The sequence below is a fragment of the Tauraco erythrolophus genome, chromosome 2, assembly GCF_009769465.1.
Source record: "Tauraco erythrolophus isolate bTauEry1 chromosome 2, bTauEry1.pri, whole genome shotgun sequence".
Classification (NCBI taxonomy): domain Eukaryota; kingdom Metazoa; phylum Chordata; class Aves; order Musophagiformes; family Musophagidae; genus Tauraco; species Tauraco erythrolophus.
Genome location: NC_141466.1, coordinates 88,256,015 through 88,539,121, shown reverse-complemented (window position 1 = coordinate 88,539,121; position 283,107 = coordinate 88,256,015). Strand labels below are relative to the sequence as shown.

The following is a 283,107-nucleotide window of genomic DNA, read 5'->3' as shown; positions in this document are numbered from 1 at the left end:
CTTCCCCAGACTTTCTGAATGTCACTTACTCCCCTTGCCTTCGGACACAGCTCATGGAGCAGAGACAGAGAGACCGCCTAGCTGTTTGCACCCTACATGAGCAAGCAACCCAAAGTAGCCAGCCATAGGCAACGGGTAACCCTGCCATGCAGCTTCACCAGATATGTCAAATCCTCACCAAAACTTGTCACACAGCTGCTCGGTGTGTGCACTTGAGATATGTGACAACTTGTAGTTCCTTATCTAGCAACAGTAACATACTTAGGAACAGAGAGACCAGAAGAAGACTCTACATAATGCCAATTTGTACATATATTCTAATTCTGTTATTAATTACAGATGGCCAAGAAACGTAGTACCTGGTTAAAAAAGAAAATTGTTAGGGGAGTGGGAGGCTCTAAGAAGGGCTGAACATCAAATGACAAGAAAATCACTTCTACATTCAAGGAAAGTTTATGTAATTTCATACTTTACTGCCTTCATGTAATTTAGGAAAACTCTGAACAGTTCAAAAATCCCTTGTAGCAAAGCTTCATGTGTTACTTGCTTTCTTAACACTTCTAGAAAACATGCTGTATTAAAAAGTAAATATTAACACCTAATTCCTATGTAAAAAGAAGAGTTTATGTGCAAACATAGCACAAGCATTTTATTTGCTGCTATTACTGGTTGCTGCCTAAAAAGCTTTTACAGTTTAGAATGTTTATATAAATTTTATAAGAGTGTTTAAGCAATCTCCCTGTCAAAGCAGAAAACAAACTACTTCTCCCAGAACAATTACACACTAGTGAGATGCCTTTAAGAGGGATTAAGATCCTTAAGAACCACGCAAGTTTTAAAGATATTTGAATGTGAAAATAAATATTTACATAAAAGAGGGTGGTTTGTGCTTCATGTGAAATTCTTAATAAACCTCTAACCAAACACAAAGAAACAGATCCAAAAACGGAGAAACAAATCTAAAATTCTAGTTTGCTGAGGTATTTTGGTAGTCCTTTCCACACAAACATAATCATCACCTTCTCGCACACGAATCAGCAGCGTGCATTCAGAAGCGGTAGATGATTCCTGAACAGCCGTTAAAGAGCTTGAGCCAATAAAAGAGTCCATGGTACTAGCATTTAAAACTAGGCAAGCCCTCAGATATTTCTAAAGGAGGCACGAGGAAGCTACACAAGCGCTATGCCTGCAGCTCTCAGCTTCAGAGAACTGTCTTGCTGCAAATCCTCCTTTCATCTCAGATTGCTTCTCTAGTCTCTCTACGGCAGCGAGCACACGGAGAGAGGAAGACGTGACGCACTGCAAAGCGCCCGCAACAGAGCTGAGGAAGATCCTTGTGGCTTCCATGCCAAGAGAAAGTCAGCTGGAAGATTAGCTAATGAACTGCGGTTATTTTCCCCATGTAATGCATATAGAGTGATATTGAAATCTTGTTACAAAGGTTTCTTGGTCAAAAAGAAAGTAACCACCTTGGCCAGGTATTCCGGGAATGGGAGACAAACTGACAAAGATAAAGAGTAGATTTCATTTGAATTTAACCATTGTTTCTAACTTTCCCTTTCTGGAGACAGGTTTGGAAGGGAAGGGATGGGTTTTTTTTTATTCTGTACGGCTTTCTTTGATTGGTTTTGGTTGTTTTTAAGATAATTGACTAAACATTATCTCTGGTTTCATACAATGTACTTAGGATAATATTTTCCCATTTTTAACAAGTTGACGTTCCCAAGATAAATCGCAAAATTTCTTTATTCATCAATAAATAATATTTTTTTTAAATAATACGCAAAAACAAGACTAGCAGTTTATTCTGAAAATAAGACAGTTTTGTCTTATCTACTGCTGAATAACACAGCCAGAAGCTCTCAAAAGTGTAATTACCACAAAATCTTCTCAATAGTGTACATAAAAGAAACCGTAAAACCACAACACTCTTCCTTGTAGGGCAAGTAGAGTGTTCTCCTTCTGTTCTTTTTAGTAATTGCATTGTTAAGCTTGTTTTGCTTATCTGTAATCCTAGAGTTCCCTAAAACAAATTTACAAAACTCTATGGAAGTGAATTAATCAGGGGTAACATTTCCTGAAGGCATTAAGAGAAACAGATACTTAAGTCTGGTCTGTTATTCCTTGTTTTCACAATCTGCATCTATTAAAAAAATACTTGCCTTTCGAAAACCTATACATAATTTTCTGTCTTGCAAAACAGCTACAATTTTGAATAGAAATAGAAACATTCGATATATATTAAAAAAATGCCCTTTTAGTAGAAACCATTATTGAGTAAAAACTATCTTCACATGTATTTTCAATGAGCTCTGATACTACTATAGTTATAAAATTGACCTCCAGTTAAAAGAAAAAAAAAAATATCCCATCTGGTTGTCAAGAACTGGAGATGACTCATGTTTGCCTCACCACTGCTGCTATCGTTTGGCATATTTTCCCATATGTGTGCCAAATTTAGTGAATTTCTCTGATCTCTAGCTACAGAAAATTACTCTGATTGTATTTAGATGTTTGAGTTTGCCAAATTTTTACCTGCTTCAGTTTTTTAACTTGTAAAACACAGCTATTTAGTAAAAATTTATATAATGGCTGTTTAATTCACAGCTACAAACAACGCAAGAACGTAATTCTCACCATTGCTGTGGTCCATCGGCTGACTGTCCTGCAAATAAACCTGTTAGATGTTGCTTTTTTCTTTTTTTAAAGAGAACATGTCCAGGAGCTCTGTTAACTATTGCAGTCCTTGACGGGGTGAATAGCCATCACATAGCACAGAAGACAGACAAGCTGCTAGTAGTTCCACCTCCCTTCTCCATGTTTCTACTCATATGGGGACACTAAATCTGTCATATAGCGGTCACAAGCCCTGGTCCTGCGGTCACAAGCCCTGGTCCTGCGGTCACAAGCCCTGGTCCTCATGGGGGACTTCAACCACCCTGACATCTGTTGGAGAGACAATACGGCAGGGCACAGGCAGTCCAGGAGGTTCCTGGAATGCGTGGATGACAACTTCCTCCTGCAGGTGATAGAGGAGCCGACAAGGAGGGGTGCCATGCTTGACCTTGTGCTCACCAACAGGGAGGGACTGGTGGGCGATGTGAAACTTAAGGATAGCCTTGGCTGCAGTGACCACGACACAGTGGAGTTCAAGATCCATGGGGCAGCAAGGAAATCATTCAGCAAGCTCTGTACCCTAGACTTCAAGAAGGCGGACTTCGGCCTCTTGAAGCACCTGATGGGCAAAGTGCCGTGGGAGGCGGCCCTGGAGGGACAAGGGGCCCAGGAAAGTTGGTCCACATTCAAGGAGCACCTTCTCCAAGCTCAGCAGAGGTGCATCCCGACGAAGAACAAGTCGGGCAAAAAGACCAGGAGGCCGGCGTGGATGAGCAAGGAGCTCCTGGACCAACTGAAAATGAAGAGGTTAGCCTACAGAGGGTGGAAGCGGAGACAGATAGCCTGGGAGGAATACAGAGAAGCTGTAAGAGTGACCAGGGATCAAGTGAGGAAGGCTAAAGCCCTAAAGGAATTGAATTTGGCAAGGGATATAAAAAGCAACAAGAAATGCTTCTATAGGTATGTAGGGGACAAAAGGAAGTCCAAGGAGAACATAGGCCCCCTCCGGAAGGATACTGGTGCTCTGGTTACCCGGGACATAGAGAAGGCTGAGGTACTCAATGAATTTTTTGCCTCAGTCTTCACTGGTAAAGCCTCTTGTCTTACCACCCAAGCTGTGGAAAGAACTAGCAGGGACTGTGAGGATGAACCACCGCCCACTGTACTTGAAGACCAGGTTCGAGAACATCTGAGGAACTTGAAGGTGCACAAGTCCATGGGACCTGATGAGATCCATCCGCGGGTCCTGAAGGAACTGGCGGATGAAGTTGCCAAGCCACTGGCTATTGTATTCGAGAAGTCGTGGCGGTCTGGCGAGGTCCCCGATGACTGGAAGAGAGGGAACATAACCCCCATTTTTAAAAAGGGGAACAAGGAGGACCCGGGCAACTACAGACCGGTCAGCCTCACCTCTGTGCCTGGCAAGGTCATGGAGCAGATTCTCCTGGGAACCATGCTAAGGCACATGGAGAGCAAGGAGGTGGTGGGTGACAGCCAACATGGCTTCACCAAAGGCAGATCGTGCCTGACCAACTTGGTGGCCTTTTACGATGGGGTGACAACATCGGTGGACAAGGGTCGACCAATGGATGTCATCTACTTGGACTTGTGCAAAGCTTTTGACACTGTCCCGCACGACATTCTTCTCTCTAAACTAGAGAGTCATGGGTTTGATGGATGGACCACTCGGTGGATAAGGAATTGGCTCAATGGCCGCACTCAGAGAGTAGTGGTCAACGGCTCAATGTCCAAGTGGAGACCGGTCACGAGTGGCGTCCCTCAGGGGTCCGTGTTGGGCCCGGCCCTCTTCAACATCTTTGTCGGTGACGTGGACAGTGGCATGGAGTGCACCCTCAGCAAGTTCGCCGATGACACCAAGCTGTGTGGTGCCGTCGACACGCTGGAAGGGAGGGATGCCATCCAGAGGGACCTCGACAGGCTGGAGAGGTGGGCCCGTACCAACCTCATGAAGTTTAACCAGGCCAAATGCAAGGTCCTACATCTGGGTCGTGGCAATCCCAGGCATAAATACAGACTGGGTGGTGAATGGATCGACAGCAGCCCTGAGGAGAAGGACTTGGGAGTACTGGTGGACGAGAAGCTCAATATGAGCCGGCAATGTGCTCTTGCGGCCCAGAAGGCCAACCGCGTCCTGGGCTGCATCAAGAGGAGCGTGGCCAGCAGGTCGAGGGAGGTGATTCTCCCCCTCTACTCTGCCCTCGTGAGACCTCACTTGGAGTACTGCGTCCAGTTCTGGAGTCCCCAACATAAGAAGGACATGGACCAGTTGGAGAGGGTCCAGAGGAGGGCCACGAAGATGATAAGAGGGCTGGAGCACCTTTCCTATGAGGACAGGCTGAAAGAGTTGGGGCTGTTCAGCCTGGAGAAGAGGAGGCTCCGGGGTGACCTTATAGCGGTCTTCCAGTACCTCAAGGGGGCCTACAGGAAAGATGGGGAGAGGCTGTTCAGGAGGGCCAGTTATGATAGGACAAGGGGTAACGGTTTTAAAATAGAGGGAGGTAGGTTCAGGTTGGATATTAGGAAAAAATTTTTTACCATGAGAGTGGTAGAACACTGGAACAGGTTGCCCAGAGAGGTGGTGGATGCTCCATCCCTGGAGACGTTCAAGGCCAGGTTGGACAAGGCCCTGAGCAACCTGATCTAGTTGGAGATATCCCTGTTTGTTGCAGGGGGGTTGGACTAGATGACCTTTGAAGGTCCCTTCCAGCCCTAACCATTCTATGATATTGCCATCTAAGGTCAGGTTTAAATTCAAGATGTGAATCCCGCTCTGTTCACATTGTGATCCAGGACAGCGGAACCTCTTCCTTGCTGAGAATCAGGCATCTGTCTCCAATACCCTTAGTGGATTATACACTATCACATATCTCAGCATTATCAGATAATAATGGAGAGAGTACCACGTTTCCCTTATTCACAGTTAAATCTGTGAAGAAACCGCTTCAGTTTGAGTTTGATTTCATGCCAGGTTAACTGTGAACACAAGTTCTTTCAATGCCTCACTTCTGCAGCCTTCATGGATTGAGCACATGAATACTCATGCACGCAACAGAGAACTCTGCCAGCAGTTATTCAGACATAGGTCTTTCTCCAGCACAGTGAGGACGCTTCAGTTCAGACCAGCACTGCTGACAGTTAAATGCACCTGACTGATTTCAAAGAAACAACCACGCTGAATTCAAGGAGCTGCAGTAGGCATCTCTGCTCAGAGCTATAGGAAGGTGAACTAAAGCCAATCACCTTGTTCCTTATCTGTGTTTAAAAAAAAAAAAAAATAATTAATTAAGCTACATACTAGCTGATACTAATGGCAACATGGCCTATATGTTATGATCATATATATCAAACAGCTACTTCCATTTGTATTTAAATATCTAACTAAAACAACTACAAACTTTTATAGCATAAAATGACTGAAGTGTAAAAATCAGGGTAAAGTCCTTTCTTATTGGCACTGAGGATCTGCTGAGATCTCAGATTCCTTGCATTACTAAAGTAGGGTAAGCCTATTTTCTTTTATTCAAAGTCATTAAAAATGGAAATATAGAGAAAAGCTGCATCAGTGGTGAGCTATGACATGAAAGAAAGCACTTTATCATACTAATGAATTTAATACTTTAATATGACAGCTGAAATCTGAAGCAGTACATAAACAATTAGTAAAATTACTGGAATAAGGGAATTAATGGGGTGAAAAAGAAAGACATACAGACTTTCAAGAAAATAAAAATAGTATTGATCCACAACCATGCAGCTCTCAAAGTTCAGCCCCTGAGAAATTTGCTTCCATCAGTAATAAAGACTGTGGCAAACTATAATTAAATTACTTAAATCATTGCACAGTAACAAGATCCTTAGTGTTCTGTCAAGTCTCTCCATGAGTTTGAAGCAAATTGTCTATATTTTAAGCTTTCATTTCAAGCAGGTTGAGGGAAGTGATTCTGCCCCTCTACTCTGCTCTTGTGAGACCCCACCTGGAATACTGTGTTCAGCTCTGGAGTCCCCAACACAAGAAGGACATGGAGCTGCTGGAGCGGGTCCAGAGGAGGGCCACAAAGATGATCCGAGGGCTGAAGCACCTCTGCTATGAAGACAGGCTGAGAGAGTTGGGGCTGTTGAGCCTGGAGAAGAGAAGGCTCCAGGGTGATCTTATTACAGCTTTCCAGTACCTAAAGGGGGCCTACAGGAAAGCTGGAGAGGGACTTTTTACAAGGGTATATAGTCATAAGACAAGAGGCAGTGGCTTTAAGCTGAAAGAGGGGAGATTTAGATTAGATATAAGGAAGAAACTCTACACTCTGAGGGTGGTGAGGCACTGGAACAGGTTGCCCAGAGAAGTTGTGGATGCCTCATCCCTGGAAGTGTTCAAGGCCAGGTTGGATGAGGCTTTGGGCAACCTGGTATAGTGGAAGGTGTCCCTGCCCATGGCAGGGTGTTTGGAACTAGATGGTCTTTGAGGTCTCTTCCAGCCCTAACCATTCTATGATTCTATGAAAAAAACGTTTAAAGAAAAAAACACAAAACTTCCCTTGCTGACTCACTAGCATGGGAAACAGAGGTGAAGATTAACTATTTACTGATTAAAGAGGATCTAAAGGAGAAAAACATTCTTCAAATTAGAGGACTAAAAACATTCTTCAAACTAGAGGACTATGAGGCTAAGAGTAAAACACAAAAAAACCACAGATGTTTAGTATAATCCAGTGGCACAAAATAATCACAATAGCTGGAAGCTTCACAATATGTGGCCGTGCGACCACTATCCCACAGCTACAACAATCTGTCACAAACACAGATTAGCAAACTAAGGACATCTTATATCCCAGGCCCCTAATTGAAGGATGCTACAGACCCACCTACAATCAAGGATCCTCCAAGATAACACTATCAAGAGGCTTTTACAAACCATAGAAGGAAGAAAACACTGAAATACTAAAAATAGCTGATTTGAGGGCAGCAGAACAAGAAAATAAAGGAAGGAGAGAATATTTTTGTGTTTTCTGTCTAGTCTTGTCCAGTAATAAAAATGGGGATACATAGAATTACGCAAGTTACGGAAGACTTTCAAGCATGTTTAGTAACATCTCCTAAGGCTCAGCATAATAAAAGATTACAGAGAAATAATTCATACATTCTTTGCAGAAAGCCACAGAGCAGGAAATTATCTGAATAGACTTTTGATAAATGTAGCACTTGAGAGTTGCTGAAACTCAAGAAAAGGCTTATTGATTTGTTTGGGAGAAAAACCTCCAGTTAATAAGATAAAACTTTGATTTTGAAAGGGTGGTTTTTTTTTTTCCTTTTCTTTTTTTTAATCATTGTCCTCTTGCAGCAATAAGGAGATTAGAGTAAGGCCTCCAGACTTTTAAGCATGGTTATATTTTAATGGAAAATTGTGTTTTCTTTTATAGCAAATGTGCAATTATAGACATACTCTTATTAGTGGCAAAAAAAAAAATTACACTGAACAAATGTAAGCATGATAGACCATTTCCTTTTCCATCCCTCCATTCGCACAAGAAATCAGATCTCCTCTTGCTTGAAATGAAAGTGCTTAAGCCATTCCAGCTATTATGCAAATTTAACATTAAACTGTTAATACTTAACTGCCAAACAACAGACAACCCTTAGAAATCAAAACAGTATTCATAAGCCAAAAAAATGGCAAAGAGAAATGAGAACATTTAAACACAGAGGCCAAGTATGGCTTAAAACTGCAAGTATCTCTGACAAACGAAGCATATTATAAACACAATTTTTGAAACAGTTCAGCTGAGGCAGATTTGGAGAGGAAATAATTCTGGTTCTTCAGAAGATAGAAAAACAGTGGTTACTCAACTACAGGTCCAAGGGGAAAAGCTCTGACACCCAGCAGGCCAACTAACAAGAAAGTCATAACCTGTCACCTGGATGGAAGTGGGGGACTGGACTTCAACATTAAAATGTGGGAACCTCTCTTCTCTTGATTGAATTAGCAGATCTACTAATTTAAAAGTTGCTAGGAAACTAAAACCTCTTTTACATGGTCCTTGCTCCTTACAAGACAGTGGACTGTCTATGGAATTATGCAGACTATGCTTGGATAACTGAATGTGGTTAAAATCTATTAAAAATAATTGTTTAGGCAAATGTCTGTGTTAAGCAACAAACTGAGCAATAATAACAACACAAAAAGAATTTACCTCTTCCAATACATCTGTAAAAATCTGCAGGAGTTAATATGCCAACCAACTAGCCCAGCCAGTAGCCCAGCCATCTGATGTGTCTTCAGCAATTCAACAGACCATTCCAGAGAGTAATCTGCTTGTAATATACAGAGTTCTTTTGGAGGAGTGTGAAATAAAGAAAAGAAGCTACCTCCAGAGGCCTGGATTCTAAAAAGCATTTAGCTCTTCAGTGTTTACATTACTTCTAATAAATGGGAAGCTAGCCAAAAAGTTTTGCTGAGTCTGAACTGTGTCTAGCCACAGATGGAAAGAGAACAGGTCCGATGGGAGAAAACGAATAGACAAATCAATACATAAACTTTAGCTCCACTAAAATATGCACTCAATCCTATACCCTCAGAAGATCATGCTACCTCTCTGCATCTGTTTTCCTGCTCACATTACAGAGGTTCTGCCTCTCTTCTGTGAGGCAATTTGGGATCAAAGAATAAATACGAAACATTTATTATGACAGTGGTGTTCTACGAACAGAGTTAATCTGGGCCTTAAGTGGTTTCTGTATGTGATTTCAGACACAGCACAGTGAAAACAAATCTCTTGCTTAAGCTGGCAAAATCATCTTAATAAAATGCTCTGATTCATAATGTAATTTCCAAGGCACTATTACTGGAAATAAAATTTTCACTCTTCAAGATAGCTCAGTCCTCTACATTAAGTATAATTTCCAAGTAATAAACACATTGAATTAAAATTTAAAGCTCTATCCTAAATACTGTGGAGCACAGATATATTGAAATACAGTTAGAGCTCACCCATAAAACAGGACAGTGCTTAATTCAGTTATTTGTAATAGTGACTATGACAGAAAAAAATCTAACCATTTTAAATATTCTGAACTGTGTAAGATTTATTTTCTAGGTACATGAATGAAAAGAAAGCAGCTTATTTTCTTCTCCAGTCTCCTTGAGAAACCATAACTAACTCATAACCATTATGAGTTAAAGTGAAACTTATATAGAAGATATATTTAAATCCCTCATCTCTTACCTAATCTGAAAAGGACAAATATTTTAATACTTATATTCCTACACATTCACATTTCTGGTTTTTAGATTTAACTTTAATGTATGCTCAGAATTAACAGTACTTTCTGAGGGGTACTTCCTTCACCTTCTGGCTTATTTTTCTACTTAAGAACAATCATGACTTAGCTTAATAGAAATATACAACCATTTCATTATACAACTCAGAAAAAAAAATATTCCCTTGCCATTTCCACTAATAATACAAAGCATTAACTAAAATGCCGGAATTAGTGATATGGAAAAGAAACAATCACTATCTCAACATCAGAAGATATCAGCATATGGCAGCCATAAATAGAAGCAATTATGTGGGTTTTTTAAAAATGCAAATACATTGAATCAGAACAAGTGATGTTGGCATAGGTTAAAAGATTTGAATTCATCAAAGTTTCAAGAATTATTAAAAAAGAATAAGTTTTAAATATTCAAAAGTTCAGATTTATGACAAACTGTTAATATTAGGCCAAATCTATCCTTCAGCACAATCACAGAGCTACCTCATCTTATTTTGTATGAATAGTTAATGTACAAGAACGATGTGAGAAATATTCTCAAAGCACAGGCATCTTTTACACCATGATCACTTTCATTTGTCATTGCTCCAGTTTATTTTCTCATGAAACAACAAAAAAAATTGTGTTCGTATAGGTTCATTGAAAGAAACATCGATCACATTTTGAACTAATAAGCAATACCTGTGCTGTCTCTTGTGTATTTTACTTCAGCACCCTTCATAAAGAAGTCCATACACGAGATGTGGCAGAATGCTGCAGCAGTAGCAGTGCTCATGCTGGACTGAGAGCCAATATTGCAGCATTTTCTTGTACTGAAGAGGCTCCTGCAGCTATGGAATAATACACAAAAGCCAGTGGTGGCAATGGGCGATTCAGTGAGAGCGTTTGCGAAGTCCAAGGGGACTGGCCAATAACTCATCCACCAAATCCAAAGACTGCAGAACTTGCCAAAACATTAGATGAGTTACAATTGGGCATGAAGGAGAGGTTGTCGTGGTTCAGGCTAGCCAGCAACTAAATGCCACGCAGCCACTTGCTCATCCTCCCCCACCCCCAGGGGATGGGGAAGAGAACCAAAGGGAAAAAGGGAAAGAGACTCATGGGTTGAGATAAGACAATTTAATACTACTAATAATAATACATGAATATATACATGTATGTACAATGATAATAATATATACAAACAAGTGATGCACAGTGTAATTGCTCACCACCCCTTGATCAAGGTCTGTCTCGTCCTGGACTAACGATCCCAAAACAGATAAGTCCCGACACCACAATCCTGGACAAGCAAGAGGCGCAATAGTGAGAGAGAGAGAGAGAGAGCGAGTGCACTCTGAGAGTCCGAGAGTGAGAGCTCCAGAAGAGCAAAGGCCCTTCTTTCCAGTTAACCCTCATTTTATACTGGGCATGACGCTGCATGATATGGAATACTGCATTGGCCAATTTGGCTCTCAATCCTCAGTCTAACTTCAAATCATAAGGGGAGTCGTGGACCCTCTGTCCCAGCTGTGCCCCCCCCAGCCTGTTGTGCTCCTGCACACTGGCAAGAACATGGCAACCTGAAAAGTCCTTGAGACCTCAGTGCCAACTATAAACATCAGTGAGCTGTCAGCGTTCTTCTCAGAGCAAGTCTCAGACTAATACCAAAACACGGAGCTCTTCTAGCTGCTAAAAAGAAGAGCTAACTCTGTCCCAGCTAAAACCAGGACAGAGGTGCTCATGGTCACCATTCCTGTTGGTACTCTAAGGAAGAAGAGGAGTGTAGGAGTGATGTTCTGAAGGCTACATTCACTTTCTTAGGTAGGAAACTGAAACACTTCCAAAACCATGTGTGAGGCACAAAAAAATGGGCTAAGTCTCAATTCAACCATGAGACAATGGTGACGAGAGAAGTTATCTTAGGAACTGGGGAAATAAGGAATAAACAAGAAAGGCAAGTCAGACCACCTGCAATGCCAGCTGACTAGTGCATGCAATAGCGACCAACAAAGCACAGGCAGAACCTATAAATGCTTCTACAACAATATTAGAAGCCTAAAAATATGTTAGATAGGAGAACTGGAATGCTAGACATTAAATGACAACCCCCAACACAGCAGGTGTCAAAGAAACATGGTGAAAAAGAATATAAGCAGTGGGATATGAGATTGACAATGTACCAGCCTTTCAGGGATGACAGAACAGCATTTGCAGGTGGAGGAGTGAGATTGTACATAACAGATAATAAAAATGCAAATAGTTAAAAATATCTTGGGGGTGGGGGGTGGAAACCAAAACTTGTCAGTTCCATATGCGAGAAACAAAAAGCAGTACTGTGACAGTAATACAAAGTCCCTTACAAGAACAAGGATTTTGATAAGGAGATGTTATTTGAGACACAACAAACTCAAGACACACAGAAGCAGCAAATTTCAACTACCTATATGCAGTCTGTACTAACGTTGCATCAGGACAAGATGCAGAAATACAATTTTTTGAAGCAGTGACTGGCTCCTAAAAAACTAGTCTTAGAACTCCTGAGACAGGATGGTCTTGGGGTGGAGCAGAGGACTGGGATCAAGTTTTAAGTGGAAGAACTGATCTTTAAGAGGAATCACAACACAAGCAGAATTAATACTGAAAAAAAAAAATGGTGGCGAATGCCAATAAATCCAGCATAATTATAGTCAATTTCAAAACAGGATATGACATAGAAACAGTACAAGTTGTCAAAATAAATGAACAAAACCCAAAAGGAGTGGTCCAAAAAGCAAGAAAGATTGCAAACAGCCCACATTCTGCTTAAAAACCACTATACTAGACCATCAGATAAAACTGCCTAGCACAGTAGGAAGAAAACCAAAAAAAAAAAAAAAACAGATAGAGACCTTCTTAGCTCAACAGAAACATAAAGGAGATAATCTCACTTAAAAGGTCACCTGTTAAAAAAATCTGGAAGCTTGTCCAAACAGGGAGAGGAAAACACATAAACCATGACAGACGAAATGTACTGGAGAGAAGAGGAAGAGGGGGAAGAATTTGAAGAAATTCTTGCAAAGTCTACAACAGATAGAAGGAAATTCTCCCACCCTCACTTGTTTTGGGGTTTTGTTTATTTTGTGGGTTTTTTTTTCATTGTTTTTTGGTGGAGGGGTTTGTTTTTAAATACAAAGTCTATATTTAACTTCTGGAATTTCTCAGAGAGTGTTGTATAGGTAGATAGTATCAGCAAGAACAAGAGATTATCAGAAAAACTGGTGGTCAATTCTCCATGGACAGACACTAAAGAGAACATGCATTGATGTCCCCTCTAACAGCTTCAATGCAACAACTATGGATGCTGGAGAAATGAGGGGAACAGACTTCAGAATGAGTCCAGGCTCACGTACCATCCTGAAATAGCACCTTCTACAGCCGCTGTCAGAGTATAGAGCTAGTGGATCAGCATTCTGACCTAGTAGTGCATTTCTTACCTTATTATATGCTTATGAACACATTAAAATAAAAAAAAGAAAATCCAAAGAAATTATAAAACCAGAAGAGTGAAAGCTAAGAGTACATAGTTACTATTTTCAAAGTATAATGTTAGCCAGAGTATAATCTTAACCAGAAGCCAGTCCCTGGTATAAAGGGCTTCTCTTTATTACATAGCTTTTGGAAATGGCTCAATGTTCCTTTCTCAAATGCAGTGGGTTTTGGGGAGCTAGACGACTGAACAAAGAGAAAAGTCAGCTGCACGTACTTTTCTACTCTAAGGAGGTAGATAAACTGTGGGAGATCATTTCAGCTCAAATTTAAATTAAAGTACAGAATAATATGAACAAGGAAAGGGTATCATGAAAAATAAAAGCAATACAATTTAGATTTTCAAGAACATTATATACAACTAGAAATTAACATATGCATTAATTTTTCTGTGAGTAAGCAATTGTCATTGTTAAAGGTTTGCTATGCAATTGTGTTTGGGGAAAGAAAGTCCCTGAGGCAACTTCTAAATAAAGACTGACTGACACTTAGAAACATATGTGAGGGCTAAGTCATCATTAGTAATAAAACTAGTGATATTTGTTTGCTTGTATTATACATGATTTTGAAATTGACAATTTCTATTAGAAAGGCAGTGCTGTTCCTGGACATAAGGATTTATTCCAGAGAGTAACTCACTCTTTCAGCAACAAGCATTAGAATTGTTCTCATAAAGTTAAGGCTATCCTTATGTAACGAATGCAAAATCAGTTGGCCCAGATAAATGAAAACAGACTCCTGTAAATGCTGCATTACTTCAAAATTAGCTTTGATCATACTCATCTTGAAAGGTGACAGACACTCATGACGAAAAAACTAATCTCCCACTGTAGTATTTGCTCCTTCTTTGGACAACCACAGCAATTAACGAGGGGATCACAAAGAATTTTGTGTGTGCACGTACATCTCCCTTTGCTGTGTGCTTGTCTACATCTCATCTGCCTCTAGAGTCCCTTTTGCCTTATGCTTGGGACATGAACACATAGCAAGAGCTGCATTTTTGTTATGCATCGTGCAGTGTGCAACATAATGGGGATCTGAAGTACAACAAATGTCTCTAAGGGCTACCACTCTATAAACACACTTGTCCTGGTTTTAGCTGAGACAGTTAGCTCTTCTTTTTAGCAGCTAGAAGAGCTCCATGTTTTGGTTTTACTCAGAGGCTCGCTCTGAGAAGAATGTTGATAGCACGCTGATGTTTGTAGTTGGCACTGAGGTCTCAAGGACTTTTCAGCCTGCCAGGTTCTTGCCAGTGTGCAGGAGCACAACAGGATAGGGGGGATCATGGCCGGGACAAGGGGTCCACGACTCTCCTTATGATTTGTACTTGGACTTAAGATTGAGGCCAAACTGGCCAATTAGCATTCCATATCATGCAGCATCATGCCCAGTATAAAAGTGAGGGTCAGCCGGAAAGAAGGGCTTTTGCCCTTCCGGGACTCTCACTTTCCGACTCTCTGAGTGTTTTCTCTCTCTCTCTCTCTCTCTGTCTCGGGGCCTCCCGTTCATCCGGGATCGCGGTATCGAGTTTTATCCGTTTCGGGATTGCAGCTTTGGAACAAGATGGGCCTCGGTCAAGGGATGGTGAGCAATTACACCGTACATCACTCGTTTGTATATATTTATCCTTGTACATATCTGTACATATACATATATTGGTAGCGGTAGTAGTAAATTGTTCTTATCTCAACCCACGGGTCTCTTTTCTTTTTCTTCTTTGATTCTCTCCCTCATCCCTGGGGGCGGGGGAGTGAGCGACTGTGTAGGGTTTGGTTGCCGGAGCGGCCTATCCCGCGACAACACTGTATACAAAATACATATGCACATACACTAAGAGCTTTTACAACAGTGATAGTAATTGAAATGTCTCAATGTTCCTGGGGAGGAGGGGAGAGGGAAAAAAAAAAAGTTTTTATTTTTAGGACTAAATTATGAAGGCCCTTATTCATCCAAAAATAAGAAACAGAGAGATTCAGTCTAGCTTTCCTATTTTGCCACCCTACACTTTTCTTCTGTCTGTGAGCAGATCAGTGGAAACTCAGAATAGTAATTCCACTCACTCTACTCCTCAAAATGAAGCATGCAGTATAATCTCACAGTATAAACTTGTCCTTCAGCCAGAAGGGAGCAAAAACAACTTGTCACTTGGCTGCACAAGGCCCCTTTCCCAGGACAAGCTAAAAGCTGCCTTTCAATCCTGACCAAGCAATAAACAGCTTCTTCAACCAACAAGAAGCACAGCTGCCATCCATACAGAAGCCACAGCAATCCTTAATCAGCTTGATGCTGTTTTCATTCACTACTGAGATAAAGCAATAGGAAAAAATGGAATTTGTTCTATTTTACAAATGCTGTATCACAGGAAGAGGGAGTGAATGCCCATCAACTCTTCAAACACTACAATTAGCTGAAACAGGAAATGCACATACAAAGAAGCGATGGCTTTCTGGGCTAAGGCAACGGACTAAATATTTTCTCCTTTCTGATGACAGCAAATACTCTGTCTCGGTTCCTTATCCCTAACATGGGGATAAGAATATGGTACTTCCACGCATCGTAGCACTGCTGTCTGTGTAAATTCATAAAACATTTTTAAAAGATGACACTACTGTAAACAAGGTCAACAAGTCTATCCATAATTTACCAAAATCTCAAAAGCCGCAAATCTCAACTCTAATATCAGTCAACTTGGACAACTAAGCGATAGAAGACAGCACAATGAGGTATACAAAGGATATAGCAAAATTAAAGTCATTCTTTTCCTTCATTCTGACTATGTTTAGCTGTGAGACTTTGTGATACAAAGCTAATAAAGGCTCTCAATCATTCCGTACAGGGAATCACATTAAAGTAATGACACTCGATTGCAGATCTATTACTACGCCTGTTTAGAAGCACATCAATCTATCAGGTTTTGGTCACCAATCAATGCTGGCACTATTTACAAATTCCAGGAGCTAAGACTATCCATAGCGCCCTGCCTGGCTCAGACCCAGTGAGCCATCTCTTAACAGATTCCATTGCTTTTATTGGTGCTCTTTTATGCTTTTGTCAGAGGCTTTTCAGCCATTCTGGCAGCTTTCAGTGACAATTTACTGCAGAGTAGAGTTGCCCTAGATTTGTAAAAGTCCCTAAGTGGATTGCCTACCTGACAGCAGAAGCACCAGGACCTGCTCTTGGGTTTTATAGAAGGAGTCCTAAACCCCGACTCCTTGTGAATTTGCAGAGAAGCATTAGTCATCAGCACTCAGAAGACATTCATCCACTTTTCATCAGACCAAAAGTCATTGCCTCAAAGAGACAGCTGGGTAGCAAAATCTTGCGTGACATTAAGTTCCTAAATGATTAATCACCCAAGTGCCTCACAACTACTGCTGAAATACCGACTCTAAAACACAGTTGTGAAGTAAAACTATTAGCAGTAGAAGCGTTCAGCACAGGGAATCAAAAGACCTGCAGGAAGCATTGAAAGTCTGTGACAAAGCCAATAATCTAATAACAAATTTTCAGAAATCATATCTAGTGTCTAAACTATACTTTCCACCATGCAACATTGAAAAAAAAACCCACATAAAGAAAATTTACGTCCTAGAATAGAAATGCTTACGATATAGGAAGAGATGCTACAAGGGATTTCCTAGATCAATGATTAAATCCTCTGCTATTGCAGTTATCACATCATATTATTTCCTAAAATTACCTCCATCTTAAATGCATCTGCTTTACCTTATGCAGATCTGAACTGGGAGGTTAATCATTACAACGCTTAGGAAATTTATTTGGATTTCCACCTTACATTTTATTTTTATCCAATGTATATGTTCATGTAACAAAAAGTCCCTGAGCTTCTATAATTCTATTTTTTCCCTCCCTAATGTATTATTCCTCTCAGAGCAACTAAATTTCCTTTTGGCCTTAAACTTTCCTACACTAAGAAGCCATGTTCTCATTTACCTCATAAAGTAAGTCCTCTATCATAGTTTCCTCTGCGTCTGCTTCATTTTGGTTTCAGTTTCCCTTAATAGATTGAGTTTTGCTATCAATTTGCACAACAGCAGTAATATTCCTCTCCTAGAAGATTAGTACTCTGAATGGAACACATACAACACACGATTTACAACTGCACAATAAATCAGTTTTAATTGCAAATGATCTTTGAGATTTCTATCTTTTAGTTTCCTGCAGAAATGAAATCCGTGTCTGAATATTCAACATTATTCTACAATTTTAAAGTTGTATTAATAACTTCAATGTCACAATTACCACTTTTCTGCTTTAGGATACTTGGCGGAATCTGTAATCAGGTTTGCAAACCTGAGGTAAGAAATTGACTTCGGCGGCAAGATTCGTGACAAAACAATACACCCACTGTTTTGAGGTAGAAGTACTTAGCACAGATTTTTTTCCTTCTCTTCTTAAATCTCGGAATTTGTTTACTAAATAACTACAAGTGCTGCTTTTCCTCTGCTACAAACTGCAATCACAAAAAGTTCTTTCAGCACTACATGCATACAAATAACATGAGAAATACTATTTTTTTTTAAGAATCCAGAAGCTTAGCTTGCAGGATGCTTCATTTCTTCAATTCCTCTGGAAAAAAATCACCTCCTTAACACATAGTTTCTAGCATCAGTTACAATGCTGAGTGGCATATTTTTCAATAAATGGTCTCCTGACATCATCTCAATTTATACTAAAGGTTATCTCATATAACATGATACTGATGTATGAGCTTTTGGAGGAAACCAGACTTGACTATGTTATAGGAATATTTTTTTTACCTTATCTATGGAAAAAATCCTCAATGTCTTCTGTCTTTCATACCTTTCATGGTATGAAAGGCTCCATGAACCCTTGTTGTTCATGTTTTTGGCTTCCTACCTTGGTCTAGTATTACATGTTTTCCAAAGCTACTAAGAAACAACCATACAGCATTATATACAAATAAACCTTGAGAGCATAATGCATAAACCCTGCACACTCACTCTAAAGGGAGCAGTCACTGCAGAACAGCATTTCCTTAATGTTCCCCACAGTCATTTTTTTTAAACAGTGGGGAGAACAGATAATATCAGCAAGCATGAAGTATGTTATAGCTCAATAGAAAATAAAACCAATTCACTGAAAAAAAAAAGGGCAGAGTAAAAGCTAGATTCAAAATATCCCATTTCTTTCTAAATATTAAGATTCTTCACAGGAATCCTTAATTAATTAATATGCATAAAAGGTTTCAAAGATGTCACCAGAATGCTACTGTAAAAAATTATTATTAGTCTTATGGAAAAGCAGTGTCTATATAAAATGCCATCAAATAGCACATTCTCTGTCTTCTGTAGCTACAGACATGCATAAAGCATACAAATGAGAAGTAAAATTCTATTAGACATTATAAACTTGTTTGTCAGTTCATAAATTTCATTTCAGCGCCGAACTGTGAGAGAGTGCAAAGCTTTCCTTTCACTAGGCATAAAAAGGCAAACTAATACTGTCCAGGCTTTACTTAGCAAATCAAAATGTATTCTTATATTTGGTAATGATATGTGTTGACTGCAAGGAACTTACAGCATCTTCCAAGAAGATTTAAAGTAAATATTTAACCTCATAGATATTAACAGTACATAGTAGCATACAATAGCACATAAAAATACGTTGTAATAAGTTTCAGCAGGTTGGGGCTGGGAAGGGGCAGAGTCGTTTTCTTTTTAAAACAAAGGAATATTGTTACGTCCTCAGCCACAGTTACTAAGAGTTCCTGTCTTTTTGTAAAAAGACATAGAACAACAGGGATAACAAGGATTCCAAAAGATACACAGAAAACTATCATTAATAAAATAACTTTAAACAGCTGATATTTTAAAAAGTAGCTGTGTATGTTGTGGCATGAAGTTACAAGCAAATAATAATGTATGAAGTAATTCTATTTCTGTGGTGAGGTATCACAGCTGTTTTCATGTGGTGAAAATCAGTCAGAAATGAAAGCTAGTATTTTTAAAAAAATATTTTCAAACTCCTAACTCCAGCAGAGATATGGATCTCTCACTCCATGTGGGGAGGTAGAAAGGCACAACCACCTCAGGCATCAAGGCTTTCCAAGATACCAGGTACAAAATGACACCCACAGAAGGCACATACATTCAGTACTTTTGAAGGTAAGCATAAAGTAAAATCGAGCACACAAAATAGAGCACAAAATTTGAAAGTACAATTCTGAAGTACTCTCTCTTTGCCTTGCAGCAAAATGGGCGATTAGACATCTGAGCTGAAAAGCATTAACGTATCTTGTTCTCTAGGAAACCTTTGGAGTTCCCTCCACAGACAAGAGAAAACTCAACTACCTTAGATGCATAGGAGCTAGGTATACAGATTTTTGAGAATGTAATCCCAAACACCCCATAGCTATAGCTTTGACCTTCAGGGCATCTTAAATAGGCCTCACACTGGGTCACTGATTGACTGAATCAGTTGACATAGCACTTACCCCACTAGATTGGGGGATTGGACTAGATGATCCTTTGAGGTCCCTTCCAATCCCTGATTCTGTGATTAAACATATGCCACTAGATGTAAAGGAAAATCACCTCTACATGTGACAGCTACATTTGGCTATCCCAAGGAAGGCTTTGACGGAACAGCCATGCAACATGTGGACAGACAACAGCAGACCCTCTTCAGTCCAAGGACAGCACTGCTGCCTCCCTCTGCTCGCTTCTGCAGTTGCATCCTGCCTCTGGGCACGATGCACCCAGCATCCTCTCAGAGAGTATTTTTAGCTCTGCAAGGCACAATTCAGGACTATAAAATATATCAAATATTTACCTAAATTATCAACATAATGTTGACACAAGAACCTCATAAGGCTTATATTTTCTGATCAAACCAGTTTCTTCAGAAGTGGGTTCATTAAGGCTAAAATATTTAATCTAAAAATCTCGATTCAGTGAACAAATCCAAGGAAGGATTCTGATGAAATCTTGCCCTTATTTCTTCTCAATGCTGAGGACAACCTAAAAATAACTACTATAGTTGAATTCAATTAGTAATCTTGATAGTAACCTTAGCCGAGATATCAATGTTTTCAAGCAGGCAAAAAAAAAAAACACCAAAAAACCACAAAAAAAACCCCAAACAAACCATAACAGACAACAAGATACAACAGACAAAAAAAACCACCAACTACCATGAAAATTATTTCTCATTCTTACATGTGGTTCCTCAGTGGAAGAGATGTGGCACGTGAAATAGACAAAAAAAATCTCATGTACACTGTAGGATGCTCAGACAGACTTCTGTCAATGAGGATAACTTCCTGAAGCCTTTCATAAAACCTAAATTCACTTTAAATGCAAAACAGCTGGATGATCATGGAAAAATCTATCTGTACCAATAAACGCATGCCAGAGTAGCTTGCAGGGTACAGTGAAAAAAAAAAGAAAATATTAATCAAGAAATATTAACTACTAGCTATTACATTTTCCTTCCATAGAACCCAACATTCATGTGTTGCAGTTTATTCCAGGAAAAAAAACATCTGTCCAAAATTATTTTTAACAACAAAATAGACAGATGTCACTATTCAGCTCAGTTGAAGTAAATGCTGCATAAAAGCAGTGTCAAGACCTTAAAAAACAAAGCTAATAGACAGAAGTAGTGAACAAACATCAAGTCAAATTCAAAATCATTCAGATACTAAAAGAGATAAAGCCATGATGGATGGAAATACACCACGTCTCCATCTATATCAAGTAAATTTCAACATCTTAATCAAAAAGATTTGTCTTTTTCTGTTCAATCCAAACAATAGAGTGGAGAATTGCACTAATAATTTATATGCAAAGTGTTCTCCATTAAAAACAATCTAAAATTAATGTTCTAATATTAAATAACTAACTAGCACTTGCATAATAACTAGCACTTGCGTAAGTTTTCTAACTTGCCATGTACTTTAAAATGAAAAACTAATTCTTAAACATGGCTTTACAGTTAATGGCAATACCATTATGTGAAGCTACAAAATGGAGAAACTGAGAAAGCAGTCAACTGTCCAAGTTCTGAGAAATGGCCAGGTTTTTGTAGAAAATTAGAAATACTCAGTAATCAATCCATGATCTTTTGCCAAGCGTTGTAACCCTACATTATTAATCTCTTACTCCTTACTTACTCTCTAACAGCCTTAATCAGATGTTCCTAGGGACCACAAAGGGACTACTGGAGAATCTTAGCTAGTACCCTTGAGAATCACTCCACCTCTCTGCAATGACTCCTTCCAAAGAAGTAAAAAGCTTATTAAAGAACAGAGATATTGCATATAAATTTCTCATGTACATAATTGCTAGAATTGCTAGAAGTCCTGTACGCAACTGAAAAGGCCAGTGGTCCCACAACATAAACTGCTGAAATGTAAGCAATGCAATTAAAATACCTAAATACCTTTCATGAAAGGCCATGACTGAAGAGCTGCTAAAAGCATATTATTAATTTGTGATACGAATATGCAGTGCTGTGCATTTTAAACTCACCTTATGCTATCAAGTACACACTTTGGTTCTTTGAGCTTATCATACTAGCACAGGAAGGAGGAGAATCAGGATTCTTTCCTCTTCAAGACCAAGGCAGATAGAAAATCTATTCTTTTAATATTGCTGGTCTTGCTCTTCAAAACAAGATGACACAGTAAAACGTATATTACTTTCAAAATACATGTCTACATTCAGTAGAAAAACAAAAGTGAGGTATCTGATGCAAAAATAAAGGGACCAGCAGTTTTACTGAATTCCAAGAATTCCACTTCCAAATATTTAATCATTGATGAAGAGCTAAAAATAAATTAAAAATCTCGAAATTGGAGTCCTCATATACACCTACAAATAGGTTGATCTGCAGTAATATTTTATTATTGTATTTTTGCAAACTACCAGGGATAGGGATGTTGCAAAACTGATATAAATTTATCTGAAATATATCCTGTATTGACTTGATAGGGTTACATGTGAGGTAATTTAATTTTCAAATGTTAAAGAAATGGCCTCTCTCTAGTTAAAATATCAACCACACAACTGTTCTAAGATTTCATGGCTGACGCTGCTATTTTTAATATGAAAACTAGCTATCATGCAATGCAATAGCATAGATCATATTAACAAATAATGAAATAATCAGATTGTAATCCAGTTAATCACATGCAGGAAGTGAATGCTGCAACATTCAATTACCTGAATGCTTCTATACCTGCAAGAATAAATCTACACAACATGCTAGGATCAGAGGGTAACCAACGCCCCTGGCAGTGCAGGGCCATAGCCATACTCTGACTTTTGCCCCTTAATTTTAAAGGCAAAATAAACAGTTTTCTGGAAGGTAAGACAATATCAGAGTATCTTTCACATGATTTTTCAAGCATAATTGAGAAATAAGAGGTCATATCAAAAGCAGACCTATCTATTAGAACAGGCATAAAAAGACATGATTTCACACTAAATTGGTGCCACTAAAAAAAGCAGGGGCATCAATTCCTCCAGCAGCCCTGTTCCTGCCCTTGGGCTCTCCCTTCTCTTCATCCCATCCCTTGGCACCTCCTCCTCCTGATCCCCAGCCATCTCTCCTCACACCCACCCTCCAAACACGGCAGCCACAGGGCAGCAGAGCATCGGGTAGAAATAACCCAGGCAACAAAAGCAAAACAACAACCAGTTTTAAGGGACAGCAGTTACTTTGATCTGCTTCACAACACAAGTGCTTGAATCCTTGTAGCAGCACCCAGGAGGGCAGAAGGCAGCGGCTACGGCAGAAGGGAGAGCAGGACACTGTCACCTTCAGAGCCTGTCCTGGCTTTCTAGCTACGCTCTATTCAGGTACGGAGAGCTGGACATAAAGAGAGCATCTTTTCTGCCCTAAGTCAGACAATAAAGTCTATTAATGCTCTCTAACATAAGTGAAGCGTGTATTCAAGGGACACTATTGCAGGCAGGTGAAAATTTTTCTTTTTTCTTTTTTTTTTTTTAATGCTAGTCCATTGCACCTGAAGATACCCACACACGTATTTCCAGATCTCCCTATTCAGGCAGTTTCTAGCATTTGCTACCATAGAGATACAAAATCCCACAAAAACCACAGGGCACGGAATCTTCCCTCCCCTCACCAGTCTAAAGGTAACTTTGTATTTTTCTGTCTTAAGTTTTGTTTTGTTTCCAGCAAGGTAGAAGTCAGATTCATGGCACATGGTTTCTCTTCAAGGTAGAGAATCTTTAGAAATTAAACCTAAATACAGAGGCTTCCACAGAACACACTCTTATTTGCTTCTCCATGCAATGTTAGCTTGAAAAAAAAAAAAAAAAAGAATCCTGATGAAAGCTCGAGAAGAAAAAGGAACAGCATGCTAAAAAGCTATCACTAACTTCTTTCCTAATGAAACTTCCTGCTTCATTAGACTTTTGCTAGCTTTTTGGCACACCTCTGAGCTATCCCTGAAAGCATGTTGTAATCTTATAAAATTGTCTAATGTGTAACACGCTTGCTTTGTTACCCATGCCCCTTCACGACAATTACTGAAAAAAAAAAAGCATTAAACAGCACATCCTTTGGCTTGACTTGCAACAAGATAGTATTCAGGCAAGTATTCAACAAAACACTCCATCAGATCACCTAAAACTGGCTATTTGAGTGAGACAAGGCTCAGCACCATCACTACTCACACAACCGCAAGGCTTTCCACTCTAAAATAGGCTGCAGTTTTTTGACCTGAATTAATTTTTTTTTGGCACCTGGAAATAACTGCTATGTTACAATCAGGCATTGAGCCCAGCTTCAAGCAAAATCTCTGTTCTACACAAAAAGTAAAAGTCTAACAAAATTCAACAATATTTAGGCTATTGGTGCTGTAAGATCATTATCATGCTAACAATGTTCAACAAGAACTTCTCTATTTTTATCTGTCCATTGTTTCTTTTCCTATTTTTAAACCTAGACTCTTAGTTTTGTTTCTTCATGTATATATATGACTCCTGAGACATTATAGTCCTGGCTCATGACAAGAACAGCTAGAAAAAAAAAGCTTAATACAAGAAGGGGTAGCACAAGAGCACATGCATGTCTTGCAGTAAAACTTTCTATAAATGGCCCCCTCTAAAAAGAAGATTGAAGGTTTTAAATAAAAAGCAATGAACGTTGAGATAAAAAACTGTAAAAGATATCTTCCTTACCCAAATTTAATCAAAGCACATGGAATTCATCTTGCAGACAACCATGATGTAGATACTGACATCTGAGTTAGTTACATGCAGCTCATCTTCCGATCAGAACAGGGAAAATTGCACCCTATATGGTTCTGTTTAACTGATATATTTTCAATGCCTACATCAAGATGAGATCAATTCCATGCAGTGCGATTGGCAATTTTTTAGAGAAATGACAGCAACATCTAATACATAGACTATAAAATTTCATTTTAGCATGTAAACTATCCCTAAAGAACAGTGTGCACTTGCTTAAAACAATTCATTTTGTATTTGTAGCGTATATTACAAATAGAAATCTGTAAAACTCTTTGGGACCTAGAGGACTTTGACACATGCAAAGGGAAAATGTTAATGAAAATAGCTAAAAATTAGTCAGTGGACTAATAAGAATTTTGATTCCTCTAAAATGAATAAAATCCGAAAATAAAATCTAATTCCTTTGCAGCCTGCATCCTCCAAAGTTACCACACAATGGCCCAAAACAGGGAAAAATGGTAGTACATTCAGTTAAGGTCAAGATTAAGGTCTCTATTCATGTGTCTGCTCAATTAATAAAGGTTCTTCAGGCACACGATTTTCCTAACATTTCATGTGTTCAAGACTGAAGAATTTCATCAACTGTAATTAAAGCTGAATTCATGTACTATCTGGTCTAAACATTAGAGTAACAGTAACAAATACATTTTATTAAGGCTCACTCTTCTCTCTGAAATAAATACAAACTTGTGCAGACGACTGACCATCACCATCCCTTACTTTTGTCCTCCTTTCTCCGGAGCAAACAAGCATGAGAGCCTATCTGTACAAGAGACAACAAAAGCAATTGTTCTTTACTAGCTCAGAGGCAATTGGGAACTTTAGTCAAAATGCTTTGGCAGTCAGCCTGAACAGAAGTGGCTATGCATTTAACGTTATTTGCCTTAACATTTACGTGTATGTCTCTCCCTAAAAAATACAGATTGGAATTCACATTTGGTCTTCCAAACGGCACACAGTAAAACCCTGTCTTAAGATTCCACGGGTATTTAATATAAATTTAACAATTATAGGATTGGCAGTTTTAAGGGATTTACAGTTTCCTTCATCTCCCTTTCCTATGATTACTGAAATAGATTATTATTTTCAAGAACAGAAGGTTGAAAGTATTACCCACACCCCACCCTCCCAGCTTTTTCTAAATCTCAACTAAAGTCTGGCATTGGCACTGAAGAGTAGGATTTTCATTAAGCACCTAAATGACTTGATTTTTTGTTCCTAAATCCACCAATCATTTGGGAAAAATCCCTTGTGTCCTACTGCCTTCTCCCTCAAAAGATTATGTATTTTCTATTTAGGTAGCTGCACAAAAGTCATACACATACATGCCAAATGCAGACTACATCCTCAGTTATTACTGGAGAGCCTCATAGCTTTTCAGTTCTGGAATGAAAATGGAGTATTCAAAAACCTGTTTCAGCAAGAACTTTGTAAAATTAATGTATGAAATAAATCGATTATTTCTCATCATTTGACAAAGAATGTGACTTTCAAGAGGGTCACGATCTGCACATTTGTGTAATTCCACAAATCACAGTCTCCAAGTGAAAGCTATTACAATTAAGAACAAGCCTAGAAACTGATACGCTGACTAATGAAAAAAGAGGATTTCTTTCACATACTGATTTCATTCTCATAATGAAATCCTTTCTGATGTCCTTTAGGATATATCTAATGGGTATTCCAAGTATATCTAAGTATTCTTAGTATATCTAAACCATATTTATTTAATAATTATGTTTTATTCTAAAAGTCTTACATATCAACTAAGTTTAAAACATGAATAAGCAATTTATCCCTGGAAAATGCTTTTGGATATTTCACCTGTGGCTCTTGGTAAACCTCCAAAGATAAGAGAAAACCTCTTTTGTTTCAATCAGACACCATTTTCCCTGACAAAAGACATAGGGGTACCAGCCAGAATTCAGGACATGGGATGGAAATTTTTCTCCTAAACATTGTCAATGTTTATGTTAGCAGCTACTCATAATAGCTTTTCAAATACAGAGTAATACGTCTTTCTGCAAAGATTATTTTGTCTCAGAGCCATTTGAGAAATAGGCAATAAAGAAAAGATACTAAGAACACAGAGCATTATGCCAAGGTAACCTAGCATAAAATGTCGGTTCCAAGCCAAGCTTGGAAATCACAAACAAAACTGAGAAATGGAAGTTCAAGAAAGAAAGTTTAACAATATGATTTTGGGTTTTTTTTAAGAAAGAAGGAGAAGAAAATTAAGGTTTAAAGTTCATTCTTGACTGTACTTCCTGCAAATTCAAGATACTACCATTAACTAAAAGAGATTTTTCCTGACATTACAACTGCCATTTATCATCTTACTGTGCTGGATTTACCCTGCCTTCTCAAATGGGTTTAAAAAAAAAAAAAACAAACACCTTCTTTTCTCTAGTCATTTCTGAGTCACATTCCAATAAGAGGAAGGTAAATTTTCCTCGAAGCAGTTGGGAATGCATAACTGCTCACTGTGAAATGCCATGCTTCCTCCACAGTCAGCAATTACCCCTCTAAACAGCCACATCTGCTAAAAAGCCAAAAACATCTTTAGCAGGACATGCTATCTAGCTAGAGGACCCTTCTTAGGAGGAAATTCACACACATAATGTGTCCAACAGTGTGTTTCTTCATCTGGCATCCTTCTTACAGCACTGGAATCAAAGGCTCACTCAGGCCTCAGTTACTCAGTTCCTATCTGAAGTTTTACTTAATCAAGACATTGAACCCAAACCGATTTTTAACTTCTGAAGGTCTCAACACTGGAAATTTTATGTCTAGGTATAAGTTAACCTTAAGCATGTCAAAAGTAAAACTGAAATGTGACAAGGAATGGTAACCTTTTAAAAAAATTCTCATTTTATCCTCTTTTAGCAGCTAACTTAGATTCACCAGATATCACTAATTCTGGATCAGAAACATGCAGGAAATCAAAAGGCAAGTTCAGATTTAGAAGAAGGACTCCAAATTGCTCTTTTACTAACCTGAACATTGCAGACACCCACTTTGATTTACCATCATGTTACTCCAGTTTGGAAGTATGTTCATCTGGAACTAGTCTGAGGCAAGGGAAAATGAGGTTCATTTTACAGATGCCTATTCAAAGTTTCAGAAGGTGAGAATGCAATAGCTCAAAATGCCATCCCAAGAGGGTAAAAGAAATTGGAAAACAGTATTAATAGACAATGTCTTTTCTGAATAAGATCAAAACATTTGAGATACGGAATTAGAAACAATGGACAATTAACTTCATAAAGAGATTCACAATAGGTTTGACTGTAATGGTTTCACTATAAAATTTTACTCCCCTCAGATAATTCACCCTCTTGCATTTAAAAACATGACAGAACTTGAGCAGAGATGAAATAAAACTTCAGACGGTTTCCTTGAGGTTAACAGTTTCTCAAATTAATTGTAAAACCTTTTTTCATCCAAGAATCAGATCACTTCCATTTCAAAAATACTTAGTAAAATAAGTACTTTCAAGCTTATATAACTGATGTCCGTCTAGCTACACCATCTTATAGACAGCAATGCAGCAGAAAAGGAAACAAGAGATATTGGTTATCAGCGATTTTATGGTGTAAAGCCGATTGGCACTTTTCCTGTGAGCAATCCCAACCTATGCAGAACCTGCACAAGTAAGATGAACGTGCTACTCCTCATGAACACAGATAAAGAACTGAGACTTCTGCTAGCAAGTCTACACACACCACCAGCTGCATTTATGTACTACAGAGAGCATGCTCCAGAAACGTCTAAGACAGACCAGTGAGCAGAGTGGACCTCACTGGGACAGAGTTAATTCGCTTCATAGTAGCCCATTAGGTGCGGTGTTCTCGATTTACGACTAAAACAGTGCGGATAACACACCAGTGCTTTAGCAACTGCTGAACAGTGCTTGCACAGTGTCAAGGTGTCTCTATTTCTCACTCTGGCGTCCCAGCAAGCAGGCTAGAGGTGGCCAAGAGGCTGGGAGGGGACACAGCCAGGACAGCTGAACTGAACTGACCAAAGGAATGCTCCATGACATGTAACATCACGATTAGCAATAAAAACTGAGCGACAGTCAAAGTGGCCATTGCTTGGTGACGAGGCTGGGCATCAGTCTGCTTCTGGGAGGTGGTGTGATTGACCTTGCATTACTTGGGGCATTTGGTGGGTGCATGTCCTGCCTCTTTCCTTCACTTTAATTAAACTGCCTTTTTTTCAGCATACAAGTTTTTCTCGTTTTTGCTTTTCCAATTCTCTCTCCCATCCCATGCAGAGCAGGGAGCAAGCACGCGACTAGGTTGATGCTGGCCAGCAACTAAGTCACCACAGTGAGATTTTGGATCCATGAAACTGTCTAATTTCTCTGTACTTTCCAAACACCTCCACTTCTATTGCATCTGCAGCAGGGATGGCTATTTTTAAATTTACAATACAGTAACATTCTATGCATCTTCATCTTATATTAAGCAACATATCAAGAGTAGTGTCTCACCAGCCTTCACCATATGTTTCATTATTTTGCATAATTCATCCACGTCCCTTTCTAGAACACAATCATGTTAAGGGATGTTCACACAAAGCATTTTAACTTCAATATTGTAGTTATCAAGAGAAAGGTCCTTAAAACCTTGCCAAATTGCCTTTTATATATTGGGCACTTTGTCTGCATTTGAAGTTGTGTCATTACAACCGTTGTTTCGTATCCTTACTTGAACTTTCATTAACACGGTACTGAAGTGGTAATAATTGCAAATCAATCTTACTACAATAATTGTTTTCCTGTATAGTTTCTCCCTATTTTCCTAATATTTCTTGTCTGTTCTATTATTGGTTTCTAAATATTAGATAATCTTCTTTACTAAACTAACCAGGAAAATCTGAAGAATCTTTCCTGACAAAACCTTCCCAATTAGGAGTCCTTACACATAAAAGTACATGCTCTGAACCATAAGCAGTCTCTCACTGTGTCTTTCTTAACTTTCATCTGCCATCACATTACTAAGTCCCTCAGGCGGGTTTAACATTTCTGGAGATCCACACAAGCTCTGTTTTGATTAATTTAAATTAAACTGAAATCTGAAATATGTGACCATTTGTAAATGATACACAGCATCTTTCTCAGTTTGTCTTCCCATAGAGTTTATGTATTTACCTCATAAAAAGGTAAAAATCAATTGGGAGCAGAAAAAAAACAGGAAAAACATGCTATATAACATGCAAGACCACACAATCCACAGGGAATTCAGATCTCAGCTCTTCCCCTTCTGCACTGATGCCATCCTTCAAAGCCTGATTCACTCAAGTCATAGAATCATAGAATGGTTAGAATGGACCTCAAAGATCATCTAGGTCCAAGCCCCCTGCCATGGGCAGGGACACCCTCCACTTTATCAGGTTGCTCAAAGCCTCATCCAACCTGGCCTTGAACACTTCCAGGGATGGGGCATCCACAACTTCTCTGGGCAACCTGTTCCAGTGCCTCACCACCCTCACAGGGAAGAATTCTTTCCATCTCTAGTGTATTATCTTTGTAATATCACAAAAACTGTACGAGAACAGAACTCACTTGTTTCTTATGCAAGGAATGTGCTGTAAGCATATAGCTGGTCCTTTTGACACTTAGAATCGTCATTATGAGATGACAGAGTGAAGTTTGCAACAAAATTTCATCTCCTAGATATTAAAGTTATGGAGAGATTTTTAAAGAATATAAAGTCTATTAAAATAGTAATCTTTATTCATTAATCTATGGTACATTTTTGATCATATTGCAGAATTTTATCAGTATTTAATGGAACTTTGCACCTCTATCAGTTTAATAGCAACAAATGTTTGTGTAACATTTTTGCTAAGGAATAGTCACCGGATAAATTTCAATTAATTCTAACAACATAAACCAACCTAGAAGTAGATTCAGTTAAGTATGTTGGTTTGCTAAGTTGATATACTAACCTAAGCATAACCAAGGTAGAAGGCTGGTAGACACAATTATCTCAAACAAAATTTCTAAATATTCTACACATGAAAACCAACACTTTTTAAATTTATATAAATTCTGTTCATATTTTTCATATCTCCATATAAAGAAAATCACAAGCAAAAACTTTCAGACTTACAACAAAACAGCAATCAGACAATGTTCAAGGGCAACCCTGAAAAATCCAAATATTCAGCAAGGAGTTTACAGCTACTGTTTCAAGTTTTATTTCTTGAAACTGAAATACAGCTCTGAAAGTCTACGATTGCTATAGCTTTTATGACAGGTACATGTCACTTGATCTAATTCTGCTAGCAAAAGACAAATGTAAAAAAAAAAAAAAAAAAAAAATCACAACTCTCTTTTTTGCTAAGTTTCACTTCCCTCCTTATTCCAACCAAAGCACTAGGAGTAACATTTCCAAAAATTGTATTTTCTTAACACCTGTTCAGAAATTCAGTCTTTTAAATTCATATCTTCTGCTGAAGCAACCAAATATCCTGCTAACAAAGGGATAAATCTTCACAGGTTCTTATGAAGCTCCAAGCTTCTTTATGCTGCCAAGAATCACGTAAAAGGAACACTGATGCCTCCATACGCTGTGGCAAACCCCATGGACAGGCTGAAACATAGTATTTGTTAAAGGCACCCGCTAAGCTACCCTCACCCAGTTCCTGCTGACAAGCTATATGTTACAATGTGTATATATATATAAATATTTTGCAGTAAGTTGCAAGCAGGCGGTTTTGGGCTTTGAACACGTCTGCATCTTTTGAAAGATAAAGAAGAGAGAAACAGAGATACTTCTTTGGAGAAGGGTAGAAGTGCTGAGGCGAAGTTTGTAGCAGTGTCAATTAGTGCTTTGTATTACCAATCCTTGTTCTGAAACTGCGACTGGTTTTCATAAATCAAACTGTGGAAAGAAAATATATCTCTGTCTGCACACCATCACATTTTATTCAAAAAAAGGTCAAAATCTCTTAATGCTTAACATACCGACTATATATCTGTACTCTAACAAACTACATATCCTACACAGCTATAGCCAGAAGCTAAGCCAAAGCTTTCCTGGTGGCAATTCTAGGCAATTACTCAGCAGAGAAGCAAAGGAACAGACAAATCAATTAACTTAGATTCAACGCTACCCGTATTCTAGTGGCTAGTTATTTAAAGTTAGATTTGCATTGTGCTTCTTTGTTATACAAGCTTTTCGGTAGAAAATGACGAAAAGCAATGGGAATTCATAGTGCATCCAAAACAGCACAAGAAAAGCAAAGCAGGATAAAGGCTTCACTTATTTCTGTTTCATAAGCAAATAATTTTGTAGCAACACTACAACTTTAATGCCCTCAGCCCTGACACTCATGCCAGTAACGTGGCTGATGCCAGTGCAGTAAGGCAAGAGTTAAGGATCGTATGGTACAAGTTGAAATTGTATGAGATCAGTTAAACATTTCCAAGATTACAGGCTATCTTTTCTTTTATATAAATGATTACTGTTAAAACTATTTGTCAAGCCTCGTAATAGAAATTGGGGTATAAAAACATTGCTGAAAACCATCACATAAGAATCTACTCAATTGGATTCCTTCCTTGTACATCTCTCCAGAACAACGCAGGAGTGTAACAATGCTAATTATTTCATGACAACAAATATTTCAAAAAGGTGGGAAGCACTGTGAAAATGTAACACGTTTGGTTGGCAGCCTTGCTACTGAACTCAGATTGAAGTTCCAAGGAGTTGGGGGAGGTAAGAGACTTTCCAAAATATTAACATTTATTTTCTTACACAGTCAACATGCATGAAAAATTGTTTATTTAGTCACGGACCAAAAAACTCTTTCACACGTTGTGCATCTCTCTAACTTAATCTGGGACTTATAACACAGTTCATTTCTGCTGCCTTTATTCTTTGAAATGCGGCAGTGGAAGGAAGGTTGGTTTATCAGAGCAAGGCTCCCTGAAGACTTAACAATGCAGACTGCATCATCCGCAGCCTATTATCACTGCAGCCGTTTGACACAAATACATTCAGATGCTGAACACTCACTGCAGGCTTTGGATACAGTCATATGCCCTCTACGAGGCAAAATGTGGAAGAAAACAAGACAAAACACGGGCTTTCCTTTCCTTTAGGAAAGGTAGACAGCTTCCGGTGGTAAAAACATTCATATACTCACTGCAAAAGGTTTTAAATGAATATTGATGAACAGAAGAATTATATAGGTGCACCTTTATCGCAATTAGATGTAGCTAAGGAAAACATTCAAGCATTACCCTCACTGGCTGTGCTGCTCATCTGCAGATTTGAACAAGAAAATAATTTCTAGAAATTGAAAGCAATAACGCAATTAGTAACTTGGTATATGTAAAGAACTTAAGATAACTGTTTTTTCACTGTATTTGCATTCAGATTACTGTTGTGTGGCATTGTTTTTCCTCTAAACAACTAAAAATTCTTTCAGCAAACATTAATAAATGCTACAGATACCTGATCCTGTCAAATACTACTTGCCAAAAACCTTTTTGCTTTTAAGTCAGGTGAAAGATTTCCCATGAACTGCAACAAATTTTAGAACAGGAATTTGAAGTCAGCAGTCTATTTAAAGGAAAAAGAAAAGGAAAAGAAAGGGCAGAAAAATAAGAGAATTATATAATACTAATACAATTTATATCACAGTATCAGATTCACATACTGGAAGAAGTCACCATCAGATAATGCTAATATCCAGGGCATTCCAAATGTATCTTTAATTTAGGAACATTTTTTTCACCTGAACAAAGACCTTCAGTAAAGCAGCAATACCTATAGGGCTGAGCGACACATTTTTTTCCTTCTGACAGCCAAGCAGAACAAGATTCCTTGTTAGAGGGGTTGGTCATCAAACTTAGGTACCATTCCACAGTTACACACAAACCAGTAAGGAGATTATATACCAGGATGCCGGACAAGAACAAGCTTGACAATTGCATGGTTACTCCTATTATTAGGCCTGCATAATTTACATGGCTCAATAAAAGGCTATTTTAAATATTAGCTTCTAATGACTTGCATCATACAGTAAGTGGAAGTGTATAACCTTAATCAGGAATGCTGCAAGAAGGAAAAGGAGTCCTGCAGCAACTTCCAATAAAGGTTCCCACAAAGGCACTTACATATAAGAAGTTTGAGGAGCACCACAGAAGTCACTAGTGCATAAAGTTAAGCACACTTAAATCTCTGTAGGATCAAGATGGTACTAGGCAAGGATGTAGGAATGAAGTAGCTGGGGGGTCATTAAATACAAAATTAAAGGACTGGAGAGTAGAATAACAGCTTATTTTGTATGATAAACTCACTCCTTTTATCCTGGTTAACCTCACATAACTATATGTAACTTACACAGATGCCAAAAGGGTTGTGGCTTTCACGTGAAATAGTACAACTCCAAGCACATTATTAAGGTAATGTAATCACTTTAATGTAATTATTCACAGTAAGAAAATTATATTAAAATGTCATTTATGTCTGGTAATTTAGGGATAAATTATACTGCAATAAGCACGTCATTATCAGCATAACTGTACACTCAGAAAGGCACACATACAACACAGGAAAATTAAGGAGCATATATTTAGTGGCTATTTAACTTCCAAGGAAAAGATGGTTTCTTTCTCAAGGTGACTACACTTAAAAACGTAGAACGTAATAAAATATTGGAAGAGACAAAGGACACACAAGACTGTATTAAAGTTTTGACTTAGTTCGTTATACATATAAAGAGTGAATTGAAACTCATATTGCATTATTTTGGTTTAAAAATATCATTTGTCTTATGACATAAAGCTACAAGATGAAGTTTAATGACTAGGTATATTAAAAATACATACTGATGTTGAAGTATTATTCTAAGCAAATACTACTAAAAATCACTACCACAAATTAAGAGCTAAGGCTAAAAATGGCCTGCTCCACCCAGACTTAACATCCGCTACTGACAGATGAGCAGAAAACAATTGCCAAGCGAAGCAAAACTCCCTAGATTTTCAGTGTGAAACCTACATGGATTTATGTGCTTTCATAGTTTTATGTCAACATCTTTACTAATTCAGTTATGAAGTTTCATAACAGTAGTACAGTCATTTTTAAAAGTACCTCTAAAATAAGTCAAAGATTGTCCTCAAATACTACAGACTTCATGGAACGACACTGTAATTCATCAAAATTCAAAAAAAAATTGTATAGTCATGCTGTGGCCATAGAGCTGGATTCAGAAAAACCATACTGTAAAAGTTATCATCATAATAAGTAAGCGGTGTTCAAATCAGATGAGATCCACATAATATGACAGAAGAGTCAGGGAGTTCCAGACGTCTGCCAGATCAATACCCTAGTCTCCACTGACAGCTGCTCTTGAGTGTGCACTGCCATTGATAATATGCTTTAACATCAAAAAGGCAGTTGTACAGCTAACTTCATGACTGCTCTATGCTGAGCTAAGCATTTTAAAATGTTGATGCTTATAATTGTAATAGGTCTAAATAAATAAGAACTAGTAAAAGTAAAATTCTCACCCCTTTGGAAAATAAAGCTTACTTAAGTCCATGTGCTCTCTGAAATCCAGGTAAAGGTCACACGCAAACTTCCTTCCCAATTAGTGCATTCATACAAACTTTTAGAACCCATAAAGTATGAAACAAGATGTACAGCTCTTTGAACTTCTGTTTCCTGCTGACTGCTTTGATTATTTCTCTCTTTTTTAATGTGATGAGAGCTGAAAAGTTTTTGTCAACTGCTGACTACCAAAATGAAAAAAAATGCAATATTTTGAAAGGTACTACCAAAATTACACACTAAAAATCCTATACCTATTTTTCCAATTAAAGTAAGAGCAAAAATAATGCTGAGGGAAACTGTCTTAAAGGTTTTCAAGGGCATTTAAGTTTTATTTCTGGGTTATTACATAGGTTGTGTAAGAAGGCACATAAAAATATTTCTACTATTCACTGCATTCATAACATAACCTCGTTAATTTATGTAAAGGTCAACTTTTTTAGGATGGTCAACAGCGTCTGAGCTTTCAAATAAAAATTGGACAGTCTTCAAGACAATGAACTTGTCATTTTAACAGTTCATTGTCTTGAAGACATAACACCAGAAGAGCTTAGCCCCTGCATCAGCATAAAGTAACAAAAGGATAATAATAAAAAAAAAATAAAAAAAACCCACAAAACTTCAAACCTCTGCAAAATGATTAAACCATATAGTAGAAGCATTTTAGGCGATATTTTTTGAAATATACCTGAAGGAGCATTTCCTTGTTGGCAGTTGAACATCCTGAAAAAACTGACCAACATACATGCACGTTACACAACTGCACTGTGATGTAGCTATGACTGGCTAAGGTAAGGTGCACACATAGAATGAAAGAAAACAGGCAAACAAAAGCACCCTTCCATGCACAAAATCTCATCTTCACCTCACCCCGCCATTTACTTTAGTAAGGCTAATACAAGACTTCATGTCCCCGTTCTACCTTGATAAAGTTACATGCCATATAAAATATTTGCACATTGCATACATTTTTTTTACATTATACAATATTTTTCTATCTACAGCTACAGTTACTCTTTATTTATATTGTTTACTACAGTGTAGCCAGGTCTTTTATATTTTATAGTGAAAACAGGAACATCTTCTGCATACTTTGCTAAAGCACCATTTACTTCGTCAACAACTTTGCAAAAATCATCCATTTCCAATTACACTTTCACAGAAAACTAAATTACACTTAAGAAGAAGTAACTGAAAAATCTTCTTCTGCTAGATAAATTAAGCTGCATAACTGTAAGAAAAGTTATGTTAAAAAATAAATGTCTCGACATCATCAACAAGTTTTTCCAATGATGAAAAAAGAAAAGCCTCAGTACATTGCATCCTGTGATCAAGGTCTCAGATGGTTCCTATAAAATCAAAAAGCCTCTCACATACCTACTTTTCAGAGGTTACCTGAAAAACTGTCAAAGATTATATTGTTCAATAATTACGGATTCTGGCCCAAAATTTCACTGCACTGGGCACAGCAAAGAGGCAACTCAATCCCAGAAGACTCAAATCTGCATATCAGATGGAGCAAACATACAGATGGAGGTGAGGTGGGCCGGAAAGATGCACAGATCAAAGCAATGCATAGAAGAAAAACACTTTCACTGCATATCCATCCCCTCCCAAAGTTGAAGGATAAACACACATAACTCTTTTTCAAACTATCGAGACATGCAACCACCAGGTCAGGTTTTTTCCACTAAAATCCAATTTTATTTTTGGTTTGGGGAAAATGAAGTCCTAAAATAAAAGAACAGTAATAATCACCATCATCAAATACTTTGGGTTGGAAGGGACCTTTTAAAGGTCATCAAGCCCAACCCTCCTGCAATGTTAGATGAGGTTGCTTAGAACCTCATCCAACCTGGCCTTGAATGTTTGCAAGGATGGGGCATCTACAACCTCTCTGGGCAACGTGTTCCAGTGTTTCATCACCCTCATTGTAAAAAATTGCTTCCTTCTTACCTTTATAAATAATCACACCACATGAAAACTTTGATTTTATCATAGCATCACAGAACAGTTTGAGCTGGAAGAGAACTTAAAGATCATCAAGTATCAACCTCCCTGCCATAGACAGGGACACCTTCCACTACACCAGGTTGCTCAAAGCCGCATCCAATCTGGCCTCGAACGCTTCCAGGGATGAAGCATCCACAACTTCTCTAGGCAACCTGTTCCAGTGCCTCACCATCCTCAGAGGGAAGAATTTCTGCCTTAAATCTAATAAAAATCTACCCTTTTTCAGCTCTAAATCCATTACCCCTTGTCCTATCACTACATGCCCTTGTAAAAAATCCCTCTCCAGCTTTCTTGTAGGCCCCTTTAGGTACTGGAAGATTGTTTGAAAGTGTCCCTGGAGGCTTCTCTTCTCCAGGCTGAACAGCCCCAACTCTCTCAGCCTGTCTTCATAGCAGAGGTGCTCCAGCCCTCGGATCATCTTCGTGGCCCTCCTCTGGACTCACTCTATCAGCCCCATGTCCTTTTTGTGTTGAGGGCCCCTGAACTGAATGCAGTATTCCAGGTGGGGTCTCACGAGACCAGAGTAGAGGGGAAGAATCACCTCCCTCTAACTGCTGGTCATGCTTCTTTTCATGCAGCCCAGGATACAGTTTTACTTGCAAAACTCTCTTTCCCTTGGGAAAGCTGAAGACATTTCCCACCCTCTCTGCCTAGAGACACCCAGGAGGCTTGGTTCCCAATTGCACGACAGCTGAACTGCCCCATTCCTTTACCAGACCTAACGGACTCCCAGGATTTCTGAGTCCCCTGCTCCTCACTTTGCAGGCTAAGCTGCCAGGCTGGCAGCCTTCCTGATTCCTGGCATTCTCTGCTTTTTTCTGTCTACTGGGCTGTTGGATTTGCCAGACCACCAACCAAGCATGGTGCCATGTGGGCTTGTTCTGCTGACTGCCTGGCTTTATAGCAAGGCATGCTGACTCTCTGGGATTCTGTCCTCGGTTCCTCTGAATCCAACTAGAACTCAAATTTCAACTCACAACAAAAGCTACAAAATTTCAGCAATACTTCTTTTCCTCACAAAGTAAAATTCCAGTTCCTACATGGCTCTGCCCCTCTTGCTGAGATGTAAATACAATGTTCAAACACTTTCCTTTCTTACATGCTTCATAAACACTGGAGAAGCGTTTATATAAATACAGAAATAGTGCTCCAGTTCCCAGGTTCCAGGCATCTGCCACCAATAGTCACTGCTATCTGCCAGTCTGCAGCGTGCCTGTGAGCCTCACATGAGCGTTGGCAAGATGCATAAGGTCTCTGCATCTTGCCAGCGTGACCTTATCCTAGGTGAAGAGCTATCTTGTGTTACGTCAGTAGCCACTGTGGTCAGAAATAGTCTTGCTTCCTGATATCCCTGCTCCTTTTCCTCCACAGTATCTTGATTCTCTCTGTTTTTCTTGAAAAAAACAAACGGTTTTTCTGTTTTGCTTTCATAGTTCAAAGTTGTCTACTTCTATTTCATTTAATGTCTCTTTCATTCTTTCATTTAACTTTTTAAATTGCATTCTGGAAAGAGCTCATCCGTTGAAGCTTAGATATTAAATACAAGCCTACAGAAATTTGTTAGAGCCTGCCCACACATCTAAGATGATTGTCCCACATGGAGGGAAGAATACTAAACGAAGCATCATCTTCAAAAGGAGACTTTCAATATCCATTATTCATGGAAGCAAAAAGAATGTCTCCCTCCTTGCCTAAGAAACAGTGATGAGAGTCACAGTCAGTACATAGAGTGCAGAGTAACTGAGTTCAATCACCAGGGAATAGGGGAAAAAATAAAAAATAAAAAATTAAAGCCTCCTGCCTATTTTGTTGGTTGATTGGTGGGTGGGAACATACATCTTTTTTTGCTTTGCAGCAGCTGCTCTTTTGATCCTCTCTCCAATACTTTGACCTAATACTCATCTCCATGCTACAGCCCTTTTACTTCTGTTTTCCCCTACTCCCCTATAGTTAATCTGGAGAAGATCATAAAAGCAACATAAATACAAGGTTGCGTATCTTAATCTTTTTCTGGGCAATATCAGGGAAAGGAGATTACAGACAAAGTTTTCTTTGTACCACAACAGAAAATAAGTCTGCTCTGAAGCAGGTTCTAGGGTATTTCCTTAGAAAAGGCTGAGCACATCAGATCTCTGAAGCTAAGAGTAAATAAAGCCTGTCCACAAACATCTGAGTACTGCTGGCATGACAGAAATGGGGGAGTTGTTGTAACAGGCAAGATTAAGTATTCTGCAGATGCCACTCTTCCTGAATCAACACAGACATAATGCCCCAGGATAAACTTTCTGAGCTCTTATCAGCAGTGTCATTTTCTAATGAAACATCTAAAAAAAACCAAACCAAAACAAAAAACTTTACATATGTAACGGCAGCAGCAAACAAAACTCCATCACCTTCTAAGGACTACCAAATCACCTCCTTGTTAATAAGCTGAGAAGAGCTGCATTCACCTACCAATTGCTTCCAGCACACTGAGAGTCAATTATTGTTCTGTTACTTCCTGAAGTCTGTCCTAAAGATTCACTCTAACGTAACTCCTGAAGAGCAATATGGTAGAGGAATACTCTGCACTTCTGGTAGGAAGAGTAATAACCTCTGCATTGTAAAGATGAATAATCATGGTATTATATACTTCATTTACATTCTTATATAAGCTTAAGCAACCAGTTGTTAATTAAAGTGACGTGAAAGTGTCACAGAAATTAAAAAAAATATTTAAAAATACTCGTATCTTGCAACTTGACAGTTTATCTTTTTAAATAAGGTAATAACCTTAGATAATCTCCTCCTTATAAAAAGCTCACACACAAAATGCTGACAATACACTCTATGTAGATCCACAGATGAAGCATCACATTGCTCAGCTGATCTGTACAAGAATACAGAACATAATCTAATATTTACTCTTGATTTAACCTCACACATTCAAAAGAAATTTGTACAGACTATGACTCTGTTCCTCTTTCTCCTTTCCTTTTCACTTTTTTATATTTAAAAGCATTTAAATCTTTCTGGCATTTTATCAATAATAAATGACCAGGACACATCCTAATTTATATATTGGTGTCTGAGACTACCATAGTACTTTCATTAATGTAGAAAATTCTTTGCCAACTATCGTCATTTCTTTATTATTATTATTTAAAAAAAAAAAATCATTACTTATTAGTGAGAGACAGAACAATTAATACACAGGAATCTTCAAAAACTAATTCAGTAAATTCTATTAAAGGTGTACAGAATCTTACACCTAAAGGTCAAGGGTGGATTGAAAAAAATCAACATTCTTTTTCAGTAGGTCCATTTCAGAAGTTTTCCATATATGTAGACACACGTACATACACATCCTTATATTCTGTGGGATTTCTCCAGAGACTTTACAGCATTCATAAAGAGTCATGACACACAATGTGCTATTTCCAGACAAGAAATAGAGTTGCTATGAATTCTGCAATATATTTTGGTTTTGCAAACTCTCCACACTGGAGTGAAAGGGGAAGAACTCAACTGGCAAACCCAAAGAAAAGGAAAGGCTTAAATGGTTCTTGTTTGCTCCGTGGCCGTAATTATCTTACACAAAAGTTGTTTTTTCCCTAGAGATCCTAAGGCAAATCAGGCAAGGCATTCAAGAACAGGGTTTCGTTTGGACTGCATATACCAGTCCATCTGGGTTGATTTTTTTTTTCCCCCCTGGTATAATTACTTGTTGAAAGTAAACAATATATTACAACTGGCCAAGCCAGCCATATCTGGCAATTTTTACAGAGGTTTGGGAGCCCATGGCAGCTGGGGATGGGCTTCCCAGGCTGCCCAGAGGCAACTTGTGTGATTCTGGGCCTGAACACAACCATATGAAGTTTTTACTGTGCACAGTACAACCATTTCAAATAACTATGAATGCATGAGCACTGTGTCCACAGCACAGAGATACAACTTAAAAAGAACAAAATACAAATGAAATAGAGATTTCCCAAAGAACACAAGATCACAGAGATAACTTCCTGTCTCTACTACAGAGCTTATAGCAATGGATTTTTCATTATAAGGTTTACACAATAAGCATATCAACCTACTACCCCTACTAAATGACAGACCCCAACTAATACATGAGGTAGAACCCAGTAAGTAAAAAAGTTTAGAAGAAAATGATTTAGAGAAGAAGGCATTGCAGAAAAATAGTTTAAAAGTCAGAAATTCACACATACTTCTCACTTTTTCAGCAAAGATGGAACAAATCCCTCCATCAGCACAGAACAACTTCTCTGTTATCTGCAATACCATCCTCTCAAAATCCTTCTCTATAGAGTCAACTTCAAGTGCACTAGGAAGCAAATGCATCTTACTGCTCACCTTGCTCTTTGGGATGTGACTCACTGCTACTGCTTTCTCCTTTTCCTGTGTCTGTCTTTATACCTCTCACAGGACTGTCCTACCAGCCCTGGGTTCTCAGCTTTTCTCTTCCCTTTCTTCTCACCTCCCACCCTTCACCTTCCCTGTTGCCCCTCCTGGCCACATAAAGCTGCATTTTTGCCTGCTGATGCCACCCACCTCATCTGCCTTTGCCCAGAATGACTATGGATGCCTCCACACCTCCCTATCATCATTTTTAGCGCTACATCCTTGCCCCTCCTCCTAGGCTGCTACCACTTCTTGCATCTTCCCATACCTCTTTACTGTCACCACTGTTGGTGGCAATGTCAGAGCAGAGTCACAACTCGTATGTCTGGAAGAGCCTGCACTAGCTTGAGTATTTCAGCTTGCTAAAGTTCACTTCAAATGTTGGCACACCAATGAGGCATACCTCACCAATGAGGTATATTTCATCAATATGAAAAAATATTGATCACAGTAATTTAAGGAACCATCAACTCATTATTTCCTCAATGGCTTAGAGCAGAACTACAACAAATTGGGATCTTGTATGAAAACCCGCTCTGGAATGATACACAAAGTATTCCAGATAACCCTTTTGTTTCTCTCCAGTTTTTATTGTCGTAGGCTAAACAAGCCACGCTCTTCCAAATCTCTCATAAAACAGTCTCTACTTTGCTATAATCAGCCCACAGACTTTACTTTTACCTGTGCCAATTTAAATTCACATTTCTTGAAAAACAGGGGCAAGAACTACAGGCAAAATTATAGAATAATTCTCATCAGTGACTTAATATAGTGGTATTAGTAATTTTATGTCTACTGGTAATACCTTGCCTGACATATCCTACACTTTCATTTCCCTTCTTCATAGCTATATCCTAATACTAATTCAAACTGAGCCGCACTAAATAATAGGTGATGTTTGATGCCAGGTGTTGGTTTTGCAAAAAGTCAGTCATTCGATTTGAAACATTTCTTCTGTATCTACACTGCATATGCAAGTGTGTGAATGTAGTTCAAGATTTAATCTTGTTATTTTTATCACTACTGAAAAAGAGATGCAGTTTTCTCTGTAGATGCAGCACAGTGTTTTTCCTCACTTCAAATAAGTACTTTGTTTTCTCTAACTATGGAACTTTCGACTATGTGACACTATTTACACTCTGATCTGGAGCAAAAGGAAAATAATTGAAGTTATCATCTTGAATACACTGATAAATGGAATATTACTGGAAGTGCAGTTAAGAAATTGCCAGATCAACTAGCAAGAAGTAACTTCAAGACCAAAAGTTTCAAACAAATTAACTATTTGGAGAAAAAAGAAAAAAGGGAAAAAAAAAAAAACAGCAATTAAATGAAAGCTAACATCTATCATGTTAAGTCAATTTTTATTGCATTAGAGCAACCACACTGATTAACAGCTTTAGAATGAAACATAACCAAAAACTAATAACAACTATGGGCTTAAATCAATTGTGCAACCTTACATATTGAGGAAAAACAATTCTCCTGACCCCGCAAGGGATCAACTCAACCCTCCCAATCCTACTGAATAAATGACTTTTTATTTATTGTTTTATCATTACCTCAACTGGAATGCTCAGTGACACAAATGGGAGCCTGGGGAACAGCCCACTCTTGAGAATTCCCTTGTATGATCTGTGTGGTGATTTCAAACTCAATTCCTTAAAATTGGTATTAATGACACTGGGAACTTCACTGAAGTGTTACTGCACTTCAGTTCCAAGAGCATTCCTTTTTTTCTCACGTTATCATACAAACTAGAAGATAACAAACAGTTTTCACTGTTATCTCTAGAATTTTAGACTCCTTCGAGTCTATAAAAAGAAACTCTATATTTGTTAGCCTTGTATTGCCATTCCTACTTTTCATTATTTTTACTGTTCTTCTCTAGCCAGTTTCAAGCTTTGATTTATGCTTCTGAAGGCAACAAAGAGTCCACCATCATGTGAGGACTACTATTAAACAAATAGGCTTTACATTATTTTTATTCTACTATACCCCAGTCAAGCATCTTCACTAGTCTACCTGCTTTTCCCTAACAGGATAAATATCCCTCTCTCATTTTTTCAAAGCCTGCAATATGAGAAAATAGTATTAAGCTATTTTGGATAGCATCACAATCACCCAAAAATTATATTTCTTATGCAATTTTCCACTCATTTCAGTCACGCATTTAGTTTCACACTTCTAGTCTACAAACTAAAGCAACTCAGCATGATCAGTCTCTGTTCTCTTTCTTTCTATTGCCTCCTTTTTTCACCTGCATCTCATCCAAAGAATTTTCCTTTTCTCCAATCCCTGCAACATTTTCCTGCTCTTCTCAGCCTTGAGCCTGCTCCTCATCTCTCTCTCACTAATCATCTTTACCATCTTATTTTTTCCTCTTTTCCCTTTTATTTTACTATCCGCTTATGATATCATGCTTTCCAATGGTGTCGAAAATTCAGAGACCATAAAGACAGAGGAAGAAATCCGGCCATCTAAGTCTGCATGATGTGCTCTTCTAGCTCTTTTATTCCCAGTTTGCAGTGAGAGTCAGATAGAAGTAGAATGAAAAGCAAGTTCCTCAGCTATGATCCTAAATGGATTGGAGCATTAAATTTTCTAATGATTTTTAAAGTAAATTTATCTGCCTAGGTGGTTTGGGGTTTTTTTTGTTGATTTTAAAGGACAGGAAAGACAAAAGTATTTTAGAAACAAAGGGATCAGCTCTCCCCCCTCCTCTTTTTACTATGTTATGCCTCCATACATAACCCAGTGATCTTCCATCCATGCAGATCCTCAGAACTGATTTCTTCTCCACTCTGTTAACATTGCAGCTACTAAGTAGAGGCCACGGTGTAGTCACATGCATCTCTGTCATAGTGTTCTCATTTTCCTAGGATATTCAGTAAGTTCCCTTATGCTAAGCAAATAACTATTTAGTTCTCAAACACAATAAATTTTACTAAGACTAAACTTACGTTATACTGTTCTCTAGATCTTTGCACTATACTATTATACACATCCAGTAGAGAAGTGGGAATGGGACTAGGGGAAACGGTACCTGCAGGAGGGCAAGCTTTCAAAGAAGAGAAAAACATCCAATCAAGTGCTTGACTGCTTCCTTTCTTTCTGCCAAAGTTTTTGCTGCCTTCTTCAAGAATTTAGGACATATCTCACTATGTATTATAAAAGCAGCTGCATAAGCCCTGTCACATGCATGACCTGTTTACTATTGCATTCACAGTAGTTGTTTATATGTATGTTGTGCGGCTTTCATTCAAGCTGCATTTTATTACTGAATGCAAATGTTGCCAAGGAGATGCTTACTTCTCCCTTTATATTTTAAAGGAATTAATACAACGCTCTCTCTTATTTAAGTAGTAATTTCACAATCCTCAAATGACCTGACAGCTTTACAGCTTCACCTGACACACTTTTTCAAGCGCTGTGTGATGTTGCACTGAGCCAAACTTTTCCTAATGTCCCACAGTAAAGTGAAGTAACTTCTGTCTGGAAGATATAGCAATCCCAATGGTAACTTAGGGTAAGATCTTGGAAACAGTTGCATCATTCTGGTCTGGGGGAGGGGAGAGACTCCTTGTGAATCAAGTGCTCAATGACCAAGGGTTAAGCTTCTTATTAAATTTTTTTTTATATAAACATCCTTCTAACTAATGGTGATCAAACTATAAGATCATTATTTGCCAGGGCTAATTCTATATGCCGTGCAAGTATCCTTCTGTTGAAGTTTTGTAACACATTTATAAAAGGCATGCTACATAGAATGTTATATAGTTTTCCAACACTATAAAAGACATGAATACCAAATCCCTCACTGCTAATTCTTTAAAGAAAGTAGAAACATAATGTATTCTGATCAGATTATTTTACACAGATTTTTTTCATACAAAATGAGATTCTTCTTTGAAGGATCTTGGACACAATCCACTGAGCCTAGAGAGGTAGGCTCTGTAGAAATGAGACTTACCACAGCTTCCTATACTTGTTAGCTAAAGCATATGCTATAGCTTGAGCACTTTTAAACAACCTTGCAATGTAGCATTTCAAGAGATTTATCTCTTTTCTCTGATGTCTTTTGATTGCCACTGTTTAATATCTTTTCAGAAACTGGAATATACTAATGCAAAATTTTTTAAAAGAAAAAGGAAGATGCAAGTGTCTTTTCCATTTAGCTGTACTGATTTTTAGAATGTCAAGAATGTGGCTAAAGCTGAGCAAAGACCCTCCATGCTAATAACTTCACAAAGTGTCTGGTATACATTCATCCGTGCATTGGCATCACTGATTTCAGTGGAGCTCCTAAATATTCCAAGTGAAAGAGAAGCAGGTGTCTCTGATGAGGATAGAGTGACTGGGAGTACTCTTAAGCGAGACAATCCCAAACCAGTCTGTCTTACTCTCTCAAGGAGCCTTGCCTCTCCCAGCAGGAATGCAGCAAGATGGAAGACACTTACAGCACTTGCCAATGTAGCGGCAAGGACAGATAGCAATTAACTTAGTCCTATGTGGCAATTTTCTTAAAGGGGCACAAGGAAGTTATGTGATCTTCTACATCAACAGTCTTTTTGTCTGAAATGCAAAAAACAGGTAGGTTGGAAAGAAAAAGAATCAGACCGGTCCAGTGAACACGATGCTGATGAAACTGAGCTTGATTCTCTTTTCAGGTTTAGATTCTTCAGGTCATGGAATGGTTCTCCCTGCTTAAGAGAACAGTGCCTGTTGTACAATAGCATCAAGAAGTAAAACTCATGCCAGAAGGCAAGTTTTAAGCACAGGAGTGGAGAAACAGAGGGAAGCAAGATGATGATTCCTCCACCATGTTATGATACTTAAAACAACTAAGCCTAAGAAATTTAATACATAAATATATGCCTTATTTATGTGGCAGATAGATGTGAACCTACCATACGCTGTGCAGAATATAAAACTGTTTAACTGAATAAACACTTTGACTACTAAGTATAAACAACTCTGTCAAGATTTCTCATCCCAGAAATACCATATACCTAACTCCAAGAGATAATTTTGCCTTTTTCAAAAACAACACTTTGCTTCTTGGACATTCTTAGGCTTCAGGGACTCAGTGTATACTGAGTGTCAGAGTAAAACGTTGCTTGTGAGGCTTTCAAATTACAATGTTCTTGCCTATATATCTTAAGTCAACATGGAAGGAATAGAACAGTTAGTTTCGTATTTAAGTAACAGGGCAGAGAAGATTCTGTTATGAGACTTTCATTTTCATTAGAAATTTTTGATTGTAGTCAGCTGAATGCAAACTCAATCTGTCTAAGAATAATAAAGAAGCACTAGACCCTCTGACAGATGAAATTGCCTTAATTAAGACTATATACAACCTAGCTAACAGATGCAATTATTAATATACGCAATTGTGTACTTCTACCAGCAAGGTTTTAACACAATACAAAGCTTATACATAAAAGTGACAAGGAAAAAAAAAAACAACACACACCAACAAAAAACAAACGCACACACAAAACAAAATCTAACTTTCAGGAAGCTTTGAATAGTAGAATAATCCATATGGACAGAAACTGCATAGAATAAACCTCTGGTACAATTGCTGAATTCACAGAGATAGATAAAAGAAAAAATAATTTAAGCCTCCATATACCCAGAGAGGGAGGAGAGAGCATGGTTACTGTCATGGCAGCTTTCCCCTTCCGAGACACCTATTGGGCTGAGCAGCTTTATAACAAAAAGCTTCACAAAACATCCCAATGGCTGAGTGTGTTGTGGAACTGCACCAAAGGCCACATACCTCCCTGTTACCACTAGCCATAGTTGTTCTTCCATTGGTTTCACATAGGCTGCTTTCCATATCTACTGCCTGTCTGGCCAGAAAACACGACAGTGCCACAGGGCCATGCTGACACAAATGTTGGCTAAATCTTACCATTAAGTTCAATTTATATTTATCTAATTAACGCGGAATACAGATCTATCACGAGGACTATAAGGCAGTGGAATGGCTGCTGCACTGCAGCTAGGAGTTTGTTACTTGCTAGGGGACTTGCATTTACAGAAGCCAACGTATGCAATATATATTCCCTAGCCTAATTACGTAGCTCAGTGTTTCAGACCATGTGACTTTCTGATCATATAGACCTGTTCTCATGTTACCAGATGCATGAGGTCTTAACTGCTGCCAGGAAAAACCTGTTATAAGAGAAATGCTTACATCTGACTGGAAAAGGCAGTGGAAGTACAATGCACAAGAGTCTGAACTATTCAACCACTACTCATCTGTTTCTAAGACAGATGTTTTCTTCCACTTTACTACCTTGTGCCTCCCACCACCAAACAGCTACCAATATATCAATCTACCATCACCATGATTGCAATGGATGTAATTCAAAATAAAATATGCAGTGCCTTTATATCACTAAAGAATTAAGTTCTGACATATCACACACGCTAAATACATGTATTGACTCAGTATATTTGTTGTGAGGACCTAACATTTTCTTTGCATAAACCATAAACATGGAACAAATCAGTGAAATTTTTGAAATCAAAGTATTACTGAATAGTTTAAAATTGATTGATAAAAATAAAAGAACTATTCTTAATCTATCTCTTCCAAATTTCTTACACAGAGAACTATGATCAAGGTCTGAATTACTGCCTAGGTTTGGAAAACGAACCACTCCCATTTTACAATGTTTTTATCACTAAGAGGTATTACATGGCTTAGAATAAATTCAGGAATACTAGAATACTGCTTTTCAACTTATCGTAACCACGATGATGGTCTTTAAAAACAAACATAACAAATCCCACCAACACATTTGGGAGGATCCTTAACACTAAATAATCATAACCTTTCCTGGTGTTTCTCATGGCTCGTCATTAGTTATTCTGAATCCTAACACCCTGCTATCTCGACTGAAGTTCAGTTTGCCACTCAGATGGTGTTCCTTTAGGAAACAGAGATAAACTGAGCATGCCTGCTATTTGTGAGCCTGGAAAGTCTCTAGAACCACTTTCTATTTTTAAACACATTCTTTAGATGGAAAGTACTGGCATGCTGTAATTTTTTTCCCTAATGAAAGGCAGTATCCAACACATTCTGACTGTCATGAAAACACATTAACTGTTCCTTTGCGACAATGCGATTGTGGAATATAGTGCATATATTGCTAGGTTATATATAGCTTTTGGTGAGAAGCTAAGGAGAATGACCGAACAAATCCAGTGTATACTTAGGAGAAAAACTAATGAGAACTTGAACATCAAACTCCTGAAGAGACTTAAAACAACCAGCAATTGTTCTTGTCTACAGATACTTCACAGGTATTCAGATAACAATGAGTGATTCATATTGTTTTAGCTTCCATAGCATCAGTACTCGATTGTAGATCGTGCCCATTTGAAGAAGCATAATTACATTGTAGAGTAAACCTAACGAACTCATGGAAAAGCACACCACTTAAAAAAAGAAATGGAAGACCTTGTACCCTGCTGGAAAGACACAGCTCTGACAAAGTACAGTAACACAGGCCAGTTGGCCAAACAGAAATAGAAACAGTGGGGACTGCTACTGCTGCAATCCAGTATCAGTTGGAGCCACTACATGCCCAGATTCAGAACACAGTTAACAGAGGGCACTCGGTACTTGGCCACAGTGCCTGATACTATGCCTAACAGATCTTGGTCGATTCCCTCTGCCAGCTAACATCTTCTCTGAGTTCCTCAGCTTTGATCCAACTCACTGTCATCTGCACGCCAGTTTCATCCAACACGCAGCAATTTTACTGACTGATCTGGCTACACCACAGCAGTGTCATGAGCACTGCGTTGGGTCTGCTCCCTAAATCTCTCGTCAGCATAAGACACACACGCACTAGAAGTGGACAATACAAATATGTAAGAATTGACAGATTTCCATTACTCTCCCTCACGTTTACGATATCGAGAGCAGGAAGGCAGCAGTGAGTTACGGAATTTGGGTTACACTTGGATTTGCTACACGGTGCTACATACAGTCAGAGCTATATTTAACGGAAAAAAACTGAAGATGCAGTCTTTGCCTCTATCAAAAGCTATCTTCTAATTTTGGAGCCCCTTGAAATAGTTTATTATAACAAAAGAAGAAATATAAAAATTAAACATTTCAAAATGCGATACTGACATTTTCCAGTTTGGGGAAAAAGGTACCTCCCGGTCCCTGCCACTACTCCCCACTTCCAACCCCAGCAAATATTAATCAAAAAACACCGATCTCAGACTACAGCCCTGATTGACTTAAATAATTTTTTTAATCACCACTAAGCTTACACAAGTAAAACCCTGCATTCTGCTTCAAGCTTGCCTGCCCATAATTTAACCTGCTCAGTGTCATTGCCAGAAGTGATAAGATGATTTTACTGCACAAAAGCAGTGTTGCATGAAGACATTTAGTGTTGTCTTGTCCCTGACTGCTATTATCTTTATTGAAACCTGATATAAAGAAGGGAATGAATTCTGCAAATAATCCATAAATAATTTCATGATGGGATTTGAAAAAGCAGCAATATTACTGAAAGGAGAAAACGGCCAGATAGTGACTTTACGCTATTATTTCAGACCCAAGGCTGGATGAAGTAATGCCTCACTGAAAATATAACTGCATCCACAGTAGTTTTCTAGGCTTTTATGTGACTTAGGAGCTAATAGGAATTAACTGTTTTATCTCTATAGTATCATTTGAACAGATGCAAACTGCAGAAACAAAAGTTTGCAGATCCAGTTAGTTAATAGCTTTATTGTATTAAGAAGATGTAGAGCTCTCATTAGCCTGCAACTGTTTTCTGTTCTGAAAGAAACGAGCAGTATAATTTGGATGTAATCACACTGGAATCACTTCAACATTGCCCATTTTTTTTATCCCTATTGTACATCAGTCATTACGGGTGTAAATCCATTAACATTTGCCTTTTGCAAATCAGCAAGCAGCTTTCTCTCAGAATGGAGCTGCCTTTTAGTCGCTGCAAAGATGTTCTTTTCCTGTTACTATGAGATTTTTTTAAGGGGAATGCACTACTTTCTTGATACCTCAATTCAAGAAAGCACTGAAACACATCCTGGCTTCAAGCATGTACCTACTGGGCCTTGAGTAAGATTCTAAGTGTTCTTCTGAATCGAGAACCAAGGTTCTTAAAGAAAGTATCAGTTTAAAAAAAAGAAAAAAACACCAACAGATTTGAATGACGAAAAAAGCACAATATCTTCAGAGAGCCGCTCACCTACACAAGTTCTTTTGAAAATCAGGCACCAAATTATGAAGCTAGGAATTTTATCTCCTTATCCCATTTTGGAAAATTTTAGTTGACAGTTTTAAATTATAAGGTGCATCAATATCAATACTGAATGGACAAGAGTGCTTTGGATTCCAAAAATACTCTTGCACAATAAATTAATTCAAATATTTATATTTTTTCAGATATCATAATTACACATTAATTTGAAGACCATTTCAATAATTGTTTGATATTGTTCTCACTGTACTAGATAGCGACATATCATTTATTATAAAAATCAAGCTCACCTCTTGGGACCATGTATCTAAATAAATAAATTTGTGACATTTTATAATACTTTTCATATTTTTATTCCAATTTGATCAGCTGCAAGAACAATTTTTTTTAAATGGCAAAGAAAAAGCCAAAATCATAATTAACCTTTATATTTGAAACACCACCTAAATTGTATTATATCAATGGAAGGCCACCTAGTTTTCTTGAATTTTTAAGACAGCTGAGAAAGAGGAGATAAATCAGTTACCACGTAAAACCACAGGTAATTTCCATCTCAGACACATACATGATCTGAAATATTTTATAAATGTATTAAAATGCCCAGAAGTAATGGCTATTTGCTATGGTCTCATTCTTGCTCAGGGTATTTGTATTAGATGACCCTTTCTCTTCCAGCCCATCCTGCCACATTTGTAAAGGATGAAGGAATTCTTATTTAAGCTTAACTCCCAGGGTACTTATAAAAAAAAGTTTTTGAAGTTCAAATGTATCTTCTTGTCATAGTACTTTGAAAACTCAAAATACATATGCTTGATTGAGAATTAAGAAGCTTTCCAACAGTTTATTTTTTGTTGGACAGATCCACATGGAAAAGTACATACTGTTTAGTATCAATTTTTCCAGGAGAGTGGGACCATACAGAGCTGAAAAGGCAAACTAAATCATGTTTCTATCTCAATCATTATTATATAACCTAATAACTCTGACATTAATACTTTGCACAAGTTTATGCACAAATATAAGTTTTAAAAAAACTATTTGCAACTTGAAATAAAAAAAAAGGAGAATTATGGCAACTTGTACATAGCTAAATTCCTACGAACTTACAGATAACCCTGTAAAGTTCCTGTAAGTCTATATTTGTTACAAAATTTATGTTTTATTCAGTCTCCCTTACTCTCAGGTAAAGATTGGCTACAGAATTTCCCAGTTTCTATAATCACTTCTCACAATACAGAAATCTTTGCATGTCTACCACATACAAATATTATACATGCATGTGGTCTCTACATGCACTTATACAAAGTGTACATTCTAAAATCACCAAAGAAAGAATATCAGCAATATCTCACATTAGCTATGACCATTATAAATGCAATTCATAATGTCATCAAAATATTATGCCGATTTTACCAAGGGATATGCTACTGCAATTAATCTTCACACTAAAAATTCAGCATGACTTGACTACATTTTCTAATATCATTAGGGTCATATGACTCCATTTTTAGAAGTTTACAAGCACTATTGTTTGACAGTCCTACCATCCTTTCCTCAGATCAATGGACAGGATGGGAGCTACATAGTCAGCACACATCTAGAACAGCAGCATTTACATGCATTTAAAAAAAAAAAAGATGCTTTGAGCAACTTGGTCTAGTGGAAGGTGTCCCTGTCCATGGCAGGGGGGTTGAAACTACATAATCTTTAAGGTCCCTTCCAACCCAAACCATTCTACGATTCTATGAGTTTGGTAGTTTTGGCAAAATGGACTTTATTCAACCTTCCTCCTTATATTATTTTTTTTTTATTCCTCCCTCTCCATGACTTTTTATTTTTCCTGTCTGTGCTTATATCTCTGTCATCCACGTTTTCTTTGTTTATTTTTCTTTCTGAAAGTTGCTTTAGCTCTTCCCTCCTCCTTTCACACAGTAGTTCTCTCTTCATTCCCTTGGCCCTCTTCTATTTCTTAACTGTTATTGCTCTCTACTCTATTTCTCATTCCCTTTCCTGCCCCAGCACCCATCTGCTTTCTTGGTCACTATTTTCCACATCCTTTCCATTTCTTCCAACCCTGCACCCATCAGCCCTTTACAAAACCCTTGGTGCAGTTAACAGAACTGTGGATTCTTCTTCCACACTTTTTCCCCCCCATCTCCATGGGCTGTTACATACAACACGAAAACATCCACGATTTTCAAGTAGCCTTTACGTTCTTAAGTGTTTTCTTTTGTTTCCCAAATCTAGGCCATACATACTTGTATCTTCTCTGCAGATAACAGTGGTAGTTAAAATCTCACCAATAGATTAACCGCATCCCTTGTAAGAAGCATGTGGAGGCTAACATCGTCAAATCCACTGTAACATTAAGCTATTCCAAACAGCAAAGGCACAGACATAATCATGTAATACTCTAGACCTTACACCCTTATGTTCCAATAGCAGTTTAGAAGCAAGTTTTATTGCATGTAAAGTTTTAGTCATATTGTTATATAGGGTGCCACTCTTCCCAAGTGAAGGTGGATTTAAAAATCTTGTTTTACTTGCAGAACTTTGTCTTGGGTTACTTTGCTGGTGGAGTATCAGCATTCTGAAAGCACCCAATGTTCAAATAGTGCTGTTTAATTGTTCATTATGTTCCCTGCTGTCTCTGCTTCCCCTTCTTTCTATCAGACAGGGATGTCGGGCAGATTCAATCACTGCAAATCCCAGAACAGACAACTAACTCTTAACTGCCAACAGGGATTTGACTAGACTTGTACTGCAGAGATCTGCAGTCTGTTTCATCAAATATTCAGCAAAGCAAAGCTTCCAAAGCAAAATAAAGGTCTTACCTGCAGCTCTCAGTTTTTTTTTCTCATGACTATCTGGTTTTATGGGCTTTCATCAAAGCTCTGCCAGAGCTTTTTTGTTTGGTTGGTTGGTTTTTTTGTTAGATTTTCTTGTAGGGCACTTAGGAAAGAAATTCACCTGTGGGCACATTATCTCATTTCTTGTAATGCTACCAGTTTAACACAATGACCAATAATCTGCATTTTAGACACCTAATATTAAGTTAAACCTGAAACTTGGAAAATAAGTAATTTAATCTTCATCCTCAGTCCTTGCAAATTGACAGAAAACCAGTGCAATTCTTCTAATGCATACCAACTTCTGTAACACAGTTTTGTCAAAGCACTACTGGAAGTTACACACCAAGTGAAGCTTCAATAAAGAAAAAACTCTCAGAGGAAAAAGAGTTAGACACATAAGATATACCTCCTTATCTCTTAATAAACAATGCATTAGATTTCTATTCATTAACACAACTAAAACGTAACATCCACTTGATTCTCTTATAGAATCATAGAATGGTTAGGGTTGGAAGGGACCTCAAAGATCATCTAGTTCCAAGCCCCACACCACGGGCAGGGAAAACCTCCACTACACCAGGTTGCCCGAAGCCTCATCCAACCTGACCTTGAACACTTCCAGGGATGCGGCAGCCACAACTTCTCTGAGCAACCTGTTCCAGTGCCTCACCACCCTCACAGAGAAGAATTTCTTCCTTATATCTAATCTAAATCTCCCCTCTTTCAGTTTAAAGCCATTTCCCCTTGTCCTATCACTACATGCCCTTGTAAAAAGTCCCTCTCCAGCTTTCTTGTAGGCCCTCTTTAAGTACTGGAAGGCTGCAATAAGATCACCCCAGAGTCTTCTCCAGGCTGAACAACCCCAACTCTCTCAGCCTGTCTTCATAGCAGAGGTGCTCCAGCCCTCCAATCATCTTTGTGGCCCTCCTCTGGACATGTTCCAGCAGCTTCATGCCCTTCTCATGTTGGGGACTCCAGAGCTGAATGCAGTATTCCAGGTGGGCTCTCACGAGAGCAGAGGAGAGAGACAGAATCACCTCCCTCGACCTGCTGGCCATGCTTCTTTTGATGCAGCTCAGAACACGGTTGGCTTTCTGGGCTGCAAGTGCACATTGCTGGATCATGTTTAGCTTCTCATCAACCAGCAGCCCCAAGTCCTTTTCCTCAGGGCTGCTCTCAATCCATTCTCTGCCCAGCCTGTACTTGTGCTTGGGATTGCCCCGACCCACGTGCAGGACCTTGCACTTGGCCTTGTTGAACTTCATGAGGTTCTCACAGACCCACCTCTCAAGCCTGCCAAGGTCCCTCTGGATGGCATGCCTTCCCTCCAGCGTGTCCACAACATCACACAGCTTGGTGTCATCTGCAAACTTGCTGAAGGTGCACTCGATTCCACTGTCCATGTCACCAACAAAGATGTTAAATAGCACTGGTCCCAGTACTGACCCCTGAGGAACACCATTCGTCACTGGCCTCCACTTGGACATTGAACCGTTCACCACAACTCTTTTGAGTGTGACCATCCAGCCAATTTCTTATCCACTGAGTGGTCCATCTATCAAACCCATGTCTCTCCAGTTTAGAGAGAAGGATGTCGTGTGGGACAGTCAAATGCTTTCATTTAATATATCCTTATTTATCAGAATTTAAATATAATTTAAGCAAGAGACTATATATGGCATAAGAAAGTGCTAGAACAGCCTTTCTTAATACCTCCAGAAGTGGAATTGATTCTTCCAGGTGATAAAGAAGTAACATTAATTGGTCCTCAGTCATTGTGAGACAACACTCTGATGAAATTCTAATGTGACCAATGCATACATTGTATATTTATTCATCCTGGGCATAGAATCATAGAATGGTTAGGGCTGGAAGGGACCTTCAAAGGTCATCTAGTCCAACCCCCCTGCAAGGAACAGGGATATCTCCAACTAGATCAGGTTGCTCAGGGCCTCGTCCAACCTGGCCTTGAACGTCTCCAGGGATGGAGCATCCACCACCTCTCTGGGCAACCTGTTCCAGTGTTCTACCACTCTCATGGTAAAAAATTTTTTCCTAATATCCAATCTGAATTCACCTCCCTCTATTTTAGAACCATTACCCCTTGTCCTATCACAACTGGCCCTCCTGAACAGCCTCTCCCCATCTTTCTTGTAGTCCCCCTTGAGGTACTGGAAGACCGCTATAAGGTCACCCCGGAGCCTCCTCTTCTCCAGGCTGAACAGCCCCAACTCTTTCAGCCTGTCCTCATAGGAAAGGTGCTCCAGCCCTCTTATCATCTTCGTGGCCCTCCTCTGGACAATTAAATTACTTATTTTCCAAGTTTCAGGTTTCCAAGATTAAATTACTTATTTTCCAAGTTTCAGGTTTAACTTACTATTGTCCTCTGGACAAATTTGTCCTCTGGACAAATTGGCATGATCACCAATCTAAAGATAGTCTTATATTAGTTTGAGTATACTGTCTGTAATGCTGTTTTGCAGGTAACTTTCAGAATGTTATTGACACTATTGGAAATGCACTCTTACAATGGGGAAAACTTTTTCACAAGACTCCCTAAGAAGAGATGATGTATAGTCTTCATGTCCATTACTGAAGTCTATAGAAGCTATATAAATGCATTGTGTCACTTTATTAATTACATTTTTCCTCATGAAAAAGTATTTCACAAGAACACTACTTTGCACAACGTAATCTAAGTTACTAAATAAAAAGGATTACTAAATTAGAAGACATGATTTACTTTCCATGCTCAAAGACACACTAAAAGTTTTTACAGCTGAATTAAGTAACTGGTATGGCATTCCATTTGTCCCTCACATCTTCATAATTCCCTTGTCGTTACTAAACAAACATTAAAAAACAACTTTTTTTTTGCTAATAGTATTCTCCAATAAACTTTTACTTGTTATAAACACCAATTCAAAATACTAAATGTCCCAGATATAACTTACTGATGAGCCTGTGACGTTAAACTTCTTTGGGAACATACCAGAGAGAAAGTAATTAATTATAAGCCTCTTCTGTTACATCAGACAAATATAGCATGGAAAAAACGGCAACATTGTATGAAATTAAAATCATTGTCCCACCAGTTAGCAAGGTAGGGGATGACAGTATGTTTTTATTCAATTCACTTTGGAGACATGGCAGGTATTAGAATGATCAATATTAATTATAGGCTTCTGTTCCCAGTTTTTCAATCTGTTCATGTTCTTGCTACTTACATTCAAGTGGTATGCAATTTTAGACTAACAGACTTCAAAAATAATGTGATGCAATCAGTGAGATAAAATTTTAACAAACAAATGACTAGATGCAAGATTGACTTTCACATCATGTCCTGGCTTTGGCTAGGACAGAGTTAGTTCTTCTTTTTAGCATCTAGAAGAGCTCTGTGGTTTGGCTTTAGGCTGGGATTCGCTATAAGAAGAATGCTGACAGCGTACTGATGTTTATAGTTGGCACTGAGACCTCAAGGACTTTTCAGATTCCCGTGTTTTGTCAGTGTGCAGGAGCACAACAGGCTTGGGGGGAGCATAGCTGTGACAAAAGGTCCACAACTACCCTTATGATTTGAACTTAGACTTAGGATTGAGGGCCAAATTGGTGAATGAAGTATTCCATATGATACAAGGTCATGCCCAGTATATATATGAGGGTTGATCGGAAAGAAGGGCTTTCGCTCTCCTGGCGTCTCTCTCTCTCAGACTCTTAGAGCGCTCTCTTGCGCGCTCTCTTTTCAGACCTCAGGCTCATGTGGGGTTGTGGTGTCGGGACTTACCTGTTTTGGGATTGTTTACTGGGATGGGACAGGTATTGGTCACCAGGTGGTGAGCAATTACAGTGTGCATCACTTGTTTGTATATATTATCATTATACATATATTAATTCATATATTATTATTATTATATTGTTCTCATCTCAACCTATGGGTCTCCTTCCCTTTTCACCTTTAATTCTCTTCCCCATCCCCTGGGGCTGAGGGAGGGTGAGCTAGCAGCTGTGTGGCGTTTAGTTGTTGGCTGGGCTAAACCACAACATGTCATTATGCAAATACATACTTTATCCCACTCCCATAATAACAATATCATCTAAGAAATTATGATATTTTGACATTTTGCAGATATTAAATCTGTACCTATTCTCATCTATACCTTCCAAATTATTTTAAATACAAAGGAGTTTTTGCTACTTTCCACCCTGTACTTATTCTCACATGAAGTCGTCTTTTTGGATAACAATTTTATTCAATCTTGCTGCGCAGATTTGGAAAAGACGTGGAAGGAGCTGGGATGAAAACTTATGTCCTCTCGGTGCAGTAGAATGGAGGCAAGTGATATACTGCCAGACCACCAGAATATAAGGGCTGCTTCAATTTCCCTCACAGCACCCACTACAATATACATCTGTGCTTCTGCTGTCAATACACTTTTATTATCTGCTTTACTACATATTTCCTCCATAGTACTGAAAGCAGAAGCATTCCTCTTCCTTTCTGTCCCTTTTTAAAAGAGCGGAAATCAATACAAGCAATTTAAGAGGTTACTCAGGTTTTGTAAAGACTATTATCCTCCAGAATCTTCACCAGTAATGAATTACATTAGTTTGCCACAGGACGTAGAAAATTAACTATGGAAAGGAAAGGTATCATATGCTAATCCTTTCCATTGAATAGCTTTATCAGTGAACAGACTCCTGACAAACCCATGTATTAGAGATACCATCGATACATGGCAAGATTTGCCTCAATCCAGTCATGCAATCAAAACACAAACTCAGCTGTATTTCCTAATTTATGGTATGAATACTTTGAGAGGTCACCAGAGGGCTGGAAAAAAAACTTGCTCATGCTTCTACATCAAAACAAAATAATGGTAAGTAAAATAATTTCAGAGGGCCACACATATCAGTAACATCAGCTTTCTCACTCTGAAACAATTTTCAAAGTTTGTTACATTTTGTCAAAATATTTATTCCTAAGGAAAAAGGTAATCCTTTCTACTGTGAAAATCTCAGAATTATTTTTACAAGCAGTAAACACTCAACATGCAGTTTATTGCTTAAAGTTTGTGACCATTTTTGGATGCAATGCTAAGGAATGTGTGCAAGTGTGTTTGTTTCTGATTAAATCTCTTCAAAAATCATTAAGTCCAAATCAACTAACAAGTATTTAGTTGAAACCAGTATTCAGCCAACACAAAAATTCAGCAACGAGAAGACTGTCTTATTGTCCCAGTAGCCTATTCATCTGCTCGATCATTCAAAAACTGGAAATGTAACATTGTCTAGGAAAAACATAGTAGAATAACAATTTCCCACATATTCTGAAAAATTTCTGATATGGATTGTGTCTGAATTGATATTAATACTAACTATCCTACATTCAGGATAGAAATAAAGTTCTAGTTTAATGAGATAAATCACACAATTACCTACTTTTTTACAACTGTGGCTGCACAGAGATCAGGTGAAGCAGAAACTATCTGAAAATTCTGCCCAGAAAAATAACACCAGCTTGTTCAAGTGCCCATTCTCACAAGACATCCTGCAGATCTTTTCCGCTGCTAGCAGTGGCAGCAGCTTTTCTCCTTTAGTCCTCTTGCAGCCTGGGTAGCCAGCTGGACTCAAACCCAGGACAGAAATGGGCAGTAAATAAAGGGACTTGCCACTCTTAACAGGAGGATGAGTTAGTGTCTAGCAGTTGACAGTACTAAAGAACAGATGGAAAGTATAGAATCCAGCTCTCTCCATAAAATATTACCACAGATCACAGGAAGGGAATTTTACAATTCCTCCAGGGTTGACCAGAAACTAAGAGATTTTTATTTTTTTTTTACCCTGTAAAAACATCATCTGAACAAGTAAAATAACAATTCAAAAGCTACTTAATTTGGAGGGGTTTTCCCCCGTTATTTCTTGAACAAAGAAACCTACCTCAGCTGTCAATCTCACAAGCTGTTTCACTACTCAACTTCTGCTTACTCTGTGGTAAACTGTAACTTTTCCTTAGTTTTGCTTTATTATCTCATCCTTACCTTTTATATCTTTAATTCATTTTATTCTGTCTAATATGTGAATTACATGCTCTAAAGACCAATAACTAGGCTTTCTCTTTTTTTTTTTTTTCTTTTCTTTTAAATGAATCACTTAGTACTAAGGAGGCCCACATCCTCCACTGAGGTTCCCAGCAGTTACCATATTAGAGACAGTAATTCTCTCTACATTCCAGATGGCAAGTGTCCCAATGACAGCCAGAGTCCTCTTAACCAGCACACTAGGGTGAATATAACAATACTCTTGGGAAGCATTTCCTGTAAAATGCTGAGAAGTTGGCAGACAGGACAGAAGATTTTAAGACTAACTTTTTGCCATGAGTCAATTTGGAAGAATTACAGCTGCTATGAAAGCAAGCTCTCTGGAGGCAGACAATTCCTGAAGACCTCTTCCAAGAGACAGCCGAAGTAGCCAGGAGTCTTTGGAAAAAAAATCATTGAACCTACACCTCCTCCTACATGGCCCTGGCTTTTTATTCCCCCCCATCTTGCTACTGTTACAAGGTAAATAGAACAACAGTTTTTAAATTTGAGAGTTATTTTACACATCTAGGAGGAAGACCTAAGGTAATTGTATAGAAAGAATGCCTCTAAGACTTACTGCTTAACCTATCAATCTGTCATTCAGCATACATGTTGCTCCAATATAAAAAGATACTTGCCTGCACTGGAATGCTGGGAATAGAAAACAGAGAAACTATTCTTAAAAAAACCTATTTCTTAGGCAGTCACCTAGAAGAGAAAAAAAGTACATCATGGATCCAAGAGGTAAAGCCTTCAAATCCATCTCACTTACTCAGTTTCCCCTTACACAAATCTGGGCCATATGTTCCTGAAGACAAAGACAGTAAGCACTGTTAGAAGACAATGCAGAGAGGCCCTACTCAAAGGCTTGAAGAGTTCACCTAATGTTTTTATTTTTCCACATCTAAAATCTCACTTGGCCCATGTTATAGATTTGCATTCATCTCTGGAGGTCTGTTGCTCCATGAACCAGCAAATGTATTACACTCTTCTAAATCCTTCATGTAGTTTTTAATCCAAAGTTATGTTAGAAATAAAATTGGTCATTTTATATATGTTAGTAATGCCAGATACTAACAAAAAGTTTTGAAATGTTCATTTTATTCATCCATTATACCATTTCTTAGAAAACATTAGGACAAAGTCTGTTTCTGAAAATGGCAGAGGGTTTGCATATTTATTTGCAGCAAACATATAACTTGCTTTAGTTAGTACAAAACCCACCACAATTTAAAAACGCAAAAAATTCTATCATCTCTGACATAGCACAGGCATAACCTATTGGAACTTTTTGCTTCCTGTGAGGGCTATAAACCTAACTGCTAGGTGCATATCTGATAATATTAGAAAATATTGGACAAGTTACTCTATCATTTTCTAGTACAGGGAATGTGAAATACAAGGCACACTCTCCTGATCAGACAAAAGAAAGTGTAGTTACTTGCATAAAAATAGATACAAATCTTGAATCTCTGCTGTCTTGCACCCTGTATTATGTAATTTACACTCATGCAAAATAAGCAGAAACTCTATACTACACTTCAGACACTTTCCTTATGTACTAGGTGAAAAGGTGAAAGGAAGTGGAAGAAATAAAAATCACATTTACATTGCCAAATGTATGGGGAGATGTAATTCCAGTAAGTTTTGTTATTTCTCAAAGTTAAATAGAGCTACTATACACTTTTTATTTTACCCACTGTAAAGCAGATGATGTGGAACCTACCTTCAGTTGAACACACAACTTAAAAAAGCATGTAGAAAAAGACCGCAGATAGTACAGCAGGAAGGAAAGCACCAGACCAATGCATTAGCACTGAATTAACTGAAGGAAAAGAGAAAGGGCAAATAGCTTCTGATCTTATTCAGGGAACACAGACTTCTCAGAGGGCCAAGCTGTGCATAATAGCTGTAATTGCTCCAATGGGCCACTCTATATGTGTACAATTACCATAGCATTAGATAATTCCCTCCGGATTTTCCCCGATTAGTATCATTGCATCCTTTGTCTCTTAAACATGGATTACAAAGTAGCTGTTAATAACTTTATGAGCAAATATCTTTTTCCCCCTTACAGAATGAAGCCTTGTAATGGTGCACAGAATTAAAGATGTTCAATAGTTTGTTTCACCTCTGACTTTCAGTACATGCCCTGATGTCTTGTCATCTTTACTGCACACCACTTCATTCCATCCACCAGTAGGTTTCATACCCTGCCAGCTGCTCTCTCTACAGGACAAAGCACTCAAAGCTTCACAAGCATTGAAGAATCCCATGCAGAAGCCCTCTGAGGTAAAAGGTCATCGTCTTAATTTACAAACAGGGAAAAGTACTCAAGATCAACTAAAGGTTAAAAGGACCAACTAATTTGGAGTGCCCAACACACATTGCCTGCGAGCAGTGCTTTTGGAATACTTAAAAAACAATCTACGTGTTCAAAACACATCCAATACTGGATGCTCTCGCATCTGTGAGCACTCGGCACTTCTCCTAATCAGGTCGAGGTATTTCACATCGGATAGTCAAGAAAACAAGAACATCTATGAAAAATTGGTCTAAAGTTGCTCAGTGTTACATAAAAGTGGTGGAAGAGCGGCAGCTACAGACAGCAAGCCCTGAGGGTGCACAGTTTTGAAATTCCCACTGTCCACGCCAGCTCTCTACTGAGAGCAAACAGTTACACACTTAAACATCCTAGTGACAGCTACATAAGACACAATCTGGTACAATCTGATTTTTAAAAGCAAAGACTAAAACCTAAAATTCAAAGTTGAAAATATTTAGTCCAAATTTTGGGGTTTTAGAAAAAGGCTAGCAATAAATTTAATCTACCAAGCAGGCTATGAGTTGGTCTCATGACAAAGCAAACTATTGGATTTTGCTTATGTAAGTAATTTTCTTTTATTTTTTTGAGCATCTCTAAATTAGCTTCTGCTACTAGGGATGTGAAGTTTAATTTATAAATCTACTACTACACATTTTCACTTTGGCTATATGGAGAAGAAAAAAATAAATCATTTTCTTACAGGGTTGTGTTTTGGTTTTGGTTTTTTTGGGGGGAGGGGGTGTTGAGGTTTCTGCATTTTGTTTGTTTGTTGTTTTTACACATGCTTACTTGATTTTTAAAATAATCTGAATTATGGAACTATCTATTCTAACGCTGACAGAAGGACTTAAAAGACAAATTAAAAGAGCTCCCAGGCAAACTTCATAGACATGCATACAGAAAGCTGACTTTATCAGTGTCGTTGTGCAAGCATTCTCTGACGGTTTTAAAACAGAACAAAATCACTATGTATCAGTTCAATGCAGGACAGGAACACTGAATATTACTTGTTTACACTGAAGAGTTTGGACAGCTGAGGGCTAATAGAAATTTGTAACTTTGGAAGTTGTGGGTTTAAAGGCAGAGAGGACTCAAATCAATATTGCTGCTCTTGAATCCTATGGTGTCTCAGCAAATACAGCATGCTCAAATACTAGAGAGGCCAAGTCTAGACAACGTAGCCTACATGCTAGTACTCCTCCCACAGCACTCACAATTGAGAACACAATAAACTTTCCAAATAGAGTTAGGATCCTGAAATTAAATACCTGAAAATCTCCCTTTTCAATTAATCAGTCAGACTTGAAGTCAAACTGAAGACAGATAATTAAGAAAAGTACTCAACTGAGGGCCTTTAATCATGGTTGGTCAGGAATTAATAAAAATGTCTTCATTTTATTCTTCTTCATTCTTACAGTCAGGTATTAGTAAGATAAATATCACAATAAACATCTAACATCTATTTAAAGAGATACTGGTTTAATTATAAAGATAAGAACAAATCTCACAGTGCCACTTAAGTTACCAGTGGCACTCATGCTAATTTATACAGAGTACGAGAATATTTTAGCAGTTTGGGGACATAATGACATTGATAGCTTGATATTCTTAAGCAGTTTTCTGAGAAATTTGGTAGATGTAAGAATGAGTCAAACTTTGGAATCAAATCTGAACAATATCAACCCTTGCTGTGGAATATCTGCCTTTTCCGTTCTTGTCATTAGAGGACTCAACAGTGGAAAATCCAGTCTCAGAACAGGGTATATCTCAACATCATACCCAACAATTACACCTGGAGCCAAAGCAAAGGCAGTCCAAGGTGCACATATGTACGCTTGGAAAGTAATCTCAGTGTTCTTGGTTTAATATTTATTGACAGAGGGATTAAAAACACCATCCTCATTTATGTCAGCACCTGACCTGGTGAACCATTGTATGGCTAACTGCAATGAAAACAAAGACCTGAATTTTGAAGAAAAATAGGTCTAGATTTTTATCCAACCTGGGCAGGAAGAAGCCACATCAAGCATAGCCTTCTCTGAAACCCCCTGCAAACAGTACTAGACAGCACTGGCTTGTCACTTCAGCAAACAAAGGCTCTTTCCAACGAAGAGACAAGTCTTTGTTTCCTCAGACAGAAGAAGCACTTACCATAGTACATTTAAGTTTAACCTAGAAGCCACAGTACAACAGTTGTTGACAACATAGGCAGCAAAGAGATGTAAACCACTTCAAGTATGGTGAAGATTTAGCATCTTGAGAAACAGCAAAGGGGTGCTGTGATAATGCTAACATGTTTTTAAATTTGAAGTAGTTCATGAACACATTGTTTGTTTGAAAACAAAGCTAACATACTAAGAATTTCTCTACTTCAGTGTCTCTCTTTTGTAGGGTTTTACAAAGCATAAATCATTGCATTATTGGTACTGTCTGTGACTATAGAATACTGTTGGCACTATGCTCTCAAGCCCCACTATGTGTCCTGATAGCACAGAAAAATGAAAGAAATTGAAATATTAAGGATAAACCAAGCACAGTATGCCTACAAAGATAACCACAGCAAAGGGTACAATTTCAAAAAAGAGGTGCCTTTACATTACTGTAATTTCCACCCACTTCTTGAGCCCTACCTAGCTTAATTGACCAATGAATCCAAGGACTGTATTGATGTGCATATTTTAAGTCACAACAACTTCATATGTGCATATGTAGGCACGTTATTTTAAGATGGTCCATAAAGAAAGATTGCATATACACTCCACTCCAATACATGCTATATATTTTTCTTCCTGGCTGACATGCAAGAATTATTCATACATTTTAGGTATTTTCATATTGAGATGAACTATCTGAGATCATTATTACATAAGCAACAGCAGAAGACATATCTCCAATGGAAATGAATTTATTAAATCATTCATGCAAGAAAAGTCTTAAGATTTAATAACAGTCCAAATATACAACGCAAGACAAACTCTGATAAGCTCGCTCACTTTCTTTTTGTGTCGCTAAACATTGAAAATGTCCTTTCTGCTTTCCTCCACTAATGTGCACTGCTGTGGGACATTCTGCATGTCAGATAACAACCAGACTGCATTCAGGCTTGTTTGCGATATTACAAATCAAGATCAATACCACAGGCTTTTACGGTAGATGACCTATTGTTGTACTGATTTGTATGACAAATACTTTTTGACTCGTTTGTCTCAGTACACTGCAAAATCATACGAACTAAATAAAATTTGTTTAGTCATGCAACTAAAAAAAAAATAAATCTACAGTTTATTTTTTTTTATATGCTGCAGAACCCAAGCTGCTGTGTTTAAACATTCAGTCACCTGCAAAAATACTCACAGATGCTACACAGGAAAGATCATATTACTTTATTAAGCTAAAAAGCACATTGTGGATTTCTTCTGAAATGTCTAAACAGTAACTTACTCATTCCAGGTAAACAGAAAATGTAAACAAGCTGAGAGATGTGAATCACAAAAAAAGAAACACAACATTATTCCTACTGACTACAAGTTGAAATGGATTTAGTACTTAATCACTTGTCAGTAATTAAACATTTAAATTTAGAACAAAATAAAAGAATATATCAGTGATCCTTATTTGAGGAAAAAAATGAAAAAAATGCAATAAAAACCAGGAATAAATCATTACTGAATCATCTGAGGAAAGTGAAAAGTTAGTTGACACAATAAAAGAAGAAATTACAGAGAAAAAAAAAAGAAAACATGCCTCAAACCCAAAACATGATTTATAACTAAATCAAAAATAGAGATGGTTGTAAAGGAAAAACTGTCTCTACAATAAAATCCTGAGGTAGAAAACATTTACTGAAAGCAGCTAAGATACACATACAATAAAGGATATGGGAAATGACTGCGTCTTTCTGCATGTAGTCACTGAATGAAGCCCCTGCACAGGAAAAATCACCTGTACACAGACACAAAATTAAACCTGAGAAAGGTACAAACTAGACCGTTGTTGTATCACACAGAAGGACTGCAAGCATGTATACTGTTGGAGGCTATGAATGCATTCTAAATTTATCTTTTGGTAATTAGACATCACTAGAGGGGAAAAAAGTCACAGGCAAAGAAAGCATGGGTTTTAACTCTGAGGGTAAATAGCCACAGGAATACCTTGTCAAAGGAAATTACTAATTCATAACAAAATAGTAGCTACTCAGGGGTTTTGGCTTTGCTTTCAAAGAGACATGACTTAGCTTAACTGTATGTTAGTGGACCCAGTGTAGTTACCAAATATTTGACCTTAGACACACACGACTGTCTCACAGGAGAGTGGAATCACTGGGCAAAACTGACTTGTGGCAACGTGGGAAGTGAGAGCAAAGAGCAGCAGCAGGCTCCTTGAGCCTCAGCAACCACAGCTAAACCTGTGATGTGTCTCAGTTCAAAAACCAGCGCTATGGCACTTTCAGAGAGAGTGAAAAATAAGATGGGAAATGCTCATGTGAAGAAACAATATGTGCAGTTTAGGGAGTGCAGAAATGGCAAACTGCATCTACCGTCACCACTTCTAGACAGCTCTTACATATTCAGGATTTGACTTTAAGAAATAGTAGGTACAGCTGTCAGTAAAAATCAGTGAGAGCCTTCACTATCAGGCAGTTCTGAGAATATCTTTATCTCGGAACAGATACCACAGCAAAAGCCTTCTCAGTGCAAAACTGTTTCCATCAAAGGTACATAAGGCGAGTCTGCCGGGCTTCTGGTTGAGCAATCTGGAGATAATTCACTCAGTTCAGAGTAGTATGTCAGAATCTGCCTGAGCTATTACATCGTGCTAGTATAAAGTAAAACTGAACTGTACTGAAGAGTAGTACAAGCCTCATCATCGAGTCAGAAAAACAGATCATTAAAAATTGTAATTTTGTAGAGAACAGCAACTGACCTCCATTCATTCATGTAACAACCTTCCCATCAGTCCAATGCAGGCAATACAATCAATACTTATTGGAATCTTTGAGGAAGGAATAAAAAAAAGCTAGTGAACCATCAGGAAGGCTGCTTCTCTGTTTCTTAAACAAGAGGCACTGCAAGGGAACACAGGGAGGTGTTTGCACAGATAAACTGGTGGGCAAGGATACCAGCGGAAAAGAGCAAAAAATCAACTGTATAGGGAAACGGATAGTGACTGAGGTTATTACAACCCACATTTTTACAAACAGGCTATGGGGATTGTTTCACATGAGAAATTGTATTTTTTCTTTATTATCAAAAGCTACTTCCTCAAAATCACCCCTGCTCGATAATCACTTTGTCCCTGATCAAATGACACAGCTCATTATTTTCCACAGAAGCCGCAATTTAGTGTTGAATTCATGCCTATCCTCTTGAAAACTTGCCAAACCTTTAAATACTGCAGGCACCATTTGGGAATGAAGTATTTATTTCTTATCAACAGTTATTGTTTAAATGAAGCACTAATGTAAATGCATCGTTCTTCCTATTAGCCTAAGGATGCGAGAAGTCTATCTAGCAGGGCGGAGGGGAGTACTTATGATCCCTCAGGGATACATGCATCCCATTTAAAACAAATACACAGCCCAGTGGCTCCAAGCGGAGATACATGTGTGTAAATGTTATTATTTGACCTAATTGTAGTGTGAACTTCCACATACAATATTAACAAATGTAATAATATTTCTCCCTTTTGTTGTCAGGGCAGGAATAAGTATTTAATTTTTTTTTTTTTAATGATTACTTTTTTAAACCCAAAAGCTCAAAATGACAATATCATCCTCAAGGCCAAAGTTGAAGACTTTTCTGCTCACATACTTGAATCTTATTGATGAAAAATAACATACGCTTTTCTTTGCCTCTAAATTTCAATGAAATATTATGTTCTTCTCAAATGGATTGGAGGTGTTGTGAAAAAATTTAATCTTAAATCTTATGTAAGAAATAGGTAAGTTTTTAAACTTTGGGAGTAGGTCCTTTCTTAATGTCACAACTAAAAGGAAACCTAAAAGCTTAAAAATTTTCCTCCTGAAGTTAACAGTATTTTTAGCCAACCTTGCATTTTTCATATGTCTCCCTCAGGATCTCCAAGCATTAAGTGTCATCACTGAAAGGTGGGAATTAATGATTGTCCATTTAGGAATAACAAAACCTCAGAGATGCTCACCACTTGGTTACCACACAGTGCATCCCCGTACTTAGAGACACTGTCATTTGCAGTGCACAGCTACCAACAAAAGCAACTGTTGTTTTCTCTCTTCCCTAAATCTTTACAGGGGGTGTTACAAACCATGTCTGCTGCCTGGTTGGAAAGTGAGCCATAGCAGGTGCAACGCTGGTTTCTTTGCTGCCTGAGGAAATTCCCTTCATCTCATTGTCTTTCTAAGCCCAGACTGGGAGCTTCAAGAAAAACCTGCATTTGAATATTTGACTGGGAGGTAGTTAGCTTATTATCATCATTAGTTTCAAGCATATGAAGGAGCAACAACTATTAATCTTTAGTTGTAATGGAATTCTTATTTCTTACTATTGTTAAATTCAAGACAGTAGCCCACTTTTAATATTAATCAATATAAATATCAGGTAAAAAAAAAATCCACTTTACAGTTGAACTTATTCTTTACAATAAAAATCAAAATAAAAATATTCATACTGCTGTTTGGGGTTTCTTTGTTGTCATTTTTTTTTAAGATTGCAAATAATGGAATTAAAAAAATATATATATATTTTCCACCTCTAAGATTTAGTTTGAACACTGGCTCTTACTAGTTAATACTTTCCAGGACTCGGGCAAAGACAAGATGTCTGTAAATGTTAAGCACCGTTACTGCAAAACAAATCTAGACAGGATGCATAAGAGATTTTACTGCCTTACCAATAGAACATTTAGACTGTAAGTTTGTCCTCCACCCTGACTAAAGGGTGAGCGTTTAGCTGTGACATGCCTCAGATTGCCTGTCCCCTCCCAGCACCGCACAATCCACCGCCTCTTCCCTGTTGCTCTGCTCACCTACATGTGCATGAAGGCCAGGGTTTGAATCACTTTCCATCCTGGTATACCAGGGGATGGATCTCTTCTCCTGCACTGGAAAATAGGCAGCCAGTGCAACTATGGCAGATCACACCTCGTACGTCCATCAGGCTAGTGTCGCCCATGGCTGTCTGATCACAGTTGCCGTCGACTTCTTAGGCTGCCCCGCCAGAAAGAGCTGCACACCACAACTCCAGCAGGTTTCTTCAGCAACAACTCAATCACATCTCACTCTCAAATATACGACAGCAGCAACTTTATGAAGGTGCAAAGGAGAAGGTCAGAAACTGGAGCCCCAATAAAACACATCAGTGCTTAGCCCGTATCATTTTCCTTAAGGCATGCTGGCCCTCACCCCCCACCCAATAAGGCCCTCTAGCTGAGAATCAGTGCACCCCATTACCGCAGATTTTGGGTTTCACTGCCCAGGCAGAGGCAGTTGGCTGGGCAGGGCCACCTCGATCCTCTCTGTGCACCCCCCAGCAATACTTCTGTGGGCTTCCCTACGCTCAGCCCAGCCACACGAACCCCGGTCGGAATGCAGAGAAGAAACTATTTAGCAGCGTATCCATGAGGAAAAAGATCTCAACATAGTGATGAAAACACAATAAGCAAGTAGTCATGATTTCCCTTTAGGTGAAAATCATAAGAGCGTTTGACGACATTTCTAATTCCCCAAACGCCTTCCCCAATAGCCACAACAAGAGACAAAGAGGCTGCTGCTGCTTTGAAGGGTCAGGAAGCCTCCATAACGCAGGCTGCGTGTTTGGACCCATGATTATACAAGTCACAAAATCCGCAACTGCAAATCCTTCCACAAAAGTGCAAATTAAGAAACACGAAAAGGGAAAAGTGGAAGGGGAATGTGAAATTGTAGAAAAAATATACAAAGAACCCCAGTTACTTCTCAATAACCCTTTTTTTTTAAAAAAAAAAAGTTGCCTCTGTTGTAAAGGTGGGTAACAGATTTAAAAAAAAAAACACTAACTTTTTTAAAATACTGAACCTTTTGTATATGCCTATAAAATAAAAATTATTACAATAATTGCAAATACATGCAGTAATATTTCCAGTTACGATTCACTGCCCTTTCCAGTACCAGAACTAGGGATCAATTAAAAGTTGCACACAGTAGCTTCTAAACAAAGTGACACTTCCCCGTGCAACACCCACTTCAGCTGCAGAACTCAATTTGCTACCAAATTCAGTGTCGTCAGGCCTGAGTCTAATTCTCCCAAGTCACAAATTGCTACAGGTTGACAGCACACAGCAGAGAGAAAGTATATTCTTGTCCTCTTCCCTTGCTGTTATTGACCACTACTGCAGATACAATACTGAGCTAAATGGACCCCTTGGTCTTCAGTTATTTTTATGTTCTTATGTAATCTATAGTAAATAAATAAATACAACATATAAAAGCACTGCAATTAAGGTTAAAAGCAGTCTGGCTTACTTCACTGGGAGCACTGATGCAGAATACAGCAGAAGATATAGATATTTTTAAAACACATTAGGTTAGTAAGAGCTGAAGTCTTCGAATAGCCTTTCTTTTGAGACAGCAAGCACTGTTTTAGCCTGGAATTTGTATTTCCTAAGGAAGGTAAACCTGACATTAAATCATAAATTTAAAGTGTAGTCCCTCATAATTCCTTTTAGCTACTGCTTTTATGGCATTATTTGCATATTGTAAGACCACAGGGGTAGGGGAGAAGCAAATATTCACCAATGTAATACAGGGCCTGACAAAAAAAAAAAAGAAAAAAAAAAGAAAAAAATTAAATATTCTATAAACCAGTAAGAGCAACCAGATATGGTTTCCATTACTATTTTTACAGTGTCTTTCCATCACCTGAAGTGAACTAAATACTTGGGCAATCTTATGTAAAGCATTTTAACTGTGAGTCATCTGTAAGTATGCTCTTGCATACTAAATAAGCTGAAAACAGTTGGTACTTCATGCTGAGTGACATCCCTGTTTTGCTTAAATCTTCAGTTTCCATCTTCACATGGTATTTCTGCTCGTTTTAGAAACAGTGTATTACAGGTTGCATATCTTTGCTTCTGTTTGCCTTTTTTGTTCACCAGTACAGATCTGCATTCAAATTTCAAGTGAGTCATTAAATCCAGGGAAAAAGCTGGTCTTGGTTCTCACTGGGACTGAACCACAACCAGAAAATCATCCTTCATTCTTCTTCCAACCTAGTAATACCTGACAAGACATCTATGTACTAATTCAACTAGGAAAAGAAATACAGAAGGTATAGCTAGAATAGCATTCTTTCATTGTACTGAAACAGAAACAGAAAATCTTGACCTATGCAAAGCTAAGTAAAGGTAGCTTCCACAAAGAAAAAAAATTCCATTGTGTTAAACCATTGCATGTTCTTCTTGCTCAAGTTTCCAACTACAAATGCACTGCTTTACCAGAACACAAAACAAAAAACCTGAAGGTCTTATTAATTCATTGCTCTTTCATTATTTCCACCTGTACAAGCAAATCGTTATATGTATCAACACAAACAAAAAAAACAACCACCAAGCCAAAATGAATTCTCCCACACCATCCAGTACGAGAAGACTCAGCACTTTCAAATCTCCAGGATGTAAGTTTTCTATTTATTACTTGACTATACTCAGAAAAATTGCTGTGTCCCCCCCACCATTTTCTGCTTTAAGAACGGCTTCTCAAAAAGAACTTCTTGTCAGTCTTTTTATTCTGCAATGACATGAACACAGGAACCATAACCTATACTACTTTAAATTAAATGGTGCTCGATCTGTACTGGTAATATCTCAAATCAAACAGGCAACCACCATTTAGAACTTCCAAATCAATAACCGCAATGTTTTTGTCCAACTATGCCATTATTAGCAGTATTACACATTTTGTACAGAGACTTTTTCACATATTTCTGATAATGACCATTGAATAAGTTGCAAATAAAATCACCTTTTTTTGTCCTGTCTTCTGTCCATTAGGCCTTGAATCTATGCACTGACTTCCAGTATCCTCCCATGTAACGTCCGTATTATAGGTCCTGATCTGCAATGGCATAGCTCTCCAAGTCTCTATATCCTAAGTCGTTATGAGTTCAGAGGAGCCCAGAAAGGACCTCAAGACATCCTCTGTGTACCTGGGCACACTACTTCATTTCCCTTGCCCTTCATCTCATCTCAGTGTTTCTCCATCTTGCCCATGCAGAGTCTATGCTCTTTCAGGCAGGAACTGTGACTCACTGCACTTTTGTACAGAAACACAGTGGCACCCTCGCCTCAGCTGAGCCCCCTGGGCTATGTAATACAATCAATAATAATAATTAAATTTGTCCCTGGTTTCCTCTTGTACCCAACCACTGTGATCTTTCCTCTGACAACTGAATGCACATTGTAGCTTCTCAGGTTTTGTTTCACGAGCAAAGATATCCATTCTTCCCCTCTCTTCAGGCCTACCTAGAACATCTTACTCAGTTCTTCAAGAAAGACATAGTAATTGGTCCTCTTTCCTCCAATTCTATCCCAAAATTCATTTCAAAGATGCTAAACATTCAAAGAAGTTTAACATCTTTGCTGGCAATGTGGACAGCCAGATCGAGTGTGCCCTCAGCAAGTTTGCAGAGGACACCAAGCTGCTTTGTGTGGCCGACACGCTGGAGGGAATGGATGTCATCCAGAGGGACCTCGACAGGATGGAGAGGTGGGCCTGTGAGAACATCATGAAGTTCAACAAGGCCAAGTGCAAGGTCCTGCACAGGGGTCGGGGCAATCCCAAGCACAAGTACAGGCTGGGCAGAGAATGGATTGAGAGCAGCCCTGAGGAAAAAGACTTGGGGCTGCTGGTTGATGAGAAGCTCAACATGATCCAGCAATGTGCGCTTGCAGCCCAAAAAGGCAACCGTATCCTGGGCTGCATCCAAAAAAGCATGGCCATTAAGGTTAAGGGAGGTGATTCTGCCCCTCTACTCTGCTCTCGTGAGACCCCACCTGGAGTACTGCATTCAGCTCTCAGGCTCCCAATGTAAGAAGGACATGGAACTGTTGGAATGAGCCCAGAATAGGGACGTGAATACGATCAGAAGGCTGGAGCACCTTTCCTATGAAAATAGGCTGAGAGAGTTGAGGTTGTTCAGCCTGGAGAAGAGAAGGCTCTGGGGACACCTTCTAGCAGCCTTCCAGTACCTAAAGGGAACCTACAAGAAAGCTGGAGAAGGACTTTTTACAAGAGCATGTAGTGATAGGACAAGGGTTAATGGCTTTAAACTGGAAGTGGCAGATTTTGATTAGATCTAAGGAAGAAATTCTTCACTCTGAGGGTGGTGAGGCACAGAAACTGGTTGCCCAGAGAAGCTGTGGATGCCCCATCCCTGGAAGCGTTCAAGGTCAGGCTGGATGAGGCTTTGAGCAACCCGATATAATGAAGGTGTCCCTGTCCACGGCAAGGGGGTTGGAACTAAATGATCTTCAAGGTCTCTCCCAACTGAAACCGTTCTATGATTCCTTCAGATATACTTTCACTAATAATCTAAGGTACCTCACGCTATTTCAAATCCATAGATTAAGGAAGTCAGAGGTAAATACAACAAGTGTTTCAAAAAAAAAAAAGTTACATGGAAAATTGTATTTTCGATATGTACATATTATCTCTTATCAAACTAAAGCGTGACAAGTACCACCAGTCTATACAGGACAGATCCTTCACTACAGATTGGGATCTCTGACAATGGTTTATATTATTTCAGTAGGTTTCCATTGACATTAAACATAGGAAAATGCTCAGAAAAAACACTCATGTACTTTCATCCATACTCATATACACACACCCACACAGGCAGCCAGGAGTCCAACAAAGCCAGAGCTCTTTTGGCAAGACAGACCTCAAATCAAAATTAGTGTCTTCTGCCAGCATCATTCAGCAACAGTTCCTTTTTGTCAGTCATGTAAATACTGCAGCACCTATTGCTAGATGGAAAATACAAGTCTTAACCATATAACCATCCCTAACATGACTTTTTAAGAGCTCCCATTATAGATGCCTCTCACAGAGCTGAGATGTGAAGGCGGAGAAATCACAGGCAAATTGGTCCATTTTAAGCGAGTACAGACAACATACTGAACAAAACTAAGTAAAATTTGGGTTAAACCACAGGCAGGTTATCTACACTAGCATGTCGCATCAATAACACTTGGCTGCTTTTACCAAGGCAGCACCCCATAAGAAACACTAGAACATCAAGATGTTGCTGTCTTAGTATCATGTCTAGCACTGAAACAGGTGCCAAACACAGCCAGACTTGTTACAACACGTCTGACAGTTTAGGGACCCCATCTTTAATCAGGAAACACTGATGAAAGAATTGAGTGGCACATTTGCTTTGGTTTAGAGAACAAACTGTAAAACTTTCCTGACTGCAAGTTAAAAGTCACATCATGACAGCTCATGAGTTGGACTTACACCATTCACAAAGCAAAGAAAAACAGCTTTGCAAATGCAAAGCGATGCAATATTTCTGTGCAACTATCTAAAGACTCCAAATATTATTTGCAAAAAGCTCTTCAACTTCAATTTCTCTTGAATCAAAGCCAACTTTAACATTTCAAGTTTTACTTTTTCTTATTTACAGAGATTTGCAGAAATTCTTCTTGTTTCTAGTGGCCATCAAATTAATCACGCTTTTTAGTCACTCTGAGAGTACTAAAAGATTTTACATACAACACAACCTAAAGGATCTTTCATATAACATTTTTCCCCTCACATTGAACTCTCCTTTGTAGTGAGTTATAAAGAATAAGTAATGTTCTTAAAAAAGTATTTTCTTTAAATTTACAAGAGTATAATACAGCTTTACATTCTTTATGAAGAATGAGCACAACCAGAGTAGAAGTGTAAAAAAAAGGAAACATTTATGAAAAAATATCCTTTAACATTAGAATTCCCAAAGAGGTTTGAAGGCAGCTTCCTAATGAGAAACAAATTCTTCTATTTCTTTCTCATGCTGTTTCTGAGAAATAAAAAAAGCACATGTCAAAAAGTCTTGTAATTCACTGTCCAATGTCCAGGGTTGGAATAACGGAGACTTTAACTGACTGGAATTAATTGCCCTGAGATGCTGTGGACTCTGCAACTGTGGAGATGTTCTAAATCTAGATGGACTAGATGACCTCAAGAGGTCCCTTCCAATCTCAACGATTCTGCGAGAAATCAAAAAAAGTGCCAAGTGTTGCATTAATAATAATTTTAACTATTCAGACTGCATTAATCACCAAGAAAATCACCCCACTTTAGTTAAAACACCTGCTCAGTGCCCAGGAGCAGCAAAAACCAGCAGGAAAATGACGGTTACAATTAATCTGGACTTCACATTTTTGATCAATCAGTCTCCAGGCAATTTACTGCGAGAGGAATGCAACTTCATCTTCAAATTATAGATGGAAATCTGAGTATGAATACACACACTGATTCACGTTTTAACAAATTCAGTTTTAGCAGCAGAAGTACAAGATACAGTGATTATGTGTCTTCAGTTTAGCTGAGGTTTTTTTATACCTGAGGAGGGATCTGAGGGTTGTCTTATTTTCCAATAACATTGTACTTAAGCTTTTTCTTCAGAGGATGAACTTCCAGAAATCAGAAGCCACATCTCCTTTGCCAATGTGCTGTCAACAAGATCACACTCTCTCTCTAGTAATAAAGCCATGTTTTATGATAGGACCTCATTATCTTCACTCATAATCACCAATACTTATGGAGGTGCTTTCTATAGAGATTCTTAATCAAAGATCAGGACAGAGGGGCAAGAGTTAATCAAAGACTGACCTGATTAAATATTTCAAACATCCCAAATTCCTTAAGCAACAAGTAGCCTGCATCCATAATACTTGTTCCACGGGTGACCTTTACAACCTCTTTGTAGCTAAATGAAGAGGCACTTCATTTTTCACAGTTGCTGGACTCTACTACAAGCCATCCCATTAATAGCTTGTCCTCCACCTGATCCGAAGAAAAAGCTAAACCAGAGAGAAAAATGCATACCAGAATAGCTGTTGTTTAAAAATCAGTCCATATTCAGGTGAAATAGGAGCAGTCATAAATCATTACATTTCTCATGTTTTACAATTCTCTTCCAGGAAAAAAAAAAAAAAAAGAAGAAAAAAAAGAAAAAGCATTTCATTCTTGATCTTGCAAGCTCCGAGACTAAAAAAATGCATGATTCATCTCCATTGTTTAGCCTCATTTGCCAACAAAACCATGCCAGCTGAGCTGTGCAGCTAATGCACTGAAATGCACAAGAACAATGCAACAGAATTTCTAATGCCCAAAGTCTGAAGAACAAGAAAAAAGAAAAGAAAAAAAAAGAGTTCATTAAAACCTTATAAAAGCAGTTTCTATCTCCCTTATAATAAATATTACAATGTTAAAATGTTTCAAAATAATTCTTTTTCTGTAGCCAAAGTAAAAAAGTGTGATAAGCTATATTTTTCAAAATCATAAAACTACAATGATTTTAAGATTTTTACAATGCTTTTATCTCTTTAGGGCATAAAATCTTTAATATGAAAATATATTCCATTTTAAAAGAATACTAAATCCAAATCAAGAAATATATTAACCTTTACTTCAGGAAGAGTTGGACCAAGAGAAAAAAAACAATGTATACCAGTAGGTCAATTTTAAAAGAAGGCACAAAGTTGTTCATGCATTCTTTCATTTTTCTCAACACCATCTTCTTCAAGACAAAAGACTACCATTTAGGGCTCACTCCTCCAGGTCTTCATAAAGAGAGAGAGATGTGTGTTTAAAGAATTCAAAGTTTGAAAGTTTGTTTCAATTCCAGATATAGGTTAGTTTAGACACACACAAAAAAAAAACAACAACCCACGTAAATCTCTACAAGGTCAAAGGCAACTATGAATCAGCAACGAGAAAAACAGAGGAGAACAGTAAAAAATTTATATTTTCAAGCAAGTATCAATATCTGATTTTCTTCCTTCACTCTGATCCAAATTAACTCTTGTGTTTAAAGGGAAAAGAAAAGCAAATGCTATATACAACATTTTAAGTAACTAAATCATGACATCATGTCATCATTTGTAATAATTCCTTTCCAATAATAGAAAAGTCTCTGGACAAGACAACTGGAAAACAATGATTACTGCAGAATAAAACATATGCAAGGCTGCACAGAAGGTTTGGTTCCATGTATGGAAAATTCAGTAAGTATGAAGAGAAACTTACAGATTATTTCAGCAGGAAATAAGCTGGAAAAGGACTGCTACCAGATACTGCCGTGCAAATCACATGTAACCAAAAACTGGTTGAAGATTAAGCCTTTCAGTTTTACTGCAAGCCAGGTGTTGAAGTGCTAGACTATGCATACTAGGAAAATGCAAGTACAGTGTAAACACCTGAATATTCCTATGCCCATGTATTTTCTCATTATATATTCTGTGGCATTCCAAGTGCAAGGTAAATTATCCTGATAAACTCTGAACACTAGTAGACCTACTTTACTATTTACCTGCTTCCTACAATTAACCCGAAAGCATGCATATTTTTTGCTATTTCACCATTGCCATAGTGAACACATGAAAGAGCAATATTGCACAAGAGCCCATGAAGCACTGATATTCCTAAAATAGGTTTTAGTTAGGCTTGCAGACACCAAATAAAAATCACAGGAGAGCTTAAGATATTTCAGAAACTTGGTGACAAGGTAGTTTCTTACTGTGAAGTATAATTGAAATTTTCTTTAATAACTAAACAAAAGCAATTGTACTCACCTAAAAGTAAAAGGTTCAAGACAAGACCAAATCTTGCAATACAGACCAGGAAAAAAAAAATATTTTGTTTTTAAAAGACAAAGAAAAATATGACGGTAAAAGAAATAAATTGGAAAAATAAGTGTTTTGTATGATCAAGCACCTAAAAAGTATTACTCGCACACAGCATATATGATTTCCTGAGTAAATTAGACAGTATACATAATCTCAAATCCAAATTAGAGCTGACTTTGGGTTCCATGGCTGGCATAATACAATTTATGTTGGACACAGAAAAAGCACACTTAACACAAACTAGAAATGCTACTCTGCAAGAATGACATTCAGTTTATTAACAAAGATTTCAGGGAGATTCATAGAAAAAGGAAAATCTAGCTTTCTTCTCAGAAAAGAGGAATATATGGCAGATTGTTACCTTTGCTGAATTGGACAAGATGAGACATCTGTGTGGCAAAGTCGGAACCAAAGTTTACCAAGAATTAAATGTAAATATTTTGAAGGACAGTTAACAATGCGTACACAGTTTTAAACTAATTCTGTAAAAGCCAGGTCACACACTTTTGGTCCATAAGCAAGATAAATATTAATTGTGCTTAAAATAGCAGACAAAGAGCACAGAAAATGATATGTATTTGACACGTTTAGGCCGTTATATACAACAGGACATAATGCTATTAGTGTATGATTCAGCTCTGGTTAAAATCTAGAGGAGGTTTGACACTAACATCAGTGAGAACAGAACTAGACCTAGAAAAAGCATACATAGTCATACAGACACCCTTGCAGTCATGGACCAGCAAATCAATTCACAAAATGTTTAACAGATGCAGAGTAGATTATTCTGCTAGATATTATACTGAAATCAATTAATTTACATTTGGATTGCAATATAATTTAAGCAATAGGTAAGTGAGCCAGGTTGTTACTTGAAGCAGCATTTGTAACACAGGATTTGGTTTTGGGCTTCTGGCCAAAAAAAATACATTTGTACTGTAAGTATTTTCTTCTAGCCTTTTGCTAATAAAATAACTCTTAACAACCTGTTATACCAACCTGCCTGTTTTATGTATTTTTTTCATTTAAACAATTTATTCCTCAGGCAGGGAAAATGAGATCCAGCTAAAAATTTTGAAAGTAATATAAAGATTTTCTTCAGCTGATTACTCTGTTTAAAGGTATACAACAAGGCTACAAACCCATTTCACTCACAGAACTCCTCGTTTCTCTGCCCCTCCAATAAAACAAATTACTAGGGTACAACTGCTAATAGCAAATCACAACTTTTGAATAAGAACTTACTACAACAAAGTGCGCTTCCCAAGCTCTAGATGTGGTTCCAATTGTCAAACTGTAATTCTGTAACAGACATAAATCATCGTAAAAAACCCTCATTCATCAATAGGAGGTTACATGGGTACATAAAGAACTAATTTTGTTAACATTCACACTCCCACACAGTTCGCCACCCAATGAAACTCATTCCTTCACTGAACGTGTGTTCTGACCCCTGTTAGTTTATTCTGTTAGTAAATCAAAAAGTGCAGCAAGGCCTTCCTATGTGAACAGAAATGCAAATGCCATGCATGGAAACAAGTCTCCCCCATCAAGTTCTGAACGTTGAGCATTTCTCACAGACTCTATTAACTGGATTACTTCACAGGATTACAGCTTCAGAAAACCGACACAGTTACTCCCACCTAGAGGTCTTCTCAGAGCCAGAGGAATGTACCTCTGTGCAGAGGGCCAGAGAAAACCATTCCTTAAGCCAGGCACAAGACTTCTGCAGAGAGGTGATTTACCAAGCCTGAGAGACAACCCCGAAACAAATGGGTTTGGAAGGGAAGAATATTGTCACTGGTGCTCTTAGAACCTTGCAGCTGTCAAGTTAAAAATAAACTGTAGAACAGAAAGCAGAATAAAAAATGGGGATAAAACAGAAAGTGTATAATTCTGCTCCACTAACAGATTTATAGCATAAGGAAAGAAGAAATTCAGATACTTCAGCTGCAATTACAGCTGACATACAAATTACAAGCTAGAATTGAACCAGAAATCTCAAAGTAAAAGAGCAATACATTACTTCTGACATAATCACAATAAATGATGCCTGTTACACTATCAATAAAATATATCAACGTTGCAGCTTTACATACCTTTTAAACCACATTAATTTGATTTTCAATAGATTAAAATAGGTATGAAAATTCTTAAATCAGAAAAAAAAACACCCGCATTCTCAGATGGCTGTAGACTTACTGAAGTTCTCATGATATCCTCTATCCTACTTAGCAAACTTGACGTGACATTTTTAATATACTTATTTTCTTGTTCTGAGAGAGAAAAAAGAAAGATTTTGAACTTGACCTTTGTCAAGTCAAGAGAGCATTAAAAAGAAAAAAAAAAAATAAAGAAATTCCAAATTTAATTTTCCTTCGGGAAAATATCCTTCTACCAATTTGAATGAATGGTTAAACTCCTAACTAAAGACCACAGCAAGTTCTGCCACAGGTTTAGGTTTAAGCTGTGCCAAATTTTAAATCAGGAAGAGCAATCAAACCTAATCCCAAAAGACAGGGATCTCAGTGGCTGTGACAATAAAAAGGAAGAGTGAGAGAGATTAAACAAAAACTTTTGGACTCAGAGGTTGAAGGTCCAAAGAAAAGCAACTTCAAGTGAACGAGCAGATGGCGTACAAATATAGTACTCTTCTTATATGAGATACTGCTAACAGATTTCAGAATTGGACTTAAGAGGCATAACATTGTAAGTAATATTCTGAAACTATCCAAAATGCAACAGCATTTCAGGAATCTTCTCATATTAAAACAAAATTTACAGGATGTTTCTACAAGACCCTGGGTCAGCTCAAAATGGAGATCAGGCCTTCACTGATGAGTTGTTTTACAATCCTTCCTTTTTGTAAGCTTTAAGGTGGTTCTTCTATCAAAATATACCAATATCGAAAGCAGTAACATGTAAAATGCAAATTCACTACACTAGACATATTAAAAGCGATTAAAGAGCAAATAATAGCTGACATACCTGACCAAATGGTCAGACTATCATGCTGAGACCTACTCAAAAACATCTTAATACATTAATCATTAACTCACAAGCTTACCCTACAGAAATTCAGTCAACAGTGATGGAACACTTAACGGCATTTGAGAAATCTTCTGGATTTACCTATGTAGCTCCTGAAATTACAAAATACTAAACTAGTGCTTTTTTGCTCACAAGCTTTTCTAAAGGACTTGCTATATAATTCTAAGACTACAAGAAATTAGGCAGACTTCTTATGTATGCATCAATAAATACAACTCTTATTCATGTTATCCTTACTAGCATCATGTTTAGATCCGTGATGGCACTGCTGCATAGATTCTTTGCCTCAACAATGACACTTCATAGAATCGTAGAATGGTTAGAGTTGGAAGGGACCTCAAAGATCATCTAGTTCCAACCCCCCTGCCATGGGCAGGGAAACCACTTCAGCAATGTTATCTTAATATTTCTGGCCCTGAAAATTCATACAGTGTTATTTGCACAGACTTTGATCTCTATCAGTTCCTTCATTAGAAGAATCTGATCCCTTCTGCCATAGTTGCTACGATAGTTCTCATGAATGGTTTCATGTCTACATGAATGCAACACTGCAGTTCCTTCAGCTGTCTGCTGGTACATGTCAAATCATGAAACAAATCTTTGCTTTCCTTAAGCATCAACGGGGGCAGGAAAAAACCTAAACCCCAAATTTATTTAATACAAGCTTTTAAAAGAAGATTAATCAAAAACTTTTTAGCAATGAAGGACTATTAAATTGTGCATAACACCAGAAGAAAGGTTCTCTCTATTCCCATTTCATTCCTACTGAGTATTTCCCTGCACCACATATTGTGATTTTTTTTTCCTTTTCTGTTACCTGGAACAGGGGATATGCATTCCATCATCCTGGTACTCACAACAAGACTGCATAAATGCACATAACTGTCTATGCATTAGCATTGCAAAATCTTTTCCATAAACGTGCAGAAAATAGTCAAAAATATGAAGTCACATGATCGATGCTTATTTTCAGGCTAACCCTCAGTGTTAGAACCACACAGTGTTCTCATGACTGTTGTAGGACTAAAGGTTTCTCATTTATCTGTATAGGTATTCAAGTGGCTGCTATCACCATTGGAACCAAATGCTTTATCAAAGACTGCTTCAGGATGAAGTTCATGTGTCCATATAGAGAGGTTTAATCATCCAACTTGTGCTTAGCTAGTTCTGATGGAATTATTCCACTTTGCAACTATAAAATAAACACACTATATGTGATTTTCAAATGTTTATCAGCATGACTGCATTCCTGATGTACAATGACGATCAGTTATCAGTGAATGAATCCATCTATCCAGTAGTTTATTGAGTCTTAAGCAGATCTATCCAATTACCTAGGCTTATTTTGAATACTCTTCAAATTCCGTTCATTCCTCCACCTAAACTCCTATATAAGGAATTCTACTTGGCCATCACAGGAATGGAAGATGCTCGTACACCAAGGGAAATTATCTGGCATACTCAGTAAAGGCAGATACTTTCCTTTCCCTTTTATGAAACCAAAGAATGCATCACACACAAAGCCCAGGCAGTCGTTTTTTCCAGCTTTGCCTGGTTTGTAAGGTAGAAACATAGCTGCAAGAGACAGTCATTTCTGGCTTGGTTCCACTAATACAACTCTATTTTCTGGCAATCCTTAGGAAAACTCACAGACAGCTGATGCAAATTTCATGTTGCTTTCTTCCATCATTCCTTTGAAAGAGGGATTTAAGCAGGGACATTCTCCAAATTCAGTGCACTCAGTTTTCACAGCAGGATTCCAGAGAAGTTTTCAAAGAGGTAGAGAGATAAGAAGTAGTAACATTCAGCATTTGGTTCTGCCAGCTAATATCCATCAGATATTATTTCCCACAGTCAAGTGAAAACCAATCAGGTAACAGAAGTATGTTGTTATACAGCAGAAATTATTCTGCGGTCCTCTGGGAAGATGCCTCACAAAACATAATGATCTTGTTACTCCTTCTCTGTGGTCCTATAGTGTTCAGAATATGAACAAAACCAATACCAAACAAAAGAAAAAAAGCTGTCCTGCACTAAAACATCTTGCATGTTAAAAAATAACTAGTTCACACATCTTAAACAATGATACCTTGTCAACTTTTCCCAGGGTCTCTCTGGGAACTCTACTGCATTACTAGGTAACCAAGTATATTTCCAATTTTCCTCAAGAACATGGTAATTCCTGACTATGACAAACATTAAAGTATGCCACAACACTGAAAGTGTGAAACCCACCTTTTTAGTTAAGATTTACTGTAGCTGCTGGTGAAAGTGCTCCTATAAACACATTAATACTATAGTAAAACTGACTCATAGCATTACATTGCAACAGAAACTGCAACTGTCGAGTAATACAGCTCATGACACCTTACCTGTCATGTCTTTCACTTTCCAAACAGTAGGCACATAGACATTAGTTTGTTTTTATCAAGCAATTCTGAGAAATTAAGCAAAGCTTCTACTAAATTACAGTACATACCTCAAACATATACCTGTTCATATCTATAGGTGAGTAACATATCATTGGGCTTTAGAAGTAGCTGCATATTTGAAGAGTTTAAATGCTTCACCTGACAAGTTACATCACCGTTTTTATGTAAAAAAATAACAAAGAAAACCAAGAGTTCTTTCGTAAGTGAATACACAATTAGTTAATGAACCTCAAAATGAATCTCAAAGCAGCACAGCGTAAAACTACGCTGCATTAAAGCACATGGGAGTTCCTGCTAGTCCTTGTTAGGAAACTGAGGTGACCTATTCTGTGATGACGTTGCAGGCAGTGGCTGCCCCTAAGTTGCTCTATTTATTACAACGAGAACAACAAAATACCACTGCTGTGCCCCTGATGGGCACAGAATATTGCAGTAAGCTCTGCATTGCTGTGATTGCCTTTAAAAGGCTTAAACTGTTATCTAAACTAGCTCCTCCATGCCTTTTCTCATTTACTGAGGTGCATCAGGCAACAGGCAGCCTCTTCAACAAGCCTTCCATTCCCAGATTGGTATAGATAACACAGCCAGACACAGCTTAAGTGCCATACACTTGCAAAACATAGTCTAGGTCTTGAGCAGAATACAGACTAAAGACAGAAAATTATACCAGGCTATTCTTACTTTGCTACTGGGAGAAATTCCAGGGTACAACTGTGTCAATAATTAAAGTGCTATGTTCTCACTTCCACCTGACAACAGTTAAGGTTTTAAATGGGTGTTTTCAAGCTGTCTGAAGGACAAAATAACAGGATTCCCATTTCAGCTTTCATTAAAAGAAAATGCATTACTTTTAAGTTCTTATCATTTTATTTCCCATATTTTATAAAAGTGTCTATTAACGCTTTTTAATCTAAATAAGAATAAGCACTGACAAGATACTAGGGCTAAAAGTCAGCCCCAACTTTTACTTTTCCAGTCATTTTACTAGTTAGTTTTTGTTGGGTTTTTTTGTTGTCTTGTTGGGTTTTTTTTCTTGGTTTTTTTTTTTTTTTTTTTTATTTCTTGCTCTTCAGGAAAACCCTCTTCCTCCTACTTCAGAATAACATTGGTATTACTTCAAGAATTCATGTTATGAATGCAAGTATGTACTAAAAAAGGAAAAGTTAGAACAAACAAAATAGCTATCTGTATAATTCATATGCATATTTGGACAAAATATAAGAACATTTGGGTGCTCAGATTATGTACTTCATTAGCTACTGCCTCTATTCCCCTATGCTCAATGCTCTAGCAGAAAATTCAAATTAAGTAGCCCATTTAAGGCAGAACTCAGCTTCTGGTGGTTTTATATGTCAGTAAGAAGTTCCCACTTAAGAGATACAGAACTTTTCTCACACAAGAGGAGAACACTTTTGTTCAGAGACAAAGTTTGAATAGTATTAACAGGAAAACATTATCCATTCAACCTTAGAAATTACCTGTCTTGAGAATTTGTTCTTTTGAGGAACTGTCCACTCGCAATCAATAGGAAAATTGCTGTTGATGATGGATAAAAGAGTAAGCCCCTCACCAATACAAAATACAAACAGAAAATTGCTGTAATTTTATTTGTACTTTAGTACCGTGAAGGGGAGAGCCACCTCCAGAAATTCATAAATCTTAATTTCCCAGAAGTGATGCACTAAGGGATTTATCACATAAGCCATAAATAAAATCTCCTAACAACGTCATAGCTAGGAGTAATTCCAACCAGAAGACTGAATCATCCTGTAGAGTTTTGTAATAGTTTTCGGAAACAAACCTGCATTTACACAAGAACAACTATTATATGCACATTTCCAGCCATTCTGCCTGCAAACAAAGTCTGGATATGAAATCCTGGTTACACTGAAATCAATAGTTCTGCCTTCATAGGGATGAGAGTTTCACTCTTGAGTCCTTGAACGGCACTTCACAGCAGTGACCATGAAACCCATTAAAACTGACAAATAAACAAGTATTTTTTAGAAGTGGTGCTATAAAAAAAAAATAAAATATTTCGTTCAATAATGTATTTATTTCAGCTTTTCTTATCAACACTTAATATAACTTTCACACATTCATTTTACAGTTCAACAAAGGTTACTTATGTATTAGTACCATGACACCAAACAAAACAAATTTATGTCACTGAAGTTTTATTAGGAAGTATAGGAAGTTTCTGATTTTTCTTTTGTCTTCCACAGAAAGCCAAGTCTACTTTTTCAGTCAATTCAGGACATTAAAACAAAAGCCTAGGTGTAATTCAGACAACAAAACGAAAACTAACTCAGTTTTAACATGAAGCACTCATGAATATAAAAATCAGAAGAAAAAGATCTATTTTCAGTTTAATTAATGCACTTCCTGGATGCAGCCCACTGTCAACATTTCCCCACACAGTCGGTTTCCAACATTTTACGTTGATTCAGAGAAATACCTCAATACATCCCTATCCCTGTGCAAGAAAGGCTGGTGTACTTTCCTGAACTAGAATCATCCTCTGCACTTTCCACACAGTTGTATAAGAGGAAAAACACCTTTACAATATGCCTGTAATAATACAGCATTCAAATAGAGAGTCCAAGGCAGACATAGCTCTTGAGACCATGCTAAATCTTGGGTCAGAAATTAACTGGAATTCTCTCTTAACGGTCTGTCCACAGCTTAAATTCCTGCAATAGATTTTCCTCAGGCCTTTGCAACACTAAAGAGCACCATGCATCAAAACACCTTCAGACACAGAAAGGAAGAGCAGCTCTCTGTCTCTCAGAACTTTAGACAACCAACTCACAGGGCCAGCAAGAAGCTTCCCCCGGGGACCAACTATTCTTCAGCCTCCTTTTCACACATCCGACAAAGACAACTTCCAGAAGCAGAACACTGGACAAGATAATACACAGACTAGACAACTGATTTTATCCAGTAATATCATTTTAATGGTGGTATAAAATGTTTGTCAAACAATTTTGAAATAAAAAAAAAATTATATATAAAACGTTCACATGTAATTCCCAAATAAGAAACGGACTGCGTGTCCTAGCAAAAACCCGTTCGCTACAAACAGCCTGTCCAGCTCAATTCCAAAATAGACTTTGAGATCATATTCTGTATCTGTACTGCAGTGCAGTGCCTTAGAGAGGAAGGTACAGATGTTGCAATCTCAGCCACGCCATCCCTCACACAAGCTCTCAAACAGTGGTCTCTTGTGCCAATCCCTGGTGAATCTTCAGAAGTCATATACTGACAGGTACAAAAAACACATTTTAAAATAAACAAAGGCTAGTCAACGTGTTTTTCAGTGTCCTTTCCTTCTAAAATTGCTCCTAATATCCAAGATTGCTTTTGAACATTTACTTCAGTGCATTCTGGCAGCCATGTTTTTATGTTTGATGATTGCAGCTACCAGAATCTAGCATATTTTGATAAACCCTTTTAAAGATAAGCAGCATATGAAAAGCATCGATGTATTCTAAAAAAAAAGAAATTTCTATTCTATTTCACTGAGAGAGTCACAACAATTCTTACGATTAGCTGCTTATTTTACAATAATCTTCATATCTTATTTGTCCAGGTTCCTTCTGCATCCTCTAATTCCACAGAATCCGCATTCGGGATGGCATATAAGCATATGATTTTTAGTCAGATTTAAGCAACATCCATTGTTTAAGTGCCGTCATAATGAGGAATATCCGGAACAGAAGCGACTCTGGAATCATAGAATTCTTGTCCTTGAAATGTGACCACATTACATTCTTCATTTCAGAATGAAGAAAAATTCTCTGCCATAAACTCCATTATTTTATTATCAGAAGTATTAAATCCCAGCACTGAGTGAATAAAATCTTTTGCATGTCAAACATGAATCCTAAGTAATGTTTAACTTAATTTAAAAGTACTTTTCCAGTGTTGGAAAGTACCCTTGCACTTTTCTCTGACAGTTACACTCAGAAAAACTAAGTTCAGGAAGAAAATAAGGCAGCACAGAATGTGTTCACACAAGCAAAAGATCCTATTCTATTGCAAGCTGCTAATTAAACAAATGAAAAAAGTATCAGAGGAGAGCACACAGTGGAACATCAGCATTCCAATCTTTGAAAAAAAAGGGAGATGAAAAGGAGACAACGACTCCAACAGACCTGGGGAAAACATGCTGCTCACTCTGATTATGCTTTTGATTTCTGACAGGCATGGTAGTCTTCACTGTCTCAGACGACAGTGAGAAAGACCATAACCCTGCCAGCCTTACTTTAGTGTGTCCTGGTGGTGTCTCCTACCCTAAACACCTAAAAGAAGACCTAACTCTAATTTAAGAAACTCCACAACTCCAGAAAACCACACTTACTGGCATCGAGAACGGCCCATGATCAGACAGCTGAATTCCACATGTCTTATCACTCCTAGGTACATATTGCTCCCAAAATTCTGGACACCTTTAACCAATACAAGGGATACTCAAGGGCAGTATTTTGTTGAAATACTGCAATTGTTTTAATCCTACCATCAGTTTACCAGCCCACACCACAGAAACGCCTTCTCTTAACAGGGGCTGTGCACCACAAAGAACAGTCTTTGCATGTGGGTATTATGGAAAGAGCCTATGCATTCAGGCAAAAACATTTCTGTTCTCTCCTCCTAGAACTCTGAATTATTTTCACTCTGGTCAAATCATACATGAAAAAAAACCCAAACAAACAAAAAAACCCAAACAAAAACCATCAACCAGAAAATCAGGTCATTTCCCTATTAATTACAAATGTTTTAGATTCTTGACCGTAAACACTAAACAATGAAAGTTTATTTTGTACACACCTTTCTCCTTTCTAATATTTAAAAAAAAAAAAACAAACAATCCTCTACAGGGAAGGAATCCTCTCCAGACACGCAACTAATAAAGGCAAGAGCAGGATATTTGCTCTTCTTCATTCTTCTTGCCCAGCACGTGTGCATTCAGTGCAAGAAGTCACGAGAACGTACATCCAAGCCTAAAAAAGGCTACATATCATACAAGGTCATCTCCACCCAGAGTATTCAGGAAAGCAATGAGGGACACGCCTGTCTGTGGTGAAGCATGTAATTCACAGGACTATAGAAGATTTCCTTGAGGAGAACTGAACAGCACGGAGCTGAATTCCAGCCCGTCCCAAGTTTTCTCAGACAATGTAAGGACTGATGCTTCCAGAAATCCAGGGCATATTAACAGGTTACGTTCACTTCTCCAAAGTGACGTATCAAATTCAAATTGTTCCCAAAGAAACAGAAATCCACCCTAGAAGGAAATTTGGTGGAGGAAATGCAGGACACCAACTTCTCAAAATATAAGAATAAAATAAAAACAGTAAATGAAGAAGACAAATAATGAGGCAAATAGGAATGTGTGAAGAGGAAAGGAAAAAGAAATTACCAATCAACATGTAGATGGCAAATACAAATTCAGTTTAGTAGCTTAATGCAAATAAAGGTGGGTTTTTTTTATTGAATAGCATCTCATATTTCTCTTTAAACATTAAAAATAATATGTTGTGTTTACATTCCAGGGTAAATTCTGAAGATCCTACAGTAATTTTGAAACATCAGAAAGAGAACCTGCTATTTTAGAAAGTTTATCAGGTCCTATTGAAAGAAGAAAACATGAAGAGTACTGTTTACATGTAGTAGGCCTACAGATGTCATCATTACGGTATTCAAAGCACAGAAAGCTTTTTCACTTACGTAAGGCGTTCTTTGAAAAGTTCTATTTTATCTGCCAAACCATTTATGAATCAGTCTGTCCCTAATTACTTTTTTAAAAATAAATAACTAAAAAGAGAAACCGCAGCAATTACGAGGTAATATCCAATTTCCAGTGCTTTCTATCAACACCATTCAGAAAGTTACGCACATCTAATAGCTTTAGAGAATACTAATCCAAACTTTCCAAGAATAGATAGAAGGAAGACTACATCGAGAATATGTCTTAAAGCAACGGATTTTTCCAAGTAACATTCATAACTTTGACAAAGTTGAAGGAAAAGAGGAGTGAAAATCACTACTTACATACAATTAAAGATTAGAGATTCAAAATGTCACATGAAAATGATATTTCTCGGGCCTTTTTATTTCAAAAAGCCTGCCCTGTGCCTCAGTTTACCACATTCAAGGTCATTTTACCAACAGTACAACATTCTAAATAATTTTGAAGTATTGTCTAAGGCTGGGTTTGCCAAATCCGTATTAAGCCTGACGCACGTTATCAGGAGTGCTGTTTTACATAATGTGGTGCTGCTGTCAGGTGCTGTAGTTTAACATCACTCTCTATGTGCAGAGCAGTATTAGCATGCTCGCTGCTTCTCTTTCCCTATTAAGCATTCAGATAACAGCCCTTCCATGAGCTAAGCTTAACATTCAAACCTGCAGTAAGACTGTCATTGTACAAGTCTTCCAAAAATGTTTACCAGAGAGAAGTACTAATAATAAAACTCTCATAAACTGAGATGACGAATTTTCTTCCGAAGAAGTATTTTTCTCTTTTGTCTTTACGTGCTAGACAATACAACAGAAGTCACATAATGCTGAGACGCAAAAAAGTTGACAGTCTTCATGCTAGTGTTGCGTAACATCTGTATTCCTTGTAAAACCACATTTTCTAAGAATTCCCAAACAAACAAAAAAACAAAAAAACAATGGTAAGACGTGTATCTATTGTTTTACAGTTTCTCATTGAAGTAAACATAAGATGATCAAGATCCAGGATTCACAATGCTGCAAACAGCACACGAATATGCCTCACATACATTACGGAGCTTGCTTTCCCCACCTTTTTTAATGTATTTTATTACAAGACATTGCTCATGAACATTTTCTGACTAATACTGTACTAAATAAAAAGGAAGCTAAGGTTTACCCTACAGTCTCAGTGGTTTTAGCTCTACTTATCAAACGCCTCATCATTTTCTCCCCAAACTGTGAGAAGGTTTGTGTACACCACCATTCAAATATGCCCATCTGCAAAACTTGCTAGGATTGTGCATATAAACAGCACTTGGGAGATGGCCCAGAAGGTAAATAAAAGCATCGCTTGAAGAAAAACAATCCAGATAAGCATAAAATGCAGCAGTCTTGATGCATTAATTAAACTGAGGGAAGAAATGCTCTAGCGCCTTAACATGCTTCGGACTGAAGAAACAGAAGTAAAGAAAGGATGCTCACACAAAAAAAAAAAAAAAAAAAAACACAAAAAAAACCCACAACCAACAATGTATTAGTCTGTGCTCAGCGAGGAGAACGCCTGCAAGTTAGTGGGAACCTTGGTGGGGAGGAGGGGGTGGGGTGGGAGAAGCGATTTTTTTTTTTTTTTTTTTTTTTCCCAATTCTATTTCTGCAAAAGGAGTGCGATTGCAGCTTTTAAGCCGGGGAGGGCTGCTGGGTTAGTATCCGCAGTACGCGAACACGGCGGCGGGTGGGAAGGCAGCGCCGGGAGCTACTCGCGAGGAGGCGGCGGGGGCGCCCTGCCCGCGCCGCTCGCCCCCCGCACCTCGCCCTGCCCGGGACCTCCCCGCCCCGCCGCGCCGCTCCCGCGGCAGGCACCGCCGCCTCCCCCGCCACCGTCCCGCTTATCCCCGCATCGCCAGCGGAGCCAGCCGTTCGTTATCGCCCCTCCGGCCGCGGGCACGGGGGGCACACGCTGCCAGGCGGAAAGGAAAGGGGCTGGGGCTCCGGAGCCCTCCCCGACAGGACTCCCCCGGGGCGGCGGGAGCAGAGCGCACCCGCCACCCGCTACCGCCTCCCCGCTCCCACCCCCGCGCGGGCAGGAGCCCCTCTCTCCTCCGGCACACGGAGTTTCGCTGCCCCCTCGCCCGACAGCTGCCCTCAGGGCAAGGTCCGGGCGTCGCCCCCCGCAAGCCCTTCGCCCGCACGGCCCCGACCCCCTGCCCCACGCCAGCGCGGAGGTGGGGGAGGCAAGCCCGGCGCTTACAGTTCGCAGGAACTGGATCTCGTCCTCGCCCTCGCCCCCCTCGGCCATGGCTCCCCCTCTCTCTCCTGCGGGGCGCTGCTCCCGGTGCCCGCGCGGGCTGCGGCGGTCGCTCCCCCCGGAAAGGCGGCAGGAGGCTCACAGCCGCGCCGCACCGGGCTGGGGCAAGTACGAGGGCGGCGGAGCCGGCAGCCCCAGCCCGGCCCTCGCTGCGAGCGGGGTGCGGGTGCCCGTGCGCCTGCAGCAGGTTGACAGCTCTGCCCGGCCGCCGCGCTGCCAGTGCCTGCCGCGGGGGGAGGGGGATGCGATTAACCGGGGGAGGAGGGGGAGGCGGAGCTCCCCGGCCCCCCCGCCGCTGCAGGTGATCCGCAGCAGCGCGCTCCCTCCGCACGCCAAACCCGCCGCCCAGCGCCCCTTACTGGCTGCTCCGCGGAGAGCCGCCGGACGGCCCGCCCGCCCGCCGGCACGGCGGGGGCTCGCCGCGGGGGCCCGCCTCGGGCGGCGGCTGCCCGACCCACCGGCCGGGGCGGGGGGGCCGTGTCACACGCGGCTGGCACGGCGCGGGGCCCCGGTCTGCCTCAGCTCCTCCGGGACGCAGCGGGTAGGCCGGCGCCTGCGAGCGGCGTGTCCGTCTGGGCGAGCCCGTCCCTCCGGAGTTACGCGCGATGTGCCGCATTGAGAGACACCTCGGGAGAGGGAGAGTTGGAACGGCTTTGCGGGAGTGTTTTGCCAGCCGACAGAACTCGAAGGGAGAGGAGGTGGAAGGTACAACCAGGTGTTGGCCTCTGGCCATCGCGTGAGTGAGCTTCATCCAGGGCGAAGGAAAGGGTTTTAAATACAATTTCCTCGAAGGATAGCCGCCATATGTATTTACTGTGGGGTGAAACAGAGGGTTGCCATGGAATAGCTCGTCTTTCGTGAGCATCCCTGCGGACCGCGCCTTGCGAAAGACACATTAGTTCTGGCAGTGAGCAAGCCCGGCCTCCAGCAGAACCAAGTCTGGCAACCCGCAAGAGCTGCAGGACTTCTGACATCGACAGCACTCTGGAATAAATACATAGTGGAGAGGCTCTGCTAAGGTGATGCAATAGTCGTGAGGTGAGGACAGAAGAATACCTTAAAAAACAGTAAAATGAACATTGGATCATTGACAGAGTAAAATGTGTGAGGGATGTGTGACAGCAGAAGGCTTTTGAAGGACCAAACCCAGTAAACATAATGAAATCATAATCATTTTGGTAAACAGAGTGTGTGGCTAGCATAACAGAAGACATGGTGTTTCTAGAGAAGCCATACCCATAATCTGTTACTTTCCACTCTTCAAGGACATCGTGAAAAAGTAATATGAAACACTTCTGAGATTTTATCATTCCTTCCAGCAGCAGAAAACCTGCTCTTCTGACAGATTGGAAATTGCAAGAGCCAAGACCCGTAAGGTCTCTAGAGCCAGTAATGTATGAGTATTTAATACAGAGGTTCTACAGATGAACTCCAGAGTTATGACAGCTTAAGCATTTCCTTTATAATTTCCTGTTTTCAGTTACTGCTGACTTCAAGAGATTTTTACCTCTCAAACTTAGTCCTGAGTGAAAATAATTTGTTTCCAAGTATGATAAAATAGTGACATTTTTTCATATTGTTGCAATATTTAAACCTCTTAAATATCCCTTCCTCCAAATTATTTAGGCTGAGAGGTATTTCTCGAAGCAGACCCGTATTATGAGGAAAAGTTCTGAGTTTGGATAGCTTTAAAAAATTAGGTTTCATGAAGGTGCACTGAACAAACATAACTGCACTTTATGCCACTTAACAGAACAAATCATTTCCAACAAAACAATTTGCGAATGTATTTCAAATGGATGTGAAGCTCAGTTCGCATGTGTTTACAGGACCAAGTTCTGGTTAGATCATAGAACATCCAGGATGCTTTCCATCATGCGTTGAACGTGAGTAGTAGATTAGATGCCTGCTTTATTTGCTGCATGTAAGGCAAGGACGTTATAAAGAAAAGAAAGAAAAAAAACCCTATAAATAGTCCACTATAACATCAGTGGCTGAAACATTTTGTACGGTTTTCGGTACAACATTATGACATAATGAAAGTCGTTCGAAGAACTGTGGAACTGATGATACCTGGTTTCTTACACATTTGCAGCTCAAAAATAGACTCCTTGGTGTTTATCAAGATGCAAACTCCAGCTGAAGTTTCTCCATGTTAGGACAGTAATATTTCTCTAACATGCAGATTTGCTAATGTCTAATATGAGTGAAACGCACCCTGCAGTTTTTCAGTCAGCAGATAATAGTCTTTGGTATCTTCTTTACCCATGTATTAATTTTCGTGAAATAGCTGGAAACATGTATGATACTATCAGCCCTCTGTTAAATTGTTGGAATTTCCCAGTTAGTTCAAAAGATACTATACAGCAACAGAGACACACGCCACACCTGGCTACATAATTTAATTTGTTTAGGAAGCCAAGTTAAAAGTAGTAAAGGTAAAAGATTATTCTGGAAATTTTCTGAACAGGGTGATAAAGATCAAATGTAATAGAAGTACAGCTTCTTATTAATTATTCATCAAGGTCAAATATTCATATGTGCATACACCATGCACATATTATATGCAGACATGCAAAATGCATATTAAATATACTTATAAAATATACATTGAATATAAAGTCAGCACATGCACAAAAACACCTGAACAAGCTAAGAAAATTCCTGATGGACATGGCTTTGACTTCCTCTACGTTCGCTACCTGCCTGCACCAGTCACCTACAATGTATGTGCCTCTCTCCTTTCCACTCAAAACACACCTGTGTGGAAGATCAGGAATGTTTTCAAAATGTTCAGGATATTGGTGTGATATTGTGCTTTGAAAGGAACGCACTTCGGCTAATGCGAGGTTTTAATCAGTAGTTATGCTTAATTGCATTGAATAATTAAAAACAACTGATTGTTTTTAAGTGGAAATAACATAATAGTTTCTATCATAACAGGAAGTAATGTAAAGTTGGTAGAATTGTTTCTTAGATGAACTAGTGGGAAAACTAAAAGAGTAAACATCGTCCATGGCTGGTATTTGCAGGTGGAATTCAATGGAATTGCATTCCTTTGTGTAGGTGTGGAAGAATAGGGCACTTTGCTACAGGACTGCCAGTCCCAAAGTTCAAGATGCCAGTCAGCTCCGTAGCAGTTAATGCCCACTCGCTCGTTTTCAATCTACATTGCATCTGATTATGACCACTATTTTCCTCAACTCTGAAGATTTTTATCACCGTCAACTGTGCTTTCCACAGAAAAGTGAAGGAAAAAACCAGTTTCTACTTCTGCCAGAATAATCCCATACTGATTTCATAGAATCATAGAATCATAGAATGATTTGAGAAGTTAAAGTTTTTAACACAGCCTCTGAAGATTACAACGTTTTAGTAAGAAAAATGTTGTTCCCTTGCAGCTCTAATTTATGCTTTGTTAGCTAACTAGTTGTCTTATGACATGCATGTAGTATGTCTGCTCGTTTTTCATCTGACCTAGAAGCAGTCTCTCAAATTTTCAGTCCCGAAGCTCTCCCACATTATGTGTCCTGCTGCTTATTGTGTACTGTTCCTTTTGTTGCCTTGTTCTTGCTGTATTCTTCTTAAAATCCCATTTGAAATCCACCCATCTCCGTGCACGTTTGTAGTTGTCACTATGACAGATACTTTACTTAGTGGGCTTGCCTTTGGACAGCAATGGCTTCTTGCTCCTGCAACCCTAGTTTATCAAGGTAGCAACACTGTGAGGATCCATAATATGCCTTTGCCAATTTTCACCAAAAACAGGTTTCTTGGCGTGATGCAGAGGCAGTACAGCAGCACCAGTGTGACAGTGCTTCTGAGGTATCCCAGCAGGATTCTGAAATGAACATAAAATGACTCTATTATAAGAATTTTAGCACTTTAATTTCATAAATTTTAATGACCTAAATTAGGAAACTTATTATGATGTTAGAAGATGCATAGATATGTTTATATGCACACACTCAGAGTAATAATTTATGTAAAACAAACAACGTTTGCTGTCTATAATAATAACAAGTATTGTGAACACTCAGTATTCAGTAACATGAAGGGAACTCCCAGGTGTTTGTTTTCATCTAGCAGAATATACCTCCACACTATTTTTTTCTTCTTAGAAGTACAGAATAAGATAATGCCAATAGGAATTAAATGGAGCAGATACTGTCCTTTTTTCCTCACACTGTTCTTTCTTACAGCATGTCAGACTTTTCATGTCAGCCAGATATAAATCTTGAAAACATGTTATTCCAAATGGTGTAAAACTAGAGATTGCATCTCCTATCACATATCATAAATCAATATCACTGTGGTCAATGAAGTGGAAGCAGTGTAAAATCTATGCCAGTTTAGGTCTCAACTGTGACTTGGAAACTGATAAAATTAGCAGACCCAATTCCCAATTCTTTGAATTTAAAATGAGATTTTGTAGCAGATTAGCAGAGTTTAAAGAAGCATAATTATACCTAAGACCACATAGTTATATGATTATCATGATCACCCCAGAGTTCAATAATATACTGGATTTTCTTTAGTTAGTGCTTATCCTGAACACATGAAACACAGTATAAATGTTAATTGCACTTCTGTCATTAAGTGTATGTTCTGTACTGTCTATATAGTATGTGTGCAAGAACTTACATAGGAATACAGTGTTACAACAGAACTCAAACTTTTCCTCTTTTATAAGAGCTTTGGTTTTAAGCAAAAGCAAAGGCAAGCCCATTACTCCTTCCTTAATTACAGGAAAAGTCTTTCAAAAAAATTACATTTTGCATTGGGACATGTACAGTTATTTTTTAAGACCTTTTCTGTTACTTTCCTTTCTGCTGTCAGCTGCAGCTAGTGAGCTCATGCCCAAGTATACTCTGGAACACGGCTGTGGCAAAGTCTGGAAATCTACACTTGTCACCCTAGACCAAGAAACCGTCACTATCTGAAGCATCCTTCCTGGCAAAGCGCAAAGCTTTTCATTTCTCTTTTCATTATCGTCTGTGGGATTATTAATACTAATGAGGAGCTATGGATCTTGTAGTTTAGATTTGGGTGTTTTCACATTCCTGACTCCTTGGAGTTTTTATTGCTCTTATAATCTTTTTCTAATGTACTTCCTGAAAATTCACCGGAAGCTGTTGGGAGGCACAAACCCAAAAGAAAGAGTTTTTGGAAGGCATTTCTTTTTTTCTTTTTTTTTCCCCTTCCCTTTGGTCTGTTTAGGGGCATTCATGTATGTTTCTAAACATTGTTGGTACATGTTAAAAGAACACTTTTCTTGTGTTTAAAAGAAAGTACCATCCTCAAAACAGAATTTCCTGGTTTTCTAGGTCTTGTGACAGGTTATGTCATGATGTAACTATATACTAGTACTATATGGTTATGATGTCTATATCAGGATATATCCAACTCTCGCTTTTATTGACAAAAGGAGATGTGTTAGTCCTTTCTTCAGCTTGCGTCCTTGTGATTGAAATTCCACCTGTGTTTAGCCAATGATAAGGAAGCAATAGGAAGGTAGTTCTAGTTCCATTAACAATTTTTGTTAATCGTGTATCAGTCTCAAAAATCAATGCAGTCGCAAATAGTTGGAGACAATCAGGTTTTCAAGGTATTTCAAAATCTTTTCAAGTAAACGTCTAGATATTCAGCATTCCTGATTTATTCTGAGTGAGTCAATCTCTGAGGACCTAAATAACTCCCCAGAAAAAAGAAGGGGAAATCCTTCCTTCTTGTTATTAATATCCAGCAATCTGCTGTATAGTTTTCCAGTGAAGACCCACATAACAAAAAACCAGTAAAACTTCATCCCCTGTCCTTACGATGACAGTCTTTGCTATGAAGTCCAGTTGTGTGATATTTAACAACTCTAGTCATGTTTCTAAAGAAACAGGCAGTCTTCTGGGAGAAATTTTAGTAGTCATGGTGCTACTCTGTGGCTTGAGCAATGCAAATAATTGTTAAGAGACTTGTCTATAAAAAATCTTGTTTGAGAAAGCAGTTTTTTCACACTTTCATTTTCAAAAAATGAAATTTCTGATACAGCAGACTTGCATTTTGTTCTGAGGAGATAAAGAACAGGTTTTCTCATGGCTGCTGAGACAACCAATTGTACATAGGGGGAAGAAGGATGAGGGTAAACAGCACAAACACCGGGAACAGCATGAAATTTGTGCTAGGAGAAAATGAACTCTCTGCATTACAGGTATTAATCAGATACTAGCTACCAAAGGTAAAAGTTCTCGGCAGGTTCTGGAGGAGTAACCAATAATTCTTGTGTCTTCAAAGAAAATGAAAAGAATATTACTTCCATAGGGAAATATTTACATTACTTAAAGGATTATATATTAGTGATAAAAGAAATTGGTAATCAATGCAAAACTCAGTTGGATTAACCATTCTCCAGTTGAAATATCCTTTATGCCATCATTTGAAATGTATTTTTCTCATAGATACTATATGAGGTGATAATGTAGTAGCCTGAAGAAGTTGCCAGAATAAAAGGAAAGAAAAACAAGGAAGTGGAGGAAGGGAAGGAGGAAACTTTTAAGGTCTTTCAATTGTAAATATTAAACCTGCGAACCACAGTATCATTAGATTAATATCCTATTTTTTACCTTTCATCTGCCATTTCTAGTACACTTGAAAAAGTATATCATAACATAAAGTCCAAAACTTGAATATTCACACAAGACACAAAACACCACTAGGAACTGAAACTTTGAACTTGGATCCATAGCTAGTTATAATGCAAACATTTCATTTGAATTGTGACTATGACAACACAAGTAACAGGATTACAACTGTTAGTAAGCAAATTGTTCACTATGAACAAATGATTAATTTAGCTTTTTTGAGTCATAAATTGTGTGCAAAGTGATTTACTAATATATTTCTTATTCATAATTGTTAAAAAAAAAATTCAGGCCATAGTTTTGAGAATAATACATTTGTTTTTTTCCTTAGAATGCATCTTACTAGCTTTCATGATGTCTGTGGTGTCGAGTAAGTGACAAAATACTTGTTTTGCTCCCTCACTGAATGACGAAGTTAGAAGGATGAGCATTAAATACTGTACATAAGCACAAGTAACCTTGTGCACATGCCAGTGCAGCTAACTGGGGAAAAACATAGACGTTCCTTACATCCTCATAGGAGAAATCTGTAACGGGGCTACTTTTTCCCACCATTGTTTCACAGATCAGGAAAAACACGGGCCCCTAGATTTCAGAATTAATTATTAATTGCTTAAATATAGGATAATTACACAGGGTAAAGGATTTGTTTTTCTTTGTAATTGCGATGAGTTGATTCCAGACTTCCTCTAAGTCATTCTAATGTCCTCTACATGAGCTACTCTGCCTGGAAAGGCATGCATGAGCTATAATTTCCTTTTGACATTAAAAGCCACAAATCTAAACAGCACTGCAGTAATGCAGAGGAAAAAATGTTTGGCTCTTAACTCAAGATTAGTCTCTGTAGCCATTAAGAAGTGAAAGCTCCATGGAGGTAATAGAACCAAAACCACTGAGATTACATTCCAGTCACAACAAGCACTTAAGTGTTGTAGATACAGTATCTGGATAATGATACATAGTAAATAACCAACATTCAGTTGTCCATTTCACTAATATAATTTTAATAAAATATTCGTTTACATAGCTGTAAAACAAAAACAGATTCACTTATTGAAAAACAATAGTTATTATAAAAAAGTAGCAGAATTCTTTCATTAGAGTCTTGTATCACATACTAAGAGTAAAGCAAGACATTAATAGTACTTAAGATGTTCTTGCTTAAGCACAAGATTTATATTTACTATGGTTCAGTTACTTAGATAATTAAAAAAAAACCCAAACCTGTTTTCCGAAGCTCTATGAGGAAACTATATTACATAAATATTTTGTTTAGGCACTTAGTATCTCATCCTATAGCACTAATAAAACACCTCACCTCTAGAAACTGGAAAGTGCATCTTTTTGTGACTGCTTACTGAGCGAAATAAGGAGAAATGCTGAAATGCATCTGAATCATAATCTAATCATCATAATACTCTGAATTCTGAAAAGGAAGGATTTGGGGATTTCAGTGGTTATTTTAAAGAAACAGAGTTTGCTATGCTAAACTGGAACTAAAATCTGTGAAGTCCAGTTTTTGGTCACCTTCTGTGGCATGCAAAGAACTGATGCAAAAAAAGAACTATCTAGTTCTCCTCTCCTTTCCTGTTATAAATATTTGATCTTGGTTGAATATCTGTTTCAAGATCTTTTTTATAGTTGATTTGTAGTAACAATGGGTATTCCTATTATGCACAAAATTCTATTTTAATCTTGCTTAAAACCCAGGGACTCTTGTTAGGTCCAACAATACACTAATCATTCATTGTTTCAAAAATATTTTCCATCTCTTAATTGGATTGTTTTGTACCATCGGTAACATCTTAGATGTGTCTATTCCGTATTTTGTGGAAGCGTTCACATTATTTTCAGTACTAGTTCCCTCCAGACCTTATTCTTCCTATTCACTTCTCCCTCTCAATTCATGAATTCAGCTCTAATTCATGTCGCTCAGATTGATTCCATAGGCAAAGTTCCTTTACATTTCCCAGAATATGAGATTTTAAAACAGTTCTAACATTTTGATCCATTCTTTTCACATGCAGGGACATTTCACCGAGTGACCAGTACAGACAAGCTGAACTGTTTTCCTTTTGCATCATCCAAGATTCCTAAGGTGCTCCTGCTTTCCAGGCTCATCTGACAGCAGAGAATAATTTAATAGTCACTGAAACAGTAAGTGAATATCAGCTAAAATATCAGGTATTTCCCATCTTAATTTTTGCTTTTCTTTATTTGATCTTTAAAATCAATCATAATATTGCAGTATCTTTCATTCCTTTTAGCGCGCAGCTCTTTTCCTAATGAATAAACATTGTGTCGCCTGGTAACTATGTTGATATGACACTGCATTGTGGGCCTTATGATACAGCAAAATAATCACATAAAAACCATACCATATGAAGTAACTGTTGAAAGAGTGGTGTCAGTGAGTCGCTCTGAGGAATGGTTTTACTTCATTAAAAGAAGAGAATTGCACCTACTCCCCTTAAGACCATCTTCTCTTTGAGGTTACCAAGGTCATTTCAGTAGCTTTGGAGATTTTATTACTCTAATTCAGTAGGGCTCACCTCCTAGTAATCACAGCGTGAAAAGGCCAGCTCAGGGCAGGATGTTTCTGAGTAGAGCAATTGTTCTCAAACCATGCAAAGACTTGAAGCACCATCCAGCTTCAACGTTTCTAACAGGCCAACATATTCCTAAGCAGGGAAAGGAAACTGCACTGCAGTGTCACCCACTTAGAAATCAGAGGTTTACATATATATGTAAATTTCCACATTTCATTTCAAGGCAAGCATGGTTTCAGTTCAAACACTCAGCTTTACATTAAAGCAGAACCCCTAGGCTTTTCTGCATATTGTAAATGGGGATTTTAATTGTCCAATTAACATTTGCTTTTTTAACAATACATCATGATTTCTGGCATTAACAGCAGCACTGCAGCTCAGATTTCTCTGACAAGTCTGGTTAATCTGCTTATTGAACTTTATTTGAAAGGCTTGATTCCATGCTTGCCTCTTAGCATGTGTAGTCATTGACACCAACAAAAGTGAGTTTAAAGCTCCCCCACAACAGAATGATAACATTTACATCCACGTTACTGAGATCTATATCACTACAAAGCAGCAGAGAATAAGGATTTTATGTTTTGGAACAATATTAGCAGATTATGAGCTGACTGCTACAGGAAACTATTTAAACGAGCTCATAAACAATTAACAATGGGACATTCAGGTTTTGCGCTGATTTAGCAGAAGGCAACAATTTGTTTGTGATTCATTGCTTATCCTGCTAACAAGAATACATAAATTGCTAATCCATTTCAGTCTCTGCCTAGTGAGCCTAAAGCATAACGTTTACACTCGTCACCTGTTTTACCACACAGAAGAGGTATAATGAGGCTATACATATAGATACATACGCGAGCATTAAGTGAGGATGGAACTGTCAGTGCAAATATGGCAGCACCAACTGCAATATTCGCTCCGAATGAGATTTTAAGAATGACAGAACTGAGACTGCTTTTCTCCTGTTGCAGAAATGTATTTTTATTACTGGTCAAGACAACAAGCTCCCATTTAGGCCACGTAGCGGATCTTTTCTACTGACACCCAAGTTTATTTTTAGTTAAAGCCAAGCAAGACCTTAAGGGAGTGAACTGTTTAACAATTTTTGCCCACACTAGGTAATACTAGCTCTGGGAAAACTATTCCCTGAAGTGATATTGCTATTGCTTATCCTTCCCCCTGCCCCAGCCTGTGTGAGCAACGGTTGGCTGTTGGGATCTCCAGCTGTATTTTGATGTCATTTGGCTACAGAGGAAACAACTGTGACTTCACCATGCAGTAGCCCCTGCACTTGGGATCTGCTCTCAGAATTCATAAACCATGATTGTTCTTTCACAGGCCAGATAGAACATTCAAATGACACATCAGTCCTAGCTAAGGAAAAGAAGCACAAAGAAGGGCTTTTAATGAGTCTTAACATAAAGCTTTGTCATTCAAGTAGTCACATTGGTAGCTCTGCACTTCCTCTCCCCTCAAGTGAGATCCCCCATTGTCCTTTTAATGTTACTTTTGCAAGATCTCAGTTCTCCTTCAACTGCAGGTTCCCACAGTCCTCATTATCCTTCACTACTGGTGAAAGAAAGAAACAACCTAGGAACTAAATATATACTGAATTTCAAGGAGGTAGCTATTTGTAGTGATATTTCCATGCATTTGTTTTCGCTTGCAATGCTTGCATAACCACCCTCTCTGAGCTCTGCCCATTTTAAGTTCAAGTGCAGCTGAAAAGTACTATTAAGTCCACTTGAAGTGGCACAGAAAACTAGCTCTGTCCACAGAGCTGAGCCTATTTGTTTCATCATATATGGCATGATGCACAGCTTTAATTGTTGCCAAACTAAAAGAAGAATCCCTCAAATTTATGCGGCTTGCTTGTACCCATGCTCCAAACAGTGGACACCAAAGTCTTTGATCATGCTTTTTGTGTGCTCCATTTAAAAAACGTCTATTAGAGGAGCTTCCTGCAGATGGAGGACATCTTAGTCCCTGATTAGGGCTGGGAGAAAGTTGTTATAAGCACATTTGACTTCTATCTGAGAGTATGACACATTTGCCGGTATTCAAGAAAATTGTTCTTGCTAGTGAGAGGGACTATATTAGCGGCTGCTCTTCAGAGCAAGTTTTACGAAGAATCCAGGATAGAACACCAATCAGGCAGAAGTCCAAGTGGTTGGGTCATTGCTCAAATGCTCAAGAGAGTTTTTTCTGTCAAACGACCAGGGAAGTGAATTAATTTTGGTAAAGCAAGTGAGTCAAAAGCATTTGAGTATGACAGTGTGTAACACCTGGATTAAAAGTTTCAAAATGTCCATTTGGTTTCACAGTGAAAATTAAAATGCTTTGACTCTTTTCTTAAATAACTAGGAAAAAATAAAACACACTAAGTAGAACAGTAAACAACAATTTTTGTTTTCTGTTGCCTTTACCTACAGTCTTTAAAGTTTTCATATGGGAAAATCCCTTCTACCTTGTGTTAAAGAGGGCAACAAGTGTCCCTTTGGGATGAAAAGCTATAGTTAGTTGAAATCAGTATTGTTTCTTTAAAGCAAACCAAGCCCATACAGCAAAAGGGAGAAAAGAACAGAAATAAGAAAGAAAAAGAGCTTCTATTCTGGTGTGTCTCTTACTTTGAACTCACTTGCACCTGGAAAAAGCCAGACCCAGCATATGGCCTTATCAACCACTCCAAAACTTGGCAAACTTCTAGCAGCGTCTGATGATTACAATGCTGCTTTTAGCTGCCCTTTTAGTCATGTGTTCATAGCAGCGAAACAAGACATGCCACAGCCTTAATCAGCTAAGTCACACCTCCTAGGAAAACACACACACACAAAGGTCAGAAAAAGACCTCTAAAAGAAGGGTAGGAAAGAAAACGGACACATGAGATAGGAGGTGATGGCAAAACTCAAGTGTTGTACGTTATATATATTCCATTAGGTGTCATGGATTTAGCTTAACTCAGAGGAACAATAATACCCTTCAGTCTGTCCTCAGTGGAGCTTGGACAGGACATCTGACAGGATCAGATGATAACTGTCCATTAGCCTCATCTGTGCCTTCATTTCAACTTTTATAGACCCAAAGAATCAATGACCAGGGGAAAGACTGCGGATTTACTCACCACATTTAATTATTTTAGAAAGATCAAACAGTCAGTCACATATTTTTATGTGGTTTTACACAATGGAGTGTTTTACATATTCTGCTTCTCATTATTAAAAAGAAAAAAAAAAAAAAAGCCAGCCTTATTCAGACATGGCAAAAGCAAGCAGATCATTGGAATTGTACCACAGGAAAGATTTTGGCATAAGCAGAGATAACCATGTCATTTCCTTAAATTTTGCAACAGTCAGTAACTGCATTTTTCAGAGCACAAAAAACCTACTTTTGTCAGTTTTCTTATATTATCAGATTTGCCCTGTAGCGTACAAAAGCCACTAGTTTAAAGTCCAATTGGATTTACCCTTAATTTGTTCTTGATCCCACAGAATCTTGACATAGTAAAGATTAGATCCAGAGATAATAAAGATTTTCAGTCACCCCAGTATTATTACCAGTTGCCGCTTCCTTACTATTTTGCTGAGATTTATTTGTATTCATCAACTCCCTTCAGGATATTACTTCGTGAAACTGTGTGTCTTGCAAATTTTTAAATCTGGTTATCAAGCTGAAATGCTTTTGCTTTATTAATTTCTTGCTATTAGTTTTTAGTATGCGAAAAAAAATCCTTTTAAGCATGCATAATTCAGGATATTATTACTAAAGATTTTGCAGAATATGTATTAGAATTTTGTTTTCATATAAAGGGCCTGCTCTTACAACTCTTCTGGGTGGCTTTGTTAGGATAAGGCTGCAATAGCGGGACTTTTGTAACGTGATAAATCAAAAGATTTGCGGACAAGTTTCTGAGGATTGATTCATGCGCACAGACCACGGCCCAGCAGCTCGGTGGCCTCACTGAGCACATGTCTAGAACAGACAAGTAATTTTCCTTTAAAAAACTGTATAAATACATAAGCCCCATCTTTTTGACCAGAGTATGAATCACACAAACTACATGCTCCTGAAAAAGCCCCCTCTCACTACATTTAGTGGAATCCATCCAAAGCAGATTTCTCAGGGAGACTGTGCTCCCATCTGTGGTGATGTTAGCAGTAAAAAAATAACCTCTTTATATGCTTGCTGCCCATTTTCTAAAATGAAACAAAACTCAGTACATGGCCAGGAAAAGAAACGCAAGGCAAGTAGCAAAAAGGCAATGCAGCAGCTACATGCAGGTACAGAGCAACAGGTTCCATCCGTGGGGTGAAGCAATGTGCTCTGGTGGGAAATGAAACTCCGGGGCCACTCTGAGTCCCCTGGGAACCACAGTGGCCAGCAGCACTGCGTCTGCCAGGTCTGCGCCTCCTGCAACGCACAGCGTGGCAGCAAGAAGTTCCTGCAGCAGTGCTTTCACAGGGAAGGGTACAGTGACAGGGAAAGTGATGCTGGCCCTGGATACCCAGTATGCCTGGGATTTGTTTTTGCTTACCATCCCAAACATACAGTGCTCAGCCTGCAGAATTACCTTACAGGTAATTTACAAGTTTGTGTTTCATGGGTTTGCACCACGGTTTTCATCGTAAGTTATGATTTGCTGTTCAACTTACAGTTTCTAGAGTATATCCGTGGGCTGGAATATAAACAGGAAATCCTCTTGGTGTCAGCCATCGTGTTCTCTCATTCCTTGATTTGCCAGAGAGGAAAAAATGTAAAAAGAAAATCACTGTAAGAAACCACATGTAAGGAAACATTGTAAGAAATCACCTCATGTTTGTGCCTTGTATTTAAGTTCTTACGCATCAGTCCCAACTGAAAACAACATATCAGCATTTTCATGTGGTCGTATTTAATAGCAGTAGGCCCAGGAGTACGTGCCTTGGCTTTGTGTGGTTTAGAATCTAATGCACCAAGGCCTGGTGCACCTAGGAAAACGCTGTTCTCTGGAAGAGTTAATTCAGATACTTCAGTGCTGCCTTGCAAGTTCTGAGTAACCTCTCCAATTTTACACAGTATTTCCCCTTAACACTGTAGTATCCAAGTATCTCTGAGATAAACAATAAGCTCCTGACTAATATTTGTCATATTCAGTTCATTTGAGAGAGTTAACATTCCTCCTCTCTCTGTAGGATGAATAGCTCATGCAATTGCTCTGAATGGGTGTGACATTTTTAAAAAACAAGCGTTGATTTAAGGGAGTGAGCGTGCCATGCACTTGGAGTGAGAAATTGTTCCTTTTATATCAGCCGCTGCCTCCTGCAAAATTCATTTCAGAGGATCAGATGTGAGCCTAGAACATAGACGCATTTGCAAATAAGACTAATCTCTTAAGGTGATATCCTAGGGAAAACCACTGCAAAGAACAAGACATTCGTATAAGTTCGGTAAGTAGTAGCTCTATTTGATCAAAGATCAAATTTGAAAAAACAGTTTTATAGGTGATGAAATTATGTAAAGCTTAACAGTCAAGACAGGAGAAGTTCCTTGCCCCAACAAACTCTCATGTTTTTAGGGTTTGCATCATAAGAAGCAACAGTAGAGCTTTATGCTTAAGTAGTTCTTGAAGCAAAAGGTATTTGACAATGGGGAAACATGATGCAGTGTCTTGTTTGACGATTGAATCCTACACCACATACCAAAACAGTGAGGAACAGCAGGGCTAGAGAGACACTAAAACAGTAGGAGAAATAAAAGTGCATAAAAGAAGGTTAGATAATATCAAAGGATAAGGAAATCACAGAAGCTGAGATCTGAACACACATTTTGCTTGCAGACTGAGTATCATTGTACAGATGGTTACTACTTTTTTGTCTCAAAATAAAGACCATTACACTGTACATGCTGGCTTCTGCTCAACAAATACGTTGTTTCTTTCCTACTCCCATAAATTTCCCATTTTTCTTTAATATGAATTTTACGACGTTTGAGCTTACATAGCCCAGTCACAGATCCAAAAACTACAGCTGAAATGCAGGTCTGAGCTGTTCTTTGGCCATCCCCCAGAGAGAGGCTAGGTAAAGAGCTACAAAATTTCCTTTAGGTGACCAGAAGGCTTGCATATTTGTGTGCCTGTCTCCTGACTGATAATATTCTCCAGACACTCATGCATGTAATGAGGGGTGGCAGTAAACAGAAAACTCAAGAGCCGAAATCTAAAAGTCTGCTATGCTAACTGTTGGATGGCTTCCTTCTTGGTCTGGGTGTGTTGGCTTTTCTTTCCCTTTCATTGTTACATAAAACAACCTTACAGGTTCCATTTAGTTGTCAGCTATAGTGGATATTTTTAGTCCAAAAATTTCCACGCTATCTTGAAACGGTGTTAAGCTAAGGACAGCCAGTGATATGAGCAAGTGTAACTTGACCCTATTTTTCTAACAATATAGATACTGAAACTATTAATCTCTCATGCTGTATCTATGTTTTTAAACTAAAACTTTCAAAAGGAAAGAAATTCAGTAAACACCTTTGAGTATAGAAATACTGTCCCTGGGCAATTATCAGAGAACAGAATTCACTCTAGAGAAGATCACAGATGACAGGTTTCTTAAACATTTTTGAGAAATCCAGACTTGAAAATGGATACACTAAATTATGTCCTTGTTCATGACTGCTTCTGTGTCTGTCTCAAGTAGCATTCTTCTTTTTCCTCATGTTCACATGCTATTTGCTAACTTTTCTTAAAAGAAAATACATTATTTCACATCAACCTTATAACAACAGAAAGACTCATTTAAAAGAATCACAATAAATACACTAAAGCTATTCAGGCTTCTGGCAATCTTTATGGAGATGCTGGAACCCAGGTAGGTACATCCTGTGTAACAGTGATGCCTACATAAACACTTGAATTTATGATAAAATTTAAGCCATGTGAAAAAATAACCTTAATTCTGTGCTGCCCCTCTCAGCTCTGGCTGTGCCTGCCACCCCATCAGCACAAGGCTCGGAGGGATCTCTGCAGCCACCCAGGGCAGAGCAGCACCCTGAGAACAAGCTGTAGGAGATAAAAGGATCGTTACTTTGTAAGAGCTCCCCAAAATCAGACAATTGACAACATATTTTTGTCTTTTTGTTTCTAGCCTGAGAAAGGATGAATACTGACAAAGAGAAAGTTTTCATCTATAGGAGATGTACTCTTTTTCTTTCACTTTAATGGAAAAAAATTTAATCCAGTTAAAAGAAACATTTGGATGCAAAGCAGCCCTAGTTCCTTCAGTAATACTATTCAGTATTTAAATAACCAGTTTATCAAGAACACAAAGGCCTAATTTCAGAACTGGATGTCAGGTGAATATGCAATTAACAGGCTAAAGGGAATTAAAGTCTGAACCTATTGAATGACTGTTGCGATTAAGATGTTTGACCATCCTGTTTCTTTCCTCCTTGGACTTAATAGTCCATTAATATATCAGTGATTCTATATAGGTAACAGGACTATCAAAGTGTGCCTTTCCACTTTCAAAATGTACCTTTTAGGGTTGTCACTCTGAAATTTCATGTAGCTATCTAAATTTTTTGCTTACATATCTTTACTATTTTAATACCAATTACCGTTTCAGATTGCCTGCTTTTTTTCTCCCACTCAATGTAAATACTTATTCATTATCCCAGTTTAACTGGCCAAAGTGAGAGCTCTGTGTTTGATTTACTGTTAGCCAGTTAGAATATGTAGTACTATAGAAACAGACTTGAACACTAAAGATGCCTAGCCTTCAAAATTTACTAAAGACAACACAATTACAGCAATGCACTCACCAAGACAGAACTTTAAAATTTGCTCGGAATTTATACCACATCTTTACCTTTCCAACTACTGATGAATAACTACATACTGGAAAACCCCTGCAAATCTAAATTCTTAAAGAAAAATCTGATTACTTTAGTTCTCAAAAGTTTACTTAAGCATATTAAGTTTCCCCTCCTAGTAAACTTATTTAAGTGAAGTCTCCTTACAACTGCTTTTTCTCCTCTTATATCTTTGTAAATATTATTCAGAGGTCTCAGAGTGACTCTGAACAGATTCTGATGACTGAGAAAGCTAGCAAGAAATACACCTCTTGTTTTTCCCTGGTCCTGCCTTACTATCAGAGCACAACTCAGAGAGAATAAATTGCAGAACTGAATTGCAAGATTCAGGGAAGGGAAAGCATGTAAGAGGAATCACATTATCTATAGCTCTCTGTATTTCTGAAACAAAAATTGAGCACCAACTAAAGACAGAGATTTTAATCCTACAGCCTACAAGGCTTTCTAAGAAAGAGGTTGTAATTTAAATAGGAGGTAAAGCTATTACACAGAATTAACTGATAAGGTTTTACAGCCTGTAGAAGAGATTAGAGTAGGTGATGATTTTAATAGTCTCTTCCGAGGTTAAAACCCCTGAAAGCCTTGCTCTGCTTTTTTTCCAAAGTTGATCATCAAGACTGCAGTGCCTTTTGACATTTTTGGACAATCCCAAGCTAATATAGATACTGCACAGATTTTCAAAACTCAGAACATTGGCTAAAACTTTAGAAAAAAATAAAACGTTGAAAAACTGGCCCCACGCAAAGTTTAAGAAAAGAGATGTGTGTATTACCAAGATTTTTCATGCACACCAAGACTTTTCGTACTGCACTTGCTATTTTGCTAACTCCTAATGTGTCCATCATGCTGGGAATCCTCATGTAAACTCGTTTTGCAGCAGCTTAGTTTTTATCTAGTCTTCGCAGCTTGGGAGGCTGGGAGTGCTTCTCTATTCACTTCTCTGCTACAAAACCACAGAATTTCTTCCAGCACATAGAAACTATTAAAATGATGTATTATCCATTCCCTCTGCTCCCAGATACAACCATCTCCGTTACTTGTACAACTAAATATTTGTTGTCATCTCACATTCGTAAGTGTTCTACTGCGGCCAAAAGTGGCAAAGCAGCAACACATAAATCAAAAGTTTTAGTTTTCCGTGCCACAGTCCACTAGAAGATTCAAAACAGACTGAAGACGCTGTAAAGGAACACAGACCTTGCAGCTGTGAGTATAAGAGAGCAAACATAGGCATTTACCAGGCCAGTTAATGTTGTATAGACCTTTTATAACAATTATTTGCTTAGAGCCTTTAGTGTGTCATTTTTATTAAGCTGGATGGAAGAGCAGTTCAGCTGCTGCCCTGAATCTCTCTCCGAGGAAGGATTTTTCTTTCCATAGCCCATACAGGGAACCTGGCACAGCTACGTTCCTAAATTAGGTGCCCGACCTTACACAACGTGACTACTCTCGTGCGTAGAATAGCACGCGCTTACACCCACGAGCAAGGCAGCCTTTTTGCCATTGGAAGCAAATAGCAGAGGGTGCTCTCCCAGGCAGGCCTGCTCCATGCAGTGGCAGTGTTTGGCATTCAGTTGGAACCGGTGTGAACAACATGGATCTGCCAGAAAGTGCTCTATGGCCTTACATGGCCAGCTAGGAGGCCAAAAAAAACGCGCTGTCTCTCCTGCTGATACACTGTCTGGGTGCTGCAGTGGGGTCGGGGAGCATCAAAGGAAGGTGCCTGCACTTACCTGGCTATGCCAATGCACACAAGTCCAGAAGAACAGACTGTTTCTGGGGTAACATTGCTGTGCTCTAAAACCACTCTTCTCCCAGAATTGCTGCCCAGGCTCAGCTCTGCCAGCAGCACATGATGACATGCCAGGGGAAGCTTTAGGCTGGGGGAAGGAAGAGCTCAGACCCAACGGCAGTATGAAGGTGGCAAAAATACAGGAAAGGGGATAGTAGGAATCAGAGCTGCGGACTGATGTACAAGGCGTGTAGGAGGCTCCAGGGATCTGTTGTGTGGGGCCGTATTTTAGGCAGTAGACCTGGGAGCAATTGTAGAGCTTCACTGTGGTCTCTGTCTGCATTCCAACTTCAGCCCTACAGTCCTCCTCTGGTGCATTTCTGTGAGGAGGAAACCACGGAAAGGGAGATAGCCCATGCTCCAGCCAGCCCCATGAGGCTAGGAGGAGAGCAGGATGGTGGGGTGCAGGGCATGGTGATCAGTCTGGATACAGCCCCTTCCCCTGAGCCTGCCTTCAGTTTCACCCCCTCAGTATCCACTACGTGGCCCTCTGTGTGAGGAGGAGGAGGCTTTACTCTCTGAGTCCTGAGAGGAGCAAGGACACAAACCCACTGAGAACCATCCTACGAGCCCTCAACAGCATCAGGAAGGGCAGCAAATGCTGGCTTGAGGAAGGAGGCCCCTTGCAGCAGCATGTTTCCTCTGCTGTCCAGATGCAAACTCAAACTAGAGCTGGCCCACCCTCTCCTTTTAAGCTCTGTCCCCTCCCTCTAAGAATTTCCTTCTTTCCTACACAGCAAGTAACACTGATGGACCCTTTCTGACATATGCTCATAGGACCTTAATAGAGTAACATTTGGGCATGAACAAATTCAAATGTTAATGACCTGAACTTGCATGAGGTTTAGTTATTTCAACTTTCTTGTGTTTTTTTTTTCTTTGTTATTGTTTGGTTTTTGTTTGTTGCTTGTTTTTTCTTTTACCCACTTGTGCTTCTCTCCCTTTCCGGCTGAGTGAGACGGTGGGGAGAAGCTGTGTGATGACTGGCTTTGTACTATGCTCCAAAGTACACTATTTACAGCTCATTCTCATTGTTTCTAGCAAGTTATTCTTCAGCTTAAACGGCTGAGATTTGTCTCCATGGTAGGGAGTTTTTGGTTCACTTATGGTGAGTAAGCAGAGATATATTTTGGAGTAGTGGTCCTGAAGCCTGGCCAAAGAAAAGTACTATTAAGGTAAAATAAGCAAAAAGTTCTTGCCTAAAATTAGGCAGTGTTGACAGAGCCACTGCAATGTACCATCCCAGTTACAAGTTTCAAATTTTGACCATGTTATCTGACTTCTCTATAGCACAACAGAGATTTCACTACGTGATTCTTGAGCAGTAAATGCAGATGAAAAGATTGAGAGGGAGGAGGGCCACAAAGATGATCTGAGGACTGGAGCACCTCTCCTATGAAGACAGGCTGAGAGAGCTGGGGTTGTTCAGCCTGGAGAAGAGAAGGCTCCGGGGAGACCTTCTAGCAGCCTTCCAGTACTTAAAGGGGGCCTACAAGAAAGCTGGAGAGGGACTTTTTACAAGCATGTAGTGATAGGACATGGGGCAATGGCTTTGAACTGAAAGAGGATAGGTTTTGATTAGATCTAAGGCAGAAATTTTTCACAATGAGGGTGGTGAAACACTGACACAGGTTGCCCAGAGAAGTTTTGGGCGCCCCATCCCTGGAGGTGTTCAAGGCCAGGTTGGATGAGGCTTTGAGCAACCTGGTGTAGTGGAAGGTGTCCCTGCCTGTGGCAGGGGGGTTAGAACTAGATGGTCTTTAAGGTCCCTTCAAACCATTCTAGGATTTGTTCATCTGGTAGTTACCCTAACTATAAGAAAACAAAGGTATGTCTTTCATTTCCCATTTGATCTACAGGCTCCTGCAGGCCTAGTTCTGCAAGATGGGCAGGAGGAGGTAGGTTCCTCCTTGACATAGCCTGGTAGACAAACCCCTGAGTCCAGCCACAGTTGCACTGGTCATGGCATAGCTTCTCAGTAATGTGCAGAGCAATTTTATTATGCTGTTGTGTAAAGCAGAGCCCTTCCGCAGCTGAGCAGGGTGGCAGGTGTTTGATTGCCCAGAAAAACACGATGCAGCAATTTAAGACAAGGGCTATGGAGTACCATGCTGAACATGGGAAGGATGTAGCTGTCCTCATTGGAATATGGTTTCTGTTAACATTTCTGCTCTTGTGAAAATTGCTATGCTCATGCACTCTCCCATGACCACATTTGGGCAGGACTTCATTTTAGATCTTATCAAGAAGTCTTTCTTTCCACAAGAAAAGATTTTGCAAAACCGTCAAGACTTTTTTTTTTCTGCATTTACTCCTTCAAATAGTTCAGCCATGCTGAAGCCTTTAATTCTCATTGCTTAGAATAAGCAGAATGCGACAAAGCTTTGAGAGACTAAAATATTTGTTTACACCGTACTTCTTGCTGTTATACTTTCCATCTCCCACAGGTATTTTTACTATGCTTTTTAATTCACTCCAATGCCATAACTTGAAACACAGTCTTTAGATGTCAGTGGTCCAATGCTGAAGAAACAAACTCAAGCAAGAAGAATCACGTTACGCCAATTACCTTTTAGTCAAAGCGGACATCTGAACTGTGGACTTTTCAGCCAGATCTGATCACCACACCTTTCGAGCAAGCATTTCTGAATAGTTTAAACATCACCAGCAAAATAGGAATATGAACAGGGGAAGTTAAGTGCCTTATCAGTAGCATTACACCTTTCAGCTTAAAAAATGACCACTTCTTTTGCCCTATCATCTCCCACATTCATAACCTTAACTACTGGGGAGTCAGGACTGCCATTTAGCAAACCCCTTAAGCTGCACTTTAACATGTATTTAAGATGACACTCACCGCTCCCAGAAAAACTTACACCTTGCCCGTCTCTCTCTCTGCATGTCTCTTGGACATCCTTAATTCACAATAAGCAGCTGGATAGTAAAAACAAGCCGGGGTTACTTTTCAGCTGCTTTGGCTTCCTAGGCAGGTGTCGTGGTTTTAGGCTGATCCAGCAACTAAAACTCACACAGTCTCTCCTTCTCCAATAAAGTAGAGAGGAGAGAAAAAAAAAACAAAAGGACTGAGGGTTGAGGCAAGAACAGAGGGAGCACCCACCAACCATGGTCCTGGGCAAAACAGGCAGCGCTTTTCTCAAAGCAAAACAGTTTATTAATGATTACTTAGAAGGACAAAGGGAAATAAAAACCGATTACTTGAGAGGACAGAAAGAAACAAAACCAGATCTTAAAACCGACACCTTCCCCCCCCCCCCCACCTTCCTTTTCCTCCCGGCTCTACCTCCTCCCCCCAGCAGCACAGGGGGCAGGGACTGGGGGAGTGCAGGTCAGTTCATTCCGTGCTGTTACTGCTGCCTCTCTCCTAAAGGAGAAGGAGTCCCCACACCCTTTTCCCCTGCTCCAATGGATCCCCTACCCACGAGGAAAAATCCACAAATTTCTCCAACGTGAGTCCAGCCCACTGGAAACAATCCTTCCCCACAGATTGCTCCGGTGTGGGCTTTACCACAGTCTCGGGTACTTAGGGAGCTGTAGCCACTCGCTCCGGCGTGGGTCGTCACGAAGACTCCAGATGCCTTTCTGCCTTGCCGTGCCCCCAACACGACCATCCTCGGGCTCAGGCATCTTCTCCCCACGGGCTGCGAGTGGGTCGCTGCTCCACCGAGGCCGTCCTGGTTGCAGGGGGGCAGCCTGCTATCTCACCATCAGCCGCAGGGGAAACTCGGCTCCGGCACACCTCCTCCCGCTCCATCCTCACTGACCTGCTGTCGATGCAGCTGTTTCTCCCAGATCTCAGTCCTCTCCAGGTGAACTCAGCCCAGTGGGCACCCCGGGAGTGGGGTGCCCCCGAGTTCCCCAGCTGGCTCCGCCGCCGCCATTCTCCGTGGGCGGCGCCGGCCCGATGCAGGCAGCCGCCCGGCCGGGAGCCAGGGAGCGGGGGCAGTGCCCTCCTTCCTTCTCTGGTCGATCCTGGGCGAAGCACCTTTTCCGGTTCCCTTGTCCTGACTTAAATAGGGCAATTCGCAGAGGCGCCCTATTGGCTCAACCCCGAGGGGGATGGCAGTCTGATCCGGTGGCCAGAACTAAGCCTAACCCGGATCCAAAACCGGGGAGGTCGCAGGGAGCAAAATCCCTCTCCTGCCACCAGAACCACCCCCCCCTCCACATCAAACCATGACAGCAGGGTGGGGAGAAGGTTAGTTTTGCAGCCACATTAGCTCACTGAGGCACCTCCCCGCAGCCACAAGTGCTGCTGCCAGCAGGGATGAGTGCTGAGGCTGGGGACAGGGCCAGACAACGACCGCACCAGCATCCAGGCATGAACAACACCAATAGGTCACTGTCAGGCTTCCACTTTGCACAACACGCTGTGCATTAGTGCAGTCTAAATAGGCATTTGGCAAGCCTCGCGTCACCTCGTACAAGAGCGTCTCCCTCCTTAATGTCATCATTAATTCTGTACTAAACCCATCTCATTTCAAGTAGGAAACAATGAAGAAAGGCAAAAGTCGGTGGCAACGGTGCACAGTGGCCTCAGGACTTGTGTTTCCAGTGGATAGATCGTACCGACAACCTTCCAGTGCTTTCAACAGGTGGTAAAACTTAGAAAATCATAAAAATGGGATTAGAAATGGTTAAAAAAGAATATAATCATGAACATGATCTCATCCAACCCAGTACCATGTTAGGTATTAAAAGTAAATCAAGTCATCTTGAAACTCCTAGGAGTTTGTCTTCATTACTGAACAGTAAAACTGCAGGGCAATCTTTCACATAATTCCATTATAAGCCATGGTGTTGCAGCAGATACATATATACCTAATTTCAAGAAACACAGGAAAACATAAGCAATTTTAAACTATGCAAAAAAAACTGCTGAACTATAAGGATAATGACACCCATGGAAATTAAAATATGCAATCTCAAAAAGAGAATGTTTGGGAACAAAGCAACTCAAATTGCATTTTTCTGAAATATCTACTAAAATCATCTAAAGGTAAAGAGGTGCAGATAACACCATTCGGAGAGTATCTGTGGAAATACGTTGAAGAGATGCCTCTTTTCGCAGTTTGTCTATTGATATCTCAAAACCTTTATTTCTAGTCAGCTAGAAAAAGATTGAAACTGTTTATCCAACTTCCATGTGTGCTATGTGTATTTATTTGTCTGCTTACCCTCTGATGCTGATGCTAAGCAGTTTCTCAAATTCGTACCTGATAACCTAATGCATCCTATAAATTTGCAGTACTTATTGCACCATCAAGGATGATGAAGGAAACAAAACAGAGTTGCTGTTAGTGGAAACTAAGTCTTTTTGGTTGATGGGTGATAAGAATTCCTCAGTAAGGACCTTGATAATTAAAGTGTTGACAAAGTTAGGTTGTTCTTCCCATATGAATGACATCTCTTGTTAATTATCCATTCCTTATGCGGCACTTAGTATTACTGCATTTGATTATGTAAAGGACCCAGGTTCACACTCCAGTAGAAAAATAAATCATCCTAATTAACATTTCTGTTGCAGGAGAGGCTGGTATTCTCTATTTCACAAGCAGCAAAGAATACAATCTCCCACAAGGCATGGGAAGACTTACAAACTGTGTAGCTATACTCTAAAGGCATGGTGTATAAAAGCTGTAACCTCTCAAGCTGAACATAGAATTCTCACTCTTTCTAAAGAATATTCATGCTGATCCACACAAGCATTGGTGATTACCTACACTGTGCTCCTTTAGCTCTCCTTTATGGAGCATAAGGCTGTGCCTATAGAACGGTGCCTCATTTTTTGCATCAAGAAGTTACTTTTTAAAATTATCATGCTTTTAGAAACTTAACATGCTTGGCTAAGCTTTGTGTCTAGTGATCTAACATCAACTGTTTGTGCATTCTAGAATTAAAAAAAAAAGTATGTAGCAGATTTCAGATCTGGGAATCAGTAGGAATTTCTCTAAGTAATAAAACACAATCTACAGTACAGTATATCTGGCTTCTGCAGATTAACTGGGTACCTGTACTAAGCAATGTTTCATTTTACTGTGAAAAGACAGTGAGGTTCCTCTCTACCAACAGAATATATTTTAAAGCCAGGCCAACTGCACTCTAAGATGGATCAGGCTTATATTAAAAGTTGGAGTTCAGCCAATGTTCGAGCTTTGATTAAAGGATCAAAAGATTACAGAGACAACATTATGTATTAGTGTTTCATTAATGAGTCATATTCGTTGGTTTTAAAAGGTCCTTTTTGGGGCTCAAATTGGAACACAAATTGCAGGTTGGCAAGACATGTCTCAAGTGCTCTGCCACATGGTTATCCAGCTGCTGATTCCTCAGTCCTTTAAGTAGTAGTGTCTCTCTGCACTGTGCTACCACTCCACAGTTGCTACTGCAGGCAAAAATTTCATGATTCTTGCAGCTACTCCGTGGCAGCAGCTGGTCAGGAATTCCAAGAATCAAGAATAAAATCCACACAAGTTATTAGAAGAAAGCAATCTGCTTTTTGTGCTGACAACTTTGCACAGTAGCCTCACTGTAAATCAGAAGACAAGTCATACGTGAACTGGATTTCGCTCATCCCTAGCCATCAGACAGGGTAAGTCTACATCAAACTCCGAACACAAACGTGGCTCTCCTCCCCATGCCTGGGCGTGCAGCCATGCTGAAGCTGAGTGGACCAGAAACTCCATGCATCCTGCAGCCAACCTTCAGCCTGTTTCCTGTTGCAGCAGCATTGCCTGGCAAACACCAATTGAGTCACGGCAGCGCTTTAAACACCGTTACCGTGACTGGCAATGGGTCTGAGCCTTCGTGTCCCACTGCCCTTCTGCGACATCTGCGTTGTTCTGCAGCGCAGTCGGGAGAAGTCATGGTGCAAACTGTTGCCGTTCACAACAGGCCTCCCTCCAACCCCAGTGGAGTAGCAGGATTAAACACCAGCCAGGCAGGCTGGCAGCAAAGTCTTGTGGCTTTTTTTTTTTTTTTAAATTGGTTGGAAACAGAAGTGCTGAGGTACTAACAGGCTGTCTCCTGTTCTTAAGCTCTGCCATCGGAGTGGTTCCAAAGAATGTTTATCAATACGGTGACAGGTTCTTTATATATATATATATATATATATATGTATATAAATACTGGCTCATTATTACAAGTAGCAGACTAGGAATAATTTCTTTAAAAATATTCCCATGCAAAGACAACTGTTACAGTTTCATGTGTATTACATAGCTGCAGGTGAAGAGTGTAACAATTCATGGGAATAGTAGCTGGACTGAACTAGCTAGCAGACTAGCCTGGAAATTAGCGTTTAATGTTGCGGTTGTTTGCTGGGTTTTTTTTGTGTTTTTTTTTTTTTGTGTTTATGTTTGGTTTTTTGTTTGATTTAAATCCAAGACTCCCAACCATTTAAATATGTAAAAGTAGAGGCCCTAATGACTGCAGTCTTCAAAACAAAACCAAACCAAACCCGAATAAACAAACAAAAAACCCCCAGGACTTTCCATCACATTGTGCCAGAACTGGACCCAGGAAGTGACCATTGTAGCTATAAGAATTCAGTCTCTGAAAGATGGAAATCTATCTGCCAGTCATGAATCCAGTGGCAGATTACTGTTCTTAATCTGAAACATTTCCTTACTTATGTGGCTGTTTCCAGGGACCGACAAAGCAGACTGGAGGATGTCAGCTGTACTGGGCAGAACTAGCAGATGACCAAAATGAGCATACTTGAATGAAGCACCTAAAAGTTCAATACCAGTTTTGGACAAATCTCACTTTTGATAACATCGTACTTTAAGCCCTTGAACAGCAATCTGTGCGCAGGTACCTGCTATCCTTCAGTCATAGCTGCGAAGGAATCCTGAAAAGCCGCACGCCTCTTCCCAAGCCAGAGTTACTGTCAGTGCTGCCTGGGGCTACTGGAAGGCATGTGCCTTTCAATTTTGCTTATACCAAAGGTGAGGAAGTGGGTTAGTGAAAATTCTCTCTCCTCAGCTCATACTGACCTCCAAGCAAACCTCCAGCAAAGGCATGCTGCTTGCCACCAAGGGGAGGTAGTGAGACCGAACACAATGAGTAAGCAGCATTCCCCTAACAGCTATAATTGTAATATTTACATAGAAATATCAAACATGAAACAATGGCTTTTGCTCAATACCCATCAATGCAACAGGTGTACACTTTACAGTAAGGACAAAAATCCTCCATCACAAATATGGTTGTGACATAGACATATGAACTGCTTCAGTTTCTGCTTCAGAGGAAATAGCCATGCTGCTGCTGCTGCACCCACAAACCATCCTATGGAAAACTTATTGAAGAGACAGAACCAAAACCATATGTGTTTATTCTTAACTAACTGTTCTGGTTTTTCAGACTTATTAATGCAAAGAGCTGTATTTAAATTTAGCAGCAGTCTCATGTTCAATTTCCTCCAATCCTGTAATCGTTATTAGCTTTGTAGTAAATAAGGTAATTCTTACCTGGGAAAGAGACAAAAACATAGTCCATGCATTTTTAGCACTCAGCGAACACACTGTTACAAGCTTTGGAATATTAAGACTCTTTTTGGAAAGAGATCCCTGTAACTCAGCCAAATAGAGAAAAACATTTACATCCTTCACACACTTACTTGGCCTCCTTCATTTTCCAGCGTCCTTAACTCCACAGCCAGGGGAGGGGAGGATACCAGCTCTGGGCAAGAGGTTACTTTTCCAGCTGCCCCAGCAAAAGCTCCATGAGCACTGCTGCTTTTCCTACCACCACTGCAAAAGCTACAGAGATGAAGTGTTAAGTGCCATGACTGCCTTCCAGTTGCTGGTGGAGGAGAATGCATTGTTGTTTCTTACTATTTGTAGATTCCCAAATCTGCAAATTTGAACTGTGAAACCAATATGTACCCCAGAGACAGGAATTCATTCTACTATCCTTTACTTTCACACTTCATGAAGAAAAGCAGCTGTAAATAAAGGCCACGACATACTGTGGGCAGATGGCTTAGAAAGATTCCCACAAACAATAAAGCTGAGTGCAAAGCATGGTCTCTTCACCACTGGTGGCATTTTCAACAGAAGATACCAAAACAGTAAGCCTGACTTTCAAGCTACTTGGCAAATAAGCATGAGTGGAAGAGAATTTTAAGTCCGGAAGCTAAGTAAAAACTCCAGTGGCAAAAATGGAAGAAGCAGCAGCAGCAAAAAAAAAATGATGAACGATCCTGCCAGTTGCAAAGAAGTAAGTATACAGCCATTAAAAATACCATGAGAAAATGAAGAAACCATCGGTTTACTTAAAATCAAGTCATATTTTACTGATAGATCAAGAGATCACGTGGTAAGATGTTTTACATAACATCGAGAATTTCACATCATTACAGACCTCATTTGAGCTACAAAAGCAAGAGATGTTTGTATATTTCATGCTGACATTTCTGGAGAGAAACCGTAACACAGTTCTCAAATTTATTCAGATTGATTAGCAATAGCCATACAGCAGCAGCTGCCTTGCCCTTACTCAGCACTTTGGGCACACAAACAGCATGAAAGATGTGACAATACTGCGATTTTGCTGAAATTTGTAGAATTACATAACATGAAAAATATATTTCAAGAGGAAATTTAACTAAGAGGCAGCTCTTCTACAACAAACAGCCAAATGAAACTCCAACAGCATATAGAAAGTTAGCACAATGTATATTCACACGACTGCCAAGGACTATAAAGCTCAAAATCTCATTAAACAGTGTTTGTTTTAAAATCACAAGAGGCTTGAAATCATGAAAATGTTTTCAGAGCGTTTGCCAATCCTTGTCTGCTGAATCAAGGCACCTTCCATCATTCAGACAGCAAAACAGAACTGATACCCATGCTGATGGTTCCGTTCAGCAATCCCTCTCAAACGTCCCCAAGATGGATGGTTACAATTGATCACACTGAACCCACAGCTGGAAAGTTCATCTGTTCCCGGCTTGATAGGGTATCGCTTTCTGTCAGGTAAGTGTTTCAGAATGAGAGTAAAAATTACTTTCAATAATCTCAGCCATCTATTTCAATGAAGCTGAGCCTCTGAAGGAGGTTTAACAGCACGTCCTGGTAGTCCTCAAGTGTTTTTGGCAGGACTTCAACACTGAATTTTCTTTCCAGATTATTGCACTAGGACTCATCAAAGTTGTGTTTGGGTAAGTAGTATTTTTTCTATAGACTTTAACAGCAGCTGGATCAGACACTAGAACACCTGTGAGAGGTGTTCTAGCTCACTTCAGCTCCCAAGCAACGAACAGGACAGCAGAAAGTGTGCTAATCAAGAACTGAGAATAAAAGAGTACCATAAAAACTCCTTTCACTCTTCACTCCCTCCTCCAACATACTTGGAGCTGTCAGGAAATGCAGGCTACTTGGTTCAGTTCACTGAGTGGTAAAAAAAAAAATGCATCAGTACCTGGAGACTGTTAAGAGGAAAAAGTATTTTACAGTTCAAGAGCTTGAAATGTTCTACAGTGTAGTGCTTTAAACTCATTTGGAAAAAATAATCCTGGAAATGCACATCAAAATCTTCAACAAAGTCCATGTCAAATACTTCTGGTGGAATAACCAGGAATTTAGATGCAGCAGCAGGATTCAGTTGTGGGAGAAACTGCCACAATAGGAGGAGGCAAAGCATGCAGTATAATGTCTAAACCAACATGAAACGCTGCTGATCCAACATCTGAAAGTCTGAAATCTTCACTTAGCCTTAGCTGACTGCTGACTCTGGTGTTACAGATCTTCACCTAATGTTTATCTGAAGAGACAAGATTATATTCAGCTATCTTGTACGCGTTTACATCGTATTAAGTTTTGAATCTCTTGCTTCAGGGCTTCCCACCATACACATATAGGTAGTGGTATAACAATTGAATCAATCTTTTAGCTACCTTAAGATGCAAGGAATAATATGTGGAAGAAAGTAAAAGTAAAAAAATTAAGTGCTTACATTTCTTTCCTAAATAAAGCGCATAAACATAGTCATGTCCTTGTAAGTAGCAAACTTCTTGACTAAGGAGATTGGTCTGTAAACCCTTCACCACATGAGCACACTTGTTAGGTCAGGTGTTGGTAATGAAGTCTGATCTTATGGGCCTTAGAGAAACAATGTATTTATTTGCTATAGAGCAGTATTCTGAAGCAAGCCATCTATCCGGTTACAGAAAGGTTTATGAAAGCCAAAAATATATCAGCAGGTAGTTACTGCAAAGTCATTCGTTATAAATGCATGATTAAGTGAAGAGGACCTGGCAGAGCATTTAGCAAAGCATGAGATCTCATGAGTAGTGATTTCCTGAAATAAAAGCAGCTGAGTACGGACAAGATGGAGACGGTAGTTGAAAACGCGTCCTGATGGACGACAGTAGCTACAGTACACGTCGTACCAACGCATCTCTAAAGAACAGTTTGCTAAACAAGTCTTCTGGCCATGCAGTGCAGCTTTTTGTCTCTCACTTCCTGTACTGCTTCACTGCTGCCCTGTTCCACAGAAAGACAGGTACGTATTTGTTCTCACAAGGTTGTAACAGGAACAGAAGTGCAGAAGGACGCCACCAACCGTGGAGAACTGACACCTTTTTAGACCTCATGATTGCACTCCACTTCTGAACCTCAACCTAGATTTCCAATTGATGGCTAGATTAAAAGGAATAAAGTTGTCCGCTTCCTGGGAAGTGGACATTTGGCAAAAACCTTGCTGAAATGCAACAAAATCCCACAATAATATGTATTTTTTAGTAAAAAAAATGAACAACATCGAGCACTCACAGGCCATTAGAGAACTCCGAGTTATAATTCCACACCTGTATTTGTGGAGCAGGAAGAGGGGAGGAGAGTACAGACCAAGTACGTGAAGGAGTAAAGTAAGAACAAAACAGCCAATGGAAGTTGCACTCCCACATACAGAAAAAATTGATCTTTTAAACACCTTGAGTAAGGGGGAAAAAAAAAAATCCATTACATCTACACACTCAGTGTTATCTACTAGACTGAAGTAATTGTCAGGTCAAAATTGCACTAATGTCTAAGTTCAGATACACAGCTGATGCAGAGTTTTAACATCTTTGGAAGTCCTGGAAAAAAACCCAGGATGTTTTATTTTCATGTATCACAATATTCTGCCAGAGCCAGGGATCGCCAGTGCCAACTGAAAATTCTGTCCAAAACTTTCATCTAAGTAATGATTCCAGCAGCTCCCAAGAGTTGGGTTGTGGTTTTTTCCCCTTTTTCAACAGCTTGTTACTTAACCCTAGAACAAGTTCACAACCTAATTATTATTTCCTTCTCCTCCTCTCACTCATAAACATTCAAATATAACTCATTAATCCCAAGCATACATTAGATTAATGAAAGCTCCTTAAAAATTGTCTCGAACTGCATTTCTTATCCTCTGATGGTATACGTAAGGTAGAGGCTACAGCCTTTATTTTCATTTACTGCAAGACTAATATTAACTAATATTGCTTTTTAGAGAGACATATGTTTGCTCTTAATCTTCCAGCTCCTCTCCAAGGAACTGCCTATTCTTCTGAAATTAAGTTACCCTCTGTGAATCCCACGCCACTCCAGCTTCTTTTGTTACATATAGGTAAACCTACACGCATAGAAATTTCTCCAAGTAGTACAGTAAACTTTCCAGTCTCCTAACTAAATCATTTTATCAGCTATTTCTAGACAGCAGTGGTAAAGCCTTTTAAATCAAATGATTAGTGTTTTGTAACCTGAATTTGCACTCAAGATAAATTTTTCATCATGCAATAATTCAGTCATCAACTACCTAAAGAATTTAAAAAGCATTTGTTATAACAGCAACGCACAGATAAATTCTCTATTTCATCTTAACAATTCATACCATTAACATACTTCAGTTGAAAATTACATTAGTTTTATGTAGTTTTATTATTAGCTTATTAATTGCAGCCTTAAAACAGTACACTGATAAAGCATGCAATTATTACACATTTTGGTTTTGCTATTTAGATGAAAGCACCACATAATTAAAGATGCAGGTAAGAGAAATTGTCTAACGCATCTCATGGCCTTCTCCTTAGCCGTTATCATAGAACCGTCTGGTTGGAAGAGACCTTCAAGATCATCGAGTCCAACCATTCACTCTGCACCGTCAGGGTCCCTAAACCACGTTGCTCAACACCAAATCCACATGGTTTTTAAACACCTCCAGGGATGGGGACTAGTTATGAAAGACTACCGTATATACAGTAGCAGAGCTAGTGGCAACATTTGTTATTAATGTTGTCCAACACTTGCCAGGGAAAAATTCCTCTTCCTGGAACAGCTAATTACTTCACACTTTAAAAGAGACTTATTTTAAACCTTCTACAGTTCCATTTAGGCAGAACCTACAGAGGACCCCGACATGCAACTAAGGAGGACTGCTGGAGGGAAAAGGAGGAAGAGGAGGCTGAGTCAACAGGGCGATGGGGTAGAAAAGAGCCTGGGCTAAGAACTAAGACAAGGTAAGCCTGACTTTCCACATTCCCTCCACTTATTTCATGCTTTTTCTGTAGGAAGAAACAGCAGAGACCACCCTGGCATGAGAACACTCCCCGTCAGCCTGATGAGGAGCTTTAGGCACAGGCCCCCCTGGTGCAGCGGCAGTGAGGGAAAAAGCAGCACCTTTCATTTCCCAGTCGTCACGGCAGCTTCAGGCCAGCAAGGATAATTACCAGCTCGCTTTTGGCATCCTGGTTCAAGTTGAATCACAAATCCAAAACTCCAAGTTTGGTAATCGCAGCCGAGTTCTGCTTCGCACAGCTATTTATACCAGGCATGTGGCACAGTCAAAAAATCTCAGGATATTGAGCCATGGTGGTATGACACGGCTCTGAGAATTGAGGGCACAGGAATTCTTTCTCCAGTGACTGAGAACACGTGCTGCTGTTTCTGTATGGAACCACCCTCCTGAACTAATTAATGAAGTTATTTCTTTTCTTGCTCTTCAAACTCTTAAATTAAGGCACTCAATCCACTTTTTCATGGCATGCTCAGGTAAATCAGCCAAAGATTTCAAAGAGCATTTCCTGAAACTCAGTCACAGTTACTAGTAAACTAGCCCCTTTCTAAAAAGCAAGGCCCTCAAAGGCCTTTCACTATTGCCCTCAGTTCCCAAGCATAACTTGTGTTTTAAGAAGCAGAAATTAACTGAAAGGGCATATTGAGGTTCATGTTGTTGAACAACGAAGCCGAAGATTCTCAAAAAAAAAAAAAAAGCTCAAATATCCACACACAAAAAAAATATGTGTGAGTTTTGAGGGGTTTTTTGAGGAATGGCCAGACCTACGGTAGCACCCTCACCCCAAAATAAACTGCACTACAATCTTCCCAGGAGTAACAGCAGCACTGAAACAGACTTCAGAATCATAGAATGATGAATGGTTTGGGTTGGAAGGGACCTCAAAGATCATCCAGTTCCAAGCCACCTGCCACAGGCAAGGACACTAGATCAGGTTGCTCAAAGCCTCATCCAGCCTGGCCTTGAACACTTCCAGGGATGGGGCATCCACCACTTCTCTGGACAATCTGTTCCAAAAATGAAGGGGCAGGTTTAGGGATAGTATTCCCTCTTGACACTCATAAATTAAGGTATGTGTCTCAGAACTTAATCTCCAGGCTGCTGGCCTGACTTAAAAAGTTAAAAAAATAAATAAATCAGTAGCCAAAGTAAATTATTCGCAAGAATGAAACCAGAATTGTTGACAAAGCATTCTTAATTTTCATCATCTCTTACATCTTGTACCTTTGTTAGTGCTTAGAAAAGCACTGTAAAAAGTCTTTTATGCATTCTAAGATTGTTGGTCTTTCCTGGGCAGTATCTGCTCCGTTTCATTACTTCAAAGAAGTATATTCCTACCATGGTTTTTCAACACTGTTTCATGAAAGTAAAATAATCTTACCTGGTAGAACTATGAGACCCTTTTCCTTCACAATGTACTTTTGTTCTGGAGAGAAGAATGAAGAATGAAGATTTGTCTTATTCAAAGTTTCAACTGACAATTCAAAGGAACAAACTTTTAAAGAAATTTTCCTTTGTAAAAACATTTGCATAATAACAATGAGTAATTCCTCCAAATAGGTTCTCACAATGACAAGCTTTGCAGGCAAAGATGAAGATTTTTCTCAGTGTATGATGCCATGTGTGAAGGGATAACGTAAATTGCACACCATTTGAAACCCTCTGCTTGTACCCGAGGCAACACCACCACCGTTACAAAGCAGCGTGCCCACTGCTCTGTCAGTCCAGTTCTGCAAAAGCTGTACTCACTGAACTATGGGATACTGATTTCAGGAAAATAAATATATAAATAACCCAAGCTGTACAAGTCAAACTTTAACCTCATTCACATGATCAAAATAACGTACTCTGCTTCCAAAGAAGAAGTGGTGGAGCGGAGATATTCCGAGCATTTAATTGATTTGCAAAATGCAAGTACCAAAAAGAAAGCAAAGAGGATTGCAATTTTTACAAGCTATATGTTTCAAGAACAAATTTTCCTTTACGTTAAGAATTTTTTTACTGTATTTTTGGCAATCTAAAAAGAGTGTTCTACTGAGGAATCATTCCAGCAACAAGAATCAGCAGATCAACAAGGACGTGTCTCAAGTCCCTTGATAGGGATGGAGGGGAGCGGGGGAGAGATCCATTTAGAAATTATTTTTGGAAGTCATTAAAGGATGAGACATTCTAAAACATTCAGTTAAGAACACACTTACTCAATTACTTTAAAAACCCCATAGCAGCCTTTACAATTTCAGATTCATGGTACAATGTGCATATTAATTTTGACATTATCTGTTCAGACTATTGCACACATTTTATTGTTGCCATTTAAAGGATTCTAATAGGATAACACCACTGACAGCTTAACCTTTATTAAACTGTTGATACAAGATGATTCTTTTAGCATGAAGTCAGAAGATGATATTACAGAAATTATACAGCTATTCATAGATTACAGATAAACTATTTAAAATAACATTCTATTTATAATATTGGTCTTTTCTTTACAATTAGAGACCAGAAAAATGAGGGGTTTCTGTCATAATATTTTACGAAATTAGCATTTAAATAATACCTGAGGCACTTTTCAGAGATTATTAAAAGTTATAAACAATTAGCTCGCTCGGAGTTAAATCTGAAAAATAAGCCTATGGCATTAATGTTACTTATGATAGAATTGCCACTATTTGCTTTTAAAACCCAGGTACCCGGAAGCTGATAAGAGTTTGTAAAACTGAAGTCAGCTCTAAGCTTTCTGTCTGTCTATAGTAACAATTATGTTTCTCTCATATTTTTCACATACAAGATTTCACATAGAAGATTGTCTAACTATGAATTAAGCCTCACAACATAACTGTAAGGTAGGAAGTGCCATTATCCTTTATACAGAGTAGAAACAGATTGTGGCTTGCTGAAAGGAGGAGGAAGCATGAGGTGGACAACTCCATGGGCTCAGTCATCCTGTTTCATGTTCTGTCATAATACAGTATCTCTGATTATTGCTCCAGCACATTGTATTATTTTGATAGTTCTAACTTCAATCATAATCACAAAGTAATCTAAAATCCTGATGTTATTCAGAGAAAACAACATATGTTCCCCATCACAAGACCTAAACACGGAGCAGACAAATTTAAAAGAGATCTGCTATACTTTGATTGCTCTTGATCACTCAGTATAAAACCTTTGCTGACTTTACAGAAAAGTCACATTGAGTTTCTGTACCTGGGCTTGCCAAAACAAACTAAAATAACAGAAGTCAAATTCTGTTCTACATACATCCATAGCCAACAGGACAGAAAATTCTACCTCTGATTTCAAAGCCTTCCTGAGGACAGGAGAGCTTTGCAGCTTCCACATCTTCCCCTACATCTAGTTGCTCATCTAGAGTATTTGTGCAAAAAATAAAAATAAATAAAAGCATATTGCTGTGACTAAGAGATCTGCAATGCATTGATGGTCCCAAGCCAAAAGCACAGGGCAGATTTAAAATATTAAGTTCCTCAATCAAAAATGAAAAACAATCAGACAAGCTATTGGGATTGATGGAAGAAAGCTGTTTTCAGTGTGAAGGATTTTCTTGTTCCTTCTGGCAAATAGAACATCAAAAGAAAACATTCGCCCACAGGTGTCACAGTTACTCAGTATCATATCCCAAAATGGGTCCCAGCCATTTCTCCACCTCTGCCACAGACAAATTTTTTCTCCGTGCATAATCTTCGACCTGCGAAGGGACCATAAAGCATGATGAGTATTTGGAAACTCCAGCTTTTACTGTTTACAGAATTTTTCGCAACATCTGCTTACAAGGTGTTTTTGAATGCTGTAACACCACCACAATGGACAATGCAAGTTACCTGATCTTTACATATCTTGCCAACAGCAAAATACTTCGATTTGGGATTGGAAAAGTAAAGGCCAGAAACTGCAGAAGCAGGTATCATTGCTAGTGATTCAGTTAAACCAATTCCTGGAAGAGAGAATGAGAATTTTCTTATTCTCTGAATTGATAATAAACAAAAATGCAGAAACATTTTTTTTTGTTGGGTGGCTTCAAGCAAACTCAAAAACCAAGCAGCTTTCAGATGAACTATAAACAAAACCATTCTTCACTTGTTAACAATTAAAATAACACACATAGCTTTAAACATACTGCAGACTTTCATTACAGTATTACTGTAGAGTAACTGTACAGTTTGAAGGAAAAAACTTGGACGTTTTCACAAATGAAGTGGGTAACTAAACGTTATGAAACACAAGAAGGTATTTTTGGAATTGTGGAAGTAGCAGTGAAACGTCTGACAGATAAAATATCAGAGGAAAACAAATGGAATTAATTCCTTTTTTAAGAGTTACCATCTCAAGGTTTCTGTGGACCAGGAAATACACTGCTGAATTGGCTTTTTTCCTGTTTGTATCTGGAATGTCTTCTTGCAACCATAAGGATGATAGAATTTTTCTCTGTGAAGCAGAACCCTGTTTGCATGCAATCAGCTAATTAGGGACATAACTCCTTCACCAAAAGCACTAGCAGTATTTTGCAAATTCTTCCTCGAATGAGACAAAATAAAAACGGCAATGAAAGGGGGAAAACAGCAATTCCCAGAACTGCTTCAGCTTGTTTTTTTTTTTTAATATGGCTCTGCACCACCCAGTTCACTGTTTTGTTGGCATTTCAATCTTTCACTTGCATAAAAACAGTTTAAGAATCTTAGTAAAGCAGAGATACCTGTTGTTTCCTCAATGTTTGCAAGTTTCCACATGGTGAGTTTTTCTGTATGGTCAGGCTGGCTTGGATATCCAGGCGCAGGGCGAATTCCCTCGTATTTAATTCTGCGTAGGTCAGTGAGATCTAGCTGCTCAGTACCACAATAAGCCCAGAATTCCCTTCGAACCCTTTCATGGAGTTCCTCAGCAAATGCCTTGGAATCGAATGCAAAGAGTTATTTATTTATTTATTTTAATTTGTGCAGACTAATACCATAGCTATTTGATGAAGACAAACGATGACAGAGACTTTCTTCCCATTCCCATTTTAATTTTTAAGGGGGCTCTTATCATAGATGTGAAATTTGACAGTATTAAAATTCACATACAATACTTATTTTGCTAATTCCAGTCTTTTAGTTTTTTTCTCTTACAGGTAGATAGTATTTTTTTGGTTGTCCTGCTTTAAAATCCTACATATTCAAAGAGGTAAAGACGTGGACAAATAACCGGAAAAGATGGAGTTCATTAGCCTACGGTAGCGATACATCATTATAGCACTGAAGTCATCAGGTCTTGACTAGGGTATCTCATCCAGGTCTAGCTATGGAAAGCCCCATTTTTTTGGATCCATGCTAGTATCGGATGTAAGCGCGTGCCACTGCTCTTTTCAGCAGAGAACCTCTCCTCCAGCTGAAAGTGGGCAACAGCTTTTCTTAACTGCTCTTACAGTTTACACTATTTTGCCAGCAATGATTGCCTTCAGGAGAAATTTCCATTTCAGTAAATATCTTTAGATGGCATCTAATAATAATTTCTGAAACTCTGTTATAGCTTGAAATACACAACTAGAGCTAACCCCAGTTGCATTGCGCCAAAGTTGCTGTAAGTTTTAACATGGTTAATTAGGTATAAGCATGGGGTCAGGCACATGGGGAGAGAGGAGCAGGAGGGAAGGGACGGCATTTTCTAAACCACTTCAGTTAGAGCTTCAAGAGCATGTCTGTCTAAGCCTAAGACATATAAAGTCAAAGACTTGTACCCCAGGCACAACTGCATGGTCACCATTAAAAGCAGAAGACACGTCTGCAATCCAAGAATATAATTGGTGGTTCACACTGGGGTCCAAACACATTCTCATGTAGATAAAACAAGATTTAAAGATAGTTGTTTTTAAACAGTCTTGTTTTAAAATCTACTAAAATCTATCAAACATCAAAACCCTCATGAAGATCTCAAAGATGCTTTTGCAGCTGGAAGATATGGACAGCAGAGTTCACTCTGGCTCAGAAGAGGACACTCCTCCTCTCAAGACAATTTCGGTAAAGCCAGTTCAATTTCAGATGTCATGCAGGGCATAAGCATACATTACAGGCAGCAGTCTAAGTTTATGCTAAAACTTGAAACAGAAACCTGTCAAGCAAATCTAGCGCACGGTCAGAAAATTTGTGGGGAAGCACATGATAAAACCTCATACCTCTGCCAACCGATCGGCAAGAGCCTTTACCATTATGATGTTGTATTCATCATCCTGTTTCCTAAATTCATTGCATAATTCATCTACACCAAAGCAGGCCACAGCAAACAGGCCCAAGTAGTCACAAACGCCAGAATCCAGTGGTGCTATGAAGTCAGACAGGCAGTAATACGGATCCGTGCAGGCAGAGTCCTTTTCAGCCTGAAGTAACAAAACCAATGCAATAATATATCTTTGAAATGTTCAGATTTAAGTATTAGTGTGTTATTAATCTAAAGACCAGGATTTTCAACACTAAAGGCTTAAGGCATTTCTGAGAGACACCTATCTAGTCTTTGAGCCATGATGGCTTTCTTGTGCTTGAATTAGAAGAAAACCACCTCTCTCACTCTGAGGGTGTTTGCATCACTGAAGAACAAAAAGACAAAGAGAGATGCTGTGCTGAACACACATATAAAGATGTTTTACTCCTATACAGCTAGTAAGATTTAACGGTTTATTCTGCAGACAAATTATTACAAAAGAAGGAACACTCTTGTGCCGACCACTGGGTGAGGGGAGGAATTTTCCATCTCACTCACAGATTCCACGTTTGTTAGCAAAACTGATGGTTGACAGTTTGCCTCCCAGTTATGCAAACTGCAGAATTCTTCAGCAACTTCCATTTCAGCACGGCTGTGAGAGTTTATAAATGCTCCCAGTTTCTTATGCTACAAACCCTGTGCTCAGTAATCCAGACAAAACAGCACACCAGGATGCAGGTTTACACTAGCCACACACAAAAACAAACAAAGGGACTAGAAAGAGGTGACTGAATAATTCTGGCCATAGCACCTAACAAGAAATTTTACAGTTGAGGATCATATCAGCGTATTCATTGTGGGAACACGACTGCTATTTAAAAAGTGGTACAGCTCTTGTAAATATACCCAACTTACAGAGAGATAAAAGTTATTTCATGGCTATCACTTAGCTGAAGATTCCTCTCCAAGTTTTCTTATTTTAAGGCAGTATTTTAACAATGCTTTCGACTCACTCCCAACTGCAGTTTAAAAAAAATGAATAAAACACCATCATCCCCCCAAAACCAAAGAAAAATGGTCAACTGTTTCTCCAGTTCCTATAAGCTACTAGGTTACAGAAAATACCATAAAAATAAAGAAATACCCCTTTTCCACACAGGTGAAATCTATGTTAATTTTAAGGTTCTTTTGTTATGTTTACAGTTAAGGAAAATACCAAATGCATCTCCAACTTTTAGATTTATGTCACATCCTAATGTCAATGTCACGGAGAGAGCTCCGAGTACTGAAAGGAGCATCTTATCTAAGAAGACAATCACTCTCTTCTACTTTGCTCTGGTGAAGCTCCTGCTGAATTAGTACATACACCAGATTGAAAGAGATGCCGCTAAAATATGTAGAGTCCAGAAGAACAGTACCCACGATAGCACAGTTTCACGGCCTTAACCTTTGAGAAAAGCCTCAATGAACTGGGAATATACAAGATAAAAAGACCAAGGAAAACAACAGTATTCCAATAGTAAAAACCATTACAAGAACAAACATCAAATCAGATATTCTCCTTGGGAGAACCCTAGGAAAAGGCCAGGAAATGAAACTGTAGTAAACTTGATTTACATGGGATATCAAAATGTTTAACTAGGTAGTAAGGCCCTGGAACAGCCCTGTCTGAATGCTTGTGAGAACAGTTTATATAAACACCTGCCATGGATTGTCAAGATACACTAGATCCATCTCCTGCAATAGATAAACTTCCAGGCAACTGGAGCAGAAAACTTCAAGTCCTGTATTTCTTAGTACAGTTCTGCAATATTGGCAGAGGACTGTCCTCATAGAATACTGTACTCCAGATATTTAGGTAGTTGTTAAATTTGTTTCTGCCATTTGATGGCTGAATATGTAAATTATGAAGTTAACTCAGAAGGTAGGGAAGAAAGAGAGGCAGAATATCTTGAAAATGTTCAATCTATCAAAATAAATGCAAAGTTAATTAACTATGATTCAAGCATGAATATTTAAAATAATGATTGTCTCAATCAGAATTAGCAGCCAACTAATTCTAAACTGCCTCTTCGTATGGGGAATTTTACAAAAAAATTAAGACTATCAAAACCACTTATGTCCACTGAGCTTTATTTTCCAGGTATTTTAATTGTGTTTATAACCTTTAACACATTAGTCAAGCAGAATTTCTTATCTAAGGCAGAATCCAAGGATATTAGAGAATTAATGTTCATTAGGTTCTAATTTAGCACACAGGATCCATGTGATGAATTTACACAGCACAGTCCTTTAGGACATCTTAAATATTCAAATAAAGACCAAAAACGCACATCATAGCTGATGATGTCAAATCTATAAAGCATTCTGTATAACTACCACAATGTGAAATACTACAAATACTACAATACAAATACCTGGGTCATCACTAACAAGATCTTGTCATTACTGAAAGAAATGGCAAGACATTGTCTGCAGACAGACTACAACAACCACTTTCTGCGCAGATTTTTAAAAGGGTACTTCTGTTACATTCTTGCAATTGAGGAAAAAAAAAATTCACTTTATTTAACAAATGTTCTGTTATTGTACCTGTTGCCTCAAGCCATAAAATTTTGCTATTGGTTCTGAAGATCCCACTGCCTCTTCTACAGCATATAAATGGATATCATCTTGAACACTTTGAGCTGGCCAGAACCCAACCACACCTCTGGCTTGTAATTTCTTTTGATTAATCAATGTTTTCAGTACATTTTGAGCATCATTATAAACTCTCTTTGCTTCTTCACCTATCAAAAATAAAAAAAAGAACCCTTTAGAAAAGGCATATTTTCACAGTTGGCTAAATGGGTTTAAAAATTGCTGAAGATTGGTTCCTTTTCCACATAATTCTTTGATGAGTGCCAACAATCTGTCACGTACAGCAAACAGAGAGAGCAGTGCAATCATGTCTATACAGTTGTAACATCATATATCCTGGGGAAAAAAGCATATATCCAGCACCATTCTAGTAGAGACAGAGGATGCAGAATAAAATGAGCAACAGAGAACACGTGTGTGCACCTACCTCACCACAGCACAGCGGATCCAGAACATTGATTTCAGTGTAACCTTGGCAATTTCATTATGTATTCCAGGGCCTACGGAATAGTTTCAAAAGCAGACAGAGCCCTCTTGCCATCCTTACCCATGACGGGGACACAGATATATTAAGTGCTCTGATGTCATTTTCTGTCATTAAAATACCCCCCCTGTGTTTTGGCAGGTGAATTCTAAAAGATAGATAATTGAGCATCTTCCCCCTATTTACATTTTAGTCTCACATGCCAATACTTGGTTCACTACGTGTTGCTTTAAACAAATTACTTCAGTGACACTAGGTTTCCACATATTTTCACTATTTCAAAACATTCAGAATCTTAATGCAGCATGGCAAATCTGTTAGGATTATTTACAGGAAGTACATGCAATTTCAACACTCACCTACAGTTTTATCATTAAAGACTTTAGGGAAACCCCGGTTGGGATACTTTCCCCTAAGTTGCCAGACATCAAAGAAAGGCTTCCAGTCAATGTATTCCACCAGTCTATTCAGGTCATAATCTTCAAAGACTTTTGTGCCAATGAATTTCGGTTTAACTGCAGGAATCAGAAGTACAATCTGACATGACGAAAATAATTTAATATTGCTCTTATATGTGCAGTACGACTGGTGCTCACCAGCCTCTACCACTCCAAATGACCTCTTCCAAAATAAATGTCTTAGAATCCTGTCATACCATTCCCAAGTCATACCATACTCTACAGTTCCAATGTGATTAAAAAAAGCATAAAAGGCATAGAAAGTTGAAATACAAAACTTAAGGCCTTTTGTTCTTTCATATAAATCAACACTTACTAGCTGTCGGACTTCTGAACTTATTTCATTGGCCAAAATATCCACCAAACCAGACCAAAAAAAACCTACACAACTTACTAATACCTAACATATGATTTGGGCATAAATCTGTCATATTTACCCATCTATACAGAGACATAGTACATGCTATGATATTGTAAAACAGTTCCGTAAATTAATAAGAAGTTTTGCAACCACCACACACTTGTTAAGATGCATGCACACAAGTGAAAAAGCGAGATGAAGCTATGTTATGATGTAGCCACAAGCTTTGCACTTGTTTCGTCTGTGCTGTTCAATACTTTCTAATACAGCCTTTATTAAGATGAGCTATTGAAAATTAGCATCTTGTTGAATCTTGTAAATGAAATGACAGTGAAGAGTTAACGTCACTGCACAATACAACTTCTTGTGGAATGCTGTTTATACAGGAATGCTGTCTCTAATTTAAAAAAAATAAAATCAAAACAAGCTGGTACAGAAACTGATAGGGAAGAATAGGAAAAAGTGTAAGGAGGAATTTGACATAAGTGCCATGTCACAACACAATGGTATGGTAAGCTTTGCAATATAGTGAGCCAGTCCAACATTATTTCACAAAGCAAGCACTAGACTTATCTTTGGTTATATGGTGTTATAAGTAACTCATTGTTTTAGGATTTTTCCCCCCGTTTATTTTAATTAATTATTAATTTATTTTTTAAATATACTGTGAAAAGTATAAAGCAGAAACAGGATACTCAAATTTATGCAAAAAAAAAAATCTCTGCTCAGACACCAATTTACTCAAGTTGTTACACTACTATATCCTGAAGTTTAATGAAGCATAATATAATTAAAAACATATATAAAATATAATACAGGAAAGGCAAAGCAACAAGAAGCAGCAACATTTAAACTGACCTGGTTTATGGCCTGACCAGTCATTATGGAAACCTTTTTTTCTAGCTTGCTGTAGAGACAAGTATCTTCTCTCCTGTATGGACATAAAGGTTAATTTCAAAGCCAGCCATCTTTCAGACAGATAAATTGTTAACTATTGACTTGGTGGTAGAGTTTTACTCAAAATGGTCTTCGGGACAAATCTGACCAGAGATGATTTCAGTTCCAACAACTCCCAGTTCACAAGTGTAAAGTAACATTACGTCACAACTATACCATTATTTTTTCCTGTATACATCTAATGAAACTGGCCTACAAGATTTCTTAGTTCCTCTGAACTACACCAGAAGTTCCTTTAGTACTTCAAATTACACAAAAATACAGGTAGAGCATGATACTTTCCTACTGCCTGCAAAAAGCTTAGGATTGCAGTGACACCACCACTAGTGACAACAGCATGTCTCTGGGCAAATTGCTGGCTCTTCTGAAAGGCACAGGAGTGCCTTTATAGCAACTTACAGCAATAAGGCCCATTAATTCACTGCTGACCTCTGCTTAAAAGAGAGTGCTGCACTCACTGATCTCAGCTTAGTGGACTGGTTCTCTGTGCAAAGACAGTCTTAAACTTGGTCAAGCCAAATGTCCTCAGCAGGAGGCCTCAAGCTTTATCTTTCTTTATGAAGAAATTCAGCTTGCTTCTGTGTTTATTTACAAAGACAGACTCAGAGAAGTCATATGTTATTTGCTTCCTATTGTTAATTTGCACAGATCACCTCCACATTTTGTTTCTTCCTTCTCTTCTTTTTCCTAAAATGCCAGCCTCAGCTCTCTACTTTGAGTTTGCTCAGATCCTTAACCTAAACAGTACGAATGCATCAGGAAAGCATGGTGTTGTAAAACAGTGTGTAGCTTAGTACCAGCAAAAGCAGCCAGTGCCATTTTAGTTATCCCAGTGTAGCTCCCTGTTTCCAGCTACTGTTCCAAGAGAGCACTGGTCTCCTGTAGGTTCGTTGACAGGACTGCCAGCTCCATGGAGATGTCCTAGATACCACCGATTGCCCACTGAGGACAATCAAGAATTTGCCAAGCATGTGTTAGATTCATGCAGAATTTTCCCTTGTAGGCTAGAAAATATGATTTCATAAGCACTTCTGGAAGTTTTCCATCAATGCTACTGCATGTTTTAAACCAGCACAAACATACCTGACGGTCTTCATAAGAAGCTGAAACTGAGAGCTAGTAATGAGGCAAGTACTAACCACTTCAAACATGAACAAGAAAAAGGCTAAAGCAATTATATTTGTACCTTGAGAGACTCATAGTGTTCTTGTCTAATTTCTTCATATTCCTCTGATATTTCTTCAAAGAAATCATCCTTTAAACTTTTGTCTAAGAGCTGGGAGCACTGAAAAAAAGTAAAGAGAAAGCGCTAAGTACATACTGTAACATACTATAGTAAGGACAGAGTATGAACTTCAGACTAAGCTACCTGTCCCTCAAACTCTTGTTTCCAGTTACATTTGACAACACTAAAATAAGCCTTAAAACTAATTTGCAAGCTAGGTTCAAAACATATTTATGAAAAGGATTATTACTGAGAGTACTGCCCTACTACACAGGTAATATTAGTAGAGCCAAGGCTCTGGAAATACCTGAGAGAAGAATACTCCAAGACTTTAGAGACTGGATAGTCATAGAAACACCACACAGCTTGGCCTACTTCTTCCCAGCCGGTATTTGCCAGCTAAGACTACCCATTTGTCTTGGAGAGAGCATCCATCCCAGAAAACTTCAGCCAGACATTTCATAGTACTAATGTTGCTGTATCACTAACTTCAGAAATACATCCAAAATAGGGAGACTAGCACATCACATCTAATCCTACTGCTCTTCACAATAAAACGTCTCAGAACTATAGTCAAGGACCCAGAATGAGTCCTGTCACTCTCACGAGAGAAATGGCCATTTAAATAAAGGTATCCAGTGACAATAACTGACACAAGTCAGACGAAATAACCATGTGGCAGCACAAAATAATCAAAGCAACAGTAGTTTAGAAACTGGTCTGTTGTGTCTCTTCAATTTTCTGCCTTGAAGTTAAGAGGAAAGGATGAGAGGCAGAACAGAAAAACAAGGTATATATCTTTGCATGGATGAGAAACTATAATTTAGAACTTACAACCACAACACTCTTGGATGCATCCAGGACATGAATTACAGGTGCACTATATCGTGGGGCAATTTTAACAGCTGTGTGTGTTCTTAAATGAAAAAGAAAAAAAGTAAGCATTTCACAACTGAAACAAAAAAATCCCAGACAAAACCCCCAGCAAAATAAATTCTAACTTAATGCACAGACTAGAACTTCAAAAGAAGAAAGCAATTCATCCATCTGCTATGCATGGATGATTAAACAGATTTTAACAACAGGTATATAAACACTTTTTAAAGTATCAGAATGCTTCATAAATAATGTGCCAACCCACATTCCCTCACTGTCTTACCAGCTGACTGAAAATCAGCAGCTCATTAGTTCAAGCCTCAGAAAATTTCAGTAAGAATGTTTCAAACTAAGCCTACCAAAAACTAACGATTTTTTCTTAATCTTTTAGATCTTAAAGATTTTTAATCTTAAAGATTTTTTCTTAATCTTTTTTGCTCAGTTTGCTTTCTGGAATGCTAAGGTCAAACACCATTTTTTAAATTAATTTAAATCAGAACCCAGGAAGTGATCTTCCACAGCAAAGATAAGATCTCCTCTTTCTTCAGGTTCTGTCAAATATTTAGAGCACTTGGCCATGGAGGTTACTGAGGAGTGTGCAGCACAGCTGTGTAACCAACTGTCCAGGATCTTCTTAATCTGCTTCTAGGCGATGCACCTTTGATCTTGGCAGCACTATTTTTTAGGGAAACATATTGTATCTTCTATTTTGATAGGAACAAAGCAAACAAACAGGGCATGGTCCTACAGTGGCACTGTATCAACTAGTACATAGTCATTTGCACATTTTTTAAAAATAAACATTACAACAAAGCCATCACCACTGTTTGTCAGCATCTGAATTTACCAAAAGAGTATAGTAAGAATGCAAACGTCATCGTTGTTATGAGTTATGAAGAAGAAACTGTATTGTAAGTTATGTAGATTGTACTGTAAGTTATGTAGATTCTGTAGGCAAATCCAGCCTATCTCTCCTTCAAACTAACCTCACTTCTCACCCTTCCAAGTACTTATGGTCTCCTTATTCCAGATAACAATGTCTACTTATTACAGAGAAAAGGTGCAGATGATTCTTCATTAGCAACCTGTGACAGGCGCACAACCTTCCTGAACGCACGCAAGGTTAAACTTACAACTGTGAAAGTAAAATCAAACATATAGTACCGATCCAGTCTTCCACAAAGAATACGTTTGCTTGACATATATTTTAGAGAAATTGTATGTATGTGTCTGGGCATATGCATAAGTATATATTTATAAAAGTTCACATTAATACAATTATTATTTATGTATACGAATTATACATATAGTCTTTAATAATTTCCATATTCAAGGATAAAACTAGTGGTGCCTTGCTGTTGGCTATATTCTTCTCTGTGAATAAATTCTACAAAATTGTTTGATGCTGGTTATTTGACATCAATTACTAGGCCACAATGTCCTGTGTCCAAAGACAAAAAAGATCTGAAGAAAGGGCTCTCCTAAGACCTCCACTAAGAATAATGCCTTTTCTCCCCCCCCCCCCCGCCCTTTCTTTTTTTAAGGAAAAAATCCTCCTTGTTTATTCTCAATGTCAAAGCCATAGGAAAAAAAAAAACACTTAGAAGGAGAAAAAGGATACGCTTAACCTTGTGTTATAACTACAGGACAAATAAAGACAGGTAGTGACACTGCTCTTCACTGTCTGTCAAATTAAGGGACGATTTGCTAAAGCCAAAAATACAGAATACATTGAGCTAATGGTTCTGCTATAGTATGTGCTGCTGTGATAAAGCTAACAGCTTCTAGTTATGCAAGAAGTGACCTCTGCAGGCTTCTGAGCTGTCACCTACTCAAGCGTATCATACATAAAACAGTTAGCAAAGCATGACCCAAGGCCATTACACATGCCTAAAACACGTTTGTGGTAATGTTAATACTAGGTGTCAGTGGGCTGTCAACACTGGTCTTCAGGACCTCATAGCAGCTGTATTATTTCATTTGAACGGATCTGAGAGAACAAGATCTCCACAGAAAAGCTCAGTATGTCAAAAGCAAAATGGTAACTACTTCAAGGCAAGCAGCTGGAATTTATCCCCTATCAGCCTGCTTGAACAGGACTGGGGTCTCAACCCAATCAGCACAGTGCTGAACAGTGATCCAGGAAAACACAGCAACTTTCTTAAAGAGAACAGCTGCCTGACATCAACATGACCGTTTCCAGTCTCAAAATCCTGCATTTTCAGAATGCTCTGGTGAATTGAAACACATCATTCAGCTCTTAGAATAAAAGAACTGTATTCATATGCACATGAGCGTGAACTTTTAGAAGGAAATATAATACTTCCATATACAATATGCACTTGTAAAATATGTAACACTCACAAAAATGAAATATTTAACATGTCCGTTATTTGTTGTCTCCTAATTACATCTTACCTTTATATTCTAGGACTTCAAAGATAAGAAATAACATTCAGTTTTAAGTATATACATACCAGTATGTGTGTTGGGGAAAAGTGAGAGAAAGAGAGAAGGAAATAGCTATAAATTTTCTTTTTCCTGGTTAACATTATTTTCATATACATTCCCCATCTTCCCAACTGAGAGATCTTACTTAGAAGTAGTTGCTCCTCCAATCAGCAAAGGAATCTTTATTGCCAATCTCTCCATTTCCTTGGCGACAAAAATCATTTCATCCAAAGAAGGGGTGATGAGACCAGATAGGCCAATTATATCTATTGCAAATTTACAAACACATACACAAAAAGTTTAGCAAATCCACTCTACAAAGACGCAGAAATTATTACAGAAAGCATTTCTTTCATACATCAGACAGCTTCACGCATCAGATACAAAACAGAGATAAAAAGCATGGTAGTTGCTAGTCTAGAAGCTACGTTTGACCTAATTAGAAAGTGAAAGCTTTCCAAGAATGAAAGTGTTTCCAAACCCCCAGTTTAGGATATTTCTCAACCAGTCTTCACAGCTCCTGAACACCTACTGCTCTAGTTTCAGCAATAAACATACAGTATTTCTGATTAGCAAGCTTCAAACCTCAGAAGTTCAGCACTGAGGAGGGAAACAAGACAAAATAATTACAAGTGCTGTTCTTCGAAACAGCAAACACTTTCCAGCTTCCCCACCTATGTTCCACACAATTCATCTTTTCCAAGATGAAACAGACTGTTTCAAAGCAACTGTAACTTGTTTCAGAAAGTTCATTATTTATTAGAACAATTCATTTCTGATTCCACACTCACTGCTCTGGCAGGGTGAATGCCAAGTTCTTTTACTGATTTAAGACCCAACATGAAGTTATTTAACCTTTCCAAGTCTCCATTTATCCATCTCTAAAACAAATATTACAACATGTCTCTTGGAGTTGTCCTTTCGATACAGGTTTTCAGTTCCTCAGGCTGTTTCACAGAACTGCCAAATACTAAATAATTACTATTGTTAGTGCAGAAGTTCTGATTTATCTGAAGATTGTCTGACCAAGTAACAGACACCACAGGAATGCAATGAGTAGCAATAAAAAAAATGAAAGTGGGTTTAAAATCAAACAATTCAGGAGTACTAATGAAATCTCTCTATACCTGCTTTGTTCTCAACAGCAGCTCTCAATATCTTATCACATGGAGTCATGACTCCTAAATCAATAACTCTGTGAAAAGAAGAGAGATGACACAAAATTCTTTAAAAAGCAAGTCAAGTTTCTGCTAAAGGACAAATACATTGCTCCTACTCTAAATGACTGACCTAAAATTGAAGTTGAAATTGAGATTTTTATTTGTTTGTTTTTCTTAAGACCTCTGTTGGGAATTTTAATATAGGAAATACCTCTGAGTCTGGCAAAAATTTTCAATACATCAGAGTTCCAGATGATACTGTAGGAAAAAAAAAAAAAGGCATAACAGGCTTTTTTCTAAAAAAAAATATATTTTTTTTTTTTTCAGTTGCACTGAGTCTGGCTGAGATGGAGTTAATTGTCTTCATAGCAGCTGGTATGGTGCTGTGTTTTACATTTATGACCAAGCAATGCTGATAACACACTAATGTTTTACGTACTGATGAATGGTGTCTGTCCAGCATCAAGGCCTTCTTCTCTGTTTTTCACTCGAACCCCACAGGGAACAGACTGGGGGAGTGCACAAGAGGTTGGGAGTAGACACAACCAGGCAGATTACCCAAACTAACCAAAGAAATATTCCGTGGCATATGATGTCATGCTCAGCAATAAAAAGGGAGAGGAAGGGACTTAGTGGAGGTTAGCCATCTTTAGCTCAGGAACTGGCTAGGGATCAGTCTACCCATGGGAGCGAGTACCTTTCCATCACTTGTTTGTTTTTTGGTTTTTTTTTTTTTTTCTTTCTGTCTTCTTCCACTTCTCCTTTGCTTTTTAAAGATTTTTTTATCTCCATCCACAATTTTTCTTGCTTTTATTCTTCCTTTCCACTTTCCCCATCCCACTGAGGTTGGCTGAGTGGAAATGAGTGAGTGGCTGCGTGGTGCTTAGCTGCCTACCAGGGTTAGCCAGCAGCAGTGGCATTTCTGAAGTTATGTGGCCAATATAAAGAAGTTTTGTGGACTTGTGTCAGGAACATAAGATGATTCATATCAAAGGGTTTTTTTGTCTAATTAAAGCATACATTTTATGAAATGACACACTGCACTTGCTAGCACTTAATTCTTACTAACCCTAGCCATTGCCAAGGTTTTTATTTTTTTTCATGTAAGCCACCCCAGTCTGCTACCTTTGTTCAGCCTCCCTGATACTCTTGGTGACAGAAAACACTACGGCTTCAGTTCAGTAAGTCTAAATAAAGCTCAAGAAAGCATGAAACCAACAGACAGAATTTCAAGAGATAATGAAACGGAATATACTGCATATACACAGCACTGCTACTGGCTTCAACCTTCTGTGTTTTAAAATAAGGAGATCATTTTGGCTCTTTTTAGAGCAAATTAGAGCCCTAAGTCAAAAACAAAACTAAAAGAACAAACAGTAAGACAGAGGTCCAAAGCAGATTCAGCTTTGCGCAACACTGGACAAACACTTGACAAAGGACTCTGATGGAAACATGACTATTCATTCCAACGCTCTTATCAACCTTGCTGCATGTACACAGGTCTTGAAAGAACTGACTTTTCTAGAAGTTCTGTCTTTTGAAGCTCAGGAACAGGATGAGAATTTCATCTCTTACTTAAAAAAAAGAAAAACCTAGCGAGTTTTTAAAACCTCATTGTTAACAAACAGCTTGAAAAACATACTAAAAGCTTCATATGAATCTTACAAGACTTCCTTTTTCCCCATCACAACATGCAGTCCATATCTAGTCTTGCCTATTACAATTGTCATATCCTATTTCTTCAGACATTATACTTATATGTTTAAGATATTCAATATAAAACAAATACAAAAATTGATGCTGTCATCTATGTTTCAGTTGATGTTCAACTGTATTCACCTTCGACGTCAATGTATTAGGGAAAAAAGTATTAAAGGAGGAGGCTATACACCCTCTCACCTCCCCATTAGTAACAGCTGGTACGATCTGTGTTCCCAACCACAACTTGGGGAACAGAAGACAGTTCCCAAGAAACGCCCACCTCTTATCACCACAACTGCACTTAGCCTAATAAATTAATTAGCTAGCCTTATACAGGTGTGTTCCCAGTTACCTAATGTTAGTCTCTTTACCTGAAGTTGTTGCAGCCCAGAACGACTCCCACAATGTTCTTGCCAATATCATGTACGTCTCCTTTCACAGTTGCTAGTACTATTGTACCATGATAAGGATCCTGAAAGTTGAACAAATAACTCAAGAGTGAAATTACTTGGAAGCCTCAGTGTTTTCACACAGATCTTTCAACTCAACATTGCAATCCTAATCCATGACCAAGACTCTTATTGTAGTACAAGCAATTGCAAAGCATAGTAGAGGCAATAGAGTCAATATTAAAAACTATTTTAAAAGATTCAAGTACTGAAAACTTGCATGAGAATTATCCCTGCAAATTGTGTGGATGTTATTCAAAAATCTGTGTTTAAAAAAAAAAAAAAAAACAAAATAGCAGATAAAAGATTTCAGATCTGGATAGTATTTTGTGCAGTACAATAACTGAACTTCTAAGATATGTCTGCTCCAAATATAAACCTCACCAATGAAGAGTTTAAATAGATTAAACACTTAGGACAAAAGGGTATGAACACTCGTAATTACACGCCCATTTGTGCATCAAGAACAATCTTTCAATGTAATGCGGAAAAGAACGAGAGGAATTAGCAAAAGCAGAAGAGACTAATTTTTCATGCAACACAAATAGCAAGGGAGACATTTCAGTGCAGTGATCAGGCTACTTCAGACTACCCAAGCTAAACAAACAGTCTGGAAAAAGGATCTCCTCGAAGTAGGGAAGCTGTACTGTCACAAACTGGTCCTAGGCTAGATGGCATTCAGCCCTAACAAAGGAGTCCTACCAGCAAGACAACAGTGGAACTTCCTATAGGAATTCTCCACCAGGACACAGGCCTTTGCAATACATTTTTAGTTGTATAATCAGTGTTGTCATTTGGAGCAGCTCCAGGCTATCACAGTGCCATGTTTGAGTTGGTGCAGGATCTGATGCCAGTAACAGACTACTTAAATTGCACAGAATTTAAAGAAAGTGGAAACTTAAGCATATTCTATGTGGAATTAAAAAATATTTTCTGGCCAGTATCTCATCTCCTTTGCAGATGGCAGAACTGGAGGATTAGATCGTTCTATCAAGCATGTTATATTTCTGGACAGTATCAAGTAGTTCTCTGCTTCATGAATCTACATTGCCTTCCGTAGCTGCAATTTTCTGGGGGAAAAAAAAATGTATATATTACCAAGAGTGGTATTAGCATTTCTCATGGTCCTAACACAGACGTTGAATTAAAATCTCTGAATTCTCACCAATGCTGCTGTCTATTAAAATCTATTATCTCTCCAGTGCTCCTGTTTTTACAGAAGACCAGGGAACAGAGAAGGCAAAATGGAGGTCTGTAAGTCAGTCATCTCAGTATATCAGTAAAAAAAAATGCAGCTGAAAATATACTGCTGGAATGTAAGAGAAAACTGGGGAAAGAGATTAATCAAGGACTGAGGGAAGAACAAAAAGTCCTGCCCACATGTATCACACCAACAACTACTGATGATTTAACTAGCGATTGATATCCAAGAAAAAAAAAATGGATTTGCACATGAGCAAAAGGCAAATCTGTGCTGGGCAGCAAACAACATGGGCCAGAGCACATGCTATTTTAAATAAATCCTATTTAGGGCACACTGCGATTTCAATTGTCTCAAGCAAGTAGGTCCTGAAGTCCTGGGCACACATCCAAAAGGCTTCTTTTTTTTTAATCTTGATAGAGATCCATAGCCACAGCTATTCATCCTCAAATGTAACTATCAATGCTTTGCATTTCCTGGCAGTCTGTGACTAAAACTGTCCTGGAGGCTACAGTAGTCTGGGTAACATCAGATGGATCAGGTACCAGAGTCTGCAAATCATTTTCCTTCAAGTCAACATCTAACTCTGGAGATACATGCAGCTGGTTTTTCCTCTCTCACTAATTCTCTATACAGTGACAACATTTTTTGAAGAGGAAGGCACTACACCCCTCGCCCAGCAGAAGGCAGAGGAAGCAGGAGCACAGACACCCTACATTTTCCCTCCTGTTCTCCTCAACCACACAGAATATATCACAATCTCTTCAGAGTGCTTCCTATACTTTCAAGAACCTCTCAAATTCCACATCGCTTGTTTTTAGCCAGAGAATTAAGTGCCAGAGGGTTGACAGTAGATTGTAATCCAGTGCTCATGGAAGTAATGGGGTAATGATTTTCACTGACTACAAACAGCATCAGAACAAACCAGAAGGTGCCAAATACTGGCATTGTCATCTGAATTAAAATAAAAAAAGAACAACATGAGCAGGAGAGAGATGACACATAGAAAGGTGACTCATGACAGCCAGAGAACAGATTCGCTTGAGGTACTGGAGAGAAGACACCTTCTTCACATCCAGAAAGATCACGGGAACAGAGACTAGGCATTCTCCTTCTTCCATTGAGATTAGGTAGGTTTGACTATAAGGTCATTTTTCTTTCTAAATTATTTTCTGTATTCATTACATTTATCCCAGGCAATCACACAACAGAACCACAGCAAACAGAAAAGATACAGTGTAAGAAGATTTCAATGTAAGAATTAAGAAAATTCAATCATTCAAAAATTCACAGAAGGGAAACCAAAGGAAATACACGAATACCACAGTTTAGAGAAATTCTGCTATTCTTCCTTTTTTGTGTGTGTGCTAAATACCAGATTCTGATAAAAGCTATTGTCTCTGAGAACTCATGAAGACAAGCTAAGGTTGCACAGGACTAAAGAAAATTAAATGTATATCAAACCTAAATTCGATAGGCAAAGACAAGAGAAGAAAAATATTTAACAACCAAAACTGTAAGCACCTATCACATTACAAATATAGTAGGAAACAGCAGACATGTGTATTTAAAAGGAGATTTCGTCCAATTCACCTGAACTCTTTTCTACTGAATAGAATCTTGTCAGTATAGAGAAACAAGGGACATCCTGCATCTTCATTCTCCAATGCTCATATCACACATTCCATTAGCCAAATTTGGAAGAAATTAATTCAAGCATATGCACAGGTAGGTTCACAAAACTATTCTCAAGTATCACCAACTGTTGGCTGTTAAACAGGAAATGCTATAAAGGAAAGGCCCACAAGGATTTGAAAATCACTGGATATTTTCCAGTACATATATTTTACATATTACATAAAAAGTAGTCTTCACAAACTGGTGAAAAAACACACGTAAGAAAAGACAACTATATTCAGATCCTGTTTTCATAAACACTTGTCCCCTGCAACTTGGTCATGGCTACACATGCAATGAGTATGCTACTCTATCACAAAAAAAAGAGGTCATGAAGAAAAGAGATGGAAGAATTTGATTTGTTTAGCTGGGAGAATGGTCAGGGCTATGGGGAAGGGAACAGATGAGTAAAGAGAAACTTGGCAACAGGCTTTGAACATGCTAAAGGGAGTTCCATAATTCACTGAGAACAGAAATAGCAGAAGCAAATGGCAAAATTTGCCATAAGGTTAGAAGTATCACAAATAAATAACACTAGAACTAATGCCTACAAAAACAGAATAAGTAAGTAACACTAGTATAAAAGGCCTACAAAGGTTTATGGCATCCTGCAGGAAACTTGTGACAACATCCTAGGCAAACACCAAGCAGAATGCCACTGGGGAACGCCACTTGGCTCACTGGGGAAGTTCCGCTGGACTGGAGGCTGGCGGATGTTACCCCCATTTACAAAAAAGGGCGGAAGGAGGATCTGGGGAACTACAGGCCTGTCAGTTTGACCTCGGTGACGGGCAAAGTCATGGAACAGGTTATCCTGAGTGCTATTAATGAGCACATACAGGTTAACCGGGTGATCAGGCCCAGTCAACATGGGTTTATGAAAGGCAGGTCTTGCCAATCAAACCTGATCACCTTCTATGACAGGGTGACCCGCCTGGTTGACGAGGGAAGGGCTGTGGATGTAGTTTTCCTTGACCTCAGTAAAGCCTTTGATACAGTTTCTCATAGTGTTCTGGTGGAGAAACTGATAACTGCTGGCCTGGATAGGCACACCCTCCTTTGGGTTAAAAACTGGCTGGATGGCCGGGCCCAAAGAGTGGTGGTAAATGGGGCCAAATCCGGCTGGAGGTCGGTCACCAGTGAGGTTCCCCAGGGCTCAGTGCTGGGTCCAGTTCTGTTTAACATCTTTATCAATGACCTGGATGAGGGAATTGAATGTACCCTCAGTAAATTTGCGGACGACACCAAGCTGGGAGGCTGTGTCGATCTGCTCGAGGGTAGGGAGGCCCTTCAGAGGGATTTGAACAGACTGGATCGTTGGGCTGAGGCCAATGGCATGAGCTTTAATAAGGCCAAGTGCAGAGTCCTTCACTTGGGGTATAAAAACCCCAAGCATCGCTATAGGCTCGGGGAAGAGTGGCTGGAGAGCTGCCTGGCGGAGAAGGACCTGGGGGTGTTGGTTGACTACCGGCTTGATATGAGCCAGCAGTGTGCCCAGGTGGCCAAAAAGGCCAATGGGATACTGGCGTGTATCAAGAATAGTGTGACCAGCAGGAACAGGGAAGTGATCCTGCCCCTGTACTCGGCACTGGTGAGGCCGCACCTGGAATATCGTGTCCAGTTTTGGGTCCCTCGCTTTAAGAGAGATATTGAGCTCCTGGAGCGAGTTCAAAGAAGGGCGACTAAACTGGTCAAGGGGCTGGAAAATAAAACTTATGAGGAGCGGCTGAGGGAGTTGGGGCTGTTTAGCCTGGAGAAGAGGAGGCTGAGGGGAGACCTGATTACAGCCTACAAATACTTGAGAAAAGATGGTGGGGAGGTGGGGGAAGGGCTCTTTACATTAGTGTTGGGTGATAGAACAAGAGGAAATGGGTATAAGCTTAGTCAGGGGAGATTCAGGTTGGATGTTAGGAAGTATTTCTTCTCTGAAAGGGTTGTCAGCCCCTGGAATAGGCTGCCCAGGGAGGTGGTTGAGTCCCCATAGAATCATAGAATGGTTAGGGCTGGAAGAGATCTTCAAAGGTCATCTAGTCCAACCCCCCTGCAACAAACAGGGATATCTCCAACTACATCAGGTTGCTCAGGGCCTCGTCCAACCTGGCCTTGAATGTCTCCAGGGATGGAGCATCCACCACCATCCTGGATGTGTTTAAGAATAGGGTGGATGATCTACTTGGGGATATGGTTTAATGGGGATTAGGGATGGTTGGACTCGATGATCTCTAAGGTCTTTTCCAACCTAGAAATCTATGAATCTATGAAAATCTTTACTTCGTAAATTTCAGATCTACTTCAAACTATGCCAAGATTGTCAGTTTCCATATAACTGCATCAACTTTTCAGCATGAAAGCTGCATAAATGTCATTAACAAAAAATAATTTCAATTTTTGTCTTGGCATGCTATGAAAGTTACGGCACAAATGACTGTGTCTTGCCTCTTCCTCTGTGCTGCCTCGTTCAGCTCTCCTTTCCTCTCTTTCTTTTTCCATATAGGGTATAAGGTGGCCAACTGCTTTCTTCATAACTCGAGCAGACTTTATCACCTGCATAGATAAATAGAGGGAGGGAAAATAAAAAATAAAGACCAGGTATAGGAATAGCCTCAGATTTCTTATAGCTTTCTTTTCTTCCCCTTCAAACAGTAAACAAAACTTCATTTGTAAACCCAGATTCCAGCTCTGCAGAGCGTTCTGTGGCAGTAAGCTGCTGGTCCTACTGGACTAAGGCTTTACACATGACACTTGCTTTAACAGGGCAACCTCTCAGACCACTCACAATAGAGTTGGAAGCTACAAACAGGCCCAGGCTTGGAAGGTGCTAAACATAACAGTTTTTATTTGGATCTTTTTTCTCTCTTGCTCTTTTTCACAGGCTTAGACTTAAAACTACATTTCAAATAAAGGTAAACCACCTAGTAAGAAAGGAAACAAACATGTAAAACTACAGAAAGAAAGTCAAGTTCCAAAGTAAAGAAAAAAACGGGCTACTTCTTAGCAGCACCTGAATTTTCAAAATTCACATGCTGTATCTGAAAAAAACAACCAGCATAGAATGTTTCGGCTACAGTTTACAATGCCAGTTTTTGCAAAATAGGAAAATATATGAAATCATTTTCTCATTACCTGAGGTAGAAACATCTTTCCAGCTCCAAAAAGATCACCAACGATCTTCATGCCATTCATCAAAGGCCCTTCAATTACATTTAGAGGTCTGGGATATTTTTGCTGATTTAATCTTGCTTCTTCTGTATCTTCTGTGACATACTTCTCGATGCCCTGGGAAAAAAACTGAGACGCTTTTATCTTGCTAGAAATACAGCTTTTAGTTAGTTGCCTTCTCTCCACCAAAAAAACACAATGAAAGTACGAACAGATACTTTAGATACAGCTAGTCTTTAAGAGTACTTCAAATGTGTACTTAAAACAGGTTTTCTTCAGAAACAGAACACTGTGTAGTTCTTAGGCAGGCATATAAAATTATTCAAAGCAAGAGTCCCCAGTATTAATAAGTTGGTTTGTTTTTCTTCAATATGTCGTAAGAAAAACCAAAAATTCAAAGATTGTTTCCTCAGCACAAGTGGCACACATTGCAGTACTGTTAAAGGACCAAAATAAAACTCGAGAAAGTAAAAGCGGCATGTTACTACCAGTACTAGTGGAATAAAACATTAAGGGTCAAAGACTTCAACTTGTGAAGCTTAAGACAAACGACCACAGTTTTCTCTGTTAGTGAAGTTCATTAAATATATTAATGAAATATATTATTAGTTAACAGCTTTTACAAGAATGGCAGTTGAAGAATTTTTAAAGCCAAAGGGTCCCTTAAAGTCTGAGCTAAGATCAAGTCTCGGAGACCTGATGGGTAGGAAAATTTTCTGCACAGATTCACCTTTATGAGAGCATATTCCAGCCTTTCCTCGACGGAGCCTTTCCGCCACTCATCCGTCAGTACAACTTTTTTCCCTCCTTGGGCATGATTCTGAAGAGGAAAAGACATGCACAGGAGCTTGCAAGCTTAAAAATTACAACCATTGACTTTACTTTTAGAAAACTGAGGATCATTTCAAGTACTAACTCCTAAAATTATTTTAGATTATTCAAAAGGTTTTTATATACATGCAAATCATATTGCAAATACCTGTGATGTACTACAGACACTTAGGAGGTATATATCCCAAAGAGTATATAGCTCAATAAAGATGTAAACAAAACAAAGTAAAAAGTCTTTTTTTTAAAACAAAGAGAGTAACCAAAAAAAGAGAGTAACCAAAAAAAGAGAGTAACCAAAAAAAGAGAGTAACCAAAAAAAGAGAGTAACCAAAAAAAGAGAGTAACCAAAAAAAGAGAGTAACCAAAAAAAGAGAGTAACCAAAAAAAGAGAGTAACCAAAAAAAGAGAGTAACCAAAAAAAGAGAGTAACCAAAAAAAGAGAGTAAAAAAAAAAAAAAGAAAACCAAAAAAGCAGAGGGAGCAGTTCAATAATTTTCACACTCTTAAAAACAATAAAAGGACTAATCCTAAGGGTTTTACTTCTGGGAACATAATTTAAATTGATTCCTGGCCCATCCACTACACTTCATTTTAAAATTCTAATTAATTTGGCACTAACTCCGTTTCTGCTGGAATAGGTTGTTATTCCATATCATGGATGTGTTTTCAACCACGTGGCCTACAGAACTACTGCTTCTCACGCACACAGACCACCCCAAACCCTCGCACACCTCTCTTGGCCTCCCACTCCCCTTTGCTATGAATGCAAAGGCCAAAAGGAAGGAAGGAAGCTCATAAGCACCCACCCAGGAAGGCTTGTGGAAGAGCATGGTATCCACTACTTCAACCACTACACTTCAGGCAAGTCATCTGTTTTCCTCCCTCAGTTATTCCATGTAATCTGACATCTTTCGGTCCTTACGAACCTCTTATACTTTTGAGTGCTCAAGAGCAAGTTTTTAAAGATAGAGCCATGGGAAAATCATGGAAACAAGATCTAGCTCACGAGAACAAAAGTCAGAACAAGTTTTCATTCCTGTTTATATGAATGTTGGCTAACTTCACAGCTTCTTGTTGCTAACTCTTATTCATTCATAAGTCTAGTTTGTACAAAGAGAAGGAAAGAAGGAGGAAAATGTTGCCCAGAGAGGTTGCAGAGTCTCCATCCTTAGTTATGTTGAAAACCCAACTGGACGTGGCCCTGAGCAACCTGTTCTTGCTGACCCTGCTCTGAGCAGGGTGGTTGTACTAGATGCTGCCCCAGCAGTCCCCTTCCCACCTCAGCCCTTCTGTGATTCAACAAAATGGTACAAATTGCTCCTTAACCTCTGGCCAGACACTTTAGCAAGGCAGTCATTCCAACCTAAAAACAACCCATGAAGCTTAGGGTGGACATGCAAGGACCACACTGGCAAGCACTACATGCATATCTTTAAAAAGAGGATGATCATACTGCATTCTGAGGATGAAAAAACCTGCCTTTGGAAGTACAACTCCTATTGCCATAAATGGGACAAAGCTTCAGTTTGAGAATGTTGGCAGCTATACACTTAATGGAAAATGTTTTTCTAATCTCAAACTTCAAATGAAAACTGATCTCCTGAATGTGCAAGGAGTAAGTTCCTCATTTTTCCCCATAGGTCTAGCATTCGAACAACTGGCAAAGTACAGTACTATTACCTGAAGGAACTAGGAGGAAACTTCACTGGTGCTGTATTAGAGACGCGATACTTGAAACAGGACTGCACATTCTACATTCTTTGTGCAGAATAAACTGCAGTAAGTGGAAATAGAAAGAACATATGCACTTACTGACTAATGCATATACTTCTGTGTTCAAAAAAACCCTTTAGATAAAAGAACTTAAAGCCATTCAATTCCTCTGTATCAGAATAAATGTATCCTCTGTATCTTTATTCCTTTATATCTGAATAAAGATATTGAAATATGCCTCAAAATCTGAAAACTTATGTAATGATCTTTCTCATTGGCTGTGACTATCTATTTGGACTCTCACATTTGTCCAGGGCCAAGATGAAATCCAAATCAGGATGCTTACCTCCAGTGAAAACCTGAAAGTTTAACATTTTATGTTAAATTTTAATGGAGCTTTTAAAGATGTTTTGTATTGAGAGTGCCTCTCTTTTTTGCAATCAGGGGATGTTTTACTCCCACAACAAAACTACCACCATGCAGAGATTCCCAAACTTCTAGATCTAGGAGTCATCATCCACTTCCATTTCTACTTTTCATGCTCCATTTAAATTCACATTCTGCCTTCTGCAGAAACACTGCTTAAGCAATCCCTTTCTAATTCCCCTTCTTTTTTTCTTTCTCTTTATGCATCCCTGAATAACCTAATGGTACAACTCTGCTGTCGTGGTTTAGGCTGGCCAGCAACTAAACACCACACAGCCACTCACTCATCCTCCCCCACTAGCAGGGGATAGGGAAGAGAATTAAAGGGGAAAAGGGAAAGAGAGAGACTCATGGGTTGAGATAAGAACAATTTAATACTGCTACTAATAATATATGCATACATACATATGTATAATGATAATAATATATATATACAGACAAGTGATGCACAGTGTAATTGCTCACCACCCCTTGACCAAGGCCGTCTCATCCTGGACTAAAGATCCCAAAACAGATAAGTCCTGACACCGCGATCCTGGACAAGCAAGAGGCCCAAAAAGAGAGCGAGAGAGAGACACAACATTCCGAGAGACCAAGAGTGAGAGCCCCAGAAGAGCAAAGGTCCTTCTTTTCAGTTAACTCATTTTTATACTGTGCATGATGTTGCATGATATGGAATACTCCATTGGCCAATTTGGCCCTCAATCCTAAATCTAAGTACAAATCATAAGGGCAGTTGTGGACCCTCTGTTCCGGCTATGCTCCCCCCTATCCTGCTGTGCTCCTGCACACTGTCAAGAACACGGCAGCCGAAAATTCCTTGAGGTCTCAGTGCCAGCTATAAATCTCAGTGCGCTGTCAGCATTCTTCTCAGACCGAGTCCCAGACTAAAACCAAAACACAGAGCTCTTCTAGGTGTTAAAAAGAATTCCGTCCCAGCTGAAACCAGGACATCTGCTTATACAGACAAGATCACTCCCAGATGAATTGCTTAGACACTAACAGCACCATCTAAAATAGCCTAAGCACAAGGGATAAAGAGAGTCTTCCTGTCCTGGTTTTCTACATGTTGCCACTGTTCCTAAAAAGCACATACCATCATAGGGCAAACTACAAACCAATTGAAGCTGTGCAGAGAAATAATACCTCCAGGAGCTACAAAATAGGAATGCAAACCTTCTTGTGTGCTTAAACATAAGAGCCACCTAACCCAGAAAGATTTTTGCTGTATGTTCTCTTCAGAACAGGATTTCACCAGTCCTCTCATGGCTGATAACCTGGAAACTTTCAGGTGCATAAACTTCATCTTCTATCACCATCATTATTACAGCACCACAAAAACACTAAATAGCTGATCTTCACTCTCGACATGAGTTACATGAACTGGAAGTCTATGGCACAGCCAGAACCACAAGCAACTACCTGACCTTTTACCTACACTCCAAGGAAACCATTAGCACCAGAGAGACAGGTTTACTCTTTGTCTCTCACAGTGCACTTGTCAATTAAGCTCCAGCAACAAGATTTGCTTCGGTTGTGAATTGGCCTTCTCTGGTTATTGTTTATTTGTTTGCTCGTGAGGGTTTTTTTTTTTTGTTTGGGGGGTGGGGGAGTTTAGTTGGGATTTTTTGCTTCTTACTGTTTCGGGGCTAATTTTTTTTAAAAAGAATGCCTATGCAGCTTGGTCTCCTGAAGCATAAGAAGAACTTTGGTGCAGGATCGTTCAAGGAACCTATGAAATTGGTGAGGCTCAATCTCTCTCGGAGTTCAAATTTTATTCTATACTAATAACTGAACCACTTGCAGTAACATTAGTAACTTCTAACATTTACAGGCTGTTCTACCTGTCATCAGCAGGGAGGTGTTAAAAGTCCAGGTGCTAAGCTAACTATTATTCAAAGCTTAAAATTGGAAGTTACCTGAGCATAATGTAAAAGTTTCTCTGTCGCATCAGGATCTTTGTTCCAGATTAGATTCTCACACAGCTGCAGCAATTCCTTCTGGATATCATCATACACTGGCAGATTCCCAGCATTCACAATTCCCATGTCCATGCCACACTGAAAGAACCATGCAGAATCCCCCAATCAGGGCTGTCAGACATGGCACTCCACATCTGCTAAGCACTAACGTATGAAAGCCAAAAGCACATCATACCTTAATCGCATGGTAAAGAAACACCCCATGCATTGCTTCTCGAATGGCATCCATTCCTCGAAAGGAAAAAGACAGATTGGAGAGACCTCCACTTATCCTGGCTCCCGGCAGTGTTTCCTACAGGAATTGCACCCAGATTTTTAGAAAAGTGCTTTCCAAAAAGGAAACGTAAGCAAAGCACTCAGTCCACAAAACAGTTGGCCCCTGAGCTGCGGTGCATTGGCACCCTTTCTGTCTTCCCTGTTCCAGATCCTTCTAGTTACTCAAATTCATAAAAAGCAATTCAAATCTCTGCAGAAAAAGATACAAGTAAAAAGAAAGATCCAGCATAGTTATGTGTAAGCAACTACCATGGTATCCATAGTCATAGGTGCTATTCTAAACATATCAGTCCTCCCACAGTAGCATTCCAGATTTTCCCCCTGCAGATCTACTTATGGTTGTTCCATCCCCCACTCCTCTGGAAACAGAAGCACTCAACTTCCTTCTTGCACATTCAGGAGCAGGCTGTAGTTGAGCAGCTAACCTCAAGGGTGAGGTTGAGCAGCTAACCTCTCCCTTCCAGAAGCCCTGTGGTGACAAAATAGCCTGTGGGATGTTGAAGCCCCAGACTGCTACAGACAAGATCATCTCCAGACCAATCAAGTTGCCTTGTGAAAAACAACAGTGCAGCTGCCTTGGCTGTATCCAGGTGATGTTCCTCACTGCTGTACTTCCTTACACACATTTTGGCTAAATAAAAAGTCACGTTACTGCACAAATCCCTTCCACAGTAACAGAAATATTATTAATTTTAAAAGGCAGCTTTCATGTACTTTCAAAGAGCTTCCTTTTAGCTAGAATATGAATGTGATTGTTACCTCACTTAATTAATGTAGCATATTTACAGTAGAGATAATGGATTGTAATATATTTGTAGAACTATTTGAAGTTCTGCTGGAAATACAGCAATATTGGGGTATGTCTGCACTTCAGAGGAATAGTCCTCCTTGCTAATTTAAAATGCATACAATTTTGCAGCAGTGTTTTGCTGTTGCTGTTTGAAGGTGGGGAGTGTTTTTCTGTTTTGTGATGGTTTGGGTTTTTAAGTAATCTCAGCAAAATGCTTCAAGTTAAAATAAGCTTACAACTCACTTTTATGGTTTTAGTAGCATTGATAAAATTAACAGCATATAGGTTATGTTCTTCCATTCCAGTTCCTATGGTCAAAATATTAGGGTCAAATATTATATCATTTGGATTGAAGTGCACTTTTTCCACAAGGAGGTGATAAGCCCTGGAACAGATTGCAATCTTGTTTTCTGTTTCTGTTGCCTAGTGGAGAAGAAAAAAGTTCTGACATGAAACTTACACGCAACACAAAAAATAAACACCTCAGAAACCATTTACAGTTCCCGTGACTCAAGACTGAGAATCTGAATGTCACAAACACTAGAAAAGGATTATATAGAAGAACTTTGTATTAAAAACATCACTACACCTGTACCTGGAGTTTTGACTCATAAAAAACAACTTTGCTCCCCAACATTTCATCATCTTATGCAAAGTTTAATATGTGGTTTTTGACATAACTGAATTAATTCACAAAGATTCCACTCTCATGCAAAACTCGGTTTCTGAACTAAAAAAAGTCTTCTATGAAGGAAGGGTTCAGCATGGCTGAATAGTGAGAGACATGCTCTTGCGCTAGCAGAGTACTAGAGCAGCACTTGGACCCCTCACACGTGAGCACCACAAGAAATGCTTATATATCAGGGTCAAAACTACTACTAAGACTATAGAGACCTCTTTGAATCACCTCCATCAATGAAACAAAACAACTTTGTCTTACACGAAAGTAAGAAAGCCTTGCACTCCAGAAGCAAAATACCTCTCCTTTAAAGTGACACTCACCTGGCCCACTTCGTCAAAAGCCATGACAACCACAGCCGCTCCATACAACTTAATTTTCCTCGCTTTCTCCAAAAAGTCCTCCTCACCTTCCTTTAGACTGATGCTGTTTACAATGCATTTCCCTTGGCAACATTTCAAACCTGCTTCAATCACTGAAAAATTTGAGGAGTCAATGCATAACGGCACCTGTAAATAACAGAGAAGTAAGCCAGGGGAATACCTACAAGTTGTGAACTAGAGTTCCACATGCTGTTTGCCCATCTGGACACAAAAATGCACACAACGTTAATCGGCATTTATGAATAGGAAGTTTCCAGATGGCATTTGTAGATTCACTTTGCTTTAAATGCAAAACTCAGAGCAAATTTTACACAAGAGCTTCTATGGCAACACCACATGTTATAGAGAGACCTCTACTTCTCCTTGCATCGTCTTGCATTTCTGAATCAGCTATTCATTTTCAGAGAACGCACTTTGCATAAGTATCTTTTAAAACCATCCTATATCCATAGCAATTTTAAGTTTTGTGGAAAGCAATATGCACTGTCAATATATAGATTATGGCTCAGAACTGCTGCAAAAGGAACCTGCATTTGGCTTTTCTAACCAATGAAAAGTATTGTCATATATTTAGCTGAAATCAGATAGAAAATGTTAAAACCTCTGTTTCCCTCAAAGGCCTTCCCTATGACAGTTACTTTTTCCTCTTGGGGAACACCTACATCTTCTTATTAACCACCTAAACTGGCTACTAAACAAATCAGTATCAACATTTTCTGAAAGGCAATTTCCAACTCAATAAAAAGGTTCTTTATTGTGCTTTTGAGTGACTCAATTACAACCTTTGCAATATCAGGTTCTGAAGAAATCAAGTTACAAAATCTTGTCATTGCAGCAGGGCCATCCAGCATCCCATCATCCATATTGATGTCAAGAACCTGGGCCCCCATCTCAACTTGCAATTTGGCTACACTCAGGGCTTCCTAAAGAAAAAGTAAAAAACCAGAACAACAGTCAGTAGAAAGAAGCCTAGTCATTCTCAGGATAACATTTCACTTCTCCAAAATAAGCATGCAGCTGAAAAAAATTTATAAGACATTCCGTAAGAGAATAAGGAAATGGCCTGTGATGTACAACAACACACAAAAGTCGTTAGTATAGCACAACTGGTAACTAATTTGTTCACAAAAACACGACTCCAGAGACCTAATGTGCTGGTAGTGTCATTGACTGTAGACCGCTGGACATATGATTAACTGAATTATTTAAGATTTGCATGGAAACAAGGACTTATGACTGCACAAGATTACAGGAAAACAGTCTCTGTGATGGCATGAAATAAAGGTCTTGCATCACAAGCTTTGCTGTTTTATAACACAGAGTACTTAATTTTTGGAGGTTCTTCAGCATTTTTTCCAGCTGCCGAATAATCACCCAGTGCTAAGAAGGAACTACTAAAGTTTTCCCTCTGGCCTACACAATTATCTGAACATGTATATCCATTTGCTTTCTCTTTTTTGTCACTTTGCAGGTTGAGACGACAAAAAATAAAAGCGTTTTTTAGTTGCTCACAGCTTCTAACAACCTGTGTTTAAAGCTCTCTCTATTTAGTAGGTCTAACCTGCCTCATGACTTGTAAGAGCTTAAGAGTCAAACTTCCTAAAAAATGAACTAAGGCTTTCATTTTGATCGAATCAGCAAGAACAGCAAAGCATACTCTGAAGCAGAGTCTCAGCTCTCAAGAAATGTCACTTTACTATTTGTTTGAATGTCACAGAAACAATTTACACCAGTGAAGAATGAGCACTCCAGCCTTTTCATTTCTGCCCTGCAGCTGTTTCAAGAAAACAACTACCTTCTAAGCAACTTTTCTCTAGCACCTGTCATGTAGCATGCTCGAGCCAGTGATCGAAGTATAGGAAGATTAGATGCAACCATAATGCTGATCAGGATTGGAAAAGGGAGGGAAAGAGAGTGAGGGCTGAACAGTGGCACAATCTGTCCAAAGTCAGATGTACCCCACATCCTGGAAGGAGGGAATACACCCTCTTTCCTTCTTCCCTCCTCTGTAAATCCACCTCTAGATACAGTAGGGACCAGGACATTTTCTAAACCACCATCAGCTGTGTAACTTAATTCAAAATGCAAAGTCATGTTTCCTGTAACACTTGGAGGGGGGAGGGGAACCACACCATACCACATTCCAAAGCCCTTGTAAAACCCTTCTCACAAATTTACTAGGAGCTGGTGAGCACAGAAACAAAGGACAGTGAGGAAGTAAACTCTCCTTGTTGTCTTAATCTTGTAACTGGTGTAGAATAGTGCTTTGTGCCAACAAAAACAACAACTAACAGCAGTGCAATGGAGCAATGAAAAATCAGAGCATTAGCTATGAAGATAATTGTTAAAATGTATACTTCATAGTTGCCTGCCATGATGAGTTTAGCAAACTTCCGTGATCCTGCAACATTGCAGCGTTCGCCAATATTAACGAAATTGGTGTATGGCCCAATCCTGAATGGCTCCAGACCTTAAAAAGATATTTTTGAACATATTTGTAAAAACAGAAAAGAAAAAAACATGTAAGAAAGACAAAAGCTCTTTTCTAAACTATGGAATAGAGATGTCTCTCTCTAATAACAGCGATTTCTCAGCACATCAGGATACGCACAAATCTAATGAGTAACTAGCAAAGAAACAACATCCAACACATATGCCAAAGGTTTCTATCCTTCCTCAATGACAGTAATTTACCTGACCTATGAAAAATAACAGCCAATTTGTTCAACATAAAATGATGTGAAGCTGCAATTCTTTGGGCATCTATGTGTATGCACATATACACCTTACCTCCATTTCCAACTATCTCATGACTCTACCACCACCAGAGAAGGAGCCCACTGAACTGACTGACAAACAAGGTCAGCTCTTAACCGTGTGCCCAAGCTCAGAGAAACGAGCCAAGTGGGACTCTTGGGTAGCAGGCAACTCAGAGGCAAACTAACCTTAGAGCAGAACAGAATAAGCTAATGCATGAAACCACAGGCCAATTATGATTTATTTAATTTATGCTAAACTCATCTGACTTTGAGATTAAAATACCAGGACAAAAAGAAGATACTGTTTTACTTGGATACATGTCCCAAAGGCTTAAAAGAAGGTCTGGCTCAGGAAGATACAGATCTAGACTCTGCTAGAACAAAAGATGTTCTAGACCTGGATGTATTGCTGGAACACTGTCCCAGTATGACTGGATTGACATCTGAGACAATGCAGTGCAGTTGTCTCACAGCAGGTGAACAAAGATCGTGTTCCAGCTCTGACATTAACTGCAGTCAAATCACCTGATCGCTCTGTGCTTAACCCTCTCATGTTTCAAAGTGAGGATAAAGATACTCACTCACCCCTACAACGTGTCTGAGACTTGCAGAGTAAAATATGCTGGCTTAGTAATATTATAAAAGATTGTAATAAAATGTTTCATTAATCCTTTGGCCAAAGCAGTAAGATTTCCATGTGGTTACACATCCACAAGCTTGCTGAATTCAAGTAGAACCTAAAACCCACAGTGCTGTTCTGATCAGCAGAAAACAGCAAATAAATTTATAAAGGAAGGTTGCATGAGTTATAAAGCTCAAGCTGTTACACTCCGTTTTACCTGACAGCAGCATGTATCCTTGAGAGAGAGAAGGTGGAACACGAGGCTTACAGAATTTCACAGCTTCGGCAATTTTCCTGAGTTACAGAAAGAGGAAAGTGAAGAGTGAAGTTTTTGATTAAAATTAAACCACTCCAGACAAAACTCAAACAGACACACTAGACATATACCTACATCTCCAATTTAGCCCTGTAGCAGACAAGACTAATTAGCATGTTTCACTTCATGTGGCCAAAGGCAAAAACACTCCCAGAAGATCCTATCTTAGCTATTTGCAGGGAATGTACAAAGCTGAAGACTTACCAAATACGGAATGTGGGATATTATGCCAATGGGATACCCGACGGATACCATAGCCAGTCCTCAATCACATTGACCCTTACTGTATTCATGATTTGCTGAGCTGAGCAATTAATGATTGCAGCACAAAAATCAAGGGACATTGTTCTGTGCTGAGATGCATTTCTCAAATGCTGGAATGACTCATGTTTTCACTTTCTCTTCACTACAGTTAGGAGGGACACACAGCATCCTCTACATGCTCAGATACCACCTCTTCCCAGACTGTATGAATCACAGGGCCCCTTCTCTTTCAAGCCCAGGTGAGAAAGGGAAGTTTTCGCACTGACCTACTTCCACTGAGAAAGATACAAAACTCTCCTTCTCACCAGCGAGGACTAGGCACCAGCTGTACAATGTTCCCAGATCTCCTGTTCAGAAATCTCCACCCCATATCCACACACTCTCCTTCCTTCTATCAAGAAAGTAAACCTCAAGTTTCACCTTCTGGCTAATATGGCCAAAAAGAGAAAGAACATATGGCACAATGGAACAGAGATGGGAACTCTACTCTATCCAATGGTAAAGAGAGAGAAATAATTCCAAAACAATTTTAGATGACAAAACAGCAGAGGTATAGTCATTGTTTGAACCATGTCTCTACTCGTTCTTCATGATATACATGGCTATGAAAGCTGGGTTATTTCTATTCCATGTATTGCTGCTATTGGTATTCAAGTGATCTATTTCTTCAGGAAACTCTAAGACAAGCCATGCAATATTGCTCCACAGCAGCACCTGAAGTTGTAGCTCATGAGGTACCTGATATGTGCTGGTGTAGTACCACAGCAACCTCCAACTATGTTGACCAAACCATCCAAAGCAAAATCCTGTAAAATGGAGGGAAAGAGAATTTTGTTTCAAGTTAATACAGGTATCCTATACATATATTTTTATAGAGAGAGAAAGAGATTGGTTTTAGATACATATTTTTTTTTTTTCTCCATATGTTAAGCAAATCATGGGGATAAAAAAAAAATTTAAAAACATCAGTACTATTTCTTCTCTTTAGGATTTGTTTTGAGATGTGGATTTCCAAGACTAACCAGCAATTTCAACACCTAATTTCAGGAAACTACATTTGAAACTGGCCTATTTTATACTGAAGCTCCAGATGAAAACTTGGATGAATATCAAAGACTAGTCACACTGTACTATAAAAGAGAATTAACATGCAGCAGATACTGTGTTCTTGCTGACACACTGCAGCTCCAGTCACACAGTTCTGTCTTGCACAGATCAAGTGTCACATGCAAGGACAGCCTGCACTGCAACACCACCAACATCAACGGTTTCTACACACACAACTCTGTAAAATTCTGCCAATTCATAAAAACCGCTCAGCTTTTTCAACAATTCCCAAATGTAAAAGAAAGAACATAGTAGCGCAAATGAGTAACATCCACAGATCAAGCTGCAGGAAAGCTACTTAGTGTAAGACATGAAAGTAATTAAGGTTTTCAGAGTTTCACAAGTAATTTTTTCTAACCTTGTATCTCAAAATCACTACCATTCAACAAACTGTAAACAATCCAAATGACGTGTAGAGCCATCTGAGGAAAAAATCCACACCACAGTATTTTAACAAATGCGTACAAAATACACGCAAAGAATTCTTGTCTACCAGTATGTCTGATATGACACATTCACGAGAAATATTTCATACCTTTATATGCTTGGCAGTCACTTCTGGAGTTTCATCATAGCCACCAAAAGTATTGGGAAGACCTTGAAACATTATTTTTTTAGTATTACAATTTGTTTGAAGCTCACAAGAACAGAATTAAATTCCATAAGAGACACAATTAAAGTAGCTACACTTGTATGTGGAAAAAAATGCCTTGCAATCATTACTTAACAGGTTATTAATCATGCAAGAGAGCATTCTGGGTTCACTGTCAGAGAACTAACAACAGTTACTTTCAGCATTTTAAAATATTCACCTCTTTTTAACAATAAAAACAATCATCTTTTCAAGCTAATTCAACTCTATTATCGCTGATGACATGGAATGGTTTAGTTACATTTTGTATGCCTGTAAGCATAGGAACAAGTGCACCAACACACCTGCGTTGGGGTAACAGATGATGTAGGCTGTTGTACATTTTCCAATTGTTTCAATGTATGGTCTCATTTCAACTGCCCCTAAAGCACAATTTAAGCCGACACTGGAAAATAAATTTCCAAAAATTATTTTGAGGTAAAAAAAACCTTTTACACACAAAACAGACAAATGTTAGTGCTGGCAACTGCTAACTCCCACAATCATCTACAACAAAACCAATCTATATGCAATTTCTTTAATCATCATCATCAATCAGCAAGACTCCAAAAGGAAAACCCTTGTGTGGAAGAAAAGCTCATGAGGGAGGTGGACTGGACTGAATTGAAATGGGAACAGTAAATCAAGATTTCATTTCAAAATCTAGGAGAAAAGTGGCAGCATTTTGACAGCAACTGCAGCAACACAATGGCTCTGTATTGCCTAGGTGAGAGAGAGAACAAGGGGAATGAGAATGGCACATACTACAGGAAGAAGTATGAAAAAGGTTGAAAGAGTAAGACCTGCTTCAAGCCACTAACTCATCGTTTTCTTTTAAAATTATACATAAATTATGTCAAACTTGGAAGAAACCAAGTGCCTTCCCCAAGATGCACTAAGCTTGGGCAACTGAATCTGTTACATCTTAGTAACCTAGACAGCACTACAGCAGAAGTATTTTTGCATGAATAAGCTTCTCAGACAATTTTACCAGTATACGAGGTACAATCATGTTTTCTTTCCTTCAGTGACTGACACATAAACGTGACTTGCACTCAAAATGTCTACATTGGTATTAAAACGGCAATTTCTCTTTCAGAAAGTATTTAAGAGGTCTTTTACATATGTTTCCTGATCTCTCTGCACCATGCTAGAAACCACCTTATGAGCACTGCAAGACTCGAAAGGTGCTCACGGTGCTGCTCTAAGAGGAAGATGTATAAAAGCTTTCTTCTTTCCTGGAATAACGGTCTCGGAGAGGATGCGAGCTAACCTGCTGAAACAGGAATGGATGACAGCCACATCTCCCAACTAACTGCGCCACAGAGGCTGATTCAGAGGTAGCTAAGTTAATAAAGTGCACATATGCCCTCTTCGTCTCCCAGAGGTCAAAAGCAATAAAGCCCTGCACAGAACTAGGACCACAAAATGTTTTTTGACTTTTCTCCTGTTTCCATGGAGCAGGCAGGGGCTTGGTAACTGCACAGGTAGTAGCAGTAAATACTTGCAGCCCAATTCACTGTTGGACAGAATGACAAATCCTTGAGGTTTGAGGGTCTCACAGCAACATCCAAAACCAGGGCTTTGAATATCACAGTCACATACTCAGACCAAACCGCACACAAGCCCTTTCTTCCAATACCTTAAGTTTGTTTTTTGGGCAATTGGTTTGGGTTTTTTCTTCTTTTTTTTTTTTCTTTTTTTTGGGGGGGGCAGGGTTAGGGGTGGGCATGTGTGTTTGTTTTTTCAAACAGCCAGCTCTACCTTCAAAGTGCTTTTTCTAATGCATCTCATATGAGCCATTCTATTTTAAACAGGAAAACTTTAAAAGAACCCCTCTATTCTCATTTCCCTATTTAGTGTCTACACACGTTTAAATCCTTCATACAGATCCCCTGGATACAAATGTACAATTACAGCAATGAGGTTTTGGAATTTATTTCAAAGCAGGGGCTTATCCTTCAGGATTTTCAAAGCAAGGCAAGGTAAGAGTTGTTAATAGAACTGTCCTTATCAAATGCAGACGAATGCAAGGTATTTACTACTGTTAAGTCATTCAATTTACAAGCTTCCAGTTCACACTCCCCACCTCCTCTTTTTAAGCTCTCTCCTGTATTAGGCAGCTTCATCCCTCCCTTCCACATTTAATATCCATCTATCTCTGATTCTGAGTATGAACTCACCTGTCACTCTCTTTAGCTTACTTTATCTTACCAGAGAAATACTATAAAAGCAGCCAGCATACTCACCAAACAAGAACTTCTTGATGTTCTCACTTGACTTACTGGATACTGGCCCTCCAGACTGCCTGAATGATTACCCACTACAGGGGTTGCTGGTAAATATATCTATGAGCACGACACCATCCAAGTGTTACCTGTTTCAAAACTGCCAAGTTAAACTAAGCAGACGCGCACGTTCGTTCAGAAACAAAAAGTAGCTCCCATGGCCAGTATCATCTTCCCACAGCACTCAATAGCATCATGAAAGAAAACATTTGAGAAAAGCAAACCCCTAACCATGCCTTAAAAGCCAGCTGCCCTGAACCAGATTGCTGGTATGCTGTCACCACTATCCTAGCGTAATAACATCACACCCTCATCTTAAACATCACCTCCGTCCCTTGCTCATTTCTTCCCAGCAGCCATGCATCAGCTCCTGTGAAAGATAAGGCTGCAGAGCGCCCTTGGGACCAGAACAAACACCACGAGGGCCCGAAACTCTGCATACGTCTTCTTAACGCTACTGCAGTAGAAAATCGCAGGAGCCGAAGTAACACAAAGGGAAGTCATGCCACATCTGAGTGCCTTTCATAGCAAGCAGCTTGCCACACATTTTTCAGCACTTATGCAGCACATTTCACATGCTTCTCAGCTACTATCTATATCAACCTAACACAGAGCGCACACTTTTTGGAGGCACTCCGAACCAAATTGACTTAAGGACAACGCATCACCCCAAACAGGACATAAAAAAACGAAGCGGAATTATGTGAACGTGTATAAAATGATCCCTAGGATACTACTACTAATCAGTTTTTTCACAACCCTAAAGCCACTCTGTACCAATCTGGCAACAGAAACAACATTAAATGCAATCTGCTCCCAAAACCAAAACCCTCTGCCACAGTGCTGTACAGTCGCCTTCGCATAAACGGGAAACAGGCCCTAAGCATTCAGACCCGTAAAATAGCTTTTATGAAATACGGTTTAATAAGTTCTTCATTTCTGCTCCAGTACCCTTCTTTCCTCTTCAGAGGCAAAAGAGTTACGAGTAAGATTACCCAAGACAGACTCATGCCAAATATGGATCACTAGGCTGTGATGCTCAGAGAAAAAGTCAACTACCACCCTGTTCCAAGAGGCTCCATATGTTACTTCTGGAGCACCGTCTGGTCTGGGAAAGTGGAACCTCAAGGGCAGTCAGGAAAGCTGTGAATCTGCTTTTGCATCACTGAGATGACAGATTGCACGTTTTAGTTGGAATTTGTAAAAACAAACAATGGCTCATTGCAACGTACACGGCACGTGCTGCTCACAGTGAATTAAACGTTTTAAGTTAGAATATTCTAGGAAAAAAAACACCTATTTCCGGTAAGTTTTGTATAAAGAACCAACCTAAGAAAACGAATGGTGAAGAGGAAAGAGGAGGCAAGGAAGAGATAGAATAGGGCATAGAAACACAGAAGACTAGAGAAACAGGGAACAGTATTCAAATTAATACACAAAACCTTGCACAATGACCAAAATCTGCTATATTATGCATTTTTGCAGATCTTAATCTCGTATTTATTTCAATTTTTCTGCCTGAACAGAAAAAAACGCAAGTAAATGGAGGCATCAAGAGCTCTCAAAACAACAATGTGCATCCTTGAGAAAAACACTAAGGGAGCATACACAGTTTTGTAAGAATTCAGTAAAAAGAACACGAGAATGAAATCTTACAATTTGTTCTTTCAAGCCACCCTGAAACATTCTGAGCTGGCACTGGTTCCCCTCAGAAAAAGATATAAGCCCTGCCCATGTCAGGAATTGGCTCCTTGCACAATCTAAGACAGTAAGAGATGGCAAATTATAGTTTCAGAATTATTTTTTTAATGCTTTGATCTAATTGTGATTTCAGCAGCTATTGCAAACTCCAGATTATTTAGAGCAATGTTTTAAAAATTCAGCGTTCTCTGGAAACAATTTCTGCTGAGGGAACGATAGCAGAATACATTAGCAATACATGTGATTAAATATGATCACAGTTAGCACAGCTTCCATTTAGCTGCAAGCAAGAGGTTAAAATAAAAAAATAAAGAATCACAATCTACAGATAACTTACTAAGAGAAAGAAACATTTCCTTACCAAAGTGGCTTACTGTGGGAAATACTAATGACAAATGCCTCTGCTGTCTGGCCTGAGAGGGTACGCCCACTCTTATCCACAATGGTTCCAGATATCTAAATATAAATTGAACACAGAAAGGAGAAGAATTAAACTAACAATAAAACCAAGAATTTAAACAGCTGAACTGCTAAGAGTGAAAGCAGTGGGACCTGTGCTCTACTCAAAGTGATGAGGCACAACTCAAACAGAAAAATTAAACCCTTTCCTCTCTATAAATGTTTAAATATTTTAGCTAGGGGAAAGCAAACCTTTGACCAGTCCTCTTTCTCTCTCTCCCTGCCTTGGGGAGGAAAAGAAAGAAAAGCGGGGGAAAAGAAAAAATAAACCACAAAACAGAAGAGACAAAACTACCACGAACCAACTGGCAGCAAGGCAGCGTTAGTACCACAGTATCATTCTGATGATGGCGTATGAACCAATCTGCAGTGGTTACCTGTTTAGGCAGCTATCAGCAGCTACTGCTCCTCTCCTCTCCTCTCCTCCTTATCCTCCCTACCTCCCCCTTCACGTTATTTCAGGTCTCAGGACTGCTGTTAGGTGGTTTGGTGGTGGTTGGGGAGTGGGGGGAGAGGGTGAGCTGGCCTTAAAAACAAGTTACTGCTTTTGCCACAAGGGAACACCAGATGTCGCAACTCCATAGTGGAGATAGAAGTCTTAACCTGCATAATCATACCTGTTAAGAACTATGCAGAGAGAGATGTGCAAATAATAAATAATGTTTTCACCTCAACTAACAACTACAAAGTTGAGAACTCAGGAGATGTTTGAAAGAGCTGGGAAAGCCTTCCCAATTCTAAAAATCTTTTTTCCAGAAGATAGAATGAGTTTAGAAGACTCCATGCAAAGGTAAATCCATTATTTGGATTTACTTTATCTGGGGCACAGGTAATCTTTTCATCCATGCTTCCAGTTGAGAGTAATGACACTGGAAGAAGCAAGTGCATTCAGTTGATTAATAAGCGGCTCCGTGGCTGGTGTCATCACCACAACTTGGGCTTTTTTCGTAACGGCATGGGCCACATGGCACCAGACCTACTGGCACCAGATAGGACTTGTCTTTCTCAGAGGGGAACGAGGGTCTTAGCGCAACAGCTAGCAGGGCTCATTGACAGGGCTTTAAACTAGATCTGAAGAGGGAGGGGGGTAATATCAAGAATGATAAAGACATGCTGGAAGTACCTGAAGAACAGAAGAAAGGAATTCCAGACGCTCCAGCCAGGAAGTCAGATTCATCTGGGGCCCAACTTAAATGCTTTTATGCCAATGCACGCAGCATGGGGAATAAGCAAGAGGAGTTAGAGGTGTGTGTGCGCCTGTTGGAATATGATCTTATTGGCATCATGGAGACGTGGTGGGATGACTCCTATGACTGGAGTGTCAGAATAGAAGGGTACAGGCTCTTCAGGAAGGATAGGCAGGGGAGAAGGAGAGGAGGGGTTGCCCTCTATGTCAAGGACCAGCTAGAGTGCATGGAGCTGCACCTGGGGACAAATGAGGTTCCAACTGAGAGCTTATGGGTTAGGATTAAAGGGAGAGCAGGGACAGGGGACGTAATAGTAGGGGTCTGCTACAGACCACCTGACCAGGAGGACCGGGTGGATGAGGCCCTCTACAGACAGACAGGAGCTGCCTCACGTTCATGAGCCCTGGTCCTCATGGGGGACTTCAACCACCCCGATATCTGTTGAAAGGACAACACAGCAGGGCATAGGCAATCCAGAAGGTTCCTGGAATGCATGGATGATAACTTCCTTCTCTAAGTGGTAGAGGAACCAACGAGGAGAAGTGCTTTGATGGACCTTGTTCTCACCAACAAAGAAGGGCTGGTGGGGAACGTGATGCTCAAGGACAGCCTTGGCTGCAGTGATCATGAAATGGTGGAATGCAAGATACTAAGGGAAGCAAGGAGGGTGCACAGCAGGCCCACTACCCTGGATTTCAGAAGAGCAGACTTTGGCATCTTCAGGGATCTCCTCGCTAGAGTACAATGGGATGAAGCCTTCATTGGAGGGAAGAGGGGCACAAGAAAGCTGGTTAATATTCAAGGATCACCTCCTCCAAGCTCAGGAGCGGTGCATCCCAACAAAGAGAAAGTCTCGTAGGAACACCAGGAGGCCTGCACGGATGAACAAGGAGTTCCTGGACCAACTCAGGCACAAAAAGAAGGCCTATAGAGGGTGGAAGCAAGGACAGGTAGCCTGGGAAGAATACAGAGAGATTGTCCGAGCAACTAGAGATCAGGTTAGGAAAGCCAAAGCCCTGATAGAGTTCATTCATAGATTCATAGATTTCTAGGTTGAAAAAGACCTTAGAGATCATCGAGTCCAACCATCCCTAATCCCCATTAAACCATATCCCCAAGTAGATCATCCACCCTATTCTTAAACACATCCAGGGATGGGGACTCAACCACCTCCCTGGGCAGCCTATTCCAGGGGCTGACAACCCTTTCAGAGAAGAAATACTTCCTAACATCCAACCTGAATCTCCCCTGACTAAGCTTATACCCATTTCCTCTTGTTCTATCACCCAACACTAATGTAAAGAGCCCTTCCCCTACCTTCCCACCATCTTTTCTCAAGTATTTGTAGGCTGTAATCAGGTCTCCCCTCAGCCTCCTCTTCTCCAGGCTAAACAGCCCCAACTCCCTCAGCCGCTCCTCATAAGTTTTATTTTCCAGCCCCTTGACCAGTTTAGTTGCCCTTCTTTGGACTCGCTCCAGGAGCTCAATATCTCTCTTAAAGCGAGGGGCCCAAAACTGGACACAATATTCCAGGTGCAGCCTCACCAGTGCCGAGTACAGGGGCAGGATCACTTCCCTGTTCCTGCTGGTCACACTATTCTTGATACACGCCAGTATCCCATTGGCCTTTTTGGCTGCCAAGTTAAATCCGGCCAGGGACATCAAGGGCAACAAGAAAAACTTCTATAGATATGTCAGTGATAAAAAGAGATCTAGGGAAAATGTAGGCCCTCTCCAGAAGGAAACGGGGGACCTGGCTACCCAGGATATGGAGAAGGCTGAGGTTCTTAATGATTTCTTTGCCTCAGTCTTCACTGGCAAGAGCTCTAGCGGCATGACCCAAGGCACAGAAGGCAAAGGCAGGGACTGTGAGAATGAGGAACTGCCCACTGTAGGAGAAGACCAGGTTCGAGACCATCTAAAGAACCTGAAGGTGGACAAGTCCATGGGACCTGATGAGGTGCATCCGCGGGTCCTGAGGGAACTGGCAGATGAAGTTGCTAAGCCACTATCCATCATATTTCAGAAGTCGTGGCAATTTGGTGAAGTTCCCAATGCCTGGAAAAGGGGAAACATGCCCCCCATTTTTAAAAAGGGAAAAAAAGAAGACCCAGGGAACTACAGGCCAGTCAGTCTCACCTCTGTGCCCGGCAAAATCATGGAGCAGATCCTCCTGGTGACTATGCTAAGGCACATGGAAAATAAGGAGGTGATTGGTGACAGCCAATATGGCTTCACTAAGGGCAAATCCTGCCTGACTCATTTGGTGGCCTTCTATGATGAGGTTACAGCATTGATGGATAGGGGAAGAGCAACTGACATCGTCTACCTGGGCTTATCCAAAGCATTTGATACTGTACCACACGACATCCTTCTCTCTAAAATGGAAAGACATGGTTTTGAAGGATGGACCACTCGGTGGATAAGGAATTGGCTGAATGGTCGCACTCAGAGTTGTGGTCAACAGTCCAATGTCCACGTGGAGGCCAGTGACGAGTGGTGTTCCTCAGGGGTCAGCACTGGGACCAGTGCTATTTAACATCTTTTTTGGCGACATGGACAGTGGGATCGAGTGCACCCTCAGCAAGTTTGCAGATGACACCAAGCTGTGTGGTGTTGTGGACACACTGGAGGGAAGGGAGGCCATCCAGAGAAACCTTGACAGGATGGAGAGGTGGGCCTGTGAGAACCTCATGAAGTTCAACAAGGCCAAGTGCAAGGTCCTGCACATGGGCAGGGGCAATCCCAAGCACAAGTACAGGCTGGGTGGTGAATGGATTGAGAGCAGGCCTGAGGAACAGGACTTGGGAGTGCTGGTGGATGAGAAGCTCAACATGAGCCAGCAATGTGCACTGGCAGCCCAGAAAGCCAACCGTGTCCTGGGCTGCATCAAAAGAAGCGTGGCCAGCAGATTGAGGGAGGTGATTCTGCCCCTCTACTCTGCTCTCGTGAGATCCCACCTGGAGTACTGCCTTCAGCTCTGGAGTCCCCAGCACAAGAAGGACATGGAGCTGCTGGAGCAGGTCCAGAGGAGGGCCACGAAGATGATCTGAGGGCTGGAACACCTCTGCTATGAAGACAAGCTGAGAGAGTTGGGACTGTTCAGCCTGGAGAAGAGAAGACTCCGGGGTGATCTTGCCTACAGGAAAGCTGGAGAGGGACTTTTTACAAGGGCATGTAGTGATAGGACAAGGGGCAATGGCTTTAAACTGAAAGAGGGTAGATTTAGATTAGATATAAGGAAGAAATTTTTCACTCAGAGGGTGGGGAGGCAGTGGAACAGGTTGTCCAGAGAAGCTGTAGATGTCCCATCCCTGGAAGTGTTCAAGGTCAGGTTGGATGAGGCTTTGGGCAACCTGGTGTAGTGGAGGATTTCCCTGCCCATGGCAGGGGGGTTGGAACTAGATGATCTTTGAGGTCCCTTCCAACCCTAATCATTCTATGATTCTATGATTTACTCCAAAATACGCTTTAATATTGATGCCACTTTCCTTCAAACTACTCAGTCAAGGGAAGCGACTAGTGGAATCCTATATTACTTCTCAACATAACTGAACTGGAAATGGAGCAGAGAAAGACACAACCAAGCTCACTGACCACTCTGCTAGGACAATTAAAACAAAAAGTCAACTCTACATAATCAGAGAACTCTCAATGCTAACTCACTTGAATGATAAAAAAGTAGAAACTCATTGCTGATAAAGTACAAAGTTGTGAACACAGGAAAAATTCTACATAATGACACCTCCAAACTAGTTGTTACTGCTCGAGAAATTAATCTGAGTAACAGAAGTTAGTTTTATTAATGCAATTTCAAAGCTCACTAGCAGTAAAGCAAAACATCAGGAACTAAAAAGAAAGAAATGGACAAGGCAGAGAAAAAACACTAGGCTATCATACAAATCCCTGATGTCTGCACTTTGACTGCTGTATGCTATTCTAACTCTCCCTCTGACTCGTGAAAGCAGAAAACAAAAAGGTGACAAGAATAATGAATGAATGGTATGGTGCAGCTAAGCAGGCAAGGATCCCTTCAGGATGAAAAAAGATGACTAAAGGAGGCTCTCACAGAGTACTGTAAATGCCATAACTACGCAGCAAAGGGAACGTGGAGCAGCTACTCACTGTCGCTTTTATGAGACAAAGGGCAAGATACAAAAGAAGTTACCAGATGGACTGTCCAAAAGTAAGCAAACTTTCAAATCAGTGCATTCATAAGCTGCATAAGTTACTGACAGATTATTTTGTTGGTGTCTGGGTCCCACACAGGTTTGAACACAGGTTCAAGGAAGGAGTAAATACATTCATCAAAAGCGTATGAACAGATAAAAACTGCAGATCAGAAAGCCTGGGCTGCAAACTGAAAAAAAAACTGGAAGAATACATCAGAGTTTCTAAAACAAGCCTATTCTTTCTCTATATTCGTTCCGACATTCACAACTACCCGTTGTCAGAAAAAGACACGTCAGAGAAAGAACATGGAGTTAGAGAGACCATTTCTGACTTCAAACGGCCACTCATAATCTATTTGAGAATATGGCAGAATTTGCTTAATTTCGTCCTTGAAGCACTGGTTCTTGTTACCCTTAAGATGGCAAGTGTGGAAGGAAAGTCATGATCTGACCTTTTCCTGTGGAAATACAAAGAATGAATACACACTGGAATGAAGTCATTCCTTAGTCTTCAGGTTAGTAAGCTGGACAGAGCTACAAAAGGCTGATTTCATAAAGCTCTTCACATCAAGAGTTTTTCCTTTCCCAATCATGTGAAAAAAGTAAATTTCCAAGACACTAATTTCCTTAATTTCAAAACACTTTAATCAACTGCCATCTCAGATAGTTCACAAATCAAGCTTAAGTATATGTAAAATATTAAATAATACACACTTACAAATATGGGTCGAGGGTCATATTCTTCCTTGAACAATGTCTGGAGTGCAAAAATAGCAGCCTGCAGAAGAATAAGTTGCAAAATATTAATGAACGTTTTGAGAATTCTTCAGTTTGTTGGTTTTTTGTTTGTGTGGGTTTGGTTGGGGTTTTTAAAATTTTTTATGCAATATGCTACCTCACATTGCCTGCAAGATCTTACCACACCCAAGAGGTTTTACCCTTAGACCTAACACCTTCTAATTGTTCCAAAACACTTTTGTCACAGGTGGGGAGGAAGTACCACAGGGTAATCAAATAAGACCAAGACTATTCTGAAACCCAAATCACACCGGCATGTACTTCTCCCTCACATCTGCAGCTCAATCCCCACCCCAAAAATGGCTGTATGCAGTATTCTCAGTACACATTCACTGCCCTTGAATCTGTTCAGACATGTAGTTTGCAAAGGATTCTAACTACCACAAATTTTAACAGTAAGGACTGTAGTGACTGCTTGGAAGTTCCTGAAGATTTCCTGCCTCCTTAGGGTAAGAAAGTTGCATGTGAACATGAGCTCAGCACAATGTTAAGCCTGTAGGATCCCAGTCAAACGTCTAAGATGACTGGTCAAATCTCCAAAGAACAAGTCATCCCACTGCACACATTAATCAGCCTGTGGCAAAATTCTAAATAAAATGCTGTGTGCATATCCAGCCAGACTTTTCCATATAAAATTACAAGACAGTTTTAAGTGCCCTAACAACTCTACCACCTGCATTGAGCAATTATTACATAAAGAAAGAGGTGTCAAAATCACATGAATTGTGGCATACGTCATTTTAATTCTCCTATTTTACCCTTCTAATCCTCTAATCCCAATTTTTCTTTTTTAAAGCTGATAGCTGTGTCAGAGTTCCCAAAAAAACCCCCACATTTTAAGCAGGACTGTCTGACAAGACTTCCCATACCTGCAATCAGATACACTGGACATTCCCTTTCCAGTGGGCATCACAAGCATCTTTTAGACAGACATGCATTTGGAGATATTTTGCAACACAGCAGAACTGGGAATAAAAGCACAGCTGGCACAGATCGCCAGAAAGATACTAACAGCACATACTAAAAGGCAAAGGAAAATATTCTGGAAAAGGCTGTTTTATCATTAAAAACCATCTCTTTACATACCGCCTGTTTGTTATTGACTGAAGAGTCTTTTCATGTATTTAGTAAGCAGAAGCTGATAGGTCTTACAAGTACCATGTTGAATCTCTTTAGATAGTACACTAAATACTTATATTACTGAGGTGGTTTTTTTCCAGGACTCTCACCTTGGCATTGGCTGTATCAAATATGGTTTCCACTAACAAGATATCAACTCCTCCATCCAAAAGTCCTTTGGCTTGTTCCTTATAGGCTTCAACCAGCTCATCAAAAGCTTTAAAACAGGAATGATGTTAATTTCAACTGGATCTGTCTCTTTCAAGACCATCACCTAAGTTAAATAACTTGATGGTAATAAATACTTACTTATGTTCCTGTAATCTGGCCTCTCCACAGATGGTGACACAGAGAGTGTCCTGTTTGTTGGACCCATGGCTCCAGCAACATATCTCCTAATTCCTAAACAAAGACATAGGAAACAAACAAACAAAAAAAAACACCAAACCAAAAATACAATTTACCTCCGCTTTTACAATGACAGCCGTGTCAATATAAAAAACCTTCAAGGACACCAAGACATGCATATCATTCAGCAATGAAGCACTATAAAACTGGAAACTCCTGTCTCAAATCAACAGTTGGATCAGCACAAGATTACCCAGCACAACTGACTTTTTTGTTTTAATCCCATTCAACAAGATGTTCAGTGTATATACACACGAGGCAGAACATCTACGAAACAGGCAACTGGCTCAATTAATTTTTCTTCTAAGTATCATTTGTCTCTGACACATGAAGCTTCATTCAATTACTTTAAACGCACAGCATAGAACTGCCCTGGTATTTTTCACTAGATAACCTGATTTGAATATTCTGGCATGCGTTCATAAAAAAGAAAAATACTTTTTTTTAAAGCGTATTCCAAATCTTACATTTTTATTGTATACTATGAATTACATCAGTAAGGCATTATCTGGACAGCAGCAGCACTGTTAGCTTTAAACACAACTTGATGCCAGAATACAAGCAGAAATTACTTGCCTTTGAAAGACAGCATTGTCTACAGCAGTGGAAATGAGCTAAAACCCTCTCACATGAGGCCCTGAGGGTAAAAGACTGCACATTTACTAATGATGGTCACATACTAAGCACATTCCAGTAGTTGCTCAGTAAAGTCAAACCAGGAGACTCAAACTGGGAGTAACTGCTAATCCACATTTACCCACAATCAGTTATTTCAATTCTGTAGTACAAAGATTTGTGCTGTACAAACCTAAGTAAATTATAACAGTCCCTGCTGAGTTTGTTTTCTCTAAAACACATCTGGAAGATGCGCATCACCTGTAGTTTAAAACAGGCAGGCACAGAACAGTCATCCTGCAGAAAACACTAACAACCAGATCCTACAAACATGCTGAAATGAGCGTGATAGAAGAGGGATGTGAAATTGCTCCTGTGCCTAAAATGAAGCGTGCACATCTGCAAGTTATGTCCCTGTGATGTAAACCATCAAGCTATCCTCTAGTTAGCAACATTTCAAAGATTGTAGCAAGACAGTCAAAACCACAAATGAATAATAAATTGAAATACATATTGCTTACCTGTCTGAGCAGTTACATCATCTGCTGCTTTTCTGGCCACCTGTGCCGAGGCTCTGTTTAACTGATATGCCTAGAACAATTACAGAAAATTATCAAGTAACCTTTAGTTCAGTACAGCATAACTCATCCTCAGGGAAACACACCACTTCCACTCAGCAGCTCACAGCATGCTCTGAAGGCCCTCTAAGCCACACGAATACACAAAAGCACTACTACAAAACTTCAAAAGGAACAGTTCTTATACGTCTCAGCAACAGAGTTACATGGCAGGTCTCATCCCACCTACGCCCCAGCCTACAGCTGCTAATGATAAAATTGCATTCTGTAAGGTACCAATTAAATCCTGCTGAAGTCAACAGAAGCTGAAGAACAGGACTTCAAGGACAAAACTAACCTACTTTTAAACTCAGTTTTTATTCAAGTAGCATACTTTCAAGTATTTTCCTTCACACAATTTCCCAAATTCTCAGAACAACACATAACACAGAAGAGGTATGACAAACGCAAGCTTGAAAGGACTTCTACATACACGAGCACCAATAACATTCAAATAATATCCAGGAAAAAAGCAGATCTATTGTGGCATTTGGTAAGTTGGAAGGACTGAAGCAAGACATCCCTGCTCACAGAACTGAGACATTCTGGGAATGCTCAAAGAAAATCTAGGACAAATTATTATTGCCCGTGCCTTCATCATCAAGAGGCACACTATGACTGTCACACACAGCAAGTACAACTGTCTACGGCAGTGGACATGAGCTCCAACACGGTAACACAGCTCTAGAGACAGCACACAGTCAATAAGCACAATACCACTGGACTCTAGGACCAAGCTAATCTCGGCTGCTAAAACAAAAATCTTGATTAGCATTTCAGCATGCAGATAGTTTAGCATTCTTACCAAATGCTCAAGGCCATAGTCAGCTTGTGCAACTCGGGTACTGCTAAAAGTGTTAGTTTCAATTATGTCAGCACCTGACAGCAAGTATTCCTGAAAGATATGAAAGAAAAAAAATCTTCAAGACTTCCAGAACCGAGATCTGGAATGAAAGCAACCCAACTATTCTGCCTCATTCAGTTGACAAAAACAAATTGTCTCCTAATTGAAATCACATCAAACTTGGAAGGCCTTACTCAAAGGCACAGGGCCGAAGCAATGGAGCGTTCCATGTTTTTTAGCGTCAGCCACACTTTCTGTTAACACATGACGTTTATGGTCACCTCCACCACTGAGTCCAGCACCTGGAGCACATTCTAGACTTTTGCACAGGTACATGGTGAGACATAGTCCAATTGTCCCCAGTAGGAAAGGGCTGCTGTGGGCAGACTCAGAAAAGGCACCAGTTAAACAACAACAGAGGATTAGAAAATCTAAACGTTCTGAAGTGAGCTGCACAGCACAAGAGCATACTGGGACAGACTACAAGCTTAGGACAGTTATGTTTTGTGCAGATCACATTTAAACCAATGGCCCAGACTCACAAAACAATTAAGCCTTCTGCTCCAGCTTGGTTGTCTGATTCCCACTGAAGTAAACTGAAATATTTTTGCAGTTTCTAGTCTGTGTTTTGATAATCTCTATCAGTTGCCCTTCTTCCTCCCTAATTCCTCTTTTTGATCAGGTTAACTCTTAGGTGACCTCTGTGTATTCAAGGAAATTGAGACATTTCCAGTGCTAGTAAGTCAAAAATACTGATGTGGCCAGTAAACATAAACCACTCAGATTCTCCTGTAAGAAGCAGATGAGTTCCGCAGGTTCAACAGGGCATACAAAGTCTTGATCCAAATGACAGCAGAAAAGAATTAAATTTACTTTAAAACATGTTTTCCTGCATATGGAAAAAGAAATATACTTTCTCACAACTCCTTCTGGATAAATATGGAAGTACCTACAAATAGCTGTATTAAAATACACAAGTTCTTATGTGTATACTAATAACCAAGTAATGAAGTTTCTGAAAATCATCTAGACTAAAGAAAGATGTTAAACATGTACAGCTTTGTACTAGTTTTCGTTTAGTTCAGATATGTCATTCTAGCGAAAGCCCTTCAACTTTACTGTCTACCACCATAGAGAGAAATAATATGCTCAAAGCAGGAAGATCATTTTTGCCTTTGAAAATATATCCCCTCTCTTACCACTCAATCTTACTTTGTCAGACAAGGTACAGCTAACATTTATTTTTTCAAGTTACTGGTATCTGTGAGATGTCACTCACTGAGGCACTGAAAAAAACCACCAACAACCATACATACAGTGGGGTTATACTCGCATTGTAGAAATATTTTCATTTATTATTTCAAGTTCTGTTCAATTCTCAGAAGAGAAAAAACAAGAATATGGAAACACATATACTCATTAGGAAGCCCACACACTCATTAACTATGGAGAGGCCTGCTTCAGGCTGCCACGTCTAACAGCTCTTTAATACACAATTATAGAAACATGCATGTAGAATTCAAATGTGTCCTACTTAGATGCATTTCAAGTGCTGGTTGAGGAGGAGAAAAGGAAAGAAAATTGAAATAAATCAGAATCTAAAATTAATAAAAATGCATCAGGGACATAAGTCAAAAAGGGATTTAAAGACACTGCCTGGGTGACATCAGGAACCCAGACACGAATGCTGTGCTCACACAACCAGAACAGTCAAATCTGCTCATTCTTTTTCACATGGTTACCTAGCACTCTCTTCCCTACCCCCAAAAGAAGCAGGAGAGCCAGTAGCCTGCAGCATGGAAAAGGGGCCAAATTCTCCCTCCTTCTCTCATCAAGACACAGAGATCAGAACCACCTACCTTGTGTATGTCACGGATTATATCAGGCTGAGTTATACTGAGAAGGTCATTATTGCCTTTCAAAGGCCTGAAATGATCTTTAAATTCATGCCCTCGGAAATCCTCCTCTGACAGGGCACGTTGCTGGATCATGGTACCCATGCCTCCATCCAAAACCATTATCCGCTCCTGCAGAGCTGATTCAATTTCCTCTTCCATGCTTTTCCAGGGATCTGCTGCAAGAAAACAAATCCAACGTTTAAGCAGCTTTGAAATTCCCTGTCTATACACTTGTGCAACCTGAGCTCTTGCTCTTCCCATTTAAGAAACAGAATAAAATAACTAATCCTCTACTGAAATGAAACAGAAATTGGTTTACTTCACCTACAGCTCCCATCACACAATGTCAGGTTAACAGCTGCATCTAAATAGAATTAAACTCAATTGGTCCTTCACCTAAGTACCATCACCTGCACAGTCAGCTGTAGAAACAAGAGTATCAAAAATTTACAAGGGCATATACCAAACTCTCTATATACCAACGCTGAAAAGTATGATAATTTCCACTACAGCAACATTTGAACAGCAACGCAGAGCTGCCTCTTGGTACCAGACACAGTACTGTAAGTGGTACACAAGCACAAACCAGAAACCAGTAAACTTCATTAAAAAAAAAATAAATTCTATTTTAATTGCCTATACTGTAATGACAAAGAGAAATAAACTGAGCAAGCAAAAATAATTCTTTAACTCAGTCCCAAATTCATCTCTTTTTTAGAATTAGAATAATAAATAACAATTTTACACTTGTTAGTAAGTAAATGCCAAGATACATCAACAGATAAGAGCCAGATTTTGTTTTCTTTTGCACAAACACAACAAGACCTTCTCCTGCTCCGCAACAATGTCAGAAGAAAACAAATCAGGCAAATAACATGCCAATTATAACATATTGGGCAGAGTAAGTTTAACAATGACCAAACTAGAAAACTAGACATTTCAGAGCTATCATTAGGAACAAAGATGCAGTATTACAATGCTTTAAGATCCCAAACATTAAACAAAAAGCCAAAACTACAATCTGAGACTTTAAAAAAAAAAATATCATCACAAAATCCCAAAAACCAACAAAAGTAATTCCATTTTTCCTCTTTAGAACGTACGTAGAATCATTTCAGAACGAAGACACACACAAATCTAGCAAAATAATCAAAGAGCCTCTACCAAAAACCCAATTTACAAGGGTGGGACCCCACTTATCTTTCACAACCATGTAGATGAATGATGTGTTAATGTGTTATACTTCATTTCTCTCCCTCATTCAGCTTAGGTTTACTCGCTTTGAGTAAACACCTGTTCTGCATTTTAGTTATGCACTGTCATCAAAACACTTCTAAAAAAAAGATTTCTGAATCACAAAAACATCATTACATCTCATTACAACTTACACATAGTAGTACTCAAAAATCACTGGCAACTGCTAACTGATTTGACTTTTTTCCTTCTGCATTCTTGCAATGCAATTTCTGTTTTGACAACAGTACTGTAAAAAAGAATATGCTGGAGAGAAGATGAGGCCAAGAGTAAAGTATTACAAGGTTACATTTCTATCAACGCACTGGAAAAACACCTCAAAATCAGATGTCGTCTCAGCAAGAAGTCAAACAAAATTTGCTCTATAACAAGTCGAAGCATGAACAAAAAAGAAAGCCACCCTCATTTCACGTTGAAAGTTTTAACACCACACAGGCAGGCTCAGAAGGCTGTTATACCAGATCTTAAACCTACTCATGTTAAACCATCAAATTATTCATGAAAATAAAATCAGTCTTTGAGCTAAAGGCTTTCAAAGGCAAGACCCAAAAAATTTTATCTGTAAGTACGACTGCGATGCAGACTCCCATGGAGCGTTAACTCATGTGCTTTGCAAGAGCTACGATCCAAGGAGACATGCACAAGGTCCTTTCCAACTCAAACCATTCTATGATTCTATGATTAGAGCTTGCTTTTGTTTTAATGTGGCCTCTAAGTCAACTCCCTCACATCGAGAGCACTGCAGCCCAAAAAGCTGAGCCGGGCCATCAGAGCCCTCCCAGAACTAGTCCTCCTTTCTATAATCTTCTGTTCCTTTTACTTATGTGCTTCCCAACTATCTTCTCATACACACTGAGAAGGAAACAAAGATTTACAGTTATCTGTTTGCTTTTAAGTGCTGCACCTTGTGTGGTCTGTTTTGCTTTCTCTACAGCTTGCCTTGCTGAACAGATGCCGCTTCAGTGTATGGTTTTCTCCTCATAGGAGCACAGATTTCTGTCTAATACCTGCGCACAGCTCTGCAGAGAGCCTTATTCTAAAGAAGCTTTCAAAAGCTGTGGTTCTTCAGCCGCATCTCAAAACAGCTGCAGGAAATACGGTGAGAATCATGAAGGTGGCTGTCAGCGCCAGAGGTACACAGGCTATACATTTCACAAATGGATGGCACAGCTCCAAGCCCACCAAAACCCAATTTACCTGTCCTTGGTATGGATAACACTTGATTCTTCTTCCATTAGGAGCTTGCACTACTTGAAGCCGAGCTCTGGCACATTGATGATACAATTTTCAAGTTGGAAACAAAGTCCCCAGACAGGTCCAAAAAGACTCAAGAAATCAGAGAGGATCAATTCATAAAGGCATGCTAGAAAGTGAACTCTGTCCTTGGGAGAAAAGCAAGGAGGAGGCCAGGAGTCAGCTCTGCTAAACAAGCACCCTCACCTTAATTCAGCATTCAACTGACTAATTTTCTCTCCAGTACAGATGGGGCACAAGAGTTTGTTATAGAATAAATGAAAAAAATGCTTGGAGAAATTCCTTAGCAGGCAAAAATCAGCTCAGCCTATTTTTTTTTTTCTTTTTTTTGTTTACAAACCCTGCTCCCACCTCTGCTCAGACAGAAGTTGATGAAAAATTTATGTTATAACGATCACTGGTGAGCTTTGGGAAGCAGATTCCCTCCTTCCATTCAGAACTGTCCAAAGAAAAACTGCCTCTATAGCTATAACAGAAATAGCAGCAAACCAGCAGAGGTAACAAGTCCCAGGACCAATTATCTTGATTTCACACTCTACTGAAACTTAAAAAATAAAGCACCTCACCACTGAGTGTTCTAGGGCTGGAACTAGTTTAGCAGACCACACCAAGACAGAACAAAAGTGACCCAACAGCACTGGCTTAAAAGCCAAATGGATACAGAATGCAGAATAAAAAATCCTAATATCCTACTTCACTTTTCCAAGGTAAACACTCTGGCTTGAAATCACTTGAACAAGGGAATGATGGGTCTGGAAAGGAGAAATTAAATCAACTACAACAGCTTTTACCCCATGTAGATGTTTACAAGTAAGCATGCATAGCACACAAGGCGTCCTTCTGGTACAGCTGTTCACCTCTACAGTCATTCTGCCGCTAACAATTATAAACTTTGCCCAACTGTAATCTAACATTTTCACAACGCAGCAACTAAAGAGCTCAGGGGATAAGGCAAGACGATATTCCTTCACCTTCTTATCCCAACCTATCCCACATACAGGCCATATATGCAGAATTGAAGGGATAAACACATGTACTCCACAAGATACAGGACTCTGAAGCTTGCAATTTGGTTAAAAACACATTTTTCTGATGCCTGCAATGATTCTCAAAAAGTGTTTTTTTATTATTTATGCACTTTATTAAAAATTTATTCTTGGTATGAAATAGTCTGGCATACAAATACTTGGGAAGGAATAAAAAATTACAAGTTGCTTCCAAAGCTTTTAATAAAGGATCAACTGAGCTGTGACAGTACTATAGTATTTTCGTCATGTTAATGTGAAAGAACATGAATTGAAGAACTACCAGGCACCTACCGTACCCCCCATTTCCCAGGTTGACCAGGTCCTGTCCTAACCAGCAACAGGGCCACTCCACATTGCACATCCTAATTCAGCAAACCAGCATTACCCTGCACCAGCTCCCAGCACGTTTCTCCATCATTCAAAAACTGATTGTGCAGCACACAGGAATTACAACAACAGTAAGTAGAAACGATGCTCCTGCGATCAGCCTGCCACTGACAGCTCGCAACAACCTTAGCACTACTTCCTGTTTAATTAATTAAATCTTCTTCAACTGGATGCCCTCTGGCAACATTAAGAGTTTCATGAACTGCAGTAACAGATGGCAGACAGGTCCTCTACAACAGTGGGCAGCAGCACCCTATTGCTAAGTTATTTGCTACCCTGCGTGTCCAATGAAAGAAGCACTGGATCTTACCACTTCACCTTGGATACCTATGTGCACCTTGCTGACATCTTCCATGTCAGCACTTGTCTTAAGAATCATTCAGGTCTTCCATAACAGACAGACATTCGTGTAGCCGATGTGTTCACAAAGTTAGCTTGAAAGGCAAACGACAGCCACAAAAGTCACTGAAGTCCCAGAATAACAGAGGAGGCCTGTTAGTTGTGTCCGCCGTCTCTAGCTAAACACGATAATCGCAGGCTCAGAAAGCTTCCTGTGTTACAGCCACAACTCTCCATCTCCTGACATTAAACTGTTCACAACAGATTATCAGATACTCGTTACAGGCAGGAACCACAGGGAAACAAACTGGCCTCCTGACCAGCATGGTCGCGCTTTGTAGCATGCCCTGCTGCTGAAAGGCTAATGGAGAAACACTTCGCTCAGCTTCCCAATGGCCTGCTCCCCAACGCAGGTTCTTCGTACCACTGCCAGACGTACACACCATCATCTGCCTTCTGCATGTTCAGTGGCACTCCACAAACACCGCTGGCACACAATTTTTGTTTTTGTCTAAGGAGGACTTTTCTCCAACTGCCACCACTTCTCGAGCTGCTGCTGAAACACCCTCCCATGTCTCCCATTTCAGCCAAACCCATTCGGTTCTGCAGCAGCAGGGCAGTCGGCGATGGCTTGACCCCAAAGGGCACTGGAGAAAAGGTACTGCAGGTCAACACCATCTTTCCCAGAGGAACCTGGAAAAATCTCAGACCGCAGAAGGTGATTATGGAGTCGGAGCCACACAGTGTTCTGCAGTGAGGAGGACTACAGGCCTGTCTAACAAGCCAGGGGACACAAGCCTAGGCTGAAGCACAGGCTCAGCAGTAGACATTCCCTCGGTAATACTAGAAGGGGAAGCGTCTGGGATCTCTGCACACAGCAGCAACACCAAAAGCAGCCGCTGACAAAACTGTCCTTTTTAAAATACTAACAACGCCAATCAGTAGCCAGTTTTACTTCCTCTTCCCTTCCAACGACTCCTGTTTAACCTGCGAAACGGCACTTCTGGCTCGGAGCCCCCGAGCAGGTGGAGCACACCTCGTCCCTACCATCAGCCTGCAGCCTCTCACGCAGCTGGCTTTTCACTTGCCCAGCTGAACCGCATCCGACAGCGCGGTCCGGGTGTTCCGGCCCCCCCGGACCCTTCTCGGCAGAGCGAAGCCTACTGCGCGGGACCAGCTCAGCAGCGGAGCACCCGGAGGCTCCTGCAAAACGCGCCCGTACCCACCACCGCCATCAACTCTGCACGTCGGGGTCGGCGCGGCCGGTTTAAACGCAGCTCTTACACCCGTGAAACGCTGCGGAACACTGACCCCCCCCGACGGCACCGCCCCGGGGGGGGCGACTGCACCGGTACGGAGGGGCGGGAGAGCGGGCAAACAGCAGAAGCCGAGCGGAAGGCGGGCTTGCCGGCTGCTGGAGCAGGACCGCAGCCCCCACCGCTCCCTCACACGCCACTCGGTACCCCCACCACTCCCGAGAGATGGGAAGCTTCCCGTGGTCAGGAAGGCTCCGCCCCGGCCCGCTGCCACAACAGCGGCACGTGGCGAGCCGCGGCCCCCGCCTCGCCTCTACGGCAGCGGCGGCGGCCGGGGGAGGGGGGCCGCCATCTCCCCCCGCACACTCGGAGCGTGCGCGCGCACACACGACCCCTCCGCCCCCGCCCTCAGCGCTCCCGCCCGTTACCCAGCGGGTCGGCGCCCGCCTGTCCCGTGGGCGCCATGCTGCCGACACGTCACCGCCGCTGCGCGGCGAGGGGGGCTAACGGGGCCCGCGCGCAAACCGTGCGGCGAGCGCGAGCGGCGGGGCTGCCGCGTCACCCCGTGACGCGCGAGCTCCGCCCAGAGCGCGCGCCTCTCCCGCGCGGGGTCCCCGGCGGCGGGCAGCGCTCGGGCTGGTCCCTGCTCGGCGTGACCGGCCGCTGGCCGGGAGCCCTGTGTCCCGGAGCGCGGCAGCACTCGCTGAAGCTGCTGGAAGCGGATCGGGAGCCGCGGTCGCGGGCTGAAAACCCACTGGTTCGCTTTCCTCTTGCGGCCTGAGGATGGCAGCTCTTAAACGGACGGCTGGATGGGGAAGGCAAAGCTCCGTCTTCCGACCGTCCTGTCGTAAGATGCTGGTAGCTTTGGGTGCCTCTGGAGTTACTGGGCGATACTCGGCCGCCAGGCAGGGCTGAGCAGAATGGGTTGTCCCCTCCGTGTGGGTAAACGGGGGGAGAAAGTCCGTCTGTCAAATGCCAACACCACTTGTATTGCAATTAAAGACGAGCTTAGTGTTGAGAGGGAACAAACACGAACACTCCTCACATAAACAGGAAATCGGACTTGCTAGTGGTGCATGGATGCGCTTTCATGGCGTGTAAACCTGGAAACAAGTTTATGCTAAAGGAATCGAGCAAATTAATGCACGGTTCGCTTTACAGTCGAACAAAATGTGTCTTATTTTGACACGAGTTTCACTTTTTTTGCTTAGTCCATGAGGATATGTCCTTTCAACCAAAAGACTCACGTTTTAAAAGAGAAGTAGCTGCCTGTGGCAGCTGCGGAGCAGCCTCCCGAGCGTCGCGCCGCGTGCAGCAGATACTCACCAAGAGTCAGGATAGCTCAGGAGGATAACGTCTGAACTCTGTTAAAGTGTTGGTAGTTCGAGTACCATTAATAAACATGGACAGCATTGTCATTTAAACTAGTTCGGTGTTCGAAATACAAAAATAAAAAGGAAGTCTGTAAAACAGATTATTGACCAGGCTTCCATATTTTCCTCGGCTGGTTCAAGAACTTAAGCCAGCAAAGCAAACACTGCAGGTGAGGACGCAGAGGCCACTGGTTCTGTGTTAACAGGAATGAACTGAGTTTGCTTCCCTCCTTCAGGTGCCAGGGCCTCAGCTCTCCACGGCAACAGTAAAGCCTTTTATCAGCTAAGAGTATGGGTTGCTACATGTACTGTACTTAATGATGCCTTCTGCATTTTCCCTGGAAAATCTTTAGGGGACTCAAAATGATTTGAAAACCGTTAGTGTAGATGGTTACTGGAGGCTAAATGTTTACTCTAGAATTTTCTTCTGAGACACAAAAACAGTTGGTTACAAACCTTTGAGTCCCATGCAATCTAGGAGCTTTTATAATCAACTGTCATTTTGGTTAGTAGTGATGCACATATTAAAAAAATGTAGCTTTATGTTTAATTAATAGATATGTCTAATTCAGCGTCAGAGGAAATACAGGCAGCTTACGAATCAACTAGAGAGTAGTCCAACTTCAGTTGTAGAGGCCGTACTCCGGTTTTGAATGCCAGGAGACAGCACTGGAGAGTGGACCTTGCCTCTTGGAAAACCAGTGCAGGGGTCAGCCCAAGATCCCACTACAAAATGTGTCCCAAAATTCCAGTGTAAGATACAATGATCTGGAAACCCATAAACTCTAAAAGCCTAACAGAAGTGGAATACATTAAACAGAAGTAAAACTCAGGTAATCCTGGAGACTTGTTAATTTTATCACTTTTACACAGAATTTACATATGTTGTAGAGAAGGGCAATGCTTTGGGAACCATTCATTAAGAGATTTTAGGGTGTGTATTCCCTTGCTTGACTTTCTACAGCCTCCAATGTTTTTGTCACACCACATAACACACTAAAAATTTTCTCTGGCAGCAATTCAGGTTAAAAAGCTCACTGTCTCCACAGTTGCTTTGTGGCAACAGATCTTTGTACCACAGCTCAGCACGTCCTTGCGTGTGCTGATGCAGTTGTTTGTGTAACTGTGCTGCAAAGTAGGTCAGTGGGAAAAAAAAAAAGCTGAAAATTTGAAGGTGCTTTTGAAAAGGATCATTTCACATATCCCACTTACTCTGCAGTTTCACAACTAGTTTGGGCCAGTTTGAATGTGCAGTGCCATGAAAAGTCAGTCCCAAATTCCACCCTGCGCCATCCTTGTATTTCCAAGCTTTTCCGTGTGTGGGTGCTAGCCCTAGAACACAGTTTTTCCTTAAAGGTCAATTTTCAGTGGGAACAGGTCTCTGATTCAATTCATCTGCATCTGAACGGTCTCCAGAGTTGATGTAGGAGCAGCAGCCACCCAGCCTCAGACTGTGTTTAATCTGCATGAGGAACTGGGGTTGTACAGACAACGGAATGAGCTCAACCAAGACAGGATACACTCCAGAGGGTGAAGGGAAGAGGACTGAGTGGTTAAGGGTAGCAATTATCAAACCAGATCATCCAACAAAGCAGTATCAGCACAGAACTTCAGCCTTAAAATGTTTTGCAATGTTAGAGGATCTCAGGTCCCTTTTCTTGGTTTAGTTTCAAAGATTACGATACTGCTTAGTGCTAAGAGTCCTGGTGCATGACCCTATCCCGAGGCTGCCGCACATCTGCAGTTTCCAGGATTTTTCAACTATTTCTTTAAGAAGTTCTAATATATGGTGTGTTTGCAGGAAACCTGTAAACAGGTTTTCTGTGAGCATGCCCTTAAGCTTGAAAAGTGCTTTTTCTTTGTCTTACAGAGTGTTGTTCTTATTTTCCTAAATTAGACTGTCTAAATGCTGTTGCCTTTTGTACATTTAGAATAGCACCAGAAGCAGTTTAGAGTTGCTGGAGCAATGGAGTGAAGGGAGGGAGAACACAAAGGTGCCATCATCCCTATGCCTGAGAAACCTGTCAACACTGATGGGAATGAGTCCTATTTAAACAGCTGTTGCAGACATAGTATCATTCATGCAAACATCTATCATCATACTGAGAATCCTGATTTCTGAAGGTGGTTATAACTGACACTTCAGTGAAGCTAACATCTTCCTGATTGCTACAGGATTAAACTATAAATTCAAATCAATATATTTAGCAAAATAAAAAAAGCCAACTTTAAGTCAGATCTAGTTCTGGTATTTCAAGTATATTTGAAGGTATTTTCAAATTACTGTTTTCCCCACACAGAGCTAAAATCTCACAAATCTTTTAAAACCAGGTAGCGTTTGAAGCAAACAAAGCCACCTTCGTATTTTCAGGGTTTTTTCGCAGTGCCAAGGATCTGATTCACTAGTTTGTTACTCTATTTGCACACCCATGTATTCAAATGGTGTACTCATTTTATGCGTTTGCAAGATCAAATGCGGGATTTTAGTGTGCTCTTTTAGCTTTTGAGTGTGTGTTTTAGATGCCTCCATAATATTCATTACAAAAATGTTCCTTTCATTCCCATATTACCTGCCTTTGTTCTTGAGGATGCAGTTCCCTATGGACTCTTCACATAAGTAATCCTTATTTGAACATGAACAGTGGGATTATTCATGTTACTAAAGAACAGTTGTATTTCAGAGAATTATATCTGAGCAAAACATTCACAGCACCATGCAGAAATCGGAAAGAGAAAACAGATTAATCTGATTTCAGAGCACACCTCTTGGCACTCTGTTCTGTAAGGTTACTTATCACTTGTGCTATTTTGCTGCAGCTGGATTCTTGCCCTGTTTCAGATTACTGTTATGCTGCTTGTTTTTTATTTTCAGAATTTCCTCTGTGCTTAAGAATTACAATTTCTATTTAATAATTAATTTTCTAGCCCCACAACTTAGAGGGTGATTTTTTGTGATCCAAACACAAATTATTTGTTCCATCGAAGTCAAATTATGATAACATTTCTATTCCAGTACTAAAATATGGCCAGAAACCAAAAGAAAGGTGGTTGTTTCAAAATCAATTCTACACACTCTCCAAATGCCAAAATAACCTATTAAATGTATGCAGCTTAGAGGAATACCAACAGATTTATTCTACTTACCGTGGAACAGATTTTGGACTTCACTACTTTAAAAAAAGCCCAAAGTCTCATCACAGTGAAAACAAACACACTAAAGTGAACTGAATATAACCTTTCACATCTCTTTAGAGAATCTGTGTTGATTCACAAAGTGTCTAAGCGCCTAGGAGGGCTGAGGCAGAGGTATGAAGAGGACTGAGAATTCAATAGGGGGTGCAGTCTCACAGCTTATCCGTACTGCTGCGCAAGGCAAACCACGTCAACTGCTTTCGGTTTGTTACAGGCTTCATATGGTTATGAAATTTTGCAGAATTTTTAAAACCTTCACTATGGACTTTTCAGGCATCCACATCAAATCCATAGAAGAGAGAGGAAGAACCACTGCAGGCTTGCCTGCTGCCCTGTGACCGCATGGGAAATGGGGAAAAAGGGCCAGGTCACATGCAGCTAAATGTGTGCACCAAGGCAAACCTGCTCAACATTGAGCTCAGAGAGCTAGAAAGCTTTTTGCCATGGATGTGCATGAGATTCTCAGCTTCCTTCTCCCTGTTAGCATGGCCTGGTGAAGTCTGAGGTGCACTAGGGCAGGATGACATCTACACTGGATCAGTCCAGACGGGTTATGGAAACAGGTTTCTGAAGGTACCTCCTATTCTCTTACTTGATGGCAGAGCTTCTTGCCCATGTTGCCTGACATCCGCAAGATGAGGCACTAGAGCAAGCCATTTATGAAGTTCTCCATTCAACAGACAGTGCCTCAAATATCAGTCGACGCTGCAGGGCTTACCCTGTGAAAGAGAACTGGAAGGTCTTGGTGACAGTGTAGACATGAGGGTGACTGCAAGGCAGGCAGGAGCAGTAACCTCACAGGCAAGGAGGCAGTCCTGCAGTACCCAAATAAGAAGAGCAGCTCCAGTGATGCTCCCAGGTTCAGCCCGTGGTCTAGTGATCACTAGGCAATCTGTAGCCATGAGAAAGGGCCAAGGTCAAGCCGGAAAGTCTCATAGACCAGGCAAGACATAGTATACATACAGCGTAGCTCAAGCAAGGAGTGAGGATGAAGACCTAAGTTAAATGCGTCTCCATGGCTAATGGGTAGAGGCCCAATATGTAGCTGTTGAGGGCCATTGGAGCCTGCTGGTGTTCTTAGGGCCTTACCAGTAGATAGACTAGCTCAGAGATACATAAGCTGTTGAGGGGAACTATCAGAGCACAAGCCCTAGGCATAATTTTGCTGCCTGTGCACTATAAATGGGATCACACTCCTCCTGGCAAGCACAGCAGTTTGTGTTCAACACAGATTGAAATCTATGAAAATGCATCTAATAAGGAAGATTGTATAAAGGTTTGGCCAACACAGAAAGGTGGACAAGATGAGAAGTACAGACATAGCCAAGTAATGCAGCCATCTGCATCCTGGTAGTGCAGACGTGGCACAACAGGGCAGAGAAAAGGGACATGTGCAGGTCATATGATGTGTCAGTGGCATTGGAGAGCTTCCAGCAGTGCTCCTGGCTCTCAGCCATGACTCCATTCCAGGGAATGAACAGCCTTTATTAACATAGCTTTCTTTCATTGAACAGCAAATCTTTTAAGATTCCTTCTGTATAAAATATCTTGAAAGACCAGCGCCCTACTTGGCTTTCTCGGACTTACACATACAAACAATCCTGTATGTTATCAACTATCTGTTAGGAAAGCATGTTTTATAGGCAATTCTCTTTCCTTTAAAGGACTTTGAAACTACATGGTTCATTCAATTTATTTTAAAGTCTAACCCACTAGATTTGAACCCTTTGTGAAAACTGCTTATGATCACAGACATAGCAGTGGGATTTTCTCTACCCTTTCTACAGGCAGTCACAACCTCCTCTTTCTCCAGAGTGGTTTGAGTAATGCTATCCCCTCTCATGTGTTCCATTCATTCTAGGTAGAAGAGCAGAAAGAGAGAAGGGAGTAGGAAGGTGATGAGGTGAGGAGCAAGGAGACAGAAGGCAGAGATTTGAGTCCTAGACATGAGGTAGAAAACAAGTTTAAGTATTCAGTTCCAGAAATTCCAGTAAGTAGGTACTATGATAAATAGGAGCAGTCTTCATGAACTTATCTAGTTGTCAGCCAGTCACAAGTGGTGTTCCCCTGGACTCGGTATTGGGGCCAGTGCTGTTTAATATCTTTATCAAAGATCTGGATGGGGGGATCAAGTGCACCCTCAGTAAGTCTGTGGACAACACCAAGTTGGGCAGGAGTATTGATCTGCTTGAGGGTAGGAAGGCTCTACAGAGGGATCTGGACAGGATGGATTGATGGGCCGAGGCCAATTGTATGAGGTTCAACAAGGCTGAGTGCCGGGTCCTGCAGTCATGTCACAACAACCCCGTGCATGCTACAGGCTTGAGGAAGAGCGGCTGGAAAGCTGCCCAATGGAAAAGAAACTGGGGGGTGTTGGTCGACAGCCGGCTGAACATGAGCCAGCAGTGTGCCCAGGTGGCCAAGAAGCCCAACAGTATCCTGGCTTGTATCAGAAATAGTGTGGCCAGCAGGACTAGGGAAGTGATCGTCTCCATGTACTTGGCACTGGTGAGGCTGCACCTCAAATACTGTGTTCAGTTTTGGGTCCCTCACTACAAGAAAGACCTTGAGGTGGTGGAGCGTGTCCAAAGAAGGGCAATGAAGCTGGTGAAAGATCTGGAGAGCACCTCTTACGAGGAGCAGCTGAGGGAACTGGGATTGTTTAGCCTGGAGAAAAGGAGGCTGAGGGCAGACCTTATTGCTCTCTATAACTGCCTGAAAGAAGGTTGTGGCAAGGGGGGAGTCAGTCTCTTCTCCCAAGTAAGAAGCCACAGGACAAGAGGAAATGGCTTCGTTGCACCTGGGGAGGTTTAGATTGGATATTAGGAGAAATTACTTCATCAAAAGAGTTATCAAACATTGGAACAGGCTGCCCAAGGAGGTGGTTGAGTCATCAGCCCTGGAGGTATTGAAAAGACGTGTAGGTATGGTACTTAGGGACATGGTTTAGTAATGGACTTGGCGGTGCTAGGTTAACAGTTGGAGTCCATGAGCTTAAAGGTCTTTTCCAACCTAAATGATTCTATGATTCTAAGATTCTATCTCACAAAATTTAACAGATGTGTTAGACAGTAACCTGAGTAGATTGTGAACTAAATCTGGAAGTTCAAGCTGCAATACCTGACTAGGACAGATATCTGGCATAACTTTTGAATACTTGATGAAATACATTTTAATTGTTAAACTCAAAAGTTCGGTTTGGGTTCTCCATGATTTAGCTTTAGTTCTCTTATGCATGAAAAAAATATGAACCCTTCTAGAGAACTGCTTTTGCTGGAAATATTAACTGTGAATAAAGAAAATTGTTTTCAAATCAAAATATTAAATGAAAGAAATATGCAAGTGGTATAACGATATAAACTTACCAGACAGAAAAGGACCTTAATGCTGAAAATCTTGTGTATCTTAAGATATGAAGAAATACTCACAGGTGGTGTTGGTTCTAAATCTTGCCCAAGCTTCAGAAATTAAATTGTGAGGAAGAAGCAGCCTCTTGCATCTGCAAGCAGTAGTGACAGCATGAGCAAGAGACACTGACAGGGAACACTGCTCTAGGGCAGAGCTCTTCTTTAGTTATCAGTAATATAAATTTACGCTAAAACAAACATGCCCAAAGTGTGCTTTGTCACCCTAAAAGCCTGATATTTCCACCCTGTGGTTACTTACACCAGTCGGGTCTTATTCTTTGGATAGTTTTCAACATAGAAGTGAAAAGTTTCTTCTGTAGCCTGTGGTCTACAATAGTTAGTTTTGAATTATTTTTTTTTCTCTTGACATCTCTTTTTGTCTTGTCAAACCAAAAGACTTTTGGGCCTTAACACTTGTAAAGCCTAAAACGTATTAAGCAATCTAAGATCTGCTGACAAGTCCTCAGAAGTGTCTATTGACATTGCTACATCCCATTAGCATTTTCCATGTACATTTCCCAACTGTTCCTTAGATCAGGAGCAGTCTTTATACACTGTACAGCCTCTCACGTAATAGAGTCTCTGGCAATGACGAGCTTGTAGGTACTGCTAGAGGGCTGCAAGAGAAAGTAGATCTGAGTTTCCCTGTATATTCTGGCACATGAAAATATTCTATATTACCCTCCCCTTTTCTTCCCTCTTATTTGCACTTCTACACTTATGCAGGGCAGGTACATTGGGAACTGGCAAAGCCACCAGGAGGGTATGAAGAGGGTACAAGCTTGGAGGTAGGTTAATCAGGCTTAACTCTCCTCTCACCTCTTTGCTGTATAGAGCTAAACTCACTGCAAGCACCTGGATTTTGATACCAGAAAGTGCTGGTGGGATAATCTGTGGTTTGTATCTTCATTTTGCATGTGGTATGCAAATGTCTTTCCATATACAGCTGGTGGCTGGAGAGGCATACTATCATTCTTGTCTATCCAAGGGTCTAATAAGTACTCTGGGAGTAGCAGGTAAAGCTAAAGATACTAAATAAAAAGGGACTAATACTTTATTTATTGACTTACTACAAATCAAGACTAACTGCATTCTGACCAAGTAGAAATAAAGTGTCTGCCTTCTAAATCCAATTCAAGGGAGCCTTGAGATCGTTAAACTAGATTTAAGTTAACATTTCTGGTCAGAAACATTTAAGCTCTAAAGAAAGGCTGTTAGACGTGGGAAAAGGACAGTTGCAGAAAGAGGTTGGTAACTGCGTTAGAATGGAAAGTAGTCCTAGAAGAGACAGTAACACTTGCAGGAAGGGAGATGCCTCCTCAGAAAAGGCAAACGAGTGGCCTCTGCTAAAGGCAATCCTGTCTGCAGAGTAACACTTCAATTAAATGCCACCACTGTAAAAAGGAGTAATGACTCTGATCTAGGTGTTGCCATAAGGAGCTATTCCAAAAGGACTTTGGCAGAATATTTATACCTCTATAGCTATTCCAGTCAATTGTCCTCTGCAAGTAAGGCCAACTGCGCCATCTGGGTTCTTGGTATAGCTTGAAGAAACAATGAGTCTTAACGAAAAATCTGCCCAAGCTCCCAGAAGAGGGAGAGTGGCAGGGCAGTCAGCTGGGGTCAGTTGTAAATGAATGGTTTTAGTTTTTCTTGGTGAAACCAAATGAAAAATGTTGCTCACCAGCCTGGACTGCAGCTCCAAGGATGCTGTTGCATCTTCCACAGCCAGGAGGAAGTGGCCTGCCTTTTGTAGGCAGGGTCTGTACCTTAGTTAATTAGTTAATTATATTCAATTCAAGCCAGCTGGGTAATAATAATTGGATGCCACAATTCCCCCTTTTTGTTTTACAGTTTTTTGTTTTCAAAGGTGTTTTCAAGAAGGCTTTGCAATGAGCAGAGACCCAGTCCATTCATTCCAACTCCAGCACGCTTCCCTCCTATGAATATCACATCGAGGCTTGTGGCTTTAGGTTCTTCACCAAAGGACTCTTGCTCTGGCTCTTTTGGCTCTCGCGAGGGAGTCGGGGTCCTCAGGGTCACTTGGATGTATCACGTCAGGATCACCAGATGTTGCTCACCAGCCTGGGCTGCAGCCCCAAGGATGCTGTTGCATCTTCCACAGCCAGGAGGAAATGGCTTGCCTTTTGTAGGCAGGGTCTAAACCTTAGTTAATTATAATTATATTCAATTCAGGCCAGCTGGGTAATAATAATTGGATGCCATAGAAAAAAGGCAGTTACTAATTTTTGATGGAAGGAGCATTTTGCACACACATCATCAAAATATTTAATTTGGAGTGCATTGGGGCCAGTCTTCTTAGGGTTAGGTGGCTGATATAAACGTATTGATTGTTAAGAAGAATGAAAAGTGTTTAAAAATGTGTTTATTTTTTTAATAAAGTTTACTTTTTTTTTTGCCACAAGCATAATTTCAGCTTCTTACAATTGCATATGAAACTATATCCAAATGAAAAATGGGAAAAAGTCATAGAATCATAGAATGGTTTGAGTTGAAAAGGACCTTAAAGATCATCTAGTTCCACACCCCCCACCCCCGCCACCATGGGCAGGGACACCTTTCCACTATATCAAGTTGCTCAAAGCCTCATCCAACCTGGCCTTGAACACTTCCGGGGATGGGGCATCCACACCTGTTCCTGTGCCTCATCACCCTCACAGGGAAGAATTTCTGTCTTATGTGTTATCTAGATCTCCCCTCTTTCAGTTTAAAGACATTTCCCCTTGTCCTATCACTACATGCCCTTGTAAAAAGTCCCTCTCCAGCTTTCTTGTAGTCCCCCTTTAAGTACTGGAAGGCTGCTAGAAGGTCTCCCCGGAGCCTTCTCTTCTCCACACTGAACAGCCCCAACTCTCTCAGCCTGTCTTCATAGGAGAGGTGCTCCAGCTCTCTGATCATCTTCATGGCCCTCCTCTGGACTTGCTCCAACAGCTCCATGTCCTTCTTGTGTTGGGGACCCCAGAGCTGAATGAAATACTTACTGCAGGTGAAATCTCACAAGAGCAGAGTAGATGGGAAGAATCACCTCCCTTGACCTGCTGGCCATGCTGCTTTGGATGCAGCCCAGGATACGGTTGGCTTTCTGGGCTGCAAATGCACGTTGCCAACTCATGTTGAGCTTCTCATCAACCAGCACCTCCAATTCCTTCTCCTCAGGGCTGCTCTCAACCCATTCTCTGCCCAGCCTTTATTTGTGCTTGGGATTGCCCCAACCCATGTGCAGGACCTTGCATTTGGAATATGCAAAGTGAAATATATCACAATGGCTAAAGAACATAATGATACTTGTACATTATTATTTACATATCAAAACATTAACATTTCAGCCCCTCGTTCCACAAGTCACTTCAGACAATGACAGTTGTTATTTGTGAGTGGCAGAAGTGTTTGCTGGACAGTACGGTTGCTTGTCATCTCGCTGTGGCAAATCAGGCTTTGTCACCTTCACTTAGCAAATAACAAAGCTAAAAGTTAGGACTGTCAGGGAGTGTTGTCCCTAGATGATGCACAGATAACAGCAAGACTGTTATTGAACATGCTGTACAATGTTAAATTCCATGTCTTTGGTTTAATCACAATGTCAGTAGATAGGACCTCAGGGATGTAGTGTCCGACAGCATTGTGTCTGTCGTACATATTCATTGTGCTCACCCAGGCATCCACCAGACATTACTGAGCATCTGATTTTCATTTAAATAATCAGGTTTGCTAATGAGTTTGTTAAAACTCTGACTGAGGCTTTTTGAGTTTTTTTATCTCACGGGAGGTCGGATTTCCTCTCTCTTGCATTGCCTGCATTTCGGAAGCATCCTTCAGAAAGCTGGCATCATGTCCATATGAGGAAAATAGGAGTATAAAGTCTGGCAGGTTAAATGTAAACAGATAATAAAGGAAAACAAAAAGACTTTGAGCAACAGTTTGCAAAAGATGAAAGGACAAACAGCAAACCTTTTTTTCAAGCATATCCAATAGCCTGCTGGAGAATTCATAGGAACAGTAGGTCCTGCTGAGAGGAATACAAAAAGAGCTCTCAGAGAAGATACTGCTCTAGCACAAAACCAGACCAAATCTTTGGCGTTGGTGCGCAGTGTTCCACAAGTTCCTGACCCACAAACTACTGGTGGCTCAGAGATTGCTCTGGGCACACATGGCCACACGCTGCCTCGCTTTTACACTTTCCCATCGTTCCTGCTAGTGGTAACTGCCAGAGACAGGATACATGTCTGAACAAGATGTTTGAAATAGCCATTCTATGGTGGTTTTTGAGGGTTTGTGGTTTTTTTTTTGATTATATTAATTATGTGTGCCTATGTTTACAGTTCAGTCCCAATCAAGGCATGACATGCCAACAACTTAGGCAAACATTTCTTTTCCTTCAGTCTTACCATCAGAACAGCTAAAACCTGACACAGGGCCTTCTGGGCTTGTTAGAGCTCTTCTGTACCTGAGCTTCTGGCAGAAGTAGTCATTCCACAGTTGGAAGGCTCCAGCCCAGAAGAGCACGTATGATAACCACTTCTCCTGAGGCCAGCGCTCCGGGGCATTTTTCACTAAAAGCATTAACAGGTATCTTGAAGGGAAGGAAGTTTCCATGAATTGGGGCCAAAAAAACCCGGCCAGGTTTTGAAACAGAACAGCCAGGAGCAAGTAGATGAGGGATGGATGGGCATTAAAATAGCCTCAGGGTGTTTATCCCCTCAGGATGTTCAACCACTATGTTTGCTTTCCAAGCAATTAAAGCAATATGCTGATAATCAAATCTGTGTAAAGCAGTATTACAAATGTGAATGAAATTTCCCAAAACGTAGCTAATTGGCAGAGGAATTTCTTTCGAAGCTTAAAATGTGAAATCCTAGTCAAGCTCACATACAGAAAAGACTGGGCTTGTCTTTAAAGTAGCTCTCCTACTTGAGGGAGGGAAATGAGTGGTATTCCTACTACTGGCTCAGGGTTTGTTGACTACATATAAGCATTTGTTGTGAATAATACCTTTATTATTTCTCTTGTGGCTGAGTCCCTCATTCCACAGATACACAATCACTTTTAGGTAATGTAAATACAGGGTGCTGCTGGAGAGGCTACTCTACCCTTCTTGGCACCCTGGATATGTATTCCCAGCCAGCATGGTAACCAGAGCAGGGAACTGTTCTATTTATAAATAAATGGGATCATGGGAAAAGTGGAGATAGACTTGTCCTTTGTGGTGACAGCTTGCACCTTGGCTTAAAATTAGAAAGGAATTACACATTTTAAAAGGAGACTAATGTAAAATAAAATCCAGTTTAGAGCAGCAAATGTAAAAGTATTTGGTCTGAAACAAGTAGAATATCACCGGACCGTACTAACAGCTATCTATAGTGCAGACTTTATGCTGTTGAAGTGGCTCCTCAAATAAAATGCCCTCTGAAAACAAGCAGACGTTAGACTGATGCACAAGCAAATAAGTGCACAGGTTGTTATCCGTAAAACTTGGGGAAAAGGGACATGGGGAATGAACAGATATTTCAGTTATTCTGAAACCTGGTTAATATTTACCCAGAGATAAATACCTTAGTGACCAGTCGGGTTAATGCAACACTAGCAATGGTCATAGTGTATAATTATAGTAGATATTGCATATCTGAGCATTTTTGGCATCTCAAGGGATGTTTTTCTCATTCTGAAAAGAGCCTTTGGGGTGTTTTTTATGTAATGCACTGAATGTTCCTGCCACAATGGCACCAACTCCTCTAGTGCTCTGTCTCCTGAAGTAGGGAAGATTTTTCAGACATAAATGGTGACATGATATCATAACTCAAAGACTGCTAAGCAGTTTTTCCTGGTAAAGAAATAAGTTAGGAATCCAAAGCACAGGCATATTGTGCTAAACTTTCACTGTGCTAAACTTACAGCTGTGTTAATGTCATTTTCTAGTGTAACACAAGTGAAGAGCCAGATCTAATTTTTACTTGTAAGATATGGAAATGATGCACATGCTTTCTTGTTTGCCTGAGCTGATCCTTCTTTATGAGTAACTTTCACACAGATTATTCCCTGCTTTCTTCATGTATATCAGACTTCCACTGACTTTGTTCCTTATTTCTTTTGAAGAATGACCTCAGGCTTGTCCCTCTCTTAAAAGTCTAGAACTCCATATGACACCAAGAGGCACAGTCTCCCTGAAGAAGATGAGGACCAAGAACTTGGATTTGGCAAAAATAAGTGACAAATGTTCTTCAAAGAAGTGTCACTTCTTACCTAACTATTATTTTCTCATCTAAATATTACTGGAACTGTTTGTAGAAGCCCACCAAAAAATATTGACACCATTACCAATGCTGGAAGCATGCTCTTAAAGGCCTATTCATATACTACCAATGATCAAACAATTACTTCCATACAGAATTACTCTCAACCACAACCCATTTCAGTCAAAAAAGGAAACTGCTTACTTTCCAAATCCAGCTTCAGAAACTATTTTCCTCCTTCATTGAGACCACTTGTATCTGGGATAACCTCTACAGATACCAGGAACAACCTGAATAAAAGAGCCTGGTCTCCTCCAAGAAGTGGGCAAACTGAACAACAGGATGTTCTGATGAAAAAACAAGCTGCTAGGATCAGCTCTGATCCAAGCCTTTTGTGGCCAACAGGTAAGAAAAGAAGTGCTGCAATATATGAAGAAAGAAGGTATGAAGGTAGCACAGAGCTGACAATACCGTTTTCTACCTGCATCAGCACCTTTCTGAAGATCACTGACTGAAAATGACTACTACAAAATCAAGATTATCTTGGCAGGAAGTTTTTCAAAGAACTATCCTATCTGTGTAAAGTCACAGAAGACAAGAGCATTATAGTCATTAAAGCAACTTAAAACCTGACTGACTGTTTTGAATTTGAATTTATTCTATAACCTTTATTCACATGATCATCTGAATAATGCTGTACCTTCACTTGAACCTTGATTTGGCCCCTGTGATTGGTACATTCATTACCTTGGGCTCAGTTCCTGTGCTTTTTTTATTCCTGTGCTTTTTTTGTAGTAAAACTAGTTTGCTGCCAGAATTGCATAGACAGAAAATGCCACGGAAGCCATTGATTTCCAGTGTGAACAGAGTGATTCTACAGAAAAATACAAATGCCACCTACTAAAAATGGAGCCTCAGAAGAAAAGGAAATCTCTCTGTTAAACCCATTCCCCTGGAACTTGACCACAGAATATTTTAAAACCCTCTGAATTTTACTCACTTTAGGCTAAAATAATGCGGCTTACTTATTTAATTTAGTTACCCTAAAAATAATTGATGCTGGGAGAAGTAACTTTATGATACATCTTTTTTTTTAATGTGAAAGACATATTAAAGTAATAAATATGGTATAACATTTTTAGGCAAGTACGGAAGGGTAATTAATCCCTGCAGCGCTCTGCCACTGGTTCTGTGCAGTCTACTTTAGAAATCAGAAACCTCATATGGGAATGAATAAATTACTTTGCAAAAGCGGTTTTCTCTTGCTGCTGATAACGTTATCTCTCACATGCTTTGATCAACAGAACATTCAGCTAAAGGAGGAGTTTAGAAGTCTCTTCCATACTATTAAAAATAGGAAGAATATCACAATATAAAAATTAGCAGGTAGAGAAGATGAATGACACCCGATAGAGGTGTCAGATATAAACTGTCTCTGTGCCAATTTTTAGTGTAATCCTGCCCGTGGCACGGAGATTTTGCTTTTGTGCCATGTTTGGAAGCTCAATGTTTTATTCTTCCAGTTGCATTAAACTGTGACAATGGGAGATATACAGATTTATTTTTTAATAGGATTCAGCCTGCCCAGCAGTCATTTAGCTGGAAATGCCACTGCTTTAAGGCAGAGCTTCACGACTTAGTTTGTACAGGCACAGTTTGTCATCACAAAAAAAGATGGCACTGCACCATGTCACTGTCAGCAGTGGCAGTAGCAGCTTCTGGCTGTGTGCAGGGCTGCACCTGCACTGTAGGAGATGTGATTCTAGCCCTAGTATTTCTCTAAGTCCTCTCTCGGCCTTTGTACCCACAGTAGAGGAGGAAGAGGTATTATGGTCATTGCCTGTCTTCTCTGGGATTGTTTTGAAATTGCTCCCACCACATGCACCTTACCTGTAGGATGCCTACAGGCATTGATTGAAAGCACATACAGAATTTTAATGCTTCCCGTTCATAGATTTCAAAGCAAAAGCCAGTGATGAAAGCATCATTGCATACTTAACCTCAGCTTTTTTGCACATGAGGAGAAAGAGAGATACAGAAAAGTTAAGATCAACATCTTCAAAAGCATTAGTGCCTAACTCTCACTGAAATCAATCTAAGCTAAGAGTCTAACAAGCTATGGACATCTGTGCTCGGGTGACTTAAAGGGAAACTCCATTCCACTCATTCTGAGCTCCATCTCACTGCATGAAGCCATACCTGACCCTCCAGCACGTACAGACTGTTGTTCATGCAAACACAGTGTATAGAAATGCATGACATACATACATACTTTTTTGAACTTTTAGCAGACTGAAACCTCCTTTAATGTTCAGAAATGTTTCCAGTTCTTATTGGGAACCACTAGATGATTGCCAATGACAGAGTCTCATAAGGTTTTGAAAAGCAGACTTTATTTAATAGGCACATCATTGCTTTAATAGCACTGGGCTGCACAGCTCACTTCACCATCGTAAATGGTTTTGTTTGATTACATTGCATTTCCTCAGTGTCGGTAGGATTCAAGTAAAAAAGTTACTGCATTTACTTCTCTATCACGTCTCAAGATGTAGTAAACAACTAGCACACAGGAGAATAATACAGACAGAACTGCCTGCGATCCAGAAGTCAGGACAAACTGAAATTTAAGCACTGAACAGTTAAAGCTGCAAGACAACCACACTACATTTGCTCAGGTGAGATTTTGCATTATGCAGTATAGAGACGAATGTTGCCCACTAATACAACAAGGGACTGGCTTTCTTATACTGAGGAACAAAGACTGTCCAACACAGACAAGAGTGAGGGTTTCAAAACAAAACAGCTCATATGAAATTAGCTCCCTTTTTATTTCTGATTATAAAAGTGGTACTCCCTCAGCTGTAAAAGTTAAAGGCCTAAAAGAACAGTACTGCTTACAGAACTCTAAACCTGCAATTTAATCAGCTTTTCCCCCCTATATTACAACTCTTTGTGATAAGACAAAACCTTCTTTAAAGACAAAAGCATAGCATTCTGGATTATTTTCATAATTAAGTAGTTTACTTGGTTGATATATTTCTTCCCTGAAAAACTGCATTTTAATATTTTATTAAATTTCACCAGAAAAAGCGTACAAAATCAGAAATCATTAGAGGAAGATAATATTGCTCTACGAAAGAAAAAAGCATGACTTCTAACATAGTTTTATGAACATCGTAAAAGAAGCACATATGGCTGTGAAACATTTTGAAAATGGAGAAATATTTTGTGAGTTTCAATGTTCTTAGGTTTTATATTCTATTTTCTGAATAGTTATAGAGTTAATATCTCGCAAATTTTTTTTATATGTATTTTCTAGCGTTGTATAGGACAGACAACCTAAAACCAACAATGCAGAAATCTAGCGTGCCACACACTTTAATATACACTAGTTACTTTAATTACTAGCACTTTACATTGACGGTACCTACTGTATTTGTAAAACTCATTTTTTAATCAGCTTGTCAAAGCTTTTGAGAAGCAATCTGGGCAATAAGGTGGGTATTTTTAGTGTCTACCATGAATACGGCCAATTACAGAATCAGAGGTCGCTCTCTCCATACAGTGCTGATGAAAAAGAGGTGTAATCCAGAGCCCCAGGAACAGAACCTGGGCCGGTGTACGGGGGCATTCTCTTGATGCAGTACTGAGCCTGCTCAGGAGGCAGCTCTCGACGTAACTCATCTGCCAGGATATAAGGCTGGGAGGAGGGAAAGGATTGACAAATTCAGTATATATTCTTCAAAGACACAAAATACGTTTATTTTCTGTAGCTGTGACTAATAAACTTGGACATCTTGCCTATTTTTCCAAGACCAAATGTTTTCCTCAGTAAATTCCATCCCTAATGATGAGTTGAAGGAGACAATCCTACCAACAAACTGATTAGGTCAAAATTCGGTCTCAGGATATGTGACTGTGTATGTTAGCTACCGAGCACTGTGCAGGCATGGGTAGACCCCTACTGATACAGCTCATCCATGGATAGCTAGTCAGTATCTCTAAAGTGCACTACTGCCCCTTCCACAAGGACAGGACAGACACATTTTCAGTTAGATCCTGTTAGTTTCAAGGTCCTAATATATTTGCAATGCAAGATGCATGATTGCTCTTAATGGTTTGCATTTATGATATGAAGGATACCCTCTGTTAAAAAACTTGACATGATTTAAAATAGCAATGTAATTAAAACCATTTTTTCCTGAGACCTTGGCTTTCATCTTCCACATGAATTCCTACTGAGAATATGTCTGGAATTCAAAATGTGGCCCACAAAAACTGAGATCACAAAATCAATACAAACAGCCAGAATGAGAAAATCAATAGAGCAAGCTTGGGCAAATAGACCTGTACTGCTGTGATCTCTCCTTTCTCCACAGCACCAGATTGGTTTCCTGGCAGCACTGTTTATGGCCCTAACTCCTCCAGAAGCTGTTCTGTTGCCTTTATCCTCCTTTTCATGTTAATACACCACTCACTCAGCAGTGGATCTGGCTGTGAGGAGGAAAGTGCCAAATTCAAGAGCTTCCTTCATGAACCCAGTAAATAGAGGAGGCCACTTCCTCCTGCTTCTCCTAGGATAGGGGTACACCACATTACATCACCTTGTTGAATGAACTATCAGGTCACAACATGGCTCACAATTAGGAGTAGTCTTGTGCAACTGACCCAGGCTATGTTCCAGAGGGCCAAACTCCACATTGAAACATCCAGACAACAGCCCCTCTAATCAAGCCTCTTGTCTGGAAATAACCTGATGTACAATATATTTATTATACAGACAAACTATCTAACTCTTGTCTAAGATGTCTAATTTTTTTGTTGGCTGTTTGTGATATAAGGGTATACAAATCAAGCCTTGAATTCTGCACTCATTTTAGCTAAGAGTCTTGGTTCCAAACAAGAAGAAAAGGCAAATGCTTTCTACAAAATCTTACAAACTGAAAACTAAGCTTCACTATTATTAAAAGGTTTGTATAGGACTTTCAGCAAAGGAGGGCTAAATAGAAGAGCTATTGAATCCTTTCACTCAGCAGCATGATGACTGACCTTATCTGAAGCCAGGATTCTGAAGGAAGCTATCACTTGCTCAGCCGTGTCTGTGTCTGCCGTTTCTCTGGTCATGAAGTCAATGAAGGACTGGAAAGTAACGGTTCCTTGCCCATTGGGGTCAACCAGAGACATGATTCGGGCAAACTCAGCTTCACCCTTTCACAGAATCCAAAACAAAAAAATGGTCACCATAATATCAATCACCAACAGCCCGTGCCTCTCATGAACCAGTAGGGATCAGTGGTTACAAAGTCTTTAAAGCATCTCTCTGACTTAGGAACATAAACGTCAGAGTCAATGAAATCTGGAATCTTAAACGCCCATCCCTCTTTTGTAAGGACTCCATGCTTTTGAAAAATATATTCTTTCTCCTAAATACATAGTATCCACCTTTCAATTAACTTTCTGCAACTTCTGCCCCCTCCCACTCTCCCTCAATGCCCTTTCAATTTGTTTTAACTTAACTCTTCATTTTCCTTCCCATCCTAAAACCATTGTAATTTAGATACCATACAGGGAGGTGAAACAATAGCCCAAGAAGCAGTGTACCTGCAGACCCACTGAACTAAGAAGAGAAACAATTCTGAAAATTTCATGCCAAACATAGGACAATTCAACTAAGGCTAATCCTTTTCCCACTAAAAAGGTTGAATTTGGGGCAAAATTTTTTGAAGTGAAGGAAAGAAGGTGCAACCCCCAAAGTTAGTTTGTGAGAATTAAATAGCATCAAACTCGTTCTTCTTCATGCAGATAAAAAATGAGAAAGAAAAAAAAAGTCATTTAATAATTGTTAATTTCAACTTCTAAAGTTTCCTTAATTCAAAGAACAATGCAGCAGACCATAGAATATGGTTTTCAAGTGTCTAGTTTTAACTTCTTTTTTAACCATTAGAAAATAGAGAAAAAGCAAAGAAACGAGAAACTAGTATCTCTACTGTAAATTATATTATTAGTATTTTGTCAATTTAAATAAGCTTTAGTGTTGCTGTGGTTAATGTTATAATCTGTAAGCAGAATCAATTGCCATTGTTTCTTAAAATTCATACCAAATCGTAACCCATTGAAATTAAGCAAGCTCTGAAATCATCGTGGTCCATCAATCCATTCTTCCTCTATTGACCAAAGCAACATAAGGAATATAGAAGGGAAGGTGTGAAGAATCCAAGGTAATTTCCAGAGAGATGACAAGTTTAGACCATTGGCATATTGAATCCAGTGTATGAACAATATTCATGGATATTGTCGAAGCAGGTCACCAGAATCATCATCAGTTTTAAAGGAGGAAGAAGTAACTAACATATTACACACAGGAAACCAACATTTTCGCCACAAAAAGTAACATCAGGAAAGGTAAGGGGAGAGATAAGGGAGGAGAGGAGGTAAATGAGACGAGAGTACAGAGAACACAACCAGAGAAGACAAAGAGAAGTGCAAGGAGAAAAGTTTGTTACTAAACTAGTCAAACTCAGTAGATGCTCAAGCTGCCTCCCTAAAACAAAATGTTTTTGAAAGGTTCTGCATGGGATGCTGTAGTGACTACAAGTTTAGTTAAAAACAGTCTGAAAATAGTGTATCACTGACTATTTCAAATACTCCACTGCAAGGCTGAGGCAGGTACACTATGAGAGCTGTCTGCTGACATAGGGGAAGTAACTACAGGGATTTTCCTTCTGACTGCAGGCTATCAAGACCTGGCCTACAGCAGAGATGTGCACATACTGGCTTAAAGGATGAGACTTGCAAGGCTTAGAGGGAGATCAGTTGAAGACCTTGTATAAAAGGAGGTTGCTCATTTTCCAGGCGATAACGTATCTGCGGCATTCCTGACTCAAAGCTGAGTAAACATTAAATGGCATGATAGTAAGAAGGTAAATAAATATTTCCTCCGTGTTGTGATACAAATGGTTCAGAGAAAATTGTGTCATCCCAAATCAGGAGAGAGCAGCAGAGGGCTTGTATTGACTCCAAGAAAAGGAGAATTAGCAAGTGTCTGCGTGCAAGAAGTAAAGGAGCTCCCCATAGTTCTCTAGTAGAGTCCAAATAAAACATCTCAAACCAAGTAAAAGAAACAACCTGAAAAATCTTTGGAAAACACATAGAAAAATGTGTCTGTAAGCGATGCTGACAGTCCATCTAATCCAGTTGTCTTCCCAAGGGCAGGATCTTTTCAAAGCATTATGACCAATACATTGGAGTTTAAACCCACAATCTCTTTGGCTATTATTATACTGGCCTATCTGAAAACAGAACAATGTCAGTTTCTTCTACCTGCAGGTCATTTCCAACCTGTCCTAGACTGATGAGGCAGGCTTTAAATTCATCAGAATGTAGATTGTCAGATTCATCCTAGCATCCCATCGCAGGTCATGCATTTGGGAAGGTGAAAGGAAAGAAAGAAAAATCACAGATCAGGTTAGTTGGTTAGTAAAGAACATTCTACTCTTGTATTAATAACAATGTTTTTACAGAAGTTCATGGAAACGTAATGTCAACGTATTGCAATGAATTACCTAAAAAGTGTACAACTTTTGCAGTTTCATGCTTTAGTTTTTTCCTTAGTGGAAGAGGGTCCTTACTTTAACTACAGAGTTAAAACTGTGCTTCCTCTATGGGTGCTTTTTAAACATTTTTGCTGATAAGGCAGTTTTTATTCTATTGAACTGCCATTTGCTTCCTTCATTTTCTATTGTTATACAGTGTATGTGAGATGCAGTAAAAATATCACTGAACCTGGGCAAAACATTTTTTCCCCACTCAATTACTGTGACTTCACTCTTGATCTGATAATATTACTTAACAACTGAATATGCATATCTCAAAAGAGAGCAGAAGTACAAAACAACTGGTTTCTTTTCTAGATCCAAAATAAATTTATAACTGACATAACCTATTTTCAGTTATGTCTTCTTTAATAATTTATACAGTAAGGTTTTGCTTTGAAAACTGGCTTTGAATTTCATTCCACTGAATTCCAGGTTAAATGGCTCCTAGTAACACCACGAACTGGATCATTGTTTTAAACCAATATTTTTTTCCATTTTGCAGGTCAAGAAATTCACACTAACTTCTTAAAAACAGACTGGTTCTTTTTCTTCCTGTTCGAACAAAATGTTTCCTATCAGAGGTGTACTTCAAATTGAGTTAACATGAATACAATTAAAGAGATGTTCCAAGGTGAAAAATTATTATCGTTATCGATTTTACAGACTTATAGTTTTGAGAAGATCCGAGGTTTCCTGTCTGCTAAATATTTGCCTGCTAGATGAATAATCTGCTTTTGAAAATTCCTATATAGTTATGCATAACTAGAATTGTAGGAGTTTTAACAAATTCACTGAGTTTATTTAATACACTAATAGGATACAGTGGTGCTTTATTCCGTTCATAACACCATTCATTGTTGACATATCATGCTGGTTTTATATTGATTCCCTCTGCATCAACCTTCACCAGCTTCATAAAGGGAAGATGAAAAATAACAGCAGGATGTCGATGACAAGATAAAGCAAAGCTGCAAATCTGGAGCAGCATTTAGTTAAAAGCCATAAGCACTGTGAAGTTTTTTTCCTTTAATATTTCCATTTTATAGGATAATTTCTGCTATAAAGCATTCAAATGTGGTGGATTTTTATCATTCTGAAAATGTTAATCGAGGCTGGCTTGAAACTCTCAAAAACCATCCTGGAGACAGGCTATTGCAGGTCATATCAGGAGTGAAGTCAGCTTATTTTACGTTATTTCTAAAGCTGAAGATATTACTGTGTGACTACAAACAAAATAACATAAAAATGGGAGCTAACAGCCAAATCCTGCCCCTCCACTTCCTCTGCCAGGTGTTGGTAGAGGACTATTAGCCACTTGACTGCACCAGGGAGGGTCAGTATGTGCATGAGCATCCTGACCAGGCACACATGGCACTGGTCAGTATGTGCAACAGGTAGCAAAGGGCAGACCAGAGTGAAAGAAGCCAGCACATCTACCAAGACACTGTTTTCTTGAGGAGAGGGGCACACTGGTTGTGCTGGAGCTCACAGCTGCCATCTGGTTAAGTCGGACTCCCCAGTAAGAGTTCAAGAAGTTGTGCCATGTGCTATATAGCAGGTTCTCACATTCTTGTAGTGAATTTTTTTGAACTGCATCATATATGGCCTAAAAAGGCATCTTTGCCTTTGCGGTATATCAGAGTTTCATGGGATACAATGGTATTTTGCAATTAATGCATAGAGCAAGCCCATGCAAGGGCTTTCTCATTGGGAAATGGGTCTTCGTATTTATTTTTATTGTTTGCAGACCAACATTAAGCACTGAAATTAAATTTTTTAAAGCATATAAATAACTTTGCTTCGTTCATCTTTTCCTGACATTTACAACGTAAAACACTGAAATCCCCCTCCATGTTTCATTATTAGTCCCCAGAAATCTTTTCTTTCTCCTTTGTGATTTATATGTGGCCTTATAAAACAAGTGAGCTTCTAAGTCAAAGTAATCCATCCTTAAATATGTCCTTCAGCTTTCTGACTGCTAATTGACCTGCATAAGCCTGATCATGTGGTTCCTTTAATAGGGAGCTGTTGTTTTGCTGTTAGTAAAATACAGGGTGGCATGATGCTATTGTTCTGCGTGCAGACTCCCACTTAAAATCTGTAGTTGCACAAAAATCAGTAGTAGAATATGTTAACAGCCATTAGGATATTACATGCAGAGCAGCTGCAGAGATTTTATCACATGCTTCACAATCTTATTTAGAATTTACTAAACATACTGAATCTGAAAAAGGAATCCCTGCATAAAAAGACTTCAAAACCAGTGACTGACAACATATCTGTATCAGCGTCCCAGTTTCTCTGCATACCATAATTCAGCTATGCACCATTTTGAACACTTCTAAACTGCTTCTGTGATTCAGACATTGTGTCCTACTTTCTCTTTTTTCTCTATGCAGTCACATTAAAGAAGGAAATATACTGGCATTGCTGAAGATTCATATTTATACCTACAACTAGACTGTGCCTTCAGGCACAGCCTCCAGTAAGGAGTACTGGGTAAACAGCAGCAGCACCCTCAGAAATAACCTCTGAGGTACCAGCATGCATAAATGTCTGCTGGAAAAAACAAGAGGCTAGAGGGCTTCCCCCTTGCCCCAAGGGAGACAGCGTATTTAGTACTTGCCTTTAACAAGGACGACTTGTAACACTTTCTGTGCTAGCACATCTCTGCTGGTGGATGCACTGAAAGAAACACAACTCTTCCTGCCCTTGTAGTTCTTACATCCATGGTGCCCACTTACTCACTGCAGTTTGAGAATCAGAGGCATGTAGCCCCTCCAAAAAAACCCACCCTTGTAAAATACCAAAAGGTTTTCTTTCAAATATTCAAGATGTAGAAGCCATTTAAAACAATTCACCCAATTCTTTAGCTCTCTTTCAAAGTATTAAAAACTGCAGAATTAAGCTCCATAATGGATTATAAACTGTAATTATTTTTCTTATATATTCTTTCTGGGGAGGAAGACAGGGGTTCCTTCCTCAGATTTATAAGCAAAGGAAGTTTTTTCTAGAAGCACTCCATAAAAAGTTAGGTTTATGTGTTCCGAAATACATTCCTTAAAATGGGGAAAGGTGCTACTCTGCATATTAGTACTTTGCTGACATCCTCAACACACACTGAGAGTCAAACATGAAGGTATGTCTTAAATTGGAGAAATGCAACAGAAATCAGAGCTATAGCATGCATAAATGATTCTGTTGTGCTTAGGTATTTAAAGCCTACTCGTCAGGGACAGCATTAATTTTGGGGATCTTTTCTGGCTATTCATCATCACAAACAGCAGTCTGATTATTTCAGCGTATTTTTTTAACTATGTCAGGCATTCAGAAATGCTGCTACATGCAACAAAATTATTACATATACTGCTAATTCTGGCATGGACAAGCCAGTATTTTTCATGTTAGTGCTTACATTCAGGTGATCCAGTTTCATATTCATTTTTATTTAAGGTAATCAAGACCATAAAAGAATCCATTACTGCCTTCTATATCTAAATTCCAAGTTTAGAGTCTTTGTTATTTGGTGTATTATGAAGTAACTCTGAAGCACTCTGGGTTTCCTTTATTCACCAACACTAAATATTGAAGTGTGCAAGGACATAGGAAGGATATAAAAATGAAAACCAAGCCTGCCTCTTTCAAACATGTTTGTTCAATGTCTCCTTCTAGCCTATGTAGATTGAGTCACTGCTGCCCATTAAATTACAGTCTAATTTAATCAGCATAAGCATCTCTTTTATCAGTGTTTCTACTATCTGTCCCCTGCAGAAAGCCGGGCTTGATGGCCGAGTGCTTTTAGATCTTACCTTCTTCCTTTCTTTAACTTGCATTATTCTACTAAGAACATAATTGTTGCACTGTGTCAGTGCAAAAGTCCTCCTAGACCAATTTCCCATGTCTGATGTTAAAGGGAGGAGTATACTAAAGAGGGCATATGCAAAATGGTCCTTCCCTTAACATGATCCTTCTAGGCCTCTTTTTTAAGGCCTTTGGATTACATCAGTCATGGGGGAAGGTAAGGTCTGCAGCTAAACTTGTAGTCCAGGCCCAGGTTGTTGAGGCCATGGAAACTAATGAAGCATCTATCTCCTTCCACTTCTGATCTGGCCACTGAGGCTCCCTGCAAGGGAAGCAAGGGCAGAAGGGGTGCTGCCTGAAGCCATGACTCATGATAGCCTGAAGAAAGGAGATAGCCAGGGGTAGGCAAGGATCTAGGAGCTGGGAAGCACTTCTGTGTTGTAGCCCATAGCCTATCTCCAACTGCAGCTATGTGACATGAATGCCCTCACCCAGGCTGTACAACCTTTCCTAAGGACTTGCTCTGTAGTATCCTTTGGTATCTCCAAGTATTGCTCTATCTGCAAAGCCTAACGAGACGTAATAGGGCTGGTTGGTGTAGGATTTAGCTTCTCCCTTCCTGACTGTCTGAGGCACCAAGAGGTGCCCGTAACACCTCTCAGCCACTGAACCAGCCTTGCTGCGAGCGTGGCAGAGAACACATCCATGAACTACGAAGACACAGGGATACTATAAATGTCCATCAAGTGTGAGACATACTAGGATTCAGTCACCTTGCTTCCATATCTTTAGGGAGCTGTCAAACCTTTGTGCAAAGTCCCTCGTTTCCCTTTATAGGGTCTCTCAAATACTGGCATGTAATTTATCCAGGCCTGGTACTCTCTCTGCTTTTAATAGCTCTAATTGCTCAGTTATCTGCTCCAGTGCATTGGGAAAGCCGTTTAGTATGCTACTTCCTTCCACCCCAGGAAATTTATCTCTGCTTCTGTGATGTTATCTTCTGCTTCCTTAGAAAATACAAAAAGGAATTATGCTGCACTAGAATCACATTAAGATTTTCCATAAAATCTGTTTCTTGCTCCTGTGTAGCTAACCTTTCTTAAGCTCGTGTGGTTGTTCGGAAAGCAGAGGTTTGGCAATTCTGCTTTTCTTTCTAAACAATTAAGGGTATTCTAAACAATATTTAGTAAACTATGACTGTCAGCATCCAAAGCACATCAAGTGTAAGTCCAGGTATGGGCAACCATTTTGAGTAGAGCTGGACAAACAGGATGTCAGTGAAAAGACAGTGGCATTTTGCTATAGCCTGAAATGATTTGAAGGAGCTGACTCATGAGATGACAGAATATAAGGCAGGGGTTAAGCACAGTCTGCTAACTATAGGAATCTGTACTGGGAAAAAGACAACAGCCCGGTGCTGCATTATGGTAATCTTTTTTCAGTATTTGAAATGAGAACTTGGTTTTGAAGGGGGCTCCTACGAACACAGAACCAGCAGAATTAACTCACATACAGATTGTTCTCCAACTAGGAATGTCAAATCCCTGTCTGCATGTATTTTGCTATTGTGTCTATTAATAGCTATCTTTTTAGCCTCTATGCATTAATACTGTATAACTCACAAAAGGAGTGAGTTAAATTTCTTCATAATAGTGTTTTCACTCCTACTTTTTTATTCATCTATGATTAGATAACTGAAAAAACAGCCTCTTATTTCCCGCATACAGCCAGAAAAATAAAGGATTTTCCTTGACAGCTATCAGTCCCCCAACTAAATTCCCTACAAATTTATTTCTAGGGGGACAAGTTGCGATTCAAAGAAAAAAAAAACAACCTATAATCTAGATCACATCTAAATTTAATGAGATGGAAGCTGCTGGCAAGTACATAGAACATGCTGCACTGCCTTAAAATAAAGGGGAACATTGTTTTCCAAAACACAGAGATTTATCCAGTTCTCCCTGTTATTTGAACAGATTCTCAACCATATTAGCAGAACTATAGTTTTGCATTAGATATGAAGAGTAAAAATTAATCTTTACTGTATCTGTACAACACTGATTTCATAAGGCTGTAAATTCTTTGTTAACTGATCTTTTCTTCTGTTTTAAAAAGAGTCCACTGCTACTACATTGTCACTTTTTTAAAAGGCTTATATTTGGAATGAAAATAAACTTGCTTTTGGAAATAATAAATATTGCTAGTTGAGAAAAAGCAGGAGTACTGTACCCTGTCAAAATGATTGAATGATGCTCGGAAGTCATTCATCTGTTCCTGGGTGATACCCTTGGCATCTCTTGTGAGGATCTGAGTCTCAACCTCATTGATAGTTCGAGCAATGGTGGTAAGTAGGAGCTCCCATCCAACACGGATGTGCTATGTGAGAGAAAATACTGATTTATTAAAGAATCAAATATATTCTTCTAAGAGTATAAAAAGTACAGTAACCAAAAAATCAGCTCTAAATATTGACGTGATACCTTTTCCATATCACTAACTCTATATTATAACCAAGGATCATTAAATATAAAAATAGCCTTCAGAAAAATATGGAACTGGTTTCTAAATGAGTACTTCTTCACTAAAAGTAAAAATAAGTGAAAATAAAACAAGTCTTATGAGATTATCAGAAAGTCTGCCAAATTCCATCCTCTGTGGCAGCCTCTTCAGATCAGGGAAGGTCGTTATATGGCAGAAGAGGGCAGAATAAACTAACAAGTACAAAAAGGAGTAACTGGTTACCTCCATAGTATAGTTGGTGTGCTTGTTGTCAAACACCAGGGCTTCTTGTATAAGCTGATGATCTCCTTCCAGTTTGTCAATGTTGTGTTTATAATTAATGATATTGTGCTCATATTGCTTCAGCTGATTCATCTGGTCCTCCAAAGGCCCTGTCATTTCAATAGAGCTGCGGGCAATTTCCTGTCAAAGGAAACAAATACACACCCCCGCCCACAAAATTTAAGCTTCTGATTTGCTAATTTGACCAACGTTCACATAAATATATAATATTTTCACACTAAGAAGCAATAGTAATAAAACTTTCATACAGTGGAGATGAGAAATTTTACTGTAGGAAACATATTTCAAAAGAAATGTGATACATTTATTTCTGGAATTAGTATTGAGACCCCAGCAACCCTGGTATCTTTGCTTTACAGAAAGCAGAACCTAAATAGCAATAGTTTAGTGATTCATTTTTCAAGCTACATCTGCTTATCATCAAGGTACCATTTGTACAAGCTTCTACAGTTTTAAAAATCATCATAACAGGCGCTAAATACTTCCGGATCAAACAGCTGGTAAACTATCATGGAGATTACTGTTGTCATGTACATAAAGCCAAGATGAAAAATTATAAACCACTTTGTTCATCAGCTTCTGTGTGAGGGTCTGATGCTTACCTCCATCTTGGTCTGGATCCATGGCCCAATGACATTGGCCTGAGCAGCAAACTGGCGACGCAGGCGCTCATTGGCGTGCTGGCGGGCTAGTTCCTCCTGCAAGGATTGATCCCTTTGAGGCACCAGCTGCTTCACCTGTTACAGTGGGAAAGCACTAAGTGTGAGTAGGCGCAATCAAATAGTTTAAAAACAAATGGAACAAATAAGTCTACAGTTACTAGTCTTTCTTTTTGGTCTGAAGATTGATATATCAGAAGGACAAGCCAGAAACATGATCACTGTTGTATCTACCAATTCTGTGCTAACATAGTCTTGGGCAGCCTGACCAGAGAGACTGACATGGAGAGAGAAGAAAGTCTCACCTCTGGCTAGATTCAAGTTCAAGATAATTATTTAACTTGAAGTGCTATTAGAGCAGTTAGTTTGTTTTTCTTATGAAACACAGGTGATTTTTCAATCTCTAAGTAGTTATTCTAAGAATAGTCAGTGCAAAACATTTTATTCAAGCAGAAGCCATTATGATAGGACAACAGGAGACCCATTCTATCTATCATGTATATCTGAAGCTCTCTAATACATTGCAAGTGCCTCTTTTGATTTACCCTTCTGGACTGCCCTGGGAGATTCTGAACTTAGTCCTTATTGCTTAGTTTTTATAACCCATTGAGGGTGTGTTATTGTCTGTGTAAGTTTATATACTTGGTAAATTCATACATTCTACACAATCATTTCCCTTCAGCATATTATCTGTCTTGGTTCCTAATGAAATAAGTTTGTGTGATTGTTCTAGGAGCCTCCCTTTAATCTCTTCCCAGTAATATTTTAACGTCATTTCTAATTTCAATCTAATTGGACAAAGCATTAATAGTCCCAAAGACGGTAATTTTTCACATTTGTGAAAAGCAGCAGCTGAGTAGGAGACACAGGAGTTACTGTTTATACTGAGAGCAAGAATACAAACATTTTCTGTTCTTTTAACAGCACTCCCCGGCCCATCTGCTTGCCAGCCAACAGCTCTGCACTAGCCCCAACACACACGTCTCTTGCCCCACCAAAAAGGGTGTAGGTAATATTGAGTGATGGGAGCAAGGGATATTGTGAAGCGAGCCTAGCAAACATAAGGGAGATTATAAGACACTGCAGAAAGTTCATTCTGGCATCTGATGATCTAGAATAATTTACAGATTTATTGTAAAGTTCTCTGAATATTCTCAGTATTCCTGAACTAGAATACTATATTACAATATGTCCTGTATATATTTAACATACATTACCTTTTCCCACTTGCTACGAATCTCTTCCACAGTAACAGTGCTGTAAGGATTGCTTGCACTTATTCTCATGCTGTAACTCTGAATAACTTTTTCAACTTCATTCTGGATTGACAGTATGGCCTGTCTTTCACCATCTGCCTCTGGCAAAGTAGCTTTAAACTGATCATGTGCGGAAATTAAACTCTAAAATCAGAAACAGAGAGGGAAAGCATTAAAACTTTGAAGTTTCTTCCAACATCCAGAAGATCTGCTGTAAATAAGGACAGCTCCTCTCAGTCTCTCAAACACTGTCTACATTTATCTGTAGATACAGGAAATACTACATGTAGATACATTCATGAAACAGCCCTCATTGACTTTATCAGGACCATTGCTTCTTCCATGATCTCTGGAATATGCTTTTATACCAATGAAGAATCCTATTCATAATAAAGTAGACATTGCCTATCAGAAGGAAAATGTCCAGATAGACAAGGGTTTTTTTTTCTTATACATTTTCTACTCTCCAAGAAGTAAAAGCTTCCTGTTTTGTTTTCTCTATGACTGTAAACCAAAAACTAGGCAACCTTTTACCTGAATTTCCTCTATGCTATGAACAATAAACATGTCCTGCAGGTCTTCCATAGCACCTTCCATCCAGTTGTTGAAAGGAGCAGCTCTTTTGGCAAACTCCAGATGAAGCTGATCAATTGTTTCAAGCAACTTCTCCGTCCTCTGTACAGGTTGGGAAAAAACAAACATTCCTTTGTTACTAGGGCAAGACCTAACTCCACACACATACCCGCCCATGCACAAAGTCATGCCTCATCTTTTCAAAAGCAATTGATTGTATTGTTGACTGATTTCACCACCTGCTTTAAGGATTCTCACTCAAGTCAATAGGACTAATTGCAGTAAAGATACTCTCATATCCAACATGTTAAAAGAGATGAATGCCTTTGAAGGATAACAGGTGTAATTAGTTTTCACCACTGATATTATAAGTATTTTTGTTATTGCCATCTATCTGCAAATCAATTAAAATCTGCTAATCTTGCTCTAGTAATTTTTTATAAATACAAAAAAGAAAAGTTAGACATATGTTTTCCACTTTGGTATACATGTGTGTGACTTCCTCTTTTCTTAAGGAACAAGGTTTTGGAAAGTATCTCAGTGCTTTGGAATACTCACTACCAAAAAATGAACCCAGTACTGGCCATAATACTGTACCTCACCTGATTACACTCTGACAAGTATGAAAAGGTAAGCACCTAATGACTTTTGTTATACTTGCTGGACATCAAATTCCCAAAGAGTGGTGCTATAAACCACATGTCATTTTTTGCTGCTTTTTGAGTACTGTCAAGTCTGCTCTGAGCAATTCAATCTGTTTGCAAATGAAATGACACCAAAATGAAATGGAGATCTGAGGAAAGGGTTTATTGCTGTTTGGATTCCAAAGTGGATGCTCAATGGCACTATCTCTAGATCTGAAACAAATAACTCATTCCCCGTTCCCTGCCTCAACTGAGCTGCTGATCATTGTTATATGGTTTACCTCCAGTGCCTCTCTCCTTTTCTGAGTAAGTGTTCCCAGGCTGTCCCATTGGTCACATATCTTTTGGCATCTATCATTGACACTTGCAGCATCATGGTAGTCCAGTTCACTAAGAAAGAGTGAAGACAAAAACCTATGTGACTTTCTGAAAGACAGAAGCAGTTGCACTGTTCACACTCTCCCACTGGCCCTCAGTAATTCTTCCCCACTTTTTTGTGATACTTCTCCTAGTATCACAAAAAAGTAGGTAGGCAAGTGTTGCAGTATAGACACGTGTGATCTAGACATTCAGCATTTCAAGAAGCACAGCACAGGAACAGGATCAACCTCCTCTGTTGTGAGAAAAATCAAGTACCCATCTGTGACATCCAGGTATTAAAGACAATTAAAGTGTCTAACCATCTTTGTCTCAGCTATTCCTGTGGCACAAGCAGTTTGATCTCCTGAAGACCAGGATTCTTCAGTCTGGGGCTTTATCAAGTTTCTGAAGATTGGTACAGTTTAAAACTAATTGGCCTGAAATATATGTTTTGTTTTAAATAATCCAATGATCATTTCCAGCCTCTGAAATTATTTAACTAAAAAACAGACCCCAGGCTGCATTAAAAGCATAATCTCTCTGTCATAGGCCTGGCAATACTAATGGGGGCTGCCCAGATCTGGGGCACAGAGAACAATTTTCATCTTCCTCTCCAGGAACTCCTCACAGAGCTACACCCTAGAACAGGCTGATTCAGAAAACAGGGATCTCCAGACTCACATATGCCACCAGCATGAATCAGTGCACGCACAACAGATGTAGCAGTTGCTTTTTCACCTGCTTAATAGGCTTATATTATCCTGGCAGAAAGCAACTTACTATTCTGCCTAAGACTGGAATAACTTTTTAGAGGCACTGTCCTGAGATTCTGCACTGAGTCTGTGTCAAATTGAATTTTTGATCTCCGTGGCAGATAATCCACTTGGTTCTGCTGCAGCCATCATGACCATAATAAAATAAATGTATGTGCAACTTGGAAGCTCACTTTTATTGGTGTATCATCATCCACTGAATTTAGCTCTTGGCTGCTCCTTGAGGGCACTGTCCAGTACTAAACATTGCAGAGACTGTGATTATATGACAGCATGGCAATATGAAGCTAAAATTTACTTTAAGGCTTGAACAAGATATTAAATGCAGATAGAATTTGTTCTCTTCTTTTGAGCATTCTTCTCTAGGCAATTGGCAAGAGGAATGTACAGATCACTCTGCCAGTAACTTAGAGAATCACAGAGGACAAAATGAGAACAGAGGTAGCTTTCTTCTGTGAAGCTACACTGTAGGCCAAGGGCAGTGTTCATGTGCGGCATTTAGTTGCCAGCTGGGCTAAACCACAACACTCCTCTAAGCTCAGTCAGAGCAATCTGATTCGGGATAAAGTTGAGAAGGATGAGAACCATTCTGTTTAAAAGAGGCTTCAGATGTGCTCAAATCAAGTGACTGTTGAAAGGGAAGAATGGTAAAACAAGTAAAAATAAAACGCCATAACAATTTAAAAAAAAATAACAAAACCAACCCAAAATTGTGGAAAATGGAACTGTTACATGTAAGGAGAATGCTGCCAGCAAGTCATGCTCCTTAACTTGAAAACTTGCGTCCTCCTTTGGACCAAGCCTTTTTGTTAGCCTTCAAGGGATGCTACAAAAGCCATCAATCTGTTAAGAAATTTTAAGTCAGAAGCACAGAGTTTTGGATGAAACAGGCTGAGATATATTTTGCTGCTATGAGTTTTTGGCTGGAAGTTGGGTTATTTCATTATAGCATATTGAGATTATTAGATGATGTTCCTGCATGAGCTGTGAGCTCACTAAGTGGATAGGATGCGGAGATCTGTATTCTGGTCTCTTTTTGCACACCAAAGCTAAGATACTAGAATATGGACAGGGTATTTTTCTAGATACTCCAGGTCACATCCCTGAGAGTACTGCAAATTTTATTTTTGCTCCAATGAATCACTTATCTCCTTTTGTCGATTAGGATAAGGGCAGGTGTCCTTCCATGAAAGTGAGGGACTTATTGTACCAGCTCTGGTCAAAGTCCTGGAAGGTAATGTGCAACGTTCCTCCACCAGCTCTGCCAGGGAGGTTCAGTCATTCCCCATAAGATCTCTGCTATCCTATTTCTTCCAGGGATATGTGCTGTGGACAAATAGGTAGGAGAATAATATTATCAAAATAACTTTCAAAAAGGCCACCCGTGGGTCAAAAATCATAAGTTAGATTACCAAGTGGTATTAAAAAGTGTAGCTCCACTGCCTTTCTGGGTCTGCTGTAGTTTACTTCACATAAGTGTACTATATGTGTGAAAGAGCATTTTTGTGCTCAAAGCAGGAGCAGAGGAAGAAATAAGAAATCATGGGAGATTATTCGCTTTGAAATAAAACACAAGTTTACATTCCTTGTCCTATCAATTTTTGTATCTCTCTCAATACTGAAGCTGTGAAGAGACTAAATTTCACATTTTGTATACAGAAGTTTTGTTTATCATGAATACACAAAGTACTGCTGCACATGTGTTACAGATCTTCTAAGAGAACAGTGATTTCTATTCATTTGGTTATTTGAAACCTACAGCCTTCGGAATTTAAAAATCATTAAGCTAGTCCTATTGATCTTACAAGTAATTCAATCTTATCTGTAAAGAATTAAAAATTTAGTCAAATTTTGTCCTGATTCAGAGAAGCACTTATGTATGAGCTCACTTTAGGACCAGAGATAGTGTCACAAAAATAACCTGCTGAGCAACATGCTTTAGCATTGCTTCAGAACCAGGCTCATATTAATCATGTACGTAAGCACAATTTGAGCCCAGGTTTCCAGAAGCAAAAAGATTCTCCAAATTGGTGTTACAGATAGTGGTCTTTTTGCATGAAGATAAGTTGCTATACTAAAAGTGATGGATACGCAAGAAACTACATTGCAAAAATTTTATCTTGATGATTGAAAACATCGAAATGAGCACACAAGATCATAAATTAATATGGCATTACACAGTACAGCTCACTCAAGTTCTATTTAGCATTTGCTATCTCATAAATGGCAAATCTCATTTTAGAAATGCCTGACTTTTCCAGCTTTGTATATAGCCCTGTCCAAGTCTTGTCACGCCTCATTGCCAAGGAATATCTAAGTCTATACAGGCTGGAACACAAGAATCTTGTAGCAGCATCCTGGCTGGAATCACCTGCTTGCACATGTGCACAAATCCTTTATCTAAACAGCACCAATCAACAAGCTTGTAGCAACTTTAACCTTAAGCACACAGTGGACTGAGCTGCTGCAGCAGAAAATACCAGGACAGGAAATTGTAACTGGTAGAGTTCAAGGTCACACAGCGATTGTTCTCCTTTGAAATAGCACCATTAGACAGCCAAGAGATTGACTAAAACAAAACATGGAGGTGTACTGACTTGGAATTTAGACACAGATGATAATGATTTCCATAAGGGCCTGATCCAGTGGGAAAAAAAAAAAAAGAAAAAAAAAGAAAAAAATACCCACATTGACTTCAATAGGCTTTGTGTCAGGTGCTGATGCACATTTATTAGCATTCAGACATTCGTCAATCCTTCTTTAAAAATATGCATGGAGAAAGAAATAAGCATTTTCCTCCATAATTTCATTGTGTGAGGAATTATGTATAAATAATTAAAATCAATATTTAATTAGAAACTGCCTATTTGCTCACAGCTAATAATAAAATTTGACCTTTATGATCTCTCCTTCAGTGTTCTCCAAGGGGAATAAGCCAAACTGAGCTACTGAGTCTCTGTGAAAAAGCAGGCACTGCTAGCCCCATTCTATGGAGAGGCAGAGAAGGCAAAGTAGATCGTCTCTAAAAGCAGTGGGTTTTCAGCACCTTTGCAGCCTACGCCACAAATAACTTGTTTAACTTCACACAGCAAATTACTGAAACAACTGAGAAGAGACAATCCTAAAATAGACGGGATACAGTGTTCACTGGCCTCACCAGAGGTAAAGGACACAGGGTTCAAAACACCGGTAAGCAGATGCTGTGCTATGTATACTACATTCCCAAAGCTTTTCATCACTTGTAAACCTGGAGCTGAATTAACAATGATGAGGTGTTTCAGAAATTTTCTTTAGTATAAAGGGGAACTAATAACTCCACAACAGAGATCAAGGTGCGTCACAAGGAGTTTCATAAGCTCACATACTCGGTGAAGTCTCCATCCTCTGTGTTTTTCAGACTTCTTTCACGCTAACTAAAACCCAGTACTTACTCTGCCCACCGTGCTTTACTTTTTCACCTTTGAATTGTCTTGAAAAATAGGATTTTTCTTTTAAATCCATTTAAATTGTACAATTACTGTAAGTGCTGCTGCTATCAGGCATGAACTATGTTTTTAGACAACTCTGATTTTTAAATTGTTAATGAATGTGGAGCTATTCGAGTATGGTCCTTCGCAAAGTGAAAAGAAAGCATGTTTTTAACGCTCAACTTTTTATTAGTAACTGTTTTGCCTGTTTAAAAAGGTGAGAAACTGAAACTTGGAGAGCTGAAGCTCAGGGCAGGAATTCGAGAATTTTGATCTTGGCTCCTGTTTCCATCACTACTGCACATTTGTTCCTGTTGGCTTTACAGATTTATGCTGCGGGTGAGCAATGAATTTAAGTATGTGCCGAATTGCTATGATCAGGAGTAGCACCACTGATTTACAGTACAAAACCACTGCAATTAACTGCATAAGATTATAAAACCAACTGTGCTTAGCTTGGTGCACACACCAAGATGACTTGACCAGAATAGGGACATCACTATTTAACACTACAGTCCTGCCAGTGTGGGCAGAGCTTTGCTGACAAAACGATGCTTCACAGAGGTGAATTAACAACCTTCCCACAAACAAAAGCAAGCTCCATCTGTAAAGACAGAGTTTAGCCAGAGTAACTGCATCAACACTCAGGACTTCTGCTGCCATAAGGGCGTCTGTCAGTCAGGGGCCTTGACTTTTCACGTCCCTATGTAGCTGATGTCAACAATACATACGCAGAATTGTTCTCAGCTTTGCTTGTGTTTTCTCTGGGCATAGCATATCAAGCGAGCAAGTGTTGGTCCTGTGGCTAAGTTGATGGAACTGTGGGTGAAAACTCCTGTTCTCCTATAGGAGAGCTTGTGCACTTGATTGCTTGTGTGACCCTGAGCAAGTTATTTAGTTTCCACACGCCCCACTGCCCTTTCTGTAAAATGGAGACAATGGCACTTCCAAATATAATACCAAGAGATTGGGAAAATAAGTACACAAGAGACAAATCTTCAGAAAAGTCTGTGCACTACCCACTACTATAGAGATAATTTAGGGATGTGAAGCCTTTTGAAAGGACCAATATACTTCTGGGAAAATACTTGATTTTAAAGTGAAGATGCTTGATCTGTAATTTGTGTAATTACACAACTGTAATTTTCAAAGTTAAACAACTCATAATCAGTACCTCTCAGCAGATGATATGAACTGAGAAATAAACACCTCCAGCATTCCCATTGACATACAATGGACCCATCAGTAGAGCTAATGCTAAAAGATTACTGTTAAGTCAATTTTAAAATGTTTGTTTTCAAATAATTTTGGTTAGTAAAATATCTATATTTGGTTGGGGGTAAGGGGGAGATGAGGGAAAGGTCTCAGTGACCAGCTCAGATAATATACTTATGAAGCTATCTCTGGAATTCTTACGTTGGTACCTATGACACTATCAAATTCATTGGAAAGAGTTTATCACAAAGTTAAATGTCAGCAGCTGCAAGCCTTTAAATGGAACATACTTCAGCTCCTGGGCAATGGCAGCGATCTGTTCCACCCTGTCCTGGTGAGCAGCCAAATCGCTCTCAAAAGCTTCATGTTTCCTTAACATGGCACGGACTTCTGTCAGAGAAGCAGATTCATAATCCTTCTGAAGTAAGATCTGCTCTTTGCCTGAAAGAGGAAATTCAAATATTAGTAATTCTTTACTAATTTATTGGTTAGAACAATTGCAAATTTAGTCAACTTTTTAAACTGAGGAATGGTGAAAATCACGTGTATGAGATGAAGTCCCACACCCACTGAAATCAGTAGCAAATTGTCAGCACAACAGTGTTAATAAGAAATATATATTTTTAAAGATCTCAGTAATTCCTTGATTTTTGCATGGGCTGTTTACACTGGTCTAAAATAGCGAGTATTACATTGCTTGAGAACTAGGATAAAAATGGTATATTGGCAAAAACTGAGGCTCTAAACTATTGTGATAAGTCTTTTGTAGAGCAGACTTACAAAACCAGAAATCACACTGCTACGCCCGGCTTTACTCTTACTAATGATCTGTTATTCTTTTTCATGTTCTGCCTTCAATTCATTATTCATTTCAGCACTTCCAGGGTGGGGAAAAAAAAAGAATATGTAGATATGTGGCTGCCTTTTGTATCAAACACTGAATTTTAGGTGGACAATGCCAACCTCTTTACAAAAGGCTAGAGAAGCAAAGAGGAAGTCAGAAACTGAACTACTACTCCTCAGTAGCTCCTGTGTTGGACAAGTGAATCTACATCGACAGCCCCTACAACTGCAGCTTACCGTACAGCTCTGTGAATTCTAAAGCCAGAAGGGACTATTGTTTCACTTGCTGTGTATCAGCTTATCTGAAGTTTTCCCTGCATAACAGCCATAACATGTCACCATGAGTAGTTTATACTCAGAAAATAGGCTCTCAGGGCCGATAAACACTGTAGTTTCCCTTCTAGTAGCTGCTTGGCAGCCTTTTACAGCCTTGTGTGCTTCCAGCAACTGTGTTACGGGATGGACTCTGGTTTACTTTCACAGTGTGAAAAGATTCTAGCTGGAAAAAGCCAGAAGCGTCGCAGAAGCAGGAAGACGGTTGTCAGGGAAAACAGTAGGACGATAGAACAGATTTATGTTTAACGGTCCCCAACAAAAACGTATGCCAGTGTATGGTCCTATAGCTGTTACAACTACACGTGAGGTTAGGTTACCATTCAAAAATGGAACTATAAATGGAGTGTAATCCAGGGTATGGAGTAAAGCAGAAATGAGTCCGTTATCATGTAGTTTATGTGGACTATTCAAAATATCATGATGGCCAAATGATAATCAACTCGGAGTAAGTCTGTTAATAATATCACACTTAACCAGTGGTGTCACTGCATTCCTGATTAGATTGCTGGTGTACAAACACACAGGAATGCATTAGCAGTAATGGCCTCTATACAAATGCTGAATATTTCCATTAACTGTGACTCACTACCTCAAGAGTATGATTTTTACAGTTACATTTCATTAGCAACATGCCTACAAGTTATGATCATGACTATAGTAAACAAAACCTGCAATTTTATCTGTTATTATTTTAGTTTTCTAAAACTGCAAGTGAGTTTCTGCTGGCAAACATTCAGCACTGACAGTTCAACCTTGAACATTAAAACCTTAAAAATGTTAAAAGCCATCTCTGCTCACCATATGCCCACTGTTCATGAGTAGAAGCCTTCTGCCTGAATTTCTCAGCCAAGTGTTCAAGTCTTTCCAGTCTTCGTATTTCATTCAGCAGCCACTCTTCATAGCCTTTCTCAGCTTGTTCAAGTCTCTGCCAAGCGCCGGCAATATCCTGTGAAGAGAATACATGAGAGAGAGGGGATGAAACTATCACATCTTTTTCTCTAAATTTGCAGATTTCTGACTCATTCACAATTTTGTTCCAAAAAGAGAAGTTTTTATGTCCAGTTTTTCTAAAATCACAGAATCACGGAAAATGTCAGACAGCTCAGGAAGTCTTGTAGTCCAGACATCTGCTCCTAATAGCGTGCCAGGTGGGTCCATGGAAGGAATCTCTATACAAATGGCTTCCAAGCACAGCTACACATCCAGTGTCTTCACAATATTTTGCTCCCATTTTACAATGTGCGTGTTCTGTTAGGACTTATCCATCTTTTATCAAAATAAAAGTGTGTTGCTCTCGAAAGCTGACAATAGTAAAATTATTAGTGTCGAGAGGATTTGGTGCATATTTTATCTGGAATACAAACTCACTTTCTCTGGTGCACAAAATTTTGTGAGATTCTTTGGAAACTCAAAGGCATGAGTAGGAAACTGAAGTGAAGTATTTTCTGCATATGGAAAGTGGACCATGGGCCTTTTCAGATAGTGCAATCATCTGTTTATCGAATCTGAGCAACAAAAACACAATGACAGAACAGAGTACAGAAACAGGTTTGCTATATTCCATAGGAAATGTTTTGAACCACGGTCAACTCACAATACTTATCAGCAGATGATAATTCTTAGTACTGACTATTCTTATCTTCACAGACATAAGAAAAAACAAAATTTAATTTTAAAAAGTAGGAAAAAGCAGAAACATATACTGAGCAATGTCTGTTTCTGTAAGTCCGATGAACAAAATGCCAGTGAAACCCTGTGAATTTTGCTTAAATAAACAATATTTGGCCTTACTGATAAAGAAGTATTGATAACACTCCCAAAGGAAGCTCTGTATCTTCTCACATTTCAAGACAATTTGCTCTGGGGGAAAGCCTTCAAAGAGGCAGGAGCATGCTTAAATAAAGTAAGTTTCTAGAACGAAAGGGAACGTGTAAGCAGAGTGGTTTGGTATCGATAATGTGGCACAAACTGAAGTTTCTGAGGATGACTTGAAATGGCATTTCAATCCTCCACATGGAAATTTTTGTGAGAACAATGATAAAAAGGAATATTGACGCCTCCTTTACTTACTGAAACCATTTTTCCCTCTGATGGCATGAAAGCTGGCCGATTGCTGATTCGCAGTTTTGTCTGCAGGGTGTTGAAATTGATCTCCAGTTGACATTTCTCTTGGACTTTGGGAGGTTTGTGTTTGCGGCGGTAGTCCCGGAAATCCTCTAATTTCTTCTGCATAGCCTGCATTGTTTTCTCTGGGGTCCTGTTTTCCAGCCAAGGAATTGTCCGGCGAATCCATTCTAAAAGCTGTCAAACCAACACAAACAGTTGAAATAAAGGTAATGGAATAGCAACCAAAAAAAAAATCATACTGCATGGATAAATCCTAATGAAGTTTGCTCCATTTTTATATTATTTACTTCAGTTGGTATCACTGCCTTAATGGCAAGTAAGCACAAGATTTTCAAAGCTGAACAACACTTTTTTACTAATTTGCCCAGATATTCTAGGTATTTCTAGAAATACCCTGATTTTCAGAAACATGAATACACATGTAAGGTGTCTCTAGCTAATTACTCAAAACCTGAGTTGCCCAAAATCACTTGCCACTTTCAAAAGTATTGGTCTTGATGTCTCAAGTAGTCATAGTCATGAGATCAGGACAGACAACAGCCAAGCAACTCAGGTCATATAAAAATCTTCACTCAGAAGTCCGTTAGTGCCAATGTAGCACTACTGTCTTTGTGTCTATGATCTCAGTGTGTTTTTGCAGGTTATGCATTTGAAGATACGGGAGCTCTCACTTGTGCACTACACATCTGTAGCCCTGTCTCAACAAATTTGCCACTTACCAAGACAGGACAGGAGGAGCACAGTGTGCCTCCGTCTTTATTCATTTGCTCCCTGAGTTCACAGGTGCATTATGAACACCCTGAGAGACCCTGTTCAGGTGTGCTTTGCAGTACACAAAGCCAACGGACTTGCTTGGAGTGACAGGATCCTGTATGTTTCACATGTCGTCAAGGATGGCTGTCTTTGGAGATTACAGAGAGAACAAGCCTGGTCTTGGGAGAGACTGATGACAGTCCTCAAAACACCCTTTTTGGCACATTAATGAGACTGAGTGACTTGCTGGAGGTCACACAGGAAGTTTGTAGCAAAGGAGTCCCCTGAACCTTGACAACTTGCGCAACTGAGCTTCTTGCCCTACCACTGTGAGATTTACCCTCATAGTGTCTTCGCTTTGCTGTCTTGCAGACAGTGCATGAATCTTTCAGCTTTCCGTATTTCATGAACATAATTATCACCACGTTATAAATACAGCTGTCTTTACCTCACTTGCTAGTCTCTCATACTCTTCCATCAACCTCTCATTTTCCTGATTCACGGCAAGCACCTTACAGATCCGGTTAGCTGCAGTCTCAGCCTGTAAAACACAGTAAATAAACAGGACATACTCATAAACACATTGCAAGAAAAGTACAGGCTTGGAGAAACAGAGAGAATCTGGCTGCTGCAAATAAAAATCACATGGTTTTATAGATGTTGATTTGTGCTCTTAGGTTACTTAGATATAAATTTGCCCTTGGTTACTTAGATATATATTTACCACAGATTCCAATGGTCTGAATAAGGCACAGATCAGCACAGAAGTCACCTTATTGTATAATGAAGCCTTATTATACAATGGGGAATTTCACACTGCCATTATAGTTGTCTAATAAATCTTTTATTCTCAAAGATGACTTAGGCCATTCTTAAAGTTATCCTATTAGGTCAATTTTTTTTAAGCCACACCAAAAAAGTATTAGATTTGTTAGCCACACTGGAAAGACACTCCATGTGATTCAGGAGTCTCAGACCACTCTATATCTGCACATCATATGCACATATACCCTGGAGAATGTATGCAGCTCAACCACTGACAGCAAATCTTTTCATGTCTCCTGCCAAATTTGTGAAGGCACTGTGTAGCTCTGCCATATGTAAAATTTACATTAATAGTTTGACATAACAGACCTATACTTTCATACAAATATGAGTCTGGCGTATATTCAATCAAATAAATATCTGTGTAGACTCCTGTGTTACAGAGTATGCGGAATCCCCCATTTGCATGAATAGAAAACCCTTCATACCCAGAAGCATGAGGGTGTAACAGCATAGCTGTGCTCTGGTAAGGTGTAGGGGGCCTACCAGACAGGAAGGGAGGATGAGGATGAAGGAAAAACATCAATTACTTTAAGGGTTCTTTATTATTTTTTTTTTCACATAAGTTGAGTTATGTCCATTTGTAGGCTAGAAATGTATGAAGCAAAACAGTGGGAAATGCCACATTTATAAGTGAAAATCCTATTCTGTATGACAGATCTGCTGCTGATGTTCTTGCCTCTTATACTAGTTCTTTGATCCACAAATAATTCCATTGTTTCTTGTTCCCACTGAAGCCAAATACTGTGTTGGATGTCTTCTGTGCCTTTCTGCACCTTTAGACATCTTCAAAATCTAGCCCTAAATTACTACTCAGCATGAGTAAGTCTAGAATAGTCTCAATCTCCAAAAGTCAATCATTCTTTTATGAAAAAAATTCATAAGATGTTCATGTGGCAACAAACAACTATGCCATTTCACATTATCTTCAAATACAATTTTTCTGAAATAGTCTTTATAATCACCAAATAAAGACCCAAAATTAGAAACAGGAACGTCCATTGGAACTGAAGAAGTTCAACTTGCTATACAGCACTTAACTAAAACAGTTTTGAGTGTTGGTTAAAAACAAGTATTAGTGTTCAAGTAACACTTGAAATTGTTAATCAAAACCACAAAGTACTAAATTAGATTTTTTTAATAAACTAGTGGAAATGTGAAACAACAAGTCAAAACCACAGCAACCTGAAGGGACAGTTGATTAATACCTGCTCTGCTCCAGCAAAAGCATGGTAGAAGCAGGACACATATGTCATGATAGCTCTCTCATCGGGTTTGGGAGTGTTCACAATATCTACAAGAGGGGGGGAGAAATGAAAACAAAGCAAAACAAAAAAGAGAATCGAGGAGTAGAAAACAGGATGAATAAATAAAAGCACAACATAGTTTCATTGATTGTTTTCTTGTCCATAGCTCTGTACTCTAGAAACTCTACAAAGCTGCAATAAATTTAGTGTTACATTGATGGATGCTGACAGAATAAAACATACACTGGAAATTCAACATAAGCTCTTTCAAAGAGGTGGAATCTTTTAAATATGCTTGATTCTGTAGTATTGTCACAGGGGCAGTGACCTTAATTTTACCGGGACTATCTGCTTAAGAAGTGGCACGTATATGTCTGGTGACTTAGAATGTGGGGGGGGGGGGGTGACTCAGACACAGGAAAGACAGGCTACATTTTGATCTCAGGACATGTTCTCTGAAAGTGGCATGTAGATTAGTTATAACCTTAGCATTATACATCAGTATTCTTTATATTACTAATACCTGAAGTATGTCCAATCTGAACTGCCTTGCTTTTTAAAATTTTCCTTCTTTTCATTAGGACATGATTCTAGAGCTCTTCTGAGATGTCTGTGTATGTTTCTGTGTCTGTTTTACACAGTAGCAACATGTTATGTTTTGTTGCTGTTTGTACTTACCATTAAGCATTAAACATTTTAAAAACAACCCTGAAAGCACAAGAGAAGGATTTATTTTCTAAGCATCTGTTATGATGATTTTGACATCTGTAGCAGGAATAATATCCAGCAGGGAGAAAAAAAGATGGCATTCTGCTATTGAAATTGTTTTTTCACTATGAGCTTATATCTTGCATTTTTGAAGGTGCTTCAAATGAACGCGCACAGCTTCAATTAAAGAGAATAATGTCCTCTCTCCCATTCAGTAACCAGCTGTCAAAAACCTACTGGATATTATTAGTAAAGATACAGAAAGATGAGACAGGAAGGTTTGTTTCTATGGAACAAATGGATAGACTACTACAGGCTCTACCTAGACAGTGGCTCACAGAGAAAATCAGGCAAAAGAAGAGGAGCTCAGCTCTAAGATGCTGTCCTAGTAACTAGCAAGGAAAAGATCAGAAGAGGAAAAACTGCTGAAAGAAACAAGACAGAAGGTGAAGGATGAGATCTGATCCATCTTCTACAATCTCACCTTCTGAGCACCAGCAAATGCATGGTAGTAACAGGAAACATAAGTCATAATGGCTCTTTCATCAGGTCTGGCAGTGTTTACTACATCTGTGTAGAGAGAAGAGGGTTAACTGCTCAGAAATTCTCACAAGGTACTTCCATCAGATTATGATGATGATGCCACCTCAGTGCTGTAAGGATTCAAAATAAATACACCATTATTCAGGTTGCATCTGCTTACTAATATCAGTGCAAAGCTACCTACGCTTTAGGAATCAATAAATGGAAAAGACACAACTCTCCCTGAAATGGCAAAACATCTGAAGGCTGAGACTGTACAGAGGGTATTGCTCCCTTCTGGTTTGTGGAAACTTCCAAGCAGATGGCATGGCTGGCAGATCTACTGGGTTCAGCTTCACTGTCACTCCAGAGCAACTTCATCTAAATCACTAGAACTATTCCAGAGTTAAACACAGCCACTGGCAGTCACAAAATAGGTGTGTAGTGTGTACCAGCACAGGGTCCCTGTGACTGACAGGGTATTGACATATATTGGAAACATGTAGAACTCCTACAGTCCAGAAATACATTTTTTGTTAAGGAAAGCTTGGATATTAACAGTTTTGGAATCCCTGTGCCAGCCTGTCTTTTTAGTTAATAGCATAAATCATATAAGTTTGGCTTGGCTGGCTGACAGTTTTGTCCCTATTAGAGCAGGAAAGAGTAGAAGTATAGAAAGAGTGCAATCAAGGTATGGGTACCTTGGTCAAAATTGACCTTTTCAATACTTAACAGAGCAAGGCAGAAAAAGGTAATTTTACACTAATTACAGCTGAGTCATGAATGATGCTAGTGCAAGCTGCAAGGTTTTCTGTCAATGTAAGGAATGGGAAGATACTGGTGTGAAAAGACACAGGAATGAGGGGACAATTTCTAATATTAACAGTGAGATTTCTAAGTTCAGGACCAATGTATTACTGATTTTGCATACACTTCACACAGTTGTGAACAAAACTTTGCAAAGTTTCCACTGAGAACACAGCAGAAGTAAAAAGAGTAAAAAGTGATGGTGAATACTTAGAGGCTGTCAGAAGCAGCATGATTTCAAGAAGGAGGATAGTAAGATAAGGGCTAGAATGTGCAGAAAATCTGGTGAGGGAGGAAAAAAAAAGGTTTCTTACATTGAACATGAAGAGGAAAAATAAGGAAAGGAGAACAATAGGAGAAGTTGTTCAATGGTAAGGAGGTAGCACTTCTGTTTATTCCTTGCACAGTATTTCAGAGTAAAATAATTACATGGTGCTTGAAAGGGAAATTGCAATTCAAAAAAATGAAAGCAATTAGTTTTGAAGCATGAAGGTGAAACTAAGAAATGTCTTCAATGAAGAGGTTACAACCTGAATTTTCCAAACCATCCAATATTGGCCTAACTTTCCTACCAAAGACTTCAAGGAGAGCAGACACAGTGAGTTTGAGTGCTCTGGATAATTCTCATGTTATCATTGCTCTACCGACAAGCCACCAGAGCAGAGTCTGCATACTTGGAGAAGAATGCTTTGAACTGTGTAAGTAAATTCCAGTGTTTTGGCGCCATTTTTTGCCTAGAGTACAAAAGTTTGATTATCTTGAAGAAATTCAGGAAACTTTAATAAATATTTCCTTGTTATTGGTCAGCAAACTCTAAAGATTATTGGAGAAACCAAACATGAAAGTATTTGTTAAAACTATCACTGCAAAAAGGTTTGCAATTACAATAAACCCCAAAAATGCTTCCCTCAACCTAGGTCTCTTTCATAGGAGGCATGTTGTTAGCATATTTTGAAAGTTTGTGCTTTCTTTACTTCTATTTCTGATCGTCTCACTTAAACATTTTAAAAAATGAATATGCTTTAAGGTTCTAACAGTTCTATTTCCCTTTATTGGACTTAGATTTTAATTTCTTAAAGGCAAGGATTATCTTTTGATCCTGTATTTTACCTCAATTATCATAGTGGAGCCATATGCTGAGGTTAGAGTTCTAAGTACTATAATAAATACAAAAAATAACAAACAATAAGGAATAAAGCAAAAAGTGAGTGAAATTATCCAATACATGGAGAATAAGAAGGAAATAATTGTTTGAAAACAAAGCATCTTGCTCCATTATGATTCATGTGGAAGGAATGTTGAAAATTTGCTAGGTACCAAAAAAAAGTTAGTTTACTGTCTCCTGCTTGTAACACAAACTTCAGAAAGCTTTGTCTCTCACCTTCTGCATCCAACATCTTAGGGATATCCAAATGCTTTTCAGCAATTTCCATGGCAAGGTTGATATTTCCTATGGGGTCATCCTGCATTAAAGAAGAAAATACAACTAGTGAAAAATAGAGTAGGTACTCTAAAACTTACTCTGTTTTTCGAAACTGTAAACTGTAGTCACAACTATTGTTCTTCAAAAAGCAAAGTATAGGTATATGAACTATATAGTCTATCTACTGCTATATTTTAAAAAGAAAACATTAATAAGCTATTATGTACCATTAGGACTCTGCTGCAAATATATTCTGGAGGGGAACATAGATAATGTATGCTGTGTATACTCATAATTCTGAGCTAATTCTGAAGGAAGTGCAGCAGTAACACACAGTCAAGGCCACTGGTTCAGTAGGCTATACTAGACCATTCATCACAAAGTTAGTCCTGCATGTTTCATACCTACTATACATTACATTACAGTGATAAGAATTCTACTGAGTTCTCTGTTGGTCAGGCACATACATGAGAAGAAGCAAGCACAGACAGAACAGTTCTCTAGAAGGAGCAAAACTTCCCAGTTTTGGCTTGGACACAGAAATCAGTAACGCCTCTATAAACTGAATTTTAAAACTGTGAAAATTCAAGAACTTCCTCTGTTTTGAGATTTTGGGTTTGGTTTTTGAAGGAAAGAGAAAGGAAGCAATGAGCACAGTTCAGATAAACAGCACACATTTCATGACTTACACTACAGACAGCTATTGCTGACAAAGGAAGACCATGTCAGGTAGGGGTCCTCTTAGGGCAGCCTTCCTGTATCAGCTTGAAGTAAAAACATCCCATGCTAAACGGCGGTTCATGCCATTAATGCTATTATTATTTTCACATATTCACAAACTGCTAAATGATCATAGCCACTCTCAACAATGCCAATCCCTACAGAGAGAGGTTGGGAAAATAGGACTCAGAAGAGCAAAGTTACAGATGCTGGAGGGCACTGAAAAAATGTCAATGTTTTTTCTGTAGGGAATTTTCAGGGCTTCCATGTGAATACAAACACTTCCTATAAACCAATCTAGTTTCAAATATGCTTCTTTTGTTACTTTGAAATGAACTTAGTAAGACTACTTACTATGGAATCAGAGCAATTATTTAAGTTTCACAGAAGTCTGTTCCTCATGTACATACATATACCAGGTATCATAAGTAGTAATGCCCATGACACATCTTTCTATAAACATATCATACTAGATAGCCTTTCCTTTAAAAGCTGCATGTTCAATAAAATGTATTATGAAGCGGAGTTTATATTCTGAAACACAACAATTTGGGTACCATAGAATACAAAGTCTCTATTCATAATTTCTCACTCTATCATCATTTAGCAGTTTTGTGCATTGTTGACATCGAGAGGAACTTAAAATGTGGACACTATTTAAAACCCGTGAACTTATTTTTGCTGTTACACAAGACATCATGTGTAACACAACATATACTAAACGTGTATACAAAAACTCTCACTGAAATTAAATGGGACAAAAATCCACTAAATCTAAGTGAGACCTACTGACTAGGTTGAAACACTTTGCTTGTAGATGAGTGATGATCATCTCCTATTTGCATGCTTGGTACTAAGTCCATGAGTAAATAGTGCTCCACTGGTAAAGGATTTGTTTAAAATCACAGCAACTTCCAAATAATTGGAGATGCCCATCCCCCATCCTTTTAAACAAAACTACAAGCCACAGTAACTAAAAATCTCTGCTACAGCTAAAGAAATACCTCATCTAACTTGTCATAGTCAAGAAGATCAGGTCTGTGTCTATGGATAAGAGCGTTGAAAGCAAGGCCATCTTTCCAGCTACAAGTTCACACAAAACACATTGGTGAGAAAAGGAAAGGATGGCATGCAGGAGATAAGAAACCAAGAAACAAGACACCAAGACAGCTGTTAATGTAACCAAAATGAGCAGTCAATCAAATACAGCCAGATCAGAAAAGCAAGATCTATTTTAGGATTTTTCTGCATGTGCTTTACGTGCCACAGCTCAGCCTCAGTTTGAAATCTGACCTGTTCTTATTTTGGAAACCTCTAAGAGGGAAATAGTAATGCTGAAGCAGGTCTGCTTACGTTCTATTCCCTTTTCTCAGCACTTATATACAGGATGGTTATAATGTGAAGTTTTTTACTACGGTGTACCACTTTTCAAAGCACAAACTCAATTAAACTTCTGCTTGTGCCATGCTCAAGCACATGCACACAGAGATGGGTAGCTTAGTCATTCCATGAATCTGTTTATCTGTAGAAAAGGTTGTATTTAGAATTAGAGAACAAGCTGGTATTGATGGCTAATATTTTGCCCTTTGGTTCAGATCTGCACCTGTTATGGTAACTGCCTAAACTAAAATCTTAAGAGTTTAGGAATAAGTTCACTTAATTTTCATCACTGCACACCTTGAAGACCCCAGCATGAATTTGGCATATATAAAGCAGATTAAGTTTTCAAATAATTTCATTTCATTCATTCATCTTTTCCTTCATCAAAGGCTTTCTGATAACGGTTGATTTCACTAGTAAACCAATTTGTAACATGAAGGGCATGTAATGGAAAATACTGTCTATGATTTACCAATCTCTCTCATCAATAAAAAGTTGCATTTGACAAATTAAAACCATGATTAAGTTTTCTGTTTTACTGGTGTTTACGTAAAACCTCAAGATGCTTCATTCCAGAGAGCCGAAAATGGTACATATGTATTAAGAGCTAATGTGAAATGACAACATTCCACTTTCTTTCTAGGTTTTATTCTTCAGTAATATTACCCAGAAATTCTGACATTATTACTTGCTCCTCATTCCTCCCTCTCAGACCAAAGTGGCTGGTATCTTTTAGAAAATGTGCATTTTGCCACAAGTAGCACACTGTAATAAAATAGTTTTGTAATCTCTGTGAGGTCCTACCTAAGAAAGTTAGGATATCAGTTTTGTTTCCACTTCTCTGGAAGTATAGGTAGAAGTATAATCTAAGAACTGGTGAATATTTTCTATGTAAGACTAGTAACTTATTGTGTACTCCTGGTTACCAAGAGTAGTGTTTGTTCTAAGGAATCTTAGGATTAATCATCATCTCATTTTCTACTGCTCTGCAATCTACAGTTATTTACACCAGATACAAAACAGAATGGACTGTACAATACTACCAGTGGCAAAAGGAGAATTCCAGTGTATTTAACAACCATACTGGGTAGCGTAAAAGGCTTCATCAACTGCCTAGCAGCTGAGGACCAGGTTATTTGCAATTAAATGCTGAAGTCATTGTAACGGGAAGGAAAGAAGGACACAAGACAGTCATGGGGTCCTTTCCTCCGTGTCACTGTTTTTTTCTGGAGCCAGTCAGAATTAGTATGCACTCCTCAGCTTGTGTTTTAGAAAACATGCTAAGCAAACCAGAAGTGAGCCATATCACTGCAGGACAGCATGCTGTACCACCCAGACTAATGACCTTATTTAGCTTGGAGTAGTCAATAAGATCAGGTCGGTGTCTGTGGATAAGTGCACATAATCCAAGGCCATCTTTCCAGCTTTACAATAAAAAATAGAATGGAAAAAAATAGTTAATAAAGTCATGGCATCTTACAGTTTGATCCTTGTTCAAGACTTAAAATCAAGCAGGAACTCTTCTATCAAATTCTGACAGTTAGTTCTGTCAACTCTCATCCCTCCGAGCTTTTCTGTCACTATACTCTTTTTCCTCTAGTACATATCTTACTCTTCAATCCATACACACTTAAAGACTCCATAATACTTTCTAGGCAGAGTACATTATGTGCAACAGTCCCTGATTTCAATTGCTTAATTTGTGCAATGTTCCAGAATAGCTCAGTGTACACATTCATTATTTGGTGTACAGTCCCTGTATTCCTTTTAAGAGATCTGAAATTTGTAATGTGTTATTTTCCTCGAATTATATAGAGGTATATTTCAGTAGAGCTTTATACGGATGCCAGGTGTACTGTAAATTACATTATCAGAATCTTAATGTTGATAGATATATATGCAAATGCATAATCTCCTGTTACACTTAGAGCATGTTTGCAAAAACATAAAATGAGAGCAAACCTGCGATTACTTGAATTTGCTGAAGCAATTGGCTTTTACTGTGTCATTTATTTCAGACAATTTTAATGGCACAATCATGTTGTGCTCATAGAATTATGAAGCCATAAATCGGCTTAGTTTATTTAAACACTTCACACATATGACAGCTTTGATCTGAGCTCTGACACTTTAGTGTGACATCAGGCCCACTAACTTTTGAGGCAAGAATGGGCAATGAACAGAGCTACAAATAATGTGTATTTGGAAAGACTATGAAAGGTTTCTTTCAGCCAGAAGCAATTATTCTGAACAATACTTTATGTAAACACTTTATGCAATCACTGGGACTCTGGGTTTAAGGTCTTATCATTTGCAGTAATCGTGTGATACTAAGCATGTTAAGACTATTAGAATCCTTCTCACTGAGATGTCTGGGTAGATCCTTCAAATAACAGAACCGTCTCCAATAAAAATTTAATACAATTAAGCAGAACGTATGCGCATTGTATAATATAAAATTATCCAAAAGGTAAAACTGAATCGAAATGAGGACCAAACTAACAAAAAGCTTTTTTCCAAAAGTTATAGACTAAAATGGTCTGGACAGCCCATTGTAAAGTAGTTCTGTAGGAGCCGATCAACCCAAACATCAATCAAAGTACTTCCATTCAAGACGTTTTCCACATACCATGTATCAGACCAGCATATATATCTATCAACATTAAGATTCTGATAATGTAATTTACAGTATACCTGGCATCCATATAAAGCTCTACTGAAATATATCTCTATATAATTCAAGGAAAATAACACATTACAAATTTCAGATCTCTTAAAAGGAATATAGTACATCAAATAAATTCTTTTCAACCGTGGATGCATGTGTGAACTGTATCTTCTCCAACACTACATGGGCTTCAGGTGCTGCACGGTAAGAATGAATTCAAAACACCAAAACACTGTAATACAGAGCTCTTATTGTAAGCACTGTAAAGGATTTCAGGGAAGGCGAGATCACATGTTTAAACAGCGCAAATGGAAAGTCATGTAGTTTAATGAGGTGGGTCACTGGCAGAGCTACAAGAACTAGCCCAGTGAAATCTCCAAACCTGGCAGCCTGCATATGGCCTCTTTCTAGCCCTTAATGAAAACACTGAACCACAAGGCTGGAGCTTCACTAAATTTTCCAACTTAGATAATGATTCTGATAACAAACATGTTTAAAGTGCTGCTGTTGTGTACTGAGTGCATTTTTGGCTCCTTATTTATAGTTACATTACAAAATAAAAAAGACTGATTCATAATAAGGAGATATTGGCATGCTCAACACATTGGTATTTTTGCCAAGAACAGTCTATACCTACAGTGGCTTTCATTTGAAAGCAGTCATTTTCCAAGTTACTATGCCACAGCACTCAGATACACCCATTTACCAAGGAACTCTAATAATGCAATAAGGTCATTCTATAAGTAGTAGGGATTTTTTTCTTTTAAATAATAACTATGGAAGCCATGGTGAATAATGCCAAAGGCTAATCACAATAAGCCTCTGAAGATAGAGCATGAGAATTTGAAAAAATTCTAGTCAACACTGAAGAGTGAAACTCTCCTGTCAAATATAAACCTACAGAACTATGGGAAAAATTTGACCTAAAATACTTTTGACTGCTTCTACTCCTTGAAATAATGGAAGTTTACCTAAGATGGAAGTTCTGAATGTTCACATTTCTGTAAGGAGCAGTTTTTCTTTGACACCACAGCAGCAGCCCTTCTTTGGCAGAGGTCTCTGTAAAAGAGATCAGGGAGTAAAAAAAGTAAAAATTTTAGAAGTGCTCAAGTTATTAATGTCTCATCATCTCAAACGTGGTCAGCCACCTGAAACTGGTTGGCATAAGCCAATACTTAATCCTAAAAGATACTCATACAAATGGACTAATGGGTTTCCATTATGACGAAGAGGTCAGCTCAACTGGAACAACTCAGACTAGAGTCTCAGCCTGCACAATAATTCTGGGATACGAGAATTTTAAGAATTTCTATTGGTTGGACAGCAGAGTGTATATTTGGAGAAAAATACCCAATATAAATATAAAAGAACTAGGCATAAAAGATTGTTTTGGTGCCTACATGAAATATGCTTGTAGTCTCAACTCATTTGCTTATGGGGAGGTATAAGTGCTGAAGAAATACCTTCATTATCTGAACCCTATTGGCATCTGAATGCATACATAAAGGACACAAAAGATCAAACAGACCATTAGATCCACATTTAATATCTCACAAATTATGGGCAGGACAGCATGCAGAGCTTGAATTGACTTACTTTTGTTGAAAATTGAGATTAGTTTCTAGAATTCTAGACTCTTCACAGCATAGACTTGATTTAGAGAGTATTATAACTAGAGCATACTTTTTGGAGCCAGTTAACAAGTGAAAGTTAAGAAAAAAATTCTGAAGCAGTGAGGGAAAAAAATGATAGAAAGAAGAGGGAGAAATCAGATAATATTTGCAAAGAAAGTGAGGAATGGACAGGACTAAAAAAGTATGTTGGAAATAGGACCACCATATAGGGTACAGCATAGTTTCAGGTCACTAAAATTCAGAAACACAGTCATGTTTCTATCTCTAGAACTGAGAGACATGCCCAGAACTTCTGCATTTAGAAAGCTGGCTTGAGGTCTCTGTCAAGATAAGGAGAGTAATTAATTTTTCCCTCCAGAAATCGATTTTGTCATCAGGTACGGAACTTGCAGTATCATTTTCTGTGAAAAAATAATTCATTTTTAAAACACTCATCTTACTTGTGCACAATTCATATAAAAATATCTTTAAACAAATTTTCTAACTATTTAAAATAGTTACATTATTATTACCTTCCACTGAAATATCCTGAATAGCAAAGCGAAGGATGATAGTCCAGATCATACCCAGTGTCATTTTCACATTGCCGTCAACAATTTCTAAGGCGAAAAAAAGAGATAGTAGTAGTATTTAGAATGTATCTTCTGTTTGCTCTTATTTTAATAATATATTTCTATAAATAAAATATTGTAGCTAATAAATCCATTATATTTCTACCATAATTCTCTATCTACACAGAGTTAATCTGGATTTATTTTTCAACAAACTCATGCTTGTGCTACACTGGTAGTAGGACTGAACGTTATTGAGGTTAAGGTCACTGCAGCCCTTCCATGCTAAAAGGTTTCTCTCCAGGTAGCTGTAACTGTCTTAAATCTTTACTTTTTAGGCTGACTTTTTTCGAGAGAGTTTGAGGGAAATACCTATTTAAAGTTTGAACAATATCAGCCTTACTGTTTTCAAATACAAAGGAACTGAAAAAAACCTTGGTCTTACTCCAAATTTTAAGAAACTACAGGACATTAACTATTGTTTTTAATAAAACTGTACTCAGAAATCCCCCTATATTATTTAGACTTTTTTGAGAATTTATCCTATCGTGCCAGCACGCACTAGATATGAAGAACAGCTCAAGAGACACAACACCTCCTGAGACTAAGCTATATAGCTTCCTGCTAAGCAGTTCAGAAACATGACCATGAGGTTGTAATGTCTTACAGCACCCTAACACCTATGCACGTTTATGTATCTTTAATATAAAATGGGATTTTTTACCTCTGGGGTTTCAATTTCTTTCAAGACTGCTTGAGTCTACACAGGGTGCTAGGAAGGTGCTTTCTCCAACCCTTCTCACACACACACGGGAGCCCCTTCCACAAGCCAAGTCAGAATCCAGTGCTCCTACATTCTAATACGGACAGCGATATTGCTTAAGTGTCTCAACACCAAAAAACGTACTGCCAGACCACAAAAGTGTGGTGATAATGTTAAATGAATCTGAAAAGTACGGTGAGAGACTCAGAAGAACATAGTGAGACTATAAGGAGGGTCCAGCACTGGAATGGGAGACAGTGGGACAATGAGAGAGGGAAACTGCAAGACTGCCATTCCAGTCACCTCACATTGAAAGAGCAGCGGAGCAGAGAAGGCACCAGCTGCTCCCCTGCTTGAAAGTCACCTCCAGTCTTCCTCAAAAAGTGGAGCAGCTGTGGCTGCCTGGGGGCCCTCTGGTGTTCTGGGGAAGGAGCAAGAAGAACTTGCAGTGGGAGGAATTTCCTCAATGTAACGTCAAATGCCAATAGAGGTGCCAGCAGAAAAAGCAGCCGCTCTACTACTGAAAAGCTGTCTGAATCCAGGGGAAACTTTTACAGAACAAAGCAGCTGCTAGCTCCAAGACTCGAGATACATGTTAAATTGCAGTAGTATGTGGCACAAGTTGTCATTTGAACCTATGGAATTAACAAATGTGGTAGGAGATATGTCACCCATCACTAGATACTTTGCTACTGTGACAATCCAGGTTTATATACAAATGGCTATTTTTCCACTTTCTGTTCGGGTTCTACGCTAATTTTCCAGAATTCTTACTTCACTTTGCCTGCCTTCCACGTATTATTACTACAATCTCATTGGCCCTGAAAGACCTCAAGTCTCTTCAAATCTCAAAACTAAACTCTTTCAGTCAAAGAAGTCCAAAATAGCAACTAGGGCATGTAGCTACTTCTCTCTCCTCCCCTCTCCCCAGTCATATATTTAATACATTGTATTTTGATCAGATGTCTGATATGTATATACAGTATAGAAGAATTTCTTCAAATGTAAGATAAATGAATTTAAATACTCAAGAGGCATTGCTGATTGTCAGGCAATCAATTCATGGATTTGCATAATCACTAGATCATTGTTTTGATTTACATATCCGTATACACACACAGACAGAATGAACGAGTAAGGGAATTTTCTGTGTTGTGCCTCAGGAGAATTCTCAAGTGATTTGTGAGCTTTGGTTTCTCATTATCTACTGCTAACACAAAACACACGAAAAAAAAGACATGTAAAAGACAAATATCTGAACAGAAGGAAGACAATGTTGCCAAATGTTGGAAAGTATCAGTGACAAAAAAATACTGATTCATTCCTATCATTTTCCTCTACAGGCCTGTAGAAGATTTCTTCATTATTTTCTTACACTGCCTGTTTGCTCTAGGAGGGATATAGTCCCTACACTTCACATAAGCAAAGCTACAGCTTTCTGGGGAAAAAGGTCTCGCTGATACATGAGGACAGAAAATGAGAAGAAGGAAAGGGAAGGGGAAACAATAAAAACTGCCTGGGGAAAAAGCTAAGCAAAGCAGTGTAGCAAGTTCCCAAAAGTTTTTGTTTTGTTTTGTTTTTTATTCTGCTTTGGCTTTTTTTTTTTTTTTTATTCCAACCTTCTTGTAGCAGATTCACAGATCACTTGGTCTTGAATATTTCTCCCGATCCCCAGAAAAGCAATGCAGAAGTGTTTCCTATTAACGGGATACTTATCTTTTGTGGTTCTCCATATCTCAGTTCATTTCGTTCAGGACGCAATTACCTCGCAAATGGAGTTATTGCACTTCGTTAAAACTTAAGGGAAAACTTCTAACTCCTGGACTGTGAACAGCTCATGAGGACTACTTTCACAGCTTTTGCTTTAGTTTCTTGACTCTCTAGTCTCATTTAATTACCAATGGAGAGAAAGACTCTTCCACAAGTCAGATCAGAGTAGCTAAATTTGGCTTCTGTTCAGCATCACAGTTAAAGGTGACCACCTCTCCCTACCCACTCCACAGATAGCCCAAGGAAGTCAGCCTCACAACAGTAATGATGGCTCTAAAGAACATCCCTGACCCCTTAAAAATACTACATTGAATTGCATACTGATGTCTCACAGGAATCACAGTTTAATCTTTGTTTTGAGGGCCCATTTTAAATGCCATTTGGTCCTCTTATGCCTACGTGCTCTTCACCACTCAGCATGTCAGATAATAAAACATGACGCTCAGCAGATTTAGATACAAAACTTTCATACTTTGAAAATTAAAAAGTATTCCAAGCATCCGTGTAACCCAGAGAATGTCAAAACAGATGGGTGCAGACAAACCCACGTGTCCCATGCTTACACATAGGAGCAGTGAGTTGAGAGATTAGGCATTTTGATGTCAATACAAGCTTAAGGATCCTATGCTCTGCAGCCTTGCTGGCATTCATTCCATCTTCATACTCTAATCACTGCCTAGTCAAGAATGCTGAAAAATGCCACAAAAGAAAAGAAGAGTGTTTTAAAAAAAGTGTGTTTTAAAACCAGATCAGATTGCTGATCCGGTCTCCAGCATAGCTACAGAAACAGTTGTCAGCCCAAGTGACAGGGTAGGGCTGTGAAGTGTAGGAGCAAGTATGCGAGATGAGGGGGCACAGGGACTTTTTAAACACGTACTGGTGCCAGAGGTCCCACACTGTGAAACCATACCCAGTCAGATGTGATACTGCATTGCTGCATCAGCTCGGCACTGTGCCTTAGATAACAAATGTAGTAGAGGAGATGTAGTAAACTTAACAGGGCACTAAGCACGTCTGGACCAGAGCTGGCTTTGTGTTCAGCCTGTTTAGAGTGGGAGTGGAAGGCACATGAATCTATCTGCTCCTGCCCACATGAATGTAATCTAATGTGTGTTAGTAGCCATACTTGACATAGTGCAATGTCTTACAATGACAGGTTCCTCTCTGCATATAAGCTATGACAGCAGCAGCGTATTTTTCTCCTGTGCTTCCATCCAAGAATTTAAAATGTGGGGTTTTTTAATGCTAATGAATAAATTTTTGCTTCTAATCCCTCCACTTTACAGACCAAGAATTCCAGAAACTGGCAATAAAAGCCTGCAGCACAGGCAAAAAAAAATTACTTTAATCTCCTGGCTTACTAACTACGGTCTGCTGTTACATGCAGGAAGAAATACTGAGTGCAAGGACAGACATCACCTTGCAGCAACTGGCTAAGAAGCTGGAAGAGGTTACTGCCTCATATTCCTGCCTCCCTCCCAGAGGGAATTACCTATCATCACAGAGTGTCTAGGCTCATGCCAGTTGCTGTCCAGGGAAACGGCAGGCTTAGTTTAAATGGTTTTAATGGCTGATCTGAGCTAACCCAGATGCTTTGCCTTCAGGTGACACAAAGTGCTCAAGCGTTGCTCCCTAGTCTGAGCACCCTGGCAATAATAAGCAGCAATAAGCAGGGCAAAATGAGGGAGATAGGAGTACAGAGGACTGCACATTTCAGGAGCAGATATTAGCTGATGTACCTCAGTTTAAATGCTCCAGCCTTGCTTGAAGAACCTAAGTGGGAAAACAGTACATTGTGCAAACTGTGATCAGCGAGAATGACCACTGTCCCACAAGATACTCCTCCTGCTGCACTCTTGTATCCTGTCAGGAAGTGTCGAAGTCACAGCATGACATGACAGAAACTACCATTCATTTACTCTGCACTTGGTACTCTCAGTATTTTTGCACTGGCTACTCAACAGGCTCTGTATGCATAATTTTCATTTCCACACATAAATTGTCTCTTCAGTACCCTCTGCTGTCTGTTCAATGGCATGTCGCTCTCAGAATAGCCTTAACTGTAGAGGCTCAGGGTAGTGGCATATTTTGTCATCCCACTTCACCTAAACAAAAGGCCCAGCTGCCCCTGACTGCCTGTACAACTGGTGGAAGCAGCCAGGCACCTCTGAAATGCAATAGAGTTCTTCTGAGATCCGAAGTGCCTTTGGGATTTGTTTATCTCCCCCACTGACGATATAGTCCCCAAAAAAGATCTCTGTTATGTGCCTAAAGATAGACAGTATGGATTTGGACTCAGATGGCCTACCCAGTTTAGTCTCAAATGAACAAAGAGTGGGTTCAAACAAATGCTCTTCCCAGAGAACACCCATTTCTTGGGATTTTGGAGCTCTGGATCTAGAAATTGAACACATTTGGTGAATGATACTTGAGGAACCAAGTGGGCTAGGTCAAATCGTTGTGGAATCACTGAATGCTGATAGATTTCTCCATTACTTCTACAGATGTCCCTTTCTGTCCTAATAAATCTTCCTGCTCCAGCCACAATTACAGTAAGCTCCCTGAGATCAAGGTTTGGAAGCCAGAATAAGGGCATATGTAAGCCCAGAGAAATCAGAAGACAGGAAGAGAAGGCTCACAAATTGATCTAAAAAGGTCTCAGCAATGTGAATAGAATGTATCTTCTCACCATGATATTGAGGTTACAGCCAGAGTTTTGCTCTAAGGACATGTTAGAGGCTGCCCCAGAATGGACAGCATATCACTAAGACTATGGAATCAAAAATAGTTATAGAATCATAGAATCGTTAGGGCTGGAAGGGACCTTCAAAGGCCATCTAGTCCAACCCCCCTGCAAGGAACAGGGATATCTCCAACTAGATCAGGTTGCTCAGGGCCTCATCCAACCGGGCCTTGAACGTCTCCAGGGATGGAGCATCCACCACCTCTCTGGGCAACCTGTTCCAGTGTTCTACAACTCTCATGGTAAAAAATTTTTTCCTAATATCCAACCTGAATCTACCTCCCTTTATTTTAAAACCATTACGCCTTGTCCTATCACAACAGGCCCTCCTGAACAGCCTCTCCCCATCTTTCTTGTAGGCCCCCTTGAGGTACTGGAAGACCGCTATAAGGTCACCCCGGAGCCTCCTCTTCTCCAGGCTGAACATAGTTGAATATCATGCTAGCCACATCATGCCTTTGTATGGTAATGGCTAAGCAAAGCATTATGCAAATATCTCCATGGAGCAGCTAGTTCTAGACAGACCTTTGTCCTTTTTAAACTACCATTTGAATCTCATATTGCAGTGAGATCCTGCCTTCTTTTTCTCAATTTACATTTATCAGCATTTAGCTAGCCAACCGCATGTTTCTTATTTAACTAACTGAACAACAGAACAACAACAAAGTAATAACTTTAGTAAATAACATCCCACTCCACTTTCTTCATATGTTCAGTCTCTCCCCAGCTACCATAACTTCTTTTGATCACTCCCTTAACTCTGAATCTGAATTTTAGAAACAGAGCTGCCATGCACAGTCAGTCTCATAATAAAATGGGAGTAGGTCTCAGCCACTCGGTAGTGATGTCAGCCTTTGTCTTGTCTGAACAATATCTCCTAAAGATAAAAAAAAAGATCCCAGATTGGATAAAGTACACCCTAGAATCGAACCTGATTTCTAAAGGAGTTCCTTATTTTTAATATGTACAGGAAAAACATCATGCTCCAAAAGAAGAAATCATTATCTGAACACCCACTGAAAAACAGACAATTCAATTTAACCTTGGAGATAAACCAATCTTAGAGCCCATTTATACCCATGTCCCTCTCCAGGTGTCCACAAATTTCCAGCTCTTCTCCTTTCACAGATATAGGTCAGCAATCAATATTAAGGGATTTTTGAGGCACTCGTATAGAGAACAGTCAGCACAATTTGCCCAAGGGTCTCTGTCAGACTTCTTTGAAATGTGACTGCCTAGGATCTAAGTAAGGTGTATTGTCAAGCCCTGTCACATACCTTCTGCACCAATTGACACAAGTTTTACTCCTTTGCTGGCGATATAATCCAGAGCTTTGTTGACATTAGCAATTTTATGGAAGCGCATTTTCCCTCTGTCTGGTTTCGGCAGTCTTTCTCCTGCAGAATAACAAATTTAATACATTTATTGTTACATACAACTGGCTACAGACACACAAGTGATTCAAACTCAAAAGCAAATGTGCCCTGAACACTGTCTAAAAATTAGTAGTTATTTTAATAGGTATTTTTCTGAAAAAATATCAAATAGCTTTGAACAGCACCCTGAAGAGAAGATTCAAATGTTGAAACATCTGACTTAGATTTTTCTGATACAGCAGTAAACCAGAGTAAAACTTTTATGTTTGCCCTAAACACCTGGAAGATACGCGAGTGCTTCCTCCACTTCCTTGAAGGCTCTGGGGAGACTGTACAGCAGCCTTCCAGTACCTAAAGAAGGCCTCCAAGAAAGCTGGAGAGGGACTTTTTACAAGGACGTGATGATAAGACTAAGGGGTCTAAGGGGTAATGACTTTAAACTGAAAGAGGGTAGATTTAGATTACATTTAAGGAAAAAATTCTTCCCTGTGAGGGTGGTGAGACACTGGAACAGGTTGCCCAGAGTAGTTGTGGATGCCCCATCCCTGGAAGTGTTCAAGGCCAGGCTGGATGAGGCTTTGAGCAACCTAGTCTAGTAGAAGGTGTCCCTGCCCATGGCAGGGGAGTTGGAACTAGATGATCTTTAAGGTCCCTTCCAAGCCAAATCATTCTATGATTCTACTCGACTTCTGGTTCATTGCTACTGTCTGCTTTAGAGTAGCCTAATATTAAGAAGGCAGGATGTTCTCAGAGCTCATCATCCCCACCTGCCTGACTATAAAGAGAGGCTGGACTCTACCCAAGAGATTAGCCATAGCATCCTTCCAAATATGATGAAGAACAATGGCTTTTAACAACCTCATCCAGTACAGCAGAGCAGCTAATTTCAGAGCATAGGCTGATCTGTTTGAATGAACCTATCTTTTCAAATGATCATGAAGAACAAGAGTTTCTGAAACTATGACTCTCTATTTCATGAAGAGTGATCATGTGAAGATCTTCTTTCTTCACTGAAGTCTCCAGCAAAACTGTAAACTGTCTTTTCCATAACAACGTCTTTAAAAAGTCCTCTTGCCCTTTCTCATCTTTATTGCATGTCTGTAACTTGAGCTATTCCCCTCCCATTCAGGGGCATTCTGAGTGTACCTTGGGGATTGTCCCTCTGAATAACACATAAAATGGGTGATGTAGTGAGTTTACATCAGCCAGTCAAAAAGAGTTCTTGGCTGTTCCAACCTTCCGAAATGCGAGACCTTTTACTTGTGACTAAATATTGATCTAGTTTTTATTTTAGACACTCACTTTTGAAAGCATTGGTCCATCCAATAAAGTCATTAAAAGCAAAGCAAATCTTTTATACTAAAAGTGGAATAAAATGAATTTGTAACCTAAGTGTAAAGGCTTTTTAATTTTTAGGGACTAAGACGAGGTCCTCAATGTTTGTGGTTTGTCCAACAACACTGATGTCAGTGATAGCCTCATACACTGTGATATCCTGGAACACAAGCACAAAACTGAAGATTTTGGAGATAAGGAAAAAAGCAGAACTTTTTTATCCTCCCTTTTGTTTTATAATGTATTTCACCTCTCACTTTTCAGTCTACTTAGAGTTCGTGTTCACTGTTTTGAATTGTTTACAATTTTTGTTCTTTTAAGAGTGTTTCAGTTAGAATGCTGTAAATACATAGCAAACTTTAACCTACCTGAGATAACTTCCAAGAGGAGCATCAGTTTGAGGCCATTTCTGAAGTCCTCCTCAATGTTCTCAATCTGCGTGCCTGCTTTCCTGAGGTGGGAATTGCACCAGGCTGTAAATGTCTGTAATAGTAATTTTAAAAAAAGCTTATCAACAAGGTGTTTTCCAAAACAATTGCTAAGCCATATGAGTAAACACTGCATCTGAGATTTTCACTGCTGCTTTAGAAATTTGGATGTCCAACTCTCATTCATTTTATACATGCCACTGTGTTCAAAATTCTTATCCCAGATGTTCATGCAGATGCAAAGAATTACTTGATCAGAAACTAGATTCTGCTTGTAAATGCTTCTCAAAAAAAATCTACATATAAAGGCAAAAAATGCCTAATAGTTATTACAACAGTTAACATTTTATGAGCACATAATTTTTTGTTGGGACTTATTTGTTACACATTCTTCCTGAAAAGAAAGATTGATATGGTATAAAAGGAAGCTGTGTGACAGTAAAATGTAGGCAATAGGAAGCACAGAAGCAAAACCTTCTACTACCTCGATTCATGTCATGATAAACCATTTTTATACAGATTATCCACACCACAAGCATTCCTCACAGGCAGGAAGTTGTGAGAACACTCTTCAGGATGAAGTAACTGAAGAGAGACTTTATACAGCAAGCATACCAGCAAAATTGCATCTGCTCCTACTTGTAACTACAGCGAGAAACAGAATGTCTTTTGAAAACACAGACAATTAGAATGGATTTTGAAAGTTTGCAATAATTCAAGCACAGAAGTTTCACATGCAGATCCTTCATATATGCTCTGCCTTACCAAAGGTATTATTTTTTAAATGTATTATATCATTTTCAGAAAACTACCACAACTTCATGAAACACACAAATGCAGATACTTAAGTTTGCAGGGCAAAAATGGTCACAAAAGCAACTGTGAGCATTTCTCTCTTCACGGAGAATAACCAAGTCTGCTTTTACTTGCACAGACGAAAAGCGGAATGAACTCCATTGATCTACAGATGTGTGACAGTAATGTCATATACAGATGTCATATACACATTACCTGTTGTATGAATGAAATCAAAACATAGGCTACTACAAAATCTAGTAGTTAAAATTAGTCTGTTTTCAAATATCCATTACTTGTCAGTCTTCTGACAAATTCTCCTTGCTATTCAGAGTCTGTTAAGCTATATAAAGCAAGTTTGTGTTTAACAGATATTTCACCAAGTATTTAACTCTAGGTATATAACAAGGCCATACATTTTGGTAAGTTAGACTTCAGCTACTTAAAATTGTCAGATATTTAAAATTCCCCTTCTTTTGCTATTTCAAATTACCATGGTTTTAAAAACATTTAATGTAAATAGTTTTTAAAATACAATATATCCTAAATCCCCATTATCAATATCGAATTTCCTTTGGCTTCTTTTTTCTTGCCTGTTTTTTTAATACTAATTTCTGATCTCTCAGAAATAGAATAAGAAAGGCCAGTAGATGAAGGTAAAAACTTTCCCTGGAACTGAATCTTGTACATTCTGGACAGATTTCGTACTCTAAGAAGATATGAATTGAATTTTCAAAAATGGTCTATTCTTAAAAATGCAACTTTCTGTTAAAGAACAACATTTTGATTGTTGTTGGGTTTGACTCAATTTTTGTGAAGAATTTATATGCAGCTGGATGGGCTCTTTTCTCAGAGCTTCCGCAGTGACAAGGAGCAGTTTGCTAAACTTCTCCTTTCCAATTGAAAGAAAAAACAAAGAGCAGCTATGGATATGAAGGAGCTGTGCAGTGAAATTCCTGATTCTAGATACCCAGAGAAAGGAGGAGAGAGAAGATAGCATTGGAAATGGTTCTGGACAGGGGTCCTGTTGACCTGCAGAGGCCGAGTTGCAGGTATGGAGATATGAGAAAATCGTTCTGTGCGCAGATGCAGATAAGTATGGCTGCAGCTGAAGTATCTCTGCAAATACATCTATTTTAATAAAGGGATGTTAGCTTGAAAAGCAGTCATTCAGGAAGGTAAAACTTTCCTCATTTTAAGGTAACTAGCTTTATCAAGCTCATAGGAGACCTGAAACCAGAGTAAGCCAAGCATCACAACAGAAATACCAGGCACCTCTACCCTCAGGGCTTAACATGATGGAATCTTAGGATGGTATTTGGTTTGGATCATTAAAGGGTTAGGATCTAGTTTATTAGAGTAATTTGTCTGCCTCAAGCAGTATCTCATTCTAGTGATATGTATCTAAAAAGGCTTAACACTGCATTAAGTCATTTGCAAATACTAAAAATTGTAACAAGTATCCTCGGAAGGAACAATATTATGGTAATATAGAAAAAACAGCTGAAAGCACTCCAGAGTAAACACATATGAACCTTGCATGGCTATTTGGCAATAAATATTAGAAAGCTGAACCAGCAAATGAATGATCCTTTCATGAATTAAGCTTAAGTGATGGGCATGTGCTTATCTGCAGGTGCAATTGCACTTTGTAAAATTGTTCCAAGAACATCATGCTAAACTCAAAGAGGAATTTGGAGAAAAACCTCAGCTATTTCCATCTCTTCTTTTAAACATTTATGGTGTACATTCTGACCTTGTACCACTCAAGTAAATGAGTTTTCCCCATTTTTCATTTAATTAAGAGTTTAATGCCAACAACCCCACCACTTGAGCAGTCTTAAAGTACAAGTCTGATTCCTACTGTGAAGAAAGCTACTTCTCACTTAGTTTCTTAAGAAGAAATGGAAACTGGCACTTCTTAGCACATATATGAATATATATATAAGCAAATTTGAATCTTGTCCACCTCTAATCTCACCGTAGCCATCTATTTTGCCTCTACAACAGCTGATTCAACTTACTGGATACCGCACTGATAGGCACAAATCACAAGTTTATACAAAGATCCCAAAGTTTTCAAATAATTTAAATATCTTCTCTTGAAAACAGACATTTTTATGGCACTGAATTTGCTAAGAAACAAACTGAGGCACCATGGAATCATTGAATCATAGCAGAAAAAATAAAAACATATACTAGATGTTCCAACTCCCAGTGCTGTCCTTTAATCACTAGATAAGATCTCTTCCCTCCTCATCTGCACATCTTCGCACTGTCTCTTCTCAATCTCGTTCATTTTATGAAGACACTAAGCAGCCAACGTTGCTATCATATAAAGAAGGAAAAGATGCTACTCCTGCTGAATCAAGCTGTTCTCAATAAATTGTTTGATGACAATCACTTGTTTTGTCGGCTGCCTTTTTGTATCTGTAGGTTATTGAAGATTCTTTCCAGTAGTATTGGGGTTTGTCATTGACAATGTAGCATTCTGAAGGATAAACTTGGAATTACCCACAAAGCCTCCATTTGCAAGATAAATTAAGTTCTGCTGAAGCACTCTACTGCGTATGGATTCTTTATTTAGACTCTGTAACTACATAGTTTAGATTACCTTCTATATCTAGAATAAGAGATTTAGATCTTTTATCTAAACTACAGTTTCTCAGAGGTTTCTGTTTTACCAGTGCACCAGGTCATTATTTGGTGCTATCCCCTTGTGACACTTGTGTCGTGCCTCATGGAAAGTGTAGCAGCAGTACGTTACAGCAGACTCTTGCCATGTGGCTTCATAGCTCGATGCCTTCCAAACTGGCTTGTTTTCCTAGGACTAAACATGGTTATAGGAACACTACTTAAGGAAGCGTTCACTATGTTTCAGTGATGCAATCTGTAAGTGACTGCATTAAAGCTACTGCAAAACTTCACTTGTAAATTTTAACAGTTTCCGCAACCCACATTTTATTTAACCCCTCTCCTTCTACTCTTATTGTGATACCACTTGTTCTCACTGCTTTGGCTTTAATTAACAGTTCTATTAATAGTTATTAAGAAGCAATTCAAATCGTCTCCAAGTCCTGGAGATCAAGATACAGCCAGCATATAGTACCCTGCAAATTTCTAATCCACTGGGATTTAAAAGCTATTAAATGACTTAGACAAAGCAAATTCCTTTTTCTGCTGAACTGTACAGCACATTTCAGAGTATCAGATTACCCAGAGAAACAAGGTAGGACTGAAGCCATCAAGCTGAACACCAGAAGGGATACAAATAAGTGCCTAGAAAGCTAGGCATTTCTTTTTAGAATTTATTTACTGTAGGTAGCTCTACAATTAAAAAAAAAAATTAAATAATTCTCTTTTCCAAAGTTATTACTACAAAAGAAACTTTGCTAACATTCTTAGATGAGAGACCACAGAAGAGGGGATGCAGGGCAGGAAGCCAAACAATTTGCAGTCCCACAGGTAAATGCTCTCTTAATGCACTATTAATTATCTACTACTGTCACAGGTCTATTTCGGAAAAGCTAACTCCAGAAAAGGGAGCACGGTTTATGCTCTATGCCCACTTAGCCTCACCGTGAAGACTGCCAATAGCATATTCTCCATAATTTGGATTCATAGGTCTGTGATAGCGAAGTCTGTCCCTGAGGGGAAAAAAAACCCCAAACTTTTGTGGCAATTTATGCAGGCCACTTAATTTTACAAGCCCTTGACAAGTAGAATTGCAATCAAGGGGCAGAGAAAGGAGATATCTCTAATTAACTATCAATGAACTGCAGCTAATGCCAAAAAATAATAGGGTGTGCCTGCTCTGTAGTGCAAATATTTTTTACGCATGCACAACAAAGGACATGCTTTGATGGAAAAAGCGATATCTCTGAGAGCTGAATTGTCCTACACTCCTGAGAAAGCCCACACATGCTTTTTATGTGGGTGAAATGATAACTTGCTTTTGATAGTGCTTCAAAACCAGAAAACAAGATGCTGTAATAACAAGTTTCATATGTGAACACGATAATATGGATAAAGAGAATTTAGAAAGCACCAGTTACCAATCTCTCCAATAGTGTTACCCATCAGTGGGTCACAAGACAACTTGTTGCACCTGCTGAAGATACAGAGTAAGTTTCTAGTTTGGCACTGACAGTCAATCCAAAATGTACATCACCAAAACAGCAGCATAACTTGCATGGGGATATGTACAGGGGATACACTCCACAAGTTCAATAATGAAGATTTATTCATTTGCACTCAGAACTGAAATTGAGAAGTGGATCCAGCCTGACAAAGGATTGGAGACCCATGCCCTATTTAGTATGTATATCTCATAACAAAGGTTAACACTGCCTTTCACTCTCTCCAACTCAAATCAATTTCTGTCTGCTATATTCACAAGTTTTAAAAACTAATATTGATTTTAAAAAGCATGTGTCTGCTTGTCTGTCTCTCTACCAGAAAGGCTACTGGCCCACAAGTCATTCTTTTTTTGTGTGTTTCTAGCCTTTCTATAATCTTTATAGAAGAAAATATAGACAAAATCTAATTTTAACCTATGAAAGTCATGAAAAATATTGCATTAATAGGAAAGTTAATACTTTCTCTGTCTGTTAAGTAAAGCAGAAGCACAACTCATTTTAAGTGGACCTTAAATTCTAATACCCAGAGAAGGAGAACATACCTGAAGAAAATTAACTTCAAATATAAACATTCAACACATTTGTTTATATACATATGTGTTATTCCTAATTATCTCAGTCTGACAGGGTGGTTTCTTAAAACTCTGGTTTATAGCCCTTCTTCTAAAGTATTTTCCTCTCTGCTTGTGCTAGCTGAGGGTCTTCATTACTTCTAGGCTAAATGGGATGCAATGATTCACTCTGTAGTTATACAGAACATTACTGGGCTCTGAGCGCATGGCAAGGGCATCACAGAAAGAGCTTTGCCAGAACATTCCCAGTAGGCCAGACTGAGGTTTCCCCTTGAAGAATTGCCCATCTGTCTGTTATCCATGTTTTAAAATATAAGTTGTGAACCAGCAACATGATCTCCTAGCTCCTGCATCCACACAGTATTCTAATGACTGCAGGATCAGGGGTTTTCTCTGGGCTTAGGACACAGTCTGCACTGGCCCTCATTCTCTTAACTGTTTAATTCTGCTCCCAAAAGAAGGGGCATGAAGATGCAAAACAGCAGAAAACTGCACATCCTTTATAAACTAGCTTGATGTGAACCAATGACTACATATGGCATCTTTTACATGTTCCTAGAACATCTATATCAGCTTTAGTACTTTCAGTACTTTTAGCGTAATAGGTGCTTGGGTATATTTGATGCATGAGTATATTTGGTGCACGAGTATATTTTTAATGAACTGATAATCAATAAAAATTTACATCTTACATCTTACTTGTTGCTTTGAATTATTATTAACTGTCCCCTTGCTCTTACTTCTGTTTGCAGTGGAAGCCTAAATGCATTGGTACATGTTAATAAAATAACTAGAGTAACTGTAACAGGAGGGGTGGTTCACCAGTACAACTTGATCATGCTGAAACGCTTGGTAGGTAAAGTGGGATTTTAACACTAAACTCACCAGACCACAGCAACAACTCAAATGAAGCACAGTGAAAGCATAGTGAAAGATCCCGTAGAGGGGAAATGTTTAGTGTGTTCCAAAAGGCCATTAGAAGGAAAGCCTCAAATCATAGGCAGTATGTCACCACCAAATTTCTGGCAACAACAGAGAAGGTAGCATAGAACTGTCTGTCCCAGTTTTAGCTGGGACAGAGTTTTTTTTAACAGCCAGAAGAGCTCCCTGTTTTGGTTTCACTCAGAGGCTCACTCTGAGAAGAATGTTGATAGCAAGCTGATGTTTGTGGTTGGAAGTGAAACTCCAAGGACTTTTCAGTGTGCGGAGTACAGAAACACGGCAGGATAAGGGGGGAGCATAGCTGGGACAAGGGGGACACGATTCCCCTTGTCATTTGTGTGGAACTTAAGACTGAGGGCCAAACTGGCCAATTAGTATTCCATATCATGCAGCGTCATGCCCAGTATAAAAGCGAGGGTCAGCCGGGAAGAAGGGCTTTTGCGCTTTTGCTCTTTTTTTTGCACTTTTGCTCTTTTGCGCTTGCTGCGCTGTTGCTCTGCTGTTTTTTTTTTCTTTCTCTCTCTCTCTCTTTCTCTCCCTCTCTGCCCCTCTCTATTTCGGGGCCTCGCGTTCGTCCGGGATTTGCAGTTTTTGGGACGAGACGGGCTTCGCATACGAGGGGTGGTGAGCACCTACATTGTATTAAATCATCTGTATTAAATCATTCTTATCTCAACCCACGGGTTTCACGTTTATCCTTTAATTCTCTCCCTCATTCCTGGGGGTGGGGGAGGGGGAGTGACCGGCTGTGTGTGGGGTGGTTCAACATAACCCACGACAGTCTTAATTGGCGCCCAACGTGGGGCACGAAGGGGTTGAGATAACGATGTGGCTGGCCGGAATGCTGTTTGTTATGCTTGCGTACATGTTACCGGACATTCATAATTTATTGTCTTATCTACCCTATATGATGTTAGGCGGAATGTTTATGCGGTTTTCTGGCTCTGGGTGTTGGACCGGCATGAAAAGTATGTTATCGGTAATTAAGGGTTTTGCTATACTGTACGGTGTAACTCTGATAAGATCATCGGTGCTGGGTCCGGCTCAGTCTTTGTATTCGGCGGTGCAGAGGGGGATGGTGATGTGGAACTCGTTTATTAATTTTGAGCGTCACCTGGCGGATATCATCGCCAATTATACCGGTGACTTTTCATTCACAAAAGCTTACGTTGATTTTGATAATGCCGAACATCATTGGAATAATTTAACCGGTTTGATTGTCCTGCAAGGTCTCCTGAATATATGTTTAATTATCTATATATTCAAAATCAATCGGCCATTTAGGGGTGTATATCAATTTATTTCTCGGGTTATTGTGCTTGCCATCTCAACTCCCATGACAAGCACTATAGCTACTCAGACTACAACGTTATCAGTTGCCCCCGTAAGGAAAAGAAAATGTATACAAAAGTTAGACGACGAAGAAGAGGAATCAGGGCCATCACAACAACCAAATGAGGAAGAGCAACCAGGACCATCAAAGCAACCAGACAAAGAAGAACAACCGGGGCCATCACAACGATTGGAGGAAGAGAAACCAAGGAAATGTCTGCGAAAGTCAGAACGCAGAGGAGAGGATGATGATGATGATGAAGAGCGACCAGGGCCATCACGAGAAATGAAGCGGGAGCGTTCTGTTTCGCCCCAGAGGAAATCTCAATGGAGGAGGAGTGACATCATAGATGAGAGGATAACCACCAGGTCTCTAAAAATGAGCGAGCTGCGAGATATTCGAAAAGATTATGGCCGCCTTAAAGGTGAGCCCATTGTCTCTTGGTTGCTCAGATGCTGGGACATGGGAGCCAATAGTCTGGAGTTAGATGGTAGTGAAGCTAGGCAGCTGGGAGCCCTTGCCATGGATGGAGGCATTGATAAAGCAATTGGAAGGCAGACACAAGTCCGCAGCCTCTGGAGACGACTCCTGGCAGCCATAAAGGAAAGGTACTCCTACAAGGACGAGGTGCCATGTAATGTAAGCAGGTGGACCAACATAGAAAAAGCTATTCAGTATCTGAGAGAACTGGCTGTGCGAGAGTTGATTTATCTTGACTCGAGAAGCGGACCAAGACTCGAAGATCCAGATGACGTCCGGTGCACACGACCAATGTGGCAGAAGATTATACGGAGTGCGCCAGCCGCATATTCCACCTCATTGGCAATAATGGACTTCGGGGACGATGAAGCACCACTATCCGTAGGTAATCTGGTCACCTACCTCCGACGATATGATGATGACACTTCTATACGAACCTGTGTTGCGGCTGTGGAAAAGCTGTCTGAAGAGGTCCGAGAATTAAGAGAAAAAGTAGATTTCCCACCACCCGAACGTTCTAGAATTTCAGCTGTCAGAACCAGGCGTTACCCTCCTCGAGAGAGACAAGAGAGACGGTACAGATCACGGGGTGAGCTATGGTTCTACCTCCGTGATCATGGAGAAGACATGAGAAGGTGGGATGGAAAACCCACCTCCGCTTTAGAGGCCAGGGTACGCCAGTTGGGAGGAAGAACCAACAGGAATAGAACTTTCTCCAATTCCTCCAGGACAGCTGTTGCCCCAGTCTACAGTGAGCAGTCCACTAGTCAAAATGGGAGGGCTGATCCTCCTAGCCATCCTGACTCCAATCCTGCTGATTCCTCTGATGAATATGATAACAGGCATTAGAGGGGCCCTGCCTCCAGCCAGGTGGAGGAGAGGGATAATCGAGTGTACTGGACTGTGTGGATTCGGTGGCCTGGCACATCATACCCTAGAAAGTATAAGGCTTTAGTGGATACTGGTGCCCAATGCACTTTGATACCATCGAACTTCAGAGGGGCAGAATCCATCTCTATTTCTGGAGTGACAGGGGGGTCTCAACAACTGACTGTGTTAGAGGCTGAAGTGAGCCTAACTGGACAGCAGTGGCAAAAACACCCTATTGTAACTGGCCCAGAAGCCCCGTGCATCCTTGGCATAGATTATCTTAAGAGAGGGTATTTCAAAGACCCAAAAGGGTATCGGTGGGCTTTTGGCATAGCTGCAGTAGAGACAGAAGAAGGCAGGCAGCTGTCTACTTTGCCTGGTCTCTCAACGGACCCTTCTGCTGTGGGGTTACTGAGGGTCGAAGAACAGCAGGTGCCAATTGCTAATACAACAGTGCACCGACGGCAATATCGTACCAACCGAGACTCTCTAATTCCTATCCATAAGTTGATTCGTCAACTGGAGAGTCAAGGAGTCATCACAAAGACCCGCTCCCCTTTTAACAGCCCTATATGGCCTGTGCGTAAGTCCAATGGCGAGTGGAGGCTGACGGTAGACTATCGTGGCTTGAATGAAGTTACACCACCATTGAGTGCTGCCGTGCCAGACATGCTGGAACTTCAGTATGAACTGGAGTCAAAGGCAGCCAGGTGGTACGCTACAATTGATATCGCTAATGCGTTTTTCTCAATTCCTTTGGCACCGGAATGCAGGCCACAGTTTGCTTTCACTTGGAGGGGCATCCAGTATACCTGGAATCGACTGCCCCAGGGGTGGAAACACAGCCCCACTATTTGCCATGGACTGATCCAGACCACACTGGAACAGGGTGATGCCCCAGAACATCTGCAATACATTGATGACATCATTGTATGGGGCAACACAGCAGAAGAAGTTTTTGAGAAAGGTGAAAAGATAATCCAAATCCTTCTGAAAGCAGGCTTTGCCATAAAACAGAGTAAAGTCAAGGGACCTGCCCAGGAGATTCAGTTTTTGGGAATAAAATGGCAAGATGGGCGTCGTCAGATTCCGATGGACGTGATTAATAAAATAACAGCTATGTCCCCACCAACCAACAAAAAGGAAGCACAAGCTTTCTTAGGCATTGTGGGTTTCTGGCGAATGCATATTCCTGACTACAGCCAGATTGTAAAACCCCTCTACCAAATAACCCGAAAGAGGAATAATTTTGAATGGGGCCCAGAGCAAAAACAAGCCTTTGAACAAATTAAACAAGAAATAGTCCATGCGGTAGCCCTGGGACCAGTCCGGACAGGACAAGATGTCAAAAACGTGCTCTACACCGCAGCCGGGGAGAATGGTCCCACCTGGAGTCTCTGGCAAAAAGCGCCAGGGGAGACGCGAGGTCGACCTCTTGGGTTTTGGAGTCGAGGATACAAAGGATCCGAAACCAACTATACTCCAACTGAAAAAGAGATATTGGCAGCATATGAAGGAGTCCGAGCTGCTTCTGAAGTGATTGGTACAGAAGCACAGTTGCTCCTGGCACCCCGATTGCCAGTGCTCGGCTGGATGTTCAAAGGGAGCGTCCCGTCTACACACCACGCAACTGATGCCACATGGAGCAAGTGGATCGCACTGATCACACAAAGAGCTCGGATAGGAAACCTCAATCGCCCAGGAATTTTGGAAGTGATCACTAACTGGGCTGAAGGTAAAGACTTTGGAATGTCACCAGAGGAGGAGGAGGTGACACGTGCTGAGGAGGCTCCACCTTATAATGAACTATCAGACAATGAGAAGAAATACGCTCTGTTTACCGACGGGTCCTGTCGCCTTGTAGGAAAACATCGAAAATGGAAAGCTGCTGTATGGAGTCCTACTCGACAGGTCGCAGAAGCTACCGAAGGAGAAGGTGAATCAAGCCAGTTCGCAGAGGTGAAAGCCATCCAACTGGCTTTAGACATCGCTGAACGAGAAAAGTGGCCAATGCTCTATCTCTATACCGACTCTTGGATGGTAGCAAATGCCCTGTGGGGATGGCTACGGCAATGGAAGCAGAGCAGCTGGCAACGCAGAGGTAAACCCATCTGGGCTGCCCCGTTGTGGAAAGACATTGCTGCTCGAGTAGAGAAGCTGATTGTGAAAGTAAGACATGTAGATGCCCATGTACCCAAGAGTCGGGCCACAGAAGAACATGAAAACAATCAACAGGTGGATCAGGCCGCCAAGATTAAAGTGGCTCAGGTGGATCTGGACTGGCAACATAAAGGTGAAAAATTTCTAGCTCGTTGGGCCCATGATGCCTCAGGCCATCAAGGAAGGGACGCCACATACAAATGGGCTCGTGATCGAGGGGTGGACCTAACTATGGACACCATTGCAGAGGTGATCCATGAATGTGAAACGTGTGCTGCAATCAAGCAAGCCAAGCGGTTGAAACCTCTTTGGTATGGAGGGCGTTGGTCGAAATATCAATATGGAGAGGCCTGGCAAATTGACTATGTCACACTTCCACAAACTCGCAGTGGCAAGCGTTATGTGCTTACAATGGTGGAAGCGACCACTGGATGGCTGGAAACCTATGCTGTGCCCCATGCCACCGCCCGGAACACGATCTTGGGCCTTGAAAAGCAAGTCTTGTGGCGGCATGGCACCCCAGAAAGAATTGAGTCGGACAATGGGACTCATTTCCGTAACAATCTTATAGACACCTGGGCCAAAGAGCATGGCATCGAGTGGGTATATCACATCCCTTATCATGCACCAGCTTCTGGGAAGATTGAACGATATAATGGATTGCTAAAAACCACACTGAAAGCAATGGGTGGTGGAACCTTCAAACATTGGGATACGCATTTAGCAAAAGCCACCTGGTTAGTTAACACTAGAGGATCTGCCAATCGAGCTGGTCCTGCGCAATCAGAACTTCTACGTACTGTAGAAGGAGACAAAGTCCCTGTAGTGCACATGAGGAATATACTCGGGAAGACAGTTTGGGTTATTCCTGCCTCGGGTAAAGGTAAACCCATTCGTGGGATTGCTTTTGCTCAGGGACCTGGGTGTACTTGGTGGGTGATGCAGAAGGACGGGGAAGTCCGATGTGTACCTCAAGGGGATTTGATGTTGGGTGAAAATAGATGATAAAATGAATTGAATTGTGTGATATTAATTGCTGAATAACCCTGTCCCTGCATACCATCATCACTATGGTTGTCACATTGTACTAATGTCATTATATTAAGAATCATCCAGGTTAATGAAGAATGAACTTCGTCAGAATCAGAACTGATTCCAAACAACCAGCAACTTCTTCAAGATCAACATCTTCAACCTGCAGACAGCGGCCGGATACACCAACTACGAGCTCCAGGCGCCACACGCAACAAAGACTACATGTCATCCGTTCTACCGACTGAGCAAATTCCACATCATCTTTCCTGCCCTGAGAGACTGCTGTAACAGATGAAGACACATTTTGGAGGGATGACCCATGGCTAAGGGAATAGTATATATGTAAGGTTTGAGCATGACATGCATGGTATGGAATAAGGGGTGGATACTGTCCCAGTTTTAGCTGGGACAGAGTTTTTTTTAACAGCCAGAAGAGCTCCCTGTTTTGGTTTCACTCAGAGGCTCACTCTGAGAAGAATGTTGATAGCAAGCTGATGTTTGTGGTTGGAAGTGAAACTCCAAGGACTTTTCAGTGTGCGGAGTACAGAAACACGGCAGGATAAGGGGGGAGCATAGCTGGGACAAGGGGGACACGATTCCCCTTGTCATTTGTGTGGAACTTAAGACTGAGGGCCAAACTGGCCAATTAGTATTCCATATCATGCAGCGTCATGCCCAGTATAAAAGCGAGGGTCAGCCGGGAAGAAGGGCTTTTGCGCTTTTGCTCTTTTTTTTGCACTTTTGCTCTTTTGCGCTTGCTGCGCTGTTGCTCTGCTGTTTTTTTTTTCTTTCTCTCTCTCTCTCTTTCTCTCCCTCTCTGCCCCTCTCTATTTCGGGGCCTCGCGTTCGTCCGGGATTTGCAGTTTTTGGGACGAGACGGGCTTCGCATACGAGGGGTGGTGAGCACCTACATTGTATTAAATCATCTGTATTAAATCATTCTTATCTCAACCCACGGGTTTCACGTTTATCCTTTAATTCTCTCCCTCATTCCTGGGGGTGGGGGAGGGGGAGTGACCGGCTGTGTGTGGGGTGGTTCAACATAACCCACGACACTGTCTCACAGAGGAAGTCAGTAAAAGCTCCATCACAAGGTCCCCAAATCCAAAGTTGGGGAAAGCCCTCCCTCCTCCAGCACATCCATCCATATAGCTGAACAGATGGTGTCAGAGATGATATGCTAGCATGCTCTGCACTGTCAGCAGACCTGCTCTAGTAACTAAGGGAACCTCACCTCAGTTCCTTAGTTTTATCATTCACAGGAGATGTCGTCAAAGGGATGCATTCATCACACAGGACATTGCACATGTCTTGCTAGCATTCTGCATTTTGCTTGCATGGAAGAGCCCGGGGAGTCCTCAGTCCTTACAAAGCAGGTGGCCTAATCCTATGCGAGTCTAGAGTTTCCTGTAAAACATGCAGCCCTGTCCCAGCACTGAATGATTGCACGTCTGTTTTACAGTGCTCACTGTTAACAAAAAATCACAGACCATGTAAATATCCCTTCAAGAATAATTTGGCAAGGCTGAAACCAGGAAATATCAAGAAAGACTACTGAGCCTTTTGTTACATAGTGAGTGACATTAGTTCTTTCTTTCAGAGGAGAAAACAGAAATGTTATGTTGTCCCATAGGTCTAAAAATGGAAGAAAACCCAGGAGGCAGCAAGGTGTACGTGAAATTCAGTATGGATCACTGCATGCACTGTCCTCACCTCAGTCTTTTTCTCTTAAGGGAAGAACAGGAAGGAAAGGAAGGAGGATAAGAGGTTTCAAAAGGTCTCCAGAGGGGCTAAAACAGTTAAAATACTGCAAGATTTATTGGGAACAGGAAGATAATATCTTTATTGGATCACCTGAGATAGCTGGAAAAAACAAATAAGTTTTTCAGTCACATAAGCCCATCTTTATATGTGAGAGAGAAGGATCATTCTTAAGCACGAAAATTTGGGTACATCTTCAGTTAACTCAGGACTTCAATGGACCATCGGTATAATGCCACAACAGCTCTATCCCCTGACAGAAGCTGCTTCTTTTTTCATTACTGCTGATGACATTTACCTATTTATAAAAGTTTTACAGCACCAGGCATCTGTATGATCTAAATGTGTGACTTCTCAAAATACATGCAGTGCCAAAGGGTTGTCTGCTTGTGTCTTTTTATCAGCTTAAATAATTCTACCTATGGTAAATGTATTTTCAATCAGAAACATTGGTATATTAGAAGTAGGAGCACATGCAAAGTTTAAAATCTCATATGAAACTAAAAAGTGTTCGGGATATGTAGGACAATTCTGGTCTAAAACTACTTTTGATTTTTGGAATTTCAAGAATCACTCGAATAAGAGAATCTTGCTCAGAAGCATAACACAGAAATAAAAGAGGCATGAACCCAACAAAAACCTTTAGTAGAAGCATGAGTATGGTTTTACCTTGCATTATAAAAACTGCAAGAAGTCTTTACCCATTCTGATCTTTCCAGTGTAACTATAACCTGCTCAATCTGTTAAGTGAAGGAATTAGAAAGACAAAGGAACTGCCGGGGGTGGGTAAACTACTGTCTGCTTCTGATATGTTCTTTTAATTCCAAATATTTTTTTAATACATTCCTAGCACTAGGCAGACCAGAGCAGTCACATGCGGTAAATTTAATCATAAAGGCAGAAACACAGTCTTATAGGTGATAAAAGGTTTGGTATATTTTATTTATGCAAAAGTGGGAAATTTCACTAGGCAATTAGCATCAACATTTGCAGAAGCCAATCTTACATTTAAAAAATTAAACTTCCAAGGACAAGCAAGCAAAAACTTATGTTTCTAAGCCTGCATTTAGGTATATGCATGTCCTCTGCTCATTATCTTGCCTATCTAAACTCTAGCCATTCGTCCTGGTTCCACTAGTTAAGCTAGAGTATTTTAAAGGTCCCCCCACCAGGACTTTACAGAACCAGATCCCTTTTATGTCACATACTTAAGCTGGTTGCAACAGCAGAGAGCTATTTGTCTAAGAGGAAAACTAAAGACAAAATCATATGAGGACAAAAAAAAACCAACAAAACAAAACAAAAAATGTTTAAGAAGTCAGAGAGTTTATTCCTACTAGTGGTGAGTAATGGCTCACTATTAGTGGAAGGGCTTATTGAGCACACTTCTGTAGGAGTTTGCCCTGAACCATTTCCAATACTACACTTTACTTACTCATTTAGATGACAGAATAGAGTGCATGCTTATAACATTTGAATATGGTAGCAAAATGACAGGTCTGTGAGCATGTTTCATGACAGAGCTACAATTCAAACTAATCTTCACAAATCAGTAAAATGACTAGAAGAAAGCTGGATGCAGATTAGTAACAAGTCTGAAGTACTGCCCTCCTCTGAAAAATAAATAACTGCAAAAACACAGGAAAGAGAACTACTGGCAGGGCAGTAGCACTGAAGAAGAGGATCTGGGAATAACAGTGGATCACAACCTAACCTGATTCAAAAATGTCATGCTTTTATAAAAGACGAATACAATATTGGAATGTCTAAGAAGAAGAATGATGTATCAATACGTGAAGTACTTCTTCCAATCTCCTCAGTGCTGGAAAGGGATTAGCTGTAATATTGTCCCCTCTTCTGGGGACAAAATTCAAGAAGAATATGGAACAGCTGGAGAGAATCACGAAACAGCCATGAAAAGAATAAAATTCTAGAAAACTTTGTCTATGAAAAATATAGAACCATTGGGCTGGTTTAATCATGAGAAGTTTGAAAAGAAAGTAATACTTGTCTCAACCATTTAAGAAGTCACAACAGAGAAGAGAATAAATCAGTTCTCCATGTTCACTGAAGATAGAGTTTAATAGATAGTCATGAGCTTAAACAATGAGAAACATTTAGATTAATTTTTAACTCTACAAGCAGTGAAGTACTGGAAGACATTGGCTGGGTAAATGTGAAACCCTTTTTCTTGGACATCATCGAGAGCAAGTTGGATAAATGTGTTGAGGACAGCATGAGTGTATTTGCTTCTGCATGAAAGTAGGGGAATGGACTAAACGGTTTCCCAGATTTTCCCAGTCATACTTTCTATGATGTTCATGGAAAATTCCCATCCTAACTGACATCTACATTGCAGCCTTGAAAAGGCAGAATGGAAAAAGACTCTTTTTCCTTCCAGATTCTGTGGCTGACAAACCCTAAAACTTAGGTACATATGTTATCCAAAGACTACAAAATAAGAAGTCATTCAGCAGAAAACAACTCTCTTTCGGGAATCCAAGCACTTGGCATGCAATAGATGGCTGTAAATTCTGTTCTGTCAGGGTGTTCTTTCTGTGGTGGCCCTGATTTCCCTCTCCTACCTACTGTTATATGACCCCCTAATTTCCCTTAGCAAAAAGAAATACAGTATTGGAGGAGATTTGTCAGGGATATTGGAGAAAAAGAAAGTAAAAGGGTGAAGACAGAGAAAAATCAAGAAATAAAGCTGAAGAAATGTAACAGAATAGAGGGAAAGAAGACTCAAAGTCAATAGGCAGAAGAGTGTTCACGGAAAGTCAAACATAAACCAAACTAAAATGAAAGTGAATCTGTTCTATGGGTATATACATTTCCTAAGGTCTGTATTATGATCCTGAAGAAGAAATCCTGACACTTCTGTTTTTTCCCCAACTTTGTGACAGCCTTTAAGTCATGAGAGGAATTCTTAAAATGTTTTTATTGTCCTAAACGCTGAGCATTTTATGATCCATGATTACTCATATGGGACTATAAGCCTTTTAACAACAATGGGACCAGATGGTAGCCATAGCTGAATACTTTTAAGTGTCCCACTTCTGTATTCAAGGATAATGAGACTAATAAACCCTCCATATCCCACAGCACTACTGTGGGGGAAAATTCATCATTGCTTTTGAGGTGCTCAAACATTACCCTGAAAAAAAGCCTAATAAAGAAAGAGCAGCAAGAAAGATTCGAAAGTTGACAAAACTATAAATATCTTGTAAATAAAGCACTTTAAAAATAATAAAAAACAGAACTGACTGCAAACAGATGGAAAACAACACGTAACAATTACCAACATCTTCAGCATCTGTTCTCAGCCATTCAAAGTTAACTCTACATTTAAGAGATCAAAGCTGGCTGATTAGCATAAACCAGTTACCTACTACTGTAAATCTAGCTGCATGCTAGTTATCCTTCCTTCCTTAAACTTAGTGAGTTATGAAATGTGCCAGTCACTTAGGTACGGAGAAAGAAGTCACTCAAGGAACTGTTAAGAATAGCAATGACTGTGAATAACCCCACAGATGCAATCTGAGAAAACATTTTCACATACAGAAATTGTTTTAGCTTTCACCCCTAGGATGAAAAGTCACCGTCCCAGCCTCTCACTAATAAGGTCAGTTTTGGGCACCTCCAATGAAGCTGCCATTTCTGGTCGTTTAAATGATGGGGACACCTGTCCCCCCAAGAGCTAAACTGGGAGTACAACTCACCTCATAGACATTACCAAACAGCTTGCATGCATTAGCAACCTTGTCACTTATTCTCCTGGCCTGGGTTCAAAACACTGACCTAAAAGTGAAAGGTTCCCCTCAGCCACACATTCTCAACCAATAAATTAAAAGTCCATCTTCAGTACAAGGTTATCTTTCATCATTAGTTGGGGCCTTGGAGATATTACAATATTCCACTCGGAAGACTTTGCAAGACTGAGACTTTTAATTAGTATTTTCACCACCTTGCTGAGCAGTGACAAAGGTCAGGGATTTGCAAGTCAGCTTTCTCTTGGATGTCAAAGACGATTTTTCCAGTATAGTTTGTTCATTCATGTTATATGCATGAATCCTTGAAAAAAGATGGTCACAAACAGCATTCAGGCAATACTCTTTGAAAACTTGTCCAAATTGCAATGCCCAGTTGTCTTACAGCAGCCCTGTATTATTCATTCTAGCTAGATGGAGTAATGGGGAGTAATCCCTTGGTGTTTCCAGTGATCTTACCTGTTCATCTTCCCTCCTACTTCAATAACAATATGCATGACATCATTTACAGCTATACACCACCTTTCTGATGACTCTACTCTCTTTGCCTTTTATGTAAAACAACAGTCATGTTAATACCTTGTCGTAACAGAATTAATACTACTGCATTTTTTGGATTACAAACTATTATTCAATGTTCAATGCATTAAAATGCTCAAGGTACAAGATTAGCACTACAGGATGGTAAATAAGTAATCTGCGAAGTAAACATAAAGTTCTCAAATTACTAACAAATTTCCGAGTTATAATAGCCCCATATTAAATTGCTTCTCTAATGAGAGTGAAGAGACAGACAATGAGTAAAGAGTCAACATTTGAGTCCTTACTCTTCAATAGCTTTTTGTACAATTTCTTTCAGGTAGTCAAACCTCTTCACATGTCTGGCCAAAATCTTTACCCCACAGTAGAGGTGAAATGTAAATATCCCCACAGACTGAGTGTTCTAAATGCAGAATTAGGAGGGCTCTGTTCATCTCAAATTGAGTGATTGTGCAGCATTTTACAGTCTCATGTCATTCTGCAAATTTAAAATACTGTAGCGAGTGAAAGAACTTTTATTTCACAAGCCTCAAAAAACAAACATTGGTGAAAAAATTATCTGAGAATCAAACATATTCAGAATACAGTTCTTAAATGGGAGTAAAGCTTTAAAACTAAAACAAAACCAAACAAAAAACAGACTAATGGAACCATACAAATGCAGTTTCGAATAATCTATTTTTGGTCAATGGCTTTTGTTTTCTTTCATATTCAGATGCTGGTTTTCTATTTCCCTTGAAGAAAAAGTTGATAGACATGCTGATCTCTTTCAATAAGCCATATTGGTTTTAGTATTTAGTAATTTAACAATTAACAGATCATGGTAGGTTGGGTTTAGGTGGGTTTTTTTTTTTTTTTACATGCAACACTGCCAAATTTTGCCCTTCAAACTGCCTCCTACTAAAATCTGCAGAAATAGAGAAGTGTCGCCCACAAGGACCAGTGCCTTTTTGACAGAGACACAGTACTCCCACATAGCATGACTGGGAGCGTACAGCATCCAGACTGAACCTCTGAGGACTGCCAACTATTTGCATGGCACAACAGTATTTTCCCCTAACAGGGTAACCTAACTTCAGAGCATACTAACCACATATTCTCTGTTCCAATATACTGCACATTGCAGAGCTTGAATTTACACTATAAAAACAAGTAATTCCGACATTGCGACCTGAAATAGTATAGCTATAGCAACTAATATCTTACACAGCATTCTTGATCAACTTATACCACAAAACTTTACAGCCCATACCTACAAATAAATCAGTTCATGCCCAGTTGTCAGAGCATTAAAATAGATTTGCCACTACACTGCACAAAGTTGAGCGTAGCAAAGGTATGTTGTACACATTTTTATAAAAGCTTTAACTGACTCTATCAGCCATGCGATAAAGATTGCATCTTTGCATTTCTATAGAAATATATATTCATATCTCAAAGTGTTGTCCAAAAGATACCTCTCCCCAACCAATCAGGTAGGACACTAGGGACCTAAGCAGAGAGCTCACAGAGTGTGAAGTGTGTAGGTTCCGTTAGAAACTCCAGTGTACTGATGCATGCTCCCAAAAATCCCTCTCATGCACCCTCTCTTGCTTTCCACAAGTTTTTAGATACAGATCTTGGGTGAACAAAATCAAGACAACTCCTGATACTTTTGAAGACAGATTCAATTAATGGAACGGTAAGCTGTTTGCATTCTGGTGCTTTTTGCATCACTTTTAAGCAAAGTGGTATTTGGAAGGTCTCACTGCAAGCACTAGTTAGACAAAGAGCTATGTTTAAGGTGCACTTTTTTGATGTAACTACTGAAAAGCTATGAAACATAAGAATGGAAAAAGGTATTTATCATGTCATTGGACCAAAATATCCAACAAAAAGTTTAACTGTTACAGGGTCAAAAGAAATTCACTCATTTCTATATGGCTCAGAAAAAGTTAATTCTGGAGCACCACCTTCTATGGTCAGCATTTCTACTTCACAAAAGCATCAACAAATTAGAAGGCATCTTCAGAAAAGGATTCACAGTAAAAATGCCAACAGATTTGGAGGGAATTGTTTCAGCAACAATAAAAGGTTTAAGACCAGACATTTTTCTGGTTTTTTCTCTCCCTCTATATTCTTTTCCAACTGGCGACTTCTTTGCTATTACAGAACAAAAGCATAATCTCTGTTATATTTGCCTCTCCCTCTAGAGAGTTAAAAACAAAGTACAGGTAGTCCAAAGATGGTCTCGAATACTATGGTGGATCTGCAAGGGACAAATCTGCAGGTGTGCTTTAAAGGTGAAGTCTATGCCCTTTATATTGCCTGGGGCTTTCTCTCAAGTATATTAAGCAATAAACGTGCATTACCACTACCCTATCAGTGCCAAATGAACCTTCTTATAATAAGATTGTATCTCCTATTCTCTCTCCAGCCTCAGGTCCTTCTTCCACCAGCTATGCCCTACAGTGCTCCTCCCGGTTTCCCACTATGACAGATAGTGCTGGCTAACATTTTTGTTTCATCAGATACATATTTAATTGACCAAATACTTTTTAAGATGAGATAAAAAAGAACTATTCACACATTATAGTATGGAAGGAACAAAGGTATGCCCTCTGGAAATAGAAGGATTAATTAAAGTAGGCTAATCCAGGATTTAGTTGACTGGATTTCCAAACGTCTTTCCCTTGCTTTCTCTGTTGATTTTCTTCACCATGCTATCTTTATCCACTAATTATACACTACAATGCCAGGTAAGTAAGGAAATCCATTATAAATTGGTCAATACAGTCAATCAGAGTGGGACAAAAGTATGTTCCCATCCAATTTATCAATGTTCTTTAAAACACTTCCATTATCAGAAAAGCATGTTTTCTGACTGATAAAGCTAAAGCAAATTTTGAAACCTTAAGCCCCTGACACCAACAAATGATGAGAAAAGTTATGTCAATAGTCAGACCCCAAGATATTTACACAGTAAATGTTGTCTTTGCACTCTGTTACGTAGTACATTTGAAGATCATTGAATCTAGTTTCACTTGTAATCTAAAATAAGGTTTCAGTTGAGATTTATAGGGAAAGGAAAACCTGATGCACTAATTCCCAATTAAGCAACAGAAAGCTCTTCTGTGGCATATGCCAGGTTACTCCATGCAATATTTCTCAGTACACAAAGTGTATAATCCATCCGTGTTAATTTCTTTACTATCTTAACTGATGATTAAAAAAAAGAAAACAAATTTTTATTTCATTTGTGTTTTGAGAATCTGTTTTTTAAAGAATTTGGTAACTTCTGCTGTTGAAGATACTGCTCAAACATATCGGGTTGATTTTTTCTAGCTCTGATGTTTTTTAGGAGGCATTAGCTATACGTAACATTTTCTAAAACATTTTCCATATCCTGTAAGCCAGTAGAATTTCAGAAAAATTCTGGAGTTCCTAAATAATTTTTAGTGAGACTCAGCTTCCTAAATTACTGAGCTTTTCTTGAAAACATAGTAAAAAGCAAAACATTACTCAGGATCTTTGGATGGTTTGTTTATACATGAATATGAAATGTAACTAAGTAACTTGTTCTCAAGCACTTGGCTAAGAATAGACGGATAAATAGCAAACAATGATGGCTGTAACTGCTGAAAGCATAAACATCTGTAATTTAGACAGTACAGCATTTGTGAGAAGCGAACTGCTTTGTCAATTAAACACACAGTTCTTTGTTCATAGCGTATCTATTATTAAGAGAAGCCGTGTTGGAACCTGTGTGCAGTCATGGAAATAAAAGCCATAAACAAAAGGAAAGCAAGCGAACTTCAGCCTCATGTATGGTGTTTTGTTTCTCTTTTAATATTAATTCTAGATGGATGATAAAGAAACTCATCTAGGTGAAAGAATACCCCAGAGCTACACAATCATTTATGTATTTTTTTTAACTTGTATTTAGTGCAGCTGCGTACCACGTATCTTCATATTAAAGAGTGCAATGTCTTAAGTCTTGCAGCAGTGAAAAGCTACACTAGTGCCAAGATTAAACACAAAACAGAGTTAAAAAAAAAAAAAAAAAATCACTTAATGCTAGATGGTTAAGCCTTTCTGTGAACACCAAAACAGCAGGCTGATTTTCAGAGGTGCAAAAGAGACAGAAGTTCCTGCCGACGTCAGTGGAAATGCCTGGGTGTTCAACACCTATAAAAATATGAGTGTTTCCTTAGATGCTTAAGGAATAATCACCGATGCTAATTTTAGATGAGGGTAGTCACTTTAGGCAGACTCCTGCTATGGTAGTGGAGGTGAGCAAGGCTTTTCTTGGGGGCAGTTCAGAGTAGAAGCCATGTGCTCTAAATTATGTTCTGCTAGTTATCAAAGTACTGGATGGCTGGACTGATTTTGCTCACAGGTTTTCGAACAAAAATAAGAATAAGCACCAGATTTCAAGTGGAAGGGATTCTGACAGTTAAGAAGAGGTGGGACGAAGCATTTTAAGTAAATGAAAAATCTTATACCAAGTACAGTAAACACTTAGCACTTTCATCTGTAAAGCCAGCACATAGGTATTACAACCACTACTTTGAAGATGAAGACATGGACAAAGTTGTTTGTCCTTATAACTCAAAAGCAGGGAATACTGGGACCAGACATAGGAGCAGTAGTATCTATTCTTGCACCTAGGACATAAATTCAGGACTAATTTTCTCACCTGTGTGCACACATGGAAATTTAAAATCCAAATACAAAAACTAACTAAACATTAGCCAGACAACCCTCAGCTTCTGCTTCCCTCTGGACAGGCCTTCTAAAGAATGAAGTGTATTTCTACAACGTGCCATTTCAAGTGGGACACCTTCCTAAAAGGAGGACATTACATTTGAAAGTCTTCTACCTCTCTCTCGCTGCAGATGCTCTGTTCCTGCAGAGCAGTAACACCTGCCCTGTAATCCTTTCACACCAGTAGTTTGAGGATTACTGGGACCATGCTAGCTTGGTCTGTATTGAAGAGTTACTTGTACTTCCAGCAGGAAGAGCTACTACAGAATGTGTACAGAAACAGTCACAGAGGGTGATCATAACAGTGTTTGCGGGTTAAATGATGTGTAAAGAGGTAACATCTATCTTTAAATACATGCCCAATTTTATCAGGTAGAAAAAGAGCATCGTAAAGCACCTGTATAGTTATGCTCAGCTTTAGGCATCAAGTCTCTCAACATGAGGCATATTTAAAACTAACAAATCCAGTGATTTTGTAAGAACAAACATCACAGCATTTCATTAAATGATGTTCTTCCAATACTGAAGACTTGAAAATCACCCCAAACTACTAAGAATTAAATTTAATTTAGGAGGAAATGGAGTGCTCAATGGGAATACATTCTCCTTCTGGTATCAGCTGAGAATAAAGAATGCATAGCCATAAACTACATATTCACTTACAGTCAGCAACTTTTTGCTGCTCACATTAGAGGAATACCACATCAGTTACACATTGTTTATCCCAACAATTAGGGCTCAGAAGAAATTATGCTTGGCAGTAAAGCCATCCAAAACAACTCAACTTTGCCAGCTGTGTAAGTACTTTTATATTTGTTTGCTTGCAAGAATATAAAATAACATGCAGGAGGGACATCTTTTAACATGGGACAAAGCTGAGGGGCACAAATTCCCATTTAATGCTATTTTATAGACATGCTTCTTTCTGCATCATGTCCACCTGCATTCCAGATACGAATCCAATGCACTCTTCTGTAAGCAGGCTCTGCAGTACAACTTCTAAAATACTACCAATACCTATATAGTATTCACCATTCACAATAAAAGAAAATACTAATGCTCAGTCTCACTGAAATTAATTCAGTAGAATTGTACAGTGCAATACTGAAATTACTACCTAAATTAAACATCATTAAATGGATCAGAATTTATGCAGTAGTGATTAAATTTACGTTAGGCATTCGGTATTTGATTTTTCCATCATAATGATGAAACACTTTTTGTCTTACTTGTAAGAGGATGGAAGGACTTTGGTGGAAAGTTTCTAACTGTGTTACCCCATTGGCAAAAAGCAGCCAAAATTCAGATTGCAGAGCTGTCTTAGTCTGATTTGGAAACTGGTGACGTAATCATGATATTTTCTTACTGGGATTCATTAGTTTACAGAATATACCTGAGTGCTGCTTTTGCTTGCACAGGGCTACAAATGGTATGCGTGTGGATTCCCTATTTACTGCAGTTGCAGGGCTGAAGACCCTCAGTGCTTCTCCAAGCAAACAACTCTATGCCTCTCTCTTCAGCTCTCCAGTGATCCAAACACAGATCCATGGCAAGATGCAGACCTCCCACCCCCAAGAGATTATAGGAAAGTCCGCTGCTTAACACACAACTTTCCTCTAGCTCTTAAGTACCTTGGTTGCAGCTTATGGAAACCCACTTAGATCCATACTTTCTTCCAATCCTTATTGTCTTACTAATTGGATCAGCGTATCTCCAGACGTTTTACTATACAAATTTCAGAGGAGGCTGTGGTGTGTATCTGTGAGTGCAGGCAGGAGGTAGCATTTCCTTCCCATGGATCTTATTGTTTCTTTTCATAACCATACAGTCCTGTTGCTGGCAGATATTCAGGGGTGAGTGGTAAATAACAGCTGAATTGGGACTGCAGGAAGTACCCGTTTGACAACACTAACAAAAGCATAGAGAGCCTGGACTGGATCAACATTAAGAGGGCCGTTTGAGTTTAAGCAGAAAATCTAATATTGAGTAATATCTTGATTTCTCATGCTTAATATTGATAAAGAAAGCCTTCCCATTTGAAAAAACTACCTCCATAAACATTTCTAGTTAAGTGAATTTTGTAATAGTTTTCTTTGAATTATCCTTCATATACCAGCACCACAGTATTCAGGGCCTTCTTTAGCTGCACACCTTATTGACAGCTTCCAAGACAGAATATGAAGCACACTGACAAAATATGATCATTCCACTATCCTTTCAGCATGCTCCTCTCAAGCACCATTCCATGCAAGTAACATCAGCAAGAAGAATTTAACATGTTACTATTTTAACAAGCACTAATCTCTAAGAGGCCAATCATACAGAACAAGCCATAAACGCATCCCATTTTTCTAGACAGAGTCCCTCTGCCCTCACGGCAACTCTTCATAGGAGCAGAGAAACTGCAACACCATGTCCTTCTGTTGCATCAGTGTCTAATATTTAGGACAGTTATAGTATACGCTGAAAAATTAAGACATGCTGAGGCAGAAAAAAAATTAAGTCCATCCATTGACCACCAAGTTCTGAGTCAGACTCTACATGGGGCCATCTACCACTGAGAAGGTCAATTACTGAGCACCCAGGATTTAAAAGGAAACAGGAGATGTTTTATGTGTGTGTTCTTAACACTAGAGGTTTTGACATACACTGTTTGAAAAGAAAACTCTTGATGCACCTGGAGGAGAAGCATTTGGCCTTGGAGTGCTGAAACTTCATGTTACCATAAGGCACACTCTCCATCTATGGTAGCATACATCATTTGGCAAGACATTGTTCTTCTACAGAAGATAATCACAGTACTGGCTGAACACTAGAAAAAAAATAAGTCTAAGAAGGTGAAATTGTTTGCTTTTCTATTAGTAGTAATAGAAAATCCTGCGTTTCAACCTACAGAATTCCCAAGACACTTACATCATCCTAATTCTGTGCATAAAGGGTAAGGGAGACAGAGAATTGCAGTGTAGGATTCAGTATAGCACATGATTTTTCCACTGACTATCATTCTGCTTTTGACTCTGGAGAATTTTCCTCCTAACAAATTAAATCCCCTTCTGAAATTAGACCTAAAGCTACTCAAACCAGGAGCCCCATCTTTATAAGAAATAACCAATTGTTAACAGGTAAGTACTAGGAATAAGTAATGAGAAGGCTGATACTCTCTTAGAAAAGAGTGTACCTTTTGCCTCCCTCACCCCTCCTACATTCACCTCTGGTTCTCATCCAGACCCTGTTCTTATTGCTTACTTGCAGAGAGGAATCTCTGTGCCTTCTCAACAATCCCACTGGCATTGCACATGGGTAAAAAGTGTCATCTCATCAAAAACCCTCAGGAGATGTATGGTTTCTCTGTGTGGTATGGGAGCTCAACTTCAAGGCTGATTATTCAAGGAAAGAATTTTGCACTTTCTGGGAAAAAAAAAAAAACCAAAACCAAAAAAAACCCACCACGACTCCCATTCAAAAACCCACACTCAAAACCCCAACTTTGATTATTTCCAGATCATTTCAGTAAAAGAGCAACAGCTAGGCTGGAATGCCCTGTACACACTGGAGGTATTGCTATATTCTCCATGACAATGATTTCAATCTGGAGCCTGCAAGTCCATGAGGAGTGGTTCCACAGTACTGAATTTTGCTGGTGGCATCCAGCCTCTCCTGCCAACGTTTTTCTGCCTTGCACTTGTTTTCATTCATCCAGGCTTGGTTCTTTCTTACATTCTCTTCCTGGTTGAAGAATGAAGTTCTTTCCTTCCACTCCATCATCTGTTGTCTCACTCACCAGCAGACCTCTTCTAGGAAGAGGTTTCTGATAAGAAAACAATTTAGATTACATCCATAGAATACTACGCAGACTTGAGAGTGAATCTAGGACACTGACTGTAACTTTATTTATAGACAATGAAGTCAGACTGAACACAAGGTCAATTTCTCTTTCAGGCTGCAGCGAACCTCTCAAAATCTGTACTTAATGAAGTTGCAGCAACACTAGAAAAAGAAGGATGATGTCCATAATTCATAGTCCTGGTGGCTTCTTCCAAATAATTTGCCATACATGTGACTTTCAAATGCCTTTTTTTTATTATTATTATTTGCAAGAATAACAGGAGTTGTATTACCAATCGAAGGAGGTAATGCAGATAAATCCTTACAGGTTGCACCGAAGATGCAATCTGATACGTACTGCTGAAGACTGGAAAGACACAGCTTCTTTCCTAAAGAACCTTTTCCAAAGAAGTCCTCACTCATTCACAGCACTCAGTGTCATCAAAAAGACTTGCAGTCACAGACAGTGCAGTATCAAGGTAAACAAATATTTTGAGTCTTCATGTTTATTCTATAGTGCAAATTAGTTTATTATATAGTGTAAAAAAAGTCAAAATGGTCAGAAATTGCATTGACACCTTCATTAAAACCCTTCTGCATTAACAAAGCGGTGGTATCAGGGCCATACAGCAAGCTAGAATAAGATCATTCATCTCTAATAATATCAGTAAGGCAAGGAGTATGTTCCCAGTCCTGCCCTTACACATGCTAGTGCAGCAGTGTCAGGGAGACAACTGAATGACTGCAGAAGATATGTATGAAATACATGGAGCCAGTTTAGTGCTTTACAATACAGTACAACTGTCCTGAAGAATGGATCACACCTGTTTCACAACCTTCAAGTCTTTTCTCTATCCTGAAGGCTTAAGACTTCTTTTAAAAATTAACAAACTACATTGCATTTCAAAATTTAAAAAAGCACACTCCTATAATCCAGTATTTCTAGCAAAAGTTACAAATAAAAAAAGAGTACTGTTTAAACACACAGCTCACTAAGGGGTGTTGGCAGTTCAAACATCCTGCAAACAATATGTTTGCATTTTGAGTGGTGTTGATGTGCTTGGTTTCCTAAAGTAAGGGACACTGCATTTTCCTATGCTCCTTTTAGTTATACTGACATACTGGCTAGTGAAATGTATACAGTTTGTGGAGTTCGTTGAACTTTTTTTTTGGAAACTTAAGAAATAAATTTATCATGGAGAGAAGAGATATCAGGTTTTAAGTCTTCCACTATCAGCTATCATGATTTTTGCTTCCTCTCCAGTCCAGCAGGGTAGGGACTGAAAGACAGCTAATTACTAGTCTGACATACCATGGAACCAACCACCTCTATCAGTTGTTACAAATATCACTGCTGTCCTCCTTTTACCAGTGGGAAAACCGAGGTCTGAGGTGAGCTGATCTTGTCTAAGTTTACAGAGCAGAGTGTAGAAAAGAACCTCACCCGCTCTGGCCAGACTTTCTGATTTCCAATACTTTTTGATTTCCATGTAGTGCTGAAGAAACAAGGAGCCACTTTCACAGGTCTTTCAACTGCTGTTTAAGCACACATGGCCAGTGGAAGTGTACCGGATCAAGCAGGAGATTTCAGAAGCTTCCAGTCTCATGGTTCCCATCTATATGTTCAAAAGACACCAAGGCTGTATTTCTCTAATTAGTTCCCACCAAAGACAGCATGTCCATCCAAAATACAAATTATTTTGTTATGTAATCTTTCTTTAAAGTTGCTGCCTGAAATTTCCAATCATATGAGCAGTTTAAGTCTTTACCGATAGTGTCTAATGCAGCGAATGGTCAAATTGTTGTATTTTCTTGGTTTCTTGATTGGACACAGGCTAAATGTTACCCTAACCAAAACATTTAGGTGGGTGTTCACATTCAGAAAGACAGAGCTGAGCTACTGCTCAGCCTCCTTTTCTATAGAGCACTTCATATTTATTCTGACATCTGCAGCCACCAAAGAACCTGGATTATAGCAGACCATAATACTCTATGAACCATGGTTATAATTAGGCATCACATCCATTGTAATCCTATGGACGTCATCATGTGTTACCAGCATCTGTTGACAGATCTCATACCAGGCATATCACTGAAATGGCAAGTCTGGAGACGGCAGCCCACAATAGAAACAATGGCATTTATTTTCGGTTTGTTCCAAGACTGTCTAATAGAAAATATATGCTGCCAACTGCCAGGGCTCCACTGAGATCACTTGTCAATATTATATTACCACTTTGAACGAAGATCTGTGCCCATGTGTCTGCAATCTTCTCCCGATAAATAGGAAAATAAAGAAAGCACTTTCTGCAACTGTCTTAGCACTAATTACAAAAAGAGAGAAGCCTTGAAATCTTATGAAGTTTATCTTTACCACAAGAGTAGTTATTTTTCATGTAATAATAACTTCAGACTCCTTTCCAAGACAAGGAATGAGGATCCCCTCTTCTAAAGTTATTTGAATGTGGTATCACTTTAATATTAAAAATAAGCCCTGGGAACTGACAACATGAAGTAGCAAAGCCATAATCTCTCTGCTCCGTGGAAGCAAGGCAGAGTCTGCTTTAATTTATCAGGGTGGAAACCGGACTTTCTGCTGAAGTGCTGTCTGTTCGAAGGAATAGAAACAAAAAATTTGCTATGAGGTCTTATATGAACTACTCCCTGCCCTTCTGTAAAAGTCAACAGATTTACTGCAAACATAAGAAAGCCTACAGAATCTAAATTCTCTTTATTTTTTATCATTTATCTGCATTGTAGGAAAACCGCACCAGAGAGCTGACTAACTAGTGTTCTGTCCAATATTTATTTATTTCGAAAACATCATTCTCTGAAATGCTGGACAACTGAATCCTACTCAGATGTAATCAGGACCTGTTATGGCTGAGCAGTTTCAAATCACTGAAGTACTTAAGCACTAAGATAATTTCCATTCTCATGACAAAACACAAAAAAATAGTTCATCATCTAGAGTGTCAAATTAAAACAAACATCAGTGTTGATGAGTACAGCTTAATAATCGGTTAGGAGTTGCAGTAGCTGGTAGATCACGAAAAGTTAACTCCAACCTAGCCCAGAAATTCTCTCATTATACTCGTACAGCAGGATCTGAACAGGTGTGAATGTAGGAAAATGAATAAAACCAGCTAAACTCACAGAAGGAGGAAAGCTACAAGTAAAACTGACAGGAAAATATTGGCTGTACCGATTTTAATGGAAAAGCAAACCCATTGGCCCCAATGATTCTAACAGCTCTTACTTTTATAGCTATTCTCTCTTTCATAGTATAGCTTTTATAGAAGCTGTGACTGCGACAGTGGGCCAGACTGTTATCAGATGTAAGCTGGCAACTTCTACTTAAGTTCTTGAAGTGAGATGCTCACCTAGAGCAAAAAGCATATTCAACTTCATTGTCTAGAGTGCCATTTCTGTCACTCTCCCTCCCCCCTCGTTTCTTTTTTTTTTCATTCTTGTAACCAGCAGATAACCTTTTAATCCCAGATCTGTAAGCTGTGACTTCAACATCATTTTACATTAGCAAGTAACAAATCCTTTCCTATATTTTATCTCCCTGTTTTCCATATGGTGCTTAAAACTCAGTGTTCTGAAATTAGACATTGACAATCTTTAACTAAAGTGCCAAACAATTGACAAGACTGCTGATAGGATTATAATCCCTGTCTACCTTCAGAAAAAGAACATGGACAGTACTTGCTGGCATGATAGTTTTCTGACACCTAAAAGGCAAGACCAAGGAATTTACAGACCTGTTTTTTCCCGAACAGTGAATTGGCATGTGGGAACTTAATAATGAACTACAGTTTTCCAAATCTAGCCTGGATGTATTTCTAGACAATATTTTCCTTGTCAGGTGATTCAGTCAGAATTAAGACTAAATTCTAATAAGAGCTGACTTGCAGGATCACAATTTCCAAGTCTGGTCTCAAAAGCATTGCAAACTTTTTTTGCACAACAATTTTGAAGCATTTCATTCTTCTCCCTGTTTAGAATTGCAGTTTACTGTTTTCGAAAAGCAATCAGGCACATACATCAATTCAGAGTTTGCTTTCCAAAAGGAAGATCCAGGAAGTGAGGTTAAAAATTACTGAAATACCTATTGACAGCTAATATATAAATATAGAGATACTGACAGAATATTTCCAGTGCAATATAAAAAGAAACTCCTGACTCTCATAAATTAGTTTCATCTTACATAGGTTTTACTTAAGAATCCAAAAAGTGAATGCTTTATCCTCAGAGTATATCACAGCTAATACATATGATACATATGCTTTATACAATGTAAAATATATTTTCTTACAAAATCAGAACCCCTTACTGCACAGCCCTGGCAGTTCCAGATGCAGCACGGCAATAAGAGGGGACAACACCGCACACAGAAGCGCACATGCAGACACACATTACTTTATTTCCAGACCTTCCTTTGCTGTTTCTCCCATGCTGGGTCCAGGAGCAGGTCCCTGTCCCATTCTTCTTCTTGGGTCATGTACTCATCTTCTTCATAGTTGTAGGTGTACTGCATGTTTGTTTCTATCTGGTTCATGCTATTTGTGCTACCCGGGGATCGCCTTCAGCTGTGGCTTCTACTACTTTTGTGTGTGTATATATATATATATATATATATATATTTAAGCTTAGTTTACTTGCTGATGGGTTGTAGGTAGCAGTGTCTTTTTTCTTTCCTTTCTCTCTTTTTGCAAGGTGACAGGGAGTGAATATTGGCGGGTCTTGCCGAGAGCAGAGGCTGAAACTGCCAGGTAGGTGCTGACCTGTGGTGACCTTCCTTCGCTCTCTCTCCTGCCCCCTTCCCTTTCTCTCTCTGCTGCTGCTGCTGTAGGTCCCTGCGGCTGACCCTCCGGAGAAGCCCAGGGCGGCTCGTTCCTGCGGCTTATTATCCCCGCCGGGCTGTCACGTGGCGCGGCGGCTCCAGCCCCTCTCCAGGCGGCGCGGCGCCCTCGGCCGGGCCGGGAAAGGGACAGGGAAAGGGAAGGGGAACGGGAAAGGGGCAGGGGCCGGGGCACCGCGCTCACGGGCGGCACTGCGGCCGCCGCTGCGCTGCTTCTGGACAGGGCAGCTGGAATGCCTGCAGGAGGAGAAGGCTGAGCGGGGGAACTCAGCTCCCGGAAGCACTCTAGCCAAAAATTACTGTCTATTCGTCTGTCTGTCTTTCCTTCCAATTCGATAAAATACTTGCCTTTTTTTTTTCCCTACTAACATGTATTTCTACCTCTCAAGACCCGTCTGTGATTTGCTAACGCAGTATGACGTTGTTTGTCATTAGTCTGAAGTCCGTGTGGACCCTCGAGTCACTTCACACTTTCCCTTTCAGATTAAGGATCTCAAGAGCCAGCGCAGACAAACGGATGACAGAATGTTAGGGATTGGAAGGGACCTCAAAGGATCATCTAGTCCAATCTCCAAGAGATTGGGGATCCAAGAGATGAAACAATTTGCAGTGGAGATCGGCTCTGGATTGGAGATCGGTTCTGGAGTTAAACTAGAAAGTATGGAAGCACAACTTAAAAAAGCAACATATACCTTTTTCTTCCAGAAAACGTGGTCGGTATATTCCAAAAGCAGACCCCAAGAAGCACATGCAAAGGTCTGTGGAACCAATAACTTGATAAATGTGTGACAGGAACCATTTACCCATTTTTTCCACAAGGTAAAACCTGAAAAGATAACACTGAGATCAAGCACCCTGGCAAGCATGCCCCATATCTCCCATGTCATAGCATTTCAGTTGCCCTGGCGACAATGTTTCTTCTGGGAATTGGCAAGTTTACTACGTTCTTCATGTAGCCTCTCATTAATGCCCAGACCTATCATCAGCCAAGGTCATCTTCTCTAGCAGTGTCCACACTGGATACAATTCGAACCTTACTTACAAAAAGAAAATGCTCCCCGAAGCTCAGCTTTTGGAAGCCATAAAAGACAAAGTCAGATATAAGGAGAACTACGTTCAGCAAAAGCAATCACAGGTCTCTAAGCCAATGTGAATGAATAACCAGAATAATTAACAGTAGACAACACACGTCCTCCACTTCGTATCACTAACTAAAGCTCTGCTTCCTACCAAGTCACCTTCTATCCTGTGAGTCTATGCAATTTAGAACACACAAACATGCACAGCTAATACCTACCCACTAGGCTCAGAAAAACTTCATAAACGCAGCACTAAGGATGCAAGTTTGAATTCAGAAGAGGATTGTAACACGAATGTTTCACGCAAGCTGAACTTCCTAAAATTGATGTACATACTGTATGATAAACAGCCTAAAAATAAAATCCCAAATCTAAGCAGCAAAGTCAGAACTACACGCTTTTCACCTGCTCAATGGAAATATTCTCAAGATTGCTACATTTCCATCTATATAGCGAAGCAAATGTTGATGACAGCTATGCCTAGACTTTTTTGTTCAACTGCAGATAAGCATTCTCTTAGGGTACTCTCAGACAATATAAAACAGGAATTACAAAAGAAAATATTGCCTGTATGTACACATTATGTGTATGGTGGCGTAATTTGTGTGGCTTACTTTTACAGACGGGTAGTCATCTGTGGTTTGTGATACACGTTCAATTTCAATCACCTGAATGACTATTTAAGCCTCTGAAGTCAGTAAAAACATTTTTTCTTATTCACTGTATAGAGCACAGAAGTTTCTAGAGGGAAGGGAAAAAGAAGTCAGAAAAGTCCCAGAAGTACACATGTAAAGCTGTAGTGCTCCGAACCAGAGCTGCCTGCTGTGCAAAGAGCTCTTCTGCACCGACAAGACCTGTGACCTTTTTTGCACTACCTCCTTAGAGACGAGCCAGCGCAACCAGCTTCGTGCCTGTCCCCAGCACTGCCTTGTCTGGGCATCTACGTGGATGAAGTCAGATGGTATCGCAGCACTCCTCTCTGCGCGGCACAGGGCAGCCTTACGGGTACCGGCAGCTTCATACAGGGAGGTGCTAGTTAAAAACCACGTTCGATTCGTTGGCTCTCACACCACAGGCCAGAGTGCCTGTGTCATGAAATAAAAACAGCGGCATTATGATGACAAAGAGTATCCGATCACACTGTGGATTAGGACTGGAGTCAGATCCATGCCTAGATTTCTGGAAATCAAAGGGAAAGCTACCCAGATTTTCTAGAAGTCTGAAAGAAAGATATTACGTTTTTTCATAAAATAACTGGATTTGCTCAAAACATAGCTAGCCACTGCTGCAAAGGTACTGTTCATTTTTTCACGTTTACTTAGTACATAATTAAACTTAGTATTTTCATAACAAAAAAAATCAAACAAAAATGTCATCATTGTTCCAAGGAACCAATAGCTAGAATAGCATCTCACAGCTAGTCTGAGAGATAAAAAAAATCCAAGTTAATTCTAAATAGGAATAAACCCACATTTTTCTGTAAGGGGCAAGTATTTCCAAATACACTTTGGGTACATTGATTTGGATGAAAAAAAAATATTTCAAAATGAAAAATCTGATTTTTTAATTCTGAAAATGTCAAAGTAGGTGGCTTCAGTTTCGACAGTGTGCATTTTGAGAGAGTTGGGCTTTTTACCTATGAAACAGGAAGCTAAATGGAATACCCCAATTTCAAAAAAACCTGTCTATCTTGATAGAATCTGACCTGTTTTAGGTTCTCTAAATAACTGCTTACTGCCTCTTAATCAGACAGCATGAGTAGGCAGGGGAGATATTTATAGATGGAGCTTTAGGAGGAGTATCTGGTATTTTGTTTACTACTTTAATTTAATTTTATAAACGAACTGTGTGGATGGTAACAAGAAGCATATGAATGGAGGTCCGTAGTGGAAAGAGAGCCAAAATGGAACTCTGACGCCAAACTTGAAGTGCAAAGGGAGCTGCCTCTTCCAGCTCACCTAGAGAAAAGGAAAGCTGTGTCCAGCAGAGTAGTTTGAATAAAGCAGTGTGCTTCAATCAGCTTATTCCCACATCAGGGTAGGTTAGGACTATCCCCACTAAACCTGGCAGTTGCACAGCTACAAGCTATCTGTGCCTAAGGAGAAAGAAAATCAAATCACAACAGAAATAAGCAAGCTGAGCAAGAAAAAAAGGACAAAAATCCCAAGTAGAAAAACAGGAAGAAACACAGCGAACCCCATAGAGAATTTTAAGCTGACATAGCAAGACACCGAGAGCCTGCTGGTGTATTCATGGTAGAAATTACATAGGTTGCTCACAATGTAGTAAGACAGAAGGAATATTCATGGTTGCCAGGCAGATTAAAAGAAATAAGGTGGCACAGGGAGATCAGAAATGGAGATGGCAGAGCCGAATTGTCGACTTTTATCTTTTATTTGGCAAAAGGTGTGCAGTTGTAGTTCATGCTAACACAAATGCTAGTAAGGGCCTACCCAGGAGCATGCCTTTACCCCAGAACACTGTGGCAACAAGGCATCGTTTCCCATGTGTCCATGACATCATGCATGAAGAGCACCAAGAAAGCCAGAACTTTCCTAACAGGAGCAGCAGGTCTGTGGGTGAACTCACTCAGTACTTCTTATCACAGTTCCAACTTACGAAGGATCTTTGAATCTCATACCACCTAAGCAAAAGCCTCCTGGCATGCTTTGCATTAAGCTCCTTGAGAATTAAAGAGTTTTTCTAACTGAAGGAAGCAGTTTTCACCTCCTGTGTCAACCTTTATCACTTTTTTAATGAAATGGAATTTGTTTCACATAGCTTATGTTTAACATTCATTTGCTCCCCAAAAGCCGTCATATCATTCTCTCAAGAACTCAGTCCTCCGTATTTTCACTGTACATCAGAATTTCAATCCCTTCAACCTGCTTCTTATTCTTCCCTCTCACAAAATGTTAGAATGAGAATAAAACTCCAACTTTTTAATAAAACTTCAAAACACAAATGACACAATGTTTCCTCAGATCATTCTTCTATTTGAACTTAGTGAGATTTAGAATAAGAAATTATTAGCTAGATTTCTCTACTTAAATAATTGCCTGTGAAACAATCAACTGATATGAAAATGATCACCATTAGTTTTCTGCTGTAACATTTTCGTGTAGGAACACAATAGCTCACATCTGCCAAACTGTCTCAGAAAGGCCACAGGAAGATAAAGAACCTTAGGAGAGCTCAGTAAATCAGTGAGTCTTTAGGCACAGACTGCTTCTTTGTGAAAAAGAATAGTAGGATGGTTTCTCCAGAAAGAAGCCAATGAAAGATAAAAGAAAATAAATTCATAGATTGTTCTCTTGTGTAAGCTGTTAACAGAATCTTAAAAAAGGGATAAAAAAGCCCTTTTATTTTCAAAGCATGTAATAATTGTCACTTAAAATGTACTTTTGCTTGTAGCGAATATCCACTAGTTTAAAGTTTAATCAACAAAAATTTGAATTATTTAAAGAAGTCATTGAAAAATTAGACTGGGTCAAAATGTTGGATTCTGTTAAAAATTATGCATCAATTTCCCAAACAAAGCTAAGCAGAAAGGTGGGATGTGTTACAAAATGTATTTCTTTTTTTATTAGCATTCAGGAGAAATAGCCCTGTTTTTCTCTCCAATACATTAAAACGACCCACTTTCTTCAATGTAACAAACACACTATGTTGTAAGTTCAGAAAAAAACCCTAGGAATTCAATTCAATACGTAAAGATAATATGAATAAACACTAAACTCACTTCATATTCCTGAAATGAACACATAGAGAAGGAAGGCGGAAAGAGAGCAAAGAAGAGAAGCATACATCTGGGAACTAAAATTCTGATTTTGTCTGAGCTAAGGAAAAGCACCACGGGCGCTGAGCATATTAGCCCTCCCACAGCTAGCACCAGGAGGCACAAACTTCGGCTCTGAAAAATCCCCGTGCTACTCATGTGTGCTGATATTAACTATACAAAAGCTAAGTACAGTATACATTATAATGATCTTCTTTGAAGTGTATTATTTCAAATGACAGGTTTGGAAATAAAAATGGAGAAAGAGCTGAAAAAAAAAAAAAATGCATTGCTGCCTTCATAGTAACAACTGACATGGTCAGAAGGTCCCGAAGTGTTTCATCAGCTATATATAGAGACGACTTATTCTGTTCCTGAAATTCAGCCATAGATGAAGTGTAAGGAGAAACATTTATAGGACAGACAAATACTACCAAAGCATAGCTTGAGCTTCAGGAGTATGGAGAAAATGCTGACTGCACTGAGATCACTGGCTTTTGTCAACCTTTCTGCAGAAGGAGAATCACGGGGCTGAGACAGGGGGTGATCCACATCAGCTTAAGATGCCCTACATGACCTTGAGCAAGTCAATTCAGACAAAATTTTCCCAGAAACTTAAGTTTTGGGCCATCAGACTGCCCTCACTGAGAGAAAGAGAAAAAAGCTTGTGCTGCACTCTCCTGTCTCTAAAACAGCATCAGCAAAGCTTCCTTGTGTCCTTAATGTCCATCTAGAACACAAATTCTGTGGAGCAGAGGCTTTTTT

At 39.5% G+C, this 283,107-nt stretch overlaps 2 protein-coding genes across 16 annotated transcripts; both read right to left on the bottom strand.

The window, feature by feature from the left end:
• Positions 1–127,512: 127,512 nt before the first annotated feature.
• MTR (5-methyltetrahydrofolate-homocysteine methyltransferase) lies at positions 127,513–183,791 on the bottom strand. 2 transcript variants are annotated; one of them, XM_086627730.1, is made up of 33 exons: positions 183,755–183,791; positions 177,770–177,984; positions 175,872–175,961; positions 174,971–175,040; positions 173,736–173,828; positions 173,537–173,643; positions 172,228–172,287; positions 166,053–166,147; positions 162,008–162,108; positions 161,607–161,668; positions 160,703–160,770; positions 159,602–159,678; positions 158,361–158,473; positions 156,786–156,926; positions 155,944–156,129; positions 155,185–155,364; positions 154,051–154,167; positions 153,813–153,953; positions 149,654–149,743; positions 148,888–149,040; positions 148,201–148,308; positions 142,809–142,909; positions 140,704–140,771; positions 139,722–139,842; positions 137,084–137,165; positions 136,211–136,309; positions 134,926–134,998; positions 133,608–133,763; positions 132,717–132,913; positions 130,102–130,302; positions 128,647–128,839; positions 127,775–127,887; positions 127,513–127,641 (listed from the first exon to the last, which is right to left on the bottom strand). In XM_086627730.1, exons 1-33 carry the CDS (start codon positions 183,789–183,791, stop codon positions 127,555–127,557), a joined length of 3,795 nt encoding a protein of 1,264 aa, XP_086483856.1. In that variant the 3' UTR covers positions 127,513–127,554. The 2 variants fall into 2 exon arrangements, with proteins under 2 accessions (XP_086483856.1, XP_086483867.1); XM_086627741.1 differs by having other exon boundaries at positions 183,770–183,791.
• Positions 183,792–201,087: 17,296 nt separating this feature from the next.
• ACTN2 (actinin alpha 2) lies at positions 201,088–277,182 on the bottom strand. Of its 14 annotated transcripts, none has more exons than XM_009992712.2 (22): positions 277,057–277,161; positions 245,591–245,705; positions 243,789–243,908; positions 237,197–237,283; positions 236,022–236,109; positions 233,728–233,806; positions 230,241–230,322; positions 228,015–228,100; positions 225,199–225,291; positions 223,941–224,171; positions 222,669–222,816; positions 220,982–221,132; positions 215,158–215,266; positions 214,194–214,334; positions 213,621–213,803; positions 212,347–212,481; positions 211,685–211,864; positions 211,172–211,318; positions 204,867–204,944; positions 203,645–203,710; positions 202,596–202,754; positions 201,088–201,246 (listed from the first exon to the last, which is right to left on the bottom strand). In XM_009992712.2, exons 1-22 carry the CDS (start codon positions 277,159–277,161, stop codon positions 201,088–201,090), a joined length of 2,742 nt encoding a protein of 913 aa, XP_009991014.1. The 14 variants fall into 14 exon arrangements, with proteins under 14 accessions (XP_009991014.1, XP_086483748.1, XP_009991016.1 ...); XM_086627622.1 differs by lacking the exon at positions 233,728–233,806 and adding an exon at positions 232,007–232,085; XM_009992714.2 differs by lacking the exon at positions 204,867–204,944 and having other exon boundaries at positions 277,057–277,182.
• Positions 277,183–283,107: the final 5,925 nt, after the last annotated feature.

Coding starts and splice junctions, on each gene's coding strand:
- MTR (XM_086627730.1), bottom strand. CDS start 183,791: ATGGCGCCCACGGGACAGGCGGGCGCCGACCCGCTGG. Junction 177,985..183,754: donor GGCGGGCGCCGACCCGCTGG/GTAACGGGCGGG, acceptor GTTTTCTTGCAG/CAGATCCCTGGAAAAGCATG. Junction 132,914..133,607: donor CTTTAATGATAAAACTGTAG/GTGAGTGTTGAA, acceptor TATTTTTGATAG/GTGAAGAAGCAAAGAGAGTT.
- ACTN2 (XM_009992712.2), bottom strand. CDS start 277,161: ATGCAGTACACCTACAACTATGAAGAAGATGAGTACATGACCCAAGAA. Junction 228,101..230,240: donor TAAGATGTTGGATGCAGAAG/GTGAGAGACAAA, acceptor CTCTCTACACAG/ATGTAGTAAACACTGCCAGA. Junction 204,945..211,171: donor CATTCAATCATTTTGACAGG/GTACAGTACTCC, acceptor ATGGGATGCTAG/GATGAATCTGACAATCTACA.